The sequence below is a fragment of the Martes martes genome (genome assembly GCF_963455335.1).
Source record: "Martes martes genome assembly, chromosome: 16".
Lineage (NCBI taxonomy): Eukaryota > Metazoa > Chordata > Mammalia > Carnivora > Mustelidae > Martes > Martes martes.
The window spans coordinates 29,534,967-29,766,130 of NC_137904.1; the positions used below are offsets into that span (position 1 = coordinate 29,534,967).

General features: G+C 38.1%; 1 protein-coding gene across 2 annotated transcripts; it reads right to left on the bottom strand.

The window, feature by feature from the left end:
* Window positions 1–7,796: 7,796 nt before the first annotated feature.
* USP32 (ubiquitin specific peptidase 32) lies at window positions 7,797–215,605 on the bottom strand. Of its 2 annotated transcripts, none has more exons than XM_080825818.1 (34): window positions 215,428–215,605; window positions 148,981–149,108; window positions 116,729–116,834; window positions 113,177–113,295; window positions 107,446–107,605; window positions 85,714–85,845; window positions 83,940–84,047; window positions 81,599–81,714; window positions 80,966–81,028; window positions 77,675–77,758; window positions 71,555–71,616; window positions 61,568–61,670; window positions 51,176–51,371; window positions 48,722–48,897; window positions 48,036–48,176; window positions 44,776–44,893; window positions 41,240–41,394; window positions 39,930–40,011; window positions 39,044–39,118; window positions 38,444–38,582; window positions 38,090–38,195; window positions 36,397–36,570; window positions 35,415–35,589; window positions 34,594–34,745; window positions 32,465–32,576; window positions 31,457–31,668; window positions 25,036–25,220; window positions 21,209–21,295; window positions 20,165–20,285; window positions 15,130–15,321; window positions 12,701–12,989; window positions 11,071–11,495; window positions 10,557–10,649; window positions 7,797–10,091 (listed from the first exon to the last, which is right to left on the bottom strand). In XM_080825818.1, exons 1-34 carry the CDS (start codon window positions 215,483–215,485, stop codon window positions 9,918–9,920), a joined length of 4,818 nt encoding a protein of 1,605 aa, XP_080681944.1. In that variant the 5' UTR covers window positions 215,486–215,605; the 3' UTR covers window positions 7,797–9,917. The 2 variants fall into 2 exon arrangements, with proteins under 2 accessions (XP_080681944.1, XP_080681943.1); XM_080825817.1 differs by having other exon boundaries at window positions 44,734–44,893.
* Window positions 215,606–231,164: the final 15,559 nt, after the last annotated feature.

Sequence of the window (231,164 nt, forward strand, 5' to 3'; positions counted from 1 at the left end):
ATCTCGAGGCTGGGAGATCGAGCCCCATTGTCGGGCTCCGTGCTCAGTGGGGCATCTGCTTGGGGTTCTCTCCCCCTCTGCGCAGCCCCACCTCTAAAACAAAAACCAGAGCAAAAGCCAAACTAAAGCAGAGTATTCCTCTGAAACCTTTCATACACGGAAGTGGTGTAAAGCGAAGGGTATTCCCCACCTTCTGAAAGTTCATGTTACACCACTGAGCTTTCACGAAAGACCCATGTCAGTATGGTAGTGGCTTTTTTCATAAACGTGAAAATCCTCTTTGGATGTTTTCTGGTTAGCGAAAACAGGTACTTATGTTGGTGTTCTGTAAAAGGGAAGTGACATAACTCCAACTTTCGAAAAGTGGGGAATACGTGTATCAGTTTTGGGTTGAGGTCTAGCATTTCTGTTATCACTGAAGAGGACAGAAAACCAAAGTTGGGCTCATTAACCCTGGTGGGGGTGGGGGTGTGGAGAGAAAGACAATGGGCTGCGTCTCTGGGACTCAGCACAGCCAGGACTGAATGGAAGGCAGCTGAGGAGTCCGCCCGCTGTGTGACTGGCCTGCCACAGCAGCTGCATAGACAGACATGTGGTATTCGGTTTAGAGCCCTGGCTTACAGGCCCAAACACCTGGGTAGAAACGGTTTGGCTCAATTGTTCTCCCTCCCTTCCCGGGAAAAGGTCAGGAAGGAAAGGGCCCCAGCTTAGGGGAGGAGGCATTGTCCTCAGTGGGTTAAGCATCGTCAGGTAGCCCGGTCTGGCAGGGGGCCAGTGGGGAGCAGGAGAATCTCAGGGCTGCTCTGGCTCATGGCTGCCTTCCCAAGAACAGCTCATGCAATCCTTGTCTTTCCTATCGTGCCTCTGGAACCACCACATCCCTGTCAAATCCCTGATAAGATATTTTCTGACACTTCAAAGTCCAGTGTGGAGCTGCAGGCCTTGACCTGACCCAGAGCCCTTTCTCTCTCCCTCCCCAGTCCCACCTCCCCTCCTACGTCCTCCTTCCTCCCTCTGTCCAACTCCTAAGGTCCCTGGGCCACCAGAAGTGGAGAGAACAAACCTAGAATATCATCTCAGACAAGAGTCACTTCATGGCTGTTTGCTCCCAGCAGTTTTTCATCTTCTAGGAACAAAGGGAGGAGGCTGCTTTTAGGACACCTACTTCCTCCCCTTATGTAACAATAATATTTCATATTTGCATAAGTGTTATCGGTTGTAAAAGGATTTCACGTTCACCTTTTTTTTTATTTACTTAAGTAATCTCTACATCTAACGTGGGGCTCGAACTCATGAACCCAAGATCAAGAGTCAGGTGCTCTTTTTTTTTAAGATTTTATTTATTTATTTGACAGACAGAGATCACAAGTAGGCAGAGAGGCAGGCAGAGAGAGAAGGAAGCAGGCTCCCTGCTGAGCAGAGAGCCTGATGCAGGACTCGATCCAAGGACCCTGGGATCATGACCTGAGCCGAAGGCAGAGGCTTTAACCCACTGAGCCACCCAGGCGCCCCTCGAGTGCTCTTCTGACTGAGCCACCCAGGCTCCCTATCACTTTTACTTTCTCCTTCAGGGCTTACCATAACACTATAATGTCCTCAGGGTCATGGTGACCCTCATCTCTTGTCAAAGAAGCCCACAGGGGTTGTTCAGAGAGCTGGGTTGGTGAGCATGGGGAGACGTGAGGAGAGTTGTGTGCCTGGAGAGGGCATGAAAGCTCCACAGCCTTTCCTGCATACCTTACCCAATGCATCTAGCTGTTTCTGAGCTGTATATCTGCGTAGTCAGTTATTATTATTATTTTTAAAGATTTTATTTATTTGACAGAGAAATCCCAAGTAGGCAGAGAAGCAGGCAGAGAGAGAGAGAGGGAGAAGCAGGCTCCCCGCTGAGCAGAGAGCCCGATGCGGGACTCAATTCCAGGACACTGAGATCATGACCTGAGCTGAAGGCAGAGGCTTTACCCACTGAGCCACCCAAGCACCCCGCGTAGTCAGTTATTTACAGAAAAAAAAAAAAAAAAAAAGGCGGCCACGGGGGCTCAGAGTTCTTCACCATCTTGTCAGAGGTTGCTAAGTGGTAGATCACAGACTCCAGTTGAGGCAGCAGTGAGGTGGTAGAGAAGCAGCCAGATTAATCTGGGTTTGAATCCAGCTCGGAAACATTCCATCTGTGTGGCACTTTGGACAAGAGACTTAATTTTATTGAGTCTCAGTTTCCTCAACGATAAAAAGGGGTGATATTGCATCCCTCATGTGGTGAGCATTTAATAATGAACAAGATGTGCACAGCATGGGATCTGGTCAATGGTGGATATCCACTGAATGTCTAAGTGCCCCTCTGTCTTCCGCTTCCAAGTGCAGGCCTATCGTTCATGCCAAACAACAGGTGCTCAGAACACACTTGATGGATGAGCAATAAACTCCCCTTCCCCACCCCTCCCAAAACACGAGGATGTTTATTCAGAGCTCCAAGCACAGGGAGCTCAGCAAACAAGGAGTGGCAGCAGTAACTTTCTCCAGCTGACACAGTGGAAGGTCACAGGCCCTGGGGCTGGCTTCCTGCAGCCGGCCAGCCACAGGGGCTCCAGCTGCTTGCTACCTGCCGTCTCTGCAGGGAAGGAGGCGGGCGCTCACTCTCTCTAGTTGTTGGCTCTCTTTTCTTCCCTCCCCAGATGTCCTGAGGATAACAAAATAGCTCCAGAAAGGTCCATTCTGAGGCCAGTGATTTCCAGCAGACCAAATGAGAATTTCTCCTGTGTCTTGGGACAATCCTCTGGGACTTCCTCAGGCCCTGCAGGACAACTTCCTATATGCTTAGAGGTCAAAGGGTGCTTTAATGCACATCTGATCCCTCACAGGTTGCTCAAGCAGCACCCCATCTCCCACCCTCACTTCAACCCGAGCAACTCCAACCTCATCTGCTCGAGCCACCAGTCCTTCAGAGCAAATGGAGTTGGAAGGGTCCAGTCCTAATGTTGTTTCAAACTAAAAGCTGGAGACCACTGACTTAATGCAACCCCTTCATTATTCACAAAGGGGACTGAGGTGCAGAGGAAACAAGTGACCTGCCCAAGGTCATACAATTCTTCAAGGAGCATTAAAAACACTACAGACTAGATCTCTAGTCCATTGCTTTCTGTGGTGGCAGCTAAGATGACTGCCCTGAACTTGAGGCTACAGCAGCCTCTGACAACTATAGGTATCTCCTGATGCATTCCCAGAGGCTCTCTGCTGATCACCAATATGGAAGTCCCTGCCCCTCTATTCGACCTACAATCCCAGTGAGCACTAGGGTTCAGCCATCAATAGCAGAGGATCCTGCCGTAGAGAACTAAAGAAGCCCGCCTCTGTGATTCCCCAAAGCTTTAGACGCCCCAACAGCTCACTCTCCTTTCTGGGCCTCCTCTCCTCCATTCTCTGGGCCACACTCAGCTCCTCTCTCCCACTTGCCTTCTTCCTTTCCAAAGCCCTTCTAAGTTTTTCTACCATCTCCTGCCCGACTCTTTTTTTCTTTTTCCTCCACTTACTTTGATTTTATTGGAGCACTTTAAGCCCAGCACCCTTCTGTGTTCCTCTTGGGCTCATGGTAAGGTTCAAAGTCTATTATCAACAGAAATTTCAGCAAATGGGGATTGTGGGTATGAAAAAGAGAAAGTTAAATGACAGCAAACAAAAACTTGTTTACAATAAAATGTAGATGTACTTTGCACTTATGTAAACCACAAGAAGGGGCGTCTGGGTGGCTTAGTCATCATTAAGCGTCTGCCTTCAGCTCAGGTCATGGTCTAGGTCGAGCCCCGCATCCAACTCCCTGTTCAGCGGGGAGCCTGCTTCTCCCTCTCCCTCTGCCTACCACTCTACCTGATTATGCTCTAATAATAAATAAATTAAAAAACTTAGAAAAAAACGTATAAAATATGTTTCAACCATACCAAAATACTTGGCAACGTGAAACACTTCTTAGAACGGGCCTGACCTTTGAAGACCTTCACAACATGGTTTCTGCCTGCTTGTTACCTTCCACCATATTCTTCATGCACTTTCAGCTCATTCCAAACAGGTCTACACAGCTCCGCTCCCTTGCCTGTTTAGACTGCCAGACTGTTCTGCACGCTTCTGATAAAGTCCTGATCTTGCTTCATGGCACAGCTCACTTCCCTTTCCCATTTGGCTTTCCCTAAGTATTTTGTCAACAGCCTACTATCTAAGTGCCCTCAGCCAGCACCTCATCAAAGACAATTATATCTAGAGAGCTTTGGTTAATTACTACCACTGCTCCTTGCATGTGTGCATATGCATATCATCATTCCCTAATTAGACTGAATCATGACTCCTTTCCTGGAGCAGTGGTTTCCATAAATGACCAACCTGAAGACCAGTGTGAACTGGCTGTAAAACATTCTCCCCTTAGGAACTGATTAAAGTGCAGATTCTTGGACTGCACGGAAGAAGATCTCATAAATCTGAGTGCAGACATACAAAACACAGGTTTAACATGACAGTGATGGATGGGGACCCTGGAATCAACACTTGTAACAAGCTCCTAGTTGATTTTTTAAAAGTTTTTTAAAAGATTTACTTATTTATTTGACAAAGAGAGACCACAAGTAGGCAGAGAGGCAGGCGGGGGGCAGGGGGCAGCAGGCTCCCTGCTGTGCAGACAGCCCGACTTGGGGCTCGATCCCAGGGCCCTGAGATCAAAACCTGAGCCGAAGGCAGAGGCTTAACCCACTGAGCCACCCAGGTGCCCCAAGCTCCTGGTTGATTTTGATGATCCTGATGAATTGGCAGGTTGGGAACTGCTGCCCCAGAGAACCTGGCACAGAGCTCTGTACCTAGAATGTGCTTCCATGTCATTAGCTACATGCCTCTGGACAGGTAATGAACTTGATCATAACATTATGCTTATATTATACCTCTGTCCTGTTTCCCTAAATGAGGAAAGAATACTGTTATTTGAGTACTTAATAAGTGTCAGATTCTGTGCCTATTTAGATCCATTATCTACTCCTTATAGTAACCTTTTGAAGTAAAATGGTGTTCCCTGGGCATGAGAATCTGAGCATCTAAAGGGCTTTTTAGTGCATAGCTGTTGAACTAGCTGAGCTACAACCTGACTTTTGATTTAACGGGCTATAAGTCCATAACCTCTCCATTTGCCAGAGGGCATAGACTGGTGCCTTGTATCTAGTTTGCAGATAGGCTTTATGTGAACACTACAATGTTTAAAAATTTAAAAAAAATTTTTAACATTTCTAGATTGGGTATTTTGTATTAAAATCTAGGTTACTGGGGGCGCCTGGGTGGCTCAGTGGGTTAAGCCTCTGCCTTCGGCTCAGGTCATGATCTCAGGGTCCTGGGATCGAGCCCCGCATCTGGCTCTCTGCTCAGTGGGGAGCCTGCTTCCTCCTCTCTCTGCCTGCCTCTCTGCCTACTTGTGATCTCTCTCTGTCAAATAAATAAATAAAATCTTTAAAAAAAAAAATCTGGGTTACTGATTTCCCTTTAGGGGTTAAAAAAAAAAAGATATGGTAACATGGGGGCCCATCTTCTTGCACGGCAACAATCAAATGGAACTTTCCGATGGATGTGTGCCCTAGAACCCACCATAGTCCCTAATATTCCCCATTCTCATCCACGGCTGAACCTGTTTCTCTTATACTCTGTTCTGAAACCAGGGCCTTATAGGCCTTCGCGTTTGCAATTCTTGCACTCTTATTTACGGTCTTGCTTTTCATTGCTCAGGAAGTTTGGCAAACCTAAAGACATCCTCTTTTTTTTTTAAGATTTCATTTTATTATTTATTTGACAGACAGAGATCACAAGTAGGCAGGAGAGGCAGGCAGAGAGAGGGGGAAGCAGGCTCCCTGCTGAGCAGGGAGCCCGATGTGGATCTCGATCCCAGGACTCTGGGATCATGACCTGAGCTGAAGGCAGAGAGGCCTCAACCCACTGAGCCACCCAGGCGCCCGAAGACATCCTCTTTTTATTTGCACTGTCTTGCATGAGTCTCTGATCATAGGGGTGGGTGTGTGCACTTCTGACTTTGTGATGTCAGTACTAAGGAACCTGCTGGTACATCATCATGGAAACTAGGATCCTCTGTTCCCTAAGCTACACATTCTGGTTCTGGACTAGTAAAATCCTATATGCAACCCTTAAAATAGTTGGGAGGAAATGTGGCAATTCGTCTATTTTCTTCAATTCAACTATGTCTACAATTATGAAAGGAGCCCACAGGAAGCAAAGCCACCAAGTGATAGAGTGCATGTAGAAATGCTACCCTCAGCCAGAGAGGCTGGGAGGTCAAAAACCTCCTGATTTATTAAGGACCACGCAGAAGCTAGAAACAAAACGCTTACCCATCTCCATAGGCTGGTTCTTTTCAAGGTTGTTCTGTAGGGTACCAGGGTGGCTCAGTGGGTTAAGCATCTGCCTTCAGCTCAAGTCATGATCCCAGGGTTCTGGGATCGAGTCCTGCAACAGGGGTCCCTGCTCAGGTCTGCATCTCCCTCTCCCTCTCCCTCTGCTTCTCTGTCAAGTAAGTAAAATCTTTTAAAAAAGGTTGTCATTTAAAGAGCCAGAGACACAGACTACACTCTAGGAGCTGTGATTGATTGATTCATTGATCGATTTTTTTAAAGAGACATTTATTTGTTTGGGGGGGGTGGTGAGCACAGAGGGAGAGTAAAAGGGAGAAGATGACTCCCTGCTGAGCAGAGAGCCTGAAGACGTGGGGCTCAATCCCAGGACCCCGAGATCATGACCTGAGCCGAAGGCAGACTCTTTTTTTTTTTTTTTAAGATTTTATTTTTATTTATTTGGCAGACAGAGATCAGAAGTAGGCAGAGAGGCAGGCAGAGAGAGAGGAGGAAGCAGGCTCCCTGCTGAGCAGAGAGCCCAATGCGGGGCTCGATCCCAGGACTCCGGGATCATGACCTGAGCCGAAGGCAGAGGCTTTAACCCACTGAGCCACCCAGGCGCCCCCGAAGGCAGACTCTTAACCGAGCCACCCAGGAGCCCTATTTTCGATGGCTTTCTGGATTCTTTTTGTGTTTGTTTCCTTAAACAAGCTACCACCACTGCTGCTGATTCAACATGTTTCATTCTATTACATTTTTAATGTGTATTCCTGTTTTTGAAAATCTGATCAAAGAGCTATTAAATTCTTTTAGCATTAGAATAGCAAGAGTAAAAAAACCTCTTGGCAAAACATGATTGAATCTCACAGGGTAAGAATCCACATTCATTGAGCATTTAGCAAGGAACCGGCAGGCTTTTGTATACTTCATTTACTTAAGATAAGGCCGAGAGGTAGGCATTCTATTTTTAAAGATAAACAAAGAGAGACTAAGGGTGAAGGACCCAGGGCCAACTGCTTCCTTGGTGACCTCCCAAAGAGACAACCCAGGGATATCCCTGGTTTCACAGTGCCCCCTAGAAAGCCAGGATCATGTGAGGCATTACTCAATGGTTAAGTCTACCTCTTCACCTTATCTCTTAATCTTCAAGAAAACTATTGTTAAGATCTCCTTCATCAGGTCTCCATTCACCACTAGCTCGGATACACACCCTCTCCCCCCAACACCAGTGCCTTCCAAACAATGTCTTAATAGGGATGTGAGCAAAGTTTAAATCAAGTCACCTGGTCACAGCAGGGATCTTGTTCTACCTTCAACGGTTTCCATTCTTGGTTCTTTCGGAGATGGAGAATCCACTCTATTGTCAGGTAGGTATTATTCAAGTAGGAGAATAAAACAGGGTTACTACAGACAGAAAGGCTGAAAAATCTGACTTTTCTGGTGTTTACTTGTATAGAGGAAAAACAGCACATAGATGCATCCACAGTATTTAATTTGTTTGGATAATAGTTACAGATAAACAGGTACACTCCATATACAATTACCAATACTTTTTTATACAGTTCATATTTCAGTACATCAACACTATTTTATTTACACTCTATTTATGTACATTAACATCTTTCTAAAGTCAGTGCATTGTCAACAAGTTTTATACAGTAATTTACAAGGTGAATGTAGTTAATAGTTAATAATTTTCTGCTAGTCATGAATTAAAAAATTAATTACAACCAATATAACAAACACAGATCAAACAACATTAGTAGATTGTGCTACCTGCTTAAATAAAACATCTGTAAGGAAATTATTTTAAATCTTCCACTTTTTCATGGGACTTGTCCAGGTAGAAATGGACAGATTTTTATATACTGAAATCATGAACTATAAAGCCTGCATTTTGTCTGACTTCATCATATTTACCATTTAGGCCATTCCTTCTTACTTGTAATTACAGTCTTTTTCTGAATAGGGTTTCAACTTACAAATCCATTTAAACAACCTTTCCAAATGCTCTGAGAAGAACTGGATAATAACCGGCCTCAGATATCAGAACACAAATGCTCAATTACATTGGTACCTACTATCTGTGAGGAAGGGAAGTTAATGAAATCTGACAATTAATGAGAGTCACTTCCAAGGTCCAGATGAATGAAAAAAGCCTGGGAAAAAGGGGAAATATTTACTTCATATATATTTAAAAACAACACAGGGGGGAGAAAATGATGCTTGAAATAAATAACATTTATACTTTTGTTCCAGTTTTGAATTATCAGAGAAAAAAAAATTAAGCGAGCAAAGAAACATAACTTTTGATGACCACTACTGTGAAATTATTAAAAGAAAACACACACACACACACACACACACACAGAAGGACAATGCAAACAAAATAAAAGCTTGCTTCCTAAACCCACCAATTAAATTAGAAATACACACTATCAGTGCCTGGGATGAGTTTTGTTTTTTTAAGTTTCATATGATGGGGCAAAATACCCCCTATTCAAGTTAATTTATAGCCCTTACAGCCATCAAATATGAACATGTTTTAAAAAGTTCATTTGCATGTATTCTTTTTTTAAAGTGCAAAACAAAGAAACAAAGAACAAACAGCCCCTAGTTGTAAAACGCCATCTACCTTTGATGTCACTTTCCTTCTCAGAAGCTCTTGTGCAATGTGGGCATGAGAGATGGTGCAAATATTGGCACAACTACTCTACCGCGCTTCAGCAGGGGTGGGGGTCCATTTGTGAGGACACTTCAAGTGTCCTCAAGGTAAGACGCCTCTAAGTGCAGGGCTACTTTAGCTGGGTTTCCCAGGATGCTCTTTCTCCCCTACAGGGTCTCCGACCACGGCCCTGGGTAGAAGGCACACAGCTCTTAAGAAAGTCTCCCGTTTGAACTGACCACTCCTATATGCCTCTGCCACGAACGACTGGTTGTGTCTCAAACACGAACACAGCAACAGAAACGAAAAGCAAGAAAGGCATAGAAAGAGTGGGGGAAATAGTTTAAAAAAATAAATAGAAAAACGTTGTGTCCATGCCAGAAGAATCCTTTGCACACCTTCTGATCTTGCTTCTCCATCTTGTCAATATAATGGAATAAAACTTCAGGAAAAAGGAGGTAGCATATCATGTCGTCCCCAGACAACACTACAATTTTTTGTTTGACTTTGATTCCAAGGAAATTCTTAGCATTTTGTTATGGTTATTGGTAAACTCTACACTCACTACATGTTTGTTTATATCTGGACAAGCACAATTTAGTTCTTATTTGGTCCCAGGTGGCTGGTGCCAAACCCTTTTGTTTACAGGCTAATGGTGGGCTCTGCCTGAAAAGTTCTCTACCAGAGAGCTTGTGTGAGACACTTCCAAACCAAAGTATTACTACTGTTATGCTAACCGCTATTTTAATTAGGATTTTTATTTTGTGCTTCAGGGTCACAGGATAAAATAACTACATTTAGCTTGCTTTTCAGCGACGCTTCTGCCAAATGTCAGCTACAGGGCGCCGTCTCCCTCACCACCAGCCTGTCTAGCAGCCAGAGTGGCAGCTCTACTGTAACACACAGTACTTTTTGTAATCAGACTCAAAGTCTTCATCCATGCTGCTCGTGTCTGCCATCTTTTTGCCATCGATCTTTGGCAGAAATTGTGCATAGTCTATCCCCTGCTGCTCATAGAAAAGGATGTAGGCAGAGTCGGTGTCAATTTCATCAGGGTGAAGTTCCTGAAGGGGCAAGAAAAGCCTTTAATAAAAAAGCCGTCCCTATGCTGGCTCTTAATCCTTGCTAGGGAAGGGAGCACCAACCTTCTTTAATTACTAAGCTAAACTGCTTCCAATCAATTCGATATTGTGGCTGCCTGACACTGGCCCTAAAATAAGTCCTATTATTCTCAATGTTTGCTTTGGGGAAAATATTATGACCACTGACAAAAGAATAACAAAAACCCATCACATCCTAATAGCTCAAAAGAACTTTTTCTCATTAACCAATACCTTTTTCCCCCTCACCATTCATGTTTTCATTCTCTACTCTGCACATCACTTTTGCTCCTTTAATACTGAAGGCACCTATATACTGACTCTAGCTAGATTTATTTCCTGGTTGGGACAAAGTCCATTATTTAAACAAATGTCCCCTAGATCTGTTGACATTTCTGCTTCTTTTATTCAAAGACTGGGGATATTTACCTTACAGCTGCTGTCATTATAACAGTACCACTTGCTGTTTGGGTTTTTGGCATAAGTGACATAATGGCCCCCGCCCAGAATTCCTGAATGGCACTGCAAGAGAGAAGAAAGTAGACATATGTTAGTGGTTAACAGCAGTCTGGCCAGGGCGTGGTACCAGCACCCAATTAGGAAAACACCAATCACTTAAGTGATTAAGAAAAATATTTTAGAATCACCTACCGTTTTCTAAAAACAAAACAGAAGAGTCAAAATTTAAAAGCTCCAAATCCTACCATTTTATAGTTGTAGCCATTTTTTGAAAGGCAAAAATTCCTTAAGTGTACATAAGTGTGAATGTCTTGAACCCGTGACTCCAATTATGATCACATGATTATCCCCTGCTAACTTTGTCTATCACCAAGTTCAATGCCTAGCAAATAAGCAGGCCCTGAAAAAAATGACTGATGAATGAAGATGAATGAACCATAGAGAAATGCCTATCATTCTGCAAACCATGTAACAAATCACTTACCGAAATTGCATATAGATTATAAATAGGCTTCACATGAACATCTTCTCTTTGGTCATCAGTGCTGTCTTCTTCACTGTGGTTTTCAAGCTGACCATTGCTGTAGCCATTGCCACATGCCTCATGCTCATAAAGAAATCCATTGGCCAGAGCTACTTCATGGTCCTGAGGGGTGACCAGCTCAGTCTGGCTGCCCCCCAGCATGTGCCCTCGGCTCAAGGCATCAGCCAGCTCACAAACTTGTCCAGCCCCATTCTCTTTGCTGGCATCCAAGTTCTCCTTACTACTTGACAGTTTATTTTTGCTGCCGATCTGGGGTAACCGGAGCCTCCCTTTGCTCCTCCCTAAAGTCCTAGGGCTACTGTTAGGGCTGCTATTTTTGCTGGAGGGACAGCTAGTTCCGCTTCTTCTTGTTGAAGAAGGTGAACCTGTGAAAAGAAGAGAAGGAAAAGATTCATAAAACCAAATGCCACAAGTTTAACCAGCCACCAAATGCTAATTTTGAAGCCAACTTCACAAGTGCACACATAAAGGCAAATACAGGGGTGCTCTGACCAGCTACTTTTTATTCCTATTTTGTAGCCAGTAAGTAACATTCTTGTCTTCCTCAGGCCAAGCTCCCACAGGCAGCAATGTCCTGAAAACATAAAGTACCACGTAGGGACTTAAAAAGAGCAGAGAGATAAAAATAAAAACAGCAGAAAGATGTACACGAGACTAATAAAACACTGTTTATTAACTATACTAGATTTAAAATAAAATAAATAAAATAAAATAAAGACAAGATTAACAGGTCAGATTCAGGTCAAAACAAACAAGGAGACTAAGACATATTAAAAATACATATCCTCCTTCATTACATTAGATTAAAAAACACGATCACCAATTATTAAGCACCTACTATTGCTAGGCACAATACTGGGAACTCTCTCTACTATCTCTACCTCTCACACAATCTTGTAAGTTAGTGGGTCTCAAACTTTTTGGTCACAGCCTCCCTCACCTCCTTATATACTCTCAAAAATTGCTGAAGACCTGTAGAACTTTTGTTTATGTGGGTTATATCTATCAGTATTAATCATATTAGAAATTAAAACTGAGGAATTAAAAAATATAATACATAAGCACATATTTCACTGATGTATCATCACATATCATGGTGGCTCTGACTCCACTACACATTTGGGGAGCAAAAGTCGAAAAGGTGAATACTGTCTTAGTAGTTTTTATGACAATCATACTGCTCCTCCAGGCCCTCTGAAAGGGTCTCTCAGAGACCCTCTAGGGGTTCCCAGACTACACTGTGAGAATCTCTGCTGTAGGAACAAGGATGACAACTATCATTCATGATCACCAGAGATATTAGGCATATATGGTGCTTCGCTTCTGATGTAGCAAATCTTCAGACTCTGAGAACTTTTATGAATGAGGAAACAGATTTAGAGAGGCTGCATCTCTTGCTAAAAGTCACATAGGTGACTCAAACCTAGATAGGTCTGACTCGAGGTGGGTTCCTTCTACCTCATCAAGCTCCAGAGTGGAAGGCAGAGGGAAACATGAAGCCCACAGGGGTCCCAGGAAAGCCCCTATGAGGGTGAGATCTGGGTGCTGTCAGTCCCCCAGGCTTCCTCACCCTTAGGGCTACTGACGATGTTTGCGCTGAGTGAAGATGGGCTCTTGCTCAGGAGGACATCCTCTTCGCCAGCTGAATTCAGAGCGTCCACTTTCTTCACATCTCCTCCTGGAACCCTGGGCTCGGAGAGGTCGTCCCCCTGGGGTGTGAGTGGTTTACGCTGACAGAGAGCCGGGTCTCTTGGTACCAAAAAAGCACTAGGGTCAAAACTTTCACGAGGAAATTTAACAATTTTCTGTGATTTTATCCATCGGCCATTTACAAACTGAAATCGTTTAAGGTGAATAATCTAGAGAAGCAAAGGCAGAAAAAAATTACATTAAAGGGTTCAGAAGATACAAAATTACATTTAAAACCCCAAGTCTGGGGCACCCTGGCTCAGTGGGTTAAGGCCTCTGCCTTCGGCTCGGGTCGTGATCTCAGGGTCCTGGGATCGAGCCCCACATCAGGCTCTCTGCTCTGCGGGGAGTCTGCTTCCTCCTCTCTCTCTCTGCCTGCCTCTCTGCCTACTTGTGATCTCTGTCATGTAAATGAATAAAATCTTAAAAAAAAAAAAGCAAACAAACAAAAAAACCCCCCAAGTCTAATTCATGTGAATGTTCAAGAATATGTAAGTTTTTTTTTTTTTTAAAAGAATATGTTTTATTATGTAACAGAGTTATCAGTGGGGCCACTGGCCTTTAGATCCATAGCTAACATGATAATCTCCGTAATTTCATAGCCTGTGCATATCCTAAATTCTTCCCAAATATCTGCAACATCGTAGGGGCCCATATTTGCATGTCTTCCCTTGCTTCCTAGACCTGTGACCCAAACTGACCTTTCCCTTTTTCAAACATCAGAGAAGACCCAATCACAAATATACTTCTGTCATGAAGACAGACGACTATACTGAATGTTTTGAAGAAAAATGGGTGAAACTTACCCAATCTCCAGTAGGAGGCCTCTCATTTCTTACCATATCCTTTAGTTATTACCAGGGAGTTTCACTGTCCTAAAAAGCATAAGAATCTCCCTTTTCCTTTGTGGCTTCTCTTTTCTTTTTCAAGAGCAACAAATTCCTCTAATCTTACACAGTTTATTATACAACCTAGAGTGGTTGTATAATAGATCTTTGAGTGTAGATCTTTGAGTGGCTACCTTTACCCTAAATGTTAGTAAATGCTAACAATTTACTGTGTCTATAAAGAGAAACCCTTCCATATACTGGCATATGGATCTACAGAAGCCCAACAAACTCTCAACATAACATATATTCTTTATTATTCTTTAAAGACATCAAAAACAGTTTTTTATATAAATGCCTTTACTGCATATGTTCTGTGTGATTATTATACAGGTATATATAATTATCAAAACTCCTCAGACTGGGGGTGCCTGGGTGGCTCAGTCATTAAGCGTCTGCTTCAGCTCAGGTCATGATCCCAGGCTCCCTCTCCTACTCCCCCTGCTTGTATTCCCTCTCTCAATGTGTCTGTCTCTGTCAAATAAATAAATAAAATCTTTTAAAAACCCACAAAACTCCTTAAGCTAGACATTTAAAATCTATGCATTTAATTTCATGTTAATTACACCTCAGTTAAAAATTAACTTTCTCCCTTCCCACCTACCTCTCCCAAGCCTGCCCCCTGCCCCTCTCCTCTCTTCCCAGAGTTCCCAACACTGGAGCTAGCTAATTTATGTTATTAATTTCCTGTTGCATCTTTTCCTCTGAAGTTGTTCTGGTCCAAGGAAAGAAAACCCACATTTAGAGACTCACAGAGTAGTAGGAAGAAGATATGAAGAAAAAAATACACACAAGGTCTGGTTAAAATATACCGGTGCCTTACAGTCACATTTGATATGATACTTTCACCCTTAAGGAAAAACACTTCCTTAAATGAATGTGAAGATCTGGCACTTAAACTCTCCTAACAAGCAACAGAAGCATCTTCTCTATGAGGCAAAAGGCAGAAGTAGTAAATAACACGTAAAAGAAGACACAGGCCCCAGTGCACCTGTGTGCTTGTGCTGTGGCCAGGTGACCAAACACAGTGGGACTGGAGATCGGGCTCAGCGGCTCTTCTAGGGAAGGGCCTAAGCTTCTCTCTCTACACCCAGAAGTGCTTTCACCTTCTCCTGAAGTTCGAATTCACCAGGAGGCACAACCTGCGGCGTTTCTCACACACTGCATGGAACTATAGTTAATGGTCTGTATGACTTCTCTCTCCTTCTAGCCTGTATGCTCCTTCAGAGCAGGAACTGGCAGTATAATATGTGCAGAACAATTAATCTGGGTGCAACACATAAACCTTGCATAGCCAAAGTGTTTTGAACACTGTCACAGGAAAGGTCTTTTTATTCTCAGAAGTCGTAAAATTCCTATTTGTGCATGACTTCCTTCCTTTATGCCAGACTCCTGCTCTCTCAGAGGTAGGGCCGTAACATACCAGGATGGGGGGAAGCCTCCAGAGGTCCAGCTTCTTGGTTGCCAAGCAGTGGGTCTTACACTTGGAACAGTAGTACATCTCATTTTCCCCTAGCTCCTCCTCACTGGTGAAAGCACGGAGACAGCTGTCCAGGTTGATGGGCTCAGCTTGTGCTCGCCGACTCTGTTCCACACTTTCATGCTCATCGACAACCTGCAGATGGAGGGGACAAAAGGAATGGCAGAAGGGGTGGGAGGGAAGGAGGGAGTTTAAAATGGTCCCATGGCTAGGCATCATCTGTTAGGTGACTGATTCTCATTTTATTCTACATGAGGAGAAAGAAAACACGACTCAAATGAGTCTGAGCAAATGCAGTGTTTGTACATTTACTTCCAAAATTACATCAATAACATCGTGGATCAAATTTCTATTTATATGACCATAACAGCTTTTCTTGAATATTCTCTGAACTCTTCAAAATGACAAAAACAAAGAATTGCCTGTTTGTTTTACAATTTTTTAATTATAATGATGTATTTTATCTAAAACATTTCAACATGTGATCAATACAAGAATCATTGATGACAGAGGCGCCTGGGTGGCTCAGTGGGTTAAGCCTCTGCCTTCTGCTCAGGTCATGATCCCAGGGTCCTGGGATCGAGTCCCGCATTGGGCTCTCTGCTCAGCAGGGAGCCTGCTTACCCTCCTCTCTCTCTGTCTGCCTCTCTGCCTACTTGTGATCTCTCTCTGTCAAATAAATAAATAAAATATTTAAAAAAAGAATTATTAAAATATTAAAAAAATTATTAAAAATTATTAAAATATTAAAAAAAATAAAAAAATATAAAATTAAAAAAAATTAAAAAAAAAGAATTATTGATGACATGTTTTAGAGTCTTTTTTACTAAGTCTTTGGAATCTACAATCCTCCTTAACTTAAATCAGGCATCTCTAAGTGTTCAACAGCCATATGCGACTAGTGGCTACTACACCTCTATTTTACAATTTTGAAATCCTAAAACAGCTTACATGTGCGCTCACCCTCAAGCCAGGAGTTCTTAAGTTAAGCCATTCATTTTCAACCAGAAAGACATTATTAGCAGGCTGCAGGCTTTAAAGAGGCTAGGAGAAATATCACTGGGACACAAATGCCAGATCTGGATTAGATCAGAAAGGGTACAGAAAAACTCGCCATAAACATATGAGAGCATGAAACCCCACAGGATAGAACTCATTTGCATACTGGTGCCATGTAACACAGTTATCAGAATACCAAGTGTATCATCTGTCTCCTGCCTCCTGGGGCCTTTTTATCTGAGACAGCAATAAAGAGATGGCAATAAAAGCAAGAGCAGTTTCAAAAAGTGCTAAACTTTAAGAGAAGGCCCTTAATACCTGCCCAAACCTCTCTGATCATATTAACCAGCACACTAGGTTCTGGAGTGAGAAAGACATACATGTAAGAGAGAGAGCAGAGGTGGATAGGTGTGCAAGTATGTGTGTTGGAGGTAGTGTGGGATCAGGAAGAAGGAGAGGAGGAAGTATCTAGAATGCAACAGAAAAGGAAGAATTTTGCCCTCTTCCATTCTTGGTTGCCACAGTGGGTGACACATTGCATCAGGACTACAAATGCTACTGTGAGACTTCATACAGTGATCTTTTCATCCCAGGTCTGGACACCAAGTCCAACAATAGGTGTGTCTCTTTCTGGCAAAGGGCACACACGTCCATTTATTGAACTTAATACTCACCCCATCCAGAGGTAAATTTGTTCTCTTTGCCTGAGGAAACTTCCTTTCTGTTTTCCTTCCTGAACTTATGATGGGAATACTGAGCTCTCTAGCTTACAATCTGGCATGGCTCAGGACATTCGGTTTACAAGAGGTTGTCATGTGTGACTTTTTCCCTACACGAGAGAATAGCTTAGTCACAGGCTGTCAAATGCTGGGGCTGACCATGCAGTTAATGGTTTCAGCATTGCATCACCAGCCATTTCTAAAGATCTATAAAAAGAGGAACTTAGAAAAAAGTTTTTTGTTTTTTTTTTCCCGGAATGAGAAATCTGGCTTGACCTTAGGTCACTGACTTCTTTTCTGATACTAACTTTCATCATCTTTAGAGCTGGTCATTCGAGAGAAAAACTGACATGCTTCAAAAGAAAATATGTTGCATCATGGTTGCTAGAATCAGAGTAGAAAAACAGTAATATTCTTTTTTCTTAGCTGGTGAAACATTATCTCTATCAGGGATGCTTTATGGACAACCACAAATTGCAGGAAGCTAGTAATGAATGTTGATCTTTATTTGTTATATTTCTTATGGAACACACAGGCTACTGGAGACAGGGAGGAAGGCTGATTAAAAAAACCCAATATCAATAAAATTTTCCCAAATGACAAAGATTCCCTTTTTACCTCTTGGGATCCATTCCCAGATCCTCTACCACTATTCGAATAATTTAAATCACTCACTGGCACCCTCTTTCTTCTTCTGCTTGAAAGCTCATCCTTAACACAAAACATAAAGAATAAAGTCACGGCTTCCTCACATGATAAGACTATTAGAAAGAGGGAGACATAAGAAGCTATCTAGTTCAACTACCTACTGAGGAATGTGAGGTCTAAACAAGTGAAAAAGAAAAAGAAAAAAAAAAAAGAAAAAGAAAAAGACTAAGAGCAATTGCCTTTTCTCCTGTTTACCAAATAAAACATTTACAAAGAAATTTGGAAAAGATGGAAAATATAAAAAGGCAGGGAACCTTTTATATTCTTTTATTTATTTATTTGCTTATTTTAAAGATTTTATTTATTTATTTGACAGAGATCACAAGTAATCAGAGAGGCAGGCAGTTTGGGGGGAGCAGCCTCCTTGCTAAGCGGAGAGCCTGATGTGGGACTCAACCCCAGGACCGAGATTATAACCTGAGCCAAAGGCGGAAGTTTAACCTACTGAGCCACCCAGGCGCCCCTTCTTTTATTTTTTTTTTTAATGTAGGCTCCATGCTCAGTGTGAAGTTCAATGCAAGGCTTGAACCGAGATCATAATCTGAGCCGAAACCAAGAGTGGGACACTTAGCTAACTGAGCCACCCAGGTGCCCACCCCCCTTTTATACAGATATATTTTTTAAAGATTTATTTATTTATTTATTTATTTATTTAGACAGACAGAGAGTGTGTGAGTGGGAAGGGGCAGAGGGAAAGGGAAAGAAAGAGTCTCCAGTCTCAAGGTACCCTGTCCCCTTTTATATTCTTAATACAAAGATAAACACTATCAAAATATTGGCAGATTTTCTTCTGTCCTTTTCCTAAATAGTATTGCTTTATATCAAATAGATTTTTCAGTATACGCAATTTTATACCTTGCTTTAAAATAAAAACCCATGACATCGTTAAGTATTTTCCCATATATGACAGTAAAAAAATCTCTGGTAATGGGGTACCTGGGTAGTCTGCTAAGCAACCAATTCTTCGTTTCAGCTCAGGTCATGATCTCAGGGTCATGAGACTGAGCCCCGTGCAGGGTTCTGAGGTTGGCGTGGAGTCTGCTTGAGACTCTCTCTCCCGCTCCTTCATATACTTGCTCTCTCTCAAATAAATACATCTTTTAAATACCACCCCCTCCAAAACTCCTGGTAATCACTGTTTTCAATGACTGTGTAATATTTTACCCAGCTAATACACTATGCTTTATTTAGCCATTCTTGTAATGTAGGACAAATACAAGTTGTTTCAAATTTTTCTACTATTCTAAAAAATATTATGATGAAGATTTGTCAGCAAATTACAGAGTATTTCCCTAGAATCAATTCCTAGAATCACTGGGATAAAGTAACATAAAATATATGGGTAAAAATGTCAATTTAAACCAAGGGATCTCCTTTGTCTACGTGACTCCCCAAGCACACGCAGAAATCATGGGTAGGAAGAGAAATTATAAAGAAAGAAATTAGTCATGTGGCCCCAGTCCCTAGCAAGGCAGGATATCTCAACAGCAAGTTGGTTTCCATGGTATCCTAAGAGCATCACTGAAAGTGGAAATGGGGTGAGACTGAACAGGTCACGCAGGCCCTTCTTTCTAAAAGCAGGATGTCCTCTGGAGTTTTTTAGATTGTACACTGGAAATTTCCATCAAGAGCCACATAAATGTAAATCCACTACAATTCTTCACGTGACTAAAAAAAAATCCTTTGATTCTGTTCCTTTTACTTCTCTATCACATTCGTTATATTTCTATCCACAAGCTACCTAGCCAAATTACCCTTCAAATGATACTTGGCAAACATTTTTAGGAATGGAGTTAGTATTGTTTTTGAAGTATTATTTTCCAAATTTAAAAACTGCTCTGCCAGTAGAGGAATGCCAAGTGTAAGAATAGCCATTGAGATGTACTCTTAGGTGCCCAGTCTTGAAACATTCAATCTTTTCTCTAAAATTCTTCTGATCACCATGCCCACTAAGAACCTCTAGCCCTGGGATGCCTTTGAGCTAAGTAACAGTGGTTATCAAATGTGGCAGCTTCAATAATAATGAATGAACAGGCAGAGAGAGATTTATTGCTTGGTATGTGATGGCCAAACAATACAACATCTTAATTATACCCAGAGTTTCCAGATTTACTTATTATTAGTATTTTTGAAATATAAGGCCCCAATACAACTCCAGAAGTGGGAAAACTAAAACATCCATGTAACCATGCCAGTATATTAAGTGCTATAGAGAATACCAACGAATATTCTTCTGATTCATGATTTAGATCATCTAAAACAGAAATGGCAAGGACGCCTGGGTGGCTCAGTTGGTTAAGCAGCTGCCTTCGGCTCAGGTCATGATCCCAGCATCCTGGGATCGAGTCCCACATCGGGCTCCTTGCTCAGCAGGGAGCCTGCTTCTCCCTCTGCCTCTGCCTGCCTCTCTGTCTGCCTGTGGTCACTCTCTCTGACAAATAAATAAATAAAATCTTTAAAAAAAAAATAAAATAGAAATGGCATAATACAGTTAAACTGGGAAAATGTTCACAAATCACAATCACCATCTTATGGTGGCCCTGAGTACTTACCCTTTCCTGTGATGTTTGATAGCGGAGGTGAAGAGCTGTGGGGTCCCAATCCACAGCAATATAGGCATTTCCGATGAAAGCTCTGTCTTCCCCACAATCAATTTTACAGCCTCTGCAAAATCTAAAGGGAGGAAAATGATCTACTGAAGGATGGAGTCATTATGAAAGAATCCAAATTTTCTTTATCAGAAATATTCTCCGTTTCTACTTCTCCCTTTCTTTCTTGGGTTCACAGTCTGTCATGGGCCTCTAACTTAAGACTGATCAATGCATGAATATATATTAATATAATTGTTATTATTTCAGGGAAGCATGCTTATCACTTCTCAAGTCTCTGCTTTTTTCAGTACAGTGGACAGCCATTTTTAATCCATATAAGTGGACTTTATGGCAAATAAATGACATGGGAATTGGACATTTGAGATAATACACCTGTAAGAAAATTCCATATTTAGTTATTTAATGCTCTGAGGTAGGATAACTCATCTGATATAACAATCCCTATATTTCCTTGTTCGTAAAGTGGCACATTAAATAAATGCATATAAAGTTTTATGGGAGGGGAGGGACCATGACAAAGCCAAGGTTTCAGTGCTATTTAGGTTGTTTGCTAAGTCTATTACAGTTCTCTGAAGGCTGACTTCAGTACTCAGGTATTTTCTAAGCTGCAACAGTAATGACCAATCAATCCCCATAATTCTTCTAAAAATAAAAAACAGACTTCCAGGAAAGTCTATGTTCTACTGGGTTCAGAACTGCTAAACTGATTTATATTTAAGGAGCAGAAAGTATAAAATAATAAATGCTAATCATAAACTATGAATTCGATGAGGATCACAGAGTTTACAGAACCAGCTAAGGTTCAAGAGCAAAACTAAGCTATAGACCTCATAATAAGGAAAAGATCAGTAAAAAATTCCCAAGTTTATTTTAAGCTTCTCATTATTCAGTATTACTTCTAAAAACTGGAAACCTTATAAGAAAGGTATAATATCTCAAGTTGCAATTCTACTAAAATTTTTCCTTTGCAGAAGATCACTTTACCTATACCATGGGCACCAAGCACAGGAGTTCCCATCTTTCTGCACAACTCGTAGAGTGAAGGGATATTGATAGCCCATACTGTCATCACTGAAACAGAACATAAACCAGAGTATAAAAAACATTTCTGATTTGAAGTCTCAAATCCTTTTCATTTTCTCTTGAAGTAACCCAAGCCAGGGACATTTGTCATAGCAGTAGGCTCATGGTGATGGTTCGATGCTGGTTATCTTAACCTATTAGCAGCAGCCCTGTACCAACCACACTCAGGGCTCCCATGCTGTATCCCTGCATACAGAAGGGTAGACAGACTAGACTGCCAGATGTCCCTAATAAGACAGTCCATGTGGTCCACGCAAATTTTATAAGAGCAGCAAATTATGAAATCAAATACCAATTATCCTTCAGTTCTAATTCTATCATAAGATTTAATTCACATTAAACTAAAATAATTACATCTTTCCATGACAAGAACATTGACACAGCACAGAAGGCTGAAAGGTCGTAATTTTTTTTTTTTTTTAAGATTTTAATTATTTGACAGAGAGAGAAAGAGAGAGAGCGCGCAAGCAGAGGGAGTGGCAGGCAGAGGGAGAGGGAGAAGCAGCCTCCCCACAGAGCAGGGGGAGCCCGATGTGGGACCTTCGGGTCATGACCTAAGCCAAAGGCAGTCGCCTCACCAACTGAGCCACCCAGGCACCCCTCATAATGGTTTTTTAGAAGAGTTGACTAACCATATATTTAGAAGCTTTCTTTAATGAGAACCCTGATGTGGTACATGAGAGGCATTCTTCTTCCCTGCTTTAACTACTCAAAGCTATAAGGTACATAACATTTTTAGAGTAATGTCTTTTAGCTGCAAGAGAGCCTTGAACTCTCCAACTTAAAAAAATATTTATTCATCCTTTCCCCAATAAGAAGCAATGAAGGACAGCACATCTGGTAATTGGTACTGGCTACTACATGGTTGTCGAAGATAATGAAACCACGATAAGGAATTTACAACCTCCAAAAATCTCAGTTCCAAATATCCTGCTTTGCAACAACCATCTCCTATCCTTTTAAATCACTTATTCAAGTATCACTACTTTAACAATTCTTTGGCCAAAGAGAAATTTCTTTTTTATTTACTTCTTATTTATTTATTTTTAAAAAGATTTTATTTATTAGAGAGCACGTGCCTGAGAGCGAGAATGAGAGATGGGGGCAAAGGAAGAGGAAGAAGCAGACTCCCTGCTGAGCAGAGTGCCTGATGTGGGGCATGACCCTGGGATCATGACCGTCATGACCCAAGGCAAATGCTTAAGTGACTAAGTCACCCAGGCCCCGAGGGACTGAAGAGAAATTCCTCATCACTGTCCTCAAATCCCTACTCTTCTCCTTGTCCACTGTCCCTCAAAACAATCTTTTATATAGACCCTCAGTTCTAGGAATTTGTCCCTCTAATGTAAACATGCAAATTTACTGACATTAATACTCACAAAAATGGAGAACTATACAATGAAACCCCAGGTATCTGTCACCCGGCTATAATCATCATCAACTCTTGGGCACTATTATTTCATCTATACCCTTACCTACCTCCCTAAGATTCTTTTATTCCATTAAAAAAAAATCTATGTTAAAATATACATAAAATTTACCATTTAACCATTTTTAAGTATACAATTCAGTAGCATCAAGCACATTCACAATGTTGTGCAACCATCACCACTATCCATCTCAGGAATTTTTCATCTTCCCAAAGAGAAACTCTGTACCCATCAAGCAATAATAATTCCCCTACACCTCTTCTCCCAAACCTTAGTAACCGCTAATCTACTTTCTGTCTATGAATTCCCTACTTGAGATATCTTATTAGTCACACAGTATTTGTCCTTTTCTGTCTGGCTTATTTCACTTAGTATAATGTTTTCAAGTACATCTATGCTGTAGTGTGTACGGGAACTTCATTCCTTTTTATGGTTGGCGAATCCTCCACTGTATGGTACACCACATTTTGTTTATCCATTTGTCTGTTTATGAACATTTGGGTTGTTTCTACCTCTTGGTTATTGTAACCCATTAATTATTTTTGAAGGGAATTAGAGGCATTTTATCATTTTCATTAATATTTCAGTGTGTTATCTTTAAAAGGTCAACTCTTACTATCTTTTTTATTGCTCGTAGAAGCACTTTTTTCTTACCTATTCTAACCTCCATGCCTTCATCTGCACATACTCCACTAAAACAGCTTTTGCAAAGGTCACCAGAGACTGCCATTTTATCAAGTCCAGTGGTCAGTTCCCAGTCCCCTTCTCAATCTCTCTGTAGCACTCAAAATTGACCAGATCTTCCTTTATACACTTCTTCACTTAACTTCTGGGACATGACTTACTCTTGATTTTCTTCTTACATCACTTGCTGTTCCTTCTCAATCTCTTTTGTTGTAATTTTTCAACCTCTAAATGTTGGAAGGGATCAGGAATTAGATTGTGGGCGTCTTCTCTAATTCTTACTCCCTAAATGATACCATCTGGTCTCAAGGCTTTAAATATCAACTACTTGCTGATGACACCTATGTTTCTATCTCTAGCAAAGGACATTTAATTCTATTTCCTACTTGAAAATATAACCTACATCTTGAATTTAACTTGATTCCTGTCATCTTGCCCAAACATACCCCTTTCTCAGTTTTCCCATTCATTAAGTGTTAACACCATTTACAAAGGCTGAAAACCAAGCTTGGATTTCTCTTTCCCTCATATTCCATATCTAATTCATTAGCAAACCCTGGGAAAAGTCCTTCAATTCATTTGGAAGTCCTTCAATTCAGTCAGTCTTTTGCTTCAAATTTAATCTTGCCCTACTGTCGTTTTGTTGGGTTTTTTAAAAAGATTTTATTTATTTGACAGAGATCACAAGTAGGCAGAGAGGCAGGCAGAAAGAGAGGGGGAGGCAGGCTCCCCGCCGAGTAGAGAGCCCGATGTGGGCTCAATCCCAGGACCCTGGGATCATGACCTGAGCCGAAGGCAGAGGTTTTAACCCACTGAGCCACCCAGGCGCCCCACCTACTGTCGTTTTTACTAAGCACAACATTCCTCAACTAAATTCCTTATTATTTGCAGTTTTCCTTTAAGATTTATCCTTAAGCCTTACCCTAGTCATCAAAAAACCCCATACCATAACCTATCAGCAAGGAGAACTTCTACTGAGTTAACACAGAAGCTGAGCTCTCACCTGCACTATGACAAGATAATAAACAGCAGTTCAGTTCAGATATAAGTAATGCATCATGATCCCAACAATTATTACAAATAAATATATTTACGAATCCAATAGAACACTGGTAGGAGGAATGGAAAGAAAACAGAAGATGTTTATTTTCTTTACCTAGACTTATGATATTATTCTGTGTTAAACTAACATAGTATAGAAACAATCTAACTGAATCATTTGTTATGGCATGGGAATTTTTTAGAGCTCATATATAGAAATGCACACGAGAGGATACAAATTTCCTGGTGAATTCACAGTCTCTAGTTTTGCAATAACAGAAGTCAAGGATATTACCTGAAGGATTTAAAGCATTAGCAGGAAGGATTTTAGGTAAGAGATTAGAGAATGAAAGGATTTTTAGACACTAGAATGTCTAGGTGATGAAAGGAAGCTGTACAGTCTCCTATTCAAAAGATCAAACCAAAAGGTTGAATTATATACTTTCTGGATGATTGTTCGACAAGTGATTAACCTAACATGGAAAGTATCCTATGGATCACACAGAATTCACAGAAATTCTTCTTCTTCTTGAGTTTGGAAACCACAGGTCTAGGCTGATCCCCTAAACTCACCAATCCTGAGCATGGTTACTGGCTTCCTGAGGTGGGAGTGGGCTGGCTAATCGAGACACTTGAATCCAAACTGCATCATACAAGTCCTTCTTCCGGGTATGCACGGTACATGGAACAATTAGTGGCATTCCAAAGAGGCTGGGGCGATTCTTCTGAGATGAAAGGAAATACAGTTCTGTCCTCATCTGTATGTACAAACAAAAGAGAAGGCTGAGAAGACAGGCCTTTGATTCCTCCCTTTCATTCTTCTAAGACTGCCAGTAACAGACATCGTTATCATTTTCAAATTAGTCACTATCACACCTCCCCTTATTGACAGAACCATTTTTTATTAATATGAAGAGACTGGTGATTTAAAGTGGAGTCACTGAAAGGTTGAAGTATTGCCAGTTTCAGAGTTGTTATCTATCAAACAGAGATTTTCAGCATTTAATATTTTCAAACAAGTTTTCTCTGATAAATATTTCTCACACATACTGAATCATACATAAAAACTAGTGATAGTTTCAGAGCTCAAGGCTTTTAAACCAATTAAAATCCTTTCTCTAGAAAGTATGCCAGTAAACCAAAACTCCCTCAAAATCCAATTTTCTAGTAAGGCGTTGATAGCTGCTGTTATAGCATAATTCTCAAACTTTTGGAAAGGTACAAAACCCAGCCACTTAATGTTATAAAAACTTATGCATCGTCCTAAAAGTAGCTGAGTGACTTTAGTCTTTTTTTTTTTTAATTACATGATAGAATAAAAGGTACACTTTAAAAATATTTGCTTTTAGTATGTTAAGGAGATTTTTATGATATTCCTTAATATAGGGATACTACACAGAAGTAGCTTAGAAATAGCTGCTTAATAAAACAAAAGTTTAATGTAATAGAAAGGTTGGTTAGAGTTCAGGATTACTGAAAAAAAACTGCCTAGCGGGTGGCTGGGTGATGGACACTGGAGGGGGGTATGTGCTATGGTGAGTGCTGTGAATTGTGTAAGACTGATGATTCACAGACCTGTGCCCCTGAAACAAATAATACATTATATGTTAATTAAAAAAAAAAGCTGCCTAGCACTTAGGACATTTAATTCTTATTTATTTGACAGACAGAGATCACAAGTAGGCAGAGAGGCAGGCAGAGAGAGAGGAGGAAGCAGGCTCCTGCTGAGCAGAGAGCCGGATGCAATGCGGGGCTTGATCCCAGGACCACGGGATCATGACCTGAGCCGAAGGCAGAGGCTTTAACCCACTGAGCCACCCAGGCGCCCCAGAACACTTAGTTCTTTAAGTTTGGTCTCTGTGTAGTACTTATAGAAGCTAAAAAAACAACTTAGAAACTCACTAAAGGTTACCTAGTTTCTAGGGGGAAAGACTTTCATTTCAGATTCCCAAGCATTTTATCTTGCCATTATTCATTTTTTTAAGTAAAAGTTTTCAAAAGATTTTATTTTACTTTTTATTTTATTTATTTATTTGATAGAGGGAAATAGAGAGCACAAGCAGACCGAGCAGCAGGCAGAGGGAGAAGAACAACAAAACTCCCGGCTGAGCAGGGAGCCTGATGCAGGACTCAATCCTAGGACTCTGGGATCATGACCTGAGATAAAGGCAGCCACTTAACTGACTGAGCCACCTAGGTGCCCCTAAAGGATTTTCTTTTTAAATAATCTCTACACTTAAAGTGGGGCTCAAACTTACAACCCCGAGATCAAGAGTTGCATGTGCCACCAAATGAGCCAGACAGGCACCCCTTGCCACTATTTATTTAAGCTTAGTTAAATAGATGATTCTAAGATCACATTTCATGTGTTGATGTTTTTACAAGACTCAGAGAAATGTGGATAAATTTAGAACTATTTTAGAATTCAGAGCTTTTAAAAACCTAAAAACGGGGACGTCTGGGTGGCTCAGTTGGTTAAGCTGCTGCCTTCGGCTCAGGTCATGATCCCAGGGTCCTGGGATTGAGTCCCGCATCGGGCTCCTTGCTCAGCTGGGAGCCTGCTTCTCTCTCTGCCTCTGCCTGCCTCTCTCTCTCTCTGTGACAAATAAATAATTAAAATCTTTAAAAAAAAAAAAAAACAACAACCTAAAAACGTAGATTAGCTCTTCTCTACTTGAACTTCTACTATTCTTCCACTCTCAGCAGATGACTTACTTAACTAAATAAGACTAAATGAGATCAGCTAAGCAATGATCTCTTTCCTCTACTCTTACAGTGTAGCTCTTTTCTAAAGCCACACAAAATTTTCATCCTCTTGAGGGTAACTTCTCCCAGGACCTTACAGAGATTCTGCTCAGTTTCCCCAGGGGTAACGCTCCCACTTTCCTACACCAGAAATTCTCCTTTTGCTCTCTCCTAACAACTTTTCCTCTCAGCTGAAATAACTCATTTGACCTGACTATGCAAAGAAGTTCCTCATTTTTTTACTAGGTTACACTGTGAAACTATAGTTTTCACTTTTTGACTTCTCTAGCCCATGTAAACTACTTTTTTTTTTCTTTTAAATTGACTTGCCCTTTAGCTGTCATGTCAATACTGTTTTTCTATTTCTCCCTTTATTTTCTGAATATTGCTTATGTTGCCTTGCCTTATTCCTTTTCTTTTTATACCTTGTAGAAGGGAATAGAAAAAAAAAAAAACTACATTCAAAGTAATTCAACCATGATAGCAATAAGGTCTGAAAGAAAGTGGCGGGGAAAATGAAGAAATGGTAAATTCAAGTACTTAAGTACTTTGAAAGAACAAATTAAAGGGCAGAGTGATATATGAATATACGGTTAGAAGAAAAGGGGGAAAAAAACCTAAGAACACTCCCAGCCGTTAGCTTTAGCATGGAAGAATAATGTTGCCTTTCACAAAAATGATAGGAAAAGGAACCTGACTTGAGACAAGACAGATGGTAAAATCAAATTTAGGCATTCCCAAAGCAGCTGTCTAGATCATGAAGGAAACTGGAAACAGGAAACTAGTTAAATGTGAAAATTAAGAGCTGACAATGTGGCTTTATGGCCCTATAATTGTGAAAACCTGTACATAATGCTTTAGCATTTACCAAGCAATTATATAACATATACATGATAATTGAAGAGAGTTGTTTTCCAAGAAAGACTAAAAAAAAAAGTACATCAGAGTTCTTAATTTATGATCTGATAACATTTGGTAAAAAAGACAGGGAAATACACGGATCAATTATTTTAGCTGATGGGACCAGTTGGAGCCATGCTCAAAGACAATTCCAAGTCACAAATGGATCCTTTCTGTCTACTCATACAATCCTGGTTCACAGAATGTTATCCATATGGTCAGAAACTCACTTTAAGTCAAGAGTTATTAATTCAAAAGGGAAGAAAAGTACATTTTAAAGAATTATCAGAAAGCAAACAGCTGTATAATTACCACTCAGGTCATGACCCAATACAGCCAGCACTCTAAAAGCTTCCTTCTGCTTTCTCTGAATCCAAATTCTTCCTTCCTTCTAAAGTTAACAGTTTTGGGGCACCTGGGTGGCTCAGTCAGTTAAATGTCTGACTCTTGATTTTGGCTCAGGTCATGGTCTCAGGGTCATGAGGTTGAGCCCCACGCTGGGCTCTGCACTGGGTGTGGAGCCTGCTTGGGATTCTCTCTCCCTCTCCCTCTATCCCCCTGGTCCTGCTCATGCACTTTCTCTATTAAATAAGTAAAAAAAAAGAAAGTTTATAATTTTTCTGCATTTTATGGCAGTCAATTACTTCTTGCTTTTTTAGTTTTGTAGTCTATGCATAAAAGATAGTCAATTTCATTTTCCCTGTTTCTGAAGTTTTTGTTTTTTAAAAAATCATGTAATTTATATTTGTGTCTGGTTTCTTTCCCACAACATTATGTTTATGATGTTTCATTTATGTTGAATATAACTCTAAGTCCATTCATTTTCATTGCTATACAATATTCTATTACATGAATATGTCTCAACTTGTTATCCCTTCCACTACTAATGGATATATATACACATATATATATATGCATATATATATATATTTAAGATTTATTTATTTTAGAGAGAAAGAGCAAGAGCAAGTGAGGGTGAGTAGGGTGAGGGGCAGAGGGAGACGGAGAGAATCTCAAGCAGACTCTCCGCTGAGTTTGCAGTCCAATGTAGGGCTCAATTTCATGACCCTGAGGTCATGACCTGAGCTGAAATCAAGAGTCCAATGCTTAACCAACTGAACTACCCAGATGCCCCAACTAATGGACATTTAATATTTTCATTTTTCTTTTTAGCTTTGGGCTATTACAGATAATGCTGTTATCTGAATGAATATTCTTGTATATATCTCCTGGTATACATGTCTGTTTTTAGATGCTTAAAAAGAAGATTTATCTTTAACTAGGTAACTATTTTCTAAAAGAGCTATATTAATTTATACTTTTAATAGCAGGGTATGAGAGTCCCTGTTGCTCAAATAACCTTACCAACGCCATCAACCTGTTTAATCTTAGCTCTTCTGGTGGGTGTGCACTGATATGGCAATGTGACTTTAATTTGCATTCCCCTGGTTCGTAGTGTGGCTGATCACTTTTTGATATGGTTACTGGCTATTTGAATATCCTTTCTTTGAAGTGCCTATTTAAGTATCAACCATTTTTTATGGAACTGCTTTTTTCTTCATAATTTATGTAAGTCCTTTGTATTTTCTGGATTGAGCCCTTTGGCAGTTATAGGCATTACAAACATCTTCTACTCCAACGCTTGCCTTTTTACTCTCTTAATGGTGTCTTTTGATGGAACTAAAGTTCTTAATTTTAATGATATCCAATTTGTTAATCTTTTCCTTTATGGTTAGTGCTTTTTGTACCCTATTTAAGCAGTCTTTCCCTCCGTCAAGGTCATGAATGTATTCACCTTTATTATCTTCTGGGCATTGTTTTATTGTTTTGCTTTCACATTTAGTTCTATAGCCCACCTGGAATTGAACACGGTGTGGTGAGAGAGACTGAGAAAACTGTCTTTCTCTCATTGATCTTCAATGCCATCTTTGTCATAAATCAAGTGTTCATACGTTTGTGAACCTGATTCTGGGCTCTCTATTCTAGTTCACTGGTCTACTTGTCTTTTCTCACATCAATATCACTGTACTGTACTGTAGTGTTATAAAATTATAGTATCTGGTAGCTCAATTCCTCATGCTTTATTTTTCTTCAAGAATGTTTTAGTTATTTTGGTGCTTTGTACTTCTACTTTTTTTTTTTTTTTTTAAAGTAAGCTCTATGCCCAACATGGGGCTTAAACTCAAGACCCCAAGATCAAGAGTTGCATGCTCTACCGACTAAGCCAGCTAGGCACCCCTGTACTTCGATTTTAGATTCAGCTTATCGAGTTATATATACATAATCATCTATACACAGAGTTAGAATTTTCATTGGGATTTTGTGTTGAATCTGTAGATCAGTTTGTGGAGAACTGGTATCTGTGAAATATTGGGTCTTCTAATCCATGAACATGGTCTAGTCCTTCAAATATTTGAGTCTTTTAAAATTTTTGTCAATATTTTATTTATTGTTTTCCATATAGATGCCTTATATGTCTATTGTAGTTTATTTCTAGGTACTTAATTTTTTTCATACTATGACAAACGATGTCCGTAGTGGATTGAATGGTGGCTCCCCAAAAGATATGTCTACATCCTAACTCCCCTGAACTTGTGAATGTGACCTTATTTGGCAAAATAGTTTTTGCAAATTTAATTAAGTTGAGGCTCTTGAGGTTGAGAAATCCTCATATCTGGATTATCTGGATGGCCTCTCAATCTAATGACAAGTGTTCTTATCAGTAAATCTTAGTGAAAAGCAAAGGGAGAAGGAGAAGACCACGCAAAGGAGGCGGCACAGATTGGAGTTATGAGCTATGAAATGCCAACGGAAGCTGGAAGAGACAAGGAAGGATTCTCCCCTAAAGCCTTTGGAGGGAGCACAGCCCTGCTGATTTCAGACGTCTTGATTTTAGACTTCCAGCCTTTAGAATTATGTATGAAAGAACACATTTCTGTTGTTTTAATCACCAAATTTGTGTTAATTTTTTATAGCAGTCCTAGGAAACAACTTGTTTTACCCAAGAACATCCCTGTTTCCCTCCAACCAACCAACCAATCTCCAAAGGTATCCACATTTACATGGCGGAGAAGGTATACATGCATACGTAACATAGGAGACAGAAACCGTTAAAAGAAAGTAGTATTCTGATGTACCAGCTATCCTGTTGCTATTTAATATGAGTGAGGAATGTCATTTCATACATAGGTCAGCATGTGTGATACCAAATCCCGGCTCTAATCACATACAATATCATCATAATACGTTGGAAGTGAACACAATGAAGATGCTCCAAAGACAGAAAGTGGCTATGTTTCACAAATGACACTGGCAAGACCAGCAATAACTTGCCTAACATTAAACTAACCATTTTTCGGTGGACTGCAATGATGTAGCCTGTAAAGGAATTGTCAGGAAGAGATGGCATATGACCATTCACCATTCCATTTGTGAAGTTCTTCTCAGTTCCACATGGCACAACAGTGTTTGGCATTCCATTGGGTATGAATATTGGTCGGGGCAAGTCCCCATTGGTGGTTAGAGTGAACATTCCATTTGTAGATGGGGAAGAGGAGAAATCTACAAATTCAAAGATAAGTACAGCATCATAAACTTCTGGTGCCTTCACCTTTGCTCTTTTCTCAAATAATGTGGGGACCCAGACCACTGTAGTAGAGTCTCTTTTAGCAAAGGAAAGGGAGAAATCATAATTCAAATAATAATTCTAGATTGGAAGATTTTAATTTCAGATTCTACTTCTATAACTCACATTTAAGACTAAATAACAAACCAAGAGTAACTGCTGGAAAGTTTTCTGAAAAGTTTAAGTAAAATTTTTCAAAGAACTTCTATCAGCACCATATTGTTGCATGCAACAGTGCTCAACACTCCATGTGACTAGTGGATTTTCTATTGGATGGAAAAGGTTATAGGACAGACAAACAATACTATATGGTCAAAAAGACTAAGATAACCATATCAAATCACATGCAATATTAAATAAACAGTAATTCTTTTTTTGTTTTTATTTCCCATCCCAACCCTAAAACAGATTCTTTTTTAGTTGTGTTTATTGTTTTATTTTCTGATAGTATATATCTCTTACACCATCTATTGTCATGTTAGTGTCAGATAAAAAGAATTAAGAAATCTGAATTCCAGTGGAAGATTTAGTTAACCATCTACCTGTCACTTGTATTGCCTGAATTTTAGGCTCTTCATCTAAAAAATGAGGAATTTGAGCCAAATGATCACCAAGGTTTCTATCAGGCTCCAAAGTTCTTTTGCCCAAATATCTTTAGCTCGAACAAATATTAAGTTCTTAGGCCAATATTTAAAGCTAAAATCACAAGAGGGAGCTCTAGTTCTATCTTACCTGTCTGTATTGGACTAGAAGCTGAAATTGGAGATCCAGGAATGGGGATTTCAAATGCACACAAAAACCCACTCACTGAGAGCCGTACTTTTTGGTTGTCCTGAGGGAAATTCTACAGAAAAAAAGATGAGAAGGGGAAATTTTTCAGATAAAATGGAAAATCATTCTCTCTGATACATACAAGCTAATGTTTTAGATGCTTTCACCAATAAAACAAACAAAAAGACAATAATTCCTCTCAAACAACTAAAAGATGAAAGCTTGATAAACTGGCTGAAAACTAACCTTACTGACAAAACCATTATCCCTTTCCATAGGAAAAAAGTATGTTTTGCATAACTGGCTCCTTAAGATTGGTCCTTCATTTCAAGCATCTAAACCCCAAACTCAGAGAGCTCTTACCTTTGCTTTACACATGAGAAAAACATTAATTAGGTGAGTTTGTTAAGAAAGCCCAAAGATAAATGTTAATAATACCAATGGTAGGAGCTCAATTCAGGGTAGGCAACATACTTATTATTTTATTGAAAAATCTTTTAAGCTTATTTTATTTAAATTCAATTAGTTGGGTACCTGGGTGGCTCAGTCAGTTAAGCGTCTGCCTTTCCCTCAGGTCATGATCCTGGAGTCCCAGGATCATGTCCTACATTGGGCTCCCTGCTCAGAAGGGAGTCTGCTTCTCCCTCTGCCCTTCAACCCCCCTTGTGTCCTCTCTAGCTTCCTCTCTCTTAAATCATGAATAAAATCTTGCAATAAAAAAACAAATAAATACATTCAATTAGTTAGCATACAGTGTAGTATTAGTTTCAGATGCAGAGTTCAGTTATTCATCCACTGTGCATTATATCACATGTCCTCCTAACGCTCGATACCAAGTTACTCCATCCACCTATATTTATTTTTTTGTTTCGAGTTTTTTTTTCCTTGAAAGATTTTATTTGACTGAGAGATCACAAGTAGGTAGAGAGGCAGGCAGAGAGAAAGGGGGAAGCAGGCTCTCCACTGAGCAGAGAGCCTGACTCGGGGCTCAATTCCAGGACCCTGAGATCACGACCTGAGCCGAAGGCAGAGGCCCAACCCACTGAGCCACCCAGGTGCCCCTGTTTCAAGTTTTTATTTATTTATTTATTTTTAAAAAATTTTTATTTATTTGACAGACAGAGATCACAAGCAGGCAGAGAGGCAGGCAGAGAGAGAGGGAGAAGCAGGCTCCCTTCTGAGAGGAGAGCCCGATGTGGGGCTCGATCCCAGGACCCTGAGATCATGACCTGAGCCGAAGGCAGAGGCTTTAACCCACTGAGCCACCCAGGGGCCCCTCAAGTTTTTATTTAAGTTCTAGTTTGTTAACATATGGTGTATATTAGTTTTAGGCAATATATATAATATATATGTAGGCAATATATATATATATACACATTATATATAATATATATATAATATATTTATCAAATTGCTTATTTTTTCCAGCTGGTATGCAGAAAGAACTGATTTATGTCATTTGCCTTTGCTCTCTAACTTAGTGTACTGAAAGGCCAGGTGTATATATTAATAAAGAAATAATAAAAGAACACATGTATAACTATGTATTTTAACCTAGGAAGAATTTTAGTGAGCATGGTAATATAGAAGGACCATAAAGTGTAGCAGCAGTAGTCACTAGGGTAATTCTATACTGTAGTGACATAGCTAGATTACTCCATATAGATAGCACTGGACTTACATGTTTCTCTTTTTTAAAAATGCCACTACCATTATTACTTTTTTATGCTGGTAGATAACCCTTTTTAAAATTTCTGGAATGGGAAGCTTGAGAAATTTTTTTGTTCAGTCTCTGTTGCGTTTTAGTATCTCCTTCAGTCATTAATTGACAAAACTGTGATTTTTTTTTAATTTAAAAGATTTTATTTATCTGAGAGAGCGAGAGCAGGGAGAAAAGCAGAGGAAGAGGGAACAGACTCCCTGCTGAGCAAGGAGATGGCCACGGAGCTTGATCCCAAGACCCCGAGATCATGACCTAAGCTAAAATCAAGAGTTAGCCACCCAATGACTGAGCCATCCAGGTGACTGAGAAAACTATGATCTTTGAAGGATGGAATCAAGGTTTTCTTAGAAAGAATAGTTAATATTACCTTTATGTTGGAACCATGTACTTCTGCCAGAAGGATTTGTTCTGATTTAAGCCCACAGAGATCGCTCAGCTGTTTCTTTAAACCTGTGTACTTTTCATCCATATTTAGTCGTAGTCCATATCGTACAGGGGTAGTACCATCCAGCTTAATAACTAGTAAAGGAAAAACATCTTTTATCAGTAAAATACAGGTTTCACTGAAAGCTTTCCTATGTGTGTGTGTGTGACTTGGAAATAGCAAACATTTCAGTCTAGAATTTTTTTAAAAAGATTTTATTTATTATTTATTTGAGAGAGAGAGACACACACACAGAACATGAGCAGGGGGAAGAACAGAGGGAAAGACAGAAGCAGACCCTCTGCTTAGCAGTGAGCCCAGTGTGGGGCTCAATCCCAGGACCCTGGGATCATGACCTGAGCTGAAGGCAGACACTTAACCGACTAAGCCACCCAGGTGCCCCTCAGTCTAGAATTTTTATTTCATATGTAAATTACAATAGATGGTACTTAGGGATGATGTTGAGTGCAATCATTATTTTTTGATGTTCATCTGCTATAGAAATGTGAATGGCCTTGCAAGATTTTAAAGAGTTTCTGACATGTTTGAAACTAACAGAGGAATCAATGGGTACAAGGCTTGGACCCCTATTCCAGTCTTTCAAACTGCAAATTATTCTTAAAATTAGATTGCTAGATTATAACATGCTGGCCAATTTTTATGAGAATGCATTATAAAGAAATGACTATACTTACAAACTCAGGTTACCTGAATAAGGTAAAAGATATTGAAGTTAAGTAATTTTTCAGAACTTTGTGACCTACCTGTTATTTCTAAGTGCATATAACTGTCCATTGGTAGTGGCAAAGACAAAAAATTGAAAGGGTCAAATCGGACACTTATATGCCCACATGTCTTGCATCTGACTTGGGACCTCAGCTGCCCATGGAACAAATCTACAACAATTGATCTATTCCTTCTCAGATGGTTGTCCCAGGCCTAGCAAGGAAAAAAATTAGAGAACTTTTTTTTTCTAAAATTCAAAAGATAATTATTTCTACACAAATTCAAATAAACTGGCTAAATCTATTAGGTTTAAATGTCAAGATATAATCCTCTGAAGCTAATGTAACATTGTATATCAACTATACTCCAATAAAAAAAAAATAATCCTTAGTCTTCATTCGTATTGCATGGAGCACTGGGTATGGTGCATAAACAATGAATTTTGGAACACTGAAAAAAAATTAAATTAAAAAAAATACGGAAGCTTTCTGCCTGTAAATTTACAGTACAGATATGTAATTTAAAATGTACCATCTACTGAGATAGTACAGAAAACCAGTTCTTGAATGGACTTTGATTCTTTTTGTTCAACCTACATATTAAATACAGATGGGAAATCCTATTTTTTTGTTCTTACCATGGTGACAACGGTGAGTATTAAAGTTCTCTGTCCATTAAAGGTAGATAAAACATGCCTATTGGTGACTACACATTATTTTAGCAATTAAGGGGACTCCCAAGTTCTACCAAATGATTATTCCTACATTTTTTCCCAAAAGTTTACAATGTAAAAAGGTGACATTCTAAAACTTGCATTAAAGATGCTTTGTTTTGGTGTTACTGAATAAGAATTAAACAGAGAAATATAAATTCCTTCACTTCCACAGTAAAATTCTAATCACAGAATAGTTTAATTAAATTAAATGTTAATAGTTTAATTAGCATTTAAGTTGTGTGACACACGTTTGTGGCCAGAACATCTGATCTATTGCTTACATTAGAAATTCAAAACCGACAAACCTCTGCAGCTACTTCCCAGTCTGGTCGGCCATCGCTGTCCTTCAATTCCACATATGGCTTCTCATGGACTCGGTTGAGATCTTCATGAAGACCATCCAAGAGAAAAGCCAGAAGTTCTTGGGAATCTTGCTGCTGGAACCCATTAAACCTGGGAGCATATTTTGCTATGGTCCACTATAAATATAACAGGAATCAAACTCATTATTTGCTACCACATAAAATTTGGAATGAACACGCCCCATAATTCATTCAGCTGCATTATGAGAAGGTAAATAATATTTAATCTGCCTTGATTTCAGCAAATATATTTTGAATAATCATGAAATCTTTCTAGTCTTAATCTCAAATGACAAGGAAAAAAAGGTATTTTGGCCAATACTATGTTCCAGTTCAGTATCATATAAGCAAACAGTTCTTTAGGTACACAGATATTATTTAAGACAGGTAGGACAGAAATACTAAAATAGCATTTGCTCTCATTGAAAAAGTGTTTTCTTTTACGGTTAACTTTTCTAGTCTTGTATCCTAACTTTTATTATTGGAGGCAGAATAGCCTGTTTAAATGTGAGGACTTACTTACTAACTTATAATCTTGGGCAAGCTATTTAACTGCCCTGGGCCTTAGTTTCCTAAGCCATAAAATGAGGATAATAGCATTGCTTTACATTTTAGGACTATTTAGAAGATTAACTGAGTTAATACACATAAAGTAATTAGAGTAATGCTTAGAAATGGTTAAGAAGTCACATTTTTAGCTATTAGGTTAAGAAGTCCAATTTTTAGCTATAATGATTATTAATTTTTAATCTAAAAAGTTTTTGTATTGTTTTTAAATAAAGATAAAAAATAATCCTAAAAAATAATCATACCTTCATTACATATAAAATTTGTATCCATGGACTTCAGTAATTACATTCTTTCTGGCTCCTATTTTTAATTAATTTATTTTTTAATTTGGCTCTATGCCCAGTGTGGAGCCCAATGTGGGACTTAAACTCCATCACCCTGAGGTCAAGACCTGAGCTGAGATCAAGAGTTGGATGCTTAATCCACTGAGCCACCCAGGTGTTCCTCTTGCTGTTTTTTAAAAATTCTATAGATGGGGGGGCCTGGATGGCTCGGTTGGTTAAGTGTCTGCCTTTGGCTCAAGTCATGATCCCAGGGTTTTGGGATCAAGCCCAGGGAGCCTGCTTTTCCTTCTCCCTCTGCTTGCCACTCCCCCTGCTTGTGCTCTCTGGCTCTCTTTCCCTCTGTGTCAAATAAATAAATAACTGAATAAAATCCTTAAAAAAATTCTATAGATAGAATTATCTTAGTAATATTAAAAAGTGTACTGAGTATCATTTATTAGGCTCAGAGGTATACCTTGCAGTTAGAATACTACTAACAGTAAAGGACTAACAAAGGAAGATTTCCTATGTATACAAGATATTTGATAAATTAGTAAACTGAATGACAACCCAAATTTAGACTATGACTTTGATCATTTCCTAACACTACATCTACACCAGTATTTTGCATACATCTGAACGAGTAAAAGCATCTGACACCCAGTTTATTCTCACGAAAGAGCTAAAACACATTAGTTAAACTAAAACTAAAAAGCTAAACATAAAAAGCATGTAGAAAAAAAATCAGTTACTTAAACAACTGCTTAGGACTTAATACTTCAGTATTATTTTAATCTACTTACCCGAAGCTTTAATGGGGCAACATTCTTCTGAGTTCCACTCCAAAGTTCCTGTACTAAATCCCCATAGCATTTAGCCATATGGCCCTTCATACCAATAGGATTTGTCCTAGAAGTTTGAGAGGAAAATTTGTTGCTAAACGTTCTCATAAATCACAATCACATGGGGACAGAAATGTCTAGCATCTATTTTCTCACAAATTTCTTTTTAAAACGAGAGAAGTATCCCTTGCCCCTTATTTCATACTAAGTAGGGCAAATAAGACTTTTCTCCCCCAGGGTTTAGAAGAGGAGATTTAAGAGATGGTGGGTTCATATCAAAGTCATAAAAGAGGGCAATGAACCAAGAAATATTACCTGTTGAGTTCATAAAGATGTCTCCCTGAGATAAAATACTGCGTCAGTGGCTGTGTGTTACTAACACACTGGATGCTTGAGTTCATGAAGCAAGTGTTTCCCAGGTTACTCAGACCGGTGGCTCCTTTTTCTGTGGGAACTAGAACAAACAATATGAGAAGGAAGCCTAACTATAGAAAGATGTCACAGGCAGACCAAACAGTTACTTGTTTTTGATGCAATGATTTTTATAATTTTTTTAATCAGCTAAATGGAGCTAATACTTCTTTATCTGGTCTTGGAATGCTGAAGTAGAGGTTTTTCACAGAGTATCACTGGCGATTATGGTAATCTAAGCTCATCTGTGATCTAAAATTAGCTATGATTCTCTTTAACTGCTATGATAGATTTTTACAATTCAAACAATTCTCTCCCAGTATTTTGTCTTTAAAAAAATATATAAATTATATAACTGCCAAGGTTAGAAAAAAATGTGATGCTCCAGGAAAAAGAAAAAGGGGTCCTAATCACTTTTGAATTAGAAAGCTGAGAGTTATTAACACTTCAATAGTTTAGTAATTTTAAGATAATTTCTTTAGAAATAATTGACCAGAGACTTACCCTTGTGTCTATCTATTTTACTACTGTTTGCTATAAACGACATTTCCTCAGGCCAACTCATATCTTTGTTGCGAACTGGAAAGACAGAGAGAGGAATGTGTTAATTTCTTACCCATTCAAATCAATTGCTTCTTTTTTTTTTTTAAAGAAAGGTTTTTATTTCTAAATCAGAAACTGAAAAAAATTGAGTTAATTTTAGTAATTGATTCTGAAACCATTCTAACTCTTTATACTGGGGACTTTATAGTCACTTGATTCGAATTCACTGGTAAGCTATTCCCTCAATTGCCTACCTGAATTAAAATTATACTCAAACATCTATAGAAGTAATTAAAGCTCTTAAACTTAATGCATAAGAATCATCACAATTCCTTCTTAAATTATGACAACTGTCAGAGTAATTTCTTTTAATACAAAGGCAGCCTGCAATGTTTCCAAAAATCTTGAAGGGAAAAGATACATTTTAAGTTTTCACTGACATACCCATGCCAGTGTGTAGATCTATGTGTGAGTATACAAGTAAGCTCTGTTGGTGAGTGACTAGTGTTGATGACTAATGAAAGCCTCTGCTACTAACTATGCCAGAGAGTTAGTTTTCTTACTCAAACTCAAAAGGTAGCTTGAAATTTTGTAAATTTATAACCGAATTCACTTGTTTCTACCTAATGTTTCTAATATTCCTTGCCAACCAACGAATGCAGATATTGTTTTTTTTAAAGCAATTTACATAGTATGTAGGATTACATAAGAGCTTAATGGTTTTTCTTACTATAAAGAATATAATGATCAAGTAATAGTCAGAAAAATTATAAAGTAGATTATTAGTAACTAAATCTTTAAATTCTTCCCCTAAAATCTAATATAGATGCATGCTTCCATCTTATACCTTCAATTACTAGATGCTGCTCATCTTGGATTTTCAAATATTCCAATCTATGATCTTCATCATCCAGAAGTGTAAGGTAATTCTGTGCATGGAGGAAGAAATGTTTTTGTTAATTTGATTACTAAACCTAAAACAGAAAAGGAAGTAAAAATGAACAATAATTAAAAATTTAAACACGTCCGTATAGTTCCATAACTCATGTGACAGATATCTGGCATATTATAGTTGTTCAGAAATATTTACAATTTAGGTGGCAAAATGAGAGAAAAACAATGTCTACGCCATAAACAAATACTCTGTCTCTAAAACATAATTATAACAGAATTTTGGGGAGATGAGAAGACTCATCACACACCAAACCAAAATTCACTGAGATTTAGATTTTCTGAAGTACTTGCACTAAAGAAATTTTCTTTCGTACGCAATATGAAATTCAGTAAACATACTTATGATCAAGATGAAACATACTGGGAACCAAAAATACAAAATCAAAATTCTACAGCAGAATTACAAGTTTTTGTTTGTGCTCACAAAATTAAGTTATTTAATTCTAAGGGAGTTACTATTACGCTGGAATGTTAAGGAAGATACTACTATGTTGTTATTAATTCTAAGGAATATTATTATTAATTCTAAGGTATATTATTAATTCTAAGGGAGATACTATTATGTTGGAATGCATTCAATTTTCATAAGAAAATTGAGACAGTTAAGTGACTTGCTCTGGGTTATACAACTAAACAAGTGGCAGGGCCAGGATTTAATTCCTGGCGGTGCGGCTATAGGAATTGTGTTCTTAACTATTATACTATACTGCCTCTCAATGGTGATCACAGGAAGATAAAAGAGGGAACAATGGAATACAGAACTGGTTAAAACTACTTATGATCCAATTTCAGAGTATAATGTGAAAACATTGCGATGTTAGGAAGACTATATAAGTAATTAATAACACTACATCATGGGGCACCTGGGTGGCTCAGTGGGTTAGGCCTCTGCCTTCAGCTCAGGTCATGATCTCAGGGCTCTGGGATCAAGCCCCGCATCGCATCGGGCTCTCTGCTCAGTAGGGAGCCTGCTTCCTCCCCCCTCTCTCTCTGTGCCTGCCTCTCTGCCTACTTGTGACCTCTGTCTGTCAAATAAATGAATAAAATCTTTAAAAAAATAATAATAATAATAACACTATGTCAGAGGAGGATGGAAGACAGGGGTAAGAGGATGAGAGTGAAGAATTTTCAGTATACACTTCTGTACTGTTCGGATCTTGTCAGTTATATGTACAAGTCACCTTACAACCGGGAATGACTTACCTCACTGTTGTAGAGCCACAGGCGCATATCTTCCTCTTTGATGCGTAGCCTTTGAGACAGATATTCATGAATTTCCTTGATGGTCTGCATTCGACTAAAACAGCCTGTATAGGCTAAGACCCGCTTTAATGGTGCATTCGGAGAAGGTACATTGCCTATGGTCATAGTAATCATAATAAGGAAAAAGGTAGACGTAAAAAAAAAAAAAAAAAAAAAAAAGGCGCCCATTCAGCACTGATTGTTTTAGGAAATAATGATGAGAAATGAGAATTACAGGTTTAATAATTTTATAAATTAAGAAGCTTTAAAAGGCAGACAGGAGACCAATTGTGTTAAAGTAAATTCAAAGCCTTAACTTTGAAAGGAAGAGCAACAAAACCAGAGGCCCAAGTAACAGGCTGTATTTGGATCCCAAGAGGAGTGGCAAGTATCAACAACAGACACTGGTACCTTGGCTGCCCTCAGCAGGGTCACACTCAATAGCAAAATCAATATTCAATTTAAGAATGGGGAAGATCATATGGGACTGGATCTGAATTCCACAGATAACTGAATTCATTAAAAAGAATTCCACAGAAAACTGGATTCATTAAAAAGAGAACCATTGGCCCCAAATGGGATCACTTACGTTAAAGGTGTAAGTCTATAAACCAAGACTTAATACCTAACCTAACTACAGTTTCAAACCCCTAGAAATGTAACCTTTAACCAGTCAACATGGGAATTTCCAGGTCAGTACTAGGAAATTTGATAGACCCCTATTATTCCCTTCTAGAGCAAGACCTTGCCTAAAACAATGGAATCTTTGTGAAAAGTTTCCTTTTTTCCACTCCTCTATCTTTAACCTCCGCTTTTCTTTCTGTAGTTCTTGGGAGCACCCCTCTACTTGCTAGAAAGGATGTTACCAGATCCATAAATCAATTAATAAAGCCAATTAGATCTTAAAAATTTACTTGGTTGAATTTTTGTTATTTAACAACCTGACCCACTTTGTTAAAATAAACTGTCTTTGAATTACTAATCCCATCACTCTCAGTAATTAAGTGCCCCAATTACCTGGCACAGTAGTACAATTACACAAGAAACTTTTACTTAAAATTCCAAATAGGCATAGACTCTACAATGGCCAAACAGAGTTTAAAGTGAAACCGAGAACTTTCCCGTGCCAAAAAAAAATTGCCCTGCTGAAAAGGTAGGAGGCAGGAAAACTGTATGGCCTGCCTGCAAAATAAGATGACAGCAGACATGATCTTGAATTCCAAGAGGGCTTAAGAAACAAAAAGAATGACAATAAGGGGAAAGAGAGAAAAGTGAAGAAAGAATATATCAAGTTTAATCAACCACCTGCTACTTCTAAACAGAAGGGGGATGACATGACAAGAGATGATGGAAGTAAAAAATAGGTTGCTAAAACAATCAACAAAATCTTGGTTAACTATTCAGCCAAAAACCCAGGCAAGAGCTGTAGCTTAAAATGGTCCTCTCTAGCTATAGTAGGTTATAGTTAACTGAGCAACCCAAAACAAAAATGAACTTAGTGTATCAATATAATCCATTGAGGGTACAATTATACATGCCAGGTAATTTTCCACCTATCCAATGGAGACTTAGCTTCTTTCCTCTTATTAAATGTCTTTAAGTCTTCAACTACTAAACAAAGCAGAGAAAAGTATTGGTATTATCTGCTTTTTTAAGAGCTTCCAGAAAAAAATTTACTCACCTAAAATAGGCTGAAAAATCATATAAGAAACAAAGACCCTGTAGCCTTATCTGTCAACAAGGCTACATTTAAGTCATTGTTAACTGTGTCACAGTTTGTACATCCATCACTTCAAAAGTAATAAAAGAGTCTAGTAAACAGCCCTACTACATTAATGAGAAAGATGAAAAATATGTTATGATAGAACAAAACCCAACCATGATCAATTTTTAAACACAGTCTAGCAAATTTTTTACTATCAGCAAGCAAAGGATAATTCCTGACAGAAAATAAAAGAGCAAAATTTTCCAATTATACATCAGAGGATTAGTTATAAGATTACAGCAAGAAAGCATATTTTCATAAACTTCAAAATGATTAATGACTGATTTCAGAACTAATTAGTAAGGAATAAAATTTCAAATTAAGAATAAATTTGGAGCTACCCAGTTCTAGGATTCAGAAGCATTTGTAAGTGTAGTGTCCAAGCCAATTTATTGTCTTAAGCCATGTAAGAAATTTATTTGAATTCTAGACAGTTCTTATAGCATAGCTCATTAAGCAGGCAGCCACTTATTACACATAATTTTGTGTTTTTGAGTAACACCAACAAATCTAGTGGAATTTACAGAAACAGCAAAAATCTAGGATCAGCACAAGAGTTACAAAGAATACTTACTAAAAGTGCAACAACACATCTTGCCTCTCATGTTATCTTTCAAAGAGAATTGAGAAAGATATATGCTATGGGTGTCAGGGAAGCAAGGCGAATTATTTTTATTCAATGGAAAATTAAATCAAGAAAATGTTTCATAGTGATTCTGTTTTCACTGTTCCTTGATTTTGACATTTTCCCCAAAGACAAAGTTTGGTTAGGCAGAAGCCAATGCTTTGTTATAATTCTTACCAAAAAGTATGTGTAAGAATCTGCATTATTATGCGAATATAACCTTTAAGGAAGACATAAAACTATTTGATTTCCAAAGAGGAATGGTGCTTATAGGGTTGGTTTGGGTTCACAGGTAGTTCTTGCATCCTAAGTAATATTAATAACATTCTGGTATTGTTACACAAAGTCTCAGACTTTGTGTAAATGTGTAACTCAACTGAAGAACAATGTCAAATATTCGCAAAGCTAAAGCATAGAGCAAGTCCTGCCCTTCAATAAAATGTAACCTCACAGAGAAATCAAAGGGGAATTTTTGCCTATAATACATTAAATGGGAACTTATATGTCATTTTGATAAGCCAGGATTGATGTTTTTCAAAGCAAATGTGCCATTTTAATTTTCAAAAATATATTCTTCACTTTATATTATCTATCTCTTATAAAGGCTCCTTGGACCAACCATGAGAAATGTATCAAGTTTTGCCAAGAGTCCCCCCAAAACACCAACAAATAAACAAAAATATGATACTGTGAAAGAAATTACTTTTCAGAAATTTGAGTGGAGTTGAAAAGACCAATCATCAATCGACAGATTCTAACTTAGGGCAAACAATTTATAATGGTTTTTTTTCAAAGAAAAAAAGTATGTGAAATTTATTCTATGTATGTTTACAAACCAGAAAAGGAAACAATTCTTCTCAGTTTGATGCTGAGACTTTGCCACTACCCCGTCTAGTCTTGCGCATGACCATAGATCTAAGCCCCACAGATGATTTACTGATTTTGTATGAAAGTAGATGGATGTATGTGTTAGTACAGTGGCACCAGACTTTGAGCAACTTGGTTGTTTTTGTTTTTGTTTTTTTTAAAGAAATGAATGGTATTCTTGCTGCATTCTTAAGTTACCTCTTGGTAAATGCTGAGGAAACATTCTCAGGCTCATCATACCCATATTCACCCAGATGTTAGACTGCTGTGTCCGAGTGGCAGGCTGCTGTCTTAGGAAGAGAAGATAGCGAGGAAATAACTCCAGCTCTGGGATTTCTGTCTTGCTATTCTTGATCACCTATTGTTATAAAAGATATAATGTGATCACTATAAAAGAATAAACAAAATTTGTCATTTTTTATCGAATTTCTGAAATTTATTTTGAAACTAAAATGTTCAATAGCTTCACTACTTGTATTTGTTAGATTACAGAGATTCATAGATTGAAATTACATGGGTTTAAATACTCTCAGACTCCTGGTCCTAAACTCGTCTTCCAAGATTTGAACTCCTGGTGAGTATTTTCTCCTCTTTTATTTAAAAGCAAGTGACACTGAAATTAAGGGGGGAAATCTTAAATATTAGCTATAATTCTATTACCTTCACACCATAATTCTTCTCACTTTTACATACTTCATGTATATAAATGATGGTCTTTTTTTTTTTAAGATTTTATTTATTTGACAGAGAGAGATGCAGGAGAGGGAATACAAGCAGGGGGCGTGGGAGAGGGAGAAGCAGGCTTCCTGCGGAGTAAGGAGCCCAATGTGGGGCTTGATCCTAGGACACTGGGATCATGACCTGAGCCGAAGGCAGATGCTTACTGCCTAAGCCACCCAGGTACCCCTAAATGATGGTCTTTTAAGGGACAAATTCTTAGGACTGGAGCTATAAGTCAAAAAGTATGGAAGGCCGTATCATTAACTGTCTAAGTCATTTTGCCACCTGAAGTGTAGGAATTTACAATACCCTCAGAAATTTATGAAGGTACTTCCCTTATAAAACCTTATCAGTGGACATCATTTGAAAATATCTGGTTTCTTTAACACATATAAAAAGAGTATTAGGGGCGCCTGGGTGGCTCAGTGGATTAAAGCCTCTGCCTTCAGCTCAGGTCACGATCCCAGGGTCCTGGGATCGAGCCCCATATCGGGCTCTCTGCTCAGTGGTGAGCCTGCTTCCCTTCCTCTCTCTCTGCCTGCCTCTCTGCCTACCTGTGATCTCTGTCAAATTAAATAAAAATCTTAAAAAAAAAAAAGAGTATTCTAAATTTGCCTAAAATTTTATTTCTTTTATTCGTTTGTTTTTTTTTTAAAGATTTTATTTATTTATTTGACAGACAGAGATCACAAGTAGGCAGAGAGGCAGATAGAGAGAGAGGAGGAAGCAGGCTCCCTGCCGAGCAGAGAGCCCTATGCAGGGCTCGATCCCAGGACCCTGGGATCATGATCTGAGCCGAAGGCAGAGGCTTAACCCACTGAGCCACTCAGGTGCCCCTCTTGTATTAGTTTTAAGAACAGAAATGTTTTCATATACAAATTTGCTATGTTCTACTGTAACTGGTTTGTTCCATGTATTTTTGTCTATGATTAAAACAATTACTCTGGATGCACAAAATTGAGATTCATGTTGAAACAGGATTTTTTAGTAACCCCCTCCAAATAATGTGCTTGCCAGCCCAAAGATACAGGAAAACATTTCATTATAAAAATATCACTCTAAGAATTTTAACAGTAGAACATTATCAATTTAGTATTCCAAAAGGATAGCAGGATTAACCTACTTTAAAACACAAAATCCTACACAATCTTTAAGTCTCAAGTGAGCAGGTTTTATTTTATTTCCCTCTGCCCTAGTAACCAATGTCTTCTGCAGTAGACCATTTTCCAATATCAAGAGGGGGCAGTAAAGAACCAAATGAAAACAATGCTACAAACCAAACCTTTAGGACTTTTTCTTAACAGTATTCCACATGTTCTGTTATACTACAGTATGGCACTTGAAAAGCTCCATTGGGGAGCTTTTTCAAATCCTACTTAAATGATAAGCAAGAAAGGGCTCTCCCTGGTATTCTAGATTGCTGGAAGAAGTCTGTCCACTTCTGGGCAGGTACTAACAGTTACAAAGCCAACCATAATTTCTTATAATTTCAGTTTAATATGATTTGAGGAAGCATTAATAATTCAGTATTAGTAGTTGACAGGCTACATAAAACATACCTTTGGCAGAATCTGAACTGATAATGAAGTAGTTTTTATAAAATCTTTTTTTTTTTAAGATTTTATTTATTTATATGACAGACAGAGATCACAAGTAGGCAGAGAGGCAGGCAGAGAGAGAAAGAGGGAAGCAGGCTCCCGGCTGAGCAGAGAGCCCAATGCGGGGCTCAATCCCAGGACCCTGGGATCATGACCTGAGCCGAAGACAGAGGCTTAACCTACTGAGCCACCCAGGCGCCCCCATGAAGTAGTGTTTATAATATGCATCTTGTTTGCCAAGATAACAAGTGAGTTTGTGAAAAATTACAAATTAATAAAAGTCTTACACACAAACATACAAAAACACGTATTTATTCACATTTTAATTATTCTTATCTTTGAACTTAACTTCAGTGGCAACTGTCAAACAATAGATGCAATTCCACGCGCAAGAATTTACCTTAAAGAGATCACACACGTTTGGAAAAAACCCTGAGATCATGACCTGAGCTGAGATCAAGAGCTGGATGCTTTAACCAACTGAGCTACCCAGGCACTCCAAAGGTATTTTTATATAAACAGTATGACTTACACATCATAAAAGCATTCATTTTTAACCTTGCCATGGCAATATATTTAGTATTCTCTCTACCTGAAAACACCATTTTAAATGTTTTTTTGCAGCATTTTTTCCTGAAATCAGGCCAATGTGTCATATTTAGAGATGAAAAAATTCTATCAAGCCAGCAAATGCAGCTCTGATGTAGTAAAATCACTTTAATATTTGTGTGACATAAATGTAAAAAAAATGACCTTGTGTGAGGCTCTGAAAATGCTCTTAATGATGATGATGATATTAGCAATGGTTAACATTTACTGACCACTTACTGTGAATCAGATGCTGTGTTAATCATATGTATTATTTAATTATCAAAACAACTCTAATGAAGTAGATACTGTTACCTCCATTTTACAGAGGAGGAAGAAACTAAGATTTAGAGACTGGAACACTGGTAATCCAAATTTAGGCAGGCTCTAAAACATCAAACTATACATATGTCAAAAACGATTATCACAGTGTTTTCCCAGATATATTCCCAGATATAGAATATTAAGCTACAGCTGGGAAGTCTGCTGTGACAAGAAAGAACTAATTTGTGAATAGTGAGATTCATATAGGAAAGTAATGGAAGACCCAAAGTAGGACTGTTCCTTATATGAAGCTCCAGTGGTTATACTTACAGGTCTAGGTAGAGCCAGGTTTGCTCCATACCAGTGATAAAGTGCTCTCCACACAGGTTCTGGGACCATTTCATAATCTCTTCCATGGATCAGCTGTGGGGTTCGTTTTAATCGTCCTCCTTCTAGTGTTAGTGATGTAGCCTTAGAAAGAATGGAATACAAATGTTGGTTTTTTAAATATTTTTAGTATTACAGTCTCTTGTGTTTTACCAAAATCTAGACACAGAATAACAAGCACATATGTCACTACTCAGTTTCATGTTACTGGAAAATCATTTTCTAAAAGAGATTTTTATTTTTAACTTCCAAAATAAATTATTTAAGAAAGAGAACTCAAGGCAAATCATTTGAAAAATCACTGGAGCATTTGGAAATAAGACTGGTTTTCACAGATCTTCAAACAACAGAAAATATTTTGGAAAAAAAAATTCCACATACATATAAAACTACATTTTCCCAGTAGCTGTCCTAAGTAAGAATATTTCTAAGGATTACTACACTACTGTGCAATTACTAAATCATAAAATATCCTCGCAGAAATATACTATGCAGAGATACCCACCTACAACAGGTTAATTTAATGAACCGTGAATGTATGAATGTCATGCTATATGTTAAAACCTCTAGAATGAAATTTACTTGCCACCTGAAAGGGAATTATTTTAAGTAGATGTCATATCACCTACCTTTACAGGTTCTTGAGTTACTAGTGGCTGGTTATCAATAGCCCCTGGTTTCTGAGGATTGAGATGCAACAAAATATTCCCATTGGCTCCCAGCAAACACTGGTTGTTATTGTCAGAAGTGTTATGTTGTCGAGCAAAGCACATATCTGCCCCTGGTGTGGCAGAATACAGAAAGCCTATACGGGGGAAGAGGATGGAATCTCTTTATTTGTAGTTATTATACATAAATAGGCTTGAAGATATGAACTCAATGTCCATGTATTAGATTAATGCTATTTTTCTGTTGGCATGGCAGTATAGTGTAAGATTCTGACAACTCTGTAGAAGATAAGAATTATACACATAATCCTTTTGGACAACACCTAGCATTAACACTAGGTGGAAGAAAAGCTTTAAAAACTGTGACCAAATGAGGCCCCTGACTGGCACAGTCGGGTAAGTGCCCGACTCTTGATTTCAGCTCAGGTTATGATCTCAGGGTCATGAGATCCAGCCATGTGTCAGGTTCTGTACTCAGCATGGAGTCTGCTTGTGATTCTTTCTCTCCTTCTGGCTCCCGCTCCCCTCACCCTGATTCACATGGTCTCTCTCTAAAATAAATAAACACAAATCTAAAAAACCACCACAACAAAAAACAAAAAATCACCACACAACTGTGGCCAAATGAACATGTGGCCAGCCTCCTAAAATATCTAATAACTCACATTAATTATATATCCTTTAATAGAAAGGAAGATGTATGGCCAAATAGCTGGGCTCTCACAGAGTCACCCTTAATTCTTCTTTTCCCCCTGTAAACACATTCTGAATGTTCTTAAGAGACTGGTCATAAGAAGTCTCTAAACCAAAGCGAAGGAGCTAAGACAAGAACTCTTAACAGAAGAGTGCCAGGGAGGAGGGAACTTTCCTAGTAAATTTATTTCAAAGGAAGGCATGTCAGGTTACAATAGAAAAATGCACACAGAAAAATGATTAATAAGGACTTAAAAGAGTTGTGAACCTCAATGGTATTTTAAGGTATTTCAACTCTGGGGGCGCCTGGGTGGCTCAGTGGGTTAAGCCTCTGCCTTCGGCTCAGGTCATGGTCTCAGGGTCCTGGGATTGAACCCCACATCGGGCTCTCTGCTCAGCAGGGAGCCCGCTTCCTTCCTTTCTCTCTGCCTGCCTCTCTGCCTATTTGTGATCTCTGTCTGTCAAACAAACAAGTAAAATCTTAAAAAAAAAAAAAGGGGTATTTCAACTCTGAACAATAGACTAGCTATTCTAGCCATCAATCAGGTAAACATTCTAGCCATCAGACAATTTAAACCTTTTGTCTGGGGCACTGATCAGACTATGCATAGCATAGGACCTTAGAGAGGCTTAAAAATAATCTTGGTGTTAAAGCTCATCAGAGACAGAACTTCTAGGACTGCTAAATGATTGCTATAATATCAGATGGGGAAGGGGTGCCTGGGTGGCTCTGCCTTCTGCCTCTGCCTTCGGCTCAGGTCTTGATTTCAGGGTCCTGGGATTGAGCCCCGCATCGGGCTCTCTGCTCAGCAGGGAGTCTGCTGCTCTGCCTACTTGTGATCTCTGTCAAACAAATACATTTTTAAAAAAATCTTAAAAAAAAAAATCAGATGGGGAAGAAAGAGGAGTAGATTCTACAAAGAACTTTGTAGAGAAGACACTAGCTCTGTCCGATTTGCGGGATCTCAGAGATGAAGCAAGAGTAAGCTTGAGAGTACTGCCACTGTTATCAGCAGAGGGATCAGCTCATCTCAGCTATGCCGCAAAAACATCAAAGCATTTTCCCCAAATGTGTAAAAACACTGAGTTTTAGGTAGGACTAAAGGACTGCAAAGGATTATGGGACGCATTATGACTTTTTCTCAATAGTTTCACAAAATAATCCCCTAATTCCAGCCTGAAATGTCTGCAGAATCTAATATGAGGGTGCATTTAACCCAGTGAAGGCAGAGTGAGTCTAGGAGATGGAATTTTAGATTTTCTCAAAAACGGTCTCTCCAAATGATTGACAAAATAATTAAATAGCGATATGGAGAGAAGTAGCTTTTATCAATGAAAATAGTGAAAAAAAAATATATATATATATATTTTTTTAAACAAATGAACTAATTTATTTTAAATAGGCTCATGCCCAATCATGCCCAATCTGGGCCTTGAACCACTACCCTAAGATCAAGAGCTGCGTGCTCTACTGACAGAGTCAGCCAGGTACCCCAACAGCGAACATATTTTCAAATTGAGAGATTCATGAAATAGAATACAGAAGAGTTTCTCTTTGTAAAGCTACTAATATATTCAAGAATTTTATAACTGACCATTTCATTCAAAACTTACTTCTGTGAACGGAAGTCTGGTTATAGCCTATGAAGCACATTCTCTGATAAAGTATACTCTTTTAAGAAGTGACCTTGAATAAACTTTATGGGAAGCAAGCCATCTTACCACTGCCAGCAGTTTCTGAGGCTTCAGATGCAGAAGAAATGTTGTCTGAAAACTTCTCTTCTGTGGTATTCACATAGCTGAGGCTGCCTCCTCCGATTCTATCTTCACTCTGCTCTATACAATGTACTGCTGTTCCAAATGAGTATTTCCCTCCATTCAGAACAGATGACGGCTCAATTACAACAGGGTTGGCATCCTAAAAAATCATGAGGTCAGAAATTAAAAGGTACAATTTAATAATCCAAGCACTAAGCAGGTTTTGAAAATGAATCTCCGAATTATCTATTGCTTTTAATCCTCCTGTAGTTAGCTACTGCCAATTAAGAACATTTTAATCTGTAACTAAATTTCAGTTTTTTCAAAGGGGAAGTGTGTGTGTAAATAAAATTGATAAAGCAGACTGGGGACACATACCACAAAGGACTTTGTGACACAAAGGGAGTAAGTGATGTATGTACGTATGTGTGTTTATTTTATTTAAATATCTTTTTTAAATCTTTTTTTTTAAAGATTTTATTTATTTATTTGACAGACAGCGAGCACAAGTAGGCAAAATGGAAGGCAAAGGAAGAGAGAGAGAAGCAGGCTCCCCGCTGAGCAGGGAGCCCCACAGGAGCCCCATGCCGGGCTCAATCCGAGGACCCTGGGATCATGACCTGAGCCGAAGACAAGATGCTCAACTGACTCAGTCACCCAGGTGCCCCTGTTTATTTATTATCTTCTAAAGTAAGCTCTATGCTCAACGTGGACCTTAAAAGTGTGACCCTGAGATCAAGAGTTGCGTGCTCTGGGGCACCTGGGAGGCTCAGTTGTTTAGCGTCTGCCTTCAGCTAAGGTCATGACTCCAGGGTCCTGGGATCCAGCCCAGTATACGGCTGGCTTCCTACTTGGTGGGAAGCCTGCTTCTCCCTCTTCCACTCCCCCTGCTTGTGTTCCCTTTCTCGCTGTCTCTCTCTGTCAAATAAACAGAAAATATTCGGGGTGGGGTGGGGAAAAGAAGGTCCTTCTTACTCATGGGAGAGTCAGCTTTTTTTTTTTTTTTAAAAAGATTTTATTTATTTATTTGACGGACAGAGATCACAAGTAGGCAGAGAGGCAGGCAGAGAGAGAGGAAGGGAAGCAGGCTCCCTGTGGAGCAGAGAGCCCGATTCGGGGCTCGATCCCAGCACCCTGAGATCATGACCTGAGCCAAAGGCAGAGGTTTTAACCCAGTGAGCCACCCAGGCACCCCAAGGGGGTCAGCCTTTTTTAAAAAAAAAAAGGTGGGGGGCATTGCATGCTTTACCGACTGAACCAGCCAGCCGGCCGGCCAGGTGCCCCTAACACAAACTAATTCAGGCCTTTATTCTGTCGAAAACTGAAAATTATGGAAGGTTTCTTTTAATATTAAAAAAATTAAATAATATTTATTCTTTTTATTATTACAGATTACACTGTCACTGAAAGAACTACAGAAGAATATCATAAATATGCTAAATGATCCCATCATTTAGCATTAACTACAGTTGATATTTTGGTATGTTTACTTTTTCATGACTGAAAACATACACATACATGTAAAAAATAAATAGCGTGGAATATATAGTTAGAACTAAGGGCGGCGCTCTGACTTACCAGCTATATGACCTTCCAGGATAACTTTTTTTTTTTTTTAAGATTTTATTTATTTATTTGTCAGAGAGAGAGCGAGAGCGAGCACAGGCAGACAGAGTGGCAGGCAGAGGCAGAGGGAGAAGCAGGCTCCCTGCTGAGCAAGGAGCCCGATGTGGGACTTGATCCCAGGACGCTGGGATCATGGCCTGAGCTGAAGGCAGCCGCTTAACCAACTGAGCCACCCAGGCGCCCCCAGGATAACTTTTTTTAAAGTAGGCTCCACACCCAGCATGGAGCCCAACACAGGGCTTGAACACACGACCCTCAGATCAAGACCTGAACTGAGATCAAGAGTCAGATACTTAACCGACTCCCGACCCACCCAGGTACCCCCACAATAAGTAAATTTCTAAGCCTTGGATTCTTCATGGGTAAAAATCAGGGTAATTAGTATCTATCTCAGAGTTACTGTAAAGATTACTTGAGCAACACATGTAAAGTGCCTGGTGTTTAGTAAATATGAACCATCATCCTGGTTGCTATAAAACTGGTATTACATTTTAAACACAGCATAGAATTTTCTTTTTCTTTCACTTAACATTATATCCACGGATTTTTCTGTGAAAGGCTTTCAAATTCAACAGTATAATCCATTTTTTGCTTTAATAAGTACTCCACAGAAAGGACCAGCGGCAGAAATGGAAACCTGAGACACAAGTTAGAGGGCTCCTATACTGGGGCACCTAGGTGGCTCAGTCACAGCTCTTGATGTCAGCTCAGGTCATGATCAGGCGCTGTGACGGGCTCCTTGTTCACTGGGGAGTCTACTTGAGATTCTCTCTCCCCCTCTCCCCTTCCTGCACTGTCTCTCTCTCTCTCTCTCAAATAAATATAAGTAAATCTTAAAAAAAAAAAAGGCTCCTATAATAATTCAAGGCAAGAGACTGTAAGGTAATAAACCATAAAGATAGATCCAGAAGTAAGGAGATGGAGAGAAGAACATGGACTAAGAATATGTAAGAGGTGAAAAAATTTGACAACTAATTGTGTATAAAAAAGAGGCAAAGATAATTCCAAGGTAGAACCTGAGGTGCTGGTATAGATGACTAGATGGGAGTTGACACCTCTGTAAGATAAAGTTTATGAGTTAATGGGATCATCTGGGGGAATGAGCTTATTTTGGGATATTCTTTTTGAGTTACCTGGGACACTTGAGTCTTGTGCTCAGGACAGAAAAAGAGGCAGAATATAAAAATTTGAAGGCCAAGAGCCTTCCTGAAGCCTAAGAACATGGTGTATGTAAAATAAAGGGAGAATAATATTTATAAAATCTGTAATATAAGAATCTAGAGTCTGAATGATGAAAGAACAATCAAGAGATTGTACAGTACCAGAAGCTGAGATGACTAGCACAGAATTATTTTCTACTAAGTTTAGTGATAGAAAAACAGAAAGATAAGACTCTGAGAATGTGTATCTATGAATGTCTTCAGAAGATCAGGATATTTGTAACTGAGAGGGTAAAGAGACTACCGGGATTTACCAGTGAAACAAGGTCCAAAAGACATCTGAGAAGATATGCAATAGCATGGGTAGAAGAACTCAAGTGGCATTCAACAAACACTGACATGTGTTTTATAGAAAAAACTGATTGCTGGAGGCACTGCTTATAAAACAAATGACCCAACCCAAGAAAAATATCCAATTTAAAAGACAAGCTCCAAGTAACACCATAGCAATAGCACAGTGGGTCCTTTAGTTTCTTTTAATGCAATTAGAACATCCCTAATTTGAGCCCAGAGAGACACTGGATCAACATTTTATTAGATGCTTTCTCCTGTATCATCTATAAGCCAGGTGAATACTATCAATTTATAGATCCTTCAGAATTCAGCTCTGAAAAAATTTCAATGCCTTTGACTGAAAGAGTGGCAAGAAGAATGAGAAAACCTAGGTTCCTTTGTACAAACCAATTCACTTTCAGGATTAAATTTTTTAAAATAGCAATTGTTAAAACTGCAAACAATTCAGAAGCATGTAGATTCTTTATTACAGATCCTAATGTTGGCATCTTCTGTCAATTAATATGTTTCCTAAAGTACAGGAAAGGTATTAGATTATTTTGGGTATTAATAACTAGTTCACAGTGAAAAAGTTATTCCCTATTCAATTCTCTCTCAATCCTCTAATTACTTCAAGGAAACAGTCCCCGTTTGGTACTGATGTGCTAATCTTTTTTTCCTAATGTGCTAATCTAATACTTGATCTGCTAATGTAACACCTGATAATTTCTCTTTTTAACAGAGAACAGACCTTAATACTACCCTTTAAAGGGCAACACTGTTTAGCTGGAATTTGATATTATATCTTATTTTCACTGAATTTATTTTTATTTTGACCTTCTATTTCTGGAGTGTGACACTGATTTTTCTATTTAAGATGCTGATATAAAGTTTACTTTAAAAATGCATTTATTTACATAAAAATGATAAAGTTATTTAAATAAACACATTAAGCACATAATTATATGGCAAAGTATGACGGCCATAGTACACAAATGACTAAAAACTGGGAATCTACATTAAATATGGATTTGGGGCCATTAGGATTTTATTTCTTTTTAAGTAAGCTCTATGCCCAACATGGGGCCTGAACTCGTGATCTGGCAAGAGTCACATGTTCTACTGAATGAGCCAGCGAGGTGCCCCCCCACCATCAGTATTTTATTTATTTTTATTTTTTTAAAGATTTTATTTATTTATTTGACAGACAGAGATCACAAGTAGGGAGAGAGGCAGGCAGAGAGAGAGGAGGAGGAAGCAGGCTCTCCACTGAGCAGAGAGCCCAATGCGGGGCTCGATCCCAGGACCCTGAGATCATGACCTGAGCCGAAGGCAGAGGCCTTAACCCACTGAGCCACCCAGGTGCCCCAACCACCATCAGTATTTTAAATTAGACTATCCACCAAAGAAGTCAAATTGTATGCACAACAAAACAAAAATGACCTATGGCCAAAGAAGCAGAAATGTAAACTAGGCTTGAGTAGTTTGTATTATTAATCCTATGTTTGGCCTTTTGTTTGTGGATTTCATGGCAATTTCTTAAAGATAATATTGATCTTCTCAAAGATAATACTGATCTTCTCACAGCTTTTCTGATGCTGAGTCCATACCAACAGAAATGGGTTTAAGTTTCAAAATTTTTGTTAAATAAGATGACTTATTTATATTAATTCAATGTTTTGTTTTGTTTTTCCCAATTATACTTTCTGATTTATTTGGTCTGGAGAGGAACAGAGGCATTTTTTTTCTCTTTTTGTAAAGGCCTTTATGTGATCCTACTATGTAGTCAAAACTGATAACCACTGCCCCAGTGAGGATTATAGGCTCATACTTTTGTTTTTATAACGTGCTCCCAATGCTGAGATTTCTTACTGAATGTACTACTTCCTCTGGAACTTGCTTTTTAGAAAGATTCAGATTTTTAATGAACTTTTGGGTCATTTGCTTCTCTCCTATAAAGATGGTGTAAAACTAGTAAGATAGCCATTTTGAAAGAACAACTTAAAAAATTAAAGCCTTCTCTCAGGTTACTTCAATGTCCTCCAGAAAAATCATTTTATTTTTGCTACAAGTGTTTCTGAATTTAAATGATGTCCACGTAACTATCATGTGGACTTGACAGGCAACTCTTTTTAAAATTTATACTCATTTCCGGGGCACCTGGGTGGCTCAGTTGGTTGGGTCTCTGCTTTCGGCTTGGGTCATGATCCCAGGGTCCTGGGATCGAGTCCCGCATCAGGCTCTCTGCTCAGAGGGGAGCCTCCTTCCTCCCCTCTCTCTCTGCCTGGTTGTGATCTCTCTCTCTGTGTCAAATAAATGAATAAAATATTAAAAAAAATTTATACTCATTTCCCTATTCCATTTATTTTAAGTTTGTTTATGCACTATAACTCACTTTTTAAAAATATGTAGTAATTGGGGTGCCTGGGTGGCTCGGTGGGTTGAGCCTCTGCCTTCGGCTCAGGTCGTGATCTTGGGGTCCTAGGATAGAGCCCCGCATTGGGCTCTCTGCTCCGCCGGGAGCCTGCTTCCCCCCCCCCCCCGCCTGCCTCTCTGCCTACTTGTGATCTCTGTCAAATAAATAAATAAAACCTTTAAAATAAAAATAAAAATAAAAATATGTAGTAATACACTTTGAGGAAGATGGGGTCTCCTTTAATTATATCTGAGAAAAAAAATTCCTTTAAGCTTTCCTCTGAGTTTGATATTTAGAATTTCAAAGAGAAATATCTGGAATTGTATTTTAAGTCTTTAACAAAGATTTATTTATTTATTTGAGAGAGAGAGAGAGAGAGAGAGAATGAGAGAGCTGCACAAGCAGGGGAAAAGGAAAGGAGCAGAGGGAGACGGAGAAGCAGACTCCAGCTGAGCAGGGAGTCCAACTCGCTCGATCCCAGGACCCTGGATTATGACCTGAGCTGAGGGCAGACACTTAACCTAAGACTGAGCCACCCAGGCCCCCAGGTTTTGGAAATCTTATATATATCCTATATTTCTAAAGAAAACTTACATGAAACTATTATTTTTTTTTTTAGGATTTTATTTATTTATTTGACAGAGAGGTCACAAGCAGGCAGAGAGGCAGGCGGCGGGGGGGTGGGGGGAAGCAGGCTCCCTGCTGAGCAGAGAGCCCAATGCAGGGCTCCATCCCAGGACCCTGAGATCATGACCTGAGCCGAAGGGAGAGGCTTAACCTACTGAGCCACCCAGGTACCCCTACATGAAACTATTCTTATTTCTTATTCTGAACAGCTTAGTCCTTAGGATGAAATCTAGAGATATCATTGGTAAGAAAATGGGGTGATAAATATATTACCAGGCATTAAATCTGTTAAGTTTTACAATAATTCAGCAACGGAATAACTGAATAGCTTATCAGAGACTGCAATCTTTGTCACCAGTGACTGCACACTATACCATATGCTTTTAACATGGTACAGTGAATGATACCCTTTTTAGATAGAGAATAAAGGCTTTTCTTCACTTGTTTTCCAATGTTCCAACTAGAGTGGTCTATCTTCTCATTGTCTGGCTTGTTTTTCTATTCTAGGAATCTACTGCTCTCAGTGTTGGGCACTGTCTGAAACTGCCACCATTACTCGGGTTCTTTCTTCTTCCCCCTTCTCTGTCCTATTTTTCAGGTCATTGCTTCCACCCTTGACTTTCAGTGAAATTGTCAACATTTTCAGTTGACTAATCTTATGACTACTTTCCTTCTACATCTTAAACAAATCAATAATGGTCATATACATAGTCACTGGCTCTGAGTGTTATTTTCAGTTGCTCTGGGAAATTTTTTCCCCTTAAATGTCAAAGGGTCTTGTTTTGTTTTTACTGACTTCTGGCTCTGGAACTCTTAGCAACTATCCTGTGTTTTCAGAAGACAGGTCTTTAGGTAGATAAAGTTTCACCAATGGTGAAAAACTTCATCCTCCTCTGAGCTCTGAGTCACTGACTCCCAAAAGGGATATGTGGCACATTAATATAAAATAATTCTATTTTGAGCATGTCATGATTTCTTTTGAGTTGTGTCAGTGTTTAATGATATTCCAAAATAAGGGTCAGGATTCACTTTCTTGCCTATCAACGACGATGCTACTTTTTTCTCTATATATGTATACTACAACTATTAATGAACCTAAACTACTAGTTATGCCAATTTTATATTTCATTAGTCTGCAATGCTGGTTTTTGAAAAATGGAAGGTAGTATGGAGTAATGGAAAAAGTACTAAGATAGGAGTCAAGAGACCTGAAACTCTAGAAAATCTAGATCAGGAATAAAATAATTGCCCAATACAACTCTGTGCAATAACAAAACCTAAAGGGCCCTCAGAAGCTTTGCAAGTTTAGAAAAGAGAAGTGCTTAAAGTGCTTTCTAACTCCAAAGTCACATACCAACCAATAATACATAATGAACAGTAAAATCTGTACATGAGTAGTAAGAGCTGCTCTCTCAGCTCTCAAACAGGAGGGAAGACAAGAATATATACTACAATGATGACAGAAAACATTTCACCATTTCTCCCAGTTTACATTTGTGCAAAAGGAGATTTCACACAGTAGAAAAAAAACTTTGGCTCCATAAAGAAGGAACAGATCCTATGAGCAGATCCAAAATTCAAACTCAAGTCAATCATTCATATCTGAGGCAAGACACTTTTGAGAAAGGATTGCTTATTTTTCCTGCTCCCTTAGTCTCTTTCTATTTAGACATGCTGCTGTCTGAAAGATACAGTCTGCCCTCATAGACAATTAGTAATTCACATCAGCAAATACGCCATTTTATGAAGAGACATTAAATAAAGCTAACGGATCTCTTATTAGGTGGGCAGACTAAGCCCAGAGGAAATTATCCAACACACTGGAAATATCGATTATTTTTCTTAAACAAAGCATTTGCCAAAATTGCCATATATACTGGAAAGGCAAATATAAATCACTAATTACTACTGCTACTGCTGTTGAAACCACTGCTAGTATTACTACCATTACTTCCTCTAACTTTACATTGGGTCCTACCTGCCAGGCATGGGGCTGAGTGCTTCATCTATGTTAATTCATTTAATTCTTTGTAACAACCCTATTGAAATAGGCATCATTATTAACCCTGTTGTTTGTATGAGAAAACTGAGGCACAGAAAGGGTAAGTAACTTGTTCAAGGTTATACCACAAGTAGCAGGACCAGGACCCTAACACACGGGTCACTACTATTATCCTATAAAAGGATAATAGCTCACTGCTATTATCCTATACTGTATCCTATCTCAGACTGTTAGCTAATACTTACTGAGTACTTACTATGTGCCAGACACTGATCTAAAATGTTTAACATGGGGGCGCCTGGGTGGCTCAGTGGGTTAAAGCCTCTGCCTTCAGCTCAGGTCATGATCCCAGGGTCCTGGAATCTAGCCCCGCATCAGGCTCTCTGCTCAGCAGGGAGCCTGCTTCCTCCTCTCTCTCTGCCTGCTTCTCTGCCTAGTTGTGATCTCTGTCTCTCAAATAAATAAATAAAATCTTAAAAAAATAAAATAAAATAAAATAAAATGTTTAACATGTATCGACTCCTTTAATCTTCATAACATCCCGTCATGGAGGTAACTATTCTTTAATGTCATTTTAAGACATGGGCCAGAATGTCACTTTTTAAAAAGGTGATTTGCATTTATTTTATTTATTTATTTATTTTTTGCATTTATTTATTTTTTAAAAAAGATTTTATTTATTTGAGAGCGAGAGCACATGAGCAGGGTAGAGGGAGAAGGAGAAGCAGATGCCCTGCTGAGCTGGGAGCCTGACAAGGGGCTTGAGAGTCAGATACTTAACTGATTGAGCTACCCAGATGCCCCTGACCAACTTCATTTTAGAGTAAACTTTAAAAGTCTGCATTTGACAGACACATACTGGACAGTAATACAGAATGCCGCAGTGGATAGAATATGACCCTTAAGTGTAATTTCCCCCTCCACATCTTTCTCTTGCAACCCTCCACTAATTCTTTTAATGCACAGAAGGGTTACACAGGTGAGGGCAAATCAGGTTTGTGTTCTCATCAGTGCACTTCTGTTTATAAGGGATGTGCTGCTACGAACAAGACCATGTTCCTACAGGAAACAAAAAGTAATACTTCAAAACACAAAATGAGGTATCACTTTGAGTCCGCAGCCAGTAAAACATTAATAACCATTCACTGCAAGGCCAATCTAAGAACATAAAGGACAAAAAGCATTTCAACATAGACTGTGATGCTTTACCCCATGTTTTCATTCTCTACTTACAATAACCATCATTATCTACCTACAGGGTTTGAAGTCATTTGCCTACTTTTCTATTCCTTCAACAACATTGATTAATGTATTTTATATGTGAAAACACAGTGTTACCCCTGCAAAACAGAAAAAGAACCAGGCATAATAATTAAGTAGATAATATAAACAATCTACCAATATCGTGATTAAAAAATAAGGACAGAAAAGGACATAGAGAAAAAAATGTAAGTCAAATAACCAGGTTAGTGATTATTTGGTAACTAACAATGAGTCTACATACCAACTGGCTCTCCAAGTATGGAGAAATTTGATTCCTGGAATTACTCTGAGTCTTTTAATTCTAAAGAAAAATCCATTCCATTTTAAGTACAATGAGAATATTCACTAATGACAATTTCTCTTTGAACTCTTTATTTGGAACAATGGCAGATTCTCAATTAGAAACAGTTCTAATGTTAGTCCTGAAATTAACTTTTTAAATAGAAAATCAGCACTTCTTACCCAAGGGTCTTCAACATTTTGATGAAAAAGGTGAACAAACGAAGGATAATTAAATGATGTGGTTGAGAGATCACTGGCTTAAAAGTCAATCCTTAGGTTTGATCCCAGAACTCTACCCTGTATTTAGGTTACGTTTAATCTCAGCCTCAGGTTCATCACAGGTAAAATATGTTAATACCACCTTCCTCCCAGAGATACTGTGGAGATTAACTGAGATACGCAAGGTGCATATGCATGCACCCCCACGTCCAGGGTTACCTTCCTTGCAGAGCTGTTGCAAGGGAGGAAATTTATGTGGAAGTGTAAGCACAGAGCTTGGTCCGTGGAAGTATCACATAGGTATTCGTTTCCTTCCCCTTCAAATCCTTATCTACACCGAAGCATTTTATTACTGGCCAATAGTCACACAAAGTCTGATGGAGCTGAAAATCCTATGTAATATGTAGATAAAGGGGAATCATACTCACATATTTCACATATTCTTTCCACTGCTGCCACCACTGCATGGAGATGATAAACCAGTTGTGTCCTGGTTGCAGACCATACCTGCTCTCTCGTTCTAACCACCCTCTGTACATACAAAAGAAATTTAGTACATCAAATGGTATATGAAACAGATGACCACACACACATCCAGAAATTATTAGAAATTTTTACAAAGTAAAAACATGACACGGATATACTACAGAGACTGCCATAGTTTCAATTAGTGAAACACTGTTAAGCCCATTTCAGGAGTCATAACACCACCACCAAGCTTCATACCCGATGTTTTTAAAAATAGTTTTATTGAGGAATAATTTACATAACATAAAATTTACCTGAATTAAGAGTGTAACTCAATGATTGTGGTAAATTTATAGACATGTACAACTATCACCACAATCCAACAATCCAATTCTAGAACATTTCCATTACCCCCAAAAGCTATCCTGTGTCCACTTTAATCAATTCATGTTACACTCTCAGCCCAGGAAACCGCCAGTCTATTTTCTGTCTCTTACAAATTTCCCTTTTCTGAACATTTCATATAAATGTAGTAATAGAACACATGGTCTTTTACATCTGGCTTCTTTGACTTACCATGTTTTTGAGGTTCATCTACATTTTAGCAGATATCATTGTGTTTTGTTATTCCATTCCAAACACTATTTTTTGAAAAGATTTATTCATAGAGAGAGAGTGCGAGTGAGCACGAGTGGGGGGAGGGGCAGAGGGAGAGGTAGAGAGAGAATCTCAAGAAGACTCCCCACTGAGCACACAGCCTGACAGAGGGCTCAATCCTACGACCATGAGATCATGACTGGAGCCAAAATCAAGAGTTGCCTGGCTGCTTAACTGACTGAGCCCCCCAAATACTATTTATAATGCATCCCACAGGTATGTATACACCACATTTTGTTTATCCATCTAACATCTGATAATTTGAAATTGATAAGCTATTGTCCAAAGTGGCCGTACCATTTAACATTTCTATCAAGTAATGTATAATGGTTCTAGTTTTTTCACATTCTTGGCAATGTGTTTTACCATCTATCTTTTCTATCATAAATATTCAAGTGGGTGTGAAGCTGCATCACATTGTGATTTAAAAAAAAGTTTTTACAAAGGAGAAATTCATAACATAAAGTGGTGGTTGTATATTTTGAATGAACCAAAACCACTGAATTGTATGCTTGAAAATAGTCACTTTCATGTTTATGTGTATTTCTCCAAAACATTCTCATACATCCCAATTGAGCAGTTACACATTAGGCAGTTATTTCCTATTACTACCTTTCCCCGGCCTCTGATAATCACCTTTCTATATCTATTCATTTACCTATTCTGGATATTTCATATAAATGGAATCCTTCAATGTGTGACCTTTTGTATTTGGCCTCTTTCACTTGTGAGGTTCATCCATGTTGCTGCATGCATAAGTACATGTACCACTCCTTTGTAAGGCTGAATAATATTCCATAGTATGGATATATGACATTTTGTTTATCCATTCATCCACTGATGGCTGTGTGGACTGTTTCCACTTACTGGCTAATGTGTATAGTGTTGCTATGAACATCTGTGTACAAGCATTTGAGTTCCTGTTTTCAATGTTTGGGGTATATACCTAGAAGTGGAATTGCCAGATTACATGGTGATCCCGTTGAGGAACTACCATATTTTCTGCAGAGCACTTACACCATTTTACATTTTTTTTTTTAAGATTTTTTACTTATTTATATGATAGAGATCACAAGTAGGCAGAGAGGCAGGCAGAGGGGGAGGGGAAAGCAGGCTCCCTGCTGAGCAGAGAGCCCGATGCAGGGCTCCATCCCAGGACCCTGAGACCACAACCCGAGCCAAAGGTAGAGGCCCAACCCACTGAGCCACCCAGGCGCCCCCCATTTTACATTTCTACCCATGATGTATCAGGGCCCCAATTTCTCCATACCCTCACAAATTTTATTTTCTGTTTTTAAAATTATAAACATCTTAGTAAATGCAAAGTAGAAACATTGTGGTTTTGCCATTTCCTTAATGACTAATGATTTTGTGCCTCTTTTTATGTGCCTGATGACCATCTGTCTGTCATATCTACAGAAGTGTGTATTCAAGTCCCTTGCCCAGTTTTTAGTTGAGTTTTCTTTTTGTTGGTGAGCTGTAGGAGTTCTGGATATATTCTAGTCACTTGACCTCTGGCAGATCTATGATTTACAAATACTATCTCCCATTTTGCAAGTTATCTTTTCACTTTCCTGACAATGTGTTTTGATAAAACTTTAATGAAGCTTTAATGAAGACAAATTTATCATTTTTTTCTTCGGTTGCTTATGCTTTTAGTGTCACATATAAGAATTTAACTTAAAATTCAAATCACTCTTGAAAAAAATCTTTTTCTCGGATATAGAATAAAAGTACCATTCCGTTCACTTCTGGATTCCGAGATTTCTGATGAGAAACCTGCTGTTAATCTTATTGAGGATCTATTGCATGTGTAGCTTTTCTCTTGCTGCTTTTTAAAATTTTCTGTCCCCAGGCTTCTGACCATCTGATTATAATGTGTCTTGGTGTGAATCACTTACAGTTTTATCCTTCTTGGAGTTCAGTGAGCTTTCTAAATGTTTAGGTTCACATCTTTTGTCAAATTTGAGGATTATTTCTTCAAATATTCTGTCCCTTTCCCTCCTCTCCTTCTGGGATTCCTATCATGTGTATGCTGGTAGGGCTGCTGCTATTTCACAGGTCCAGGAAGCTCTGTTCATTTCCCTTCGTTCTTTCTTCTTTCTATTCCTCAGTCTCAATAGCTTCAATTGACCTATCTTTAGAACTTCTCTCAGCTGAGCTTTGTGATTCTCAGTGTTTAACAACAGGGGAAGCCTGCAGCTTGCAGGCTGCATCAAATCAGGCAACAGACCAAAGCTGGTCAGTGGGCCATAGTATAATAATTCATGGCTTAACAGATACTTGGTCCTATACAATATTCCATGTGTACTTGAATATGTACTCTGTTGTTGCTGGGGGGTGTTTTGCTGCTGTAGGCACATGTATTTACAATTTTTCTATCTTCCTGATGAATTAAAACTTCTATCATTATAGAATGTCTGCCTGTAATAATAATTCTTTGCCTAAAAGCCATTTTTTTCCTAATGTCGGTATATACACTCCAGCTCTCTTATTGTTACTATGTGTCTTGTTGTATCTATTCCATCATTTTACTTTCAATCTATTTGTGTCTTTGAATCTCAAGTATTTTTTTTTAAAGATTTTTTTAAAAAATTTATTTATTTGACAGAGATCACAAGAAGGCAGAATCAGGCAGAGAGAGAGGGAAGCAGGCTCCCTTCTGAGAGGAGAGCCCAATGTGGGGCTCGATCCCAGGACCCTGGGATCACGACCTGGGCCGAAGGCAGAGGCCTTAACCCACTGAGCCACCCAGGTACCCCTCAAGTATTTGGATTAAAAATATCAGTCTATCTTTAGCTTTGATAACTGTTTAATCCATTTATATTTAAGGTAATTATTGATATAGATTTGTGCCTACCCTTTTGTTACTTGTTTTCTATTCATCTCAAGTGTATTTATTTGTTTTTCTATTCCTCTTTTACTTTCCTTCTTTTGTGTTAAGTAGTTGTTTTCTACTGTATCATTTTAATTTTTTTTTTTTTTAAGAAACTGTATTTGGGATTATTTTCTTACTGGTTGCTCTAGAGGTATAAAATAAACGTTAACACATGCTACTTCAGATTAATACTAATTTATGCCAGTAAATTATAGAAGCTACTCAAATACAGCTCTACTTCCTATTCTTTCAGTTGTATTATTATTGTCATGCATATGACATCTTTTTATGCTGTAAGAACAGCATAGCTTTCAAATTATTATTTTACAATTTTGTATTTATTTTATTTTATTTTTAAAAAGATTTTATTTATTTGTTTGACAGAGAGAGAGATCACAAGTAGGCAGAGAGGCAGGCGGGGGGGGGGAGCAGGCTCCCTGCTGATCAGAGAGCCCGATGCGGGGCTCGATTCCAGCACCCTGAGATCATGACCTGAGCCGAAGGCAGAGGCCCAAACCCACTGAGCCAACCAGGCGCCCCACGATTTTGTATTTTAAATCATTAAAAGGATAAAACAAAAAAATGTATTTATACTGTCTAATTTTTAAGTATGTAATTATGCTTACTGGTGCTTTGTATTTCTTTGTGTAGTTCAAATTATTGCCTAGGGTCACTTTGTTTTAGCATGAAGAAGTTCCTTCAGTATTTTAATCCTTCAGTATTTAAGTGTTTACTACCAACAGTGTTTATATGAGAATGTTTTCAAATTACCTTAATTTCTGAAGGATAGGTCTGCTGGATAAAGAATTTTAGGTTGGCAGTTTTTTCCCCTTCAGCACTTTGAATGTCATCCCACTGCCTACTGACCTCCATCATTTCTATAAAAAAAATGGTCAGCTGTCAATCTTACTGGGGTTGCCTTCTACAAGAAGGAGTCATTTTCCTCTTCCAACTTTTAGGATCTTCTCTTTGTAGCTTTGAACAGTTTGTGATATGTTTAGATGTAGATCTCTGTTTTTAACCTCTCTGCAGTTCATTGAGCTTCTTGGATTAACAACTTAAAGCAATTTTAGGAGGTTTGGCCATCATGTTATCAAATATCTGTTTCTGCACCTTTCTCTCCTCCTTTTGAGACTTCCACATATCTTGGGTTCCGTTCATTTTTATTTATTTTCTCTGTTCTTCATATTGGAAAAATCTATTTAACTCTATTCTATTTTGCTGGTTATTTCTCTGTGGCTCCAATCTGCTGCTGAGTCACTGTGGTGAATTTTCGTTTACTCTAATTTTCAACTCCAGAATTTCCATTTAGTTCACTTTAAAAATTTCTATCTCTATTGATATTTTATATTTGGTTAGTTATTGTCATTATAATTTCCTTTAATTCTTTAAACAAAGCTTCCTTTAGCAGTGAAAACATTTATAATACTGCTTTGAAGTCTTTTGTGTCCTTTTTGTGTCCTAAGTCAACCATCTGGGGCTACCTCTATTAACTAGTGTCCCCACCACCACCACCACGGGTCACATTTTTCCTATCTTGTTGCATGTTTCATCATCTTCCATTCCAGAGAATTGGACATATTTGATAATATATTTCACCAGCTCTGGATTCTGACCCTGCCTGTGTGTTTTGCCTTGTGATTTCCTGGACTAACTCTATAGAGTCTGTTTCCCCTGCAGTGTGAGGTTGTTCCATTTTCTTCATTATTATTTCTTACATTTAAGTTTGGTTTCCTTGGGGAGAGCATAACTTACTGGTCGGCCAATAACTGGTGAGGTGCTGTGATGAAACATCTTGAGCCAGTGACACTTCCACCTTTTTCTTGATGTATCAGTTCAGTTTGGGAAATGATGCAAAGTTCAGGCAGGTTACAAACCTTTCTTGGTTTTTATTTTCTGCATGAGCTAGGCCCTACATTCCATCAGGAATTAATAGATAGCTAAGACCCTCCTTGGTTTCTGCTGAGCTTGCACACAGCCTTGGATATATGAGCAGTCCTGCAGATCATCTGGGACATGGGGAAGTTTATTGTTTATCAATACACACTCTGGTTCTCTTGTTCTCTGGATCTCTTTGTTAAAATTCTGACTGGTCTCTCAGTTTGTTGCTTTCCTTAACCAGTATCTCAAACCCAAGCTAATGATGTTCCTTGACTATTTGCCACCATGATCACTATTTTTTTGTTTGTTTGCTACAATTCTCTTAGGCGGGCATTCATCCCTGCTCTAATCCAAATCAAGTCGGCCCTGTCACCCATGCCTTGGTAAAACTATCATGTAGGAGGGAATGTCACCCATACCTTGGTAAAACTATCATGTAGGAGGGATATCATGTAGGACCAGCCCTAGGTAAAATTACTATGGATTCCCATTTTTATTACCAAGGTTTAGTAGTTTTTCTTGAATAAATGCTTCCCAACTTGTTAAATACCTTTGCTCAGTTTCCAGAGTCCTAAAATAGTTGGCTGACAATTTTATACAGTGTTATATTTTGTCTAGTTGCTTTTCAGGAAGAGATTTGCTGAGATCTTCACTCAGCCACTGCAGAAATCATGACACTAATTTTGAAACAAATTACTGACTCTTTAAGTTACAGACAAATATTTCTTTCACTTCACTACTTATATACCAACCTGTTTCATCTTTTAAAAATCATCCTAAAGATTCAGATGAATTTTTAGCAGTGAAAATGGAGGTAAAATAAAACAAAATTCAAAAGTCACAAATGAAATTAACCAACTTGGAATCCAGAATTTAAGATTCAGATTTTTTGAAAAATAAGGATCACAGAAAACAAACCATTTGTGTTTTCAATGAAAAATGTTCTAGACTTGATTCTGCCACTTCCATCCAATTTTTGGTAAGTTCCTCAACTTTTGTGAATCTCAGTTTCCTCTTTTATAAAATGGGATGGTGACACTAATTTAATGCAGTTATTCTAAGGAACAGATGAAATAATGCAAATAAAGTTCTATAAAAATATGAGATTAAAAAAACAAAAAAATGAGATTATACCAATATTTTATTTTTAAATAGGGATGCTATGAGCATTTGTAAAATAATTAAGCCAAGAAATATATATACCGTGCTATACAGCATTCCTTTAAAAAAATTTTTTTTTTAAAGATCTTTATTTATGTCAGAGAGAGAGAGCACATGAAAGAGAAAGAACACAAGCAGGGGGAATGGCAGGCAGAGGAAGAAGCAGGCCCCCTGCCAAGCAAGGAGACCAATGAGGGACTTGATCCCAGGACCCTGGGATCATGACCTGAGCCAAAGGCAGATTCTTGACGGACAGAGCCACTCAAGCGTCCCTCCTCCTTTTTTTTAAATCAGCATTTCTTTTCTTTCTTTTTTAAGTTTTTATTTTAATTCCGGTTAGTTAACATACAGAGTTATATCAAGTTCCAGGTGTACAATATAGTGATTCAACAATTCCATACATCACCCGGTGCTTATCTCGATAGCATTCTTAGTATGTATGGTAAGTCATGCTGACTTCAGAAGGTATTAGTATGTAATTAAATTAGATTGCAATAGTTAAGAAAAAAAAGCTACTGCAGCTACTAAAAGCCTTTCAGTATTGCTCTGCAATATCTCACTTGTACACTTAAATGTATTTTAAAATTTTATTTTATGATAGCTAAAAATCAGACAAAAATCAAGACAACATTGTCAACATATGAATGCCATAAACAAGAATGAATCTTCTGAGCATGAAAATTAAAAACACGACATGAGACTAGTGTTTTTATGAAAACAACGTTTTAAAAAATGGATTTTGCTTAATGTTCTTTAAAAGAAAGGACCAGGTGGTGGGTATTAGGGAGGGCATGGATTGCATGGAGCACTGGGTGTGGTGCAAAAACAATGAATACTGTTACACTGAAAAGAAATAAAAAAAAAAAAAAAGAAAGGACCATTTTTAAAAAGAATCCTTATAAAAATTTGGAAAATATATTTTGCTACTTCTATTAATCTGAACATCAACTGGTATTCTTCACATAATCCTATTTTCAGGTATTCCAAAGAACTCTATTTCAGTAAACTCTTTTACCAAGCAGTCTCACACCAGAAAAAACTACTGAAAAATTTGTATACACACTACTTTTAAGAATAAGTGACAAACTATGTATTGAATTTATTCCTTTTAAAAGCGAAGTTTAGTATAGATTCGGTTCTGTTTCTGAAACTTTCTACACAAATGTATAGTATAATGGTAACACTCCAGCAATGAAGGATACTTGATGTATTAAAAACTGAATCACAATTGGGAAGCGTATGTGCTATGAATGTGTAAGCTTGATGATTCACAGGCCTGTACCCCTGGGGCAAATAATACACTATATGTTTAAAAAAGAAAAAAAAAAAAACAGGAAAAAAAAATTGAATCACAGATGTAATAACGTGCAGGCCTCTTAACCAAGATATTTCACCTCAAGTAGTTTTGCCTAAATACATACCTAACCAAAGGCATACAGCCTTTATTACTAAATTATACTGAAGAAAAATAGAGATTAAAAACAGGGGACGAATAAGGCCTACTTACTAGTCATTTAAATTATAAGAGGCTTTATTGATATGTAAAAGTATCATTTGATATGATCTGCAGTGAAAATGGAAGCCAAAAATAAAACAATATTTTGAAGGATTCTCATAAAAAAAATTATGAATTCCATCAATGGCATATACACGTAGGTATATGAATATAAAAGTGTCAACAGTGCAACATCAACAAACGAAAAATCAGTCTATGGAATGGGAGGAAATATTTGCAAACCACAGCTCTGATAAAGGATTATATCCAAAAAATATATATAGGAAATTCATATCACTTAATAGCAAAAAAATAATAAGAATCACCAGTTAAAAATAACAAAGAACCTGAACATTTTTCTTAGAAAAGACATACTAATGGCTAACACCTACATGAAAAGATATTTAACATCACTAATCACCAGGGAAATACAAATCAAAACCACAACGTGGTACCACTTCACACCTGTCAGGATGGTTATTATCAAAAAGACAAGAGATAATATACACTGGCAGAGATAAATAGAGAAAGGAACCCTTGTACACTGCTGATGGGACTGGAATAAACTGGAATAGCTACTATAAAAAACATGTTTCACGTGAGATTAAAAAAAGAACTACCATATAACCCAGCAATCCCACTTCTGGGTATATAACCAAAGGAAACAAAATGATTTTTTTTTTTAAGATTTTATTTCTATTTATTTATTTGACAGAGATCACAAGCAGGCAGAGAGGCAGGCAGAGAGAGAGGGGGAAGCAGGCTCCCTGCTGAGCAGAGAGCCCGATGCGGGGCTTGATCCCCGGACCCTGGGATCATGACCTGAGCCGAAGGCAGAGGCTTTAACCCACTGAGCCACCCAGGTGCCCCACAAAATGATTTTCTTGAAGATGATAGCTTTACTTCCATATTCTTTGCAGCATTATTCACAAAAGTCAAGGTATGAAAACAACCTAAGTGTCCAACAATGAATGAATGGATAAACAAAATGTGGTATGTATATACAATGGACTATTATCTAGTCTTAAGAAGGAAATCCTGTCATTTGCAGCAACATGGATAAGAATGGAAGGCATTATACTAAGTGAAATAAGCCAAAGACAGACAAATATTGCAAGGTATAGCACTTGTATGTAGAATCTTTTAAAAAAAAAAAAGTCAAATTCAGAAACTAAGAGTAGAAAAGCAGTTGCTGGGAGTTGGGGGAAACAGAGAAAGGGTGATATAAGTGCAAAAAATTTTATGATATGATGAATTAAGTCTGTAGATGTAATGTATAACATGATGATCAGAGTTGATAACACTATAATGTATAACTAAGAGTACAACTTAAATGTTCTGACACACACACAAAAGTATGTGAGTGATGGATGTGTTAATTCAATGAAGGGAATCCTTTCATGATGCATACTTAAACCAATCACATTGCACACTTTAAGTATCTTAAAATTTCAGATGTCAATGATACCTCAATAAAGCCGAAAAAAATGTCAACAGCAATTACCTTAAATACAGAGATGATGGGTATTTTTTTGCTTCTTTTTGTTTAGCTCCACTTTATAATCTTTACACAATAAACATGAATTACTCTGTAGTAAGGAAAATTTGCTACCTTTTTTCTCAGGTCTTATTTCAAAAAATTAAATTCAGTACTCAATGTAATTTTAACGTTAAAGAGAATCTGATTTCTAAATTAATTCAATCCCTTGGTTAGGAAATAACTTTAACAAAAATATTTCAGTATGAAATTAATCAGGAGAAATAAGATGTCACTGTAATGACTGTATTAAAATGGGACACACTATTATGTATTAACAATATATTTCAGGTGTCAAAAATTTCAACTATGTAATGAAAAATACACTACAAACTTACCTAATAATTTGTCCTTCTTCTTCTGGAGTAGCTGGTCTTAGCCCCAGAACTATGTGACATACCTAGAGAAAAAAATGGTAAATCAAACTTCACTGACTGGTGGCAATGACTGAACTGTGTAATATCTCACATTCTCTGCACGAGTTCCACTTTGTAGATGGGAATCTGAATTAGCCATAGTTTTCAACTGATGAATTATCAATGATTCACTTGGGCAACTTTGAGCTTTAAACTTTAGCTGTTGTTTTGTTTTGTTTTTAAACAAACTGTTTCAATAGAGCCCAATTTCCAAATCTCTGTATGAGACAGGAGAGGGAGGGAGGGAGGGAGGGAGACAAAGAATAACGAAAAGAACCATGCAGAAAATATTATTTTCATTCCTGAAATCTGAAGAGCACATCATGGCACGTGAGGAGGAAGGTGAGGGTGATGAAGACAATACAGGAGACAAAAGATATGGGTGGCATTTTAGTTTAAACAGTTCAAAGAGATAAATTATTGCCATTAATGCTAAATATGCTTTTTAAGGCTCATTTCATCCTCAATTTATTTGCCTGCTCTAAATATAATCACAAAAGATGTAATTTTTTCCAACATTTTCTCATGAAAAATTTCAAAAATACAGAAAACTTGAAAGAATTTTATACTGAAGACAACAATATATCTATTAACTAGATCTGACATCAACGTTTTATTATACTTGTATCTATCTATCCCTTAATTCACCCATCAATCCATATTAATTTTGGATGCTTTTCAAAGTAAATTATAGACATTAGTAAAACTTTTTATAAATACATCAGCTTGGCTAACATTAACCAGAAAGTTCAATATCTATTCACAGTTTTGTTTACCTTTTGAGGTAACATTTACATAACAACAAAATCCACAAATTGGGTTTCTGAGACTCATCTATGTAGCGGCTGTTCATTTTTACTGCTGAGTAGTATTTCACTCTTCGAACATACCACTGTTTGTTTCATCCATTCTCATACTGACAAATACTTGAGCTTCTGAAACCAATTTTTCTTTTTCTTTTTTAAAGATTTTATTTATTTACTTGACACAGAGAGAGATCAGAAGTAGGCAAAGAGACAGAGAGAGAGGGAGAAGCAGGCTCCCTGCTGAGCAGAGATCCTGATGTGGGGCTCGATCCCAGGATCCTGAGATCATGACCTGAGCCGAAGGCAGAGGCTTTAACCCACTGAGCCACCCAGGCGCCCCACCAATTTTTCTTTTCTAAGATTTATTTGAGAGAAAGAGCAGGAGCCTGGGGGTGGGGGAAGTAGCCGGATAGATTTCTCAAGCAGACTCCCCACTGAGCCTGATGCAGAGCTTAATCTGACTACGTTGAGATCATGACCTGAGCCAAAATCAAGAGTTGGACACTTAACCGACTGAGCCACGAAGGTGCCTCAAAACGGATTTTTTAAACGAACTTATAGAAAATGGAAATACAGTATTCATGCTTACAAGTGAACAAATCTTCAGTGTATAGTTCAATGACTTTTCACAAAGTAACATCTATGAAACCTTTACCCGGTCAAGAAACAGAACACTGCTATCTCACCCAAAGTCCTACTTTGGGTTCCTTCCCACACACCACTGAACCCCTTTGATGTACCCATGATCCTGAATTCTGTCACCATAGAATAGGTTCTGCCTGCCTTTGAATTCTTTGGTCTAGTATTTTCAACTCAAGATTATATATAAGATTCATCCAAGTTTTTGTGTGTGGCACCATTATACTTATTTTCATTGTGTTACAATATACCACTCTATGCACATGTCACACTTAGCTTATTGTTTATGTATTTACTGTTGATAAATATTTGGGTCATTTTCTGTTTTGGGCTATAACAAGTTATAAGAACTTACTTGTATGTCTTTTGATGCTTAGATATACACATTTCTAGGGTTTACATACAGAGTAGACTTTATGAGCCATGGGGGAAGCGTATGTTCAACTTTGTAAATACTGCCAAGCAACTTCCTAAGTATTTCTGTTTGTTTTTTAAAATATTTTATTTATTTATTTGTCAGAGAGAGTGTGAGAGAACACAAGCAGGGGGAGTGGCAGGCAGAGGGAGAAGCAGGCTCCCCACTAAGCAGGGAGCCCGACACGGGGCTCGATCCCAGGGCCCCGGGATCACAACCTGAGCTGAAGGCATACACTTAACTGACTGAGCCACCCAGGAGCCCCAATTTCCAAAGTATTTGTAGTAATTTGTATTCCTACTGGCAATGTATGGGAATTTCAGGTTTTTGTTATCCTCACCAATACTTCTTATCACTTAAAAAGTAACCATTCTTGGGGGCATGTCTACTAGTATTTCATACGTGGTTTTTATATTTCTATGATTACTAAGGAGCCCCTTTTCGTAACATTCATTAACTATTTGGATATTCTCTTTTTTTAAAAAAGATTTTTATTTATTTATTTGACAGAGAGAGACACAGCGAGAGAGGGAACACAAGCAGGGGGAGTGGGAGAGGGAGAAGCAGGTTCCCCACTGAGCAGGGAGCTCGAGGTGGGGCTCAATCCGAGGACCCTGGGATCATGACCTGAGCTGAAGGTAGATGTTTAACGACTGAGCCACCCAGGCGCCCCTGGATATTCTCTCTGATGAAGCATCTCTTCAAATTTTCTTTACATATTTTTATATTGAAGTTTTACCTTTTTCTCATTTTTATTCTCTGTATGCCCTAGTCACAAGTCTTTCTGGATACAGGTTAACACAAACAACTTCTCTCACTGCATAGCTTACCTTTTCATTCTCTTAATGGTATCTCCCAATTAAAAAACAAAAACAAAACAAAAAAAACCTCTTAATTTTACTTAAGTCCAACTTAAAAACTTTTCCTTGGTGGTTAATGCTCTCTGTGTCCTTTTAAAAAACTCTCTGCCACCTCAAAGCCATTAAACTATTCTTGCATCTTATCTTCTAAATGCTTTATTTTTACCTTTCAAACTTATCAGACTTATGATCTCACTTGGAGTTAATTTTTATCTATGGTATGAGGTAGGAATAATGATGCATTTTTCCCCATAGAGATACCAACTGACCCTGTACACCATTTACTGCCAAGATTACCCCTTCCCATGTGCAATGCAATGTCTTCTTGTTTATAAATCAAGTGATCATATACATGTAGGTCTGTTTAAAAACTCTCAATGTTGTTTCACTGGTCTTTGTCTACCTTCACACAGATATCACACTGTCTTAATACTGTTGTTTTATAAGAAGTCCTAATATCCGGTAACTTCAGTCCTCTAACACTGTTCTTTACATTATCTTGGCTATTTTTGGCCCTTTCCACTTCCGTATGTACTCAGAAACAGCTTGTCAAGTTCCACAAAAACAATAACAACATTAAACTTTTTGGGATTTTGATTGCTAGTGCACCAAACCTAAAAACTAATTTAAAGGGACCTGACATCTTTAAAATGTTGAGCCTTACAATCCATAAATACGGATTATCTTGCTCTGTGTTGGCTTTTTATTGCATCTGTAATAAATTATCACAAATTCAGCATCTTAAAGCAACACAAATTTATTATCTTACAGTTCTGTAGGTCAGAAGTCAGACATGGGTCTCACTAGGTTAAAAACCAAGGTGTTGGGGCACCTGGATGCCTAAGTCGGTTAAGTGTCTGCATTCAGCTCAGGTCATGATCCCAGGGTCCTGGGATGGAGTCCCGCATCAGGCTCCCTATTCTCCCTCTGCCTCCCTCCCTCTGTTTCTCATGAGTAAATTAATAAAATCTTAAAAAAAAAAAAAAAAAGATGTCAGCAGAACTACATTCCTTTCTGGAGGTTAAAAAAATAATATATTTCCTTGCCTTTTTCAGCTTCTGGAGTTCATCCACATTACTTAATTCACAGCCCCTTCCTCTATCTCAAAGCCAGCATCTCTAACTCTTCTTCCAAGGTCATTTCTTTCTCTCTCCTCCTTTCTCTCCCTCCCTCTCTCTGACCACAGCTGGAAAAGGTTCTCTACTTTTAAGGATGCATGATTAGCGGGGCACTTGGGTGGCTCAGTGGGTTAAAGCCTCTGCCTTCTGCTCATGTCATGATCCCAGGGTCCTGAGATCAAGCCCCACATTGGGCTCTCTGCTTGGCACTTCCCCCTCTCTCTCTGCCTGCCTCTCTGCCTCCTTGTGATCTCTCTCTCTCTGTGAAATAAATTAAAAATCTTAAAAAAAAAAAAAAAGGATTCATTATTAGAAAGGCCCACCTGCTAGGCTAATCTTCCTATCTCAGAGTCCTTAACCTCATACATCTACAAAGTTCCTTTTGCCATGTAAGATTACGTGTGCGGGTTCCAGGGATTAGGGCATGGATAATTGGTGCTGGAGGTGGTGTGCATTTTTTCTGCTTACCACACTTTTAAAAACTTGACATTTTTGACAAATACAAAAGAAACAAGATCCTGGTTATATTTAGCAACCTGCCTCTGCAAAATATTGGGCACTGAGTGTACAAAAAAGATTGAAAATAAAGATTATTACAGGGATGATTTTCTAATCCTATTGACATTTATGTATGTTACACTTAAATACCCAAAACACTCAGCTAAGAGGAATCTTGGCAAATAAGAGTGTAATTCAAGCTTTTATTGCTAGACTTACCAAGTAACTCTACCAATTTTAAGACCACAGAAAATACAACTTAGCGTAACAGTCTCTTACTCATATACTAAGTGAATATATAGTTTTAAAAACATATTGTATGTGAAATAAAGTGAATATAGTAAAATGTAATGTTAAAATGCCAGTAACAGGTATTCAATGGAAACTATCTTTCAGCTCTTCATAATACAATATTAGAAATACACACATACAAAAGCAAATTTCAAGCATATGCTTATTTATAAATTAGTCATAGAAAATTAGTGCCACTACAAGTCCCTGATAAGAAGGAGAAAAAAAAGGAATGAGAAAATACAAAAGGCAATAGGAAAAAATCAAAATGCTATGCTATATGAGAGCTACAAGATGACATAGACATAAACCTAAGTGATCTAAATGTTTATATAATTATGAGATAAAGTAATGAGGATATTATTTTAAATAAGATAAAAATAGTTGATCAATTTTGATATTATCAAGCAAGCTATTTCTGTTTAGAATAATGATTTATATAGTTTTTGTACATGTTTATGCTTTATAAAGCCATCAACTTAAATCCTGTTGAAAATTGTAACTGATAGTAGAGTAACTGATTGATATAAATGGATATTACAGGCTTATTAGATTGTATATGTTTTATATCCATAATAATTAGTCATTAGCTATTAGGAAGAGACCAATTACCATTTATTCCAAAACAGCCATACACAAATGAGTTATTCTTTATTTAATATGGAAGAGCATGATAGATACAAAAATACCAAACTTTTTTTAACTTCACAGGGCTGTTTTTACAAGGAAAGGAAAATAAAATAAGAATCTAAAATACCACTACTAAATCAACTTAAATATGTATGAAGAATTATAAAAAATGGGAAATCATAATTTCTTTTCTTTTAAATTGGAGCAAGAGAAATACTCTAACCAGGAAAATAGTTGAAATCTGGCAAGCCTTATAACTTAATGTTCATTCTTGGCACTTCGTGCTTTTTCTATCTTCCTTCTTCAATCTTTCTTATTTCTTCTAAAGAACTTTTTAAAAATTTTAGAAACAGCTTTGTAGCCAGGATGATCTCCTAACTGGAGAAACTGTGTACACTGAAAATTTTACAGCTGCCTACTTATGATCCATCTGTCTGTTCACACTGCCTGACTTGTTAGGAAGGGCCTTTAAAAAAGACAACAGTGAAGAAAAATAGGAAATTATGATGGCTTTTGCAATCTAAATTATTTTCTATGTATTTAACATGCTGGTCTACCATGAGTCATAAGATAAATAAACATAGTCAGCTCTATTCTACTTCCTCATCTCTCATGTCATGATTTTGAGATGCCTCAACTCTACCTTACCAATATTTCAGTTGTATAAAGGATAATGTAGTTCTTTTTATAATATGTGGTTTTGTAGCTGAGTTGTAATAACTACTACACAATGAAACAGATGTAGAACTACTACTCTCTGTACCTGTCATTTATCGTAAACATACCTGGAAAAGCAGATTCAAAAATTCATTGGCAAGAACATTTTTCACACTCCAGATCTGATAGTCCTCTAGAGTAAGATGGCCCATCTGAAAGAGAAACAATATTTTAGAAGATCTCATGTTAAGAATGTCCTCTTTTTTTTTTCCCCCGTTTATCTGCGAGAGAGGGAGAGAGTGGGTGCATGAGTGGGGAGGAGAAGCAGAGGGAGGTGGACAAGCAGACTCCCTTCTGAGCAGGGAGCCCAACAGCGGGGCTCAACACTGGGCACAATCCCAGGGCTCTGGGATCATCATCTGAGCTGAAGGCAGACACCCAAATGACTAAGCCATCCAGGCGCCCCAAGCATGCCCTCATTTTTATAGCATTTGAATAAAATCTGGTTTATTAAACTTATATAGGTAATTTTTCTGAAAGCAAAGCAAAAATTTAAAGTAGATACTGTGTGTTCATCTGAAAACTAAACCAGCTAGGATAAATTTAAAAGCAACAAAACTCTGTCGAAGCAGCCAATGGTAATAAGGACAATTTATTGTCAACAGTCTTCATTCCTCCAGTAAGACCTGGGAAATAACTCTCATTATCTTCTGCTTCAAGGGTTATCTATGGAAAGATATCTAAGGAAAGGCTCTGTATAGGGAAACTGAAATATTTACAAATTTTGAAAGCAAAAAGCAGACTCTCTGGATTACACACTTTCATGCTAACAATTTTTTTTAAAGATTTTATTTATTCATTTGAGAGAGAAAGCTCAAGCCCGAGAGAGCACCAGCCAGAAGGAGGGGCAGCGGTAGAGGGAAAAGCAGAACTCTCTGGTGAGCAGGAAGTCCAATGCAGGGCTCACTCCCAGGACCCCAGGATCATGACCAAAGAGGAAGGTAGACGCTCAACCGACTGAGCCTCCCAGGCACACCAATTCCAACAATCTCCTAAGACCATCTTAGAAATATCTGACAATATTATCAGACTAATCAGACATTTAAAGGAACTTGCTAACAAATTTCTGATGTATCAAAAAATAAATAACCATATTAATTTTCCCCAAAATAACTGAGCAAATTACAGTTGAGTAAAGAAACATTTTTGTGGTGTCAACATGTACAAAACTTACATATGCATATAGAGGCAATATGTTTTTTTTTTCTTGTTCAACAAAACTATAACCAAATATTTTTTCCTGCATGTGTTCAATTCTAGATGAATAATGTTTTTTACTTTTATTATTTAATGATATTGATATGCTCTCTTTTCACTATACAACCATATACGATACAAAAAGATTTTAATGTACTGTGATTATAATTATTAGTTTTCATAATACAGCCTCTCTTAGTATGTTAATACTAAATCTAAAGGTACAAAAAAAAGTTTACTATTGACATAGTATGTCTCAGGTGACTATGGTTAATAGGTTTGGCTAGAAGGTCCAAGTTTTATTCTAAACTATTACCATTTCATTATCATCGCTACAAGGAGACGGAGCAGCTAAATTATCTTCTTGTTAATGTTCACAGTAGAGCCAGAAGAAGAAATTACATCTTACCTAAAAACAGACAGTAATAATACCTACATATTTACCACTCAGAAAAAGGGCGTTAGAAATTGTACCTCTACATGAGGCATTTTCTAACAAAACTTTCCAGGTTTCTATTCATATCAAATAGAAGTGGAGACCTTAGTTTTTAGGCAGAGAGAAGTAAATGAGGGAGAAGGCTGTACTGCCAAACAAAGCTCAAGTCCTGTTAAGACTCACTTCTATTATTTGTTTCTGCTGAGCATCAGTTAAAAAGACTATAATGATTCCTTCTGTAATTGTGACTGAAGAAAGGAAAAAAAAACAAAACTGATGTCACTTATTTTTCCTAAACCTCTGTAACACCACTATGGACTATATTCAACCAATCTGGTACTTTGTACATGTCAATGTTTGAATGCAAAGGCTCAAAATAACTCAAATGTGCCTCACATATGTGCATTATTTTCAGTTTCACACAGGGTCACAAAGACATTATAGTAATATAAGCCACAGGAATAAACCTATAATAATATCCTTACTAATAAATGTTGTCCAATTTAAAAAAAAATCAAGAATTTACTCTTTGTAAAGCATATGCTTATTCCTGGTATTACATGATTAATTTGGGTGCCATTAAATAACTCAGGAGAGATCTTTACTAATACTATTGGAAAAAATAATTCAGGAATGTATGCATCACCCAGACTGAGATAAAAAATCATTTCCAGGGGCGCCTGGGTGGCTCAGTGGAATAAGCCTCTGCCTTCGTTTCAGGTCATGATCTCAAGGTCCTGGGATTGAGCCCCGCATCAGGCTCTCTGCTCAGCAGGGAGCCTGCTTCCTCCTCTCTCTCTGCCTGCCTCTCTGCCTACTTGTGATCTCTGTCTGTCAAATAAATAAATAAAATATTTAAAAAAAAAATCATTTCCATCAGGGTACCAGGTGGCTCAGCTGGTTAAACGTCTGACTTTGGCTCAGGTCATGATCTCAAGGTCTGGGAACGAGCCCCACGTGGGGCTCCCCATTGTTGGGATACCTGCTCAGCAGGAAGATTGCTTGTCCCCTTGCCCCTCCCCCTGCTTGTGCCCTCTCTCTCAAATAAACAAATAAAATATTAAAAAAATAATTTCCATCATCCCAGATATCCTGTGGTTCTTCCCAATTAATCCACCCATTCCCCAAATCACTATTCTAATACCAATCACCATTTATTAGTTTTGCTTCTGTTTTTGAGTTTCATATACATGGAATCACACAGTAAGTATCCTTTTTTGTGTAACTTCTTTTGCTCAATGTAAGGTTAGCCCTACCATAGTGAAAATTAAATATTATAAACCACATATGACAAGGGCTATGTCTACTTAATTTTTATAAAATACCTAGCTTATAAAATATAAATGTATATCTAAACACTTAATGGAGTTGTTTAAAGATGGAACGGGCTGGGCGCCTGGGTGGCTCAGGTCATGATCTTGGGGTCCTGGAATCGAGTCCCACTGGTCCTTCCCCCACCCCTCCTTGTACTCTTTCTCTGGCACACTCTCTCCCTCTCTAATAAATAAATAAAATCTTAAAAAAAAAAAAAAGAAAGAAAGAAAGAAGATGGAATGGACTATCTCTAGAGACAACTTGAAGGTACTATAACTGTAGGTCCAAGTAAGCACTTGGCAGAGATAATGCAGAAGAGACTCAAATATGTATATAAGCTATATATCCTAATTCAGGGTACCTGGTATTTTTAGAAAAGAATATAATTCATTCTAGTCCTGGCTAGACTCACCTTTGTGGTGTCATGTGCATTCAATATGCCTTCTACAATGTCAGATAAATCTGTATGTAACTCCTTTAAAAACAGAAATCCAAAGGAATAATTAGAAAAGAGTTATCATTTTTATTATTCAATGGCTAAAGTACAGCGTATTTTGGTCAAGTATTTAAAGAATTTTTAATTTAAAAATTTTTTAAATATTAATTTTATTTTTTACAGTGTTATACATGTTATATTGGTTTCAGGTATACAATATAGTGGATCAATAATTCCATTCATCACCCACTGCTCATCACCACAAGTGCTCTCCTTAACTCCTCATCACCTGTTTAATCTATTCCCCCACATCCCTCCTCTCTAGTAATTACCAGTCAAGTACATTTTTTTACCTTAATAGGTGCTCAGATCTGCTTTGAAAAAAATCAAGAGAATTCTGCAGTTTTATTCTTACTTTACACAGTAAGTTTAGTTTATTAAATTTTCTAAGGTACATTCTCTTCCCAATTTTGTACCTTCAGCTATGAATATTTTAAGTAGTAGCACAACATAGCAACTCAAAAGTAATAACAAATCCTTTTCTCTTTCTCTTTTTAAATTCTCCACTCTATTTTCCTATTGGAAGTTTACATGCAGCAGTATGCTTACCGGGATATCATCTGTGCGGTTGTCCTTCCACACCTCTAAAAGTGCAACCACCATGTCTCTCAGTTCAACCCTGGAGAGAACTCCATCACGGTCAACATCAAACACCTTGAAGCAAACTAAAGAAAAGAAACTCTTATGGAGGGAAGGTAATTTCCTGTTCTGAAGTACAGTGCCTTTCACTGAAGCTGCCCTAGTAAAATCACTAAGTTTCTCAAGCAAGTATATTCTGGATTAAGTTCTCATCTGGAGTAGGCTATGGTATGTCATTAAAGTCCTCTGCACTCATAGGACTTCCTGCATACTTCATGTATCCCTCTCTGAATCACTACCTGGGTTACAGAGTCTTATCCATCAATCAAATCTAGAGCTAAATTCCTTGCAAACTAATAAAAAAGGGTTAACTTACTATCAAGAAATATTACAAAACCTCACACGTTTTGAGGAGGTAATCCAAGCCTTTAAATTAATTTCTAATATTTAAAACTGATCATTGCAGAATTAATTTTTATAATGTTGAAAGTATTCCATTTATTTATTTATTTATTTATTTTTAAAGATTTTATTTATTTATTTGACAGAGAGAGATCACAAGTAGACAGAGAGGCAGGCAGAGAGAGAGGGGGAAGCAGGCTCCCCGCCGAGCAGAGAGCCCGATGCGGGACTCGATCCCAGGACCCCGAGATTATGACCCGAGCTGAAGGCAGTGGCTCAACCCACTGAGCCACCCAGGCGCCCGGAAAGTATTCCATTTATATTAAGAATAGTAAAGTGGGGCACCTGGCACCTGAGTGGCTCAGTCAGTTAAGCGTCCAACTCTTGGTTTTGGTTCAGGTCATGATTTCAGGGTTGTGATATCGAGCACCATGTTGGGCTCCACACTCAATGGGGAGTCTGCTTGAGATTCTCTCTCTCCCCCTCTCACTGGCCCTCCCCACCCCTGTTCTCTCTCACAATCACTCACTCACTCTCAAATTTAAAAAAGGAAAAAAAAAAAATCAGTAACAAGGTGTTATAAAGATGGCCTGCTTCCACTCTGCTCCCCTAATGTAATTAAAGCACGCTCAATTTTTTTTGCCAAAGAACCAATTTCAACTCTTCAGTGAAGTTTATATACAACATGCTAAGAATTAGAAATATCAGCACTGGGGCGCCTGGGTGGCTCAGTCAATTTAGGTGTCTGACTTTGGCTCAGGTTGTGATCTCAGGGTCCTGGGATTGAGCCCTGCTCAGCAAGTAGTCTGCTTTTCTACTCAGCAAGAAGTTGGCTTCTCCCTCTCTCTCTACCCCCTTCCCCAAATCCTATACATACTCTCTTTCACAAAAAAATAAAATCTCTAAAAAACGAAAAGAAATATCAGCACTTTCCTAATTAACTCCAAACAAATCATGACAGTTTGCTAACTTCTGTTAGTCCATCAGCAAAAAAGCAATTAAAAACAAATATAAGGTGATAATTAACCTCACTTGAGAAGCAAAGATTTCAGCGTCCTTATTTAATATTAGAACTTTAATGGAAACAAATAATCTACTATAAAGCCAGATTGCAGTAATGGTATATCATCAGGGAAGAATCGTGAATTTTAAGATTAAACAGTTATCTATTTCAATATACCTCCATAATAATTATGCTATTAAATCAACTGAGTGCAGCATACTAAAATATTACTAAAGAAGATAAAAATATCAAATAGCACACCCAAAATAGGTGACATTTGTGAAGCAGTATTTTAGAAAGACACAGAAATGGTGACCCTATTAAATACAACAGAATTAGGTTCCAATTAAATGTAAACGGCTGCATTTTCTCAAATATGGTTTAAGATTTAATGACATAATATACTTATGCTTGTAAATTATGCTACAATAACATTCTAGCTAGGTTAAAAAGACCATTTTAGTCTTTAATAAAATTGTGTTCTGATCACAGATTTCATCTTACTAATAAAATATTAATGTATACAAGTGACAGAAAATGAGTTGTACTTTAAATTATGTAAGACACAAAATTCTCTATGGACTACCAGAAAGTATTTTCTAAATGCTTAACATTGTCAAATATATTGTGACTGATGTAGTTCACTTACCATGAACTGCAAATTCATCAGGAAAATCAATTCCATTAGTAATCACAAAGATCCCAAACTATTCCACAGTAAAAAAGAAGAGAAGATTGAATCCTTAGACTCACCTCAGTAAAACCTCAACATGAGACTGGTATTTGTCAATCTGACAATATGATGAAAATTCACAGATGATGCTACACGGATGAATGTTAATTTTTTGTCTGTATATAGAGTTTGCAATTTTTTAATCGCTTAAATTAAATGTTTAACACACTTACATTTTTGTCTTTCAGCCAGAGGTCCCCTGCAACAGGCTGATAATCCACAAGATATCTCCTTAAAATCTATGTGATTGTCACGATTTTCATCAAAAGCATTAAACAAACCTGTGAAATAGGAAAGGACAACATAAATCCCAGCCAACAAGCCTCCTGTTAATAATATCATGTTTATGAAAGGAGGCATGACTCCCACAAACTGGCCAAATTAAAAAAAAAAAAAAAGTTTATCAGTAGTTCCCACTGTCTCAGGAAGTGTTTTTCTCCAGGTATAACTAAAACTTAAGATCCTCGCAGAAAATACATTACAGTCATTTAGCATTTAGTTATATTTGCCTGTTTGTCTCCATCTTCTATCAGTTGTAACAGCTAAAAATGACAATAGTATGTAAAAAATTAAAATTAATGTAAAAAATTAAAAATCGGAAATTATCATTATCCTTACTTAGAAAGACTGAGAAGAAAAAGAATGAAGGAGAAAAGCTAATGTATACACAAAGATATAATATGTTATGTAAGCTCCTATAAAGCTCCCATTAAGCAAAGAAAAATAACATACCATATTACAAACAAAAGATATTCTGTACTGTAGTCTTCTTTGTCATAGTTTATGTTTTATAAACAAATACGTAAAATCAGAAAGGGAATTTATAATCCTGTGGTTTTTAACCTTTATGTAAAATACAAACGGAAAAATTCTGTCTTCAAATAAAATGATTTCTCAATATCCAATTCTAAAAAGGTAAAATCCCAATTGCACTGCTGAAGTAGGCGGAAAAGCCCAGGGCCCTATCTGCTGTGGCTCCCTCAGTAAGTACTTCTGAGGTATGCTAGGAACCTGGTGAACACAGACTGTACATTTTAAGAATGTAATTCCTTAAAGAGGAGAAAACTAAAGCTCAGGAGGGGAAAAGTGATTGGCCAAAAGTAAGAAAAGTTAAACAAGGTCAGAATCAAAAACAGAATCCAAATATTCAGATTCCAAATATGATTTTTATGATATCACCCACAATTACTCTCTGTATTCCTAATTAAAAAAAAAAAAAGTTACCGTAATGAAAAGTTTAGAGCTAGCAAGGATCTCCGAGATGGTCCAGTACAACAGTTTCTTAATCTTTTTTTGGTGCGGGGGTGGGGATGGAGTGGGGTGGATACAGCAGTGGAAACTTCTTAAAAAGGGGAGGCGCTTGAGGTGAGGAAGGGGTGGGATTACCTGTGGAAACCTGGAGCTCTACTCAGGCGGCAGCCACCACCCTAACCCCTGCACCAGTGGCTGAGATACTTCACTGCAATACAATGACTAACTCAGTCAAATTCATTTTATATTTGAGAATATTCAGGTGTAGGGAGCTTACCTGATTTATGCAAGGTTACATAGGTAGAATAGGAAGCTCAAGACTACAATCTTAATTTCCCTTCTAGTTTTTTTCCACTAGGCTCTTTGTAAGAAACTTGCAAACTTATAACATTACGGTCTTTTAGAGTTAAGATATATTGATTAGAAAGAAGGGATGGGGGGCGCCTGGGTGGCTCAGTGGGTTGGGCCTCTGCCTTCAGCTCGGGTCATGATCTCAGGGTCCTGGGATTGAGCCCTGCATCGGGCTCTCTACTCGGCGGGGAGCCTGCTTCCCCCTTCTCTCTGCCTGCTTCTCTGCCTACTTGTGATCTCTCTCTCTGTCAAATAAAATAAATAAAATCTTTATAAAAAAGAAAGAAGGGATGGCTTCAGGTATGTTTACCAAAGAACATTTATAGAAAAGAGAATGATTCCTACCTTCACTTAGAGATGGACGAATGGGTGGTGAAACCAATGGGCCAAACGTCTCTAAATCAAACCGTCCAGTCCGGGATTGAGCTTTTAGCAACCAGTAGCGTTTCTCCAGATCAATGATGTCTGATTCCTCCACTGAGAGTCAAAACAAATAAGATTATAAAACCTCAGACCTCTCTTCTAGGCAGTTAGTTTATCCTGATCATGTAACTTCCAAGGATGTATTTTAATTTTCCAATTGTTAAAAATAATAATTGCCTAAACAAAACTCTGAAAGACAAATACATTATATCTAAAATGGCATGAAAATTGGGGTGCCTAGGTGGCTCACATGGTTAAGTGTCTGACTCTTCATTTCTGTTCATGTCATGATCTCAGGGTCATGAGATCTAACCCGGAGTTGGGCTTCCCACTAGGCACGCAGCCTGCTTAATTCTCTCTTCCTCTCCATAGGCCCCTCCCTTACCCCTGCTTGCACTCTAAATTAAAAAATTAAAAAAAAAAATTAAACAGCATGAAAATTAAATTTGAATATAAAAGTGGCCTCAAAATCAGAAAAAAAATATTTACAATTTCCCATTGAGTAGGCTGCTTAAATCCAACATGTAAAATAATTAGAAAACAGACATTTCTTTTTGGCTTCCTATACCACTTTTACCCATACTCATTTTTCATAATTTTCAATCTCTACCTTGGATTTAAAGATTCTTTTTTTTTAAAAATTCATGTTCATTAACATATAGTGTATTAGTGGTCTGAGGGAGAGACTTCAGTGACTCATCAGTTGCATGTAACACCCAGTGCTCATTACATCAACTGCCTTCCTTCATGCCCATCACCCAATGACCCCATTCTCCCCCCTACCTCCCCTCTGGCAACCTTCAGTTTGTTCCCTAGAGTTAAGAGTTATGATTTGCGCCTCTCTCTGTTTTTATCTTACTTCATTCCTGGCCACACTGTAATCATCCTAATAGCAGGACACATGTCTGACTCATCCTGTTGATATGGATAACTATCTACACAGTCAGTATTTATTAATGAAAAAGAGTATGAAAAGGACTTTATAAATAATAAAAGTCAATAAACAACAGATGAGGTAGAACAGGATTTACAATGTGATAAGTAATGGGGCATCATGAAAATGTGAATATCTTTCTCTCCTCATTCAACAGAAGGTACAATAAAAAAATTACAGATAAGCTCCAACCATTGTTACATTTTATATATGCTCTTGCCCACCAAGGAACTAAAGTAAAATTTAGAAAGCAAGCAGGTGAGAGGCCTTCCATTGCCATGTTTTTTTGCCTGCAATCACTTTCCAGATGTTGGTAAGGTATGAGGAAACTAGGCAGTGAAATTTCACTAAGGTAAACAGAGAAGATACAGTTCTGGGAGGTTAAGATAGCTGAAATTTGCAGGGCAGAGTACTGGAAAGGAAAGAGTTAATACAAAGAAAGAGCTCCAACAATCTGTACAGGACTCTTGTTGAGTTTTGGGAGAATAGCAGAACAGTAAGCTGTGTAAGCACACAGTGAAATTCACTGAGGTTGGACTTCGATATGCCTAAGTTTTGACCAGCCAAGGTGGAGACACCTTCCTGAACACTGGGAGTATTCAAAGACTCAGAGGGTCACACTTAAACAGAAGGGCAAAAACTAATTCCAGAATAAAGGCTACTCCAGACCCGCCCCAACAAAAGTTTTAGAAAATCCTTCAAAATGTCAAGCTGATCCAAAAGTAATTTAAATGCCTGTGAGAAGAAAACAAACTCCTTTTAAAGGGAGAATCCACTTAACCTTAACATTCACAATGTCTAGCATCCACAAAAATACGAAACAAGCAGGAAAAAGTGATTCAAAACCAAGATAAAAATCAGTCAATACAAAAAGCTAAAGAAATAACACGATGGAATTAGCAAACAAGCCCTTAAAACATGTATTCTATTAAAAAGTACCAATTTAAACTACTAGAGATATAGAATACAATATTTGTTTTAAGATTTTATTTATTTGTCAGAGAGAGAGAGAGAGAGAGCGAGAGAGCTAGCGCACAAGAAGGCAGCAAGGCAGGCAGAGGCAGAGAGAGAAGCAGGCTTCCTGCCAAGCAAGGAGCCTGATGAGGGACTCAATTCCAGGAACCTGGGATCATGACCCGAGCCGAAGGCAGCGGCTTAACCCACTGAGCCACCCAGGCGTCCCAATACAATATCTGAAATAAAGAAATTCACTGGAAAATTTAATAGCAGATTAAAACCTACTGAGGAAAGATACGTGAATCTGAACACGAAGCAACAGAAATGCTACCCAAATGGAAGTATAAGGAGAGAAAACAGGTGAAAAGTTACTAGAATCTTAGTGAACTATAAGATAAAATCTAACAGCACAACATAAATGGGATCCCATGAAGGGACAGCAGAAAATATCTGAAATAACAACAGCTGAAAGATCCTCAAATTTAATGAAAACTATAATTCCATAAATCCCAAAGTTCAATAAACTTTGTGCAAGAAAAATTCAAAGAAAACCAAACCAAGGCAAGTCACAATCAAATTGCTAATAGAAAACTTTAAAGCAGCAACAGACGGGAGCAAAACACATTACAAACAAGGGAACTAAGATAAGCAATGATTTCCCTTCAGAAACAAGGGAGCTAGAAGACAATGGGGGAAAAAGTGCTGGGGGAAAAAAAAAAAAGTACTGCTAATCTCATATTCTATATCCTATGAAAATATCTTTCCCCAAAAAAAGCAAAATGAAGAATTTTTTGGACAAACCAAAGCTGAGAGAATTCATCAATAGCAGAACTGCACCAAAAGGACTATTAAAGGGTGTTTTTCAGACTGAATGATGAAAACATGAAATGCCAGTCCCTAACTTCCATGGGGCTGATATCACAGATCATCCCAGATTTTGGATAGGAGCTTGACTGCAGCTTTGGTTAGACTGTTAGCCCCTCATTCAAATGCTTTGAAAACTGAGTTCAGATTTCTATTCAGGAAAACCCAGAAACTGCTAGTTTTTGAAATTAGGGGGTCCATAAACTCCAGCCTAAAGGCCGCATGTATGTTTATATAAATAATGTTTTATTAAAACACAACCATGCCATTTATTTACATATAGTTTATGGCTGCTAATGTGTTATAAAGGCAAAACTGAGTAATTGTGATAAACAGACATACGGTCCACAAGTCTGAAATATTTACTACCTGCCTTAAAAAAAAAGGCCAATCTCTGTGTTAGACCTTAAAATTGCATGAACTTCAAAACTAGGAGACTTTACAAAATGAAAGTACCTGGGCACCACCACAGCCTTGAGACTGCGACCCTTCAACAGTCTGAGATTTCAAAATTGTTAGGCCATGAAACTACAAATCAAGAGATCTCTTTTCACTTTTCAACTTGCCCCCAGTCTCAGCAGGACTTCCACAGGAGAGAACTGGGTGGAAACAATTATTTTTGTATTTAGGGTCCTTTAGACTCAAATCTGAAACAGGTTCCTCAAAGTTTGGCTGGTTTCTCCTTGTTCTCGTAAAGCTTGTCCTCAGGCAGGCTCATTCCTCTGCCAGCCTTACTTCCAATCTCAGGCTCTTGGCCTGAGATATGAAAGCACCCTACATCCCGTGACCACTTAGGAAGGGCTTTGTCCCTCTGGAGTTCAGTCTTTCTTCCTTTCTTCATCCCTCCTTCCCTTCTTTCCTTCCTCCCTCCTTTCCACCCTTCCTTCTTTCCCTTCTAAGATTTCTTCGCATGATATGGCTTTATTTTTTATTTTATTTTTTAAAAGACTTATTTGTTTATTTATTTGACAGACAGAGATCACAGGTAGGCAGAGAGGCAGGCAGAGAGGAAGGGAAGCAGGCTCCCCGCCAAGCAGAGAGCCCGATGCGGGGCTCGATCCCAGGACTCTGAGATCATGACCTGAGCTGAAGGCAGAGGCTTTAACCCACTGAGCCACCCAGGCACCCCCATGATATAGCTTTAAAGAACAGTATGATTTAGTTTATGTGGTGATTTCATGTTATTACAGTGGCAGTGAAGGTCTTTCATATCTTTCTACTTCCTAACCTAATGCAGAACCCTTCTATTACTTAACATGAATTTGAAAATTCTCACCAATGCAGTAAGACATAAATATGAAGTATAAAATTAGAAAAGAAGCAAGGTTATTCTTTGCATATGAGCAGAATGCATATTAAAAAGCTCAGGTCGGGGCACCTGGGTGGCTCAGTGGGTTAAGCCTCTGCCTTCGGCTCAGGTCATGATCCCAGGGTCCTGGGATCGAGCCCCACATCGGGCTCTCTGCTCAGCTGGGAGCCTGCTTCCTCCTCTCTCTCTGCCTGCCTCTCTGCCTGCTTGTGATCTCTGTCTGTCAAATAGATAAATAAAATCTTTAAAAAAAAAACAAAAAAAACACCCCACAACTCAGGTCTTTTTTTTTTTTTTATAATTTAAAATTAATCTGTAGAGATACAAAATACATAAACAAAAATCAGTGCTTTTCTAGATAACATTAATAACATGTAAGAAAACATTAAAGAGAAAAAAACCACAAGAATAGCAATTCCCTATAAGAAATGAATATCTAAAAGCAAACTTTAAGATACGAGATTTTTATGAAGAAAGTTTTATATAATAATATTAAAGGTCTGAATAAATGAAGCATACCATGGCCCCAAGTAGGGCCTTGACAGAGGCCTACATGGGCTTGAATAGGGTGGTTATGTAAGACCACACTGTGAGGGTGACAGGAGTACAGATCTGAAGGAGGCCAAGGGGGCAAATGGTGGAGGAAAAAAACGTTCTACACAGAGAGAACAAGGAGAGAGGCCTCCAGACAAAAGCATGCTTAGCAAGCTCAAGGAAAAGAAAGAAGATCAAAGTGACTGAAGTGGAGTTAGTGAGGGAGACAGTAGTAGGAGATACAGTCTAAGGAAAAATGGGGGTCAGGTTATGTAGGTCACTGTGGGGACTTTGGTTTTAAACTGTGAACCACTGGAGGGCCTGACACAGAGCAGTGACATGATGTGACTTAGAGGATTACTACTCTTCACTACCAAGTGAGAATAGCCTGGTGGGTGGCAAGAACAGAAGTGAGATGACCAGTTAGATGTTTTTAATAAAAGATTTAAAATCATCAATACATGCAATTAAGAAACACTAGACAATCGATTAACAAGCACAGATGGACAATTCATAATAATGGGGAGGGATTTAATTTCACTAATAATAAAAAAATCAGGGGAGCCTGAGTGGCTCAGATGGTTAAGTGTCTGTCTTCGGCTCATGATCTCAGGGTCCTGGGATCGAGCCCCATGTTGGGTTCCCTCAGTGGGGAGTGTGTTTCTCCCTCTGCCTCTGCTTCCCCTACTCATGCTCTCTCTGTCTCCCCTTTTCAAATGAATAAATAAAAATTTTAAATAATAATAAAAAAATAAAATAAATCAATTCAGAAGAAAAATTTAAACACTATCATGCTACTTCTCTGCTTCAAAACTTTTCAACATTCTTCCCGAAGATACTTGCTCTTCAGCTCTTTATTCAAATGTCACATTCCCAGACCATCTGAACTGTACCCGACCTGAAGATACTCCTCCATCCCTTTTCCCTGCTTCACTTTGGTCCTTAATATTTATCAATATCTGGCATAATTTACTTGTTTTGTTTATTGGATGCCTCCCTCAACTGGAACATACCCTCCTTGAGGTAAGGTCTTATGGTCTATTTTGTTCACTGCGATATTCTAAGCACTCAGAATAATACCTGGTACATTCTGAACACTCAGAATATTTTTTTAATGAACAAGAATTATTTGTTGAATCCAGAATATATATATTCAGAATAGTGTTAACTATGATAAAAAATGAAGATTGGTATCAGTAGGGAACCTTGGTCTCCAGTAACTTACAAGTTACCTAGGAAGACAAGAGCAATGTTCTCTAAATTTCCACTGCTTTTAAAGGATTCTTCCTCTATTCTTTTGTAGTTTCAGCACAAATTTAGGGGGGAAACTTTTTCATTCATCAACAAGATAATTAAGAGATAGTCAAACCAACATGCATACCTGTACTGTATTTGTGTAAGTATTATAGTTATAAGAAGGTGAAGCAAAACATATATTCCACCAACTTTCACAAAATTTTAAGAAAAATATTCCTTTTGTTTGATTTTCAACGGGCTTCTAGGACTTAAAGCTAATGTCTCTTTATTTTCCCTTCATACTCCGTATTCTACCCTGATGTTCTCTATACCTGAAACCTAAAAGAGGTTTTTACTTAAAAGATTTAAGAGTGAAATTCTTTTGAAAGTAAAATATAAAAAAATAAATCTGCACTAGGAACAGAGAAATTTGTGTACATTATTACACATCAGCAGACACAAGAACTGAGATTTTGAGAAAGACAGTGTTCTAATTTACTCTGAAGCAGAAAAAGTACATGGAAATGACCATACCTACCATAGGTTAAAACAAAAAAGGCCTTAACAGTATGCACCTGGGGTCAAGTACACTGATTCTAACTTGTCCCCATTTTATAAAGAAGAATGCTCTCTTGGAAATTTCTTAACTTGGCTATCCCTAGAATAGTCTTCTTAATGATTCACAAAATCTAGGAAAAGGGATTCTCAGAATGACAATAAAGTTATCCTATATTTTGGCATTTAAAAAGAACTAATCACTGATTAATTAAAAGTAACTATAAACTGAGTTACAACTGAGTGACAAAGTTATAACATGTTTTCAAAAGTTAAAACTAAAAATACTAATACTACTAATTTAATTTTTAAAGATTTTATTTATTTATTTGACGGAGAGAGATTACAAGTGGGCAGAGAGGCAGGCAGAGAGACAGAGAGGAGGAAGCAGGCTCCCTGCCAAGCAGAGAGCCCGATGCAGGACTCAATCCCAGGACCCTGAGATCATGACCTGAGCCGAAGGCAGAGGCTTAACCCACTGAGCCACCCAGGAGTCCCTAATTTAATTTTTAAATTAAAAAATATATATTTTATATGAGAGAGAAAGCAAACACAAGCAGGGGGAGGGGCAGTGGGAGAGGGAGAAGTAGATTTCCCACTGAGCAGGGACCAGACGCTTGGTCCTAGGACTGAGAGATCATCTTAGCTGAAGTCACACTTAACTGACTTAGATACCTAAGCACCAAAATTATTAAATTTATATTACTTGCTTTCACTAGACTAGTAATACATTTTGTTACATGAAAAATTATTTAAAATATAGGTAATCAAAAAAAGGAAAAAGAAAAAACCATGTAATTGTATGTTCTCATATAACTATATATATTTGAACATACATGTATTTATTTACTTAAAGATTTATTTGTTTTAGAGAGAGAGAAAGAGCACATGCATGTATAAGACAGAGCTAGAACATGAGCAGGGGGAAGAAAAAAGGGAGAGGAAGAGAGAGAATCCCAAGCAGACTCCTTGCTGAGCTCAGGGGCTCAAGCCTATGACCCTGAGATCATGATCTGAGCCAAAATCAAGAGTCTGACGCTTAACTGACTGAACCACCCAGTTCAGGCACCCCTGAATGTACATGTATTTAAACTAAATGTCACCTAGATTGTTTGGGAAGATTATTTCCAATACTTTCATTGTATCATCTATACTACTGTATGATTTCTCAAATTATAGAAAATCATTGTTCATAGATTCAAATAATCAATGGGCTAAATTAAGTTTTTTAAATTTTACATCAAAATCATCAAGACTGAGATACAAAAAAGATAAAATTTTCATACAATAGTACACACTTCTTTTTACCAAGTACCGAATATACTACATTGTAACCTTCTGATGAATCAACCTTTGAAAGGATCCAATCATTTTGGAACAGGAAATAATTTTTTAAATATGCAAAACTTCTAATGAGCATGTAGCTTTCGATTTTTTAAAACAGAGGTATCAACTTCAAATACACAGATAACTGAATTTAATAAAAAGGAGTATTTAAAAATTTAACTCCTCTCAGTGGGGAATCTGCTTCTCCCTCTGACCCTCCTCCACTCTCATGTGCACATGCTCTCTCTTTCTTCCTCTCTCAATAAACAAATAAAACTTCAAAAAAATAAAAATTTAACAATAAGGAGAGTAATCACAGGAGTCTAATAAATTAAGACAGGACTACAGGACTACTGTTTCCTTTTCCAAAGTTAGCTATCTGTTCCCTCTATTTATAATATACGAAAGAAAAGAGAACCCTCTTCTGTTCCTGCAGAGAAACAGCTTTCTCAAATTCTAAACTTTCTTCCAAGTAATAGATCTACACATAAAAAATCTGACCCTGAAACAAAACAAGAAAGACAGCGGCCTTGACAGAAACTGTTCTTATTTCTATAATTCTTGGTACTGAGCATATGTTCAATAAGAACTTCTGATTAACTGGTGTTTACACAATACACTAAATTAGAAAATTACACTAACTGCCTTTCAATTTTTTTTTTAGTTTTAAAAACTTTATTAATTTACTTAAAAAACACAATTTCTTTGCTTAAGGAGAAACGTGGAAAGACATGCAGAAGATATTTAAAAGAAAAAAAATTATCAGGATCAGACTGTCATGGTCAATTAAAACTATGCTTTACAGTTCCCTTTCAGGCTTATGTGATCTGTTCACATTCTGGTTACAGACTGCATGCAATTCATTACCGAATACTTGCCAAAAGCAAGCTAAAGTAAATTATGTGTATTAGCATTACCCAAACATTTTACATGAATTGGCAGCTGAATTCCTGGGAAGAAGGAAGGGAACTAACTTTATTTTCACTTTAAGAAGTTAGAGGTAATGACTGCAATAATTACTCTACTTGGAATTCCTAGGTCAATCCCAAAACTTACACTTTACTAGTTAAATAGGATTGAATTTATCACCCACCTACAGGTATAATTTTTTCTGGTTCACAACAGCAGCACACCATACTCTCAGCATTCTAAACAATTCCTGGCCTACACTTTGGGCCATCCTAATGAAGTCTCACCTTACCAGAGGCTGCAACTGCAGAAATAGGTCTTTAAGGCCAGAACTGGATTCTCATTTAAAACAAAACAAAACAGAACAAAAAAAACCAGGCAAAATATTCAAGTATTTTCAAACAGTAACATAGTTCTTTAACACTGTTGAGGAAGCAACCTGTTCACAAATGCAATGACCTTCTGAGATCTACTTAAAACGGCTGTAAGGGCTGTAATCCTTACGTCCTGTACAACCAGATAAGAGGATAATGAAGAAAGGACAAGCAGATTTACTAGGGGTTTATAGTTAAGGAATCACTGAAGTACGTTTTTTCTTATTGAAAGAAGGTGCTAACAATACCAACTAAAATGTGGCAAGGGAATATAATAATAATGCTAAAATAGAGACAGTATAAATTTAAGTTTGATACGAAAAGAAAAAATGATCAAAATGAATTCCATCGCCCTAAAATTAGCCCAAAATACTACATTAATTACCTCAAAATCCAGATTCTACTACTAAAAAGAAATCAGACTTAATAGGCTTACTCATTCTTATGATACATTTTAAGGAAATCCCAAAAACTCATTCTTGGTTTATTTAGAGAGATATTTACAAGAAAGAATAGGCACAGGGACACCTGGGTGGCTCAGTCAGCTAAGTGTCTGACTCTTGATCTCAGCTCAGGTCTTGATATCAGGAATGCGAGTTCAAGTCCCATGCTGGGCTCCACAGCTGGGCTGAGAGCCTACTTAAAATAACTAAAAAACCAAAAAAAAAAAAAAAAGAAAGAAAGAAAGAAGGGAAGGGAAGGGGAGGGAAGAGAAGGAAAGGGCAAGGAAAGGGTGGGGAGGAAGGAAAGGAAAAGAGAGGAAAAGGAAAGGAAGAAAGAAAAGAAAATCAAGAACACACATTTTCTGCCAAAAATATAGCTAAATTATGTGAAAATATGATCAACTTTAAAGAAAATAACTCATTTTTAAAACATAGTTCATAAAATCATAGTTCTTCTACTGCCCATTTCACTATTGGTAAATATACAATCATTCAAGGATCTTGCTTGGATCAAATGAAATTAATTATTGAAGAGATATAAAAAATAATCATTGTAAGTATCTCAAGAGGGGGGGAAACGGAAATTGGAAAAGTGAATCTGCGAAGACTGTCTGAAGTGAGTCTGAAGGAGATGGAGCACCACAACCACAATAACCACATGACCAACTCCTTTTATCTATAATTACAAGCTACTCATAAAAGATTGAAGAATAACAAGAGTGTATGTCAATAAACTGTCTTCATCCCAGTTTGGCACCGATTAGCCATCTGATCCTGAGAGAGTGTCTTTAACTTCACATAGCCTTCGTTTCCTCATCTTTAGAATATGGATAAAACGAACCTCAGAGAGAGCACGAGGATTAAACAAGATAATATACACAGAGTACACATAGTACCTCCTCCAGTAAGTGCTCAATCTGTATTGATGATGAATTATCAGGAAGAGAAACTAAGAAAACAGTCCCATTTATATATGACTATTAAAAAGAATGAAGTATCTAGGGATAAATTTAATCAAGCAGAGAGGAGACTTATACTCTGAAAACTGGAGGACCTTCTTTAGTATGATGTTTGGATTCCCTTCTCTTTATTTTCTGTGTATCTATTACAGGTTTTTGGTTTGTGGTTATCATGAGATTCATATATATAACACCCGAATATGTATACAGTAGTCTATTTTAAGTTTGTGGTCATGTAAGTTCAAATGCATTCTAAACACACGACATTTTTACCATCTGTCCCCACATTTATGTTTTTGATGTCATATTTTACTTTTTATTCTGAGTATCCCTTAAGTAATTATTATAGAAATAGAAGACTTTACTACTTTGTCTTTTCACCTTTATACTAGCATTACAAGTGGTTGTACTACTTTTACTATATTTTTGCTTTTACCAGATGTTTTTCTTTCATAATTTTCTACTTCTAGTCATGGCCTTTTCTTTTCCACTTAAAGAAGTCCCTTTAATGTTTCCTATAAGGCCAGTTTAATGGTGATAACCCCCCTTAACTTTTGTTTGGGAAATCTGGGAAACAATCTCTCCTTTTATTCTGAGTGATAACCTTGCTGGGTAGAGTATTCTTGGTTATAGATTTTTTTCCTTATAACGTACCGAATATATCATGCTTCTCCCTTTTGGCCGGCAAGGTTTTTCTTTCTTTCTTTCTTTTTTTTTTTAGAAGATTTTATTTATTTGACAGAGAGAGAGACACAGCAAGAGAGGGGAACACAAGCAGGGGGAGTGGGAGAGGGAGAAACAGGCCTCCTGCAGGGCAGGGAGCCCAAGGCGGGGCTCCATCCCAGGACCCCAGGATCATGACCCGAGCAGAAGGCAGACACCCAACGACTGAGCCACCCAGGCACCCTGGCCTGCCAAGATTCTGCTGAAAAATCAGCTCATGGTCTCATGGGAGTTCTCCTGTATTTGCTCTTACTGCTTTTAAGTTTCTCTCTGATCTTTAATTTTTGACATTTCGGCAGGGGGCAGAGGGAGAAAAGCAGACCCCCCACTGAGCACAGAGCTTACCACAGGGCTCAATCTAATGACCGTGAAATCATGACCTGAGCCAAAACCAAGAGTGAGATGCTTACCTGTGCCATCCAGGGTCCCCTAATTTTTGACATGTCAATTATTATGTTTCTTCCTGTGTATCTTTTTGGGTTTATCTTGTTTGGAACGCTCTGTGATTCCCAGACCTGAATGACCTGTTTCCTTCCCGAGATTTAAGTTAAGTTTTCCGCTTTTCTTTCTTCAAAAATATTTCTGATATTTCTCTCTCCCTTCTCTTTTTCGGACCCCCATAATGCAAATATTAATATGCCTGATGTTGTCCCAGAAGTCCCTTAAACCATCCTCATTTTTAATAATTATTTTTCCTTTTTGCCATTCAGCTTGGGTGATGTCCACCACTCTGTCTTCCAGATTCTGATCCATTTTTCCGCATTATTAATCTGCCACTGATTCCCTTTAGTGTATTTTTCATTTTGGTTATTATATTCCTCACCTCTGAGTGGTTCTTTTTTATATCTTCTAGCTCTTTGTTGATGTTTTCACTGTGTTTATCCATTCTTCACCTCAGTTCGGTGAGCATCTTTAGGACCATTACTTTTGTCTTTATCAGGTAGATTGTTTTTCTTTTTCATTAGTTCTTTTTCTGAGGTTTCATCTTGTTTTTTCATTTGGAACATAGTCCTGTGTCTCCTCATTCTACCTGTGTTTGTTTCCATGTATTAGATAAGCCACATCTCCTAGTTTTGGAGGAGTGGCCTTATGTACAACATATCCTGTGGGTCCCAGAAGCACAATACCTCTGGTCATCAAAACCAGGTATCTCCTGGTATCCCCTCCAGGGGTATCCCCTCTGTGGGCTGTGTGTGCCTTTCTATTGTGACTGGACTGTGATGGCTGCAAGTACACTGGTAAGTAGGAGTGTCCCTAGCACAACTGGCTGAAATGACCAGATCCAGCTGCTACCAGCACACTAATGCGTTGGGCTGACTCTCTGGAGTGGAAGTCAGTTTGGGGTTGCTGGTCCAGGCCATACCCACACGCTGCATGCAGAATGGCAGGAGGTCTTGGTGGAGGACACCCAACGGGTGCTGTGGGGTGGGAGCCATTTGAGGGGGGGTGTGTGAGACAAGCTGAGAAGCTGTTTTAGAGAGTCACCCCCTTGAGGGGGGACGATTTAGGGGTGCGGAAATGTTGGGGCATGGTGAGTGGTACTAGCAAAGTAGATGGAGAATGTCAGATATGGCACCTACCAGCACCAGACCAGCTAGGTAGGAGAGTAAGAAAAATGGCACCTACCTGCCTTTCTGTTTCAGGATGAAGTTCCTACAAAGCCCTGCCCCTTCAGCACATGCACTAAAATAGGCAAATAAATCTTCATATATGACCCAGGAACTTTTCAAACTCCTGCCTCTGTTCTCTTGGAGTGAGTGCATTTGTGCACAGACTACTTTTAAGGGTAGAATTTTGGGTTTCTTACAGTTCGGCAGCTCTTCTGGAGTTAAGCTATGCTGAGTTTCAAAGTGAGGCCTTTTGGGAGTCAGGCCTTTTTGGGAGCTCATCTTCCCAGTGCAGGTTCCCAGGGGATGTCCAATGTGGGGCTTGAAATCCCTTGCTCCCCAGGGAGGACTTCCACATTTGTGATATCCCATCTGCTTAAGGGTTACCACACTGGGGGTGTCATTCCTGACTACATCACATCTCTGTGCCCCCTCCTACCTATCTCAAGTGGCTTTTTCTTTATATCTTTAGTTGTGGATTAGCTGTTCTGCTAGTCTTCAGGTCATTCTGAGAAAGAGTAGTTCTATATGTAGTTGCAGTTTTGGTGTGTCTGTGAGAGGAGGTAAGCCTAGAATCTTTCTACTCTACCATCTCAATCTTCTTCAGATCTAATCATAGGTATTTAAATAGCAAATCATGATAGAAAAATGTAACAGCCCTAATAAAAAATTTCATTAAGATCTACTCAAATATTAAAAATTTAACTGTGCTGAAGTTCCAATTCACTTTCTTAAATTAAAAAAAAAAAGGGTAAGGTAACAATAATTTGGAATTTGCAGTTCTGAAAAATGTACTTGCCATGACAAAATCTAAAATCTTGTATAAATCAAATCAGGTAATTATTCTAACTCTGTACTGAATACAAATAGCTCCCCAGTTTCCTTTGTGATTTGCATAAAAGAGAACAACATTTGATTAAATATGGAAGTGTGTTCAATTTACTGTGACTTCAAATTTTACTTTATAATTGTATGTGCAAAAGTAATTAAAGGAAACTACACTCTAATATAAATGTTATTTACAAGTGAAAAATTATAATTCCTTTTTGTTTCCTAGATACCTTGGCTCATTACACATATTTAAAAGGAGTCACTGATGCTTTAAAATAAATATTTTCTGGGGCACCTGGGTGGTTCAGTGGGTTAAGCCTCTGCCTTCAGCTCAGGTCATGATCTCAGGGTCCTGGGATCGAGTCCTGCATCGGGCTCTCTGCTCAGCGGGGAGCCTGCTTCCCCCTCTTTCTCTCCCTGCTGCTCTGCCTACTTCTGATCTCTCTCTGTCAAATAAAATCTTTAAAATAAATAAATAAATAAATAAATATTTTCTGTCTACTTATAAATCAGTTAATAACACTCTACTTTTTATCACAAGTTTCCACACTCAGGATACATTATTTGAAAAGTTTAATGTGCCAAATATTCTTCAAGTGGAGAGCCGGCAAAGAATTCAACTGAGAGCTGTTTACCCAGAAAATGAGAATTTATAGATACTATGACGAATCATAGCCATCAGAATGTAAATCTACCCATGTCAGAATGTATAAATGAAATTTAGCAGTAATTCTGACTTTGTGATAATGACTTCATAGTAAGCCCCATGAAGAAAGTAGCTATCTGGTGACGCCTATACCCACTGAGTTGTCTGTTCCACTGGTTTATGCTGGTTACAATTCTATAAATTGTAAAATTAAAAAAACTTAGAAGAAAAAGACTTTCTCCCCACAGATGTGGATGAGTTCATTTTAATACCAATCTACAACCCTCTATTATAAAATTACTGGCTTCTAAAACAATTACTCCCTGGAGATAATGGAGTGAAGATCACTGACATTTGCAAGTGAAGTGTTCAGTGATACAAGAGGATGCATATTCATCGTAAAGCACCAATTCCAGAACAGGCACCGAGCTGAGTCCTTTAAAACAAGTATTATGTCATGTCCGCCTAAAGGGTAGAACAATATGCCACTCCCAATATATCACTTTGGCATAAGGATTCTATTGAGTTGAAGGTAATTGAGAAGAAACAGATAAGAGAAAAGCTCTCTGCAAACTACCCCCCCGCCATTTACTTAATTTGTAAAAGCGTCCTCCCTCCCCCTCTATCAGGAAGGACAGAAGTAATCACCAGAGACTAGTCTATATCCTTACCAACATGGAGATTGCACCAGATAAATGAATCTACATAACAGGTCTTACTAAGCAGCCCTATCTACTATTCATTTCTCCAAAAATTTGCCTTCCTGTAATTTGCCACCTCTAGAAGTTCAAAGTCGAAGTCCTTTTTCCTTTGTCTTGTCCCTTCTCTACAAAATTACTGGTCTTTGCCAAGATGCAATATAAACTTAAGTTCTAACCACCTGTTTCAGTTCTTCACAATAAATACTCCCATGCATAAGCTATGTTAATAAACTTATGTTTTTTGCTTGTTATCCACTTTTTGTCAGTCTAATTAAAAGGGCCCCAGCCAATGAACCCAAGATGGGTAGAGGAAAAAAGTTTTTATCCCCTACATGCCATGCTGTACCATTTTCCCTGTTTTCCAGAGGAGAAAAAAGAAGTTCAGGGAGAATAAATAAATTTCCCACACTTACATAAGTGATAGGTCCAGTGTCTGACTCAGAGTCTGAAGAACTCCTAAACATCCTATCAGTATTTCTCAAAATGTAGTTCATGAGTAATTCGTGAGATTACTTTAGATGTCTGTTCAAGTACACAGTCCTAAGGTCCACTGAAAAACAATTATTATCACAGAACCAGGAACCTGCACTTTTAATACCCTCTCCAAATAATTCTAATGCTCAATGAAGACTAGTAACTACCAATATACCACAGTAGCTTTCTATTTGATTAATTTTTTTATTTTGATGTATTCCTCTTACAAGACACAAGGATATGACAAAATTCAAAAAACATGCCAGCAATTTAAAATGTTATAAATAACTGAAAAAATTTAAAACATACCATTTCTTCAGGTTTTTACCATATACTACTTATTTCTATGGCCACCAGGGAAATCAATGGGCACACTACAGGGGCAGATAAAATAATTAGTTCAGATAATAATTCCCTCCTATTTATAGTAAGCTGATCCTCCATGTGCCTTAATGCTAATCAATTTTTCTGTATTTCACATCATTTATCCAAGAGTTTCAGAAGGAAGATCTTAGAACCAACTTCGCACCCTTCAGCAGTTAATGATATTTATAAATATTATAATTCATTTCCCCCCCAAAACATGGCATGTCTTTATATGAATGTTCACATACTATGAGACTGTTGAACCTTTTTTTAAAAAATCCATTTATTTGAGAGAGAGCGAGAGAGCAAGAGAAAGAACACAGAGGAGGCGAGGTGCGGGGGTCAAGGAAAAGCAGGCTCCCTGTTGAACAGGGAGCCCTATATGGGGCTCGATCCCAGGACCCCAGGATCACCAGGACTCGGGATCATGATGTGAGCCACAAAGGCAGTCACTTAATCGACTGAGCCACCCAGGCGCCAGAGACTGCTGAACCTTATTCAAACATGATGCTGGCCTTTCTCCTTGGCAGGGGTTTAGTGCTATAATCCTAAAATAGCATATACCCCCTGCTCACTCCTGGGGAAATCAAACATTTAAATCACTACTTAGAAAGTAGACTGTTAGTAACTGAAAATTTTTCAATACTGTCCAGTCCAATAACATGCATTCAGTCCATTGTACTACGAACTCAAAGATGAACTGGAAAAGAACCTTGTCCTCCAGGGACTTGTAACTTCTGGAGGGGATCAAAGCCATTTTCAAATGTCTCTAAGGTAAGGTAAAAAGCATCTTAATTGCTTTAATTGAAATGTAAAATGTGCAAGAATGCAAATGGAAAGTAATTAATTCAAACTGAAGAAAATGGAGAAAGCATGATGAAAAAGGAAGCATATGAATGGGCTTTGAGGACAAAGTATTTCAATTGTCAAGGGCTGAAAGATGAAATGCAATCTTAATTGAAGGAATATTAGGAGTGATGTATAGAGTAGCTGTTCATGGGGGTATAGTTATGGAAGACTAAGCAGTGCTCTGGAGATGAAGCACAGAACATATGTAAGGAAAAATGAATATGGATAATTAAGAATAGGAAACTAAGAGACTTTAGAGCCATGCTAAGGAGTCTAAACTTTGTTCTACAGAACATGAAGACTCCTCAAAGATTTTGGAGCAGGGAAGAGTTTATATTTTTAATGTAAACTAAACAACAACAAACACAACAAATTTGTCCTTTATTCTTTCCTAGCATTAACATATAGTCAGATAAATAAGGACAAATATTGCAATGATGGCAACAGTAAAGAAAGATGTAAGAAATATGGCTGAGTTAAGACTGAAAGGATCTAATGTGAAGCCTGACAAGGAAAAGTCTAAATTAATCTCAAATTGGATGACTGGAATTACAAATACTATTAACCACGACAGAAGAGACAGGAGGAAGAACACACTGTTTGCTTTCCGAACCTTTGGGTGGGTTGAAAGCAAGGAAACGTGAATCTGATTTTACATATGAGATTAAGATGTTAGAATATATGTAGTTTCAAAAAGGAACAATAGGGGCACCCGGGTGGTTTAATTGGTTAAGTGTCTGTTTTGATCTGAGCTCTGGTAAGAGTAAGAAAGGAAAAGGAAGAAAGGAAAAGAAAAAGAAAACAAAAAAACAGTAGGCCCCAAATGGAGTCACCTGTGCTGAGCCTCATGCAGCAAACAAAGATTTAATATCTCATCTGACTGTAGTTTCAGCCTCTCCCAGAAATTTGACCTTTAACCAGTCAACTGGAATTACCTGATCAGCACTAGTAAAGTATTCTGCCTGACAGACCCCTGCCATTCCCCCAAAAGAAGATGACCTTGCCTGAAACAATCTAACAATCCACTCTTTGTTTTAGAAACTCCATCCTCATATCCCTACTCCCACTCCCTTCTGCCTATAAAAGCCTTCCATTTTTTTACAATTCCTCAGAGCTCCTTTCTATTTGCTAGAATAAATCACGAGCTCATGATTTGAATAAAGCCAATTTGATCTTCGAGTTTACTGAGCTGAATCTTGCTTTCCACTAATATCCAGGAGGCACTGATTAAAATGAATACAGAGTCTGAGATAAGCAAGACCAGAAAACTTCATCAAAGTATCACCTGCAGGGGCGCCTGAGTGGCTCACTGGCTTAAAGCCTCTGCCTTTGGCTCAGGTCTTGATCCCAGGGTCCTGGGATGGAGCCCCACGGGCTCTCTGCTCAGCGGGGAGCCTGCTCCCTCTTCTCTCTCTGCCTGCCTCTCTGCCTGCTTGTGATCTCCGTCTGTCAAATAAATAAAATCTTAAAAAAAAAAAAAAGTATCACCTGCGAGAGATGATGGATAGGCAAAGCAATGGAAATGGCTGTAGTGAAACAAAAGCATGCACATCATCTAAGAAGAAAATAGGGCTAAAGGTGAACCCATGAGAAATAATTTACATTTAAAAGGTAGACAGAAAAAGGAGAGCAGTAAAGAAAACTCAAAAAAAACCCCAAAAAACAAAAAAACAAAACAAAACCCAAACAACAACAAAAACTAGGAAACTACAATGTTTCAAAAGCCAAAAAAGAGAATTTCATGAAAACTGAATGGTCAATAGTGCTAAAATGCTGCAGTGAGATACGAGTAGATACAATGACCCTAAGAAGAAACCACTCAGTTTAGAAATTAGAAGGTCATTATTACAGGTAAAACAATGCATCTACATTAATATTTGCTTTAAATAATTCAAGATAAATATTTTTAACAAGGCAAAGGAATTATAACTTTCAAATACTATTAAAAATTCAAGAAATCTTCCCAAATGATAAAAAGCTAAATAGAAAAGATCACTTTCAAATAAAAATGGAACCACACAATGGGATAACATTTTTTTTTTAAAGATTTTATTTATTTATTTGACACAGAGAGAGACATCACAAGTAGGCAGAGAGGCAGGCAGAGAGAGAGAGAGAGGAAGGGAAGCAGGCTCCCCGCTGAGCAGAGAGCCCGACGCGGGGCTCGATCCCAGGACCCCGGGATCATGACCCGAGCCGAAGGCAGAGGCTTTAACCCACTGAGCCACTCAGGTGCTCCAATGGGATAACATTTTTAACATTTTGAAAATTATTCTGACTGACTGAATTTACGTAAATCTGTAATCTGTAATAATACAGTGCTTTCCAAAATAAGGAATAAGCAGCATTTGCATTTGCAAAGTATGTCAGACCTAATTTAACCTCAAGAAACTGACAAAAAGACTTTCTCCTTGACCACACTTTAGTCCTGCTTCTTCGAGCCCTCCTTTCTACTAGGCCTCCAACTTGGCACCCCCATCCAGTCTTTTCGGATCCAGTCTTAGCAAAGAATCCTGCCAAGTTGTCTGCCTACCCTTGATATCTGATCAAGTTCCTCAAACCCCACCTTTGATGAGTAAGTTCTTGGCTTGCCTTTAGGAAGAATTCCCCCTACCCTTGACATCGCCTCTGACCACCTCACCTCACTCCCTGGCTACAACTCCTTATCTGTCCCTGTTTTGACCAATCTCTCTCTACTACTACAACAGACTACTGTAGAAGTCTTGGATTTAAGTCTTCCTTACCACTTTAATAAGTGTCAGAATAATTTTTTCTTTAACGCAAGTCATTAAAGGGAAGTAGTCACACTCTTAGCCAATATTAACAGAAAAATAATTTACCATACAATCAAATATGGAACCAAAAGTTCAGTAAAATATACATAATACTGACAATTTAAATATTAAGTTAGACCTTACAGTGAGTGTAAAAAAAAGTCCCTAATTTTTTATGCAAAACAATTTTTTTAAAGAGGCTTCCTATCAAAAATAAAGACAAGGGCACAGAAAAGTAGTAAAATCAAGTTCACTGACTATTCATGCCAGAATTTGTTGGAACTTCTGGTAAGAATGGAATGAAAATGGACAGAAAAGTAGCTGCTGTATAATTAATAACCAGTCGTAAGTTCCATAAAGCTACAGATAAAAACAGTACCTGACACCCAAGGTACTCTATTCAGTCAACAAATACTTATTTTTAAGGTTTGGCACAGAGGGAGAGAGAGGAAAGAATAATATAGACTCTATGATTTAAGAGAGATGACATGTACACAGGCTCCCCACTGGGCATGGAACCTGCTCAGCAGTTTCTCTCTCATTCTCCCTCTGCCCCTTCCTCACCCCCACTCTCACTGTGTCTTTCTCTAAAAAAGAGAGATGACAAGTGCACATAAATAGAATGCTATAAATAATTATAATAAAAGGCGGAAAGTGGTAAGCTCATCCAAGAAGTGTACAAAAAAGGTGTTATGATAGTTCAGAGGAATGACAGATGATTTCCCACAGGAGGGCAAGAAAAGGTTTCATGGAAACAAAGGGGCATGTGATTTAAGTCTTCAAAGATGACTAGGATTTACAGAAAGAAGGAAAGGAAAAAGGATTCCAGTATTAAGAAACAGCATTAGCAAAAGCCCAGTGCAGGTACTTTTCTGTACCTACAGGTAAGAACAGTAGAAATTAACATGTAAGGCCTATATAGTAGTGGGTTCAATGATATCCCTCAAAAATTCACGATCACCTGGAACCTCAGAATACGATCTTATTTGGAAATAGGGTCTTTGTAGATGTAATGAATTCAGCACCTTGAATTTAGGCTGGGGCCTAAATCCAGTAACTGGTGTCCTTATAAGAAAAGGAGAGGACGCAGAGAGATACAGAGAAGGCCACTGGAAGATGGAGGCAGAAAGTAGAGTTAAATGGCCACAAGCAGAGCCTGGGGTCGCCAGAAGCTGGGAGAGTCAAGGAAGGATTCTTCCCTGGGCCTTCAGAGGAACGTGTTACCACCTTGATTTCAGTTTTCAGAACTGTGCTAATTTGTTAGAATAACTTTAGGAAACTAATACCACTTGGTTATGGACAATAAGTAGAGCGCTATTATGAAATAGTGTGAAATTGGTTTCTGCCCCCGGCTCCCGCTAATATTTGGTCTTTGACCAAACTCTTTTAACTTCCTGAGTGATAAGGGTTTCTGACAAAGAAGTCCTAAATCTCTTGTAACTTCCTGGGTGAGAGCAGTCTTTTATTATAATGCTTGAGGTGACTCTTGGTGGGCTTCTGGATGGGGGCTGGTGACCAGAAAGGCCAAGCCATAATTAGAAACTTGGAACTTTCAGCCCTACTAGAGACTGGAAATAGAATTAATAATTGATATGTGTGATAAGGCCTCCATAAAAATCCCAAAAGTATGGGTTTTGGAGAGCTTCTGGATTAACGAACATCAACATGCATGCCAGAAGGACTGGCACGTCCCAGCTCCTGTGCTTGGGACCCTTCCAAACTTGCCCTATGTATCTCTTCATCTGGCTGTTCATCTGTATTGTTTTAACACAACCCATTCTTATATATATTAAATCAGTAAACATAAACTGTTTCCCTGAGTTTTATGAGCTCTTCTACCAAATTATCCAACCCAAGGAAGGAGATCGTCTCATTTAGAGCTGGTTGATCAGAAGCACTGGCAACAACCGGGATTTGTGATTGGCCTCTGATGTGAGCAGCAGATGGACTGAGCCCTAAATCTGTGGGGTCTGTGCTCACTCCCAGGTAGACAGTGTGTAAAAACTGAACTGAACTGTAGAACATCCACTGGTATCTACAGAGCACTGGTGAATTGCTTTGTGTGGGGGAAACCCCCACACATGTGAAGCACAAAAGTATTTGCTGAGTAGAGAAAAAGAGTTTTCCTTTTCAGCTATGTACCAAGTGTTCCAGTACTTTATTTTTTACACTTTGGAAGAAAAAGACCACTGACAATAAATTTCTCCTTAATAGGCATATTGTCATATAGCCAGGCAACTGTATTAAAAAGTGAATAGAAAACAACAAAATGCCATTACTTACAATGTGTGACTCCAGCTAGAGTTTGGTAGAAAGTGGGAGTATCACTATCATCAGTGAGGGTCACATAAACACCTCCAGATAGTAGCCAACGAGAGAAGGTAAAAGCATCTTTGTTTAGAAGAAGCCAATTTCTAAACTTTTCATAGTTTACCTTTTCACCCTAAAAGGAAAAAAAAAAAAAACAAACCCATAGATTTAGTTAAATTTTAACATATCTTGCTTAGAATTTGCACAACCTGAAATTTGCAATTCGTTGACATTTACCTTTCTACTATCTACAAAGGAACGATTAATCTAAATAACACTACAGATTGTATACCTGGAAATCAAACTGCTTTCAAAAATAACTGTACTTAACTTCTATTTCCATAAAATCTATTTACTAATTGTAAATTATTTTATCAATTCATTAAAGCAGTGCATTGTTACTAATAAGCCATATTTTATTTACTAAGGTATATCCTGAAATCTATAAACTGCATTTTTTCCTATATTTAAGAAGGCCAATTTTTTACTTGCCTTATCCCTCTTCTTCAGCACCTGATCTGTCATAATTAGCATTTTTAATTAAGTATGTGTGGTATTCAAATGCTCTTTTAAATTTCCAGGGCAAATTAAAAACAACTGTCCTGGGGCCCTCTTCCAGAAGGCATCACTGAAAACATGTATTCATAAGTCAACTAGAATACAAAAAGAAACAAGTAGATTTCTATTTCTTTGCTTTCTTGTCAAATATTTTGCTTTCTAAATCCTGGATAAAAAAAGTATCTGGGCTGAGAAAGAACATCATATAGCTATGTAAGTCAATTTCTTTGCCTGGGAGACAAGAGGACCTAGGGTGAATGAGGGCCAAATGTTTTTATGAAAAAAAGAGAGAAGCAACCCACATGGAAATACAATGAAAACTGACATTCAGGAGCCTATCGGGTCTAATCCTGATAGAAATATTAAGGGATACAAATAACTCATAACCTAAAAGTGATATATGGTAGAAATAATTTCTACATTATTTGGAAGCATCCTATTAAGTACAGTAATATACTTCACCTAGTAGTTTCAGAAGATTTAACAGTATAATCCAAATCAAAACAACATCGAAAGTCTTGTTTTTCTGAATGGAAGAAGGTGGCATTCAGAGCTGCTGCAGGGACATGACAGGACATTGCCAGCATGTGCAGAGATCAGGGATCATACCCATATTCTTTCTCTGTTTCCCACATTTAGTCTAGAAAGAGGATTAGCAGCATATATCCAGAAGCTTGCACATATTTTTACACATGTTAATGTGTAAATTGGGATGAGTTTTAAGATCAATAGTGTCCTTCAGTTATAACTAGCAGGTTTTTTTCTTTCTTTGTAATACATGCAGGTACATCTTCTAATCGATGGGATCTTAGATACAATGAAACACGTAGCATCAATGGTTTCGGTGAAGCTAAGATGTTATTGTTACAAAATGCACCCTCACATACTAAGAAAGAAAGAAGTTGCCAATTAAAATAGGCACTTCTACCACCTTCCCATATAGTCAATACTGTTTTCAATTCCCTAAGCACTGTTCTAAAATTTTTTAAAATATTTTATTTTTAAGTAATGTCTATACCCAACATGGGGCTCAAACTCACAATCCTGAGATCAAGAGTCACAAACTCCCCCAAATGAACCAGCCAGGCAGCCCTAAACATGTTTATATTAATTTAATCTTCAAAGTAACCCTTTATAGGAGATACTATTATCATCCCTATTCCACACAGGAGAAAACTGAGGCATTAAAAAGTGAAATATCTAAGTTATACAGTGACAGGGATATGACTAAACCCAGGCAGTCCAAAGTTTCTAAGCCTAAATTATACACCACACTTGGTGGCTGACTTAGTAAATTATAAAGTAATCTCGGAACTCCATCTATCCATTCAGATCACTGCAATACTGGTAACACCAAAACTCCATCCGTTAAACCCAACTTTTTATGTTTTTGAGTCATGGATGTCTTCTAAAAAAAGGCAGCAAACACAAAGTTTCCTTTTATAAATTGTCACAATAGTTTAGAAAAAAAAATTCCAATAACATAGGGCAATTAAAAATAACAGGCTCCTGAAACTGATACATCTTTAAAGAACAATATAAAATACGAATTTCCACCTTAAAAACTGACAACCTAAGAAAATATTCAGTAAGAAAAGAATACAACAACTCCTACATGGATTCCTTTATAACTTCATCAAGGCTAATAAAAGCACAAGACAGAAAAAGCTGAAACCCATTCCATGTCATTTACATCTAGGTGCTAGGTCCACAGTGCCTCTCTTTACAGTTTCGGGGTTTTTTTGTTGTTGTGTTGTTTTTGGCCCAAAGACAACACAAAGCACTGTTATGGGAGGTCCAAATAAATCTATTCTAATATAAGTATTATACTTACATCATATATACTTATATACATATATACTTATACTGAAACATGGTTAACTTGAAAATGAAGGGTTTGGACATGATAATCAGTCACATTACTCAGAAATTACAGCAGGTAAATACATCAAATAGTTGAATCAGATAAAAAATTAGCCCATTTACCATGCTGTTTTTGTTTTTGTTTTTTTTTTTAACCAATCACAAGCATCTGGTGATTTAAATAGCCTCTTCATGAGTTTTCCAAAACTGGGGGCCTCTCATTTCTTTAATCTTTCCTCTTCCAAAGATCTTTTCCTTCTTACAACACTTAACCGCAGCCTTAATAACAGTCTTATGATCTTTTTATTATAGTAACTGTTCCCTTTCCATTAAATGCAATTTTAAACATTCCACTTCCCCCCTTACAATATCCTCTTATGAGCAAACTTCTTTAAGTATCCTAACTCTGGTGATTTTTTTTTTTTTTAACTCCACAGGACCTCACCAGTGACCTTCCTCTACACTGCCAAATCTAATAATCACTTCTCAATGATCAAAGGTCAACTCACTTGACCTTTCGGTTTATTTGGTATTAAGTACTCCTTTCTTTTAAAGCACTTTCATCACTTGGCTTCCAGAACACCATTCTCTTGGTTCTCCTCACAGGTTATTCCTCTCATCTCATCTCATTAATCTCATTCATCTCATTAATCTCTGAACATTGGAGTACAGGCCTCAGTCTTCCAATCTGTTTTCTATCTAAATTTACTCCAAGATGATCTCATCCTCAACTATAAGCCAACAAATCCTATCCCATGAACGCTAAATTATGTATCAAAAAGCACAACTGACATCTCCACTTTAATGTCTAAAGTGATTTTCAAATTTAATTACATCCTAAATTTCCCTTGGTATCAAAACCCCAAACTTTTACCTCTAATAATCTTAGCCATCGTAATTAAAGGAAATTCCATTCACTTCATAAATCAAGCCAAACACCTTAGTCATCCTCTTCTCTCTCTACCATAGCCCATAATCAATACAAGAAAAATTCCTGTCAACTCTCTTTCTAAAATAAATGCAGAATCTGAAAACTTCTCATCACCTCACAGCTATACCATGATCTACATGACTACCACCTCTTACCTGGATTATTCAGATATCTCAGGTGGTCTCTGTTTAGCCTACCCTCTACAGAAGAGCCAAACTGATCATGTTTTTAAAAACCTTATGTTGGGGCGCCGTGGCTCAGTTAGTTAGGTGTCCGACTCTTGGTTTTGGCTCAGGTCATGATCTTGGGGTCATCAGATTGAGGCGGGTGGGCTCTGCACTCAGTGGAGCTTGAGATTCTCTTTCTCCCTCTTCCACTGCCCCTCCCCTCCACACTCTCTCTCTCAAATAAATAATCTTAAAAACAAACAAAACAAAACAACCCTCATGTATTCATTCCTCTGCCCAAAACCCTCCAGTGTTTTATCTCACTAAGGGTAAAAGTCAAAGAACTCACACTGTCCTACAGAGCCACATATAATCTCCACACCTCATCCCACCCCCTCCTTCCCCAACCTCTATAACTTCATTTCCTACTATTCTTACTCTACCGCGGGTTACTTGTTGCTTGGACATGTCAAGCACACTCCCCACTCAGGGCCTTTGCTCTATTCTCTTCTTGAAAAATGCTTTCCCAGGTATCTGCAGGTTGTATCTCTCATCCTTTAAATTCTTGGTTCAAATGTCACTTTATCTGACAAGCCTTTCCCAACTACCCTAAACAAAATAACTCCACTCAGCCACCTCCTGCCTATCTCCACCCATCCTCCTTATTTTACTTAAATCTTCCCCTATAGCACTAATTATCATCTAATACATGTATCTGCTATTGTGCATAAACTTTAGAGAACTGGGTGACTAACCACATTTAATTCCCATCAATAAAATGGGAATGTGTGTATAAAACCTATTAAAATAAGAAAAATACACATTCTCCCCCAAAATGTATAGAATACTAACACATTTGACATCTCTGTGAAAAATCCAATTAACCAGGCCTGCAAAGATTAGATGACTTTTTTTGACCAGAAAATGTTTGTTACTGGAGAGAAAAACCACAGCTTAGTTTGTCTTGAAGTACTGAAATACTACCACAGCAACTTCCAGTCAGTATGTCAGAAGCAAAAATGCAGGAAGCCAAACCTTTTGTACCAAACACACAGAAATGCTGAGTAAAATGTAACACCATAAACGTGACCAAAAACCATACCAGTGAGCTCAAAGCAAGAAAGGGAAATCTCCAGGTGCTATCAACACAGAAGAAACTCAAAGAATAGTGAAAAGCTAAAGCTAGAGGGTCCAAAGAGACGTTAGAACCACATATACGCATATGGCTGGAGTACTGACAATCAGTGCCTACACAGTTAGGTGACTAAATTAAACTGAATAAAACTATGAGCAGTAAGGGGCTGTCCTATCTGTGAAATGCAAATGAGTCAAACAGCCAACCATAAGAAATCACGCAGCACTGAGTGTGCTGCAGGAAAGGATCAGAAAATTCTAAAAGGGTTTTTACTCTACCATCCCTAGGGACTTTTCCCATATTAGCAGACCGATGAAAAGGGCAGGGGAGGTGGGGTGGAGAATATTCTCTGTTAAAGATATGCTTTTTTGGGGCGTCTGGGTGGCTCAGTGGGTTAAAGTCTCTGCCTTCAGCTCAGGTCATGATCCCAGGGTCCTGGGATCGAGCCCCGCCACGGGCTCTCTGCTCAGCAGGGAGCCTGCTTCCTCCTCTCTGCCTGCCTCTCTGCCTACTTGTGATCTCTCTCTGTCAAATAAATAAATAAAATCTTAAAAAAAAAAAAAGATACGCTTTTTTTTATTGTTTAGGTTTTCTACAATGAAAATATATTTATGAAAACAGAAAAAAAATAACAGGTTTTTCAGACCGAAATATTTCACTACGCAAATCAGTTAAGTCAAATGAATGACAAAATAAGCCTTGACACGTCCCAGAGTCACAGATGGCTCAAGGCCATTTGTACAAAGAAAAGCAATGACACTACAATGTGAGCAATGCTCAGCTTCTTGCAGATCACCAGTTGTGTTGGTGTCAGAATGCAAGTCTGTTTCATTATACCATAAGTACAGACACTTGCCTTTACAGCAGAATTGGGAATTTTCAGATTCACAAATACAGCAGTAGTAAGTGTCATGGACCTCTGAGCACAGCACATAAACAGTTGAAACATCAACCATTAAAAACAAAAATGCCAATAATATGTTGCACATAAACATCTAAGAATTAATACTTAGTAATAAGCAGAGATGAAATGTAAATCTTTAAATATACCTCTGAGAAACACTTCCTGAGTGTATCTGGGACTTTACCATCCACCACATGGAGCATTCTTTCCATTTCTTCCCGTATAACATAGCTCCCAGATTCACTTGCAAAAAGACTAAAAATGTCTAGGAAAAAGAGAGAATAAATTAAACTTACCATACCTTGGTAGAAGTAGGAAAGGAAGAGAGAGGTAAATATTACTGAGTGATTACTAGTGCCAAGCACTTTATAAATATATAATTTAATTTATTCCTTAAAAAAAGAAAGAAAATGAAAACGAGCAATACAAATTAAAACAGCAATGTTGTATCTTTTCAAACACAGCACATTTGCAAAAATGTTTAGGTGTGACAATACTAAGTCTTAGCAATAAATCGGAGAAACAGGGAACTATTATACACTGTTACTAAGAATATGAATTATTGCAACCACTTTGGAGATTCACTTGGCCAAGTCTAGCAAAGGGAATATATGCTAGAAATTCAGATTCTAAGCAACTCAACTTCCACCCTTGAGAAACTTTCATACATGTGCATGAGATACAACAATGTTCACTGGAGTATTATCAAGTAATAGCAAAACTCAGGGGGAAAAAAGATTAATGTCTATCAATAAGAAAATAGGTAAACTGAGATATACACACACTATGACATATTACATAGCAGTTAGAATAAAGGAAGTGTTTCAAGATGGATAAATATAAAAAATATTCAGGGAAAAAGCAAACTGCAAAATAATCTGTATCGTATACCATTTACTTAAAAAAGTTTAAAATCTGAAAAACAGGTGAAGATATGTTTAAGGGTTTATACAACATCATAACTATATAAAGACCTACATGAGGAACGAAAGAGCACTGTATTCATCAGAGTGGTTACCTCTGTGAACGGAAGAATGGGGATAGAACCATGGAGAGATACAGAGAGACAGCACCACGCTTTGGCTGTAATATTTTATTTCCTAAAAAATAAGATCTGGAACAAATATGATATAATGTTAAGAATAAAGCCTGGTGGATGTACATATTATATATATGTTTGAAATATTGCTGTTATGGATTGACCTGCATCTCCCAGAAAGATGTTGAAACCCAACCTCCAGGTACCTGTGAATGGGAACTTATTTGGAAAGGTAGAAGACAGAAAGAGAGAAGAGACATTTCATTCCTCTGAAGGCCCAGCAGGTTTCACTGCCTGCCTTCCTGCATCCCATTGCAGATTTCCTCAGATGGATTATTTGCTGGAGTGCTTTGACCACCTGCTATGGGTTGAACTGTGCTCTCCACTAAAGATGGTAAAGTCCAGTACCCATAAATGTGACCTTATTTGGGAGAGGGTCTTTGCAGATGTAATCGAGTTAAGATGAGGTCATCACGGTGGGCTCTAATCCAACATGACTGATTATAAGAAGAGAAGACAAAACACAGTCAGAAGGAAGCCATGTGAAAAGACAGGCAGAAATTGGGAGTGATGCAGCTTTAAGCCAAGGACACCATGAAAAGTTAGGAAGGAAGCATTCTTCTTTATAGGTTTCAGAGGGAGCAGGGCCCTGCCAGTATCTTCAATTTGGACTTCTAGTTTCCAGAACTGTAAGATAGTAAGTTTCTGTTGTTTTAAACCACTTATAAAAGTCTGCAGTACTTTGTTAGGGCAGCCCTAGAAAACTAATACAACAGGATAATAAAAATAAAGAGGGGCGCCTGGGTAGATGGCTCAGTCAGTTAAGCGTCTGCCTTCAGTTCATGACGTGATTCTGGGGTCCTGGGATCAAGCTCTGCATTGGACTCCCTGCTCAAAGGGGAGTCTGCTTCTCCTCCTCCCTCTCCCCTCTGCTTCTATGCTCTCTCTCTTTTTCTCTCTCTCTAATAAATAAATAAAATCTTCTTTTAAAAAATGAAAAAATTTATGGGGCGCCTGGGTGGCTCAGTGGGTTAAAGCCTCTGCCTTCAGCTCAGGTCATGATCTCAGGGTCCTGGGATCGAGCCCCGCATCAGGCTCTCTGCTCAGCAGGGAGCCTGCTTCCTCCTCTCTCTCTCTCTCTCTGCCTACTTGTGATCTCTATCTGTCAAATAAATAAATAAAAATCTTCAAAAAAAATGAAAAATTTAAATATATGTTTATGTCTGTGACCCTCCCAAAATGTTATTTTTAATTACTGGATGCCTGGAGGGATGCTAATTTGAAAAACCAGGATCACAGTTAAATTCTAATTGGGTTTAAGGATACGATCAATATCTGAACTGTGATGATGTGGGTATATATGTGTCTAAACATATAAAAATCTACACTTTATATATGTTGCATTTTAAGTCAATTACACCTCAATAAAACTATAAAAAAGCAAAATGATTAAAAAGAACAGTCTAAATTCAGGGATTAGAGATTTAGGGGAAGCAGTCAGAAGGCAGGTTAGAAAAGGAAGAAGGAAGAGAGAAAGACCCAACATCCAGTGGCCAAGGATAAAAACCTGGGAATTCTTAGAGCAAAATGTTACATGTATATCCTATGAAACAGAAACATTTGCCTTTACTTCCCCTGGGAAATTTTTTTTTTCTTTTTTAAAGATTTTACTTGTTTATTTGAGAGAGAGAGTGAGTGGGAGAGAAGAGAGCACAAGCCCAGGAAACAGAGGGAGAAATATGCTCCCTGTTGAGCAGGGAACCCAATTTGGGACTCACTCCCAGGACCCCGGGATCATGACCTGAGCTGAAGGCAGAAGGTTAACCCACTGAGCCATCCATGTGCCCCTTCCCTGGGAAATTTTCAATAAAAACTTTCATCCTGAAAAGAAACCCACCTTCATTAGCAGTTGTTTTCCATTTTTCCTATCGTCCACCAGCCTCTGGAAATCATTAATCAACTCTGTCTATGGATTTGCTTAATCCAGACATTTCATATACATGTAATTACATACTATGTGGCCTACTGTGACTGGCATTTATAACTTTAACATCGTATTTTCAGGCTAACCCATGTTGCAGCATTTATTTGTACTTTATTCCTTCTTACTGTCAAGTAGCATATTATCGTATAGACATATACATTTTGTTTATGTTGAATGCATCAGTTGATGGCCACTAGGGTTGTTTCTATCTTGTGACTATTATGCACAGTGCTTCTGTGAAAACAGGCATATTTTTTTAATGGAAACATTTTTTCAATTTTCTTGGATATATACATAGGAGTGGAATTGCCAGGTCATATGATAACTCAATGTGTAACATTTTGAAGTACTATCTAACAGTTTTCTGAAAGTGACAGTACTATTTTACACTCCCAACAATTTATGAGCATTGCAACTTTTCCATCCTCACCAATCCTAATCTGTCTTTTTTGTTTCAGCCATTCCGGTAGATATGCAGTGATATCTCACTCTAATTTTAATGTATCTTTCCCTAATACTTGATTATGTTGAGCATTTTTTCAAGCGCCTATTGGCCACTTGTATATTTCCTTCGGGGAAACCAACTCAAATGCTTTGACTGTCATCAGAATTTTCAGGTAAATTATTCTACACACCAATGTAGTATTATCATTCTGAGATAATAAAAGTGCTTACATTTTGCTTTCTCTTCATCTCTGCCTCTCGTAAGAAGGACAAGTCCAACTATTAAGTTATTGAAGTGCAGTCCTTTGGATGTTCCACCAAAAGAACAGTAGATCACCTGGGAAAAAAATGATAAAGCCAACATTAGATGTTTCAGTTGCTGAGGAATTTGAAGCTGATTATCACCTTTAACAAATCTTGTCTCCATCTCCAAGTAAGGCTTTGGTAAACTTCAGTGCAATGATGATGTTTCTTTCTCTTCTTCCTCTCATACATCTTGTTACTGCACTAGCTAAAAATACACTGTATCTATTCTAAGGTATATGTATCACTGGCTCACACACTGAATATTCTTTCTCTTTGGAGTCCTTATGAAGGCTAAAGAAGATAAAGCTCCTCCCCCATCTTCAAAAGCCCCAATGATGTGATAAGAATTTTGTGTAATTACAGAATTTCCTTCAATCTCTGTAAAACTTACACACATTTTTATTCAAAAGATGGACACTCTCTAAGTCAAAGTTCAGAAATGGAATGGCAATCATATTACAATATATAAAGATTTTTTTTTTATTTGACAGACAGAGATCACAAGTAGGCAGAGAGGCAGGCAAAGAGAGGGGGGAGGCAGGCTCCCTGCTGAGCAGACAGCCCATAGCAGGGCTCCATTCCAGGACCCTGAGATCATGACCTGAGCGGAAGGCAGAGCTTTAACCTACTGAGCCACCCAGGTGCCCCTTTATTACAATATATAAATGTATCAAATTAACAAGTTGTATACCTCCAATTTACACAATGTTACATGTCAAATATATTCAATTTCTTAAAAATAAAATATAAAGACTTTTATTTATTTATTTGAGAGAGAGCACAGAGGGAGGGAGAGGGAGAAGCAGACTCCCCAGTGAGCGGAGAGCCAGATGCAAGGCTTGATCTGAGGACCCTGAGACTACGACCCAAGCCAAAGGCTGACGCTTAACCCACTGGGCCACTCAGGTGGCCTAAAAAGTAAAATATATAGAGACCACAAAAGACATTTTTTATACTCTTAGAAATGAATATTATAGTTATTAAAAATAAAACGAGCTATGCATAAAAAAGGGACAGCAACAACAATCACACAAATTCATTTATTCGACAATTCTTTATTGAGTCCATAGGGTGATACTGTGATACAATAAGAAATATGTATTTGGTGTTATACCAGGTTCCTGACACAAGAGCTTCTAAAAATCCTTCCTGAGTGATGTAGGTGAAAGGAGCATCTTTTGTTATTCATCCAATAAGCCCTGTTCATTCACATGCTAATGAAGTGACTCCAGGTGGGCCTAATTTACAAAGCCTCAAAATGCCAGTTTACCAGTCAAAGGAAAAGATGCCATTAGAGGGCTGAAATATTCAGCTTCACTCCCGAGGTTCCAAGGGTCCGGAAACTGAGTTAATCACCAATAACCAATCAACAGCCAATTATTTAATCAACCACGCCTACATAAGTGAACTTACATTAAAAATCCCTAAACTGGGGCACCTGTTTGGCCCAGTCAGTTAAGCATCTGCCTTCAGCCCAGGTTGGACTCTATGCTCAGCGGGAAGCCTGCTTCTCCCACTCTTTCTGCCATTCCCCCTACTTGTGCTCTCTAGCTCTCTCTCTCTCTGTCAAGAAAATAAATAAAATCTTAAAAAACAAAACCCCCAAAAAACCCTACACCACAAGGCCTGGAGAGCTTCCCGGTTGGTAAGCACATCACGGTGCTGGAAGGGTGGACCCAGGGATGGCGTGGAAGTTCTGCATCTTGTCTTCCTCTCTGCCCATCCACATCCCTCATTCTCCATGAGCATCGCTTTCCATTTGGCTGTTACTGAGCTGTCATCTTTAAAATAAACTGGTAACAGTAATTAAAATGTCTTCCTGAGTTCTGTGAGCCATTTCTAACAAATTACCGAACCCACAGAGGGGGTCAGAGGAATCTTAGATTTACAGCTGATTGGTGAGAAGTAATGAAGGTCCAGGACCTGTGACTGGCATCTTAAGTAGGGGGCAGATCAGACCTGTGAGGTCAGCACTAATTCCAGGTACTCAGTATCAGAATTGAACTGAATTGTAGAACATCTTATTGGTATCCAGACAGTTGAGAAACTGACTGATAATAGGGAAAAAACCCCACAGTTTTGGTGTCACAAGTGCCATATCGTTTAAAACAACCAAACTGACCTAGTACTTGCCATGCAGAATTTTTGTCAGTAAAATGCATGATTAGAGAGTAGTTCAAACCCAAAGGAATCTATAGATTCAATGGAATCCCTATTAAAATACCAACATCATCTTTCACAGACCAACAACAAACAATATTAAAATTTGTATGGAACCATAAAAGACCCCCGCCCCGCCCCCCAATATTCAAAGCAACCTTGAGAAAGAACAACAAAGCCAGGTCTCTCAGGTTTCAAGATATATTACAAAGTTAAAGTAATCAAAGCAGAACAGTATTGGCATAAAAAAAATATAAAGATCAATGGAACAGAATAAAAAGCCCAGAAATAAACACATACTTATATGGTCAATTAATGTATGACAAAAGAGGCAAGACTATACAATGAAAATATGACAAGTCTCTTCAATAAGTGGTGCTGGGAATACTGGATGGGTCTGGGAAACTAGACCACCTTCTTACACAAAACACAAAAATAAAATAAAAATGGACTGAAGATTTGTATGTGAGACATGAAACCATAAAACTCCTAAAAGAAAATATAGGTAGTAATTTCTTTTGACATCAGCTGTTGTAACATTTTTCAAGATATGTTTCTGTAGGGGGCGCCTGGGTGGCTCAGTGGGTTAAAGCCTCTGCCTTAGGCTGGGGTCATGATCCCAGGGTCTTGGGATCAAGCCCTGAATCGGGCTCTCTGCTCGGCAGGGAACCTGCTTCCCCCTCTCTCTCTGCCTGCCTCTGCCTACTTGTGATCTCTGACTGTGAAATAAATAAATAAAATCTTTAAAAAAAAAAAAAAAGATATGTTTCTTTAAGCAAGGGAAACAAAAGCAAAAATAAAACTATTAATATAAATATTAATACATATTAATATAATCTTTATAAAATATAAATAATATGAAACAAAAATAAAAAATCTTTTGCATAAAGATGGAAACCATCAACAAAATGAAAAGGGAATCTACTGAATGTGAAAAAATATTTGAAAAATAATATATCTGTTAAGGGGTTAATATCCAAACTATATAAAGAACTTATACAACTCAATACCAAAAAATACCCCCAAATAATAGAATTCAAAAATGGACATGGGGCACCTAAGTGGCTCAGTCGGTTAAGCACCCGATTCTTGTCAGGGTTCTGAATTCAAGCCCCACAGGTTGGGCTCCACGATGGGCATGGAGTACTTAAGAAAAAAAAAGGGCAGAGGATCTGAATAGACATTTTTTCCAAAGCAGACATACAGATAGCCAAAAGACACATGAAAAGATGCTCAATATCACTAATCATCAGGGAAGTGCAAAACAAAACCAAAGAGGTGTCACCTTACACTTGCTAGAATGGCTAGAATAGAAAACACAAGAAATAACAAGTGTTGGCAAGGACTGGAGAAAAAGGGAGCCCTTGCACACTGTTGGTGAAATTATAAATTGTGCAGCCCCTGTAGAAAAGGGTATGGAGTGCTCGCTTCGGCAGCACATATACTAAAAATCGGAACGATACAGAGAAGATTAGCATGGCCCCTGCACAAGGATGACACGCAAATTTGTGAAGCGTTCCATATTCAAAAAAAGAAAAGAAAAGAAAAGGGTATGGAAGCTCCTCAAAATATCAAAAATAGAAATACCATATGATCCAGTAATTCCATTACTGGCTATTTACTCAAAGAAAATGACAACACTAATTTGAAAAGATATATCCACCCCTATGCTTATTACAGCATTATTTTTGTAACCCAGGTGTCCACTGATAGATGAATGGATAAGGAAGATGTTGTATGTGTACATACACACACACACACATATACACATGAATATTACTCAGCCACACAAAATGGATGAAATCTTGACATTTGTGACAACATGGATGGAGCTTGAAAGTATTATGGTAAGTGAGATGATTTCATTTATGTGTGTAACCTAAAAAACAAAACAAATGAATAAAACAAAAAGCAGAAACAGACCCACAGATACAGAAAACGAACTGATGGCTGCCAGAGGGGCAGTAGGGGGAGGACAGGCAAAATGGGTGAAGGGGAGTGAGAGATATAGGCTTCCAGTTATAGAATGAACAACTCACAGGGATAAAAGGTGCAACATAAGGAATACAATCAATAGTACTCTAACAGTATTGTACAGTGACTGATGGTAGCTACACTTGTGAGCACAGCATGATGTATATAGAGAAGTTAAATCATTATGCTGTACACCTGAAACTAATTATTTTTTAAAGATTTTATTTTTATTTATTTGACAAGAAGACAGAGAGCCCAAGCAGAGGGAGGGGCAGAAGGAGATAGGGAGAAGCAGACTCCCTGCCAATCAAGGACTCAATTCCAGGACCCCGAGATCATGACCTGATCAGAAAGCAGTTGCTTAACCAACTGATGCCACCCAGGCGCCCCCACCTGAAACTAATTTAACATGATGTTATCAACTATACTTCAATAAAAAAAAATTAAAGAAATAAAACATATAGTCAATATGAAAAGTGAAAATATAATATTTATTAAATGGTATTTACAAATATATTTAGTAACATTCTTGATGCCAAAAACTCTGCATCTCTGGTGCCACTGATAGGAAAGTCTAGGAAAATGCCTAGGGAGATGGCTTCAGATCAGAACACAAAAAACATTTTAAAAAATCTTAACAGATATACTCTATGGAATAACTACTTTTAGTTGGACTCTGCATAAACTGAAGGAAGCTAACAGAAAACACCCTCTATCCCTGAGACAGGGGTTGAAAACATCATAGACCTAGACCTGTAGAGATCCCCTACCCCTGGGAGAGGGGTGGAACCACTGAGAAAGTCTCTGAGAATATACTGTCTGCCTAAAACTGAAACAGAAAAATGGAAAACAGACTGTCTCCCACTCTAGCACCCTCAGCCATCCCCCCCATTGTGTTAGCAAACACTGACAATAAATAATATCAGTCTACTGCTGGGGAGGGAAGATTAGGGAGAGAGACCCTCTCTGAGGTACTGTAACAACTAAGAAAGTAAGATCCAAAGTTGAAGGTAGAGCAGACATTAGAAAAATCCTCTGGTGGAGCACCTGGATGGCTCAGTTAAGCATCTGACTCTTGATTTCACCTCCAGTCATGATCTCATGCTGGGATAGAGCCCTGGGTCGGGCTCAACTCTCAGCAGGGAGTCTGCTTAAGACTCTCTCTCTCCCTCTACTCCTGCATACTCTCTCTCAAATAAATAAATAAATCTTGAAGAAAAGGAATGGAAAAGGAAAAAGAAAAGGAACGGAAAGAAAAGAAAAATCCTCTGGCAAATGAGATCTTACCCTAAAAAAGGTAACTCTAGACTAGAATTTGAAGCCTACCATGCACTGTGGGTGTCCAGCAATACAAAATGTAGCTCAACGAGAGACTGACTCAACTACCCATGCTAAAGACCTAGCCAGGCATAAATACTACTGCCCTCAGTCTCTACTGTCCAGTATAAAACACCCACCTTTCAACCAAATTATAAGTTCTACAAGGAAGGAAAGAAAATAACCACCCTGACAAAGGAAAAACAGGGGAACACAGAGTTTAATAAATCTTTGGAATGGCTCAACAGTAAACTCAAGAGAGTCAAGTAAGAGACTGTCCAAAATGAAACAGAGGGCTAGGGCGCCTGGGTGGCTCAGTGGATTAAGCCTCTGCCTTCGGCTCAGGTCATGATCTCAGGGTCCTGGGATTGAGCCCCTACTTGTGATCCCTGTCAAATAAATAAATAAAAATCTAAAAAAAAAAAAAAAAAAGAAACGGAGGGGGAAATATGTGCGGGCAGAAAGGAAAAAACAAAACAAAACAAAATCCAAGAGCTGTGGGACAATCAAGTGATTTAACACACATGCAGTTAAAATCCTAGAAGTAAAAGAGAATGGAACAGAAGAAGTACCTGAAGAGATAAATACTGAGAATTTTCCAAAACTAGTAAAGACACAAAAACCACAGACAGAAGCTGCTCTGAAAACAGGCAGGATAAATTATACCTCTGACTTCCCAAAACCAACTAGAGAAATCATAGTGAAACTACTCAAAACCAAAGATAAAAAGAAAATCTTTAAGGCACTGATAAGAAAAAAGACATACTACATTGAGAGAAGCACTTCTCATTGAAAACTACGTAAGCCAGAAGAAGTGTAGTGGCATGTTTACCACACTAAGAAGAAAAAACTGAGAATCCTATACTCAGAGAAAATATCTTTCAAAAAGAAAGGTCAAATAGACTTTTTCAGGAAAATAAAAACAAAGAAGTCATTACCAGCAAAGCTGCACCATATAGAAGCGGGGAAAGGTACTTTAGGCTGAAGGAACTACAATACCAAACTAGATACGTGTGCCTATACAAAAACAAAAGAAAAGGAAATGGCATAAATGAAGGTACATATAAATATAGTTTTTTTCTTATTTTTAATTGCTCTAAAAGATAACCAGCTGTCTAAAGGAACAGGATGTAATGTGCTTATAGCATGTGTAAAATTAAAACACATGACAATAGCACAGAAGATGGGAGAAAGGAACAGGACACACACTGTTGCATTCTACACGTACAAGGGTATATTGTGTATCTCCATCCTTACACTGCCACTCAGCAAGAAACTACTTACTAAATCACAGCACTGTAGTGTTTAACCCAACATCAACTCCATTAAGTTATTATTTTTATAATTATAAAAAGAACAGCCAATATTTAAAGACCTGTTATGTGTCATATAACAGTTGTGGTAAGTGCTTTAGGTATTAAGACTTAAGACGATTCCATGAGGAAGGTATTACTGGTGTCCCCACTTTGTGGTTGAGGAAAACTAGAGCCCAAGGAGATGGTCCAGTCATACATTAATGAGGTGGCAGAGTCAAGATTCAAAACCTGGGCAAGACAGGTTCCTGAAACTGAACTCTTAACCACTTTGTAGTTCTATAACATGGTTATATACATTCTTTAGTATTACATGAAATGAAAGCCATTACCAGCAAGAATGATACCATTTTGGTGAAATCTATTAAAAATTAAACAACAAAATCCCAAATGACCACAAACTCAATGCATAAGCACTTTATCTTTGGCATCCCTTTTCCCACTGCTTTAACTTAATGATGAAGGCTCTTCATTTCTGACCACTTATCTGACTTTAATACAAAGAGATTATAGTGAGGATAAAGTTAATCAAGGAATTTTGGGTAAGATATGATTTTCAGTTTTGCAAGTATTTCTAAAATGCAGAAGATTTTGTTTTGAATACACTTGGTTGGAATGCTGAAACAAACTGGTAACCTCATTCCCAAAATAGAAGAAGAGTAATAACCTTCCAAAGCTACCAAGTTCAAAAGTTTATCTGACAGGGGCGCCTGGGTGGCTCAGTGGGTTAAAGCCTCTGCCTTCAGCTCGGGTCATGATCTCAGGGTCCTGGGATCGAGCCCCACGTCAGGCTCTCTGCTCAGCAGGGAGCCTGCTTCCCCCTCTCTCTCTGCCTGCCTCTCCGCCTACTTGTGATCTCTGTCTGTCAAATGAATAAATAAAATCTTAAAAAAAAAAAAAAGTTTATCTGACAGATGAGGAAAAGAGGCCCAGGAAAAACAACATATTTCCTGAATTCTAAGGCATATATATTTCCACCTTTTATTAATATTCCAGAAATCATCATGCATCTAATGTACCTAATGTGTATTATCTTTTTTTTATCCCCAAAAAGTTTTTTTTTTTTAAAGATTTTATTTATTTATTTGACAGACAGAGAGCACAAGTAGGCAGAGAGGCAGGCAGAGAGAGATGAGGAAGCAGGCTCCCTGCTGAGCAGAGAGCCCGTGGCGGGGCTCGATCCCAGGATCCTGGGATCATGACCTGAGCCGAAGGCAGAGGCTTTAACACACTGAGCCACCCAGGCGCCCCCAAAAAGTTATTTTTAAAGCACTGGTTATGTGACAAATGACAATATGACAATACTTTAACATTTATGAAATGTTAAGGGCAATGCTCATTACTACTCAGCTTTGTTTTTAGGACTGGTGAGAGTGGGCGTGCACAGGATAGAAAAGATATGACTATTTGTGACCAAAGGGTTAGGGATAGAATGACATATGTGACTTCTGGGCTAAATACCTAACTGCAGGCAAGAGACCCCTCCCTGGAATGACCACCTCTCCCTTGGTGATTTATAGAAGCTCTTTCTGATATGCAGTAGAAATGCCATAAGAACTGATACTGCCTGGAAAGTTAAACCCATACACAAAGGAACTGTTACAGAGAATTACCTAACTCCATCAACAGAATTTTTATGAGTGAAAAATAGCTTGTGTTATCTCAAGCTTCTATTTTAGGGGAAACATGTTACAAAAGTGTAACATCATCTATACTGACTCACACAGCATTTAAAAAAAAAGTATAAAAGCTAAAAGTGGGGAAAAAAACAACAACAAAAAAACCCCCACATACTTTCCCGAAGACCTTGATACCTTGAGTCTACCAACCTGTAAGCCTAAAATTGTCTTCATGGTTTAATGACAAATACATAACATGAATACACAAAATGAATCACACTGTATGTTGGTGAGGTTCAAAGAATAATTCAAGCACACGATAAGACCCACAGTACATAATCTATGAAAACATGAAGTATTTATTTACATAAAACATAGTTAATACCCATAAAACTTCCAATATTGCTATTCAAATGCAAACTCTGATTCTACATATGTGTTGAAAAGATTTTTCCTTTTAAAGACAAAAAGTATTTGTTCACATTACTGCCTTTGCAGAGTCTGTTCCAACTAAATGTTTCTTTAATTCAAATGCATTTCATAATACTAATCAAATTTTCCTTTTCTGTAAATTCTATATAGAAATATCATAAGACAGAATCAGACTTAGCTTCAGAAAATAATAAAGGACCCGTTGAAAGTCCAAATAACATACAGGTGAATAATGTAAATTCCACAAAAAAAGAACAAATACTAAGGAAAAACTACCAGGTATTGGGAAACTGAACAGTACTCAAAGCTCATATGGAGTTGACCATTCAAAAGAGAGATCTCCATTAATATCCAGTGCATTTACAAGAAACTCCAGAAGAATCAATTCTCACTATTCGAGCTAAATAAGATTTACAGTAGAGGCGACTCAAGACCCAACATAACAAAAATTTAAAACAAGCCTCAGAAGAATTAGACTAATCTGCAATTAATTTCACTGTGTGCTAGAATAAAAAAGAGCTAGCACTCTTTAAATGAAGACAACAAAATTCAAGTACTCAAGACATAAAGTTTATAACATGTAGAGGGGCACCTGGGTGACTCAGTCAGTTAAGAATCTGGCTCTTGGTTTCCACTCAGATCATGATCTCATGGATGGTGAGACTGAGACAGTGTAGGGCTCTGCATTCAGCAGGGAGTCAGCTTGAAGATTTTTCTCTCCCCTTCTGCCCCACCCTGTTTGCACCAACTTGCATGCTCACTCTCTCTCACTCTCTCTCTCTCCCTCTCTCTAAAATAAATAAATCTTTTTGTTGTTGTTGTTAAAATAAATAAATCTTTAAAAAAAATTTATGGGTGCCTAGATGGCACAGTTGGTCAAGCCTCTGACTCTTGGTTTCAGCTCAGGTTGTGACTGCAGGGTGGTGGGATCAAGCCCAACTGCAGACTCCACACTCAGCACAGAGGTGGCTTGGGTTTCTTGCTCCCTCTCCCTCTACCCCCTACCCAATGCTCTCTCTCTCTCGTTCTCTAAAATATATAAATGAATCTCTCTCTCTCTCTCTCTCTTTTTAAATATCTGGCACACCTGTGTGGTTTGGATAGTTAAGCATCTGCCTTCAGCTCAGGTCACGATCTGGGGTTCCAGGATCAAGCCCCACGTTGCTTCCTGCTCAGTGGGGAGTCTATTTCACCCTCTCCCCCCTGCCTCTCCCCTCTGCTCATGCTCTTTCTTTCTCAAATGAATAAATAAAATCTTTATAAAAAATTTTGTAATATCCAGCAGCTATAAACAATACTAGATATAAGAAGAGGGAAAATGTAAATAATTACCAGAAATAAAATCAGGCAAAAGAATGACAAAGATGATAAAAACTATGAAAGAAGGTGAAAATAACAAATAAGCTTAAGGATTTAAATGAAGATATGAACATGAAAACTGAAGCTACATATTTTTAAAAATTTTTTTTAAAGATTTTATTTATTTGAGAGAGAGAGAGTGAGCATGTACACACATGAGCAGTGGGGAAGGGGAGAGGGAGAAGCAGGCTCCTCATTGAGCAGGGAGCCAGATTCAGGACTCAATCCCAGGACCCTGGGATCATAACCTGAGCCAAAGGCAAACACTTTACAGATTCAGCCACCCAGATGCCCCTGAAACTGTATTTTATTTTAATTTATTTTACTTTTTTAAGATTTTATTTGACAGAGAGATAGACCACCAGGAGGCAGAGAGAGAGGGGGAAGCAGGCTCCCTGCCGAGCGGAGAGCCTGATGCAAGGCTCGATCCCAGGACCCCAAAATCATGACCTCAGCCAAAAGCAGAGGCTTAACCAAGTCACTGAGGTGCCCCTGAAACTGTGTTTTAAAAGAAAAAATGTAATTTTTAGAGTAAAGAAAATAACAATATCTGAAAATTTTACTGTAGAGTCTTAACAGCATATGCAACACTGGTAAATAAAAGATCAGTGAACCTAAAGACAGAACAATTGTAACTATCCAAACTGAAGTACAGTGAGAAAAAAGGGCTACAAATGGGAGGTGGTGAGGAGATGGAAAGTAAATAAAAGGGAGAAAATCAGAGTTCCAGTCATGTGAAAAATCACCATTTTTGCATGCATGTAATTGGAGGCCAAGAAAAAGGAAGGGGAGACAGAACATAACATATTTGAAAGATAGCGGTAAAGATCTCTCTCAAGTTCCATCGCAGATCTAAGATTCTCGAAGAAACTCATACAATATAAATACAGAAAAACAAACTAAAGCGTATCATAAATTCATGAAAAAACAATGAAAATTTTGAAAGCACCGAGGAGGGAAAAATGGATACTTTACATAGCAAAACAAAAATAAAAATAATCACTGACTTCTAATCAGGAAAAACACATGCCAGCTAGAAGACAATAAAAGGAACACATTTAAAGTGCTGAAAGGAAGAAAAAAATGTCTGTACACAGCCTAGGATTCTATATTCAACAACAAAAAGACAAACAATCCAATTATGAGCAAATGAAAAAGCAAACAAAAACAAAAACTAGGAGACTTTATAAACCAGAAAACAATGAAGACATACAAATGACCAATAAGCACATGAAAAGATGCTCAATATCTTAGTCAGGATGGAAATGTAAATCAAATGAATAAAGCAATCTTTTAATCATTAAATATACCAATTCTTACATTTTTCTACTACTTTGAAAAAGGGCTCAATTCAAACCATTATAAAGTGAATTTTTAAATAATACACCTTTCTACGAGATCACATAAGAGACCACCTCCCTCATATGCCTAAACCAAAGTTAGCCTAGAAGTTAGAAAAAAAGTTAGATTCCATGTTATGACAAATATCATGTTCCAGAAATTTTAAATGGTAAGTAATCAAATTAACCAGTAAGAATTAAAGTAAATATATGCTTACTTTCTTCAGACAAGTATTTGACAAGATCTCATAATACTATATTTTAGATATTATGGCAAACTGTAGACTTAATAATCATACTCAGGGCCATGCAAATATGACTGAGAATAAACACAAAAAATATTGTTTAAAAATTCTATATCTTCCTTGGAAAAAAGACTCCAAGGACGTTCTAACTGGACCTTATTTTATTCTAATTGTTAAACATCTTTTTAAAAAAAGATTTTACTTATTCATTTGACAGAGAGCAAGCACGATCTGGAGAAGGAGAAATAGGCTTCCCACTGAGCAGGGAGTCCTATGTGGGGCTGGATCCCAGGACCCCGGGATCATGACCTGAGCCAAAGGCTAATGCTTAACTGACTGAGCCACCCAGGTGCCCCTATTAAACATCTTTTTATCAGTGATTTGGACTTGACATAGAAGGCATATGTATTAAATTTATAAATGACAAAAGTGGCTAATAAAATAGGTAACAATATAGAATCAAATTCATCTTGGGCGAAATGTATTTAGAGTTTCTTTAAAACTCAGTATATATAAGGATAGAAAAACAAGATTAAGCTTGAAAATTTTAGCTAAGAAAGCTATGACCTTTTTGTTTAAGTTAATACAATTTCATGTTGCATGGTACTGATTAAAGAATTAAATATTCTCCTACTGTTCACTAATCTAATTCCATCTAGAGAACAGCATGAGATTAACTAGTATGCATATTAACTATGGTTAAGAAGCAGCAGGGGAAAAGGAATTATTCACAGGCCTAGAAGGAAAGGTTCCATTTTCCCAATTCATATAGCTGAATTCCATCTCTAAGAGGTGAAAAGATTTCCAATGGGGGTTCTAGGAGCACAAATTCTGGGATCATGATACTGTGCCAAAATTTCCAGTTGCCTCTAGCTCCACCACCACCTCTAAAGCCATAAAATGAGACTGGGACTAGGTCAGGGGCATATACCAAACTATTTCAATGCCCCCAAACTTAAATGGGATGGAACCATTAACAAAAATTTCACTGAATTCAAGATATCCTATATCTTCAAGCTGATCTGTCACATCAACTTAAAACATACAACAGTTAGCAAGATAAAAAACTTTAACAATATAAGAGAAATGTTGAACAGAAGGATATTGTGAGAAAAAAAAGTAACCACTTTTATTAGTTACAATGAGATATTACTGAGCCATAAAAAGAAACAAAGTTCTAATACATGCTACAACATGGATAGATCTTGAAAACATTATGTAAAGTGAAATGAGCTGCACAAAAAGATAAATACTGTATGATTCCATTTATAGGAAATATTTAGAATAAACAAATTCACAGAGGCAGATAGTGAACCGTCAGGCAAGGGGTTGGGGGAAGGCCTTTTTACTGCTTAATGGGTACAGAGTTTCTCTTTAGGGTGATAAGAATATTTTAGACAAAGATAGTAGTGATGAATTCAATTAATTCAATTAAGTGAATTTAATTAATGCCATTGAAATGTCCTTAAAAATGGTTAAAATGGCAAATTTTATTCTGTATATTTTATTCCAAATGCTTCTCTGCCCTCTCCGCTCAGGAGGATCCAGCAAAGAAAGTGACTTACTGGAGTCCTGACCCAACTCACTCATCCAGTCCAAGTCTGTAGTGTCATGGAATTACTTAGAAAATCTTAAGACTGACTAGCAAAATCAAACAAGACCTACTCAAAGGAACCCTTAAATAACTCACAAGTAATTCTATTTACTAAGAAATAAGGAAATCGTTCCCAATTTACAAACACACTATACATCTATAGTTTGTGAAAATGACTATTTAGAATACAAAATGCATTTCCCCTCATAATTAATGATCAGATTTCCCTAGCTAACCTCCAAAATTCTACCTAAATTATAATGTGGCTATAATACTGAGTAATTAACAACAATAATTATAAGGACTTTAAAAGCATACTACTGTGAATGAATGTATTCCATCTGTGTTATTATGAACTAAATAAGCTTGGCAGCTAGTATAGGAATGCAGTCATCATTTACAAATATTATTTGTATGCCTGTACCATGTGTTAAAACAGGTAATAAAAACACAACATGAATATGTCTCTGCTCATGCTCCTCCCTTACCTGATCCTTCCCAGCCTCCACTGCTGAGATTATTAGGCAGACAAAAATAAGCTAAAGAAACAGAGTGGAGTAGGGACGGGAGTAGGGACGGGAGACATTATCAAGTCCCTATATCCCAGAAATGATAAATCTAGACAAAATCACATTCACAGAACCTGGACTACCATTCCTCTAAGGATGGCATAAATCAAGCAAGATAGTAACATGTTTGACTACCCTTTTTATTCATTCCTTCCTCTCATTTCTAGGAATCTGGTTCAAGAAATACTGGGGCACCTGATCATAGAACACAACTTTCAGTGCTATATACACTGGCTACTGGCAATAATAAACCTGCAGAGAAGTCAACAGCACTAGGGAATGCTAGTGAGGTGCTGTCACACGCCACTGCTGCCCTAGGTCTTTAAAAAGACAGGGACTCTAAATACTATTTTTTAAACATTTTATTTATTTATTTGAGAAAGAGAGCGAGAGAGGGCATGAGCAGGATGCAGGGAGTGGGAGAGGGAGAAGCAGGCTCCCTACTGAGCAGGGAGTCCAATGCAGGACCTGATCCCAGGATGCTGGGATCGTCACCCAAGCCAAAGGCAGATGCCCAACTGACTGAGCCACCCAAGTGCCCTCTAAATACTACTTTGAAGAATGGTAATAATAACTTTGTGCCAAGACATTACCCTCTTACTCGTTCCCTCAGTAACCAAAGATACATATATTCATTCTAGGCAACCACAACAAAATAAACAAGTTGGGATTACATCAAACTAAACAGCTTCTGCACAGCAAAAGAAACCAACAAAAGAATGCAAAGGCAACCTATGGAATGGGAGAAAATATTTGCAAATCATATGCATGATAACACACATATGTTGTATGCTATTATATAGTACAATAGCACAAAAACAAAAACCTGATTCTTAAAATACCAGAGGGATCAAACAGACATTTTTCCAAAGACATACAAATAACCAATAGGTATATGAAAAGGTGCTCAGCATCACTAATCACTGGAAAAATGAAAATCAAAACCACAATGAGCTATCACCTCACAACTATTAGAAAAGCTATCATCTGGGGGCACCTGGGTGGTGCAGTTGGTTTACCGTCCAACTCCTGGGTTCAGCTCAGGTGCTGATCTCGGGGTCATGAGATCAAGCTCTGCATTGGGCTCTGTGGTCAGCAGGGAGTCTGTTTAAGACACTCTCTCCTCTCTCTGCTCCTCACCCTGCTCAATTTCTCTCTCTAAAATAAATAAATAAATCTTGGTGGGGGAAAGCCATCATCTATAGACAAACACAGCAAAAACAATACAATACCTAGGAATGAATTAACCAAGAAGGTGAAAGACCTGAACTCTGAAAACTATAAGACATTGATAAAAGAAACTGAAGAAACACAAAGAAATGAACAGATATACCATGCTCAGGAAATGGAAGAATTATTATTGCCACAATGTCCATACTACCCAAAGCAACATACAGATTCAATGCAATCCCTATCAAAACACCAATGGCATTTTTCACAAAACTAGAACAAATAATCTTAAAACTTATATGACACCATAAAAGACCCCCTAATAACCAAAGCAACCTAGAGAAAAAACAACAAAGCTGGGGATATCACAACCGCAGATTTCAAACTATACTACAAAGCTGTAACTGTCAAAACAGTATGGTACTGGCACAAAAACAGACACATAGATCAATGGAACAAAACAGTGAGTCTAGAAATAAACCCATGTTTATTTGGTCTTTTAATCTCCAACAAAGGAGAAAAAAATATACAACGGGGAAAACACAGTCTCTTCAACAAATGGATGCTGGAAAAACTGGACAAGTTTATGCAAAAGAATGAAACCAAGACCACTTTTGTTACAACACATTTACAAACAAACTAAAAATGGATTGAAGACCTTAATGTAAGACCAGAAACCATAAAACTCCCAGAAGAAAATTTAGTAAGGTCCTTGACATGACTCTTAGTAGCATTTTGTGGATCTGCTTCCTCGGGGAAGGGTTAACAAAAGCAAAAATAAATTGAACTCCATCAAACTAAAAAAAACTCCTGCAGTGAAGGAAACCATGAGCAAAATGAAAAGGCAACCTACTGAATGGGAGAAGATATTTGAATATTATATAACCGTAAGAGGGTAATATCCAAAATTTATAAAGACCTTACACAACTCACTATCAAAAACAAACAATCCAATTAAAAAGTGGGAAGAGGGGGAAAAAAGGTGGGAATGTTGAATGGACATTATATAATAGAGAACACAAACAGATGGCCAACAGGCACATGAAAAGATGCTTAACATCACTAATCATCAGGGAAATGCAAATCAAAACCACAATGAGATACCACCTCACATCTGCCAGCAATTCCATTTCTAAGTGTTTATCCAAAGAAAATGAAAACACTAATTTGAAAATATATATATGCACCCTATGTTCATTGTAGTAGTTTACAAATAGCCAAGATATGGAATCACTACATCCATCAATAGATCAATGGATCAACAGATCAATGGATAAAGATGTGACATTTATATACAATGGAATATTACTCAGCCATAAAAAAGAATGATATCTTGCCATTTGGGACAACATGGATGGATACACACATACACAATGAAATATTATTCAGGAGAAAAGGAAATCCTGTCATTTGTGACAACATGGATAAGCCCTGAGGGCATTATACCATGTGAAATAAGCCAGAGAGAGAAAGACAAATACTTCCCAGTATCACATGGAATATTTATGTAAGAAAAGAAGGGAGGAGAGAAGAGAAAAAAGAAAAGAAATTCACACTCTAAGAAACAGAGAGTAGGGAAGTGGTTGTCAGGACTGGGGAGTGGGGGAAATAGGGACAGGTGGGTAAAAGTGTACAAATTTTCAGCTGTATGATGAATAAGATCTCAGGTTCTAATGTAAAACACGGTAACTCCAGTTGATAATACTGTTTTATATAATTCAAACTTCTTATGAGAATAGAAATTAAATGTCCTCACCAAAAAAGCAAAGAAAAGAAATTCCCAAGAGTTAGATACTTCAAAAAAACTCACAACTACAGGGTAACAAAGTGTTTTAGAAACCTAAGGAAACTGATTTAATGTCAATTTTAAAAAAAGAGTAAATATCCCAATTTATATTTGTTAAGATAAATCTTAACTTTGATAGAATGTCAAAAAATGGTAAGATCCTTCCTTCCTTTCAGGAAGAGAAACTAGGTGGCCAGGGAACTGGATGGAAAAGAAATTTTTCATTGTCCTTTTGTTCTTTTTAAAAATCTGAACCATGAGAATTTATCATCTGTTAAAAAATACGAGAGAAAAAAGAAAAAATAGACATTTTCCAATTGCCCTCATGCACTATATCATACTGACAGAGACCTAACATGAGTGAAAAATGAGGTTGTAGTCACCAGACAAGATAGTTTTCTATATATGCTATATATAAAAGAGGTGACATGACAAATCAATGTATAAGCCTGCAATTTTCAGTGCAACACAGTAGTTAAGAACCAAATAGACATGAGGTCAAATTGATGAAATCCTAGCTCTTCTACTCAGGGACTATGTGTTCTTGGACAAATTATATAACTTCTGCTTATCTGTCTAGAAAACAAGATTAACAGTAATAGCACCTAAATCTCACAAGGCGTGGTGAGAACTGAGATAATTTACATAACATGTTTAGCACAGTGCCAAGCACATGATAAATAAGTCCATAAATGTTAGTTATGATCATCATCAGTGGGAGGCAACATAAAAGAGTAGCTAATATGAATTTGGATACTTGGACTTAAATCTTGCGTTCACGTATTAGCTTTTTTTTTTTTTAAGATTTATTTATTTACTTGACAGACAGAGATCACAAGTAGACAGAGAGACAGGCAGAGAGCAGGAAGCAGACTCTCCGCTGAACAGAGAGCCCGACGCAGGGCTCAATCCCAGGACCCCGAGATCGCGACCCGAGCCGAAGGCAGAGGCCTCAACCCACTGAGCCACCCAGGCGACCCTCACGTATTAGCTTTAATCCTTATGCAAGTAAATTAACCTCCTTAAGTCTTGTACCTTTGCCTCATTCATTAAATGGTAATAATATCAGTACCTGCATCATGACAAACATCATATAACTTAAACAAAATATCAGATAGAAATTTGTGAATTCACTAGGCAAACACAATCTTAAGTGCTCAAAGTTAACATCCCCAATAAGATAAACCAATTACACATGGTTGTTGCAAGTACTAAATGACATGTTTACAAAGCAGGTAATAACTAGCATATAATATTAATAAACAACCACCAAAGTTCTTCACAGTTAAATAGTTTCTCTGACGGAAAGATCTGATTTCAAATAAATAAGTTGCTTTTATTTATACCTTGTGTAACACCTGCAAACTGTCACTACATATGAGTATGTTATTGCCAGTCTGGGGTTCAGCTGAAACTATCCACAAGAGGATTAAACAAATAAATAACCTTGGCCATTATAGCATGATACTCTCAAATGACCTAATAAGAAAAAGAGTTAAGATAATTAAAAAATTCAGATAGTATCTCTTTGGAGTTTAAAGGTATTAAATAAATATCCTACTCTTTCAAAACAAATAGGCTGGTTTCCAGGGATTAATGAAAAAATAATCCTGACCCTATGAGGAAAAAAAAAAAAAGAGAGAGAGACAGACAATGGAAAACTAATAGGGGCTATTTTTCAGTCCCCAAACTTTTCAATATACAGCTTTAATAATATCAGTACAATTAAGCTTCTGATCTTTTTCTCAGGGTTGTCTAGACAAATGATAGGATCCTCAAACAGAACTGAAAAGGGACTTCCATTCTCAGGAAACAAAAGTACCATAAACCAAACCAAATCATTACTAGAAACGAAAGGAATTCTGCTGGGAAAAGACTAATAAAATGGATAGCAGCAAACCATACTGTGTGTGGGTTCTATGCTGTGACAACAAAAAGCCTCTAACACCAGAAAATTCAAAGGTTAACAAACTATCAAGCTTTGATGACTTCACCAACTGTTTAGTATCTTGACCATGGTGGTGGATACACAAGCCCCCACAGTTACAGAATTACATAGAATTGAATACACACACACACACACACACACACACAAACTGGGGAAAGCAGTTTAAAATCAGTGGCTAGAAAGCATCAGTGTCAACATCCTAGTTGGGATATGCATTTGCAAAATGTTACCTTCAGTGGAAACTAGCAAAGTATAAAAAAGGAGCCCTCTGTATTCTTATTAACTGCATGTGAATCTGTATTTATCTTAATACAAACTTTAATTAAAACTTTTAGGAAGAACAAATTTTCAGAATATTTGAATAAATGTACCAAGGGAAAAAAATCATTTAAAAAATTTTATGTTAAATGTATTCTCAATAATATTTCCTCCCCACTACTAGACTTAATAGCTAGCTTTCCTCCTACAGGCACAATGACCAAGGAAAATAATTCCACAAAGATCCAAACATATAGAACCTGAACTTATTTCAAAACAATAAACAGGGGTGCCTGGGTGGCTCAGTGGGTTGGGCCTCTGCCTTTGGCTCAGGTCATGATCTCAGGGTCCTGGGATCGAGCCCCGCATCGGGCTCTCTGTTCAGCAGGGAGCCTGCTTCCTCCTCTCCCTTTGCCTTCCTCTCTGCCTACTTGTGATCTCTCTCTCTCTGTGTCAAATAAATAAATAAATAAATCTATCTATCTTTAAAAAAAAAAAAAAACAAACAGCATAACACTTTTCCAGTTCAAGAGAGGAAACACCAACTATTCACAGAGCCAGGTAAGAATTAAAATTTATACTCCACATAATACTTATCGGGCATCTTACATGCCAGACATCAAATGGGATATGGGAGACACAGTGGAAGAGAAATAAACAACTGAACTGGTCTTTCTTGGCACTAACATTCTGTAGAATGCTCACTGAAAATACACGTATACGTCTTCTTTACATGTGCTTTACTCTGCTTCCTCCTCCTACACCGTCCTTATCTCATTAATAAGTGTCTGGTCTTGAAGGAAGACTTATTTTCTGAGATTTTTAGAAATCCTCTGAGACACACAATGACTTGATTTTGTAGTCTATCATTCCCACTCCTTAAGTGTAAAAGTTGCAGTAAGCAAGGTTCCTTCTGAGAACTAACTTTGCAGTCAAAAATTGTCTTGTCTGAACAAGGAATGAGCGGACTAGAGTAAAATACAGTTATTAGCTTGACCTGCTCTTCCAAACTAAAAGCGTCACGCTCATGGCAAGCTCTTCCCAGGCTCATGCCAGTTCATGCCCTTACCTACACCCTTTGGTAGCTTATATTGACCTAAATAAACACTGTACCACTCAACCATTACATAAATACTATATAACTCTATGAGAAATGGGAAAAACAAAACGTAACTCATCTTGTATAAGAATGTGCCCAACACTATATCAACAGCTGGACTTTATTTTATTAATTAACAGGGCAACTGGAATATTCATTACATAACAAAGGAGGACCGGTTATAAATATTTTCAGTATCATCATTAAAACAATGTCACCCACACAGTAAATTTTTAGTCATCTCTGCTGAAAATCTGGAATTGGAAACTTAAACAACCAAAACCACATAATTATATAAACCTATCTCCTGTAATCAAGAAAGACATCCCTAATTTTTTTTTTGAAGATTTTATTTATTTATTTGACAGAAAGAGGTCACAAGTAGGCAGAGAGGCAGGCAGAGAGAGAGGAGGAAGCAGGCTCCCCGCTGAGCAGAGAGCCCGATGCAGGGCTCGATCCCAGGATCCTGGGATCATGACCTGAGCCAAAGGCAGAGGTTTTAACCCACTGAGCCACCCAGGTGCCCCAAGACATCCCTAATTAAATAAAAATATCTTCAGAGAGTCATAAGTAATAAACCTGGCATTTAGAACATGGGCATTTATTACTACAATTCCACAGACACATGCCATATGCAGGTTCCAGGGACTGGGACCTGGAGATTGGGGGGGTGGGGGCAGACATTATTCAGCCTATCACACTCTCCAATCAGAACACCTATAATCCCAAGAGGATGGGCCAAACTCCCTTTCTCAATCTCTCTCTCTCTCTCTCTCTCTGTAGTCCTATAGCTTGGCTCTGGACACAAGCAGAGTAGTGGAAAGTGTGTGGCCACAAGAGGGTAACTAAAGTACCAGCCTTCTACTGAAAATGGCAGCTCCAGGAAAGGGAAAGTACTATGGATACTGAGAGGAGGGAGGAGCGCAGCAAAGTTCTTTTTGACTCCCGGGTTCACCTCTTAACAGCACACGCACGGACTGGAATTTAAACATCACAACAAAATCTGAGACTTAAATTTCGGATAGAGCACTGTCCAAGTTCCACACTGGCCACTGGGTGGTGCACACATGAAACAGATCAAATAACAGTGCACAGGCTTTGGAAACTCAACTGACACTGGAACCACAACCAAAAGAGGATGGATTGGAACTTGCTCCCTAAACGATCAGTATCAATGATCTAATACAATGACTGAATACAACAAATATATCAACCTCTGCATAGGATTTAAAGAGACTCAAAAACTCATAACATAATATTAAAAATGTCTGGAATATAATCCAGAATTACTCAGCATATAAAAAACCAGGAAAGGGAAAAAAAAAAAAACAGGAAAAGCCTGAATTCAATTAGGAAAAGATAATCAACAACATGAGACAGATTTTAGACCTATCAAAGACACTGGAGAAGCCATTATAAAAATGACGAAACAAATGAGGTCAAACACTCACTGCTGAATGGAAAGACAGAAAGTCTTAGTACAGAAACAGAAGGCATAAAGAAAAACCATATGTAAATTTTAGAACTGAAAAATCCAACAACAAAAAATATCACTTCCCTATATCTAGTAACGGGAAATGCAGGAAAACAAGCTCTTTTAAGAGTGGTAACTCCGGGGTGCCTGGGTGGCTCAGTGGGTTAAAGCCTCTGCCTTCAGCTCAGGTCATGATCCCAGACTTCTGGGATCGAGCCCTGTACTGGGCTCTCTGCTCAGCGGGGAGCCTGCTCCTCTCTCTGCCTGCCTCTCTGCCTGCCTCTCTGCCTACTTGTGACCTCTGTCTGTCAAATAAATAAAATAAAATCTTAAAAAAATAAAAAAAGAGTGGTAACTCCTTGTGAAGGCCAACTCTATCAATCATTAACACCACAGTGTTAATTATTTTAAGCAGATGGCTTTTTTCATAACCCTAGGGGTATTAAGTGAGAATGATTAGATTTCAACTTTGTCACAAACTGAGTCATCACTTTTTGAAAAAGTGCCCATCAAGTTTGTTCTCAGTAACTACTGAATAAAGTTAATGAACAGAAATAAACAGCATCAACACATAAGTCCTTACTAGATGGTGAAAAAAAAATTGAAATGTGATTACCAAGTACAAAACAGGCCTACTGTTTCACAAGATATATTTAATAGATCTTGAGACTCAAGATGCTGTTTCTTTAAAGTGAGAAAGGTAGGTCCCTCTGCAGATCTAAATCACACTTATATGTTAAAAACAATGTTCTTAGAGACATGAATTTTTAATAAGTATTACAATATACAAACCAAGAAAATACATATGTTGCAGTTTAAATTAAAGAAGCGTTTTAGACTTGGAATTATACTTATACAACCCTAATATGAAATATGGATTATCCTTTACATCAACATTAAGTTTAATTAATGATTATTACATTAAATTTTAAAAAATATTATTGCTAAAATACAGAAAACCTCAAATTCTTTAGAGCCCTCAAAAGGCTTGAGACAATTAAGCCATACACAAATTCCCATACACGTGCACACCACAGAATGTATAAACCACTACTGCACATTTCAGATCTACTAATATATTTATTTTTTTTTAAAGATTTTATTTATTTATTTGACAGAGAGAGATCACAAGTAGGCAGAGAGGCAGGCAGAGAGAGAGAGAGGGAAGCAGGCTCCCTGCTGAGCAGAGAGCCCGATGCGGGACTCGATCCCAGGACCCTGAGATCATGACCTGAGCCGAAGGCAGCGGCTTAACCCACTGAGCCACCCAGGCGCCCCTTGATCTACTAATATATTTAATTGGGATCCCTGAACAGTTAGGAGATTATTTTTAAATACTCTTTTTAAAAATTAAAAACTTAAGGTGCGCCTGGGTGGCTCAGTTGGTTAAGCATCTGCCTCCAGCTCAGGTCATGATCCCGGGGTGCTGGGACTGAGCCCCAAGTCTGGCTCCCTGCTCAACCAGGTCTCTGCCCCTCCCCCATTCAGGCACATTCTCTCTCTCTCTCTCTCTCTCTCTCTCATGAATAAAATTAAAAAAAATAAATTAAAATTAAAAAATTTTATTTCAGGAGCGCCTGGGTGGCTCAGTGGGTTGAGCCTCTGCCTTTGGCTTAGGTCATGATCTCAGGGTCCTGGGATCAAGCCCCGCATCGGGCTCCCTGCTCACCAGGAAGCCTGCTTCCCCTTCTCTCTCTCTCTCTCTGCCTGCTGCTCTGCCTCCTTGTGATCTCTGTCCGTCAAATAAATAAATAAAATCTTTTTTAAAAAAAATTTATTTCAGGGGGCACCTGGGTGGCTCAGTGGGTTAAGCCTCTGCCTTCGGCTCAGGTCATGATCTCAGGGTCCTGGGATCGAGCCCCACATCGGGCTCTCTGCTCAGCAGGGAGCCTGCTTCCTCCTCTCTCTCTGCCTGCCTCTCTGCCTACTTGTGATCTCTGTCTGTCCAAAAAAAAAAATTTTATTTCAGAATACCACTATTTAGGTAAATGCAAATCAAAACCACAATGAGATACCACTTCATATCCATTAGGATGTCGCTAACCAAAACACAGATAATAAGAAGGTTGGCAAGAATGTAGAGAAGCTGCAACCCTCATACACCATTAGTGGTCATGTAAAATGGTACAGCCAATTTGGAAAACAGTCTGGCAGTCCCTCAAAAGGTCAAACACAGAGTTACCATATACAACCCAGAAATTCCATCCAAAGTACATATCCAAAAGAAATGAAAATATATGCCCACACAAATACACATGAATGTTCACAGCATCACTATTTGTAATAGCCAAAAAGTAGAAACGGGGTGCCTGGATGGATTAGTCAGTTAAGAGTCTGCCTTTGGCTCAGGTCATGATCCCTGGGTGCTGGAATCGAACCCGCATCAGGCTCCCTGCTCAGCGGGGAGTCTGCTTCAGCGGGGAGTCTGCTTCTCCCTTCTCTCTGCCTGCTGCTCCCCCTACTTGTATGCATTCTCTCACTGTCAAATAAATAAAAATAAAATCTTTTTTAAAAAAGCAGAAGTAACCCCAATATCCATCAATTGATGAACAAATAAACAAAATGTGATACATCCATACAAGCATGTATCATTCACCAATAAGAAGGAATGAAAGACTGATACACACTGCAACAGCATGTTTTCAGCATTCGTCTAAGTCAAAGAAGCCAGTCACGGAAGACTATATATTGTAGATTCCATTTTTACGAAATGCCCAGAAGAGATAAATCTATAAAGATGGCAAGTAAATTAGTATATTAGCCTAGGGCTGATGGAGGAGGGGATGGAAAAAACAGGGGTGACAAAGGTACAGGGTTTCTTTTGGGGCTGATAAAACTAATTGTGGTGATGGTTGCAAAACTCTGTGAACAAACTAAAAATCATTAACCATATCGTTTAAACGGGTAAATTGAAGTGCACCTGGCTGGCTCAGTTGGAGCATGCAACTCTTGATCTCTGAGTTGTGAATTTGAGCCCCATGCTGGGTATAGAGATTACTTAAAAATATAATGAAATAAAATATGCCTGCTGCTCCCCCTGCCTGTGTTCTCTGACAAATAAATAAAATCTTTTAAAGAAAGAAAATAAAAGGGGTGAGTTGAATAGCATGTACTATATCTCAATAATTAGGAAACCATTAGGGAAAAGGCTGTTAGAGCCCCACATCAGGCTCTCTGCCCGGCAGGGAGCCTGCTTCCTCCTCTCTCTCTGCCTGCCTCTCTGCCTACTTGTGATCTCTGTCTGTCAAATAAATAAATAAAATCTTAAAATAAATAAATAAGTAAAATAAAATGACTTAAGGGCACCTGGGTGGCTCAGTCGGTTAAGTGTCTACCTTCAGCTCAGGTCATGATCCCAGGGCTCTGAAAGAGTCCCGCATGGGGCCTCATGCTTGGCTGAAGGCCTGCTTCTCCCTCTGCCCCTCCCGTCCCACTCGGGCCTGGGCATGCTCTTCCTCTCTCTCACAAAAATAAATAATATTTTTAAAAATTAAAAAATAGGGGCACCTGGGTGGCTCAGTGGGTTAAGGCCTCTGCCTTCAGCTCGGGTCATGATCCCTGGGTCCTGGGATCGAGCCCCGCATCAGACTCTCTGCTCATCGGGGGGCCTGCTTCCTCCTCTCTCTCTCTGCCTGCCTCTCTGCCTACTTGTGATTTCTGTCTGTCAAATAAATAAATAAAATCTTTAAAAAATAAATAAATAAATGAAAAATAAATAAATAAAAAATAAAGTAACTTAAGCAAACTATCTTGTCTACTACTAATTTCTATGAGCATGCTAACTATAAGCTGGTTTTAAAAATTATAAACTATTTAAAAAGCTAAATTCTAGCCAGAATCTGTAAAAAACAAAACACATGTTTAGATATGCTAAGCTAACTAATTAAAGAGTATCTCAGCTTCTTTCACATTAGACAAAGAAAAAAAAACTAATTCTTAAGCCTTTCTCTTTCCTCTGAGGTCAAGTGCTTCATACAGATGGAATTTTATATGTAGTCTTTTCCCACTGTTGTTATTAATGGTAATTTAGCAACATGCAAATGATGTGATAAAAATTCACCCCCATTTCACCGCCTATATTTTATCTTAATGTCCCACATTACTTCAACAGCAAATAAAGAAAACTTACTAATTAAATCTTGAATCAGTTTTTTTATTCACAGTTAGGACACAGAAGGCCAGAAAGTATAAAAGCTCATGAATATAAAAGGATAGAAAGCCTGATATAAAAATAGACAGAAAGATAGATATATACGACATATTTATGTATGTACCACAACTAAAATACTTACACATACATTTAGAAGCTCAGTGTAAAAAATCAGCCTTTGAAGGGTGCCTGGGTGGCTAAGATGGTTAAGCATCTCCCTTGGGCTCAGGTCATGATCCCAGGGTCCTGGGATGGAGCCCCATATCAGGCTTCCTGCTCAGCGGGAAGCCTGGTTTCCCTCTCCCACTCCCCCTGCTTGTGTTCCTGCTCTTGCGGTCATTCTATCAAATAAATAAATAAAATCTTTTTGAAAAAATTAGCCTTTGACTCATGAAAAATTACACTAAAAAGTTTTTGGAATATTTGGGATGATTTAGCCACAGGTATGAAAACTAAGCAAATGAAAAAATAAGGTAACTGTTAACCCCAGGGAAAAAACAAAAAAAATTAAAAAATTAAAAAAAATTGTAGCATAGCATGTTGCAAAAAAAATTTACATAATCATAATACTCGAGATTGAGTAGTTGGGGGATTCTTGTTTTTCACTAGCTCTTTCTGATTCTGCTATGACCACGTGCATATATCACTATGATAAAAAAGATGGTATCTTTTCTGTCTAGAAGTTCAAAGAGAAATACTGAAAAACCATGAAACTTAAGAACTAGCATAAATATTACACTGAGAACAAAAAGTGATGCAGTTAAAATCAAGTCTAGTGAACATTTTACAGATTCTGCTTATACAGAAAAGATTTTAAACCAGTATCCTGCCTAGTGTTCTCCTGTCAGATTATAATGTCAAGATCAGGATTTACAGTAACAAATGTTACAGTTAGCTACTCTTCTCTGGCTGATATAAGCAATTATTTTGGATATCACAACACTCAATGATCTGTAGCATCAAGCACTAACAATCAATGACTAGAGTTGTCAAGAAAGTTGTTAGCCATCATTCTAGTAAATCCAACATAAAGGAATGTACTAAGTAATACAGATAAACTAACATCAAAACAAATACTAATCATAATTCTGTGGTCAGTCCCCCTAAACCTTGACTATACAGTAACTACATGTCCCAAGTCCCAAGGGGCATCTAAATGAATATGAACACTTCAGTGTAAATTTACCACCACTAGTGGAAAAATACCCTACTAATCAACTATTTTTACATGTTGATCACTATCTCTGTGAACACTTCAGGCTCTAAGATTGCTTTCACTTAATATGTGCATTTTCCTCTAATTTGGAAAAGGTTAAATGTTCAAAGATTGCAAAAATTAGCAAAGCTAAGTGACTTCACAAATATTGGTTTTCTGGTCATTTTTTTTTTTTAAGATTTGTATTTATTTGACAGAGGGAAAGATCACAAGTAGAGAGGAGGCAGAGAGAGGGGGGGGGAAGCAGGCTCCCTGCCAAGCAGAGAGCCCGTTGTGGGGCTCGATCCCAGGACCCTGAGATCATGACCTAAGCCGAAGGCAGAAGCTTAACCCACTGAGGCACCCAGGCGCCCCTGGTCATTCTTGTAATAGGATTTTGCAGACTAATATAATATAATATATATAATATGTATTTTTTAAATATATATATATACACACACACACACATATATAAAACTACTCTTTAAAAAGCATTAATAAATGCTCATTAAGTTTACACTCTACGCACAGCACTCTGGGGCATATTTTTTAAAAGTCATAAAGTCTACCCATCAAGAACTGCAACTTAGTTCAGAGACAAGATTTAAATGAACAATTAGAGAACAAACCATCACTTCATAAACTGTTGTGCTACATAGTAGAGGCAGGCTTTAGTACCTGTAAGGAATGGGAGAAAAACAATGTGAGCTGAAACTGTCAGCGGCAGCTGTAAAGAGAAAGGTGGAACGGTACTACTATATTCACCAGTCATCCAGAATTGAAATCAATCCTGAGATAGAGATTTAAGAATTTTTTGTTAAAAAAAAAAACAACAGTTAATGAGTAGCTACTACAAATTCACTTGCCTAGCAGATTTTGTAAATGGTGAAAACTACTTTTAAGTGAATGTGAAAATAACAGGAAGTGATTACAAATTAATACTACACGGAAATATTATGTTATTAGAATTTCTTTGGGAGGAGAGGAGTTGGGGGATGGGTGGCACCCAAAAGAAGCACTGGATTATTAAGAGTTAGTGGCCTTGGTTCAGAAAAGGCCAATTTCAAGTATTATACATTTTTCATTTACTTACCCCATAGTTCATTTGACTTTGTTATCTCAATGCCCTCAAATTCTATTCATCTGATATTCTACTCAGATAATACATGGTTACTATTACAAGCAAGATCAGAATTGCATCAAAATATAAATTACACTGATCTATTCTAGAAACAATGAGACAAATAAAATCAATGCTTAAAATCCAAAAATTGTAAACTGTCATGAGTTTTTATTCCTTATCCAAAATGCCTTAAAATTTATCACAGTAAGTCTTCAAAGTTAAAAAAAAAAAAGAGAGTTCAGTTCAATCCTAAATAAATCTTTCTTTTGCTCTAAAAATATACAGCTACTCTCTTCTAGAAAATAATTTAGAAACTTGCACTGCTTCCTTAATTAACATATTAAGGACTAAAGCTACTTTTTAAGTTCATCATCCTTTTCCACTAAGACTCCAAAAATACCTCCCCCTTACTTTTCAAAGATATGTTATTACTTTTACTTTAAAGGAAAACACTGATTAACTAGGGAATGAACTCTCTCTAACCACAATTAGCAGATGAAATGGTTCCTGTGGCTTTTCTTATAGAGATGCAGGCATTAAAGTAATGCAGTTGTGCCTCAAAACATTAATTTCAGAATCTCACCAAGAGTGGGTGACCCCCTTCACCCAAATTTAAGGCTGAAGCTCTCCACAGGATTTTAAGAAAGGTCTCGCAAGGCCATCTCTTTTTATTTATAAATCCCATCATTTAATTTATTTCCCTGAAGCTATAGAATGCAGACCCCCATTCTGAGTCTACCTACGCATTAAAACTAAATTCAAGCTTCAAAACTACCTGTGTAGACCTATACCTTCCATTTTATTTAAAATGTAGCATTTCTCCTTCAGCAAATAACTTTGTCTCTGCAACTATGAATTACACTAATAAATTCTCTCCCATTCCCAAACACACACAAAAGCTGGTAAAGTCTATCTACTGACCTATCTTTCAGAGATGGCTAAAATAAAACACAAGCTGAATGTTGAAACTGCTCCAAAACTGAGCTTAAATGAGGTTCACTCATCCTTTTGAGACTATGGTATGAGAAACTATAAGGACTTCCTTTCCTGAGAAAACACCAGCGATTGATTAAAGATAAAAGTATTTATTAGCTCCTTATCATACTTCACAATTTACACAATGTATTATACTTACTAATCAATATCCACATGCTATTAGTACTGATCCTCACTTAAAATAAGCCTATGTCAGTAAATAATATGGCAAAAAAGGCTAATATCATCACTAACAGCATTTACAGAATTCATGCGTTTTAACACTATGGCAAAAAAGGCTAATATCATCACTAAAATCATTTACAGAATTCATGCATTTTAGCACAGTGCTAGATTTTACACAAAAAAGCGTCAACTACAATGGAACTGAAACTTGAAATTATCACTGTGGACTTTACAATTTAACATTAAGATCATTCTCGTAAAATAATTAGTTTAATTACTCTAGCCAGTGAAGACTCTTAACAGAGAGTCCAAAGGACAGAGCAAGATTCCTGAAGCAGTTTTGGGTGAAATGAAATTTATGAGAGATTCACATAAAGATGATGTTGTACGGAGTTCCACTTCCACCTTCAATGTAAAGTATCTGCAAGAGTGTTACTTCTAACCTAAAAACCAGAAAAAGCCAAATAAACTATCATATTACAGTATTTCTTGAGCCTGTCAGAGGCAATGAAGTAGCCTGACATCCCAGGAAGGACAGATTCCTCCAAAACACGAGACGCATGAATTGCCTCTCCAACAGGAGAACACAGGAAGAAGATGCAGCTGCTACACATATGAGTAAGAAAAAAAATCAACCAGAATTTTAAGAAGTCTATTTTCTGTTTCTACAGAGTTGGCTATTCTGACCATTTCATAAAACTGGGTTAAAAAATGGGTCTTCTGTGTTTGACTTCTTTGACTTAGCATGTTTATCCATGCACATATAAAAAAATTTCATTCCTTTTATTAACAAATAATATCCTGTTGTATGGATTTACTACATTTTTTCAGCCAATAGACATCTGAGTTGTACAACGAAACTTAAAAAGCATTTAAAAAAATTAAAAATTAAATGCAAAAACTTCCTAATTTTTTAAGTCAGAAGACTTAAAATATTGTTAAAATGGTAATATTCCCAAACCAATTTACAGATTCTATGCATCCCCTATCAAAATCCCAGGTGCCTTTTTTTGCATAAATTGACAAGATGATCCTAAAATTCATATGTGAATACAAAGGACCTAGAATAGACACGACTTGAAAAAGAAGATTAAAGTTGGAAGTTAGAAGAATAACATGTTTTGTGTTTTGTGTTACAAAGGGTACCATCTAGACAGTGAAAAGACAACCTACAAAATGGGAGGGTATATTTGCAAATCATGTATCTTATAAGAGACTTGTATCTAGAATATATAAAGAACTCTTATAACTCAATGTATACATGTAAATCTTTATATATGATCCAGAAAGACAAGTGAGATATTCTGACTTAATTTTTTCCCAGTACCATGAATTATATTCAGTCTGACAGTTTTGACTTTAAGAAAGGAGGTGAAGGGAGACAGAGGCTGAAGGTAGTATATATTTGAATTTGGAATATTTTAATTATTATGGACTCAGAGGACCCTCCCTCATCTGCCAATTTATATTATCTCATAAACTGTTAGTTATATCCTAAAATAAAATAAATTCCAGAATTTTATATACAAGCATTTAAGACAAAAAGATTGAAAGAAACAGGCAAAAGAACTCACACTGAAACAGAAAACCCAATATAGTATTAAGAAAAAAAGTTAACTTTGTCATAAACCCAAAACAATGGGAGAGGTTCAAAATTTTACAAAAAAATACATTTAGGAGAATTAATGTAACATATATATCCCCACCCAAAAAAAAGATAAAATTTAAAAATGTAAACTCTGTATTATGTAAACCACAGGTTTAAAAGCACACAACCCATGTTAGAAATAGAAACTGTCACCATGGGGCACCTGGGTGGCTCAGTGGGTTAAGCCTCTGTCTTCAGCTCAGGTCATGATCTCACGGTCCTGGGATCGAGCTCTCTGCTCAGCAGGGAGCCTGCTTCTCTCTCTCTCTGCCTGTCTCTCTGCCTACTTGTGATCTCTGTCTGTCAAATAAATAAATAAAATCTTTAAAAAAGAAAAAAAGAAAAAAAAACTGTCACTAATTAAGAGTGGTGAATTATGGGGGTACCTGGGTGGCTCAGTTGTTAAGTGTTTACCTTTGTTAAGTGTCTGTCCTGGGATTGAGCCCTGCATCGGGCTTCCTGCTCAGAGGAAGTCTGCTTCTACCTCTCCCACTCCCCCTGCTTGTATTCCCTCTCTCACTGTCTCTGTCTCTCTCTCTCTCTGTCAAATAAATAAAAATCTTTAAAAAATTTTAAAAAAAGAATGGTGAATTATGGTTCTTTGTAATATACTAAGCTTTAATTCCTATAATTTTCAGTGTTTAAATTAACATTTTCAACGTTTTATTCTCATTGCACATTTGGAAACACAAAATGCATATCTGTGTATGTAGCTATAAAATAGTTAACTTACTATTTTTAGGAAGGGTATATTTATATCAACTTAGGACATCTTATCTCTACCTAAAATTTTTAGTAGAAATTAAGTAAGTCTTTACACGTTCCAATAAGCTAGTGTTTCATTTACAACATTTAATTTTATAGAATTAATTTAATGAGGATTTGCTCTATGGAAAGGTTTTCTTTAACACAAAATTTTAAAAACATACTCCTAACATAAAATATATATGTCAGAGTAATGAAGTTTATATGAATAAGAAGTCAGTCATACAAATGGTCCCATGGTTACAATCAGTGGCTACTGAAGCTCAGAAGAATAAAAGCAGCAGAACTGTAGATCCGTGTTACTCCCATTTGGCCTTGAAAAACATAGTCATACTGACATCTAAAATAAGACCTGTTTACCTACTCAGGAAGAAAAATAACTGTAGGGAAGATTACACACGTTAAGACCAGAAAGCTCCTCAAGAACTCAGGCTGGTGGACAACAATCTCAAAGGAAAACTGAGAATACAAAGATTACCTCAGCAACTTTTGGAGGTACTCCATCCCCAAGCACTTCCCTGATGAAGCAGTGCTGGCCCATATAGTATGAGAGTCCACAGGTCCGCTTAAAGGCATCTTTCAGTCGTTTCAGCTCTACATCTGTAACTGCAATTCAGAAATTGAAGAGGGTAAGAAACCAGAAGAGAAGTCTCTCAAAAGCTTCATTTTTTTAAAAGTAAGTGTTGGCAAGGATGTAGAGAAAGGGAACCCCTGTGCATTACTGGTGGGAATGTACATCGGTGTAGCCACAACGGAATATTTCAGAGGTTCCTCAAAAAATTAAAAACAGAAATACCCTATGATTCAGCAGTCTACTTCTGAGTATTTCCCCTCACACACACACTTCTCAGTATCCAAAGAAAACAAAAACACTAATTTCAAAAGACAGATGCACCCCTATGTTCACTGCAGCATTATGTACAAGAGCCAAATTTTGGAAGCAACCTGAATTTATTTTATTAATAAAAATAAATGGGTATGGGGTGCCTGGATGGCTCAGTTAAGTGGCTGACTTGATTTCCGCTCATGTCATGATCTCGGGGTCCTGAGACCAAGCCTCGTGTCGCGCTCTGTGCTCAGCATGGAACCTGCTGGAGAGTCTCTCTCTCCCTCTGTCTCTGCCTCTCCCCCAACTCACACCCACATGCCTGCACTCTCTCTCTAAATGAAGAAATAAAATCTTTTAAAAACAGATGAATGGATAAAGATAAGAGGTGTGTATTTGTGTGTGTGTATGTGTATACATATATATACACATACACACATACATATATATGCAATACAGAATATTATTCAGCCATGAAAAAGAACAAAATCTTGCCATTTGCAACAATTTGGATGGATGTAGAGGGTATTTATTCTAAGCAAAATAAGTCTGACAGGGAAAGACAAATACTGTAGGATTTCACTTATATGTGGAATCCAAAAAACAAAACAAACAAAACAGAAACAGACTCATAAATACAAAGAACAAACTGGTGGTTGCCAGAGAGACAGATGAGGTGATGGATAAACAGGTGAAGGGGATACAGAGGTACAAACTTCCAGCTATAAAATAAGTAAGTCACGGGATATAAAGAGTCCCACTGGGAATATAGTTAATAATACTGTATTAACCTTGTATAACAAGCACTCATAATATATATAAACGTTGAATCACTATGTTGTATACCTGAAACTAGTAAAATATTGTATGCCAACTATACTTCAACTTCCTTTGGGATAAAAATTGTATTATTTATACTCCTTAAACACTTCCGTATCCATATGGAGGACAATCTCCAAGTTTAGCTTAGATTTTGTCATCGTTTACAAAGAAAGTAATCTATGAATTGATTATTCTAACAACCTATTTTTAGACATCCGTTATCAAAAACATTACCAAGTCATTATTTTAGACATTTTCAAGACTTTTTTTTTTTCACCAATTAGAACAGTATCTGTCTATAAGGACAAGAAAAATACTTTTTAATATTATGCAATCAGTTCAGGGATCATAATGGAGGCACAGATAGGTACATAAAGATGGGTACCTTTAGCCCATGCTGGAGGAAAGAGAAGACTCTAGACAGAGAGGATGATTACATAAAAATGTAAAGGCTAACCAAAGCAGAAGAGACAATGGTATGCCAGGCAGAGATGACAGTTTGTTACAAAGTACAAGGATGAATGAAGTGTTTGGAATTGTATGTTACTAGAACAAAATAAACAAGACAGGGAGTAGTAAACTATAAACCTAGGGTGGAAGTCATTTGACCAAGTCATAGAAATTTTGTTCTGTCATAATATAGGAAGGGATATAGTCAGACACAATTCAGATACAAATTCCACGCAGATAGGAAACAGGACACGGTCAGATACAATTCAGACAGTCCATTCTACTAGTAGTATAGAGAAGCAAAAAGTAGACTAATACAAGAAGAAAAGGAGAAGCTACATCTGGGAAAATGTCTATGAAGAAAAGTCAGTAGAACCTAGAGGCTGACTGAGAACCAATCTAGGATAATATTCATGGTTCTAGTCAGGGAAACTTGAAGGATGGTGTTATCATGTAGAAAGGGAATGTAAGAAAAGACAAGTGAGGAAGAAAAGATGATAAACTCTGGTAAGGATATACTGTATATGAAAAACCCTGGGAAAATTCAGTGGGTTTTTATAATTATGAGTATAAAGCTTAGCTGAGAGGTTTGAAGAGAGTCATCAGCATATAGATGACAATTAAAATCATAAATAAGAAGCACAATGAATCAGAGACAAAGCTGTAAGAAACCAATGCTTACAGAATCTACAGAAAAAGAAAAGAATATTGATAAGGAATATTGATAAGGAACAGTTAGAACAGGAAAAACAAGAAAGTATAGTCTCCAAAGGACAAGAAAAAGGAACTGGTCTACAGTTTCACACAAGGCAGAAAGGACCAACAAGATAAGGACCCAAGAGTCTCTGGTACATATATTATCATTCAATAAATGTTTGTAGTAGGGAAAGAAACATGGGTCTGACAATTTGTAGGGCAATGATAAGTAAAAAAGAACTGGGGCGCCTGGGTGGCTCAGTGGGTTAAAGCCTCTGCCTTCGGCTCAGGTCATGATCCCAGGGTCCTGGGATCGAGCCCCACATCAGGCTCTCTGCTCAGCGGGGAGCCTGCTTCCTCCTCCTCTCTCTCTGCCTACTTGTGATCTGTCTGTCCAAAAAAAAAAGAAAAAAAAAAAAAGAACTAATACTTGAATAACTAGAGAAAAATGTAAATACTACATGCTTAATTCATTAAAAATTGGAGTCATACTATTAACATCCTCAATATACTCATTTTTTTTCCTCATAAGAATGCAAAAGAGAGGGGAGCCTGGGTGGCTCAGTTAGTTAGGCATTGGACTCTTGATTTCAGCTTGGGTCATGATCTCAGGGTCATGAGATCAGGTCCCGTGTCAAGTGGAGGCTGCTTGAGATTCTCTTCCTTTCCCTCTTCCCCGCCCACGATGTGTGCACACTCCCTTAAAAAAAGGGGGGGGGGGGAATGCAAAACTAAAGAACAGAATAAAGCTCAATTTCATGAACTATGGTAATGGTAAAGAAATTACTTCAGCTACTGAAATACATATTTCTTCAAGATGGCTGACTGCATTAACAGCTTTACTAACAAATTAGAATGCTCACAGTCTAGTGGAAGAGATAAGAAAAATCAATCATTGGGATATAAAATGATAATCTCATACACTGTTGGTTGCAGATCATTTGAAGAACTATTTAGTAGTACATTTAAAAAATAGCAGACTACTGACTAATGAACTTATTCATTTATAACATGAGAAAATGTATGTAATAAGCTTTTTAAAGCACTTATAAAAAGCAAGTGATGTCTATCAACACAAGACAAAGTTACTGTATATACTAGAAATGGAATATTAGACACTAAAATACTGCCACAGATCCATACTTACTGAAAATAAACAGCATTTTTATTTATTCAAAATAAACAGACTAACAATTGGCTCATATGTAGACAAGGAGTACATACATAAAAGTGTTCGCTTTTGTACAACTGAAATTTTGAAAACCTTAAAAATGAAAATTTAGGAGGACTGCAATCCCAGCTGGGTCATTCCTTATCCCTGGAACCTTCTGTAAGATGGCAGTTTGAAGAGTACGTACCTTACTGGGTGGCTGGGAGAATTCTGTTCACTAATGCAAACTGCTCAGAACAGTGCCTGAGTTATAGAAAGCCATCTAAATGTTATTTATTGTGGCTGTCATTATCATATATGTGTGATGAGAATAGCCTCCTGTAACTGCTGTGAGAATAACATGAAATAAAATGAAATTATACCATAATACTTCCAATACTCTAACAGCTTCACATACTTTTATTTAAATTAAAGTGCCTAATGAATATAAAGCATATAATAGGTCAGGTCTACTACACCCAGACATTCAATAAATGGTACCTATTTTAAAAATTAAATAACAAAAAAATAAAAATTTAGGCAGATGGAAAATAGACTAGGATCAAGCTTAGTAAAATTTTAAAGTAGGAAAACATAACATTAATGTAGTTATTTTAGTTTTAGAAAGAAAAAACAACTTCAGGAAAAAGTGGAAAACTAAACACATTTTCTAAAAATTTATTTATTCAAGAGAGGGAGAGTATAAACAAGGGGAGCAGGAGGCAGAGGAAGCCGCAGGCTCCCTACTGAGCAGGGTGCCTGACACATGGCTCGATCCCAGAACCCTGGGATCATGACCTGAGCCGAAGGCAAATGCTTAACTGAGCCAAAGGCAGATGCTTAACCAACTGAGGCACCCATGCATCCCTGAATGCATTTTTAAAAAAATCTCTTCTCAGGTGCAGCTATGTAGTTCAGTCAATTAACTGTCTAACTCTTGATTTCAGCTCAGGTCATGACCTCAGGGTCATGAGAGTGAGCCCCAAGTGGGGCTCCATGCTCAGTGAGGGGTCTGTCTGGGATTCTCTCCCTCTCCCTCTGCCCCATTCCCCTGCTCACACTAGTGCTCTTTCTCTCAAATAAATAAAATCTTTTTTCAAAAAAATCTCTTTTGTCTCTCTAGACTTCACTAAAACTATAGCAAGAATAAAAAAGGATATAAATTCACAAGGACAAAGGGAAGAGAAAAGTGAGGACCTAAGAGTCAAATTTTTCTGTGACCATCAAGTGTTTGGAGGAGTGCTGACTGATCTATGCAGACCAAAGACCTGAAACCTAAGCACTAGCAGTTGAGAAATATGAACAAGAAGCAAACTAATTTACCTATTTTACCCTACTCAGAGCACCCCCAAAAAAAGGCTCAGGAACTGAGGGTACCAATTACCACCAAAGGCGCGAGTGGGAGGGGTAGGTGGTAATAGGTGGGGATAAAGAGAGACTGACTGGTTCAAAGTCTGTATGAAAAGTGGTTAGACCAGACCCTCAGGTCTAACCTTGAAGCGTGACGTAGTCAGGCACAAGCCACAACTTTCACACAAACCTTTTAGATATAGATATGTATTAAAAGACCAGAGATACATTCTCCAAAGAATCTGAGGTAGAAAGCCTCCATACATGGAAACGGCAGGTTTACCTGAGAGCTGTAAGAATAATAAGGAATGAAAAAAGGTAAAGATTAAGTGAGCATCTGTATTCTTTGCCCTACTGAGACATATGTATCACGTAGGCAGAATAAATAAGATTCTTCCCCAAAGAAAAGTAAATGATACCAGAACATATGCCTACTGCTACTGACATGGAGTGAGAGGAGACTCTATTCCCTCCTTAGAAATGGCTGGGTTCCCAACTAATTACCCAACAGGAAGATCCACAAGTCAACAAGTGACAAATTCAAACACATCAGTCATCCAATCAATCTGTTTAATGTACTCTTTTAAAAATAAATGGGCAGTTTGGCAGTTCTTACAAACTTTAGCATATACTTACTTATCCTATAACCCAGCAATTCTACTCCTTGTTATTTACCCAAGAGAAATGAAAATACTGTACAGAAATGTACACAGGACTTGTATTAATAATAGCTAAAACGCTAGAAACAACTCCTTTGTTCATACACAGGTGAATAAATGCGGTATATCCATACAATGGAGTAGTATTCTGCAATAAAAATTAAGAAACTGATTCACGCAACATAAATGAGTCTCAAAAATGATACTGAGCAAAAGAAACTAGGCACAAAAGAACATACTATATGACCACATTATATGAAAGTCTTTTTTTTTTCCTTAAAGATTTTATTTAGTTGACAGAGATCATAAGTAGGCAGAGAGGCAGGCAGAGAGAGGGGGAGGCAGGCTCCCTGCTGAGCAGAGCCCGATGCGGGGCCCGATCCCAGGACCCTGAGATCACGACCCGAGCCGAAGGCAGAGGCTTTAACCCATTGAGCCACGCAGGCGCCCCATTATATGAAAGTCTTAAAGAGGCAAAACTAACTATGGTGGCAAAGACAGTGATTGACCAGTGGTGGAGTAAAGGGTATGTGGGTAGAAATGTAGGGAACACACCGCAAAGAGGTAGGAGGGAACTCTTCTGAGGTGATGGAAATGTTTTATACATTTGCCTGGTGTGCTGATTACACACGAGAATACATTTGTCAAAACTAATTAAACTGAGTACTTAAAATCTGTGCATTTTATTGTATGTAAATTATATTTCGATAGAATGGACCTTTAAAAAAATGAATAAGCAATCAAAGAACATCAAATATTGAGGAAGATACCAACAAGGAAGGTACCAAAACAAACAAGGGTTAGCGGGGATAACAGAGATAATGAAGAAAGAAGAAAAAAAAATACTAAAACCTCCAAATATTCTTAGAGAAGGATAAAAGGAAAATTACATCCAAATAAGCACTATAAAATATAGTAATGAGAAAATAACAATAATCTCTTGGACCCCTTCCCAGCAGCTGTAAAAGAATGTTCTTCATCAAAATAAGGGGATAAACAAAAGAAAAGGGATCTGGAAAACACAGACTCCAGCATGAGAGAGGTAAAGGATGGCTGATTACGATATGATACCACAGGATGACAACTACACAGTAAGCCTAGAGGATAGGACCAGATTAGAAATGAAGAAGGGTTCCAGAAAAAAAAGAAAGAGAGCAGGACGGTACAAGTGATACATCTGACCACAGTGGGAACAGCTTTAAGAGGTATTTCACCATCAAAAAATAAATCTCAAGGATTAGTTTTACTTTAGGTTTCTCTTAACAACCTAAAAAAGAGAAGAGAAGCCTTTCAAAGTACAGTTGACCCTTCAACAATACAGGCTTGAACTGCATGGGTCCACTTACACACGGACTTTTTTTTTTTCAATAAAGTTACTGAAAAATTTTTTAGAGATTTGCAATTTGAAAAAACAGATGAACTATACAGCCTAGAAATATCAAAGAAAATTGAAAGGTATGTCACGAATGCACGAAATATATGTAGATACTTATCTACTTTACCATTTACTACCATAAAATATACAAAATTAGAAAAAGTCAAAATTTATCAAAGCTTACACACACTTACAGACCGTACTTGGTGCCATTCCGAGAGAAATGCTAACAAATGTAAAAATGCAGTATTAAATCATAACTGCATAAAATTAACTGTAGTACCATACTGTACAACTGTTAATAATTTTGTAGCCACCTCCTGTTGCTAGTGAGCTCAAGTGTCAGAACATCTGCTTAAAATACCATGTGGTGCTAATCATTCTTCGTGAATAGTTAATCTAGTAAATTGTGTATCACAGTAAATTGTGTATCACAGTAAAAAGTGATCTCTCGTGGTTCTCATGTATTTTTCATCACATTTAGAGCAAAACCCTAAGCCTTGAATAACACCAGGGGGCCCATAGGAAGTGCCACTAGTGAGGCTGGAAGTGCTCCCAAGAAACAGAAAAGTCATACCATTTTAAGAAAAAGCTGAATTGCCTGATATGTACCACAGACTGAGGTCTGCAGCTGCGGCTGCCCACTATTTGAGGATAAATGAATCCACTGTAAGGACCATTATTTTAAAAAGGCTGGGGTGGGGGGTAGATTCATGAAGCCTCACCACATCTGTGCCAGCAGGAGTGAAAACCTTATACTTTTTGCGAAACACCTTTTTATCTCGTACTGAAAATGCCACTTTTATGTAGGTGCAGGTTGTTAATAAGAAAGGCGTACCTGTAGACTCTAACATGATTCAAGAAAAATCAAAGTCACCAGATGACAACTTACGGCAAAAGGAAGATGAAGGATCTAGTCAAGCTGAAGAATTTAATCCCAGCAAAGGATGGTTTGAAAAAAGAGGTCTGCCTTAAAAACATGTCAACAATGGGACGCCTGGGTGGCTCAGTGGGTTAAGCCTCTGCCTAGAGCTCAGGTCATGATCTCAGGGTCCTGGGATCGAACCCTGCATCAGGCTCTCTGCTTGGCAGAGAGCCTGCTTCTTTTTCTCTCTCTCTCTCTGCCTGCCTCTCTGACTACTTGTGGTCTCTTTCTATCAAAGAAATAAATAAAATCTTAAAATAAAAAAAGTCAACAAGAAAAGCAGTTTCTGCTGACCAAGAGGCAGCAGATGAATTCCCAGATGCCATTTAGAAAATCACTGACGAGAAGGATATCTGCCGAGCAAGTTTTTAATGCAGATGTAAGTGTCCTACCCTGGGGAGGCAGGAGCACACAGGGAGGGTGGAATGCCAAAAAGAACATTTATTGGTAAGGAAGAGAAGCGAGCTCCAGGATTTAAGATAGGGAGAGACAAGCTAATTCTACCGTTTCGTAGAATGCACTTGGGTTCATGATGCACTTGGGTTCATGGTAGGACTGCCCTTATCTCTAAAGTTGCTAACACCTGATCCTTGAAGGGAAAAGATAAACATCAGTCATTGGGCTGTACAACAAAGTCTCTCCACAACGAGAACCTGTTCCATCAATGCTCTGTCCCTACAGTCAGAAGTACCTTGCCAGTAAGGGTCTACTTTTTAAAGTTCTTTTGATTCTCATCCTTATTAAATTTTGAACACTGGACCCTGTGGCCAGGACTGCTATTGTTGCTGCTCCTGACAACACTACTGCCACTCATACCACCGACACCAGATGCTTCTGCACAGTTCCAGCCTCTGTATCACCAGGTCCTGAGTCAGAGTCTGGCATGTGATCATCTGAGTGGTGGAGCCATAAGGAGTCATGTCCACCTGCAAGAATATCTGGGAAATTGGGTCTTCCCCTCCAATGGATGGAGGTAGTCTCCACCCCAATCAAGACTCTTAAAAAAAAAAAAAAGTCTTTTTTTTTTATTCTTACCTTAAGAATACAATATATAATACATATAACATACAAGATATGTGTTAATTTACTGTTTATGTAATCAGTAAAGCTGTAAAGTGTGAAATCCCTTTACACAGGAAGAGGGGTACAAATTCTTGGGGTGGACGCTGTGATTGAGGAATGGAAGAACAGTAACAAATTTCAATTTTTGGAGCAGTGATCTCAGACTAGAACTTTATCTGGTACATCGTAGGCACTCAGATTTGCTTAGACAAATGAGTGACTAGTAAATCACATTTTTCAAATGAAAAAATACTTTTGATGTTGAACAATGCCCCTGGGTGCCCAGAACCCTATGAGTACAACACCAAAGGTGTAAAAGTGATCCACCTGCTCCCAAACACAATGTCTCTAGTTCAACCTCTGTATCAGAGGATCAGGTCATAAGAAGTCATAAAGCTCATTACATGTGGTATTCTTTGGAAAGGATTGTCAATGCTATGGAAGAGAACATATTAGAGAGAACCTCATGAAGATCTGGAAAGATTACACCACTGAAGATGCCACCACTGTTATAGAAAAATCAGCAAAAGGCATCAAAGCCTGAAACAATAAAATCCGGCTGGAGAAAACTGTGTCCAAATGTTACAGGTGCCTTCACAAGATTTACAAAAGAGCCAATCAAGGAAACCATGAAAGAGATTGTAGATATGAAAAAAAAAAAAAAGCGGGGAATAAAGAGTTTCAAGATAGGGATCTTGGAAAAATTCAAGAACAAATAGACACCACACCAGAAGCAACAGAAGGCAGAACTTGACGGAGACAATACAATGGAGATACATGTTTCCAAACCAGTGCCAGATGATGAGAAACAAGATATAAAAGAAGCAGTGCCAGAAAACAAATTGACATTAGACAATTTAGCAGACGGATTCCAATTAATCAAGACTATTTTGAATTCTTTTATGACCTGGACCCTCCTATGATACAGGCCCTAAAACTAAAGCAAATAGTGGAAATAGTGGAAGGATTGGTACCGTTATCATGCTGACATCTCTATATGATGCTTTAAAAAAAATGAAAAAGCAAAAAAATCGGGCAGAAATTACAATGTATTCCCATAAAGTTATACCAAGTGTGCCTCTTCCACTTCCTCCACATCCTCTGCCTCTACCACCCGGGACAGCAAGACAACCCCTCCTCTTCCTCCTCCTCAGCCAATTCAATACGAAGACAATGAGGAAGACCTTTATGATAATCTACTTTTACTTAATGAATAGTAAGTAACTGTAGGTCAAAGTTAAAAAGCTTATCTTGTGTATGTGTGTTTCTTTGTATGAAAATCTAGTAACTGTATGGTAAGAACTGTAGATATTTTTGTCATCAGCATCTAACTATTCATCATGTAGAACACCGTGTACAAAACTCATGGAAGTGGATAGCCTATCTTTATGTATGCATGAAGTGAACGATATTTCTTTTAATTTTTTTATTAACATATAATGTATTATTTGCCCCAGGAGTATAGGTATGTGAATCGTCAGGCTTACACACTTCACAGCACTCACCATAGTGAACGGTATTTCATATAAAATCAGTAGTGTGTTAGTTTTTACTGTTTTATGACTTTTCTTTCAAAGAACTATGTTATTGATACAGTATGCCTCTCTCATAATTAGAGACACTACATTATCAGACTATGACCACAGGTATGTTTTTTAATGTGACAATGAGTTATGAAAAGGACTATAATTAAAAAAAAAAGAAAAGGACTATAATAATGTATGCCATGAAAACTGTATAATGATTCATTCATTAGAATAACTTCATTAGGCTAAGCTACTATGAAGCAAATGGATCAATAACACCAGGTTACCATAAAGCAATCATATTGCTGCTTCTTCATTATCAATGTATGAATTGTTAAGCCTGTAAATATGAATTTCTTTTTCACATTATCTTTTCATTTTTGATGCCTAGTGTTAGAAATACATATAACATCTACAATGTTTTATATTATATACAATAATATTAATGTAGGTACTCACATATAACACAAACTTAAAATATCAATAAAAACAGTACAGTGCTGTAAATGTTATTTCCTCTTCCTTGTGATTCTTAATAATGTTTTCTCTAGCTTACCTTAAGAATACAATATATAATACATATAACATACAAGATATGTGTTAATTTACTGTTTATGTAATCAGTAAAGCTTCCAGTCAACAGCAGGCTATTAATTGTTAAGATTTTGTGGCATCAAGAGCACCTGGCTGGTTCAGTGGGTACAGTATGTGATTCTTGATCTCAGGGTTATGAGTTCAAGCCTCACATTGGGCAGAGATTACTTAAAAATTTTTTTTCAGTAATCACAAGTTTTATGTGAATTTCTGACTGCCCAGGGGGTCAGTGCCCGTAGCCCTCAAGGGTCAAGGGTCAACTGTACACCTGTAACATTCTGTCACGAGAGTTAAGAAACCATCCAGAATCTTATTGAAAGCTATAGGGACAGAACCATAATCCCGCCTCAAACAGGAAGTGTGAACAGAAGACAACAACAAGGAAACACCGAAGGTAAAGACAGAAGGGCAAAATATTTTTTCTCATATCAAAAATGATTTTCAGGGAAATTTAACACAAATCTCATCACAAAAAAGCCCTGGTGACTTCAAGACATCTCAGTTTTTAAAATATTTAATTGCTGAGAATTAGCAATTCACAATTAAATAACAAGATCCGGTAAGAAAAAGAAGTACTTGATAATCACTTTCTGATTGTAGCACTGAAGAAGCAAAAGCAATTACACAGAAAGGGCCAATACTGGACCAGAGATAAAACAAAGACTACGGTATTCACTAGTGAAACAGAATCCTTCCAGAAAGACCATCTTAAAATGCAAAACATAAAAATTAAAATATTACAAACTATTGAGCCCTTACTTACCATATGCTCAAACACTGTGCTATGCAATGGGGAACACAAACCTAAAATTAATCAACTCTACCTTCAAGGAATTCATGGCTAAGAGACAGATTCATGAATAAATAATGACAATATAGTAAATATAAAAGACACAGCTGGGCACAGAGGAAGAACACCTAAAAAGAGAAGAGTCCTTGCTCTAAAACTACACTACTAAGTTATGCTCTAAACACAACTTACAGCAAAACAGACAACTAGCTACATCTAGTGATTACGTCTATATACTTTTTTTAATCTTTTTTTTTAAAGATTTTATTTATTTGACAGAGAGAGCAAGCGAGCACACGAGCGAGCAGCGCGATCTGCACACTGAGAGAGTAGGAGAAGCAGGCTCCCCTCCAAGCAGGCAACCTGATGTGGGACTTGATCCCAAGACCCTATGATCACAACCTGAGCCGAAGGCAGATGCTTAACCACTTGAGCCAGTCGGGCGCCCCTACTTCTATATACTTTCTATAAAGGTCTCCTTATTGTGAATTCCTCCTACATTTGATCATGTATAGCATGACATTCTAAAAACCTATCTGACCTATAATAAACCTAATATAGCAACATAACCAACAAAAACAACCTAATCACCAGTTATAATCATGTTTTTAAGAGAAAACTATAGTATTCTACGATAAGATTTACAGGTTATACCAACTGACTGGGACTAATTTGACTGGACTTGAGTTAGTTGTGATGAGAAGGAGAACAGATAACTAACTTCAAGAATTCCCCACGTGCTTTCAGGCCACCAACCTCCTCATCTGGATGAGAAAATGAAAAGCTCTCAGGCATAGACAATAGAGCTAGACACAAATCTGTGCTTCCTGGATACCCTACCATCCCAGATTTTCCCATCCTTTCTCATCACTTGGTTTCCTGAGCAGGGCAAAAGCAACAGTGTACTTTGGTGAGCTAAGGTGAGGATGCTGAATTCACTCCAGGCAGCAGTCCATGTCCTGCTAAAGGATCACATAATCAGGGCAGTGAGTGCTAACAAGAAACCTACGCTTCTTCAATACCTCCACTATTTCTGAATCACATTTCATCTGATCCTTTACCAAGATTATCAATACAAATTATCTAAATAAATGAAAATACATGCATAATTGCAACTGAAAAGGCCAGCAACATTAGACATCTCCCCCACACCTGACTATTCTCAGATCTGACACAGGAAAGAAAAGTTATATGAATAAAAGTATTATGTGGCTCCTTTGCTAAGGAATAAAAGTTCAAGCATAATGGGAATTACTGGAGAAAGTAAAGAGTGATAGAGCAAAGCTCAAAATCTGAAATATCTACAGGGAGGAGGAGGGCAATCTAAGTGGGAAGTGGGCCAGGTCGGGTATATGGAACCCTAGAGACCACACATCCTCCAACAGGGAGTAGGTGCTAATAAGTTCCAGGCATTTGCTACAATGTAGCAATGAGGAAACCAAGAATATGGTACGTGTGAGTGAGTGAGTGAGTGAAAGAGAGGGACAGACAGAGAGAGGAGGAGAGAAAGAGCTCTCTACTTTAAAAGCACTGACAACTAATTTTTAAAAAATTTTAAACAGCATGCTGTCTCAGTATGTCTGTCCAGCCAGCTGCCAGGTTTAACAAACTCTGGCCAAATGGTTAACAAAATACACATGTGTTTAAATTGAGCAAAGTCACTTACTAGGGGTGAGAACATGGGCAAGTTACTTAGTATCATTGCACTTACTCTTTAAAACGGTATGTATATGGACTTGACAAAGACAGGAAAATAATGGATGCTCAATAAATGACAGTCTGGGAGGACAGGATTTCTAGCAGGAATGAGGGTGTACCCTATTCATTCTATAAAATTATAAACAAAATCATCCTTTGTAAAATAAATTCTGCAAACAAAATCATCCTCTGTAAAATAAATCAACCTTACGTAAAAGAAATCAGGAGTCACTTGGCATTAATAGATCAAAGGTTCAATCAGGTAAAGCTGCTGTATTCACTGGCTACAGGCTGCACTAAATGTAATATTTACTTAAAGCATGGGTACGGTCACTTGCTATACTTTATCTACAAAAGCTCCTAGTCACAAAAGCTCCTTGAACTAAAGTCACGAAGAATTCAACATGTACTCATTTTAAAAGTAAAACTACTTTGTAACAGATTGAAGAATGGGGCTTCTTTGATATAAATCACACATACAACACAAGACTAGTAGAGAGTTCACTAAACCCAAGACTTCTCTAGAGGGAATTTTTAAGTTTATTTATAAAATACAAACAAGAGCAGAAAAAACATTTCAGTTTTATCTAGCAGTTTCTGGTTACATAGTAATTCAAGCATATTCTGAGTAGCCTATATGAAACAACATAAAAACTAAACAGATGTGTATTTCACCTAACATACTGACAATAGTGTGTTGGGTTCTATGGGGGATGATACAAAGATAAGGTATTGTTCTTGGTAGGGTTTTTTTGTTTTGTTTATTTCCTTGGTTTTAAAAGCTTAAAATCTGTCAAATACTTGAGTCCTATTCTGGTCAGTGAAAGAAGAAGGTGTAACAAATAGGAATTCAAGGGGCACCTGAGTGGCTCAGTCAGTTAAGCCTCTGTCTTTGGCTCAGGTTACGAACCCAGGGTCCTCGGATTGAGCCCCACATGGGGCTCCCTGCTCAGCCCCAGAGGAAACATACAGTTCCCCCCACTTGTGCTTCTGCTGATATCACAACCCTGCCCAGATTCAAGGGGAGCAACCACAGACCCCACTTTTCATGGGAGAAGTGTCAAAGTCATACTGTAACAGCAAGCGAGATAGGATATTTGTCACAGCCATCTTTCAAAATTATAATCTGCCATATAATGAACACTAAATATTTGTACCAGGTTTTCTTTTTTCCACAGCTACTTGAAGAACACAACATCATATATTCCCCTTTTAAATATTTACAGATCTTTGCAAGACAAGTTATATACATAGGTACTAAAGAAAATAGTACTTGGCAAAAAAGAAATCAACCATACCACTCTCTTTTAGGAATACTCAACTATTATAGTATATTACCTCTAACCAAAAATAGAGCTAAACGGAAGATTTAAACTTCCAAACTAACATCTTAGAAAAGGTACAAAATTCAAAGGAAGACGACAGAGGAAAAGTATGTGATCTGCTACCCAACTGGGAGAGAGCAGAAACCCATCTGCACTACATCTAAGGGCACTATTTCAGAAACTGGAAGCAACTTAGTCTTAGAGGGAAAAAAGGGAGGGAAAGGAGACTGAGAATTATTTCTCCAGTAAGAACTTCAGCATCTAAGATCTACAAGAGAGAAGGAAGGAAGGAAGGGAAGGAGGAAAGGGAAGGAAAAGCAGTCCATGGCAAAAGGATAAGAAAAAGGAGGCTACCTTCCAGTGACTCCCTGATCTGAGGCTCGAGGGTCTGACTATCTAGAGCATTTCTTCCTCAGTTTAAAGGAAAATTTTCTCTTTTCCCTTACTTAACATGACTTCTATAATGAAGTATGACTTAGCAAGCCAATGGATATACCGTCCCTGGAAGTGAAAATCAAAGATGAAGCAGAGCTTTTAGTTAAAGTTATAACTATTCTGTCACACATTTTTTTAAAAGGGTAGGGCGAAGCATAATCTGAAAAAAAAAATCCATTTACGAAAATTCATTTACAAAGCAGAGCTACCAAGACAAATTCTAACTTTGTCTTAAGCAAGAAATACCTTCAGATCATTCAACTAGGGAATTCAGAAATTTCCCTAATTATGTTGTAGTTTGTATATCCTAAATATTCATTATCTGCAGTTCCTATAGGCAGTTTTTAACTACACGTGGCCTATAAGCATAACATTCTTTTTTTTAAATTGTGTTTTTAACTGATTTTTTCAACAGTCATTTATTAAATGCTACTATGTGTCAGTCACTGTAAAGATGAATAAGACATAGTTCACACATTCCAATACTTCAAATTTCAAAAGGTAAGATTGGCACACAACCAAATAACCATTATACCAGATAGGAAATGTTATAGTGGAAGTAGTAAAATGGAGTCCCAAAATAGGGAGTGATTAATTCTGAGATGGTGACTAAGAAAGGCTTCCAAGAGGTGTTGATTCTTGAAATGAAGGGGTTCACCTAGCAAAAAAAAAAAAAAAAAAGGCCAAAGGGTATTCCATGCAAGGAAAACACATATAAAAGAATAAAGTAGGGGCGCCTGAGTGGCTCAGTGGGTTAAAGCCTCTGCCTTCAGCTCAGGTCATGATCCCAGGGTCCTGGGATCGAGCCCCACATCGGGCTCACTGCTCAGCGGGGAGCCTGCTTCCTCCTCTCTCTCTGCCTGCCTGTGATGTCTGTCTGTCAAATAAATAAATAAAAACTAAAAAAAAAAAAAAAAAAAGAATAAAGTAGCACAGATAATCAGGGAACTGCAAGTAGTTTGATATAAATGGAGTACGGGGGGGTGCCTGAGTGGCTCAGTGGGTTAAAGCCTCTGCCTTCAGCTCAGGTCATGGTCTCAGGGTCCTGGGATCAAGCCCCACATCGGGCTCTCTGCTCAGCAGGGAGCCTGTTTCCTCCTCTCTCTCTGCCTGCCTCTCTGCCTACTTGTGATCTCTGCCTGTCAAATAAATAAATGGAATCTTAAAAATAAATAAATAAATGGAGTACAGGTTGCAAGAAGCAGAGGTGCAGGAAATGAAACTAGAATGGTAACTGGCAAATACACAGAACCCTATTTTATTCAAGGTAATAATGTTCCCAGCTAAAAAAAAAAAACAAAAAACTATACTTTCTAGCTTCCCTTGCAACTAAAAATGGTTAATGAAATATAACAAAATTTGCTAAAGCGTAAGACTCCTTTAAAAAACTCCAGTTAGTTAGTAATGAATGTCCTTTTGCTTTTGTTTCTTCCTCCCACCTAGAACTCAGAAAGCAATGCCTGCCTCTGTAGCAGCTCAAGATCTTACACAACAAATGAACCTGAAGTTGTAAACCATACACAACAGACAGTAAAATCAAAAAGTCAGAAAAAGCTCAGATGACCATAAAATTACCATACAACCTTGGATATACTATCTCCAGAACTGTACGTGACTCCCATATCTTATTTAAGAAATTTTCTGTTCAGCGTATGCCTAGGTGGCTCAGCCTGTTAAGCTCAGGTCATGATTCCAGGACCCTGGGACTCAACTTCTTCCTCTGCCTGCCACCCCCCCAGCATGTGCTCATGCACTCTCTCTCTCTGACAAATAAATAAATTAATTAATTAAAAAAAAAAAAAGAAAGAAAAGAAAAATCTTCTGTTTAAGGGCGCCTGGGGGTGCTCAGTCAGTTAAGCATCTGCCTTCAGCTTAGGTCATGGTCTTGGGGTCCTGGGATGGAGCCCCACATCATCCACCTCCCCCACCTGCTCATGATCTCTCTCTGAAATTTAAAAAAAACAAAAACAAAAAACTTAGAAAGAAAGAAAATTTCTGTTTAATACTCAAGCAAGTTAATCCTAACTGACAGAGGTATCAGGTCCAAGCATATGGAAGGACACTCTTAAGCTGTTTCTGAATTTTAAACAAATAAGTAACAAACAGATTTATGTTCACACTCATGTTAAGATGTTAAAAAGATTAGAAAAAGGCCACACTGGCAGCAGGAAGACGGAGTCCAGCTGAGAAGCTACTGCACTCATTCAGACAAGAGATGAGAGCTAAAGGCAGATTCAAGAGACATTAAAATTGACTGTACAGGGTTCAAAGGATAATTAATTAGCTGAAAAAGGACAAGAAAGAAAAAGGATCTAAATGTCTGCTTGGTCCTAAAGTGTATTCAGTGTCACTGATGAAGATAAAGTCTACGAGAATTTGAATATTTTACATGGTATTTACATTTCCGTTGGGGACTAAGTGTATGTGTCACTCCCAAAATTCAAACTGTTGAAGCCCTAACCTTCAGTGTGGCTGCATTTGGAGTTAAGAATTACTGTTAATTGAGGTTCAAGGGTGGGGCCCATAGGATTAGTATCCATATAAGAAGTAACACCAGAGAGCTGGTGCTTCCCTCCCCCACCCCACCTCCCTGCTTGCAGACAGGATAAAGGCCTTTTGAAGACTCAGAAAAGGAAGCCATCTGTAAATCAGGAAGAAGAGTCTTCTCCAGAAACCAAACCCTGCCAGAAACTCAATTTTGGACTTTCCAGCCTCCAGAACTGTGAGAAAATAGATTTCTGTTGTTTAAGCCACCCAGTCTATGATATTTTGTTATGGCCGCCTAAGGTAATACAGAATTTGGTATTGAGAAATTGGGTACTGCTATAAGAAACACCTAAAAATATCAAGTGGCTTTGGAACTGGGTAATGGGTAGAGGCTGGAGGGGTTTTGAGTTGCATGCTAAAAAAGGCACAGAGGTGCCTGGCTGGCTCAGTAGGAAGAACATGCAACTCGTGAACTTGGGACTGTGAGCTGGACCCCCTCACTGGGTGCAGAGATTACTAAAAAAATAAGCTTTATATATAAAAGGCCTAGATTGCTGTGAAAAGACTATTGATAGAACTATGGCCCTCAAAGGTAAGAAAGAAGGTGAGGAAAGGTTAGAGGTCAGAGAGAAGAAAGCCACGGAGAAGGTCTCTATCATCCTAAAGAATATTTAAATCATGAACAGAATGTTGGTTAGGAATATGAACATTAAAAGACCATTCTGGTAAGAGACAGAAATGTTACTGGAAACTGAAGGAGAGGTGATCCTTGTTTCCTTGTTTTAAGCAACAACAACAAAAAACAGCAAAGAGGGGCACCAGGGTGGCTCACTTGGTTAAGCATCTGATTCTTGATTTCTGCTCAGGTCATGATTTCCATGTCATGAGATCAAACCCATCAGGCTCCACACTCAGCAGGGAGTGAGCTTGAGATTCTCTCTCTCTCTCTCTCTCTTTCGTCCCCTCCCCCCACTTATGCTCACTCACTCTTTCCCCCCAAATAAATAAATTTTTTTTAAAAAGGCAAAGAACTTGCCTAAACTGTGTTCAGATTCTAGTGTTTTGTAGAAGATAAAGCTTTGAGTGACAAAATTGGATACTTAACCAAAAAGATTTCTAAGCAAAGTGTTGAAGACCTGTTTTGTCCTTACAGCTTTTAGTAAAATGTGAGAGGAAAGAAAGAAAATGAAGGACATGTTAAGCAGAAAAGACCTAGAACTTGAAGATTAGGAAAATTCTCAGCCTATCCATACTGCCAAAAATGATAAAGCTTATTCTGGAAGAACACTAAGGGTGTGGCTGAACTATGTGATAAGGAGATTAGTATGGGTGTGAGCCACAAGTAAATCAACCACCTTAGCAGAAGCCAGGCATAAATACGGATAATAGCAGCAGAAATCCAGCCAGCTGAGACACTAAAGGGAATAGGGAAAAAAAAAAAATGGTATGGAATGAGACTTCCGGGATTCTACAGAATGAGACAATAGAGGTGCCCAGCTTCAAACATGACTTACCCTTCAAAAAGGGGAGACTGACCCCAAAGAGGATTCAGAGATGGGAGGGCTGCCACTCCCACCACAGGTCCAGAGGACAAGTCTGACTCTTCTTCAGTTTCAAAAGGTGAAGTCTCTTTGGTTTGGGTGTAGGGAACCAAGATGCCATCACCCAGTACCTTAAGAGCAAGGTAATGGCCCAGTACCTGGGAGCAGGGGTGCTCCACAGAATCATGAGAGTGGCACTGACTCCCCAGTGGGCCTGGCAGGCACCATGCTGAACCAAAGAGGATTATTCTCAAAACATAACAACTAATGGAATTTGCCTTGCTAAGTTTTAGATTTGCTTGGAACCTTCACCTCTTTCCAAATTCTCCCTTTTGGAATGAGAATGTCTACCCTTTTCTGGCACACTATTGAATTTTAGAAGCACATAACTTTGTCTAGATTCACAGATTCATAGCTGGAGAGAAATTTTTCTTCAGAATAATCCTATCTCCAGGCTCACCTATGACTGGATTCAGAGGATATTTAGATGAGACTATGGGCTTCAGACTGCATAGTTGATGCTGGAAGGAGTTAAGACTGTTGGAATGGAATGAATACATTTTGGATGCAAGAATATTAATCTGGAGGACCAGGGGTAGAATGTTATTGACTTAATTTGTATGTCCCGCCGCACCAAACTCATTTTGAAACCCTAAACCCCTAGTGAGGATGCATCTGGATCTGGGAAGAAATTAAAGTTTAATGAGGTCTTAATGCTGGGGTCCTTAAATAAAAAAAAATATTTTTAACTTTTCTAAAGGGACACCTGGCTAGCTCAGTCAGAAGAGTGTGTGACTCTTGATCTCAGAGTCATAATTTCAAGCCCCTTGAGAGGTGTAGAAATTACCTCAATAAAATTTTTTTTTAAAATTTTAAATAAATAAAGGTGGGGTCCTGATCAGATAAGACTAGCATCCTTATAACAACAGACTCCAGGGAGTTTGAGAGTTCAGGCACAGAGAGGAAAGGCCCTGGAGGCTCAAAGATTAAGGCAGCTACCTGCAAGCCAAGAAAAAAGCCTTCACCAGAAACCCAACCCTGCCAGAACCTTGATCTTGGACTTTTGTTTTTTAAGCCACCCAGTCTATATGTTATATTATGGCACACCAAGCGCACTAAAACAATCTGTATAGTATCAGTAATAAATAGGTCAGTTCCACCGTTCTGATTTAGAGATGCTATTTAAATGGCTTTTGCAGGGTCATATGAAGAGATTAAAACTTGCTGTCCTTGAAAAGAAAATAAAACATGGGGGTGCCTGGGTGGCTCAGTGGGTTAAAGCCTCTGCCTTCGGCTCAGCTTACAATCTCAGGGTCCTGGGATTGAGCCCCTCATCGGGCTCTCTGCTCAGCGGGGAGCCTGCTTCCCCCTCTCTCTGCCTGCCTCTCTGCCTACTTGTGATCTCTCTCTTCATCAAATAAATAAATAAAATCTTTTTTAAAAATTAAAATTAAAATTAAAAAAATAAAATATGTACTTTAGTGATGGCACCAAAACAAAACAAAAAACCTCAGTATAAAAGAAAGAACAATACAATGCTCATCTCTCCTACAATTTTTGGCGGGGGTGGTTTCTATAACAGTAGTTATCCAACTTTTTCTGTGGTGACAGGATGGATGTTTTCATTTCATGGGCATTCCCTGAACCCTATAACTACACTCTTTTTATCTCCAGTAAAGAAATCATACGCATATGTGAAATACACGAATTTTAATCCACTTTTTTAAAGGTAGGCTTCCCCCACCCCAAAGTTCAGTACTTCATATTACTCATTAAATGGCTATAAAATATTTCACAACAGGCCATGGTATTGGTGTTCTATATTGCTATTATATGCTGCTTTATACTATAACTTTTTTCCAAAGGTAAAGGTTAAATCTCTCTTCAAGCAGATTTTAAGTCTCTCAAAAGCAGACACTAGGTAATCTATTTCTTCTTTCTCACAGAGCCAAGGCGCTGCCTTGCACTCAGGTTTATGCTAAAATACAGGAGTTGCTGTTTTGACAATTTGGTTCCAAAGGCATAGATAAAAATTTAACAATCTGAATCAGAGGATAACCAGAGAGGTAAACGAACACTGGGAAATATGCTTTTCACTGCCAAAGTAGGGTTAGAATTTCCAAACACAGAAGAAGTAAAAAGTGGAACATAGGGGCGCCTGGGTGGCTCAGTGGGTTAAAGCCTCTGCTTTCGGCTCAGGTCATGATCTCAGGGTCCTGGGATCGAGCCCTACATCGGGCTCTCTGCTCAGCAGGGAGCCTGCTTCCCCACCTTCTGCCTGCCTCTCTGCCTACTTGTAATCTCTGTCTGTCAAATAAAAAAAATAAGTTTAAAAAAAAAAAAGTAGAACATAGCAAAGAAATCACAACCAGTATTAATTTTAAGTGTGGTTAGTGAATTTTTCTACCAAAGACTCTCTAGCAGGCTACCTATAGCAAAAGCTGCTGCAAAGCCACTTCAAGTAGATAATAAAGAGTACCCTAAATGAAACATCTCGGACAAGAGACAGCCTACAAACAGCAAGTTTGGGTTTTTTTTTGCCACTAGTGACTTTGTCAAGAATACAACTTCACCAGAATTTCAGAATGAATCTCAGGCTAAATGATGTTAAGTTTTTTTTCTTATGAAAGGGGACAAATCAAAGTTGAAACGTTAAACTCACACATACTCATAATGTTTAATCAAGTGACACAAAATTGAAAATTCTGAAACTGGCCTGATATTTGTTCTATAAACTAGAATCTCTAACAATATAAATGGATCAATCCCTTCAAAGTAGACTTTCATTTTTATTCTAAATTGGTTAGTATATATTTAAGGATTAACAAGAAGTATACAAGGAAATCACCTCAAAATAATTAGACAATGTAAAAAACTAATTTTAGTAATTATATATTTATTCTAGAAAGATTAAAGGACTAGGGTGCCTGGGTGGCTCAGTGGGTTAAAGCCTCTGCCTTCGGCTCAGGTCATGATCCCAGGGTCCCAGGATCAAGCCCCGCATCGGGCTCTCTGCTTGGCAGGGAGCCTGCTTTCCCCCCTCTCTCTCTCTGCCTGCTTCTCTGCCTATTTGTGATCTCTGTCTGTCAAATAAATAAATAAAATCTTAAAAAAAAAAAAAAAAGAAAGAAAGAAAGATTAAAGGACTAATGAGAGCCACAGTTTTCCACAATACCTCCAGAAAGTGGGGAAGAAGTTCCCAATTTTTGTAAGTGAGGCCAAAAGACTAATTTGGCTAATCAAGGACAATGCTAACACTCTTAACTACTGATTGTGATCCTTAAGCAGTGTTACCCTCAGAAAAAGAAATGGCTCATAGGACTTATAACAATGTTTATACAAATTGTTTCTGTGGTAAATAATGGCAGATTTGGTTATGGTTGTACTTGTGATCCCAAAATACAAACTCTTATTATAGTTTAAATTCAATGAGCTTTATACCTATTCTGAATTCTGTTCATTGAAATATAAAAAGCAAATGAGATCATTAAAATTCAATGCTAAGGGGTGCCTGGGTGGCTCAGAGGGTTAAGCGCCTGCCTTCAGTTCAGATCATGATCCCAGCGTCCTGGGATCGAGCCCCGCAACTGGCTCCCTACTCAATGGGGAGTCTGCTTCTCCCCTTCCTGCCCCAACCCTCTATCAGCTCATGCTCTCTCTCTGTCTCTCTCAAATAAATAAATAAAATCTTTAAAAAAAAAAAATTCCAATGCTAAGAACCCTGGTCAAACCAAGAAGCAATCATACCAGATTCAAAAGTAGTAACTACATTGCTTCTGAACACCTATACCTTCAAGTCTCAGTGAGTGATCTCTAACTATCAGGCTCTTCAGCATCCTTGAAAGCATGGATTAGAAAGAGAACCCAACTGAGAGACACAAAAAAAGACTTAAATGAGCTTTTATGAAAGAGGATAACCAACTTTTTTTTTTTTATATAAACATTCAATGAACATTAGAAGAACATCAAATGTTGGCAAGGATATAGAGGAAATGGAATTCTTGTTCTTTGCTATATTTTGTGGGAATATAAAATGGTATATCTGCTTTGGAAAAAGGTTTAGCAGTTTCTTATTAAGTTAAATATATACCTGTTCTTTGACCAAGCAGTTTCACACCTAGATATTTACTTAAGGGAAATGGTAACATATGATCCCAAAAGATTTATACAAAATGTTCACAGTAACTTGATTGATGATTCATTCCATTCATGAATTAGACAAAAAAATTATGAGACATTAATATTATAGTATACTATTCTGCAATAAAGAAGAAAAAGCTGATACATTTAACAACATGGATGAAGCACACAGACAGTAACACTGGGCAAAAAGAAGGCCAATTTTGAAAAGTGCAGAATCGGGACGCCTGGGTGGCTCAGTTGGTTAAGCAGCTGCCTTCGGCTCAGGTCATGATCCCAGCGTCCTGGGATCGAGTCCCGCATCGGGCTCCTTGCTCGGCAGGGAGCCTGCTTCTCCCTCTGACTCTGCCTGCCACTCTGTCTCCCTGTGCTCTCTCGCTCTTTCTCTCTCTGACAAATAAATAAATAAAATCTTTAAAAAAAAAAAAAAAAAGAAAAGTGCAGAATCTACTTATATCAAAAATCCCCAGCTTTTCACAAATGAACAAAAATTCCCTAAAAATAACTCTTATCCCTCTGTGAATCTTACTGTTTTTGTGCTTCATCTAGTATTCCACAGTATTGTTTCTACTACTTTTTTATTGCAAATGTATAGTATTTCAGCTAAACAATGACTTAAAATTTCTGTAAGCCACAATCCTACAAACCTAATCAGCATTAACAAGATTGTTTCCATGGAGACATAAATATTAAATTCAGTGAAAATCAATAAAAGGAAATGATGTTTAGAATGGAGTTGGGAGCCCAAGAGGGGGAGTGCTCATGCCCAGTATTCTTGCCAATTAGAGACCCAACAGGAAGAGAGGAACCTTCCTTGACGGTGGATACTACTGGACTATCCCAGCAGGAAGAAGGAAGTTTTCTTCATGCACAGCAACGTCCAACCAGTAAGAGACCGTCACAACCCAGGCAATGAACAGCCAGTATACTTAGAACCCCCATTTTACTTTCATAGACTTTTGTTTGTAATAGCCCTCCCAACGTCCCCCCACCCTTTGGTCTATTAAAAGGGCATGCTTATATTTTGTTCCGTGGACTTGCCTATGGTTTTGCCATAGCTTGCTTGTTCCGATTGCAATTTTTCTGCTCTTCCTGAATAAAGCCCCCTTTTTGCTGGTAAAATAATTGACAGTTTTATTTTTAAGGTTAACAATTCTCAGTAAACTTTTGGAACTCAATCTACAGAGTACTTTAAACTAGGCTTACTCTTAAACAACAAAAAAACCCCACATGTTCCAATAGTTTAGTTAATCTAAACGGTTTCTCTAGCCTCATTAAATCACTGGTACAAATCTAATCTTTGATAGTGAAGGAGTCTACCAAAATGACATTTTCACAGATCCCTTTAAGCATTCACAGTATTCTGTTTTGACTTTAAACTCAAACAGAGAAAACAGCATTCTGAAGGTAAACTAAAAGATAACCATCCCTCCAAAGTTTCCAAAATATCTGTTAGAAAAAGAATGGTAGGGGTACCTGAGTGGCTCAGTGGGTTAAGCCTCTGCCTTCGGCTCAGGTCATGATCCCAGGGTCCTGGGATTGAGCCCTGCATGGGCTCTCTGCTCCGTAGGAAGCCTGCTTCCTCCTCTCTCTCTGTCTGCCTCTCTGCCTACTTGTGATCTCTCTCCATCAAATAAATAAATAAATAAATAATTTTTTTAAAAAAAGAAAAAGAATGGTAAAATATAAACAACTAAACATAAAAGTAGAAAAAATACACAAGAAATCCCGTAACAGAAACAAATTTCTGTAAATATGTCTCAAAAAAGCACAAAAAGCAAACTAGTGATGATTAAATTATGATTGGTACTGAGTAGACTGCAAAGGTTAAGTACTAGATACATTACAGAAAAGAACAAGTTCCAGACTAAATCTGTATATCTATTAAAGAGAGTAAGGGTGTCTGGGTAGCTCAGTTGGTTGGGTGTCTGACTCTTGGTTTCAGCTCAGGTCATAATCTCACAAGATCAAGCCAGGGTTGGCCTTCCCACTTACCAGGGAGTCTGCTTGGAATTCCTTCCCTCTGCCCCAATCCTCACTCATGCTCATGCTCTCTAAAATAAATGGATGAATCTTAAAAAATAGTAATAATAATGAGAGTATATAAAAAACAATTAATGGCTACTTGAACTATGTAACAATGTACAGAAAGCAATCAGAAAAAGTCAGTTACAGATCAGAACCTCACAAGTGAGAAACAGTACTAGAAAGATGAGCATAATTCAAAATTCAAAGGAGGAGTAAGGCAAGGTTTGGGACACCTGGGTGGCTCAGTCAGTTAAGTGTCTGACTTTGGCTCAGGCCATGATCTCCGGGTCCTGGGACTGAGCCCTGCTAAGCAGGGAGTCTGCTTCTCCTTCTGTCTCTGCCCCTCCCCCATCTCACACATGCTTGTTCTCATTCTCTCTCCCTAAGTGAATAAATGAAAATCTTTTAAAAAATAAAGTAAGGCAGAAGCTAAAAAAGGCAATGTTACTCTGTACATGAAGAATATCAAAGGCCATTAGAAACTAGTGAAAACAGGATACTGATGAGGAGGATGCTTCCCAAGGCTTTGAGACTACTTTATGGGGCATCTCAGAAACTAAGAAAATATAGCTTATGCCATGGTTATAAAGCCAGGAAGAATGTCACTCGACAAGACTTGAGAATCCTAGGCTTAGACCAAAAGAATCTAAAATGTTTTGACAGCAATAAATTGATGAAAAGTGTAAATGTAAACCTTAGAATCAGAAGCAGAGATATATACACAGGCTCCAGATATTCCAAACTACTTACCACTCCCTAACCACATTACTTTCACTGTCACCATCCTCACAATGTTCTTTGCCCCTTATCCCCAATTAATCTAACTGGCCCAACATCCTTCAAGATTTGGTTTAATGTCTCTCCTTTATTTTTTAGAAGCCTATTCTGAATGCTTCCATGACCTACTACCTACAGTTAGGTGTCCCTTCTACAGAATGACCTTTCTTATAATCACTTACTCAGTATGAAACTTTTTGTGCTTAACTTTAACACAACTTTATACTGTATTTTCTGATTTAGCTATATATCTCCCTCTGCTCTTTGAGAACAAAGAAATGGCCTTACCTGTATCCAACACTTCATCAAAGAACCTTAAAAACTATTGATGTGTAATGAATTTTTGGATAAAGCTTAGGTTTTGGATAAAACTTCTGGATAAAAGTTTCATCCAAAACTGTTTGGATAAAGTTTAGATTTTTGTAAATGATCAAATAAATGTCCTATCTATTCTCTCATTCACTGACTCGCACTTGTTACTGAACCTCAGCATCTAGAACAATACTGACTCACAGTAAAGGCTCAAAAAAATGATTTTTCATTATCCTACACTTGATGTTTGTCATCACCCAAGGTGAACATAATGCAAATGTGACCATAATACAAGTATTATCTCCTCACAGCTTTCCTTAGCTTAAATCCAATTTGGAATCACATTTAGTAGCCTACTCAATGGAACTCAGATGAGAAACACGAAGTTTAGAATATGTTAATTCTAAAAGTGCTGGAATAGGTATAATTCAGATATTTACCTGCCCAAAGGCAGAAAATCAAACAATGGCGTTCTCAAAAACTCTTACATTTGACAAATCCATTTTTATCATTAAAAACATACACACTGTACTCAAAAATTATGTATTTATACACTTATGTAGTATGCTTTTGCTTCAAATGACAAAAAGTGACAAATTTTAGAAAAATAATAAGAGTATCCAACAAGGCAGGTAACATACAACCTACACAAAACAGTCTTGTTCCAAAGATCCTCCAAGTTATGATTTTTTTAAAATTTTACCAATTTTTTGTCTATGCCTGACACCATTCCAGCTGTTTTACAAATATTTCACTTAATCATGGTAAAATTCCTACAGAGTAGATCCTGTTACTATTCCATTTTTACAGATGAGGAAGTTGAAGCACCAAAGTCAAGTCACTTTTCTGAGGTCACAAAGTTGACAAGTGGCAGAGGCAGGATTTGTATCCACAAAGTCAACTCCAATATCCATACTCTTTAATTTCTGTTATGTTTTTTTTGTTTGTTTGCTAAGATTTTATTTATTTATTTGACAGAGAGAGAGATCACAAGTAGGCAGAGAGGCAGGCAGAGAGAGAGGGGGAAGCAGGCTCCCTGCCGAGCAGAGAGCCCAATGTGGGGCTTGATCCCAGGACCCTGGGATCATGACCTGAGCGGAAGGCAGAGGCTCAACCCACTGAGCCACCCAGGTGCCCTCTGTTATGCTTTTAAAAAGAAATTTGAATGGTAAGGTGTGGTAAACTTATACCTCACCATTGCTGGTAGCACTATACAGTGGTAAAATCCTTTTGCAAAATAATACGACAATACTTAAGAAGAGCCAGAAATGTTCATATCCTTTGATCACATGGTTAATTCCTGGGAATTTCAGGTAAAGAAATAATTTAAAAGTATTATCACAGATGATAATAAAGCCTTCACAGAAACATGAAAACATGTTTGTAATATAATAAATTAACAACAGATTACTAAAAGCAGACAAATATATATACAAATGAAGAAAATGCGCAAATAAAGTGGTTATTGTATTAGGTAGTACTGGGGGATTTTTTTCTTTTTTTGAAGATTTATTTGAGAGAGAGAGTGCGCATACCTGAGCATGGGGAGGGGAAAGGCAGAGCGAGAATCTCAAGCAGAATCCGTGCCCAGTGTGGCACCCAATGTGGGGCTTAATCCCATGACCCTGAGATCACCAATTAAACAAAAACCAAATAAATAAATAAATAAATAAACCAAAACCAAGGGCTGGATGTTTAACCAACTGAGCCTCCCAGGTACCCCTGGGGGATAACTGTTTAAATGTTTTCTATCATGCAAGTAATAAGTAAATGAATTCTTTTAAATTCAAACAATACATACAGATAAGGCTAAAGACAACACCACTTCGAAATCCTAGTCACTTCTTTGTACTAGTCCTAATCCCTACCTCTCCCTCACCCTTCCCAAGAGATAATCAATGTTTGGTCTGTCTCCTTTCAGATCTTTTTCCACTCTTTCATAAATACCCAGTGAAACTTACAGTTGTATCCTACTATACATATCACAGTGCAACTTACTCTGTTATAAAGAGATCTCATTCCTTTATGTGCTGTATAGTATTCCACTACGTAATACTACAGACTCTCTAGCTATTCACATGTTGTTGGACACTTAAGGAGTTTCTCATGTTTTCCTTTACACAACACTTGCCATGAAAAAATCAACGGGCATGCCTCCTTGGAGAAATATATACACATACCCATATGCTTCTCTAGTAAGCAGGAGGTCATTCACATTTTTTTGGCTTAATACTGCCAAACTCCCTTCCAAATGATTCTACCAATTTACATTCCCACAATTATGCTTTCCCTGGTCTTTTATCCACTATTGTTTATACGGTCTCAGAAATTCAAACAAACAAAAATTTCTAAAAGAATCCCATATAGCCCATTTTTGAGAAGCTGTTTAAACAATGAAGAAAATAAATCTCCCTTTCTCTTGTCACTGAGAAGATATAAATCTAGCTCTCTGTATTATAATCTAGTTTATATCCCTGAGCACATCAGCTGTAATTCAAAGCAGAAAACAGTGTGGCAATTCATATACTGCTTGGCCTTAGTGCTCAAAGATATAATGTTGACAGTATTGCTCTGTGTGGGCGAGTGGAAACTAAAAGTGGATCTAGTCATCTCTTCTACTACATCCATACAAAGTTGTTCTTGGCTTTACCACAACACACATGGTTAGTGCAGGTTTTAGAATATATTGTGGCTCCATATCTTCACTTCACAGACTGCCAGTGTCTGTAATCAAAACGAACCACCCTATCTTTGCAGAGCGTCAGTTTGGACCATCTGCTACTACTTCTGTTCCCCAGCATCCCTAAGCTTTGAGCTTTGCTGTAGTGCATAAAAAAATTGAAGGAGTCTAAAAGAAAAATCTGCTTCCTCCCTCCTATTGCTTTTTATTAACAAGCATGAAAATGTGAAGAAGAAAATAATATAGAACAGAGTCTGTGCTAGACAAAGCTATTTTGTCAATGAATCAAACAGGAGTAACTTATAAACTTAGAATACAAATGAGGAAACATCCAAGTTCTACAAGTTTTCTTCTACTAAGAATGACAGCTATATTCTGAAGCATACCAAATATGCCACTATAGTTAACAACTTCAAATAATTCAAGAATGTGTCTTTGAAAACTGGCCATAAGAAAAGGATATAAATCACAAAAGACACCACTTAGTTTATTGTCACAGAAAATCTGTTGTATACTAAAACGCTGCAGGAGTCTTAAAAATGTCATAGAAAGAATGCCTTTTAAGTATTCATTAGCTTTTTTTATTTTCCATAACATAACAAAATGACTATTTAACATATGTTGATGACAAGTTTTCTAGTCCATTCACTTGCTTCCAGCAGTTTCTCAAATCAAACACACAATTTATCATTCTCCTGGTTCATAAACTTCTGAGCTATCAGCAACATGGCACTCATCAGTTCAACTACATTAAAATATATGTTTCCAAGTACCTTCCTTTCTTCCAGGGGCTGGGGGAGTTAGTCAAGACATCAAGTAGCCCAAATTCCTTTGTGAATTTAACCAAAATGTAATGACAGGTTGTCACCAGTGCTTTTTTTTTTTTTTTTGTCGTCACCAGTGCTTTAACCTTAAAGATACTAAGATTAATAATAGCTATTGTATCTAACCTAGCATTTTATTCCTTTTTAAAATTTTAATTCCAATATAGTTAACAGTTTCAGGTGTACAATAGAGAGATTCAACAATTCTATACATTACTCAGTGCTCTTCACGATAAGCATACTCTTTGAGTCTTAAGTAGACTCCGCACTAAGCCCAATGCAGGGCTCAGTCCCAGGACCCCAAGATCATGACCTCAGCCAAAGGCAGACACTTAACCGACTGAGCCACCCAGGTGCCCCCAAAGATTCTTATAACAGTTTAATAAGAATAACATATATATCTATGTTGGTACTTTGGTTTTGGGGAGAGGAGGGAGATAGGAAGGTATGGAAGGTGAAGTGGGAAAGTAGGCAGGAAGGCAGGAACATAGGAAGGAAGAAGGGAAGGTCAGCCCACATAGAACTAAGCCCCCGCAAACATACACGTATATTTTCAGGTTCCCTAAAGGAACCAGTGATGTTTCCTTTCACCATCATCCCCCAAAACGTGCTAAGCCAATCACATTAAATATCCATGAATTTAAAATCATTTATAACCTCCATTCTATTTCACTTTAAGAATAGTCTTTTATAGGGCCGCCTGGGTGGCTCAGTCAGTTAAGAATCTCCCTTTGGCTCAGGTCATGATCTTGGGGTCCTGGGATCAAGCCCCACGTGACATTCTGATTTTCCTTCTCCCTCTGCCCCTATACCACCCCCTCGCTCTTGCTGTCTTCTCAAATAAATAAATAAAATCATTTTTAAGGAAAGAGTAGTCTTTTATAACATATCCTAAGCACCTCCCCTTTCCAAAAACTTTATTATTCACTATAATATTCACAAAAAAAGTTCAGTCCTCCCATGAGTTTCACAAACAAGAATGCCACAATAACAACATAGATTTACATCATCAAGTGACTAGAGAATTAAAAGTCAGACCTTTTCCATTCTACCATTAGTACTAGCTAAATACTCAGGTTAGAAGCTATTTCTTTATGCCTTTTAACTAAGAAATCATAAATTTTTCCTACAATTCATCCTTATTTATTCATTCATCCTTACTTATCACTAAGATCTTTGCTGAAAGGCATTACAAAAAAAAACTACCTTGGAAGAAAACAAATTAATGAAACTTGGAAACAAAAAGATAACTGGTCAGGGGGCACACCTGGGATGGCTCAGTCAGGTAAGCATCCAACTCTTCATTTTGGCTCAGGTCATGATCCCAGGGTCCTTCCCCCTCTCCCTCTGCCCCTCCCTCTGCTCGTAAGTACCTGCATGCCCACACACTCACTCACTCTCTCAAATAAGTAAGTAAATCTTAAAAAAAAAAAAAAAAATTTGGTCAGAAGAAAACATATTAATGTAATCTGGAATCACTCATCCTTTCCACACACAGTGGACAGAGCTGGAATTTTTTAACATTCTTCTTGGCAAACTGGTGGAAAAAGAACACAAACAGTATTCTATTCTCAATGCTGCTGTTACCTGGGAAGAAATACTGTTGAAAAAAAACATATCTTGGAAACCACAACTAACAAGTGACAAAAATGTCATTTTCAGTACTATTAATGGTAACATCATATAACATCTAACAAAATTTCATACATTATCCCTTCTAATATCAAAAGCAATTCTGAAAAAAATCACAAATGTTAAGAGTCAGATGTGGGCAATTCTGAATTCTTAAAAGAAAGTCACACATTTACAACTGAAAAACTGAGTTCCTGATATGTCAAGAGTGTTTACCAATACTTGAGGATTAGAAAATGCATACCAATCTGGTAATGACAATGTTTTAATCTGAAAATTTTAAATTAAAATGATGATAAATAGAACAGTTCCAAATTTTTCTAGAAAGGACTCATGTACCATTGGTACTTAATTTTCATGAATATTTTAGATCTCATTCCTTACTAGTTCCCTGATCTCAGATTTTCTAATAGCAGTGACACATATTCTATCCTAAACTCTCATTCACAACTTTGAGACAGGTGTCTGACGTGGCAACACACTAACAGTTCACCCACAAGCATGAAGGAAAAGTCATTACTATTCTACTAAACATTCAGGTAAAGGAAGAGACAACAGCATTTCCAGTTTATGGTGTGAAGAAAATTGAAAAGAAAGTTACTTCAACAAGCTAACGTTAATTTGTTTAAATATAGAAAATGTTCATTGTTTTTCCAATTTTCCTAATCAACCAAGCTCTAATGATTCAGTTAATCTATCTTCTTAAATGAGTTTATTTCTTTAAAAATGACTGCATTTTAATGCTGAATTTAACTTTCAAGGCAATTAATCTGTAACTAAAGAATTACCTTCCTGGTAATCATTCACTCAGTATTTCCCCCAAGGAATTCTTGTCCTAGTTATGTACAAAAATGTTACTACTTTTTTCATTACTCTACACCATGACTTCATGGTAATGGTTATGAAGTCGTCAGGAAATAATTACTAAAAGAATCTATACAGAGAAGGCATTTTTAAAAATAAAATTTTAGGGGCGCCTGGGTGGCTCAGTGGGTTAAGCCTCTGCCTTCGGCTCACGTCATGATCTCAGGGTCCTGGGATCGAGCCCCGCGTCGGGCTCTCTGCTAGGCGGGGAGCCTGCTTCCTCCTCCATCTCTCTCTGCCTGCCTCTCTGCCTACTTGTAACCTCTGTCAAATAAATAAATAAAATCTTAAAAAAAAAAATAAAGAAATAAAATCTTAAAAATAAAATAAAATAAAATTTTATATGTAATTTTATTAAAATACTAAAAATAATTCCACAGAGTAAATATATGAGGAAAACTAGAATGAAGTTACCAAAAGAGCTTGGCCTTGAACCCAAACTCCTGAAAAGAGTAGGTTACAAAATGACATAAGAAATTAATTTGTGGGACGCCTAGGTGGCTCAGTCAGTTAAGCCGCTGCCTCCGGCTCAGGTCATGATCAAAACGTCCTGGGATCAAGTCCCGCATCAGGCGCCTTGCTCAGCAGGGAGCCTGCCTCTCCTCCTGCTCATGCACATGCGCGCGCGCTCTCTCTCTCTCTCTCTCTCTCTGACAAATAAATAAATAAACAAAATCTTTAAAAAAAAAAAAAAGAAATTAATTTGTACTTTTAATAGTAAGAATTCTAGTATTCCAACACTTAAAAATAAAGTGAATATTTTACTACACTTTTAAGAAAAATAAATGTAACTTAGTTATATTTGGTGACAGACTGCTATTGATTCTTGATTTCTAGAATTCTGAAAATATTCTAATTTAAGTCTACTGTTGAAAACTGTGGTACTTCTTTCTCCCAGAGACAGAAACACATTGCTATTATGAAAGCGGGTAAGAATCTTAAGCCCATTTTTAAAAAGAAACCCATATACCTACTTCAAAAAACCAGAAAAGCCAACAGGCAATAAACAAACAAAACTTTAAAAAGACAATGCAAGGGTTGACATTAAGTAAAAATGCCACCTAACCAAGTTTATTGTTTCATAAAACATAGTTCTACCCTTCTTTCTATAACAGAAATTTCTATAACAGAAATACAATACAGTTGATTAAAAGGTTAAAAGCACCAAGCTGGGGTGCCTGGGTGGCTCAGTGGTTTAATGCCTCTGCCTTCGGCTCAGGTCATGACCCTAGGGTCCTGGGATCGAGCCCCGCATCGGGCTCTCTGCTTAGCAGGGAGCCTGCTTCCTCCTCTTTCTCTGCCTGCTTCTCTGCCTACTTGTGATCTCTGTCTGTCAAATAAATAAATAATCTTTAAAAAATAATAAATAAATAAATAAAAGCACCAAGCCCCACGACTTTGCCTGCACAATCGAAAATGTGCATAAACTTGACTTCCCAAAAACTTAACTACCAATAGGCTACTGTTCACCAGAAGCTTTAACAATAACATAAACAGCTGATTAACACTTATTTAGTATGTTATATGTATTATATACTGTATTCTTACAATAAAGTATACTAGAGAAAAGAAAATATTAAGAAAATCATAAGAGAAAATGTTTCTACAGTACTACATTACAGTATTCAATACTATAATATTAAAAAATATTATAAAATTTAAAAAATGCGTATAAGTGGACCCATGTAGTTCAAACCTGTTATTTGTTGTAGTTAGAGATAATGCTACACTGCAATAGTAGCTAGGGTACCACCTGCTTACTTATTTTAATGTAAATTTTTTAAAGATGTATTTATCAGAGAGAGAAAGTACGCATGCGAGCACAGAAAAGGGAAGAGGGTGAGGGAGAGAGAGAGAATCAATTTCAAGCAGACTCCCAGCTGAGTGTGGAGCCCAACATGGGGCTTGATCTTACAACACTGAGACTGTGACCTGAGTGGAAATCAAGAGTCAGACACTTAACCAACTCAGCCACCTAGGCACCCCTTAGTGTCAATTTGTTTAAGCTTGACAGAGTTATATAAACATCAGATTGCTTTTCATTCCAATGGGTAGTTTACTGGTTTTGTTTTTTGTTTGGTTTTGTTTTTTACTTATAGAAATCAAGTGGGGGGGGGGGTTCTATTTCTTACAGTTAGTAAGAAATCCTGATACAAAAATCTAAAGGAGATTCTCGACTAGACGAAAATCTTTTCACCCAACGGCCCTGGTTCAGACATAAGGCTACTTGTTGTAGGTCCATTATAAGAAAAAGAACAAATAAAAGCTGAAGAGAAAATATATTTTAAACTGAGATCCTAGAGGTGCCTGGGCGGCTCAGTAGGTTGAGCGTCCACCTTAGGCTCGGGTCATGACCCTACAGTCCTGGATCAGGCCCCGCACTGGGATCCCTGCTTGGCGGAGTGCCTATTCCTCTCTCTCCCTCTGCCTGCCGCTCTACCTACTTGTGCTCTCTCTATCCCTGTCAAGTAAATTAAAAATAAATAAAATAAAATATAAATCTTTAAAAAAAATAATAAACTGAGATCCTAGTTAAAAAACAAAAAACAAACAAAACTAAGAACTGAATCTGGCCACCAAATAATAAACATAAAATAAGCCTAGGAGTTTATTTTCCTTATTCCACCCAATAAGCACTTCACAGTTGTGAGCAATTTCCTGATAACCATACATGGTTTTATAAGCAACCTCAAGATGACAACATTCTGAAGTTTTATTACATAAAAACAAAAGTGTACCAACACTTCCCAAACAAGCAAAGAACAAAATAATTTAAAATAAGGAAGTCCAGCTTCATATGATGCAATGAAAGTTTCTGAGAAAATGCACACATTTCTGATGCAAGACTACAAGAAGGAATAATCAGAATTTATGAGGCAAAACAGATGTTACTATACATATTCAAATTATTTTTTAAAGGATTGTTTTATAATGAAAATGATTTCCTGGCTCATACTGGATTAGCTGCTTAGTAACTAGACAGAACACAAAAAAACCTCAAATTTAGAACCTTTTCCCATACTCCAAAATCAATCTCAGATAAATAAAACAAAGTCAAACGCTAAAAATATGAAGTCATAAGTTAGAATCAATTATTCTTCAGGCATATGTTAGAGCAAAAATGCGAAACTTCAGAATGATATAACATACACAGTTGGCATATCTGACTATACAAATTTTGAGCTCATGAGTATTACTCAGCCATAAAAAAGAATGAACTCTTGCCACTTGTAACAACATGGATGAAGCCAAACAGTAATATGCTAAGTGAAGTAAATCGGAGAAAGACATATACTATATGAAATTTCACTTAAATGTGGAATTTTAAAAACAAAATGAAACCGAAATAGGCTCATAAATACAGAAAACCAACTGGGGGCTGGCAGAGGAAAGGTGGGTAAAGAAACAGACTAAATAAGTAAATGGGATTAAGAGGTTAAAATTTCAGGCGCCTGGGTGGCTCAATCAGTTAAGCGCCTGCCTTGAGTTCAGGTCATGATCCTAGGATCCTGGGATTGAGCCCCACATCAGGCTCCTTGTTGAGCTGGGAGCCTGTTTCTTCCTTTGCCTGCTTTTCCCTCTACCTGCCACTCCCCCTGCTTGTGCGCTCTCTCTCTCTGCCAAATAAATAAATAAAATCTTTAATAATAATAAAAAAAAAAGAGGTACAAACTTCAGTTACAAAATAAGTAAGTCACTGAAATGTAATGTACAGCACTGGGAATATAGTCAGTAATACTGTAGTAATTTTGTATGGTGACAAATGGTGACTACACTTACGGTGGTGAACATTTCATAATGCATGATTTTTGTGGTTTCTTTAAAGATTTGTTTATTTAGTGGTGCCTGGGTGGCTCAGTGGGTTAAGCTGCTGCCAGAGATCATGACCGGCTCAGGTCATGATCTCTGGGTCCTGGGATCTAGCCCCGCATCGGGCTCTCTGCTCAGCGGGGAGCCTGCTTCCCTCTCTCTCTCTCTGCCTGCCTCTCTGCCTACTTGTGATCTGTCTGTCAAATAAATAAATAAAATCTTTTAAAAAAAAAAAAAGATTTTAAATGTTAGGGACGCCTAGGTGGCTCAGTCGCTTAGCAGCGTCTGCTTTCTGCTCAGGTCATGATCCCAGGGTCCTGGGACCCCGTCTGGCATCAAGCCCTGCATCGGGTTCCCTGATCTGCCGGAAGCCTGCTTCTCCCTTTCCCACTTCCCATGCTTGTGTTCCCTCTCTCGCTGTGTCTCTCTCTGTCAAATGAATAAATAAAATCTTTTAAAAAATAAAAGTTAAAACAAGCTGCCATTTTAGACTAATTAGCAAAAAATGTGGGTTTTTTAACAAGTTATAATAACAAATTCTGATAAATGTTTAGTAAAATCAACACTCACATATCACTTTCAGATAATGATCTGAGTCAAAAAAGGTTATTTCTGGAAATCTAAGGAAATAGCCCTAAAAATGGGGAAATTTCAGTGATGTTCATTTCAGCATAATGTAACAAGTGAAAAATTGAAACAAATTGAAGTATCAAGTAATAAGGCAACAGTAAATTATGGAAAATCTAGGCAATGGAATATCAAGCAACCAAGAAAAATTGTATTTATGGAAATAATTTGAAAAAATAAAATCATATGCTATGTGACAAAAAATATACAGAATTCTGATAAAAGAACACTTAATTGAAACACATTTAATTTCATTCCATTTTTAAAGCCCACTTTTCAATAAAGGGGTTCTTTTCTTTTTTAAAAGCATTAAACCCAAAGACAAAAAAATTGAGATAGGAAAAAAAAACTAAGAAAATTTTGGAAGCTGAAAGAACATGGACACATATTAAAGGACTTAGTAGATATAAGAAAACTGAATCCCAAGGTGCCAATAGGAAAGGTGAGCTTTTTATATGGAGGAATCCCCTAAAGATGCAGCATGAGTGGGACAAGGGTGCCTCCAGATGTAGAAGGGTGAGGGTAAAGAAGGCAGAGGTGCTACTGGCTCAATTCTATTTAAGTAGTGACATTCCAGAGATCCCCAACCCATTTCACACAGCCTAGCTACCAAGCCTCCCCAGTCATGGCAAAAGACTAGAGGTTTATTGTCTGAAGATATGAAACCTCAGAAAATCTCTGGACACCAGACATAAATGAGGTTAACTAAACCTTAAAGGGAGGTATTAGGTAATGAATGGGAATGTAAAAACACCTCCCCTCTTCCTCCTTTGAGCTTCCAGAGTCTGGCAACCAGACCTTTATTTACTCTCCAGATAGAAGAGCTGAGGAGACTTTTCTGAGTGAAGACCTAAAGATACTCACTAGGAGTTGGGGGAGGGTGTTCCACATTGAAAATGCTCAAAACAAGCAACACTAACACAGGACTTGTATTCAGCTTTATGAGCAGAGAAACAAGATTATTATGCATCTGCAGAAAGCCTGTATTGTGAGAGAAGCAAAAAACAAGAAAAAAAATTTTTTGAAGAAATTCTGTAGGAGGAGGAACAGAAAACTTTTAAAAATATGTTAATAATATCCTTGAAGAGGTGAGATTACTACAAAAGTGAAAAAAAGAACAAGATGCTACTAAACAAAATTCACAGAACAAAAAGGGCTCAGAAGGACATAAGAATGGTCAACATGTACAAGGTGTTCAACATAAACAGTCATCAAGGAAATACAAATGAAAACAACAGTGAGATACTACTTCCCACCAATCTAAATGTCTAGAATTAAAAGAACACACAATACCAAGCACTGGTAAGGAGACAGAGCAACTGAACCAGCAGAAATGAAAAGAAATTATATAACCACTTCGAAAAATTATTTGGTGGTTTCCAAGAAAGCTAAACATACACTACTCTATGACCTACCATTCCACTCCACTCCTAGGGATATAAGATGCATGGTAATATTATGTTCAGAAAGTCTTGTACAAAAATGTTTAAGGCAGTTTTATTCGTAACATCCAGGAAATGTCCAACTGAAGAATAAATAATCATGTTATATTCATATAGTAGAATACCACTCAGCAGCAACATGGATGAATATCATATCTCTTAGATATTATGTTGACCAACAAAAGCCAAACACAAAAGGATACATACTTACATAATTCCATTTGTGCTAAGTATAAAAACAATCAAAACTAATATATGGTGACAAAAATTGGATCAGTAGTTGCCTCTGGTGGCAGAGAGGCTAAAGGGGCAGATGACTGGAAAAAAGCATGAGATTTTGCAAGGGTGATGCAAATATTCTTAATCTTGATTTTGGTCATAAATAAAAACCACTCGCCAAATTGATTAAACTAAATACTTGAGATATGTATCATGATAGCAGCATATGTTACATGGATGGAATTTTTTATTTTAGGGTGTTCTTTTTACATACGCATGGGCTTTATTAGCACACTTCCTTGTGAGCATCGGCCTACAGCCTTACCCCAGGGGGAAGGATTCTAGTGAAGTTGGGTGTATGTATTTTTAAATTCACTGAAGTATACACTTGAGATTTATGCACTGTACTTGTAAGATTTTACTACATGTAAATTTATCACATGAAAATTTTCAATTAAGAAAAAAATTAAGTGCTCTGAAAAAATGAGAGCAAAAGGAGATCAGTTAAGATTGGAAGGCAAGGTTAAAGAAATCCCCCGAAAAGAAGTAAAAAGACAAAGATAGCAAAAGGTAAGAAAATTAGAGAATCAATCCAGGAGCTCCAACATCCAAATACAAGTGTTTCCCCCCCACAAAAAAATGTGGGGCACCTGGGTGGCTCAGTGGGTTAAGCATCTGCCTTCGGCTCGGGTCATGATCCCAGGATCCTGGGATAGAGCCCTGCATCAGGCTCCCCGCTCCACGAAGAGCCTGCTTCTCCCTCTCCTTCTGCATGCCACTCTGCCTACTTGTGCACGCGCTCTCTCTCTCTGTCAAATAAATAAAATCTTTAAAAAAGAATTAAAAAAAGGAAAGAAAGAAAAAATCTGAGAGGAAATCATCTATAAAACAATTAAAATAAAATCCTCACAACTGAATTCAGGACATCAACTTTTAGGTTAGAGCCTAATTTTACTAGCCAATAGGTGAAAACAGAGCCATACTAAATGACATCACTGTGAAATTTCAAAACACTGTGACTAAAGAACCTATAAGCGTCCAGAAACAGAAACAAATACAATGGTCCAAGAATTAGAATGGTACCGGATATCTCAACAAAATGGGAAATCAAGGCTAAAAAAATGAAGCAATACTTTTTCAAAATTTTAAAGAAAAATTATTTCTAGCTTAGAATTCTAACCCAGACACTTAACCATGTATGAATACAGATTCAAGGTATTTCTAGACTTACAAATCTCAAATAATTTACATAAATTCTTTGTCAAAAAGATCCTGAAGCCAAGTATCCCCAAAAAGAAAAAATCCACAAAGAAGAAGACATGGGACAGAGGTTAACCAAAGGTCTAATATAGAAGAATCCTCAGGATAAAGGTGAAGGGAGTTCCCAAGATCATCACTATGGACCAGGTTCAAAGCGTAACCAACCCAGTTTGAAACCAGTCCACAGGCTACATACAAACATCAGAAGAAACTAACATGTGATAATCTTGAGAGGAGATGTGGGCAAGTGACAAGACTGTATGCAGGAATGGATTCATGATAAACACTTAGAATACTAAACAAACATAAATAAACCACAATTATTAGCTCTAGGGAAAATAACAAACTGCACTAGAAAAATAATCACAGCTTACTACATAACTTGAACTGTGAACCATACATTTACATGGTCATAAGGTAAACATTAAATATTTATCTAACGAAAATTATACAACTAAAGTGGCAGGATGAAGTAATAAGGAGAGGGGAAGAGGAAGTGGCTAAGGGAGAAGGAGGGGGAAGAAAGCTGAATTCTCATGCTTAGAAGTGGGAAGTCAACAGATAATGCCTAAAACTGAAAAATCAGTACCAAATACCAAAGATCAACTAAAAGAATATATAGTAGTACCTTCTGGGAAAGAGAGAATGCCAAGATTAGGCAACCGCATCTTATTCAACAATTTTTTTTTAATTCAACAAATCTTACACAAACTATTTAACACTTTAAACTATATGAATGTATAACACTGATAAAAACAGACATCTCAGGAAAACAAGATACAAAATCCCAGGTAGGTTATGATTAAAACAGTATGAAAGTATAAAGCATTTATGAGAAAAAGGAAGAAAAGCAAATAATTCGCTGTGTTAGGTAACAGGACCATCAGTGAAATTTTCTCCCTTTTCCAATGAATCTTCAGTAATGTTATACTGCTTTATAATTTTTAAACAAATTTTACAAAAGTGCTATTGGCTGTTAGCTGCCATTCCTATCGCCTTTGCTTACAATGCTCCCTCCCCTATGGATACCACCCTACTTCTTACAATGCCACCTGACTAATCCTCTTTTACAATTTGAGTTAAACCATCACCTCTTTCCAGGCACCTGGGTGGCTCAGTCAGTTAAGCATCCGACTCTTAGTTTTGGCTCAGGTCATGATTCGCACACAAGCTCCTGTCCTGTGAGCGTGTATGCGCACGCACTCTCTAATAAATAATATCTTTTAAAAAAAATCATCTATTGCCTTTCATTCCCAGAGTACTCCTTCTGTCATGACCCTATTCTGTCTTATATGAACAATAAGCTTCTTAAAGATTTTATTTATTTATTTCACAGACAGAGGTCACAAGTCAGACAGAGATCACAAGTAGACAGAGAGGCAGGCAGAGAGACAGAGGAGGAAGCAGGCTCCCTGCCAAGCAGAGAGCCCGATGCAGGGCTGGATCCCAGGACTCTGGGATCGTGACCTGAGCCGAAGGCAGAGGCTTTAACCCACTGAGCCACCCAGGCGCCCGAACAATAAGCTTCTTGAGTGTAGTATCATTTCTTGTCTTGGTAGCCCTAGCACTCAGCACAGAGCATTTAATAAATAATCATTCAATTATGTATTCACTCCAATAACCATAAGAAAGGACAGGCAATACATTTTTTAAAAAGAGGTAAGAAAGGCAAAGGAACTAATAATTTAACAAAAAGACACTTCTAAAAAGGAAATGTAATTCATTATTACATTTCCTTTTTTTCTACTTTAACACTTAAAATAATCTAACCTTAACTTTTCTATATAACTCAGATTGGCAAAACATTATTCAAATTTTTTGCAGAAACTTATCTACATTATCTTCCAGATAAACTCAAAATGTCTTAAATTCTTCATAAGCTAATAAAAGAGACAGCTATCACACAGTTTGGTAAACTTCGATGTGGAAGAGAGTGTTTTATATTTAAGAAATTTTTTTTCAATTATATTGACCAGTAAGTCCTAGAATTCTTCAACTGATCATATTGTCAACATAAACATTTTAAAGCAGATGCCAATAAATAGCTCATTTCTTCTGCTGCCCAAAATATTTTAAAAAGCTGTGAAATAATGAAGTGAATAAATTAAAAGAGCTATTAAAGGGTGCCTGGCTGGCTTAGTCAGTGGCGCATGCATATCCTGACTATATATCTGAGCTCAACGTTGGGTGAAGAGATTACTTAAAAAATAAAATCCGAGCTGCCTGGGTGGCTCAGGGTTAAGCCTCTGCCTTCAGCTCAGGTCGTGTTCTCAGGGTCCTGGGATAGAGCCCTGCATTGGGCTCTCTGCTCAGCAGGGAGCTTGTGATTTCCCTCCCTTTCTCTGTCAAGTAAATAAATAAAATCTTTAAAAAAATTAAAATTAAAATAAAATAAAACCCTAAAAAAAAAAAAGAGCTACTAAAGGCTTCACAAAACACAAATCTATTTTCATGAAACTACTGGTTACAAAATACACAAAAGCACTTACATATTAATTTGAAAAATTAACTTTAAAAAAGTCACAAAAATTTTACAATGAGACTTTAATCCCACTGGACTATCAAAAGAAATGGAACTTGTTTAAAAAAAAAATGGAACTAGTTACATTGAAATGTAAAAGAAATACAGTCTTTCATGAAGAGGACTAAAAAGTGATGCTTTTTTTTTTGGTAATAAGAAAAATAATTTTAAGCATAATTTAATTATTTTAAATAATAAAGATATATAAGTAAAATTACCTTCAACTTCACAACACAGAGATAATCTGTTAATGTTTTGCAATATATCTGGCCCCTGAACAACATGGGGTTTGGGGGCACCAACCCCACCTCCAGTGGAAAATCCATGTATACTTTTTGACTCCTCCAAAACTTTACTAATAACGTACTGTTGACCAGAAACCTTACCAATAACATAAAGCCAACCAACACACATTTTGTATGTTATACATATTATATACCATGGTTTTTTTTAAGATTTTACTTATTTGGGGTGGGTGGGGGGAAACATGAGCAAGGGGAAGGGCAGAGGGAGAGGGAGAAGCAAACTCCCTGATGAGCAGAGAGCCCAATGTGGGGCTTGATCCCAAGACCCCAGAATCATGACCTGAGCTACAGGCAGACGCTTAACCCGCTGAGCCACCCAGGAGCCCCATGTACCATATTCTTAAAATAAAGTAAGCTAGAGAAAAGGAAACATCATTAAGAACATAATAGGGAAAATACATACAGTACTACACTGTTATTTATTTTTTTAAAAATCCCAGGATAAGACCTGCACAGTTGAAATCTGTGTGAAGGGTCAACTGTTTATTCTTCAAATTTGTTTTTCTTTAAACATATATATTTTTACAAAAATGACATCATACATTATTTCATGTTTTCTTCATTGTACCATATTGTGAACAGCTTTCCTTTTTTTCTAGGTATATGATATTCACTGTATAGATACAGCAATTTATTTTACTAATCTACTGGTGGACACTTAGATTATTCACAATTTTTTAAAAAACTATAAACAATCTAACACAAATAGTTTTGAGGGGTGGCTGGCTGACTCAGTAGAGCATGCAACTCTTGATCTCAGGGTCGTGAGTCAAGACCCACCATGGGTGTGGAGATTACTAAAAAAAAAAACTTAAAAAACTTCAAAACTTTTTAAAAAGCTCTTTAAAATAAGTACAAAATTTGGTAAAAAGAGAATACCTTTGTTAATCAGCTCCGAGGTAAGTAACAAATGAAAAACCTCTAATCTTACAAATCTACCTATGGAAACAAGGACATCATACACTGTCTATACTAAAGGCAATAAGCTCACAGAATTTTTGAAGTGTAATAAGGAAACTGAGGTTATATAGGTCAGTTTCACATCCTTTTCTCTACAAACACATTCCTACTTTCTTCAAATCAAATCCTCACTAAAACGTGTATTTTACAAACAAAAGAAAGTAAGGCTAGTTCTCTTTAATATAAAGGCAGTCCTTGCTTTGCATGGTCACCATATTCACAAATTTCAGCTTCTACAGTTTAATTAAATAACACAAGCCCCCCAAAAACACAGTTCAAATTTCAGTCACCACATCAATACTAACTGTATATAATTTCATAAAATACAAACTGCATGGCTGGTTCTTCAGTCCATGAATCCCTAATTTTACTTTATTTTTTAAAGATTTTATTTATTTATTTATTTGAAAGATCACAAGTAGGCAGAGAGGCAGGCAGGGAGAGAGAGAGAGAGAGGAGGAAGCAGGCTCCCCGCCGAGCAGAGAGTCCGATGCGGAATTCGATCCCAGGACTCTGGGATCATGACCTGAGCCAAAGGCAGAGGCTTTAACCCACTGAGCCACCCAGGCGCCCCTCAGTCCATGAATCCCTATTTTAATAAAAGATGCAAATCCTGATGAGTAACCGATCATGCCACTTCTTTCAAAGTCTGTCTATAATTGGTCCCTACACAGCCGTTACTCAGTTCATATGTAGAGTAAGAAGGTGTAATTGTCATGTGATAAATCCAAGTTATATTTTATGAAAATGGATAATCAGAAAAGGAAACTAGCCAACAAAGGTAAAAACGTAGCACAGAAATGAAAAGTGATAATGCTAAATTCCAAATAAATATAGAGATTTAGAAGAAACAGCTGACCATGGAAATGCTGACACTGCTACCTTTCACCAGACACTAGACAGGCATTCAGAGGAACTCAGTGAAAGATGTCCCAGAGGAAGAAACACTGACAGAAAAAACAAAAAACCAAAAAGCTTTTAGAGAGCTCACAGATACTTTCACAACACTGAAAACACAAAAGAGAAAATGTTGGAAGCTAATCCAAACTTAGAATGACAAATTCACCAAAGCATGGAAAAGATCCCACTCCATATTTTAACGTATACAAGGCAAGCTTGAAACTACTCTTGATAGGTATTTCCACAAAGAAGTAAAACACTAGTTCTGATATTTTAAATTACACCATACTGCATAAATACATCACTGGACATTTAAAGGAACATCTATAATGTACTGTAAATTATGTAACACAATGCCAGAATTTGCATTCTAGGACCATAAACATATGTACAAATCCATGAAGTGTATGAATAACAAACACTAAATTATCTCTTTGGTTAATGCTGTTTCTCCTTTTCCCTTTTTTATTTTGTTTTTTAAGATTTTATTTATTTATTTGACAGAGAGAGAGAGAGAGACGAGAGAGGGAACACAAGCAGGGAGAGTGCGAGAGGGAGAAGTATGCCTCCCACTGAGCAGGGAGCCCGATGCGGGGCGCGATACGAGGACCCCGGGATCATGACCTGAGAAGAGGCTTAACCAACTAAGCCACCCAGGCGCCCCGAGATGTAAATGCAAAGCACAAAATGACAGAATGACAAAAATTTCAACAGCAAAGTGGGAAAAAAAAGTGTATGAATTTGACCTGTCATTTTAAATTTTCTGACAAATCTTTAATCTCTAAACTTACATGGTAGGAAAGGATAATTCGTATCTTTCAGTGTGTGTGTAACTGGAAAACAACAGAATATGCATTGCATTTTTACTCAATTCACTCAATTTTTTGCCAATTACTTTTTATTTTATTAAAAGTAATAACTTCTAAAAGATGAAAATTTAATTTCTTCCTTGCAGTACTCTAACTGCACTAAGTTACCATATATCTATAATGGCATTAATGTTTAACACAACATTAAAGCATTAATAACCAATTAAAGCCACTCAGTTAAACAACATTCAAATATGGAAAAAATTTTCAGACTAACATAGCATATCACAACCTCTAATCTAGAATAAAAGTTTTTCCAATACATGAAGTTACAAAATGCCACTGCCAAAAGATAAAAACTTCTGGAAGAATTATTAGATAAATGACTGACAATCTCTATTAAAAATGCATAGAACACTGCTGTAATAAAATTTTGATATGCAAAGGACTACATCTAAGGGACTACACAGCTAAAAAGAAACCTCTTACAGCCAGTTATCACCCCCTTAAACTCACCTATTAATCTATATATATGTCCATTAAGATATGTCAACTTTTCAGAACCTGCCCCCAGACAGTAAGTTGAAAAACTACAGGCAGACCTTTCTTTAAAAGAGTGCCTACTAAAACAAAAGATTTTAAAACATATAAATGTCACTGCATCACTAAGTAGCAATCATACAGTCTCTACTCCAGTAGCATATGTAACACATAAGCCTTAGGCCTCCACAGTCGTTGGGTTAACAAAGGTTCAATTTTTAGAATTCATGAAGACCAGGCACTTCTCTTAAGAGACTACCTGCTACTATTTGTGTATGTGTCCTCAGTAATAGAAGACGATCTTTTTGATGTTCCTCAAAGAATAGGCTGACTTTCCACCATAGCTAAGATTCGATTATTAAACTGGCTCTCCTCTGCTCACATTACAGACAGCTTTTACAGACTGTTTGCTTTTTATTTATCCATGAGCTGTGTGGATTACTTGGAAAATTATTTCTAAAGCATTATCTTTATTTGGGGAGGCAGGGGTCTTTTGGGTATAGAAAGTAGGGTTCTTTCTACTGTGGTTTTCTGCAACTGTGAGGTCAATCTTTCAGAGTTTTGGGGGTTTTATCTCTGCACAGTCTAAAACATTAAGTTCAAAACTACCTGATATCATGAAAATTAAAAACTTTTGAGCACCAAAAGACAGTATCAAGAACATGAAAAACACTCCACAGAAAGGGAGAAAATAACTGCAAATCACCTAACTGATAAGGTATTAATATCCAGAGTACAAAAGTAAGCTCATTTTATTGCACCTCACTTTTCTGCACTTTGCAGATACTGTGGTTTTTGTTTTTTTTTACAAATTGAAGGTTTTTCACAACTCTATTTGTACCATTTTTTCACCAGCATTTGCTCATTTCATGTTTGTGTCACACTTGGTAATTTTCAAAAATTTTCAAACTCTTTCATTATTATTATATTTGTTACGGTGCTCAATGATCAGTGATCCTTGATGTTACTATTGTAAGTATTTTGGGGCACCATGAACCATGCCCATATAAGACAGCAAACTTAATTCATAAATGTTGTGTATGTTCTGACTGCTCCACCAGCTGGCAGCTCCCTGGTCTTTCTCCCTCTCCTTGGGTCTCCCTATTCTCTGAGAAATGATATGTAATTAGGCCAATTAATAACCCTACAATAGCCTCAAGCGTTCAGGTGAAATAGCCCTACATCTCTCACTTTAAGTAAAAAACTAGAAATGGGGCACCTGGGTGGCTCAGTGGACTAAGCCTCTGCCTTCAGCTTGGGTCGTGATCTCGGGGTCCTGGGATCCAGCCCCACACTGGGCTCTCTGATCAGCGGGGAGTCTGCTTCCCCCTCTTTCTGCCTGCCTCTCTGCCTACGTGTGATCTCTGTCAAATAAATAAATAAAAATCTTAAAAAAAAATAGAAATGATTAAATTTACTGATTAATTTTCAAAGGCATGTCAAAAGCTAAGACAGGCCAAAAGCCAGGCCTCTTGCACCAGTTAGCCAAATGGTGAATGCAAATGAAAAGTTCTTGAAGGAAGTTAAAAGCACCATTTTAATGAACATACAAAAGATAAGAAGGCGAAACAGTCTTATTGCTGGTAGAAAGTTTTAGATCAAACCAGCCACAACATTCCCTTAAACCAACGTCTAATCCAGAGTAAAGCTCTAATCTCTTCAATTCTGTGAAGGCTGAAAGAGGTAAGGAAGCTGAAGACGAAAAGCTTCAGAGGTTGGTTTGTGAGATTTAAGGAAAGAAGCCGTCTGCATAACATAAAAGTGCAGGGTAAATGGGACTCCTGGGTGGCTCAATCGGTTAAGTGGCTGCCTTCGGCTCAGGTCATGATCCCAGGGTCCTGGGATCTAGTCCTACATTGGGCTCCTTGCTCAGCAGGGAGCCTGCTTTTCTCTCTGCCTCTGCCTGCCACTCTGCCGACTTGTGTTCTCTCTCTCTCTCTGACAAAAAAAATAAATAAAATATTTAAAAAAAAAAGTGCAAGGTAAAGCAGCAAGTGCTGATGTAGAAGCTGCAGCAAGTCATCCAGAAGATCTAGCTAAGATAATGAAGGTGACTACACAAAACAAGATTTTCAATGCAGATGAAACATTATACTGGAAAAAGAGGTCATCTAGGGCTTTCATAGCTAAAGAGGAGAAGTCAATGCCTCGCTTCAAAGCTTCAAAAGACAGGCTGCCTCTCTTGTTAGGGGCTAACGCAGGTGGGGACTTTAAGTTGAAGTCAATGCTATTCTACCATTCCAAAAGTCCTAAGGTCCTTAAGACCTAATGCTAAATCTATTGCCTGTTCTGTACAAATGGAACAAAGCCTGGATGACAACACATCTGTTTACAAGATGGTTTACTGAATACTTTAGGCCCACTGTTGAGATCTTTTGCTCAGACAAAAAGATGCCTTTCAAAATATGGATGCTCACTGATAATGCACTTGGTCACCTAAGAGCACTGATGGAGATGGAGATTAATGTTGTTTCTGTGACTGCTAACACAACATTCATTCTGCAGCCCACACATCAAGAAGTAACTTCAACTTTCAAATCTTTTTCTTTAAGAAATACATTTCATGGGGCACCTGATCTTGGGGTCCTGAGTTTAACCCCCATGCTGGAGGCAGAGTTTACTTTATTTATTTATTTTTTAAGATTATTTATTTATTTATTTGACAGACAGAGATCACAAGTAGGCAGAGAGGCAGGTGGGGCGGTGGGGTGGGGGGGAAGCAGGCTCACCACTGAGCAGAGAGCCTGACAAAGGGCTCGTTCCCAGGACCCCAGGACCATGACCTGAGCCAAAGGCAGAGGCTTTAACCCCCTGAGCCACCCAGGCGCCCCCAGAGTTTAAAAAATAAAAAACAAAACAAAAAAAAAAATTAAAAAAAAAAAAACAGGGGCACCTAGGTGGCTCAGTTGGTTTAGCATCTGACTCTAACTTTGACTCAGGTCATGTTCTTGGAATCATGAGATCAAGTCTTATGTCAGGCTCTGCATGCAAGGCATGAGGCCTGCTTAAGAGTCTCTCTCTCCCTCTGCCCCTCCCCCGCTCACGCTCTCGCTCTAAAAAATGAAGAAAAAAAGAAAAAAAAATACATTTTGTAAGACTATAGCTCCCATAGAAAGTGATTTCTCTGATGGATCTGGGCAAAGTAAATTAAAAGCCTTCTGGAAAGGATTCATCACTCTAGATGCTCTTAAGAACATTCGAGATTCATGGGAATGGGTCAAAATATCAACATTAACAGGAGTTTGGAAAAAGTTGATTCCAACCCTCATGGATGACTCTGAGGGGTTCAACAGTTTAGTGGAGAAACTACAGATGTGGTGGAAACAGCAAGAGAACTAGAATCAGAAAAAAACCTGAAGATGTAACTGAATTGCTACAATCTCATGATAAAAGTTTAACCAGTGAGAAGTTAATTTTTACTAATGAGCAAAGAAAGTGGTCTCTTGAGATGGAATCTACTCCTCATAAAGATGCTGTGAAGGTCATTGAGGGCTGCTTGGCTGGCTCAGTCAGAAGAGCATGCAACTCTTGACTTTGGGGTCATGAGTTCAAGTCCCACACTGGCTGTAGAGATTATTAAAAAATAATAATAAACTATTTAAAAAAAGATTGTTGAGGGGCGCCTGGGTGGCTCAGTGGGTTAAAGCTTCTGCCTTCAGCTCAGGTCATAGTCCCAGGGTCCTGGGATGGAGTCCCACATCAGGCTCTCTGCTCAGCGAGGAGCCTGCTTCCCCCTCTCTCTCTGCCTGCCTCTCTGCCTACTTGTGATCTCTGTCAAATAAATAAATAAAATCTTAAAAAAAAAAAAAGTGTTGAAATGACAACACAAGATTTAGAATATAAACTTAGGTGATAAAGCAGCAGCAGGGTTTGAGAAGACTGACTTCTAATTTTGAAAGTTCTACTGCAAATAAAATGCTATCAAACAGCATCACATGCATCAGATGCATCACATGCATCTGTAGCATGTTTTGTGAAAGGAAATTGTTTTGTTTTGTGAATTGTTTTGTGAATTGTTTTGTGAAAGGAAGACTCAATCAATGAGGCAAACTTCACTGTAGTCTTATTTTAAGAAATTGCCACACCAACCCCAACCTTTAGCAATGACCAACCTGAACAATCACCAACAATCAACACCAAGGAGACCCTCCACCAGCAAAAAGATTCAGACTCACTGAAAGTTCGGATGAAGGTTAGCATTTTTTAAAAATAAAGTGTTTGGGGAGCACCTGGATGGCTCAGTCAGTTAAATATCTGACTCTTGGTTTCAGCTCAGGTCATCATTTCATGGGTCATGGGCTTAAGCCCCATGCCAGGCTCCACACTCAGCAGGGAGTCTGCTTTAAGATTCTCTCCCCTGCCCTCCCCCATTCACTCTCTCCAAAATAAAGAAATAGATCTTTAAAAAAAAAATGAATATTTTTTAAATTAAGGTACATATACTGCTTATTTAGACCTAATGCTCTTTCACACTTAAAAGACTACAGTATAGTAGAAACATAACTTTTATATAATCGAGCACAGGAAAAAATGCTCAACATTACTAGCCATTAAGGAAACACAAATCAAAACTACAATGAGATACTATTTCACAACCACTAGGATGGCTTAAATAAGAAAGATAACAACAAGTGCAGTCAAGGATGTGGAAAAAATCATAACCCTCAAACATGACTGGTAGTAGCATAAAAGAGTACAGCCACTTTGGAAAACAGCTTGGTAAGTTCCTCAAACTGTGAAACATCAAGTTTCCATATGACCCAGCAATTCTACTCCTAGGTACACATTCAAAAGAACTGAAAGCAGAGACTCAGATCTTTGTACTTCAATATCCATAGCAGCATTACTCACAACAGCAAAAAGGTGAAAACAATCCAAATGTCCATTAACAGATGAATGAATAAACAAAATGTGGTATGTACACATTATTCAGCACAGAAGGAATGAAATTCTGCTACATGCTATAACATGGATGAACCCTGAAAACATTATGCTAAATGGAAAAAGACATGAAAGTATAAATACTGCATAATTCTACTGATATGAGGTACCTAAAATAGGCAAATTCAGCGACAAAAAGTAGAATGGAGGTTACCAGGGACTGGGGGGAAGGGAAAACCAGGAGTTATTTAGGGGCTACACAATTTCTGTTTGGGATGATGAACAAGTTCTGGAAATGAATATTGGTGATGATTGCACAGTGTTATGAATGTACTTAATGACACTGCATTATACAATTTAAAACAGCTCAGGGCACCTGTCTGGCGCAGTCAGTACAGCATGCGACTTATGATCTGGGGGTTGTGAGTTCAAGCCCCACACTGGGTACAGGGATTACTTAAAAGTAAAATCTTAAGGATTTTACTTAAATTAAAATATTAAATTAAATTAAAATTAAATTAAATTAAATTAAATTAATTGAATATTTGAATATTTAAATATTTAAATAATTATATAATTTAAATAATTAAATGATTAAAATTAAATTAAATTAAATTAAAATAAAATGGTTCAAAGAATAAATTTCATCTTATGTATAATTTAACCACAATAATAAATTGCTAAGGCCAGAAAATAAAACAAAACTATATATGTACCAAAGCTTGTAAAGATCAAAAATTCCCATGAAATATTTCATAAGTCCCTGACAACAATCCTAACACATATGGTTGATAATATAATACTGATCATAAGGCGATATTCCTATCACATCAGAAATCATAATTTAGTGCAATTTTTGTTTTCTCTCTCATATATATGAGAACATTTGTTAATATTAGAATCACAAGAGATACTGATAAATAGTCATCATCTTGGGTGCATTCTCAAATCCTCAAAATGACACAGATACATAAGATGAGCATAAGTCTCCTAAATTCCACTGCAACTGACAATTGTCTAACTTCTAATAAATTCTTCTAGCACATACAGAACTGGCATGCTGTGCAGTTCTCTTGGGCCAATTATTATAACTTTCAGTCACATTCATATAAACTTGCAAATTGGGAGTTTGAGATATGAGCCACATGTTAAATGTTCAGAAGAAAACATGAAAATCAAAGTTAAAGGATGTATTTTAAAAGAAAACTAAATAAGATAACTTGATTTTACAAAGCAACACATCACAATTATATAAAGTCACCAATGACTATAACCATCTGGTTCTCTCCATCATCAAGCATATGCTGAATACCTATTTGAACTTAAAACAATGCAAAGTAGCATAAAAAAGAACAGCATTAAAAACAAAATGCAAAGTGATTTAAAAAAAAGAGATTCCTCCTCAAAAAACTTAAAATCAGGGGCGCCTGGGTGGCTCAGAGGGCTGAGCCTCTGCCTTTGGCTCAGGTCATGGGGCTCTCAGGGTCCTGGGATGGAGCCCTGCATCTGGGCTCTCTGCTCAGAGGGGAGCCTGCTTCCCCGGCGCGCACTCTCTCTCTGCCTGCCTCTCTGCCTACTTATGATCTCTGTCTGTCAAATAAATACATAAAAATCTTAAAAAAAAAACTTTAAATCAAGTGGGGAGATTAAATTAATACACATTTAAAAAATTAACACACAAAACAATACCATATATACGCAAAAATATTCAAATACCAAGGATACAAATTAAGAGTCACAGGAATTCAAAGTAGATAAGTGCTCTATAGTCCAGGAATGGTCCAGAGAAGATCTAGGCAAAATCTAGAAGTCCAGAAAGATGAGTGAAATCAAATGAAAATGGGCCCTTTATAATCTAGCTTCATAATGCCCGCTCAACACCTTGTACAATATAAAATCATTAGAATAGATGAAAGTACAGAAAAAGTCACTCCACATAAGAGAAATCACAGAAATATGAAATGAAGCAAACCATCTGGCCCACATTTAAGAGATTAAAAAATTTTAAGTAGAGGGGCACCTAGGTGGCTTAGTCAGTTAAGCACCAGACTCTTGATTTTGGCTCAGGCCATGATCTCAGGGTTGTGAGATCGAGCCCCACATCAGGCTCTGTGCTGGGCATGGGCTTGCTTGGAATTCTCTCTCTCTCTCCCCCTCTCCCTCTCCTCCTTCCCTACTCACACCCCCTTCACGCACCTATGTGCACTCTTTCTCTGAAAAAAAAATAACAAAATAAGTAGAAGTACATATTAAATTACATATATTATTTGAAAAAAGTTCCAAAATTGCATGGAATTCTGCCATGATTTTATCATGTCTTCCAATTCACACCAATAAGTATCTGCTATTTATGAAAAATTTGAGTGTCTCAAAACCAATCAAATCAAGACTCACTTGCAAAATGTCGGCACTAAATTTAATCAAAGTGGCTAATTATAACAAATTACAAATCTACAAGTCATTGCCTATAAGACTGTGTTTCCTTTTTCCTTCATATTTTCTACTCAGTACTTCATGGAGTCAGGTGATTTTAGTTTAGGGCCAGCAGGTATTCTTTTTACCCAAATTTTAAATGTTTATATTCCTGGAACATTTGAAATATTATATAAGTGTCATGGAACAACGATAATTTATTCTGTAAAAATACAATTTACCAGATTATTACTATTAGTTCTATTCTGTCAGCTTTCTATCTATTCAAAGGGCACTAAGTTGTCCCATTCATTCAATCAACATTTTAATAAGCCCTCCTAATTACCTTCTAGGTCCCAGAGTCATTCTCAAGGATTTCAGAACTCACATAAAGTAGACAGTCAATTAAACTAGCAGCTATAATGCAGCAGGATAACCACTATGATAAAAGTGTGTGACAGCAGAAAGGGGGAGGCAAAGTAGGAGTGATATCAGGGAAGACTACTTAGAGGACCTGATGCCTGGGCTTAGTTTTGATGGATGAGGATCCAGTGAGGCAGACAGTTCAGGGATCAGGACACATGTCAATTCATTAATAAGTATGTTATTTCATGCCAGCCACTACACCAGCTTCTGGAAACAAAAATAATACACTTGGGGTGCCTGGGTGGCTCAGTCATTAAGCATCTGCCTTCAGCTCAGGTCATGATCCCAGGATCCGGGGATCAAGCCCTGCATCAGGCTCCCTCAGCAGGGAGCCTGCTTCTCCCTCTCCTACTCCCCCTGTTTGTGTTCCCTCTCTCACAGTGTCTCTGTCAAATAAATAAAATATTTTTTAAAATAAAAAAAATAAGGGGCACCTGGGTGGCTCAGTGGGTTGAAGCCTCTGTCTTTGGCTCGGGTCATGATCCCAGGGTCCTGGGATCGAGCCCCGCATTGGGCTCTCTGCTCGGCAGGGGGCCTGCTTCCTCCCCTCTCTCTCTGCCTGCCTCTCTGCCCACTTGTGATCTCTGTCTGTCAAATAAATAAATTTTTAAAAAATAAAAAATAAAAAAATAATAAAATTTAAAAATTAAGAAAATAACACACTTGCCCTAATTTTAAGACACTAGTAATCTTTTCAGGACCTTACTTGATAAAAAAAAGGCTTAAAATTTGGTCTTAAAAATGAGTTCACATCTCATTTTTTAAAAAATGATTTCACCATGCACACACAAAGTAAATATTCTATGATTTTATTTATACGGGATTTATTATTTATATTACTAGGTGAAACTAATCTATAAGGACAGAAGTCCAAACATACCTCTGAGGGGCAGTATCAACCTTGAGAGGGTAAGAGAAAGCCTACTGGAGTGATGGAAATGTTTTCTATCTTGGTTTTTTTGCATGGTGGTTGCTTGGGTATATAGCTAAAATTTCATCAAGCAACATTTGTGCACTTTAGTGAGTGTAAGTAATAAAGGAAGGCATGTCAAGATCTGGGAAGCAGCATTTCAAAGGCACAGAGTGTTCAGGCAGAAGCCAAATCAGAGAAACTACCAGGGCTTCCCAACACTAAAGACTTGACTTCAAACCACAGGGTGTTGGGTACTTTCCACTGATGAGCATTTGAATAAAATGAAGACATGTATTTCAGAAAGGTTATTCTGGTGGATATACAAAGAATGGATTGAGAAGACAGGAGACTAGTAATAGTCCAAAGAACAGATGAAGGCCTTTTCTAAGGCAATGACTTTAAAGATGGAGAAGAAACAAAAGATAATTAAGGTAGCATCAACGGGACACTGTGATAGATTAAATGTGAAAAGAAAAAAAAAAAAAGAGCCTCAAATGATAACCAGGTTTCTGGCTTGGGCCTGTGGGTAAATCACGTATAAGCAAATCATATTGCTTATACAATATATAAGCAGATCTGTAGAAAAATAAGTTGCATTTAGTTTGGGACTCTACTGAAATATTAAAAAATATGCTCCACTCAAAGTGAAACATTTTTCTAGAACATGTTATTTATTGCCAAGTGTTCACTCAGTTGACATCCTATTTCTTTCATTATTTAAATATATTTGCTTGGCGGGCACCTGGGTGGTTCAGTCAGTTAAATATATTTGCTTGGCAATCTTCTGTCAACTTCAATTTATATTTATGTGGTACCAGTGATGTGACAATAAAAAAATGCTTCCACCATTGATTACTCCTTACTATACCTCTAAACCTATAGAGAAGCAGCAACTTCTTGTCCTTCCGTAATTAGCTATAAAGAGGTATTCTTACCTCAGCATCTCACACAAAGAATAACTTCTGATCTATAAAACTCCACACAGTGAAAGATTTCATTTATGGATACTTGCTTGTATAAACTAAAGAATCTCTAAACCAAATTTATTAATCAAACAACTGTTCTAATCCCACCACAGCTTCCTACCACAGCTGCTCACAATGGATTCCAAAACCAACTTTAAAACAGAGCCAAAGATGACACAATAACATTTTAATACAACTAACAATTTTTAAAGGCAAAAGATGCATTTAAATATATGTACATACATAGAAAAATATGAGTTTTAAGCTTCAAGGCATATATCCATGAGCACATGAACATTTATCATGAACAAAGTTTTCTCTAAAAGTTTAACCTGTATTGAGTATTGTATTGAGTAGCTAACATAAGGCAAATAACATGCAGTTGGTAGAAATACAGCAGTGAACAAAACAGACATACCCCCACCCTCATAGAATTTTATAGCCTATGGTACATGATCAGGAAAACTGCATTCTAGAGCAAGGTTTCTAACCAACCATGCAAGGAATAAATTTAGTTTCTACCTCAGTTTCTAACTGACCATGCAAGGTATCTGCCCTAAGGCTTAAATTAAGACCCACATGACCAGAGATCAAGTATAGGAATTACTAAAAAGGAACTTTCAAATAACTTGGTAAAAAACATGGAGAGCCTCTTGGAAACTGAGCAGAAGAACAGAGATATAGGAATTAAAGTAAGAAAGCACCAGCTCAAGAATAAAGGTCTTAAACCCTTCTTCAGGAAGCTACCAGAGGATGAATTCCATCAAATTAACACCGTAAGTCAAGAAAGGAAACAAGGAATAGAGAAAACAGGAGATCCAACACCAAACAGTGAAGGAAATCTCCAGGATAATGGTGAAATAAGGACAATAGGTACAGATTGGAGCAGGCCAAAAGGCTCCAAGATAATTTTCCAATATAATGAACTGAGTGAACATCTGATATATATTAACATATGGACAGATTTTGGGTGCATGAGTGGCTCAGTCGGTTAAGCAGCTGCCTTCAGCTCAGGTCATGATCCCAGGATCCTGGGACTGATCCCCATGCTGGCTTCCTGCTCAGCAGGGAGCTTGCTTCTCCCTCTCCTCCCCACTCATGCTCTCTCAAACTACCTGTGTCTTTCCCTCAAATAAAATCTCTCTTTAAAACACACACACACACACACACACACACACATATGGATAGATTTAGCAACTGGACTGGAACTTTTGGGGTTGAATTACAGTAAATAGAAACCTAAGCAAATAAAATAGGAGGCAATTATTGCAGGAAATATTTAGGAGGAAATCAAGTATACAGGAAAGGAAAAGTAATCCTAGTAACTGCTTAGCTGTGAAAAGCATTTATAAAGACCTAATTATGTAACCACTGAAAAATGATCTAACCAAAATTTTAAAATACATATACCAGGGCACCTGGGTGGCTCAGCCAGTTCAGTATCTGCCTTTGGCTCAGGTCATGATCCCAGAGTCCTAGGAAGGAGTCCTGCATTGGGCTCCTTATTCAGCGGGGATCCTGCTTCTCCCTCTGCTTGCTGCTTCCCCTGCTTGTGTTCGTGCTCTCTCTCTCTCTGACAAATAAGTAAATAAAATCTTAAAACACACACACACGCATACACACACCAAGATGAGGAAATGGGACTATAGAAAGAGCACATGTGTGTATTTGGAGGACAGGCAGCAGTGAAATTAAGAGCTAAATCCTAATCTTTAATAGTGGGATGCAATTAAATAGTCCTTAAACAGAAAAAAAAAAGTATCACCATAAATATATTATTTGGAAATATAAAGACCAAATTAATAAATTTAAAATATTAGAAGTATTGGACAGTTAAGCAGAGGAAAACTGGCAAGGGAGAGAGGAAAACAGTACTACTGTTTTCATAAAAAACCCTGTAGAACCATTTTATTCTAAATTATGCATATATATCATTGTCATAAAAATTAAAACTAAAAGACTAAGAAAAGAAGGTAGGAAGGAGGAACACTAGCCATGGAATATAAGACAAAAAGAACCTTGGGGCCCCCCAAAAAAGTAAAATTTTATTTATTTATTTATTCTTTAGTGGGCTCTATGCCCAATGTGGGGCTCGAGCTTGGGACCCCAAGTTCAAAAGTCACATGTTCTACCAACTGAATCACTCAGGCACCCCTAAAATTCATTTTTAAATCACCTGCACTACTTAGGACCAGTGAGAGACCAATTGTTGATGTGAATTTTATTCTCAGCTTCCAAAGTAACACTGTACAACATTTTAAGCAAAAAAGTTTGTAACTCTAACCTTGCATTTGGCAGTAGATACTACTTGTCATCACAGATGAAAAGCACATGAAAGTCACTGTGTAAAAATAAATCATTTCATGGGCAAAATTATTAAATATTATATTGTACCAAAAGACATTCTCAAGTGTTCATGAACATAATACTTAATGCCATACTAGTCTCTTAATGTCTACTCAGGAATTTAATTAGGTATCTAAACTTCAATATCTGAACAGACAAAATTACATACTATACTTAAGGCTCTTACATTTTTAACTATCATTCAGAACGTTTAGTACATTTTTTTAAGTTGATTAAAGGAAAAGAAATCTTGAGATCAATACATCGCTTAGTTTACTCAATCCCTATCACTACTCGATCCTTCACCTCCAAACTTACAAACATTATGCAAGTTCTCCAAATCTTCTAACATTTATATATTTATACCTTCACACAGCCATCCAGTATTTACTTAGCACTTAAAATATACCCAGCACTGCACCTATCCTGGCAGTGGAGATTCACCATCATGTCTGACAATAAACATGTTAATTACATATTATGATAAAGGCTCTGAATGAACCATACAGAACAGTGCAAAACTGACAGCCCACTTCATATAAGATAGTGAGAAGGCCTCACTGAGGCCATCAGAGCTCATACTTCAAGTATGACCAATGAGCCAGACCTGTGAAAATCTGAAGGCAGCCTTTCCAGGCTGAGAGGAAAGGAGTAACAGGATCTGATTTTAATTTCAGGATTACACTGGCTGCTGTGTGAAACCAGAAAAGCACGGCAAAGTAGCTTAGCAAGAGATGATGGCAGCTGGGACTACAGTAGTCACAGGGAAGATGAAGAGAAGTAAAAAGACTGGACTAGACACCAACCTAACAGGACTAGATGACAGACTCAAACTGGGGATAAGAAGATAGGTCAGATGGTGAAAGAAGAGGAAGAACTGAGGATGTCTAGAGACTCTTGGTTTTAGCAACTATGTTACAATAATGGTACCGTTTACTATGGTGGAAAAAACACCAGGGGAGGACTTTGACAGAAGGGTCCTTTTCCTAACAGATCTCTTTAGAGTCTTTCATGAGTCATTAGAAAAACCTTAAATAAAAGCCTTTTCCCTCGGGGCGCCTGGGTGGCTCAGTGGTTTAGGCCGCTGCCTTCGGCTCGGGTCATGATCTCAGGGTCCTGGGATCGAGTCCCACATCGGGCTCTCTGCTCGGCAGGGAGCCTGCTTCCCTCTCTCACTCTCTCTGCCTGCCTCTCTGCCTACTTGTGATCTCTCTCTCTCTGTCAAATGAATAAATAAAATCTTTAAAAAAAAAAAAAAAAAAAAAAAAAAAGCCTTTTCCCTCAAGGGCTACAATGCCAAAACAATCTAACTTCTTTATGGAAATGAAAGAGAAGCTGGAGAATTTCTCTGTAAAACTTCATTTTTTTAAAAAAGATTTTATTTATTTATTTATTTGACAGAGAGAGAGTGAGTGAGTGTGTACAAGCAGGGTGAACAGCAGGCAGAGGAAAAGGGAGAAGCAGGTACCCTGCTGAGCAGAGAGCCCACACAGGGCTCCATCCCAGGACCCCAGGATCAGGAGCTGAGCCCAAAGCAGACATGTAACTGACTGAGCCACCCATGTGTCCCTGCAAAACTTCGCTTTAGCACAGTTTTCTTTTAATGCAGTCCAGTGTCGAGGATTCCAAAAACCATGTTATAGCAAGGTCCTGATGTATCAATTTTTCTGAATCTTGTTTACAAGATAGTGATAAACTTGAGATTTCCCTGAGATAAAAAGAGCCTTACGTTGGGGTCCCTGGGTGGCTCAGTGGGGTAAACCTCTGCCTTCAGCTCAGGTCATAATCTCAGGGTCCTGGGATCGAGCCTGGGATTGGGGCTCTCTGCTCAGCAAAGAGCCTGCTTCCTCCTCTCTCTCTGTCAAATAAACAAATAAAATCTTAAAAAAAAAAAAAAAAAGAGCCTTATGTTAACACTAAATCCATAATAAAGAAGGGTGTTAAAAGAAGGCCTTCATCTTTGAATAGACAGGTCTTCTAATAGATAGATCTCTGATTTTAACAGTAAATCTAAAATTACTAGTTTTATCAAGCTTTTGTCAGTAATTAACTATGCACCTTTGACTTCCAAGAGATCTTTATTATTAGGTAAGAGGAACAAAAATTTATCAGCATACAGAAAGAGGTGGCGCGGCTCAATTTATTTATTTTTTTAAAAGTAGATTTTGGGGTGCCTGAGTGGCTCAGTTAGTTAAGCAACTTTCTTCAGCACAGGTCATGATCCCAGGATCCTAGGATGGAGCTGTGCATCAGACTCCCTGATCAGTGGGGAGCCTGCTTCTCCCTCTCCCTCTGCTGCTCTGCCTGCTTGTGCTCTCTCGCTCTGTCAAATAAATAAATAAAATCTTTAAAAAAAAAAAAAGTAGATTTTGAGGGCACTTGGGTGGCTCAGTCGTTGGGCATCTGCCATCAGCTTGGGTCATGATCCCAGGGTCCTGGGATCAAGGCCCACACCAGCTCCCTGCTCAGCAAGAAGCCTGCTTCTCGCTCTCCCTCTCCCCTTGCTCTCACTGTCTCCTCTGTCAAATAAATAAATAAAATCTTAAAAATAAATAAAATAAAATAAAAGCAGATATCGAGGGACACCTGGGTGGCTCAGTTGATTAAGCATCTGCCTTTGGCACAGGTCATGATCCCAGAGTCCTGGGATCAAGTCCTGCATCGGGCTCCTTGCTCTGCGGGGAGCCTGCTTCTCCTTTGGCCAGCTTCTCCCCTTGCTTGTGCTCTTTTTCTCTCTCTGTCAAATAAATATATAAAATCTTTAAAAGCAGAATCTATTTATTTATTTATTTAAGTAATCTACACCAACGTGGGCTTCAAACTCACAACCCCAAGATCAAGAGGCACTGCCCTTAGGACTGAGCTAGCCAGGTACCCTTAGATTGGCTCAATTTAAACACATTTATCATGAAGCCCAAAGGGTAAAAGCTGAAGCATAAACAACCCCTGATTTGAGAAGCCATGCTTTCTGGATATGGTGTGAACATTACCCAGTTCTACTGAAGTCTTCTCAGTACCATTACCAGACCATCAACCGTTTAATTGGAGTATAGGTGACATGCAATATCATATTAAGTTTTATGTGTTTTGACAACTACATACGTTACAAAATACTCACCATGATTGGGATAGTTAGCATCTGCCACCATACAAAGCTATTACAATATTATTGACTATATTTTCTGTGCTGTACTTTCCATCCCCATGACTTAATTATTTTATAACTGGAGTTTGTACCTCTTAATCTCCTTCACCTATTTCACCCATTCCCCCACCCTTCTCCTCTCTGGCAACCACTAATTTGTTCTCTATATTTATGAGCCTGTTGCTCTTTGTTGCTGTTGGTTTATTCATTTGTTTTGTTTTTTAGGTTCCATGTAAATGAAATCATATGGTATTTGTCTTTGTCTGACTTGTTTCATTTAGCATAATTCCCTCTAGTCTCCGTGTTGTCCCAAATCAAACCACAAACTTTTAATTCATAAATAAAATCCCTCCACCTCTGTAGCTACTTAACATCAAAGCTTCTAATCCAGCTCTCAGCATTAATCTCTAGTACTTCAAATCTAAAAACGGATTTCCTACAGTCACAGAAAGAATAATAATCACTTCTCTGACTTTTCCTGGGACCCACCATATAATCGAGTGCCAAAAATCTTCTCCTTCTCCTGAGAAAACACCTAACAATTGGTTGGTCACCACATTCCCAACTCTCCATACTTAATACATCTTTCTGGAAGCAACCCTGAATGCTGTCACTGTGAGGTCTCCCTAACCACGCACAAAGACAAACAATGAACAAGAAAACACAAACAACAGCTGTTCAGTTTGGTAAATGGGGAGGCCATTAACCAAGAAGTGATGTCACCTCATTCTGCTCATCCTCCCCAAATCCAGGGTTCACTGGTGTATTTATCGCCTCTTTGTCATGGACACTTTACATGGAGTGCTGAACTGAGGATTCTGAAGAACAGCACCTGTCTAATTACTTAGGTGACTACATACAAGTGAACTAACTTAAAGCTGTCCGATTTTTCTCCTTTACATATAATAACAGCTCGTTAGGTATACTTGCAAATGGCTTAACCTAAACCTGTAATTCTACCCTAATGCAAGAGAGCTCACTGGTAAATTTAATAAATTCAGACAAAGGCAAATAAGTGCTTTAATAAGAGAGAACAGTGCATCCCAGAAGGTAACAAGTGTGAAATTAAATTTTCAGTTATACAATGATATGTTATGCTAAGCCAACTAACATCACATCATAGGCAGTATAATATCAGGGAAATTTTAATATTAATACTATGAAACTTGGTGAATAAAATCTTGATTGGGGAGTTAATGTTTTAGAGCATATGAGGGCTGGTGAATAATAAGCAAAAAGCAAAGTACTGGAATCTTCAACTATTACAAAATTATTCCACTAACAAAGACAACCACCTTTAAGTGATGAAGAAATTAAATTCTTTAACATACAATTATTGAGCACATACACGAAATGCATAGTGTTAGGTACTCTCAGGCCAATACACCAACACACACTCCACACCCCTATAGCACTTTCTTCTAAAGCACTGTAGTATTTAGCATACTATATGTCCTCATTCATAAATAATATATATACTACTTTTTGAAAATACTGTCCATTATCAAATATATACAAAATAGAACTTTAAAAAGACGTTTTACTATTTTATTCCCACTGACCAGACTATATGCTCCTAGAGAGGATCTTAGTCGTCTTTGTTTCTTCAGTGCCTAAGTCACAGGCGGCGCTCAGTAAAAATTTGCTGAATGAATGAGCAATGGAGCTCTCAAAAAACGTGAAACCACAGCATAATTTCTGACATGCTATATTTCATCACCCAACTACTTAGTCTAATATAAGTGCCAAATTCCTCTTAAAGGGATTAGAAAAAATTCACCCACTTGATTAACACAGTTTAAAAGCTAAGGACAATTTTAATTCAGCCAATTCTTGGGGCGGAGAGGGGGAAGCCTTAAAATTCTGTTTCCAGAATGATGAAAAGGAGAGAGGAGCATGAAGAAAGAATAAAGAACTGGAGATTTTTTTTTTTTTTTTTAATTTTTATTTATTTGACAGACAGATCACAAGTAGGCAGAGAGGCAAGCAGAGAGAGAAGGGAGGAAGCAGGCTCCCTGCTGAGCAGAGAGCCCGATGCGGGGCTCGATCCCAGGACGGGGCTCGATCCCAGGACGCTGGGATCATGACCTGAGCCGAAGGCAGCGGCTTTAACCCACTGAGCCACCCAGGCGCCCCTGGAGATTTTTTTTTAAGGTTTCTTGGAGTTCTGAAATACTCTAAACTGCAATTCATCTTTCATTCAATGTTTTTTCTAATGCTATGTTCCAAACATTTAGAATATATTTTTAGGAATACACAAGCCACAAACTCAGATGCAAGAGGAAGTGAAGAGAAGAACATAGCTACTAAATTCTCGGTACCCATGAAATATAGTAGATACACTTCAGAACATACAGGCAATCTAAACAAGGGTCAAGCCTTCAACTGGAAGAGCCTATTTGTGTTCTATTCAAGACTAGATAGAATGAGGCCAAAAATAAAAGCTACCACTAATACATCTACCTTAAAAAATTTTTTAAGGTAAAATTTTTTAAAAAATTTTAAGGTATACTTTCAGAAAACTATGAATGTTTACATAACTGACATACAGTCTAGCTAACAGCAGGCAAAACCAATCTCCCTAATTTCTAGAGCTTCTGTAATGTAAATGAGAAGTCAGGGCCTTCACTTAGGTCCAGTGAGCGTTATCTGTCATTAACATAACACTCCATTCCCAAGGCCCCATTTTAGAAGATAAACTGCTTGCAATTCCATGTTTGTTTGCAGCAATATACAGTTGGCTATTTTTTTAATACTACCTAACTATGGTTAGGCATTATTTAATGCTCAATAATTTTAACTAAAGCCAAGCGGGTAGGTATTTCAGTAGGTTATCAAGCTTGCTTTTTATGCGTATTGTGATTCATGAAACCTATAGTATATTGTCCAATCCTCCCCCTACCTCCACCCCCAATCACCTTACAAGGAAGACTTTAGGGACAGAGGTTTCCACACCTATTTAGATTCTTCACGTGCCCCTCAAAGTTCCCAAACCATTTTTTAGCTCTTATCAAAAGCTTTATAAATTCTTGCTATAATCTTAGTAAAAGAAATTCTGTAGTAGGAGTGCTTGGGTGGCTCAGTTCGCTAAGCCTCTGCCTTTTTGGCTCAGGCCATGATCCCAGGGTCCAAGTGATGGAGCCCCAAGTCGGACTCCTGCTCCCAGGACGTCTGCTTCTCCCTCTCCCTCTGCCCCTTACCCATCTCGTGCTCTCTCGAGGTCTAATAAATAAAATCTTAAAAAAAAAAAATAGGAAAGTTGTTCTACAATAAAATCTAACACTTGGGGCACCTGGGTGGCTTAGTCGGTTAAGCATCTGTCTTCAGCTTGGATCATGATCTGAGTCCTGCTCAATGGGGAGTCCGCTTCTCCCTCTCCCTCTCTGCCCCTAACCCCCCCAACCCCACTCATGTGCATGCTCTCTCAAATAAATAAATAAAAATAAAAAAATAAAATAAAAATAAAAATAAAATAAATAAATATATTTAAAAATAAAGTCTAACATTCCCTACAGTAAACAGTATGTTCAAAAGAATTATCACTTTTTTAAAAAGCTCCTGGTTTACATTTAGAAATACTATTTATCAACATGCTTTTCTCTCTTTTGCTTTTCTTTTCCTCCGAAGCAAAACTAAAAAAACATAGATTTATACAAAGAATAGTTTTAAAAGGTTTTAACAAACATCTTTGCTACCTTTTCAAATATTCATTTTAAAATTCAACAGGCAAACACTTCATAATAAATTGAACAATGACCTTCAATCAAATCAGTTTAAAATGCACCAACTATTAACTTCACTTATATTTACAAAGGTACTAAAATCTTAAGTCTGATATGAGAGTAAGCAAGGTAGAGCTTAATAAAAGTTAAATTTTAGAATCCCTTTAATGTAAGCTACATCATCCTCAAAGTTAAGAAACTGAACACTTCTGAACCATGAAACTATAAACCAATTTGACTGATGTCCTCTTTCATGCCATGTAAGCCATTGCCTAACTGAGGCCAGACCTGTCAGGCTCGACAGCATCCCGGAAATGACTAGCCTACTAGAGCTGGAAACACATCAAGAATTTGGAATATTTCTCATATTGAGAAAAAAGTTCAAGGGAGACTGTCCATAAGAACAATCATTACACTGTTCGGTAGAAAAAAGAAAGAAAAAGCGTATTTTTGTTATTCTGGCCAGGTCACAATGAATACACCTAAATTCTGTATCTATTTTCCGGTGATGTCCCTCTGCATTTATCTTTTTTCCCACATATGGACAGAGTTAACTACTAAATCCTCACTTTGAATGCCTGTCCTTTAATCCAATTTTTATTTTGTATCCTTAGCTACTGACACCATCACCTGAAGCATGGCTGGTTTCTTGATTTAGAAACCTGTTAGCAATAATGCCAAGCATCCAACCTGCTTAAATGTTTCACTTCTTACCAAGAATAGCCATTAAATGTCGAAAAGATACAAGCATACATACATACATACACACACACACTCAATTCCCAGTCATGAAAAATTAAGTCACATTCCGGCCATAAACTGTGCAATAGACACTTCCAGTTAGCGGGTGTTTTAGTGATCACGGACAGTGGTTATCAGAGTAAGTGGTAGGGGGTTGGGGCTGTTAACAACACACTACATCAGAGCCAATAAGCAGCAGGCTAGAACTGGCAGCAAGGCCGGTCTCTAAAGGGAGCTATAACACAATATCAGAATGCTGGATTTCCGAATGCCATTTTGCGGGGAGGAGGGGGTGAGAACTGGGGATCAAGTGCAATGTAAGGCTCTGGCCAACGTCTAAGGAGATGAAACCTAAGACAAGGTCTTGTGGCAACACCAGCTGCCCAGTCTCATCTCACCTCAAATACAACTTAATTTCAGGTCCTTCTCATCCAAGTCAGTCGCTCAAAGGGTGAGGGGGTGGCAGGAGTGGGTGATGATAGCCCCCTAGAGACTGGCAAAGGCCCCTCGGAAAAGGCGGAGACTCCACAATTGGAAGGGGCTTCCAGCAGCAAAAAGAGAAGGCTTTGCAGCTGCCGCCCCTCTCCCTTCCAACCAAGGCTGTTGGGTACGAGCTTAGGATGTTGTTGGGTTTTATGAAGGAGTGATAAGAGAAAATGGCAGTAAAGGATGAGAGAGGCTGGAAGGGTTGGTGCCACCCAAGAAAGGGGGGAGAGGACTTCCCTGGACACATCCAGGGTAACAACGCCACCAAACAGCACGGGCATCTCCATACCAGCACCAGATACCCCTCTCTCTGGGAAAGCTGCTCCACCTTCCATACAGTCCCAATTCCCAAACACTGCTCCCACCCAACCCTTCTCCCCAATAATATTCCCCGTCGCTGGCCTCCTTTCCCTTCCGCCTCTGGCGCCCCACGCCCTCAACCTCTCCTCCCCTTCCCCGGTCACCCACCCCCGGGGCAGCCCGTAGCTGGCCTCCCCCGCAGCTCGCCCAGACCCCTCCCCCCTCACCTCTCCTCAGCGCCTCCTCGTAGCTGAGGAATCCGATCCGTGACTCCTTGGCGCCCATGCTCCCCTCATCCCCTCGGCCGGGGGTCGGAGCCTGATCTCGCCCCCACCCCCCTCCCGCCCACGACTCGGCGTCCCTGGGTGACGGTGTCGGCGTCCCCCAGCCCCCTCCTCCCCCCACACTAACAAGTGCGGCTTCTGCCCCGGCAGCTCCTCCCGGCCGCCGCCACCGCCTCCATGCCGAATCACGTGACCCGCTCCCACCCCGCCCCCTTCCCCTCCCTCCTACTCCGCCCTTCTCCTCTCTCCTCCCTTCCCTTTCCTCCTCACGCCCTCTTCCCTCCCCCCTCCCCCCTCCCACCGGCCCCGCCGAGGGTCACCTGACCCGAGGCCGGGGATTGTTCCGGGTAATGGCCGCCAGGGGCCACACACACCGCCCGCCCCACGCTCTCCGCGCGCAGGAACGTAGGGGAGGGGCTGGATCCCGCGCGTAACGCATCATCCCGCAGCTTCCCGCCAATCCGAAGCCTCAAGGCCCTGGAGCCTCCGCCCACCTGAGCGGGCGACTTCCGGGGCGCTCGTGGCCATGTCTCCCGCCCACCCGTTCTGGCGTCTGAGGGGCGGGGCCGGAGCAACTGGCGGTTGGTCTGTCCTTGGACGGGCCCCATCTTGGGTGGAATCTTAGGAAACCGGGGTGTGAGGGGTGCAGTGAAAGAAAGGGGAGGGCAGGGGAGAAACTCCTAACGGTATGGGAATTCTTGGCTAGGAGGGAGTTGTGAAAGGAAAGAGACTCTCAAGGATTTCCTGTGACGAAAGCATTCTTAATCCTGGTGGGGAGATCCCTAAGGAAAAATGAACCTTGTGAAAAGTTTAGAATATCTTTCTTTTAACGTTATTCCGTTTCCCGCCTATACCCCAGTTGACTCTAGATTTCCTTTCACGTCTGCAAGCCCACCTCCCACTCAGCCTGGCTCTTGCATAGAATCTCTGGGAGCTGCTGTGCAAAAGGTTTAGCTAGTTTCTCTCCAGAAGTTGCTCCCCACCAGAGATGTGAGGCTTACAAGACTTATTACAACAGAGCCCCTTGCTTTTCAAAAACCTGGTTTTTATTGTGGTGAAATACAGAATTAACCATTTTTAAATACCTCATGGGCGGAATCATAACAGTATTTCTCATCTCCTGTCTGGCTTATTTGACTTACCATAATGTCCTCAAGGTTTGTCTCTGTTGTAGGTTGTGTCAGATTTCCCAGGTTTACTATATGATCCAGGATTCCACTTGTAAGTATATAACCAAAAGAAATGAATGCAGGCACATATATTTATACACCCATATTTATAGAATATTATTCCTGGGGCTCCTGGGTGGCTCAGTGGGTTAAAGCCTCTGCCTTCGGCTCAGGTCATGATCTCAGGGTCCTGAGACTGAGCCCCGAGTCAGGCTCTCTGCTCAGCAGGGCCCGTGCTTCCCTCTCTCTCTCTGCCTGCCTCTCTTCCTACTTGGGATCTCTGTCTGTCAAATCAATAAAAAAAATCTTTAAAAAAAAAAACATTCTTCCCAGTAGCCAAAACGTAGAAATAACCCAAGTGTCCATCAATGGAAAGATCAATAGATGTGGTATAGTTGGCCCTTGAACTCAGATGAACTCAGATTTGAACTCCAGGGGTCCTCTTGTATGTGGATTTTCCCCCAAAAATATCATATAGTACTGTAAATGTATTTTCCTTATGTTTCTCTCCTCAAGCTTATTTTATAAGAATATAGTATATTCTGTATACTGGGTGGCTCAGTCATTAAGTGTCTACCTTGGGCTCAGGACCAAGCTCCGCATCAGGCTCTCTGTTCAGCTGGAAGCCTGCTTCTCTCTCTCACACTCTCCTTGCTTGTGTTTCCTCTCTCATTGTCTCTCTCTCTGTGTCAAATAAATAATCTTTAAAAAAGATACAGTATAGGGGCACCTGGGTGGCTCAGTTGGTTAAGCGACCGCCTTCGCTCAGGTCATGATCCTGGAGTCCCAGGATTAAGTCCCACATCAGGCTCCCAGCTCCATGGGGAGTCTGCTTCTCCCTCTGACCTTCTCCCCTCTCATGCTCTCTCTCTCTCTCTCTCAAATAAACAAATAAAATCTTAAAGACCTGAATGGCTTGGATTAGCCACTCAAAAAAAAAAAAATACAGTATATAATACATATAGCATGCAATATATGTGTTAACTTTACATTATTGGCAAGGCTCTGGTTAATCAACAGTAGTAAAGTTTTGGGGGAGTGATAGAAGGATTTTTGCCTATGCAAGGAGGGTTGGTGTCCCTGACCCTCTCATTCAAAAGTCAACTCTGTGTGTGTGTGTGCGTGCACGCACGTGTGTATAAATATATATAGTTGTGTATATATACACTACGTATATATATGTACATATATATACACACGCAGTACACAATACGCACTTGTATTCTATATACAGTTGTATATTATTCAGTTCCTTGCTTTTTAAGCCTATTCAATTTGTTTCTGTTAGTCTTCACTCTCAAAGTCACAGTGTAAAGCTTTTAGATAAGGAAATAACTTTGAAAAATAACCATTTGGATTAGATTAGACAGGAGGTGCCAGTCAGGTAATTCAGAGCCAGCAAAAGGATTTTAGTTCCTAAAGCCAACAGATTATGATACACCCTGGTAGAGAAAGAAGGCAATACTCTTGTTTCTCTACTCGCCTTTCCTGGCAGACCAGATCAGCAGCGTGGCATTAGTCACTGTGCCTCCCTTTCCAGTTCACCGTGAGGCAGTTAATTTTAAGACCTCAGATTAGTTTCATTACTAAAAGGCCATGAATGAGGGGGTTGGGAACCCACTTCAAAGGCTTTCATTTCCAGATCATTAGTTTGGTATAGACAGAAGTCTCCAGACAAAACAACTCTGTCATCTTCAGCCTGCAGTTAGATTATCATAATTAATGGGAAATGAATCTTAAGGGTTCACCTGTAGGGGAAAAGACCCTCAAGAGTTCAACTGCAACATACCTAAGCATTTTTACTGTCTCAAATAATCAATACCTAAAGACAACCTTGGTCTACCAAAGATAGTCCTGAGTGATTATCTACCCATTTGATTTACAGTGGAATTGGAAGCAAATTGTAGCTCTTTGTAGTACTTGCCCCACTTGAAAGGTGGGACTAGGGTTGGACTTATTCACATGAAATAGTAAATTATTATAAAATAGGAAAGAGTAGAATATAAATTTTATAATGAAAGATTTAGAGCAGTACTAACACACAGGAACCTTTAAAATTCCCTCTTTGGTTTCAGACCTGCATTCAGGGCCATAAAAATGTTCATCTCATCACAGGGTTTACCATGGATTAAACACTTCTCGAAATTGTGAGTTAAAATAGCAAACTAAGAAATAGTATTTCTCCTTTGTCTGAGTTAAATTAAGCATATTATTTAAGGCAGTGAAGCAGATAGTTATGTCTGATGGGAATTTTAAATGTTAAGCTGGGATTAAGGCCTGCCTTTTGGTTTGTATTACACAGTATCCGGCAGTCAAATGTTAAACATCCCTCTATAACTTAAAATTGACACAGTACTAAAGTTTGATGATGTAGAAAATCTAAAGCCCACTTGTCATGCTGAAAGGAATCCTATGAATCATTTAGTTTGTTCACTTTCATTATATTTCACTTAATCCAGTGAAGAGTTGGCCAGCCACCTGACTTCAAGCATTAGGTTGCACTTGGAGAACCATTGTTTTAACTATAATTACATGCCTGTGAAAAAGCTGTCCATATGAAGATTTAAAGTATGGGAGACTGGCATGTAATTTCTACTTCCAGTTGAGCAACCTAAATGACAGTGTTCCTCAGTTTGTACTCCCAGAGAAATAACACAGGAATAGGGCAGAGTCATTTTAATACTTGCCGAAGAAGCTTAGATCATAGACAGGGACATCAATACAATAAAGAAGGTATGCAACAGCACCTCATTTATGTTTAACTTGATTGCCACAAAATGAAGCCAACAGTGTATGAAGTATGATTACAGAATTGGGGTTTTTTTCTAGTATTTTGTACTTGTCTCTTTATAATGATAAAATATGAGGATGTGGTCACTGTTATATTTTAAAAATATATGTATTTTAGGGGTGCCTGGGTAGCTCAGTTGGTTAAGCGACTGCCTCCGGCTCAGGTCATGATCCTGGAGTCCCGGGATTGAGTCCCCATCAGGCTCCCTGCTCGGCGGGGAGTCTACTTCTTCCTCTGACCCTCCCCCTTCTCATCCTCTCTCTCTCTCTCTCCCTCATTCTCTCTCTCCGAAGTAATAAACTAAATAAAATCTTTAAAAAAATGTATTTTAGAGTAAATGAAAATACAACTTTAAACAGTTATTTTTAATGAAAATAATATATATTCTATGTAAAAAAAAAAAGTTTTTCCACCAATAAAAAAAAGTGCATATAAAGTAAAAGGTCACACTTTTTACTTCACCCCATCTCATTCTCCAGGGGTACGTATCCTTCCAGTTTTCTGTAATTATACCCACTACACACCTTTTTCATAGTCTACATATTGATCTGCAATTTCTCTTTCACTCAATAGTATAGCTCAAACCGCTTTTCATGTCAGCTTATAGATCTGCCTTATTTTTTTAACACACATAATATGCCAATTCTATGCAGTTAATGTATAATTAACCAATCATCTGTTGATGAACATTATTTTCAAGGGTTTCAATATTACAAACATTGTTGTAATTAACATCCTGGTACATTTATCCCCTTTACAAATGTGAGAATCTCTCTAGATGGAATTTCCAGAAACTGAATTCCAGAGTCTAAGACTATGTACCTTTAGTTTTAATAGTAGATGTTGCCGAATTGCTAGAAAGATTTGGATCGAATTACATTCTAGTCAAAAGTGTCCGAGAGGGGCACCTGGGTGGCTCAGTGGGTTAAAGGCTCTGCCCTCGGCTCATGTCATGATCCCAGGGTCCTGGGATGGAGCCCCGCATCGGGCTCTCTGCTCAGCAGGGAGCCTGCTTCCTCCTCTCTCTCTGCCTGCTTCTCTGCCTACTTGTGATCTCCGACTGTCAAATAAATAAATAAAATCTTAAAAAAAAAAAAAAGTGTCCGAGAAAGCCAATTTCTTCTCACCTTGCTGACATTAATATCAATTTTAACTGATTTTTGTCATTACCCTCCACCTATTACAAATCCTAACAACACGGAACTGAATCCCTGCTTTTCTAGACATGAAATTCATTTTCATTTAAAACCTGGTCAAAGGGGCACCTGGGTGGCTCAGTTGTTAAGCGTCAGTCTTCAGCTCAAATCATGATGCCAGGGTGCTGGGATTGAACCCCTTGCATTGGTTTCCCTGCCCAGCAGGGAGTCTGCTTCTCCCTCTCCCTCTGCTGCTCCCCCTCCACTCGTGCTCTGTCTCTCACTTTCTTTCTCTCAAATAAATAAAATCTTTTTTTTATAAAGATTTTTATTTATTTATTTGATAGACAGAGATCACAAGTAGGCAGAGAGGCAGGCAGAGAGAGAGAGAGAGGAGGAAGCAGGCTCCCTGTTGAGCAGAGAGCCCGATGTGGGGCTCGATCCCAGGACCCTGGGATCATGACCTGTGCCGAAGGCAGAGGCTTTAACCCACTGAGCCACACAGGCACCCCATCAAGTAAATAAAATCTTTTAAATAAATAAACCTGGACAAAATATTTTAAGAATGACTAAAGAGATGTCAGTCATTCTCTCATTTACATTTAAAGGTGTTTCTCCTTTCTGTTTATCATTCTTTAAAAGGTGCCTAACACTGGCAAAATTTCAACAGGGCCCATTCCCTAAGAGCTTCTGACTCACAAGATACATAAACTAAAACGAAGAATGGGAAAGAATAAAACATTCAAAGTGAGGGCCTTTAACTTAGACCTACTTAGAAGGTGTCTTACCACAATCCATGTTTGGCAAACAATTTACACTACCCACTGAACCTGAGTAAATGTTTACTCTTTTATAGTAACTCCACACTGCCCTCCCCCACCCCAGCAGCAATGAGGTTGTATGTGTATCTCTTTCTTTCTTTTTTTTTTTTTTTTAAGATTTTATTTATTTGACAGAGAGAGAGATCACAAGTAGGCAGAGAGGCAGGCAGCGGGGTGGGGTGGGGGGGACCAGGCACCCCGCTGAGCAGAGAGCCCGATGCAGGGCTCAATCCCAGGACCCTGAGATCATGACCTAAGCTGAAGGCAGAGGCTTTAACTCACTGAGCCACCCAGGCGCCCCTATATCTCTTTCAAATTAACAGTTCACAAAGGTTAGGGGAGGGGTATTGTGGCCGGTTTCACCAGCAGCTGTTGCTGTGGCTCTTGTCTCCTGAAAAGAGAAGCTTTTGTTGTTAGCTCCTGAAAAATCAAGCAGCTTCTTCTCAGTCCTCCTCTGATCTTATTCCTTCTAATAGGACAACTGCATTTTACTCAGGCCAGTCTTTTCCAACAAAACAGAAAGTATAAGTTTAAGAATAAGTACATTAATTGAATTCTAATCAGCATTAGAACATAGGATAATCATGGGCACCTGGGTGGCTCAGTGGGTTAGGCCTCTGCCTTCGGCTCGGGTCATGATCTCAGGGTCCTGGGATTGAGTCCCACATCAGGCTCTCTGCTCAGCAGGGAGCCTGTTCCTCCCCTCTCTCTCTGCCTGCCTCTCTGCCTGCTTGTGACCTCTCTGTCAAATAAATAAACAAAATCTTTAAAAAAAAAAAAAACATAGGATAATCAGAATCTAGTTCCGAACAGATCTAAGATATCCTTACTTCAGTTTCTAGGTTCTAAATCACTTTGTCAAGTCATCTGAAGTTCAGCTGATCATACTAATAGGCTTTGTTAGATATTTGAGAAATGGCAACTCTAGCTGGATACTTTAGACTTTGACTTCTTTGTCTACTAGATGAAGGCTTTATACTCAATCAGGCTTTTTCCAATTCTTAACTTCTATGATCTTATTATCTTTTGTATGTACATTATGTACATTCTCTTGCCACCTCAAATCTTTATATTTTTAGGTCAGGCTGAGTTTTTCTCACCTGGCTATTAATACAATGTTTCTATTCTGTTTTCCACCTTTTACTGAACTACCAATGTGCTATTTGTCTAATTGTCCTCCCTTTCTTCACTCTCGGCTTCCTTTGATTAATAGCTATTATTTTGATGGCGAAGGTTATGCGCGCATGGGGACAGGGGTTATATGGGAAATCTCTGTACTCCGGTCAATTTTGCTGTGAACATAAAACTCTAAAAAATCAAGTGTGTTAATAAAAAATTCTGATACAGAGATGTACCTGCCTACATGCAGGTATTTAATAACTAGTAATTATGGTATAATTCAAAAAGTCTGGTGTTCACAGTGGATGAGGATGGGGTAAATCATTAGTCTTCAAAGGAGTTAGTAGGTGAAGCTAGATATGCAGTATGTCAGTTAGGATCTAGATTTAGGTAAAACTTTTTGCTTGGTGTAACAAGTAATATTTTTAAAAATCCCCAAATTTTCTTCCAAAACGATTTGAAAGCTATAAAACAGCAGTTGGCCAAAAGTTTTTTTGGCAATTATATTCATTTACTGGCATTCTGGGGGTGGGGGTAGAATCCAATCTGGGTTTCTTTGAAAAAGGAAGGAAATTCATATAAAAACAGAGGAAGTTGAGAAGTTTCTCACTCAGGGTCTAACATCTTCCCACTGCCCCCAAATTTGGTATGAATGCAAATAGTTTATTTTAAAATTTATTAAGCATTTTTCTGTGTGCAAGAGATGGTGCACAACCCTAGGGAATACAAAGATGAATTCTTTCTAAAGCCCCTAAGAAGTACTATGATCAAGACAAATACAGTATGTTATGAGAAGTGAGAATACGGAGTCCAAAATAAAGGAGTGGGGGAGGGAGGGAAGCCTTGGGGGATGGGAGTCTTGAAGGACCGAGTAAGAAATCAGCCATTCATTCACTCCTTCAACATTTCAAAGTGCCTAGTATGTAACAGGTATCATCCTAGGTCCTGAAGATATCGAATTGACCAAAGAAAAATTCCTGGTCTTATGAAATCAACATTTTAGTGGAAAAAGAAAGACAAAATAAGTAAAATAATATTAAGTCCATTGGTAACAAGTTCTGTGGAGAAAAATTGCAGAGAAAGGAGACAGGAAGTGCTGAGATGAAGGTTGTAATTTAAAATAGAATAGTCAGAGAGGAGCAAAAAGGTGATATTTAAGCCAAAATCTGAAGGAGATGAAGGAGTGAACCTTGCGGATATCCTAGGCACCAAGGCAAAAGCATCCCAGCCAGTATAAGAATCAACAAGGAGGGGCACCTGGGTGGCTCAGTGAGTTAAGCCTCTGCCTTCGGCTCAGGTCATGGTCTCAGGGTCCTGGGATCGAGCCCCACATCGGGCTCTCTGCTCAGCAAAGAGCATGCTTCCCACTCTCTCTGCCTGCCTCTCCGCCTACTTGTGATCTCTGTCTGTCAAATAAATAAAAAATAAAAAAAATTTAAAAGAAAAAGAATCAACAAGGAGCAAGTGTGACTGAACACTGAGAGAAGTGGTCAGAGGTAGATCGTCCCTGAAGAGTTTGGTTCTTACTATTTAGAAAGTGGGATGCCATTGTGGGATTTTGCAAAGAGAAGAGATCTGTATACACTTTAAATGGATCTCTTTGATGTGTTGAAAATGAACCGGAGTGAGAGAAGAGATGAAAGGATACAAAGACAGAGGGGCGCCTGGCTGGCTCAGCTGGGAGAGCATATGACTCTTGTTCATCTCTGAGTCGTGAGTCTGAGCCCCACGTTGGGCGTGGAGTTTACTTAAAAAAGAAAGAAAAAGACAGGAAGGAAAGAAGAAAGAAAGAAAGGGTAAAGATGGGGAGACCAGTTGGAAGGCTACTGCAGATATCCAGTCAGGGAGGGCTAAGGGGGACCAGTTGGGTCCAAGATAATATTTTGAAGGAAGAGCCAACAAGATTTATTGATAGACTGAATTGGGATGTGTCAGAGAATAACTACTTCAAACTTGGTGGCCAAAGGAACTAGGAAGCTAGAATTAATATTCACTGAGATGTAGAATAGGAGACAATAGAGGGGCAGGTTTGTGGAACAAGTTCAGGAGCTCAGCTTTGGACCCGTTACTTTTGAAATGTCTGTTCGATATCCAAGCAGAGATGTTGAATAGAGAGTTAAAGTTTTGTCTGATGTGAGAAATGGTTCTGGCTGGAGATATAAATTGAGAGGTCATTAGAGAGTCATGATAGTTGAAGTCATGAAACTGGATGAGATCTCCCAGGACATGATTCACTCCCAAGGTAACTGCAGCTACCAACATTAAAAAATCAGAGATGGGGGACACCTGGGTGGCTCAGTTGGTTAAGCCGCTGCCTTCGGCTCAGGTCATGATCCCAGGGTCCTGGAATCGAGTCCCTCACGGGGTTCATTGCTCGGCAGGGAGCCTGCTTCTCTCGCTGCCTCTGCCTGCCTCTCTGCCTGCTTGTGTGTTCTCTCTCTCTCTCTCTCTCTGGCAAATAAATAAAATCTTAAAAAAAATTAAAAAAAAAATCAGAGATGGGAAACTAGCAAGAAGACTGAGAAGGGGAAGCCAGTGAGGTAGGAAAGCAAAGAAGAGGGGAGAGAGGGGCACATGTGTGTAGCTCAGTCAGTTGAATGGCCAACTCTTGATTTTGGCTGGGGTCATGATCTCAGGGTCCTGGGATTGAGCCCCAGTAGCCCTGGAGTCCTGGGGTGGAGCCTCAGCACTCAGCAGGGAGTCTGCTTGAGAATTCCTTCTCCCTCTCTCTTTGCCCCTCCCCCCATGCTGCAGGGGCGGGGGAGCATTCCAGGAAAGAAGAAAAGTGTAAATAAAGGCACAGAGGTATAAAGAAGAACTCAAAAGATAAGAAGCTCTGCCTCAGGGCGCCTGGGTGGCTCAGTGGATTAAAGCCTCTGCCTTTAGCTCAGGTCATGATCCCTGGGTCCTGGGATCGAGCCCCGCATCGGGCTCTCTGCTCAGCGGGGAGCCTGCTTCCTCCCTTCTCTCTCTCTGCCTGCCTCTCTGCCTACTTGTGATCTGTCTGTCAAATAAATAAATAAAATCTTAAAAAAAAAAAAAAAGAAGAAGCTCTGCCTCATCGGAAATGCCCTTTATGTGAACAAAAATGCTAGCTACTAACACAACTGAAAAATCAAAATGCATTATTAACTAGCAAGGTAATAATTCTCACTTCTAACACTTGGTAAGAATTGTAAGCATTTGAGGAATGCTTTCAGGTAGATTTTAAGAGCTTAGTTGATTTTCATCAGATTTCTATTTTGCTGTGATTTATTTGATCTATCAATGGACAAATACTTGACAGAACGTTCTGGGGACAATAGGCACCCTTAAAATTTGTTCTACAAGAATGAATTGAATTAGGCTAAAGTATGATGATTAATGGTTGAAGGTAGCTTTCTACCTGTGCATGAACTTCAACCTGGATGTCACTCAACAGAGATTGTTTAGGCCCACATATTTTTGTGTACATTAGTAAATAATACCAACATCCTAATTAATTCATACTAAAGTGTGAGGATGTACTCAGTAGATACTAAGACTGTCCCTAGAAATTCCATAGGAAAGGGCTCAATTTCCCCCCACTCAGAAAAACTCTCTTCATTAGTAGCTCAGACCACGTACTAGATTCAAAGGCAAGCTTTCCCAGGAACAGTGCTAAATGAACCCAAATTTTCTAGTTTCTATGTACTAGAAAATGGAACTATGGAACAAAAACAGAGAAGGGCAGACTTAAGTTCTAGTTACAGATCCCTGTGTGCATTTATTAGCTACACCCCATCTTACATTATGCAAACATTAATATAAGGAGTTTCTCTACCCTCGATACTCTATCCCTCCTTGGCCTCAAACTTTTTCATTCTTCTGAAGTCCTTGAGCACTAAATGCAATTACATGCCATTACGTATATATTTGTCTCTACCTGTGAGCTTGCCCGTGCCATTGCATGTGATCGTGATTCTGGTTATTACCGCTGCTCAAGACATTACCCCCAAAACTTAGTGGCGTAAAACAATGACAATTTTTATTTTGCTTATGAATCTGTGATTTGGGCAAGATTCAGCGGAGATAGCTAACCTCTCCTCCATCTAGCCAGCCCACAGCAGGCACCAGCCGTCTGGCGTGTGAGTGAGTAAGGCTTCAGAGGATTCCACTCCTTAGCTTTCAAGCTGTTGCCACTGAGACAATGTGCTACATCTTCCCCCACAAGGCTCACCCAAAGGTGAGCAGTGTGTGTCTGTGCGTGTGGAGTGGAGGGCGGGAGTAATAAGCTTAAGTTATATCACCTTTTATGACCTAGCCTTACATGTAACACAATGGCACTTCTGCTGCATTCATTGTGGTCACAGAGTTCTGCCTGGGTTTAAGGGGAGGGGAAATGGGCTCCAGCAACACTGCTGTACCACAGCCTCCCCTCTGATCACAACTGACATGTCTTCTGCCTGCAATATACATTCACCCCTTTCTCCAAAATCCGCATTATGACCTCAGGCTCGAGCCTGGATTGTAGGATCTCATCATTGAGATCAGGTCCAGGTGTGAATGAGGCTCCTTGGGCGTGTTTCCTCAAATATAGTTTCTCTCTCTCTTTTTTTTTAAGATTTTATTTTTAAGTAATCTCTATATCCAGTGATGTGGGGCTCAAACTCAGAACCCTGAAATCAAGAGTTGCACACTCCACTAGCTGAACCAGCCAGGTGCCCTCAAATAGAGTAGCTCTTGACTTGAATTCCTGTCCTTAGTAAATACACACTGGGGTTATTTAGGGGAAAGAGACAATGATGTATGAAACTTACTTTTAAAGCGTCCAGGAAAAAACAAAGTTTTTAATGCACATAACACACACATTCCCGGAATATATATATTGTATGTATGCATGCGTGTGTATGTGTGGAGAGAGAGAATGGGAAAGAGGGAGAATGCTATAATAAAGCAAATTGATTAAAATGTTAACAAATAAATCTAAATAAAGGGTATACAAGTATTTTGTGGGTTTCTTTTTTTCTTACAGCTTTTCTGTAAGCTTGGAATTATTTCCAAGTTAAAAGTGTTTTTAAGGTGACGCACACAGCATAGGTCCTGAGCATTAATCTTTTGATATTTTTAATTCCAGGGAAAAGTCCTAACTTGATGTTTGTACTTATTTCTGGGGATTGAGAGAAGACCCTTTAGTTCTCCTTTTGCCCAGATATCTATGAGAAGGCACTTCCCAGTTTAGCCTGTATTCCTCCACATCTCATTTCCTTAAAGAGCTGGTCTGGGAAAGATCCCTTTTCAAGAGGGAGTTTTGGCCGTGCTGAAACACAGCTTTTCAATGGTCTTTGTGTTACGTACCACACCAAAGGCTTCTGGAAGTGTGGCTTGGCTTATTTAGAGAAATTGTAGAAGGATGCCCATCAGTTTCCTTGTAACAAAAGAGACTGGGATTAGCTCCCTTAAGCACCATCATTGTGCTCCCAGAGCACACACTCTAAAAATAGTGGCTGCGGAGAAACAATCTTCTCATGTTTCCAGTTTGAAAAGGACACTTAAATAGAAAGCTGGTCTTTTTAGCCAGTGTCACAATCCCCAAACAAACAGAATAATCACTAGTAGGAGTCCCAGTTTAGAATGCGCAAGCCGGTCATTTAATGCATTTATTCACGGCCGCCATAGGCTTGTTGGCTGCCCAGAAAAGGCTTCTCAGGTTGGCAGTAATCTTAGGGCAGTCACCTTAGTTGTATCTGTTTGCCTTTATTATGCAAGTACTCAGGACAGAGTTGTGCACAGAGGTGCACTTAATCTCAATATGTTACTGTTGCCCAAATAAAGCATCTGCAGGTAATTATCCCAGAGTGCAGTCCTGGAAAGGAAGCCAGGTTAGATTCTACCAAAAAAACTTAACGGAGAATGTCTTTCCTGGGACCAGGTTCCTGGGATGTGAATGTATCTCTTTTTTTGTGGGCTAGTAGAACCTAGAAAAAAAGGTGTTATTGTATCTTTGCCCATGGGAATGAATGAAGATTCCTTGAAACGTACTCTGTTGGGTGACACAAATAAACCATATAATTATATTCCCCAAAACAGAAAAGCTCAAAACATAAGAATATATGGGTTTCCTGGGTCAGACCAAAGGCCGTATAATTCCATTTCTTTTTAAATAAACTTTTTACTTGGAAATACTTTCAGAATTACAGAGGAGACTGTATAGAAAGTTCCTTTATGCTCCTTACTCAATGTCCACCATTGCTAACATATTATCATGTTACTTCTGTCAAAACTAAAAAATTGACATTGGTATATTATTATCTAAATTCCAAGCTTGCTTTGGATTTCACCAGTTTTTCCATTTAAGTTCTTTTTTTTTTTTTTTAGATTTTATTTATTTATTTGACAGACAGATCACAAGTAGGCAGAGAGGCAGGCAGGGAGAGGAAGGGAAGCAGGCTCCCTGTTGAGCAGAGAGCCCGATGCGGGGCTCGATCCCAGGACCCTGGGATCATGACCTGAGCCAAAGGCAGAGGCTTTAACTCACTGAGCTACCCAGGTGCCCCTCAGTTCATTTTTGTTCCAGGATCAAACACAGACTATCCCATTACCTTTAGTTGTCATGTATCCCCCAGTCTTCTCTAGTTTGTGACAGTTTCTTAGTCTTTCCTCATTTTTCAAATGACCTTATCAGTCTTGAGGAGTTCTAGCCGGATATCCTATAGAATGTCTCCCAATCTGGGTTTGTCTGATTTTTTTTTCATTTGACTAGTTTGGGTTAATGGGGTTTTTTGGAAATGTCGCAGAGATGGGGGCTCATGGCTGGCTCAGTAGGTAGGACATGTGACTCTTGATACCAGGGTTGTGAGTTCAAGCACAATGTTGGGTGTAGAGATGACTTAAAATAAAAATCTTAAACAACAACAACAACAATGCTGTGGAGGTAAAGTCCTCTTCTCGTAACACATCAGATCCGGGAGTACATGATACTCACACGACATCACTGGTAATGTTAACCTTCATCACTAGGTTAACGTAGTGTCCAGCAGGCTTCTCCACTGTAAAGCTACCACCATTCCCTTTTCCTACTCCATTCTTTAGATGGCTTAGATTTTGTTGGACATCAAAAAACATTTTGTAAGAGAGTAGGGTATTTAGACATTATAATGGCCTTAGGTTTTACAGATGTACCCAGAACATTCCTAATTCTAACAAGAGTCCAAAAAAGACAAAGAATCTTCTCAAAATCTATAGAAACTATAAGAAGATAGTCTTTGAGCTATAGGAATAAGCCAAAATGTATTATCTTACTGTCCACTGATCGACCAATGGAACATTACACAGTTATACAAATTCCAATATAACTGAATGTAGTCTATTGGCAGCTAGGATCTCCTAGCTCTCTAAAATCTAGAGAAAATCGATTCAGCTCTGCAACCTATAAACCATGAGAGTCTAAAGTGCTTCTCCAATTTCTCCACAAATTCCCAGGAATTTATGTCATCATGGTGGTCTCTTCTGATCACATTTTTTGCCTCTGCCACATTTTTTGCTCTCTACCATATCTTGTTGCTGCTCCTTATCTTTTACTGGCAGCCTGGGCCCAGAATAGGATAGCCCAGCTTTTTTTTACTTCATCTTATTCTAAAACAGACACACATCCAAAGATGTTGAGTAGGGTAGACATGGAAGGGTTTTTTTATATTTTTTTTATTTTCATTTTTTAAATTTTATCTATTTGAGAGAGAGAGAGAGAACACAAGCAGGGGGAGCAGGGAACAGCAGGCAGAGGGAGAAGCAGGCTCCCCTGCTTCTCTGAGCAAGGAGTCGGATGCGGGACTCAATCTCTGGACCCTGGGATCATGACCTGAGCCAAAGGCAGACTTTTGCTCGACCAACTGAGCCACCCAGGCATCCTGACACAGAGGGTTCTAATGAAATGTTGCATCTCACACCTTACAGCAAATGAATACAACCCATATTCATCCTATGGGTCACCCTTCCCCAGGCATGCCTTACTGGAAGTGCTGGAGTGTCACACCCAGCCTACCCAGCCTCCAAGTCATCCCAGGGTGACCCAGGCTCACATCATCTCTTTTGCGGGTTTCTATCTCTGTAATGCCCCCACTCTCTTCCTCTCTCTTCTGACAGCCTTTTCTACATCAAAAACAAAACCAAAGGCCAAATTCTTCTCATTTTCTCTTTCAAAGAAACTTAGCTCTCTCTTTTTGGTGACAAGGCTCCTGCCTTGGCCTCAGATCTCACTTTGTGCCTCCAGCTATGAAGTTGTTTCCTTTCCTAAAAGTAATTCCGGTGCTTGCTGTTAAGACAACAACATTTTTCTCCATTTGTCTTGGGAACAGCCATCCATTTGTTTATGTATTCAATTCAACAAATATTTATTGAGCTCCTACAATAGAGATTTGGAGGACCAAAAGCTAATTTGAGCAGGATTCTGCCTTCAAGGAGCTCATGGTCTCCAGAGAAAGGTGAAAGTTAACCAAACACTTCTGGTGGCAGGCACACTGATGGGCCCTTTCCCCTGAAAAATCTTTTTTAAAAAAAAATATTTTATTTATTTATTTGACAGAGAGAGATCACAAGTAGGCAGAGAGGTAGGCAGAGAGAGAGGAGGAAGCAGGCTCCCTGCTGAGCAGAGAGCCCGATGTGAGGTTTGATCCCAGGACCCTGAGAT

Bases quoted from the DNA above. Each gene is read 5' to 3' on its own strand.
- USP32 (XM_080825817.1), bottom strand. From the start codon at position 215,485: ATGGGCGCCAAGGAGTCACGGATCGGATTCCTCAGCTACGAGGAGGCG. The intron at 84,048-85,713 runs GTAGGAATCATT...CCTATTTCACAG, and splicing joins TCGTCCATCTCTAAGTGAAG to GTTTGTTTAATGCTTTTGAT. The intron at 20,286-21,208 runs GTAAAGTGATCT...TCCTCCCTTTAG, and splicing joins GCTTGGTGCCCATGGTATAG to ATTTTGCAGAGGCTGTAAAA.